Source organism: Neopelma chrysocephalum, unplaced genomic scaffold, assembly GCF_003984885.1.
Source record: "Neopelma chrysocephalum unplaced genomic scaffold, ASM398488v2 Primary Assembly neopelma1_67, whole genome shotgun sequence".
NCBI lineage: Eukaryota > Metazoa > Chordata > Aves > Passeriformes > Pipridae > Neopelma > Neopelma chrysocephalum.
In genome coordinates, this window is record NW_020897726.1 from 7,590,437 (window position 1) to 7,843,594 (window position 253,158).

Sequence of the window (253,158 nt, forward strand, 5' to 3'; positions counted from 1 at the left end):
CCCTTTACCATTTGTATTTAATTTTCCTATCTTAGTACAAACCGTCTTTCCAACAGCTCCTGAAAGACAAGATGTGCATCTCCCCGGACATAACCCAGGCAGGAAATTACCAGAAATTAAGAGCCCAGCCTCACAAATATTTTGTCATGTGAGTAACATTAGTCAATGGGATACCCACATGTAAATTCTGGCTTTATAAGTATCTAAAGTTGGCAACACAGGTGTACTCCATAAATAATTCTCCCTAAACGGCATGTCTGCATTATACAACACATACATCAGCCAATTTTATTTAAGATGTTTCAACTCATACTAGTTCGAGTTATTTTATCATGCTGGTTTTAATCATTTTCTTGCTACGACTACTCATCCTCATGTAGCTGTATGTTATGAACACTGAATTGGGCATGACAGGGAGATTCTGGTGTAATTCAATCATTACAGAAAAACCGACATTCACATATGTTTATGTTTAGCCTCACTAGGAAGACAGTCAGTCACTTTACACCGGGTTACAACAAATATGATTTTAATAATTCCTCTTGTGAAAAATACTTTTCACATATAATTACGAACAAAATTACTGCAAAAATGAAATTAGTTTTACATGGTTTCCAAAAATTTGCAATCCTATGAACGTAAAAAATCCATGTTGTGAATGAACGTTTTATTTAAATTGGGGAGAAATTAAATATTTCTTTAAAAAAATCAAATAAAAATGAATACGCCCTCTAAAGAAGCTTTCAAACATTCTTACCAAATCACAAACCTCTCCTATCATAACTGAACTGATTGCAATTAGGTAAGATTCATGGTTGATTAATTCCAAGGAACTTAGAACATTATTCTAAAGTGCTGTTTCCATAATTAAAGAGATAGATTTGCTCTTTCAGTGACGTTTATCTTTGCACGAAGTGATCCGCTTCATGATTTGGATTCCCCAGAATGCAGCACAGAGGGAAAACAAGACCTACAACACAGAATATAAAATGAGAAATATTATATAAGTTTTTGTGTTTTTTTTTTTAATTCTACTTATCTGTAAATATAATGAATGGGTGAAAACAGAGAACTCCTAAGTAGAAAAATTATACAAGAATTCTAAGCATACTAATAAATGCACTTTAGGAAAGTGAAAAAATTTCACAGAAAAAAATTTCACGGAAAAAAGCTTTCTTTTTTCTCTGACTCTTTCTTGTGTGCATTCCTGTTGAATTTTGACAAATGGTTTGAAGAATGCTGACACTGTAAGTTACATGATAGGGTACAAATAATCAAAGTAGCCTTAAACAGAATCTATGGCAAAAGAAGTGTTCCAGCTGCAGTACAATAGATCAGTGCTTATTTCCCAGCCTGCTATTTATGATGAGATATAAAGTAGATTGGAAACAACTTAAAGGTGCAATCCTTTTTGTCTTGTCCTTGGCTCTGTGCAATTTTATTTTTTCTTAGTCAGTGAACTCAATGAGAGATCTAAGAACTTTTTTTCACTAGTTTATTTGCTGAAAACTGCCTTAGGATGAGTAGGAATAATTCTAGAGTGAAGTCTAACTCAGGTAATAGCTCTGTCCAAAAAACAAGAAGGAGAGCCAGATAAAATGTGTGTGCATATGTAGGTATGTGTCATTTTGTATTTCTGAAAGAAACCTTTGACTTTCACACAGAAAAATTATTCTAACTCAGAAAATTGCAAAATTAAGGCAGTTGTTATTGGTTACTGAAGTAAATGAAATTTTTTACTGTGAGTTCCATTTATACTGAAAGATACTTTGTTCGTGTGATTTTTTGTTTGTTTGAAGGAACAGAAAATTTTGAAAAGAAATTGTGAAGTCAGGTTATAATAATTTCTTTTTCAGGTTAATCTGCAATCAAAGAGTATTGACTAGGAGAGCTCAAATTTTACAAATAACATCATCTAACATTCAACATTTAACAATGCATGCCCAAAGTTCTTTCTGTTTTCATCTACATAGTCACTCACTGAGGTACATGAGATCACAATGTCCAACATAAATAATAAATTACCATAATACCTAAGAGGTACTAATTTTTCACTCAGTGAAGGCAATGTGACAGGATCAGGTCTGATCCCTCTCACAATCTGGGACAGCTATGCATTCTTAGCACAGGATGAAAATAACACACTGTATCAGTAAGTAGAATTCAAATAAAATAAAATAAAATTCAATTCTCATTCAATCAAGACAAATTCCTTTCAACTGCTTTTGTTGAAGGCATTAATTCTACTTGAGCAAGGGTAGGCAGTCTACTGTGTTTAAAAATCTGATGATGCAGTTGGTGCTGTACTTGAGGACCTATTGGTAAGAGACGCATAAAATGCTCACCAGAAGATTTATTTCTAAGAGTTTCAGACCTTAGGTAGAAAAGATTTAACTTCTTTTCTTTTCTTGCATTATCACAAACACCTTGTAAAACTGCACAGCTCTGTTTTTACAGCTACGAATGGAAAGTTTTTTTCTAAGCAGTGCTGCAGGCACACACTATCCATGTTTTGTGAGATGCTTTATTTTTATACTGAGACACTCTGCAAAAAAAATCTAACTACAAATAACTACCTGTATTCCTGATTTGGCTGTTATGCAGTTGGGATGAGTGTGAATCATGACATATGTAAAATGATGACTTACACATAACATGCTCTTACTGTGGAAAAATACTTTGTCATGCTATCTCCAGAAACAGAACTTATCCACTTGTCATAATTAGTACTTCTTTGACACGTTACTAAATTTCTTTCATTCGTCACCTCAGAAAGATCACTCCTATTCCTGGAAGATGCATTAAATATAGAAGTATTTCATTTTCAGAAAAAGCACATTTAAGCACATTTAATGACTGAGGTGCAGGGCACTTGTAGGGGATTAATGACTGTTGGGAGATGATGATGATCACCTGAAGAAGCAAAACCATGGGCCATTAAGCCCCAGGAAATGTCCTCAGCTAAAGACAGTTATTGCTATTATAGCCCAAAACTGGAAAAAAAAAAATCTTGTGCGAATTTTTCCTTTTTAAATGGCATGATGCAGTTTCTTTTTTCCTAATTAAAGTCTCTATTGTGAATTTCCTAAAGCAGGCAATCGATGCTTGTGGGAGAGTATTTCAAATTGCAGTTATTATATCCAAAATGGAAAACCACATACTGCACACTGTGGATCTGCAGAACCATTTTGGCTTCATGATTCCATGAAAGTATTGATTCACTGCCTATCAATGTCAGGACTGCCAGTACTTGTGGAAACAATGTATTCAGGAAACAATAATTCTGCAAGGTTGTGGGGGATGGGGGTTTAAGTAAAACCCAAACATCAGGATAAAAAATTAAGAGGCCACATCTTCCCTTGAATTACAGCAATTCTGGCTGGCTTTACTGCTGTAACACTGGCTACCCTGAGCAGAGCCAGCTGTATGGGGCTACCAAGCAGAAAATTGCTGTGTAGGTTGGAGTTCAGTTTCTTTTGACTGCTGCTACATATTTTGGAGTTACTAGGCTTAACTCACTTGAATGAATCGTGCAATCAGGTGATGTCAGCAATGGAAAGCTGTGATGATATGTGCCAGAACTCTGAGCAGACAATAGTGTGGGCAGCAGGAAGCAGCAAAGAGCATTCTACCAGACAAGTTGAACTATAGTTGACCAGTATTTTTCTAATGCCCTCAGGAAAACATATTTCCTGAATCCTATGTGCAGGTATTTTGTATTTTCTGTCCAACACTCTCACACTCTAACAGTTGTTTTTTTACTTGGTTGTTTGGTTTTGGTTTTTTTTCTCTTTCTAAATTATTGTCACAGAAATTCTCATTCCTTATTATATTCTCCAAACTCATTAATATTTGTCCTTTGATAAAAATATTCACATATCAGCTTCCTAATTCAGCCAGTTTTGAAATAAGAAGAGAGAATGAAATAGTATGCCTTTCTCTTTTTTTATACTGAGAAAAGTTCTCCCACAAACAAGATTACATAAGAACATAATTTCACTTCTGTCTTCAAATTAAAAATTACTGTGGACAGTAGTCATATATGGAACAGGCCTTAATGCAGAATTTCTCTCAACCATACATTCAGTCAAGATAAATACAAACTTTTTGTCTCTTAGTATAAACATTTGTTACATTTACCTGTTGAAGTAACTACAGATTACTTATAGAATGTCCTTTAGACTTCTGGAAGAGTACTGTCCTCTTACAAATATTTACATTACTTCCTTTCATACAGTCTATTTCCATACAGCCATATTCTCTCTCTGAATAAGCCTACAGAAATGCAAATAACATTACTCACAAGAAGAAAGATAGCTTAACTAATGGATTGACTGCAGGACTGAGTCTGCTCTTCACAGGAAATTCCCACTGGAGCAATCTAAGTTTATTAGGCTGTAAAGTAGTTTAAAATCATTAGCTAAATTCAGGCACCCACTTCTGCATGATTAGCTTTGTTGCTGAACACTAATGTTTTCTGCCATTTTCTCTTCTATAATGTCTTTGTATATCTGAGATGCTTAGACATAGTGTCTTTCTTCTTGCAGATTTCATCTGGATGGAATTAGAAGGTTTTAGACACTGGTCTAAAAATGTAGTCAAATGTCCAAAGATATTCCTGCTTTAGGGAGGGGGAAGAGTCTTGAACCACAACACCTCAGATACTTTCCTGACATTTGTCAGACTCTGCCCAGACTTGTTCACTTCAAATTTTACTGCAGAGACAGCCTGCAACTGTTCAACGAATTTGCTCTTTCTGGGGTACAACACCATGCAAATGGGCATGTTTATGACACTGACTTCTCTGAACATCTCAGTGCTGGGGAATGTATTCCCGGCTCTGGAGAGAGCTCAGGAAGATTAGCACATCCACATACTTCATTAAGTTGGCTGTTCACATCATAAAGTGGACCTGGTACTGGTAAATATGATAAACAATTAGTTCTCTCAATGTGTGCTGAGAATTGTCAATGTGATATGAGAAATGTTTAACTGATACTTCAAATCAAACATCATTAAGGCTCTTTTTAAATTCTTTATATAACAATCTGCACATGGCTTCTTCAAAGGCACCAGACATCATTTCATACTATCAATAGTAATGATAGAGTAATTTTTAGACTTTGTCTGAGAAGGCTGTGTCTGGGTAATGTCACTGTCCTTTCCTAGTAAAGATGGATATCATTAACTGATACAACAGTTAAAAACCCCCTAATATTGATAATAAAATGGTCAAAAAAACTATTTCATATTTCATAAGTACCCAAAGATGTATTTTTCACTAATACCACCATTGTTTTCCCATTTCTCTACAGAGGACTGTTACAGGTGCTGAAATACACAGAGGAGATAGAAAATATATTTCTCAGAAGTAGGGAAAGAGGTTGACTATTTCTGGAAGTCAGGATTAGGGTAACAAATGCATGGATCTTCATTCTCAGTGTAATGTTTCAAGATGAGCAGTCTTGTAGAGAAATGTCATGACATTAACAGCAGAGGCAAAAATCACTAATCTTCTACAGTGCACAGATCAAGAAGATTGCACTAGCAAAAAAACTGCAATAATAATAGCTGGAAAGGGAAACCAAGAAACAGTACAGTTTCTTCTCCGTGTGATGACTCCCATATACTTGGAAATATATGTAGAAGAAAGTGGGAAGACAATTTTTCTTTTTTTTGGTGAAGAAAATGTGGATACGAGGGAACAGGGACAGCTACAATAGAAGTGGCTTCACAGCTTTTGTCCAAGATTTCTGTAAGAGTAGCAGGATGTCTGGAAAACCTCCATCAGGGTTCACAACATGCATTCAGATTATTGGTGCAGCATGTCTCACAGATTCAGCATTCCCCTGACCTAGAACAAGGTGTGTATTTGATGTTCCTGCTCATTGCAGGGAAGATGGAACCAGATGATCCAAGGGTTCCTTCCAACCTTAACTATTCTATGATTCTGTGATTAAGACCTTGTTTGCCCATACAGGATTAAGCCAAGTATCTTCAACACCCACAAAGTGGCTTAATCCTGTATGGGCCAATAATTCACTCACAGAATGGCTTCTTGTTTCCATGATACACCTCCCTAGTTATACTTCATTACAAGCAAATAATGAGAAAATAATAGGAAAGAGATATATATATATCTCCCTTTTATTATGTTAAATGTTTTAAACATTCCTTCTTTTATTAAAATATGGTCTGAGACTCTAAAGCTGGATAATGCATGAAAACATAGGCTGCAAAAGCCCCCATACCTTAAAAGGCTTATATTACCTATGCAGGAAAGAGAAAGAAAGATCTGGAGGAAGGATATCTATTTCTCAGTTGCTTTCACAGCTGGACACATCCCCACTATGAAATCAAGTGCACTGCAGAGATGCCTGAGCTAGCAAGCACATAAGCTGCTAAATCTCAGCACAGCACCAGGTTTACTCTGTCTTTCCTGGCATTGCACACAAGCTACTAAGTCACATTCCTCAGTTAAATACATGGGGATTTTTACACAGCAGTGATACCGCAGTTATATTTAGACCTAAAATGCCTTATGTGCATTCACCATGTTATCTGGCATCATGTCCTTAGGAGAAGCCAGCCTCTCAAATCACTTGTGGAGATAAATGTATCCTACTGAACTGTTACCTATGAAATACCTTTTCTCTTGAGTCACAGAATAATCCACAACCTAAGCACTAGGATTAGGAAGGTTTTACCTCATTCCCCAAAAGATAAAAAATCCACTAAAGTGGGAAGCTTTGCTGTCAGTCATATGAATTGGAACTCCGAAACATGCTAATAATTATTAAATCTTCACCTCATGATGGGCTAATGTAAGCTGGAGATGGTATCAACATCATAATAATTAACATATATATAAACTCTCTGCATCTCTTCAGTATGAAATTTGTCTTAAAATATTTTTTTGAAACATCTGATAATACTTTCCAAAGCATTACCTAATTCCATCTATAAATTTCTAGATCATTTTAAAATGTTTATCTATTTCAAGTTGTCCTCAAAGTAAAACCATGCTAAACAGAAAAATTCTTTTTATCTGTTCAGTGCATATTTAAAAATAACTTCTGAACCAAGTCTGTTTCATTCTTTTGCAAATAAATTCTAAAAAAAAATAGTGTTTATGAATTATCATCATTGCTTAAAAATGTCATAAAACCTGCAAACAAAGCTTACACTTTGTTACACATTCTAGAGCACAACAGTATTTTAGAATTTCTTTCATATTGCTTTAGTTTCATTTCTGACAACACAGTTCTGAAAAACAAGTTCAAAGATCAACAGTTTTCAAAGGCCCTAATTTTGAATGTCACCTTTTTTATTTCAAATGTTATGTAATTTTTCAGCCTCCATTTCCCCCCAGATTTGAGAAACAACAGCCATGGAAATTTTCTCAATTATTATATTATCAATCAACAGTTAAAAATAAAGCTTTCGGAAAAGTTAACAAACTGATGACAAAACAAGATGACAAAATTTACTCAATCTGTAAACATACCAGTTTAATCTTTTGCAGACTTAGGCCAAATGAGATTGAAAGAGTTATTAATAGATGTTCATTGCAGAAATGAAATATTTGAGATAGCCCTGTCTCAGTTTGGCTAAAGCTGTTGAGTTTATTTTCTTAAACATTTAAACAGGAAATGTACCCACTGAGATGAAACATCTCATTTACTTTATGCCTGTCAGCAGCTGTAGCATAATTGCATACACTCCACTGCATCACTTCTAGCTCAAACACAAGTTGGAGGGTAAGCCAGTCATCTGCAAAGAAGTATTTCACTTTACAAGATATTATTTAAATTATATGTAAAGAGCAGTTTAATCTCCCTTATTAAAAAAAAAAAGCTCATTTTAACTGAACTGATAGTTTACTGCACAGATCCTACATTTTATCAAATTTATATTGTTATCTTAGGCTTAAAGAATTGAATGCTTTTAAATCCAATATTCTACATGAGTTTGGGCACCAGATGATGCATGCAGGAGAGAGCTCTCCTTTATACCTTCATCTTTGCTTGAAAATACAGAAAAATTAGAGCTACAGAAAAAAAAATTGTAGTTTGAACATAGAAGAAAAATTGCTAAACATTTCACAATTTGGACTGGATAGTATCTGGCTCTGTAACATTCCCCAGATAAGCATCTCCAGAGATAATTCAATCTCTTCAATCCTTTCATTTTTTATGTAAGTTTAATACAATAATATACTGAAATTGCAGGAAAAATTTTAGGTAAGTCAGTGTCCAATTTCTCCATCATTAGCAGACACAAAATAATCTTTGTTTCTATATGGATGCCTTCATTTCAGAGTGTGGCTATAGTGCAGAAGCACCCTGGCAGGGTGATGAACAAAACCAAGAGCAGTCCATCAGCCTGGAGAGTTCTGACAAAGGGGGCTGCAAAGTGATCTTCACTCACTGGTATACTAAATATTCTCTTAAGAAAAAGTTGACTAGCTAGAAGCTCCAAAATGGAAACTTTTCCATTGTGTGTGAGGAAAAAATATTAAAAAAGTAATCCCAGCCTTTAATTATAACCCACAGACATTAGATCACTGACGGGAAAAACTTTGCTGCAGATGTTGAAGAGAAGTGATGGGGAAAAGCTGGCTACTGTGACTAACAGCAAATGTGAAAGAAAGGATTAAGAATGTGCAGAGAGGGATAAAACAATTGAGTGACAAGTGGACAAGATTTCTAGTAGAGTGAACACCAGAACAGCATTCAAGACAAACAGGGGAAGATCAAGGCTAAAAGTCACCCAGGATTAAGACTGCTCTTAGACCTAACATGTTGTAAGGAGAAATTAATCCTTTAATTAAAAATGGAGAACATGGAAGGTTGTTCTCAGCATTAAAGAAATCAAACCAAACCAACCAACCAAAAAAGCAGCCACTTTTGAATGAAGGAAATGGGTTAATGTTCATTTATACCATGAAGGAAAAATCTCGCCATAGAAGATACATGTCCAAGTCAAAGATAGACAGAACACACCCATCCTGTTGGCCAACCCTCTTTTGAGGCCAAAGGCAGTAAACTCTGACTGTTTTTAAGTTCAAGGAGAAGAAAAATGTGCTGAGGTCAATCAAGCCCTCTGTCCATCCCTTCACATGGAAAAGTAGGATCTCCTGGCTGTTGGTGTCTCTCTTCCCTGCTCTCAAGACACTCTTCCTGTGTGCTGGCTTGTTGCTTCTATTCTTGTCTGAGGAAACTCCCATTTGTTCCCAAAACTCATCATCTTTTAATTATATGAAAGAAGTTGTTATTGACATTAAACCACAAATGTATTCAAATGGGGTAAATCATTCATATTCCAACTTATTATGTCAAGCCAATGTAATGGTATTAAAGTAGGTTAGAGAAAAAAAATTAATGGAAGTAATCTATGTGACTTTTTACTAGGAAAACTAGGGGACTATGGTCTAAATGAAACTTCTTTCTGGAGTGTACAGAACCGAGTGCTAGAAGAGACATTCATGAAAGAAGAATAAATTATTATATCACAAAATGAGAGATAATCATAATTTAGATGAAAAATCAGGCATGTATATCATAACATTTCTAAAATACAAAAAAATATGAAACATCTCTCTTTTCCTGAAAAATGGGAGATTTTATAGTAGATTTTAAAAAATCTGGAAATGTTGAAGAAAATGTGTGATTTAATAGAAATGGAAGATACTAAACTTAAGAGAAACCAAGTATGCCATGAGGAATAATCATTAAGGAGGAGTACATAAAAAAAAATTTGAGAGTTAGAGGAGTTTGTAAACACAACATGACTCAACCAAACAGTGGTGATACAAAAAGATGTCAGTATCAATGTGGAAGATATTAACAGAAGCTTTTCATGTAGCCCACAGGTATTGATCCAGCCTACTGGAAGTTGGTGAAGTCTTTAAGGAAACCATAGATAAGCTGGATATAGTCATGAAGTAGACTACAAGAATTATAAAAGGTTTAGAAAAGCTGACCTGTAGGAAAGCTTGAAGCAATTCTGCTGTGCATTCTTGAGAAAACAACAAACAAACAACAAAAAACCACTCAGAAGGGGAAGAAGATCAATCTTCTGCCATGTAAAAGACTAATACAAAAAGAAAAGATGACAATCTAGTGCTCAGGGTAATGGAAACAACAATATCTTTTCTAACTAAAACTTTCATTATATAATGGATGGCTACAGGGATGATATAGAGATGGAATCAGTTATGTAAGGAAGCTGCTGTGTAAATGGTTAGACAGGCATGTGTCTCTGGTGTAGCTGTACTTGATCCTTCTTCAGTGCAGGCTCTCCACCAGCTTGGTATTTTTGTTTATTCAAAGTGAATACAAAAGCACTCTTCACCTCTACCTAACTTTTGCTAAGCTCTAATTTCCAAACAGTGGTTAATAAAGATGTGACTTCTTAGCACGTGGAGCAACCACAACTTAGCAATGTTCTTTTTTGCAATAACCAACCTTGCATAAGACTTTTCTGATTCAGTCTCAGATGTGGTTTTCACCTTAGTAGAAGAATGAAAAGCAGAATATGATGTTATGATGTTTCTGCCAGTGGACAGGGTTGAACCTGCTTCCTGTTAGAGCAGTCATAGGACTATTACATTTGAGATCAGCTTGCATTGGCTCTTCAGTCAATAGCTGCAAAGGCTGCTGGTAGAAGCATGAGCTAGTTCACTCCCATTTTACACTCAGCATGCTCTACACTAAAGCCATGGGACTGCGTAGTCAAAATCATTTGCCTTTAAGACTGAAAGAGTAATTGAGTAGTTATGGTAAAAGCCTGGGATGCTGGGCTATTCAATCTGCATTCTTTGGCATAGATTAGGCAGCATAGAGCAAGACATTTAGCCTTTACAGTTTCTTAGCTGCAAAACAAGCAATTACTCTGTTTCCCCAAAAAAGAGTTACTTTCCAATCCCTGTTTTACTAAAATCCCAGATAGTTTCATTCACTACAGTAATGCTGAGAAGACAAAGACATTTCAAAAAGACTTAGATTTAGCCCTCTGTGTTTTTTTTCTCTGACAAGCCTCATATCCATAAATCTGAATCCATACTTTTTTTTTTAATATCTCAACATTTATGTACTTGGATAAACACAACAGACATCCTTAAAAATCACATCATTGCATGCATTTCTTATTTCACTCCAGCTATTGAGCAATCTTAATTCCATAACTCATGGAACTGACCACATGAAGAGCTAAAAATGGTGTGAGAATTTTTTTCCATCTCATGATTAGATTGGTTTTAAAAAACTCTCACAAATCACTATATTATTAACAATGGCAGAATGATGGAAAAAATACCAATTCAGGTTTCAGTATCATATGAACATATCCTTTTCTTATTCTAAGTTTTTGGGTTGGGTTTTTGGTTTTGGTTTTTTTTTTCCCCTACGTTGAACCCTGTACTAAAAAGCATGTTGTGCCCTAAATATGCTTGTCTTGGAAAGGCTATTTGGTATTGTTGTATTTGTATGTCAAAGGGAGGACTGAAGTTTCAACAATTGTTAACCTCTCCCATGGTGTGCTAATAAAAGGTCAGAGACCCATATGTGGCTTGCAGCCTGGGGAATTTCTCTCAATGTTCTGCCAGGGATGGGATTGCCTGAACGACTTCTCTTGTAAGTTTTAAGCCATAAACTGCATCCTACTTGGCTTGCTGTGCCAAAACCAGACCCAAGGGTATCCAGAGTCTTAGCTGATGGGAAAAAATGAGTGCTTCCTATGGAAGCCACAGATGTTTTCCTGAGAGAGAGAGAGCACAGATGCTCAAATATTTCTCTGCTTTCTGTTTCTGACTACCTGTTCTGGCAGCAGTTCCAAGAAAGGGGGAGGACAGAGGCAGGCATCCAGCTGCTTTCAATAAGCCTTGGCAGCACAGGTAGTGATTGCCTAAACACTAAAAATGTTCAAGAAGGAATTTTTTTCTGGATTTCAAACTATAAAAAAGGTGAAAGCATGCACTAATGCTCCCCATCTTCCCATCTTGAGGAGAAATTTAGTGATCAGTATAAATACCTTAATTATGAAAGCAGAGACTATTTCACTATTGAAAGACATCACTCATAGAAGTGTGCGTTTGTATGTATATAAATATATGTACACAGAAACTCAAGCAGATATAAAAAATATATACATCCAATGCATTTTCTAGAAAGATTTGTTTCTTCCATCAGACAGTAGGCTGATTGTTATAATACGGATTTGATTTTGAATTGTGAGGCCATAGTTATTCCCACTGTAATCCTCTGAAGTCAAAGAGAACACATATGCAAAGTTATATTATACATTGATTTGGCCCAGAATTGTATTTAACATCAGCTGCCTCATAAATATCACTGAAATCACATGACATTAGGATGTGGCTTATGATACTGTTTAGTAACTATTTAGTAGTTATTCATGTCTGCCATTTCTTTCCTATACATATTGATGTCCAATGATCTTTTCATAGATATACTTGGTCAAAAGTCTATGTTTCGGTTCTGCACAGGTTACACAGCTGTTTTGAAGCCCTTATATTGACACTGTTCAAAAATTTTCTCCAGTTCTACCTTTTGAAGTTATGTAAATATTTCTTAAATGGACTTCATTAGTCAAATTACAACACAGTAAATTAATGTAAGCAAAAACTGAATAGCAGATAGTTACAGCTGATAAGTAAACAGCAGAACAACATATACATAAGACTGTAAGCCCCCTGGATTAATGATCATTAATTGTTCAATTAATCAGCAGAAGCACTCTCAGTTAAGCTTACAGTTCACTAGTTTATTTGCTTAAGGACTGCTCTGTCAGTCTCGCTCATGGTTGCACCTGTTTGTTACCTACAGTGCTTATTCAGTGCCTGCCCCTTTTGTTACAGACTCTTTTCCTATGAAATGAAAAAACTCTGTCTATCAAGAAGGGAAGTAAGTAGATGAGCACCGATGTCTGCAAAAACCTTTGGGAAAGAGTAGTTCTAGAAAAGTGGTGATGCTTCCTAATAGACAATCAAAAAGGAATTCTTCCCACAAGACATCTAAATGATGTCCCCTTCAAGACTCCCATCAGGCTGCTTAAACAGCCACTGACCAGTCTTCCTCAGAGCAATCCCTCTCCAACAAATTGTTGATCAAGACCTTTCATTTACATTCAATTCCCCAAATTTTTTGTTGTGCATGACTTGATTGCTGCCTACACACTAGACACCTTTTCTACTTCAACCTGGTGATCAAACTACATTACCAATGCTCTTGCACTAAAAGCCAAGCTGCATTCCTAGCCAGTACTTTCCCCAGACAGAGCAATAGCTTTGGCTTGACAGCTTCCACAAAGGTACTTTGTTATTGAGGGTCTGAGCCCTTCCTCAAACCAGAGCTGATGAAATCAACTCAAGTCCAGTATGGAAGACACAATATTTCTGAAGCATAAAATAAGATCAGCTCTAAGTGGTGATCTCATAGCTCAGCCATGCAGGCTTCTGCTCTTCTCTTAGAAATAGAAACCACCAGCAAGACAGTGAAGGATTCCTATGAATCCTTCTAGGAAAGAAACAAGAGGAAGCAAGTGGTTTTACTTGACCAAACCAGGAGAAATCAGCAAGTCTGGGCTTGTAAAAAAAGTCACAAATTCGGAAAAAGAACTACTGTATTTAAGCCACTAATTTATTGTACTTCCTTGCCAGATCTTTCTGCTTTCTTGTCCTAGTATTTGTAACATAGAATCTGATACTCTAGTAACTAAAAAATGAACAATCCTCCCTTTTTTCTCCAAACTAATTGACAAGTGCTTAAAAATGTCAGGTGGCTGCTCAGGATAAAGTGTCCTTTTCTGACAATAAGAATCAATTCCTCACTACCTGTTTAAATAAGAATGTAACCATTTTCAATTGTTCATTAAGGATCAAAGAGGTTTTTCTGATGACTAATTAACCTAGGATTAATCTAGGTAATGATATATTTATCTCTAGTTTTAGTTTAATTATTCAAAATATTTTGTGTTAGCTCTTTTAATTATTTTTCTACTCTTAAATTAACTCATAAGGAATTTTTCCATTTTTTGTTGAAATTATCTCCTGTTTTTTACATCCTTCAAGCACTCTCAGAATAGAAGCTTTTTGCAGTTATGCATATACATCAGACAAATGATTCTTTCAGCAGTGCTATAAAAACAAATTGCTTTTTTTTTTGTTGAAAGCCTGCATACTTAAATACTGAATCATACAGAAATACGGAAAATAAGTGTGTTATCATAATAATTATTAAAGCCAGAGAGTGAAAGGAAACAGGGTTACAGAAGTGTAGGCACAGTTCTGAAAAAATCATATACGTATATATATACATATGTGTGTGTGATATAAGAACAAATCTCGCAACCCTTACTCACAAAAGTAATCTTACTGAAGTCTATAGGAGGACGGACATAAAAAATGCAGTATTAACGCTGAATGCCTGATAGAAGTCCACTCATTTTTTCAGCTATAAGAACAAGTATTGCATAAAAAAAAAAAAAGATGTCCAGATGAGTAAAAGGGCTCAGCAACAAGATAATCTTATAGAAGACTTATAGACATGTCTGTAGTGATGACAGATGATAGAACCTGAGGAGAGGCTATCACAGAAAATTTGGAGTATGGCATTGAGTCTCATGACTGTTAAAGAAAACACCGTCAGATACTGCAAGAAGATGAGTCTGTACATAACGGAATTTACTACTGTAACCATAATGACACCATCAGAGAGAACAGATTTTTTGAATAAAGAAGCAGCTAACTGGCTAAAAAACCCACGTCTACCTGCCACTAACCAGAGAAAAAGAAATGACTGAGCTACCCACAGACCGAAAAAAGCTTATCAGAGTCTGCAATATCATGTAAATGCATTCAGGATTAGAGAGAAAAAGTGAAGAAGAATCAAACAAGTCTGAACACAGATGTTGTCTTTTTGAATAGACAAATATGAGTTCTTCATTAACTAAACACACACAATAATTTAAATGCATAGGTTTGTTCTAGCTGTAGCTAGCGGTTTTCTGTGGGACTGTCTTACGGGGCTGATTCTAATCCACGAAGGGGAACTGGATCAACATGCTTTACTGTGCTCATCAGGCTACAAGCCATGCCAAAATATTGGGGAACCGTAGCATGCAGGGTGACTCCCAGCAGTTCACTGCACCCACGTGGGGTGAGCTGGACTCTGGGATCTTCCAAAAGGCTAGAACAATGGTAAAGGCGACTTTGCGATGGTATTCCTATGTAGGCTTTCCAAAACAGTCCTTGAATGGGCTCATTGTAAAGCTGTTCTCCCACATACATCCATAACAAGAACACATAATGAGTGTAAAATGAAAAATTTATTTTTTATAGTTTTGTAATTTTGCCCAGTGGTTTGTCAGTCTTATGAATTCCAAGTCTGTTGATTCCTATGTGAATTCATACTCAGTACTGAAATATAATTGTCTGGAAAATGTGAGAGAGAAAGAAGTAACATTTATTTATATATCTTTAACATAGCTCACCAATTTTAGAGTAAAAAAACATATGCAAAATCAATCAGACCTATACAAATGATTTTATCTCCACAAAGCCATGTTTGCTTTATGAAGCATATATATGGGATATAGTAATTTAAAAAACCAAATCAAATAAGAGTTCCATTCTTAGGGTGCAAAACCTTAATCAGGGAGTTGTGCAGAATGTGTGGTTCATTAAAAATGAAATTAGATTTGTAGTATGACATATATATCTGCAGTTAGGAAATAAGAGTAAAGACATATACGTCTAGCATTATTTTGTCAAAATGCACAGAAACTGTGTGGGATTGATATGACTGAAGCCTATTACCGAGATGAGGGGAGGAAGAACTTATCAACCTAAAAGATACAACTCTAGATTTGAGTTCACTTTCATGTTGGGTTTTTTTGCATTAAAAAAATGCAGTTGTAAATGATTTATCTCCATGAAAAGCTTTGCTATGTTTATGTAAAGTATGTTTAGATACACTTTTTTTATACTAATTTTATTCACCAGATTTCAACCTTTCTGTAATACGCAGTTTTTATGCAATAGATTTATTAATCAAAATAATTTAGCTATTTCCATATGGATTCTGCTTTTCCTACAGATCGTATTATTACAAATCCTTGAGGTGCCTGCATCATATTATTATCTCAATTTTCTATTATATTTACGTCAAACACACATTCAACCTTGTATAAAGACATCCTATTGCAATCCAGACATCCACCCTGTACAAACCTGACAAGGTACTTGACAACTTTTGGGAAGGTAGTCCCTGAGCAGCCTACAAGAACTGCCTCTCATCTCTTGAGTCCATGTATGTATGGACATACTCTTTGTTTGGTAAAAACACCTGTCTGAATGGCTGGTCCCTAAAAGAGTGGTGGTGGAGTTACATCCAGCTGGCAGACGGTCACAGGGGGGTTCCCCAGGGCTCAATAGTAGGGAATTGAGTGCACCCTTAGTCAGTCTGCAGATTACACCAAGATAAGTGGGAATGTTTGATCTGTTTGAGGGCAGGTGGGTTCTGCAGAGAGATCTGGACAGGTTGGGTCAATGGGATGAGGCCAATTATATGAAGTTCAACGAGACCAAATGCCAGGTCTTGCACTTCGGTCACAATAACCCCATGAAGCACTACAGTTGGGAAGCTGCCCAGCAGAAAAGGACCTGGGGGGGTTGGTCAACAGCCAGCGATACATGAGCCAATGTTGTGCCCCAGTGGCCAAAAAGGCCAATGGCTAATGGCATCCTGGCTAGTTTCAGATATAGCATGGCCAGCAGGACTAAGGCAGTGATCGTGTCCCCTTACGTGGCACTGGTGAGGCTGCACCCTGACTGCTGTGTTCAGTTTTGGGCCCCTCACTACAAGAAGGGCATTGAGGTGCTGGAGCGAGTCCAGAGAAGGGCAACAGAGCTGGTGAATTATCTAGAGCACAAGTCTTATGAGGAGCAGCTGAGGGAGCTGGGGATGTTTAGACTGAAGAAAAAGGAGGCTGAGGAGAGACTATCACTCTCTACAACTGCCTGAAAGGAAGTTGTAGCCAGGTGGGGGTCAGTCTGTTCTCCCAAGAAACAAGCAACAAGACAAGAAGAAATGGCCTCAAGGTGTGCCACAGGAGGTTTAGTTTGGATATTAAGAAAAATTTCTTCACCAAAAGGGTTATCAAGCACTGCAACAGGCTGCCCAAGAAAGTGGTGGAGTTGCCATCCCTGAAGGTACTTAAAAGATATGTAGATGTGGCACTTAGGGACATGGTTTAAATAGTGGACTTGTCAGTGCTGGGTTAATGGTTGGACTCCATAACCTTAAAAGTCTTTTCCAACTTGAATGGAAGTGAGTGAGACTAAATTCCTATTTCTCAAGCAATAGCAAGCAGGTAAACCACTCTACCAGTTCTATAAGGTTGCCTTATAGAGGAAAGAGAAGAACTACAATCTGCCATCACCAGGTCGAATATATGGTGGAAAAAGTACCATTCAGAATTAACCAAATATTCATAGAGGAAGAGTGGCAAAAGGAAGCCTATTTACTCATATATCAAGTCAGTACTATCTTTTTAATGTTAAAGAGATAACAAAAAGCTAAGAGGCCAGCAGCATTGGCGTGTTGGTGTGTGACCTGTTAAGCTTACAAAAGTTAAAAAGATATAAAAACATGCTCTTGGGACAGATAACAAATAAGCATATAAAGCACAATGAACACTTGCTCTTCCCCAGAACAGCAGCAGAACTCTCATAATTCCATTTTTGCTGCTCTCCTGAGGAAAATGCTCCTCACATACTGATGGTTATAACTTCTTTCCTAGTTCTGTGTATCTTTTCTTCTTTTTTTCTTTTCATTGTTACACTTGATATCCTGCTATTACATCAAGAATTTCATGACCAACAGTCATAAAAATAAACAATAAACCCTTGTTGGTTTTAGTTCTTCCCTTTTCAATCATTTTATTTTGTTACTCTGCCCTTTAACCAGAGCAGCTTGTGGCAATCTCTGATGGTATTCGTGTACTCCTGCCTAGCCTGGCATCCCACCTGCTGTAGGAACTACATGTATATTTACATCCTGTATCAGCTCTGCACTTCTCACATACCCGGTTCCCTTCTTGGACAGCACACATCGGACCAAATCTATGAATATGAGGATAGTGATATCAGAATAAATTATGAGGGGAAAAAAAGTCAGAAAAAATTTAGCAAATGAAAACAGTATTAAGGATTTATATAGTCATATCATTAAACTGCCTTATAACTGATAAGTTCTCTTTGAATAGGGACAAAAATGATGTCATTACTTTGAATTGGTATGTCATTGAAAGCCCACCAGAAAACTGTCACTAAAAACTCAGGTCATTTCAACAAGCTTAGCTCATTGGAGAGTAGCATCTGGGTCAAAAGGAAACACACAAAAGACAAAATAAATAAAATAAAACCCCCCAAGAGACAGAGTAGGAAGTGCAAATGAGAAGCTGACAGGTAGGGTGCAATTTTCTCTAACTATGGCATTAAAGGACAAATATGGGTATTGCAAGTAATTCTATGAGAAGTGGACATGGTGACCCAACTTAGAACTTAGATGGTCATTGCTGCTCAGGTATTGCAGTGATGAGAATATTATATGTATACACACACACACACACACGAAATGCATTACATATATCAATTCCAAAATATGAAACACAAATGTATATGAGTTTCATGGGCTAGGGGTATTAGAAATGTATGACTGGAAGAACTTTCTGAAACAAGTTCAGTTCCCACAGTGATAAGAAACTACACAAACAAATATTTTGTCCAGAAAAACTTACAGAACGTAACAGAAGCTAAAAATATTTCCCCAAATGCATTGCTAAGTTGCATTAGTCTGTAATAAAATCACAAAATCTACAACAGCTCTATACAAAAAAAGAAAATATCAGAGAAGCCATAACGGCACTCAAAGGCACACACATAGAATGGAATTACAGTTCCTCAAATTCATGGCTGTAAGAGTCAGCGTTTCTCATTATGCTCTTGCTAAAATCTAAAAACATACTACAAAATAGAAATATATTTTCCATATCAGAGTTTCTCAACTTAGAGTGTGCTTTGGAATTTTCTAGGAGGAACATTTCTAAATTACACAGTGTTTTAGTAATTCACATAATTAATTTTTGTCTTTATTAAATTCACATAAACATTTGTGTGGTTTCTGTCAATAATTGTGTGGTCTGGTAATTTGTCACAAAAATTTTGTGTACATTTATTTGTGGAATGTTTGGCTGAAGCAGCACTCATATTAACGGATACAGAAAAAAAAGACAGAAAACAAAACATGTATGTCAGGAACATTTCCTTTAAAGGTTTTCTGTACAGATAGAATAGCAGTGTGGCATGGAACTACAAGTAAAAGTGAAATCCATACAAATGAATTGACATAAATAGGTACAACATTTCAGAAAAATAAAATCCATGTAGTAAATTTCAGCTATAAATCCTAAATCTTATATCTTAGAAAAAAACCCCCAAATCTTCAAATCAAAAATGTTGTGTGGGGTTTTATCAATACTAGCCAACTGAGTGGCCAATTTAAAGTGAGATATTTGTTCCTTTCATGCAAGAACCTATTATTGGAGTTCAAACAGATGGTGGATCAGGTTGAAAAAAAAGTTCTTTAAGAAATCAGATATCCGTTCATAAAACTTCGGAAGATGAGATGCCTTTTTTTTTGTTTTTTCTGAAAAAGGTTTACAGGTAGCTTCAAATTGGAGCATTTGGGATATAAGTCTCATTGAGAAGGTTAAACGCCCTTAAAATTCTTTTCCCGACAAAGCAATCTTGCCGAGTTGGTACTCTAAGGAATGGACATAGTGACTGCTGCAAAAGTTAATCACCTCTCCACAAAATCACAAAAAGTAATAGTCACTTAAGTCATCAATTCCTGTAGGTTGGCACTGGGAGCTTGTTTTCATTTTTGTTTGCTGTTGCAACAACGCTATAACAAGTATAGAGAAAAATCTTATTTAAAGCTTTTCTGTAACTTAGGGTTCAGTTTTTGTTTTCTTCCTGCTAAGACTTTGGTTTCGGCTTTCTTGCAAATTAAAGTTTATGAATTAGAACATGAAACATCACCAGTTAGACTTTTTTGATAAATAAATAATCACAATATATAAGCACAATGAAATTAATTGTCTGAAAATCTAGTTTAAACATATTAGTTGTTTTTTTTCTTGAGGGTTAAAATTTTTAAATCAACCAGAAGTTACATCTCCATCTGTTATAACTATATATACTATATATAACTAATATATTTTTAACTTGGTAAAATTGGTACAAATTACATGAAATCATAATAGTAACATTTTGTATTCATTCCTCAAGTAATAAATGGCTACCAATATACATGACTGTGGAGAATGAAGCACCATAAAAAACAAAGTGACTAATTTTAGTGCCTTTAAATGTAACTTGTGTGTTAGTTTGGGGCGCTTTTTTTAACATTAATAATATCTAATCTTCTAATCTTAGTAATTAGCAGTGTTAACGGAATTACATAAACCAAATTTAGCCCCTTCATTTTGTGCCCAATTCTTATTCAAGTGAACTTATCAGTTCTGCCCAAATGATGAACATTTCACAATAAACACAGTTAAAATGACCACTTTGGTAATCTAAACTTTAGATCTTCTCAGTACCATATTTTCAAGCTCTGACCCGTTAGTTTGTCTGCATTGCCACCTGGAGGACCTCCCAGCAAAGTCAGGTAAAATTCTTTGGCTGAGATTCTGTGTTAAGACTCCAGGACTTAAAGCAGCCTCTTGTGCTGCAGGAGACCCCAATCTCTCCCACAAGAGACAGTCCTGAAAAGTGCCAAGGCAGCCTGAAAGACATCTAGCTGCCTAAACAGGTATATGGTAATCCATGTAAACAGGAGACAAACTTCTCTAACTTCCCCTCCCCTCTGCACTGTATCTTACATTAGCATACATACTAATAATTATATTCATTGTCTTAATTGCAAAGGTCTGACACTAGTTCAGTTCGCAAACACATATGAGGAAGCTGAGAAAAAGAGAACACAGCTCCTTGAAAGCCAAAGGCAAAACGAAGAACTTAAGTTCTCCAGTCCAGCTGCACTATCTAAAAATGTGGTAAATAACTAGGAAAAAGTCAGTCAAGAACTTGGATCATTTTTTTAAGAGATTAACCAAAAAAAGCCCTAGTGACTAAATATTGAACAAATAGTGGCTCCTTGAAATTACTGCTTAGTCTGAGGCCTCAGACTTACATAAAAACCAATAAACAAGTGAGAAAGAACATTCTATCAGATAGAGCAACAGAGATTTGAAGAATTTTGCATCCCTAGATAAAAAATGAAACTTCAGGGATATATCAACCTGCAGAAAATACCCATGAGACATCATATTTGGGAAGGAAAATAAGATGATGTTACTTCAAATGCCTATAAAGACAAGTCCTTTATAACAACTAGAGATAGAAAACAGGTTTTAAAATAATGCAAACACAGTAACTCTGTAGCAAGTCAGTAAATAATGTGTGATAGCAAGTAAAAAACAACTGTTTTCACCAAAACTGTCATATTTTCATAAAGCAAAACTTTTCAGAAAAACCTGAAACCTTTTCTGTATGTCCCCTGAAGGAACATAATACCCTAGGCATATTTTGGTTGCAAGTCTAGCTGGTCAACATATGCCATCAGAGCAGATCAGAATCTACCCACAGATGCAAGTCATTCCTGAAAGGAGCAGATGCTACCAGAGACACAGAGATGACACTGCTGCACCAGGAAAGAAAGGCTGCTTCTGCATGAGGGGGATCAGTATGTCATGAATCCCCCAGCAGAAGTGTCCAGGAGACAACTACAGCTAGTGGTTGGATTATTACTTGGAATTCAAGGAAGTTTTAAGGAACAGAGAGATTCAAACCTTATCTTATACACAGTGCATGAGTGTGAACTAGATAAAACAATGAGGAAATCTCAACAGTAGGTTTTAGCAAAAAACAGACCACCTGTTATAGGTATGAAAATAATATCCTAGGTACATCTGTGTGTCTCAGAAGAATAGCCTAAGGAGATAGAAATGGAAGTGGAAACGGGAAAAGAGAGCAAAAAATAATGATGTCATTCGAATAACAATAAAATCGAACCTTCAGGAACTGGAGAAATCACATGGAATTACTGAGAGAGCATTAGTACAGAAGCTACTTCTTCTGCATGAGGACAGTGTCTTGGCTGCCTTTCACAGTATCTGGGTATGAAGAACTTTCCGGTGGCCAGGTGCAACACCTTCTGTTGCTCTTATCCTGACTGGAAGATCTCAGTTCTTGATCCTACCCCTTTTCTAAAGCTAACTAGTTATTAATGCTGTTACAGAGTCACATTTTAGTGCCTGGATTATGGGTTGTGTTTACATCAGGAGCTCTCTGGCAGTAACTGAAGGAAAGCACTATTTGGAAGCAATTGCTGCAAAATTCCTTGTGTTCCCACTGTGTTAAGGAAGAGAGAATTAATCTGGACATAAATATTTGTATCAAATAGAAATGCTAATGTAAGCACACCATTTCATTATGCCAAAGCCTCACACTGATGGATGTGGAAGAAGTCCTTCTAAAATATTCTGCAGAATTAAAGGATATGACTAGAATATAAAACAGGAAGGATGAAAAAATAAGAAAACCTTCACGCTCTGACAGCAAAAACTGAGGATTCTGACATGGAGGTGAGCAGGGCAGACATAGCACACAACAAAGCATATAGCCTCCAAAACAGTAAGAGACAAACTTACTTTAGTATGCGTTAGCATGCCAAAACTACTAATCTGCTTTAGTATTATGCTAGATACTCCTTATATTTCTTCTACAGATTTCTACACAGGAAATTAAAGTCTGTACTTACTGTATGGCTGTTACTTAACTGTAACTGTTAGGCTTCTCCTTTTTTAACAAAAGAGTGCTAAAAAATAACAAATCAATAAGTTACTTCAGACACATGTGGTGAAGGATTGATTTGGAAGCCAAAGATTGCTTCCTATTGATGGGAACAGCCTTTCTTCAAACTAAGCGTTCCTTTTAGATAAACATCAAATCTATGGAAAGATGAAATACGTAGAAAAACCACAGTAAAGAATATGCAGTGTATATAATGGGACAGAGAAGTAGTGAAGGGACAATCCCTCAGAGCATCTTATGTACTAGTGACGGAGAGAAAACAATAGGGGGGGAGACAGAAAAAAGGTTAGAGCCAGGAAAAGGACAAACAGAGAGAAGAGTTAAGAAGAGGGGTTGCAGAAGATGGGTAAATAAACAGAAAAAGAGAGGAGGAAAGAAAATTAAGGAAAGGAAGAATCAATAATAACAGTAAAGAAAAATATAAAAAGGAAGGGCACAAGAATGAAAAAAAAAATTGCAATTAGTCATTCTAAAGGTGTGCAACAAAAGGGAAAAAAAAAAAAATCTACAAATACTCCCTTTACATAGTGCATGTGCCTTTCCTTGCAACCTCTGCGGGTGAAGAGGCTTGATGGTGTTTCATAAAGTCCAGGTGTATAGAGTGACTACACCGTCATCCAGTGGCAGGCTCTGCCATCCTCAGTGGTGTCCTGCTGGGTGGATTAAGGGTTATGGTAGCATCCTGTAGCATGGGTATTTCTGCAAGCGCAACAAACTCTTTGGCTGCCATTTCATAAAGCAAAATTCACTTGACAGAAAAAGGGTTAAATTTAATACAGCTGGACAGCTGAGCAGCTGCTTTCATGATTTAAATAAAAATAAGCTGAAATCCTTGCTGTCAGCTCAGTGATATATGACTTGTAATGGGATGTTTCCAACCTTTTCTTCCATATGGTCGCCTACGTTAGGTAATACACACAGTCTACAGTGCAACCAGCTTCCCAGAAAACATCTGGGTCCCATTCCTGCTCTGTTAGCTTCAGTATTGCCTCCCACAAACACAGATGATTCATAGGACAACATCCCTTTGGTTAAGGATCAAATTAGGACGTTTCATTGATAATTTTATCATGCATCCCAACTGTAGTTATGGGAAAATGGAACTAATTCAAACAAGAATTTTTCCACACATATTTCCACCTTCCTATCTGCAGTTGATAAAGTTAAGATTTCAGAAACAGATTTTAATGACTACTTAGAAAAAAAAAGAAAAGAAGAAAAAAACTAGCCTATCTCCTGTGAGGAATGCATTTCCGCTTGATTTCATCTTCTCTCTCGCCTAGTTTTAGAGTATTTCCCGCTTTAAAAATGTGTTTGCTGACAGGAAAATCATAACATAATACTTATTTCTAGAAGCTGAAATCAAAGCCAATTATTTCTCCTATTGATAAGAGATTAGGATCTGCTTCAAGCAAATTTTTTCATGTTTAAAAAATATAATAGAATAAAGAGGAAATGGACAGTTTGCCCTGGAGCTCATGTGGTGAGTGACATAGGCTGGCTGTTTAGGGTCCTGCTAAGAGAAGATGAAGTTGGCAAATACCGGCTAGTCATTTCTCTAGCATAGGTCTCTCAAATATTAATTCAGTAGGCTTTTTCTGGTATGTATTACTTCAGTTTTTGTGGTCATGCTTTTGAATGAGAATGACTGACAATGCCAAAATTTATGCAGCAATTCTCTGATTTGCACAGTTGGTTGCCCACAGCTATTGGTGGTTTTGTGTGAGTATCTTTAAATCATCGTTTCCAACACACTTCAAATTCAACATGAGTTGCTTTGATATGATACACTACCCTATTAGTATTAAAATAACAACAACTGCAGTATAGCACTTTCTATCTACTCAGTTTTTCAAAATGTTCTCTTTTGCTCCCTCACAATTTTGGTGAGTGGCAGAAAATGGGTTAGGGAGAGAATTTAATCAGTTGTCCATTATTAAATAATAGGATATCAGCTTGCAAATGGGTCTTGAGCATCATTTGATTCAATCTTAGCTCCATTAATTCAGATAAGTCAAAACAATATAAGGATGCCCAACAAAATATTAAGAACCTGTCAGAACGACTCTCTGCTTTTTTCTTTAGCACATGTATATTTTGCTTATGTGCTAACACAAAAATTAAAATGCTAACAAAAGGATCAGATTCTTGTCCACTCTCCATCCCAGGTATAAAATAACATAAAGCATAAACCAGCAATATTCCCCCAGGGACAGATGCATACAAACGCACTCCTAAATTGTTTTTCAAGAATTACACAGCTACCTCAGGATAGTGCCAGGCCACCGACATGTGTACCTAGACAATCTGCTCACACCACAGATACTCTGGGTCATGATCCTGCCCGTAAGGAAACAGAGATAGAGCCTAAGGCAGAGTGGATGTAACTAGAGACAGGATTCCATAACCTCAACCTTTCAAGACTTTCTAAATCACACCAGGGCTGGCAGTGCTGGTCCCAGAGTAGACCAGAGTCAGTGTTAACAAAGACTTACAGCCACCCTACTCTCAGCTGCCAGTTCTGTGATGTGCTCAAAGGATGTGCAGCACACATTGTCACCTGGTGTGCTACCATGATTTATTGAAAAAAAAAAAAATCAAGAGTCACCTTTATTTCAGAAACTCTGTCTGCATTGTTGTGTGAAGATCTGCTGGTGCTTTTGTTTTAAGGACACTTAGAAATTGCTGAACAGCTTAAATTGTGGTCAGCTCTCTGCTACAAAATCTGCCATCTGACACCATAGGATGTTCTAGAATGATTAAAAAAAAAGGTATATAAAAGGACAGACATAAGGTTAGTTAGAATCACGTTGTTTTTACTACATTTTTACTAATTTTTCTCCCATTGAGTCATAATTTTCCTGTCAATTGAAACAATGTTCTGTTGACTTATTGGCAAACAAGCTCAAATTCAACAGCTTATACCAGCAGCTCAATAACCTGATATCAAAAGTTATTGACAAGCTAAGCTGGGGGTTCTCTAGCCTGAAGAAGAGAAGGCTTTGGGAAGACTTCCAGTACCTAAAAGGGGCCTGCAAGAGAGTTGGAGAGGGACTTGTTACAAGGGTATGTAGAGATAGGACAAGGGGTAATGGCTTTAAACTGAAAGAGGGTAGGTTTACATTACATTTACATTTACTGTGAGGGTGGTGAGGCACTAGAACAGGTTGCCCAGAGAAATTATGGATGCCCCATCCCTGGAAGGTTTTCAAGAACAGACTGGATGGGTTTCTGAGTAACCTGGTCTAGTGGAAGGTGTCCCTGCTGATGTCAAGGGGCTTCGAACTGCATGATCTTTAGAGGATCTTTAAAAAGTCCCTTCCAATCTAAACCATTCTATGATTCCATGATATGTATTAGACCATTTTACTCAAAGAGAGATGATAGAAATGTCTTTCAGAATGAAGTTGAAGTGCAATAGAATTTTTCACATTGTACAGACTGTTGTAAGTAGCAGAATTCATGGAAATCCTTTATCTTTCAGTTTTGCAGAAAGGTATTTACTGTTCTCTCTAACAGGTCATTCACTGCTGAAGACAAAATGTAATTTAGATCGCTTTTCCTGTATTTGATGTTAATTTTTACACATTCGGGATGTATTTCTCTCTTTGTAAAATGCAACACAGTAAAAAATGAAAAAATAATACAAAGGTTAATTCGAGTGTTCATTATCAAATTTTAGCACTGGCATAATATCAAAATATGTATTATCTTCCCAGGAAGTGACTTATGTGGAATGTTATAATGTACAGAGGAATTCTCCTCAATGAATGCTTCCTTCTGTGCATTAAATGTGACTAAACTTCTGTACACTTTATCTGGAGAATGAAAGTGCTGGAAGTAGAAAGTAGAGTGATCATGCCATTAGTAGAGGAAGCACCAAAAAGAAACTGATCAGCTGCCAGAGTACATGACAATGCCCTTGGGTAAGGCACACATGCTCATTCCTTTGCTGCTGATGCTTAGAATTGCAAATTCCACAGAAAAAAGGTGGCTGAACTGGGGCAAAGAGGCTTTGGTTGAGAAATGAGATCACAGAAATAGTACCTCTTCCTTTTTTTTTATTTATTTCTTACTCAAAATTAGATTTGAGAAACTTTGAAAATGTGTAGAGGACAAAGACAATGCAAACTACCAGCTAACTGCTGAAAACCAGAGATGCTACACTAAATCACAATATATTTGTTGCGAAAGTCTCAGCTTCCTTAAACCTCTCTCGATGACTTTAAGGTAAGCTTTATGGTGAACCTCTTGCAATTTCATCCCACTTGTGCTTCCAGAATCCGAGTAAAATAATATCAACTAAAGTTTCAATAACGTCTGAATTCAGAGTTAAATATTTGATGCCTAGATATATTGGTATGGCATTTTTGCTCAGAAATCTAGAAGCATAAAAGGATTAGAGAATGCATTCAGTTCTAAATAGGAAAAAATAATGCCATCATCAAATTTCACATAAGTCTCTATAACACGTTAAAATGGGATTAATTCTAAGCAGGTGTTATACTTAGGTTTTAGTTTTCCTTTCTCAGCATTTTTTCATTTGTTCACGTAATTTTGTCCTCACCTCTTTTCATCTTTTTGATGCTGTTATTTTTGAGAATCGGACATGACAGAAGCTCAGAAAAAACCCCTCAGAATGATACAACCATAAGCAACGAAAGCACGATTATGAACTTTCCCAAGAATGCTTTACATTAGAAAGCGAAGCCAATGGAATTGTGTGTAGAGGATAAGAAAATGCATTCAGGTAACTGAATGTATATGAAATGAAAAATATATGAAGATGATCTACACATAGGGGGGCATCCAAGACATCATATACGTAGAACTTTTCTTACAATTTCTAAGACTACTTAACTATTATCAGTGCTACAACCATGACCTAGCTTGAACAAAGAAATACTCTCATGCTGCAGAAAGCTTTTCCATAGAGAGAATTATGTATTTGAAGGATATTTGAAAGACCATTTAACTCAAAGAGGAATGATTGGAATGCCTTTCTCAAAAATACACGTACATCTGCACTTCTTTAAAGTTCATCTAGATTCACATAAGCACTCACAAAACTGTAAGCAGATGACAGATGTAAGAAAGTAACCAGAAGGACCAGCAAACTAGAGAAAATTCCATTTGTTAAAATTAGTATGTTCCACTGGGTGAAATCCTGAACTGACTCGTGTCTGTAGTCCCATCCTCTCCTTAACGAGATAGCTCAAAGAGGTAACAGGGGATCAAGAGCAGCAGCTTCTGAACACTATTCTCAATATCTTGTTATTGTACACTGAGGTAACCAATTAGAGTGAAGAAATGTGAAGACATTCTTCTAGAAAAATGAGTTCCAGTAACTTTTCTTCATCTGCTTAACAGACACTCTGGTGCAAGAGACCTCAGCAGGAAGAGTTACCTAATCTAAAACTTTCAATTCCCGCCTGAACTGATTATCAGGATATTCCAAGGCCACATCCCCTCAGTTCTATTTCTTGAGATAAAAATCAATTTTTGTGAAGAATTTTTTTTGATGGCAAAGAGCTATTTAGGGGGATTTTTCTTGTCCCTAACAAAGTTCTCAGACTGGATAAGAATTAAGAATTTCAGAAATAACCATAATTCACTGTTAACCTCTGGACTTCCCACCCAGCTCTGAGAAGTAATTCCTGAAATGTTCAGGGCCACACTAATATCGTTCTCAAACAAACTGCTCTCAAATTTATACATGCAGCAAGTTGAAAAGCACTACAGCTTAAGACATGCTGGCCATAGTTCCTTTTCTATGTTCATCAAAGCCTCATTAACAGCATGGAGGTTTTGAAGGTGGCCTTGAGTTGAAATCATTAGTCTGTGATGCAAGAAAATGTTCACTTATGTTTTGTATTGGTGAAGAACAGAATTTTGAAGGTCCTCTGAAAAATCAGGCTAAATTTCATTAATCTGTTCTATTAATTCCATCAAGAAAGCGTAATTATAGAATAGGATCTTCGATTTCATCTTCCTTTTCTCTCTCTACATAGATATTTTCTTCCAGGACTCATTCAGCAAGACCCAGAATACAGGAATGATTTTTTTTCCTTATCAGGCTTAACCATAATCATGGTTCTTACTTCAAAGCAAAAACAACAAACAAAAAACATTATCACTGAAAGAATAACATTGATAATACAGCTAAACTATCTACCTAGCATCCAAGTTAATGACACTTGGAAAGAGAATGTGTCCTGAAGCCCAGGAGTTCATAGCACTGCTGGGTGGGGAGACCAGGATGGTTACAGGAGGGAACAAAGCCTGGAGCGTAGGAGATAATGTATGTCCAGGGAAATCTGCAAGATGATCTGCAAGCTTTCTCAAGGGTGGATAAAGGCTTCAACAACAGGAAGGTTAGAAGAAAACAGTTGGCAAATAGATGTGGAATAATATTCTTGAAGAAGAGAAATCCGGGCTTGAACTAAAGCTAGCTTGGGAGTTTTGTTAATCAACTTACAAGTTAGAAGCATAGTCCTGCCAAAAATATGATGCTTCAGTGATAGGAAGTGAACTTTTAGAATACATAAAGCCATGGAACGACAGATTTCCCTGATGTCTGAGAGAACTTAAAAAATTTAAAGGTTTGGACATAAACAAACAAAACAAAAACCCCAGCAAAACCAAACCAAACCAAACCAAAAAAACCCTTGTAATGCTTGTTTTTACTTTTTCCATAGCAGAGGTCTAACCTTTGTAGACAAACACCTGAAGCCAAATACACCTTCAGGTACTCTTCCTGAGATGCGCAGGCTCCATAAAGAACACATCGAGTTTTAAAAGCACCAAAAAACCCCAGCCTGTAAATACAGGCAAATGGAGGAGTTATCCACCTAAACTACTTAATAGGAAGCTTAGACCTGTCTCTCGAAGATGTAGGAGCAAAGGAAATTCTTTCCTACCCTTAAATATTTTCAGTTCTCCCTTGAATCTGAGTGCCCGAAAATGCTATTCATTTTAAAGTAAAAATTGGAGGAGACTTCCTGTACTTCCTATATGTTCAGAATGAACACTGAAATAGAGACGCAAAGAGTACAGCTTTGTGGTTTGATCACTCTGTTTAGTCCTCAGAATTGAGTTCAAGTTCTTCACAGAATTTTGAAAATGTTGACTCAAAAATGAGAGCTTCCCCTAAAAGTGCTAGAGTGCAAACATCCACAGAAGGGACTCTGGCCCTCTCCTTATCACCAGGGGCCCTAGTTTTAAAAGTATGGGGAAAATCAAACAGCAGAAAAGCATGGTGAACTTTAATCTTCCTTTCAAGTCCCAGACAGATTTAAGAAGAGCATTACCCCCACTACCCTTTTGATATGTTTCATGGGTTAAGCCAGTGACCCAGAAGTCAATAAAAAAGTAGCTAAGCTCACTTCTCTGACTCACCTAAGAAATAGGCAGACTTGATGCTGACCAAATTAGGGGACCTGTAAATCAATTCACTTATGATGATCTTTGATGCATTATTTAGGTAACTGTGCTCTGAACCTAGATGAATTAGTGTATTCCAGAAGAGTAAGTGAGAAATAAATAACTTGTTTGAGACTTTGCAGTCTGAGCAGTAGAGCTGTAGCTGAACTTGTCTGGTATATACTTAGAAGCTGAAATGTTAGTGGCTTAGACCACTTCCCCAGCTGGCCACCTCAGAGTCTTAGGAACAGGTGCCCCTGAAGCATTAAGTGTAGTGAATGACAGAGGGACAAGAGGAGAATTTTGATATGATGCAGAAATCGGACATAGTTGCATGAAAGGTAGTCAGATGTGTATCTATGCCTACCCAACTTTGAAAATATTTCTAGTGATAGTCTATGCATGAATGAATTTGAATACCCTTAGACATCTGATAAAAGTATCTTGTTGAAAGACAGTACATTGTTATCTTCTTTTAAGTGAAAAACAGAACCAGTAATTTAGAAAGTAGTGCTGCTAATACAGATTGCTCCAGCATCCAAAACTTAGCATATATGCATGCTCCTCTGGCTGGAAGTTAAATTGATTTATTTCAAACACACTTTGGTGAAAACTGTCCAGGATGCCAACTCACAAAAATCTTCATGCTTTATTAAGCATAAAAACATACTGAAAATAAATTTTAAAAAAATAATGAACAAAGGTATTATGGACAGAAAATATTTCAATCAACTTTGAGTTGGTTGAGTTTTGCAAACAACTCAAAAGTTGCATGGTTTAACAAGTCTAAGACTGGATGAAGAGTGACTATTAAATTTTAAATGCTCTTAATTGCCCTGGAGTAATTATGAGATAGGTTGTGTATGTTATTTTTAAATACAAAACGTATTGTAGAAGGGTATATTTTGCACTAATATTAAAACTAATGTAAACTGTCTGACTGCAACATGGTGGAATTTGGCTCAGAATTTAAAAAAGAAACTCTTTCCATAAGACACAGTAAAGAATATCATATTTAAATAAATTTAAGATGTTTTCAGTCTATTCTATTTTACTCAAGATGACATTTCTCCTCTAAAACAGCATAAAAAGAGTTACATTTAAATAAGTTTAAGATGTTATCCAGTCCATTCTTTTTTTCCTTAAAAAAATATAATTCATATGTCAATGAAGACAATTCAAAGGTTTCTCAAAGTTCCTATCCACAAGAATAATGAAAATACCACTCCTATATAACCTATCAAAAGAGAGGAAAACTACTCACATTCTAACATGACAGATGGATAAAATTTCCTTTAAAAATAAAATTAAAAGGAGGAAGGAATATGATAGCTTCACAGGTTTTGCTGACCACTAATAAATGTCAAATCACATATAATTCGTGCTTTTTTAATCAGCCATTTTCAGACACATAGCAGAATGACTCAGCATAGTGACACCTTTACTATTAAAAAAAAACAAACAAACAAACAAAGAAAACTGTTATTAGCACCCTCCTCCTCACTCTTGCCCACATAATATTTTTCTAAAGCTTCATTCTTAGTAGCTAATCATGGTTTGAGATCACAGTATATTTTGTTCCTCTGCCTAGAGTGAAAATGTAATTATCAATCCCTGTTTCATATCTCCTGGCAAGGGTAAAAAAACCACACACACAAAAAAACCCAAACAACAACAACCACCAAAAAAAACCTCACCAAAGAAATACACCCCAAAATAACACAAAACTGATGAGGCTAAATAAGACCAAGATGAGATTTTCTGAGATAAAGGATGTTCTTCCTATTTTGTCAGTCATCTTAAGTGTGATGTTCCTTAAGGTAATATCACAATACCTTTAGACTACAGCAACAAAGTACAGTTTAGAGCACAGGGGTGCTTTCTGTGGAGAGAGAAAAACATAAATAAAAGGAAAAGATTTCTAAAGTTCCATGGTTAAGTCTGGTTCTACTGAAACCAGATATCTGAACCTGCAGAGAACCCAGTCATCCATCATAGCTGCTAGCCTCAGCCACATGGACTAAACAGGACACCGACACCATCTCCAGTTCATACACCACCATCTCTTTTTTTAAAGACTTTGTATATCCAGAAATCACTCCTAGTCATCTAATGCACACAACGATTTTGTCCTTTATTCTCCATTTGCTTGCGAGGTACACTTGCTATGCAGCACTTTCACCTTCTGATGCACAACACAGCCAGAGATAAAGCAAATCTGTGAAAGTTCCCAAGAGTTTTTTACATTTAGTATAAACAGAATTTGCAATATTTATGTCTTCTTAAACCTCTCAATTAGAAGAAAAGTTGTTCCCATAAAGCAGTAAGAAACTGTAATGGAGCAGTGGACTATGGAACGATGCTTGGCAGTGTCTTGTCTTAAGGTTCAGAAAAAAATATTTTTCAAGCAGAAAAATTAGGAAATCTTTTTAGTCATTTGAGTCTAAAACCTACAGAACTGTTTGAAAATATGCATGTGTACATACCTTCTATTTATTGATTTGGGGGGTGGGAGGGGAACACAAAAAAACCTTGATTATTCCTATTTTTCACCTTGAAAACGGAGTCAAGCTAGAGAGAAATTTTAAGTCTATGATGGTTGCACACTGCTCTAAACAGTGTAGGCAAGGGAGTTCTCCTAATACCATGCTAATAAAGTGATTTAGATGTTCTATCAGTGCTGTTTGACTTGACAGCACTGTAATTCAGTGACTAGGGACAATCCCGGTGATTCTGAATAACTGTTGATGTAGAATGAGCATGTACAGATGTTCTGAGACTTATACAGGAGACTTGGTTTGAATGCATTAAAATGCAGAAATTCTTGCTACAGAAGAAATGAAAGGGGTTTCTGAGGGAAGTTAGAGTGTCTGTAGCTCGTAATTTGAGAAAGAGTTTGCTTGCCCCACTTTCAGATTAAGGGAGGATTTATAGGCATCTTTGTAAACCTGAATGAACAAGGAAATTCAAAGGATTATATTAAAAAAATCACCATCCCAGAAGAGGTATGGAACCTTCTGCTGCACTGCTAGAACTCAAGTCATTTGGAAATAGTTTGATAGACTGAATGATATATTAGAAAGAAACATGGATTTATTTCATGCTCCTGCAGTGCTGAAACAGCGAATGGTTTTGTTAAGTAGGTGATTTTTCTACTTTAAAAGCCCAGTTTCATACCAAAAAAGGACCCATTTATGAACTCTGTTATACAGTCACAGACTCATTTCCTGTCTTTATATTTCCAGTTTGCTTTCAAAGTTATTCCCTTCTGCAATTTGCCTTTTAAAGGAATAAACTGCTATTGAAATTGTGGGGGCAGAAAAAAAAAATCACATTTCCTCCAATGCACTTGTGAATTTCATTATATGTAAAAAGCAGTTTTTAGTTGCAGAAGCCAATATTGCTTAGAGGAAGTTGAGTGGAGGGGCAGCTGGAGGTGAATGGCTGGTCTATACTTTCTGTGACCTGTCAAGCTGAAGCACACGCCTGTATAGGCCCCTGACAACAGAGTGAACCTAAAAAAGGTGGGAAATTCTGCTGGTATCAAGGGAAAAGCCTTGGAGGATTAGCTTGAAAACATTTACAACAAATTGCAAAACTAGCTTGAGTTCAGTTTATTTTTTGTTTTGTTGCAAAGTGTGTCAAGTTCCCTAAACCCCACACCTTTAATTTCCTTTTTCTTTCCCTGAAAATGAGCATCAATAGGGATGTGGGTAAAGAGAAACAAAGTGGGAGGAACTGTGATTTTTTTTAAAGGCTGAAAACTGTATCTAGATACTGAGGAAAAAAAAAAGAGGAAGGAAAAAAAACCTCCTCTCCCACTCCAAAAAAAACCCCACCCTTTTTGCAGAGTGCTAAATCTCAAAAATAGTAATTTTTAAAAGTAGTCCACTGGTAAAAAAACTACTTCGAAAGTATCTGATATTAAATTAACTTAGAAAGTAAAATTATAGCACCTGGCTTTTCCACTAGTTCTGTCATGTTTTTGACTGAATGAACAACATGATACTTTATAATTAGCAACATTGTCTTTTATTCCATTTGAAATAGGAAAATTAAGAGTAGCATACCTTTCTGGTTTTTTAATTCAGTGTGTTTTATAATTAAACTTTTTCTTTTTTTTCTGGATATTTCAATAATACTACCACAAGACCATTTGCCAACTTTTCCATTCTCCTTCTCCATTTTGGTTTTTTTCTCTGTGTGACAAAAGGAAACCCTAAAATACCTCGATAACCTTCAATTTGCAAAGGTTTTGTCCTATCTCATGGATGAAATTTCACCATGGGACAATTTCTGAGGTACTTAATTGTAAGCAAAATCTAAAGCAGACATAGCTGAAAGGGTAAAAATGAACCCATTGTTTCCTCTGTATCATTCTCTATCTGTGGATAGTTCTACCTGTTGTAATAATACAGATTCTTCCGCAGTTAAGCTATCTACACGAACGTACTTCCTTTCTATGGCCTTCAAAGCCATTTTTTAAATGCTTCATAATATATAACATTAAAACGATGTTCTCAAAAATATATCTAAATAGGAACTCATTTCTGCAACTTTTGGATTTGAAATGTGTAACATTTTCATAACTTAAATACTGCTTTCAGAGCAACTATAGAAACAAGGAGAGAAGAGACTTCCCTTAATAATAGATCTGCTTTCACAATTCATTTATATTTACAGTAGAGATAGTTACACTGTGACAAACTTAATCCACAGATACTCATTCAGTAAATAATATTTGTGGAATAATTGGACTGTTCATACTTCGATTGATTATAGCTGGGGTAATGCTCAACTGTACACCTGCATATTATGTGAAAATTTTTTCCACTTGGAATAAATGCTCAGGTGCTGAGAAAACTGATGGAGTGAAACAAAGGCTACTCCTTGTAAGCATCGGCATTTTGAAAAAATTTAGGCTTGTTTTATTAATTAGGACGAAATAGTCATAAGACATGGGAATTTCCATGGGTAAGCCAGCTCAACCACTTGTTTGTTGACATATGCCCAGAGTAGTAGAATTGAGTTCAGGGAATTCTAAATTGCTTCATAATGCCTTTAGCGATGTGCAAAAGATGGTAAGTGAAAATAGGATCTGATTCAGAGAAAAAGAAAATATGAGCCCTCTACACACAAGAAAATAAAAAGAGCGTATAAAAATCGTGACAATAGGGCCAAAAGTGTCAGGTAATAGAGCAGCAACATGCTGTTGCAGATCTCTGACTACCAGAGCCTTGGCTTAGCTCCCAGCTTCAGAAGTTGGATCAAGCTAATCTTCATCTTGCCAAAGCTGATGGAAGCTCTAAAAATGTAAATCTGAGCTACAGCATAAAAAGTGAAAGAATATTTCTTGCCTTATACGGTTTTTCAAAGCACATAAATTTTAAAATTAAATACTGGGACTCTGCAAGATGTGGACTGTGCAACAGCCAAAGTAAGTTACCAAAATTAATGGAAATAAGGCTGTAAGCTTTTTCAGGATTATAATGTGATGCAAGTGTTGGGCAGAGTGATGACAAGTTTGCTGCTCCTCTAGATATATGCATTTCATAATTTTGTGCTCAGAGGTTGCACATAGTTAATCCATTTACAGAAATCAACACATTCTTGCATCTAGATTTTCACCAAACAGAATGATTTGTCAATCTATTCCAGCATTACTTATCAAATCTCCACAACAAATTTTGATTTATATGAAAAAATGTATTGAAAATATTATGAATCATTATCTCTTCAAAACTAGAGACAAATGATATGCATGTGCATCCCGAACCTTGGGATTTAAAAAAAAAAAAAAGGTATTAGAAGGTTTGGAGTAGAAATACACATGGCTTTAAGGTGTAACACCTGGGCTGAAGGGAAATGGCATTGCTGGGCAAGTTTTATTCCATTGTAACTTTCTGGGTCAAGTTAAGGAAATGCTAAGTAAAAAAGGAAGTCATACACAGGTATTTTGTCAAGAAGTGTATATGTGAAGTAAGTGTGGTACAATGTGGTGATGTGAACATCATAGTTAAATCATACAGCATTCATCTACGCTGTTTTATAAAGTGACAGGTTTTATAAGAACAGCTAATACCTAGCTTAAATAATATCCATTAACTATGTCTAAATTGATAATCCCAACTTCAGCAAGACAGCCGTTTTGCTGTGGAATACATCTGAAACACATGAAATCACTTGCACATATTTCCCCACATATAATATACATATGATGCTTTACTGAGTGGTTTTAAGTAAAAAAGCAACTTTAAGAATGTAACCATGCAAATACTGCAAAATAATGTTTGCCTGGTACTATTCACTTCAACTACCCTAATACCAACACCTTGCTAATACATTGTAACATAACTACTGCAGCTTTTGTAAAATGAATGAGGACTGGTTTTTTGGTTGACCTTTTTTCCTTTTCTCTTACATATTCATTAAGTTCTTTCCTGTCTCTGGACTATGGAAAAGACAAACTTTTAGCATGATGGAATGGTGAAACTTAACAAACACCTAGGTATTACCGTAAGTCAAACAATAATAACGTAAGGTGGTGCTGTTAAGTCAGTGAACTGACTTTACCTATTTATGCTTGTTATATGAGTCAGTAATTTTTAGACATGAGCTCAGCTGTACTGGTTGTTTTTTTTTTCCATAAGAAACATCACCTCCCATGATCCTTATCTTTTTCCTTTTCCCTTTGTTTTCTCTATGAATACCCAGTTAAGGAATAAAATCCTAGCTCACTCAAAACGTAAACCAAAACTCCCAACTTGTTTGATACAGCCTTTAAAACAACATAAGAAACTGAGATCCTCGTTGCCTGACTGCAAGAACGGACAAACTAACCTTGAGACAGAACATATAAGAATAAAAGGTGGATGTTGATAAGAGGAAAAAATAATGAACTCTGCTCTTGGAATATATATATACACCGAATTTCTACTGTACTTAGAAGATGCTAAGGTGCAAAGAATGCATTTACCAGAGTGTTTTATTTGAGTTCAGTATACTCCGAAATTATATCTCCGGGTCATCCCCACTTGCTGAGCTTTGGTTCACATTGCAGCTCTGGAGTGCTAGAACTGGATTCCTTTGGGGTGAAACACGACTGGAAGATGCCTTCTGGCAGCACTCCTGATACTCTCCAGCTGCAGCTGGGCATTCAGACCAGGCTAGAGTCAGGCCAGAGTAAAATATGCACAGTGTAGACTAAGATTCTCAGCACCAACCAGTTTGTTCTAGAGATTAGTTTCTGTTGTGCTGTGCAACTTTCTAATGTAGCCAGAGTTGTATCACATATCACACACGCACTCAAGAGAGAACCCAAAAGGCTCAGTAGTTGTCCTGATGCCTCAAAACAAATAAGAAATTCTGCTTTCTGAAGCAAGTGAACACAAGAGCTAGAAACACCTACTGTTTTTGTAATGCAACAAAAACAAACACTTTTTTAAAAGTGGAAGAAAGATCTGAAATGATAAAACTTCTGAATAAAGGTTTGTTGCAAATTTGGTTGGTTGTTTGTTTTTTTTTCATACTGCTAGTTTCTTATTCCAACTTTTTTTTTTAAAAAAAGGGCAAGCTTGGACTAAAAAGAATAGAGAATGACATATGTTCTAGGAAATGCTTATGACATAAAACCACCTAGAAGTGGGATGTTGCTGACACATATTGGCAAGAAATTCAGTCATTAATGGGAAGATTACCAACAGAATTTCTTAGGTGTTACATCATTCATCCATGAAAGACAAATACTCAGTGGTGAAAGTATAATTAATACCCTATTTTCTTTTAGGATCAATAAAACACAAGAATAATAAGAAATACTGGTAACATTGCCTTCCTATGGCTGGAAAAATAGTAAAAGAGCTTCATTTAGCTAGAGAGAAAATCATCACAAAAAGTTGCAAACATTTTTAACCATAATAATTTCATTTAAATTTTATGATGTTGAAAAAGCATTGGGGGAAAAAAAAAAAGAAGGAATACAAATAACATTTATAGTAATAAATCAAGATATATTAAGAAGTGTGAAATTATATGCAATAGAAAAATATATATGTTTCTATGAAAATCCAGAAATGACCACTTCGAGAATTTTATAAATATAGGCAATTAACTTTTACATACATCATGAGTGTACTCAAAAACATTGTGCAGTTACTTTGCTGCTTGAATAATGAACGTAACTAGTAGGATAAGTTATGGGGGATTCATGCCTTGTTGTTTTGTGAGTTTACATGAAAGATGACTGCAAACGATGCAGCAGAAATTCTGAACAAGGAGTGGTGAACATCTGTGGTGTTTCCTCTCTAAGAAAAAGAAAAGGTCATATCCCACCCAGGGAGAAGAAATGACCCTGATAAAGAATGTAAGTGATCTTGTTTGACCTGTGACACAACACTAGTGGTGACCTCTGTGCCTAACCACAATGCATGTTTTTTGTTATAAGAGTGAGCAAGTGTGCGCTGCTAAAAAGGAATGCAAGGAATATGAATTATGTTGAAAGTCAGAATGAATTATTGATTGTGGAAGTGAAAGTGTGTTTGTTCAGGTAGGTATGAAAGGCTAAATGGAGGAGGAAGAGGAAGAAACATACACAAAGAAAATAAATAAACTTACTCATAACCAAGCCATTTCTATTCTAGAAACAAAAAACAAATAAAACAATATGCCATTTCCTTGACTCTCAGACCAAAATTGCTCTTGAAAACATACTAGAACTTCTAATTATAAAATTTAAGGTAATATAATTAAAAAAGTGCCAAAATGTTTATCCAACTCTATTCGTGAATGTTATTCATCAGCATTCTATATTATTTATATAAATTTTCAAATTAGAAATTTATTGCCCCTAACTCATCACATGGAGAGCAAGATTAATTGTTCTCATCCAGAAACCACCCAGCCCACTCATTTTTTTCTTTAAGAAAAGCAAACACTCCTATTTTCCAATAGCTGGATGCATAAATATTTCTAATATCAGTATAAATATAACACATATTGTTCCTGAAAAATGAGCACAAGAGATTTTAACTGTCAGCTTTCCCATGTGGCAACACTAAATAAAATAAAGTAAAATACAATTGGCTGCTTACTGACAATGTCTACTACCTACAATTCAGGAAACAGCTTAACTGGATGCTTAACATCCAGTCCTCATAAACATATTGTCTGTGTAGGTCTTTTGTTAAATATGATCAACGCAACAGATGAAAAGCTGAAGTCAACGTTAATCTATGCAATCTCAAAGCACTAATCAATGCACTTCTTTTCACATTCAAGAAGAAAGATAATTTATTAAGGGAACTCTGTAAGGAAAGAATTCACTCCAGCTGAAAATTTTACTTCCAAATTTAAAAGTGACTAATAGAAAAATTAAAATTGCAACCATAAATCTAATTCTATTGCAGCTATTTCTTCTGGAAAACTTTAACTTAATCCTGAAATATAAGCACAAAAGAATAACACTGCCAGGTCTGATGTACAAATCTTGGTAATATGTGAAGCAAATGGCCAAAAAGAGTCTAACCTGTCAGCAGTCAATATGCAGTACATTTTTTGCAACAGTATTAATATGTTTGACGGAGCTAGATGACTCAAAAGACAGGAAATATAACATGGAATTTTACATCTCTGGGTCACAGGTTCAAATGTAACCCAGGGCAGGATCCACAGTGCAGTGCCTTAACTTTAGGCACCTGCTATGAAATTGTAACCCAGGTGCCACTCACTCTACAGAGATGTTTAGATACCTTATTAATGTACAGGGAAAATAAACGTGTTCAAAATAAGGTCTGAGAGGGCTGTGACACCAAACAGGGAAGCACAACCAACAATCACGGGAAAATACCTTTTCTCCAAAGAGAAAAAGCACTTCAATTTGTAGTTCAACTGAACACTTCTGGACCTAACTGATCATCTATCAGTACAAGTCTATTTCTAGGGTCAGGTTTTAAAGGTTTCCTAAGGTGAGACATCCAAAAACAGGTGCCTGAAAGAGCTGAGCAAGATTCCCTTTTTTAAAAATGTAGGCAGAGAGGCAGGGGGTGATGATTGTAACAAGCTTTTACAAAATTGCACTCCCCCTCAAAAATTAGTCTATTATAAAGTCATAAGTTGGTTAGGATGATTACTTCAATTTTCTCCTTAGTCCAAGGGAGTTCTTTTGCATGCTCCAACTGCCATACTAAAAAAATATACTGAAAAAGGGAAAATACTCTTTCATTCATATTGAAATTACACAGGAATACAATAATACAATGAAAGACTTAAAAAATGAGAGAAAATGTCTACCAAAAAAGGCAAAGATGACTCTACAGACCACCGACTTGAGAAATCTAAATCCAGTCCGTGCTTTTATTGCTTTTTAGGCAACTTCGACATGAATCTTTGCATAAAAAGGAATTCAGCAGATAAAATAACAGAATCATAGAATGGCTTGGGTTGGAAGGGCCCTTAAAGATCATCTAGGTCCAAAGCCTCTGCCAGGGACAGGGACATCTTCCATTAGATTTAGGTTGCTCAAAATGCCATCCAACCTGGCCTTGAACACTTCCTGGGATAGGAAAGTCTGCTGATTTAGGTACTGCTCAGGAAAGTATAAGATGTCATGGCACTGACAGGTTCAAGCTCCCTTCAAGATGCAGCAGCTGTTTTGTTATAGCTGTGACAGTATTCTGTAAAAAGGGATATTGGAATTAGAGTCCCCATGGTAAAGATAGGCATAATTTGTTTTGGTCCCCACCAGACTTAGGTATGTTCAGACTGCAGCACCAATAAGCAAGCAAGGCAATTGAAGTCTGGGTACTTCCAGTACCTAGTAAGGAAGAATTTTTAATGACAATCTTAGATATAACTGCTTCATATAGTCTCTTTTGAGGCTGTAAATCCTTTAGCTACAAGATTAGGTATCTACAAAACAACAGTGTCCAGAGTTGCTGACAGTTGATTAATAATTGAAAAGTCGTGAGATGAACATAATTGTATTTGCAAAGAATCTTCATCAGCTGGCATCTCTTCTTCCAAAACAGGGTCTAAGCAGTGAACAGTGAAATAAAAGAATACTTTCATCTGGCCAGAAATAAGGCACACTGGCCAACTTCACAGTGTTGTTTAAAACACATTTATTTCAGTATGATCATCCAGTAGGTAGTCCAACCACAAATATGCACATGCTAAAAGGAAGGTGTGTAAATACTTCTACTGTATTTGATGAATTTCCTTACAGCTTTGCTGCTTAAATGAATACTTTAACTATTACAGTGTTTATGCTGTATTAAATATGGAATTATAATAATTAGTGCCACCTGTTAGACATCAGAAATTCTAGTCAGTACACTGCTTTCAGAAGAAAATTCTCAATTTAGGGAATACGCTTTTAGTTCTCAGATTTTGTAGGTACCCATAATTGAGGGATTAATATTTCACCAGCAATTATAAACAAGTATTATTAAATTTATATGTATGGCTGATTTGTGAACACATTCTAACTCTCAGATGTCCATGTGACATTAGTTCTTCCTTCACAACACATATCCCAATTTATTTTTCTATATCTGTTTTTCTTTTTCATATTTCTTTTTCTATCCACAAATCACTAAACAAGCACAAGAATACAGAAGTATATTTTCAAAAGTTAGCATCCTGTAAAATTTTCCCCTTTTTCAAGTCACAGACTTAAGACGTAGACTAGAAACTACATTTTGTTGCATATATCCCAGTGTAAAGTTTTTAAACTTTTTCAATTTTTCTAATAAATACTAAAAGAAATGAAAATAAAGTTATGTTATCATTATGTTTCCTACAAATTTTATCTTGTAGGAATCATAGCCTGTAAATACCATCCTTTTCTCTTTCTGAATCTCAGTGAAGTTTGGATACTCATATTAATCCTATCCTGTTACTTTTCCAGCAAAATTCATGCCAGTGGATTTCTTCCTCTAGTGAATCTGGAAATTCTTTTTAGTAATAGTGCTTGATGTCTCTACATATTGTTTCAGTAAGATATCTTCCATAGCCACTATATAAGTTTAATTGAATACAAAATAAATCAAAAGGCTTCATAACACCTTCTTATGCTACCTTTTCCAACAACTATCTATTTCCTATCTTATAGCAGTAGCTGTAGCCCAATTCTTAAAATTTATCACAGTGTTCTTACTCTGCTAAAGAGTGTATTACTAATAGCTGCACAAGGGACTTGACGGATTTCTTCTGATTTTATGAATTTCACCATCATTCAAACTTCAACATAAAGCAACACATCTTTTTACATCATACATTGATTCTTCTGCCCTCGGGACTTGCACAGACACCTCAGCCTGATCTCCAACAATTGGAATCAAAACTCTTGACATGTCCTGGGGTTGAATCCATTAAAGTGTAAAGGCTCTGACATTTTTGAGCATTCTCTTTATGTTACATTGACAAATGGAGGGGTTTTGTGTTTCATTGGTTAAGAGGGAGTCAGGTTTTAGTTATTTGAACCTGGGGTAGCTTCATTCATGGATCAAAAAAGACCTCTTGGGGCTTCCAAAGTCTTAATTATTTTAGAGCTACAAGGCATGATTTGGTAGAGATTTGGGTAATGGGAAACATATTCTTCTGGGATCACTACACTTTGGGGAGCTTTCCAGCTGTGAAACAGGCTCTCAAACTTAAAAGCTCTCCAAAGCTCTACCTGGCCCCAGGCCCAAATTTCCCTGTAACAAAAGTTGACTCGTAGAACTGGTGTAATATATGCAACCAAAAAACTGCAACATTAAAGAATTGGTAAGATTTATGATAACACTAAAACTTGTTAAAGTGTTTTTAAAAGGTCAGCTTTTCACATTTAGAAGCAGAAGAATGTTCATTTTTATATAATCACCACACAATTCCACAAGCAAAAGTGACAACTATTTTATTATACAAGGTATCTAAGGAGGTTTGCATATAACAGTATTAACTTATTAAAATAAAGTGAAGTTTCTATTTGTTATCATTCAGAATGATAAATATCATGGTTCTTTTTACTTCAGAATTGGTTTTCTGGAAAGCTACTTTGATGATGATGTCTTGTTTATTAGTTAAAATAAGCATAAATAAATAATAAATTTAAATCTCTGCGTCTGACATTACCTTATGCAGTTTAAACAAATTAATCAGTTTCAAGGTATGTTTATCAACAAAATATATGAAAGGCAGGCTACTATTAAGCTCATTAATAGTAATTTTACATTGTATATACAAGCAATGGTAGATAAGAGCTATCCCATGAAGTTTGGGATCTGAATAAGGTGTGATTTTCATTCAGAATTATTTACATTGCAAAATTTTCTACCTCCATCAGTATGAAGAACAGTAAGTGGCTTTTAAAAAATCTAAAACCTGTAATTTTATAGGCTCAAATCTGTACAAAAGTGTACAGAAAACCTGAGGTGTCAAAGTTCAGTTTATACTCCAATATACCCGTTTCTTAAACAGGTCAAACTGAAAATGTCTTCTTCACGTGAGGACACTTACTGAAGGAATTATTTATGCCATTAAATAAAGCCATTAAACTTGAGGAAATGATGCATACACAGAAATCACACACAGCAACCACCAAAAGTCCCTACCGTATCAAAACATCAGAAAAGCATGCCTTGAGGAAAACCCTTCCTCTATTGAAGTGCAGCAAAAAATTCTTTCATGTTTATGGGCTCCATTTGAAGTCTGGAGCCCACAAATCTCCTGTATTTGAGAAAAAAGAATTGTAGATCAAGTGTCTTTCAGTGTCTCTATGGCCTCTCCTCTATTCCTTATCCAGAAAATCTTGTGCATCCTGTGTTCTACTCTGCAATGATGATACTTTTTAAAAAAAGGTCCACAGGGCAATTATTATTAAAGCTTCAATTCTATACTATAAGTGTATAGAATAATATGCCCAAGCATGTATTATTGTTTGATTCTGTCCTGATCCCTCTTTTTATGTATTTATGTCTCTTCCTTACATTACAAATTCTTCACATCTCTGAGAAAGCATTTTGATTGTCTAAATGAAGAGTAACAAAAACGCTGTCACCCTCTTGGTATTTACAATAATGTTGGGCATCTGGGATACTATCTGGAGTAGAGAAATGCAGAGGAGCAGAAGACAGAGACAAGCTCACACTGAGTCAGTCAAGGTGAAACCTGGTCTGTCCTTAGCCACAATAAAAAAAAAAAGATTTCTTTTTGTTTGATCAACTTTCTGCAGAGAACATGGTACTTTTAGATTGTAATTCACCAGGAACAACACTTAGGGAGGAGACAGGTTTGTTGGTGTAGGCACAAATTGAGACATGACCTGTGTCTTTGTGAAAGAATAAGGTAACAGTCCAAATTACAAGTGCTCCTGGAATTAGTACCTCTAAGGAATGTTACAGACGGTCATGGAACCGTTGCTCCTCTGTACCTCTAGCTCGCCTGGATTGGGGACATGGCCAGGGAGATCTCAAATGGTCATGTGTGCAATTCACTGTGCAGTCCATGTCTCACCGGGTTTATTACTTTATGCTCCTTTCTGAGCAAGAACTGCTAGCCTGTTCTTGGGCAAAAACTCTGTAGAAAAAGTATAATTATGTTTGTCAAGTGCCAGGACTGAGCTAATAATCCAGGTTGCAGGCATCAAGTTCAGCATCTCTGTATTTATATAGGTTGTACATCTACAACTTAGATAAGTTGCTGTGGATAACTCAAAGCATACTGTATTAATAATTAACTGGCAATAAAACAAAAACCTCAAAACAATAATATGTGACTCCCTAATAAAGTTTTAAGGGGAAGACTCTATTTATTTATTTATTCAAGCATACCTTTAGAGACTAGGAATGACGGAATTTGGAATTTCTTTTCAGAAGGGAGACAAGTTCAGAATAAACTTTTGAGACTTTTTGATAGATATGAGACAGAGCTTGGAAAAAAGAAGAAAATGTAGCACTTCCAATCGATTTTCTTTTGGGAGATATCTTTATGTAGTAGCACTGAATGAAACAGACCACACCGAGCATGCAAGGCATGTAAAATGATACAAAAATGAAAAAACTGCCTGCAAAACCTGCCAGGTTTCTTTTTGTTCTGTGCATTGCTAAAGATTATTATGAACAAAATACTTAGTAGAATCAAAAATGCGAATGCCTAAGGAAGAGTGCTAGTACAGGGCAAGCATGCAGTGATATCTTTCCAGAACACTCTCCCAGCCTCCAGTGATTTCCAATTCACAAATTGAGGGGAAAGATTTATCTGAAAGATGATTATGCACAATGTCTATTGCTAGAGGTGATAGCTCTTAGTACATCAGCTAAATAGTCTAAATTTTAAAAATTATATTTGTTCAGTAAAAATTAATATGTTAATAGAACTGTTATTTCAGTGGCTGCAATACACTGCTTGAAGCATGAAATATCTCTGCTGCATAACCTAGTCCATAGGGTATGTTTTGTATTTTTACTTACAGCCTCCTGAAAGACTCACTGCCTGCAGTGAAGGTAGATCTGACAAGGAGCCTCAGAGCTATACACAGACAGCACAGATGCAGTCCCTAGCAGGGCTTACACTGATAACAAGGATGGACTTGCCTATAACAAGGACAAAGGGCCTGCTAGGATGGACTGAAACCTCAACAGAGCATCCATGCCCAAGTGATAGGGGTGAGACCGTACACACACACAGGTTTCCTGCAGCCCGCCACCAAGCCACCAGCTCTTCACAGCCACAGATACTGCTGAGCTCTAGTCCCACCAATGTGTGAAGTTATCCTAAGCCCTAGGGGTGCTCATGTTCTATATAGGCTTGTTGATGCTTTAAAAAAAACAAAAGGAAAACACAACAAAAAACCCCAAACAAACAAAAAATCAATCTAAACCAAAAAAAAGACAACAATCTCTTTTCAGACATTTCCCAACATCTCACAAAGACGCGTTTTAAGGAATTTTCAAGGAATGGAGCTAGAAATGCAATTCCACAAACTAACAGATTTCAGCATGAATGAGACCTGCCAGGACCACTGGAAAGGCACTGTTCACATTGACCTGTCACAGCTTGTGCAAGGGAAGAGTTTAGTCTGTCCTGCTGCTGGGGAGCACTTCTGACTCTCCAGCAACTGACAGAAGATCACCAAAAAAGATGTCCAGGAAGGAGAAAATGGACAAAGTGCCTTTTTTTGTGTAAATAGTGAAACACACACCTTTTTAGGCAGTGACTGTTTCTACTGACTCAATTACTCCTTTCTACTGAAGAAACATCTGTGACTGAGCACTTAAAATCTTCACAAGTTGAGGAGGGCTAGTAAGTGTGCCTACGAATTTATTCCTTGACAATTTAATACACTAACTATGAGAAGGGGAAAAAAAACCCCAACAAACTAAATAAACCTATTTTGCAATTAAAAAAAAAAAAAAAGGTATGTCAGAGAGAAGAAACTGCTGTCCCATCCATGAATAAGCTGTATTTGCTGAAGCTGCCCTGTCTTGATGTCATGCTTTAAAAATACTTATTTCAAACTGTATAAAAATCATACTGTATAAAAATCATACCAGGCTTAGATCAGTGGCTGCATCTTCATGCAGAAAAACCTGAATCTAACACTCTGAGTTACAACCAGGACTCAGTACTTATCCTCTGGCCATGCACATCAGCATCAAACCAGACCAGGACTACTGGCTTTATGTTTGCAATCTGACAGATGTTATCAGAGAACAGTCCCTCATTTGAAAGATAGTTGCTTTACACTTTCCCCTGAGTTTTGTTTCAGTAGTTATAGGTAGGCAACACAAGAGTCAGGTTCCACCTTCTGAAGGACTTCCTCACATCACAGGCATTCCCAGCAGGAATGTTACAGACCTGCTGCTCCCTGATGCTCTGCCATGTTTTATGACTGCTTTCACTCCCCTACATGAAAGAATAGCAATTAAATAACTTTACCTTACCCACAACACCCATTGAAATGTAGTTCTGGGTAAGAAGTCTCCATAATTTAGGTATTTGAAATCAGTTTCATACCAAGGATATGTAGACAGCAAATTACACCATTCTGACAAAAATATTTTTCTGTGCTCATCATCCAGTACAGTTCTAGCCCTCATAAGCCCACATATACATATACACATACACCCACAAGGGGTCCTATCTGACTCTCACAGTAAGAAAATTTTCATTTCAATCATGTTTCTGGGTGGTTATCTTGGGCATATGAATGCTTCCAGTATACATGGCCAGGTGTATGTACCATTTTTATAGTCAAAACTGCAAATCATCTTCTACATTGAAGTCATCACTCATCAGTTACATGTCATCATAAAATCTATCTCTGTTCTTTCTCAGGGTAATTATTTCCAAAGCACCTGCAACAGAGAGCAGCTATATATCTGAACAATTTGGCTCATGTTTGGTGGATTAGGTTTGGTTTTCATTTAAAAAATTTCTTTTTTTAGTCCATAATTTTATGGAAATAAACATTAAAAGCTTTTAAAAAAATCAGTTGCAGTAAGTGATCAAAGCTGTGGTTATTTAGGTTCCTTTTTTTTTACAGGATGGTTACAGTCACATCAGCAATGGTTTTCATTCTTTTTTTAATCCCCATTACAATTGGATAGCACTGTCCAAGTCATTACCATTTGAATGACCTCTGCCCCAGCAGTTGCAGTAGAACAGGCTAGTCTTTGCCCATTTTCACGTCAGCACATAATTTTAGCCATCATGATCTACTTACTAAGGTGCATATAGACTTTCCTTTTTTCTTTTTTCTCTTATCTGCTCCAGCATGACTTCTCATTTCTCACCTAGATCTAAGAACTATAATCACCTAATTTATTATGAGACAATTTCGGGTCTGCTAACTGAAAGAATGATTACATTTTGGTTTAGGGACTATTTTGGAATTTCAGCATAATGGTTAAAGCATACCAGTGACAACTAAGTCCAAATCATTGACTCAAATGTGTACATGTGCTGAGACGAGACTGTCAAACGAAAGAAACTCTTTTATGGCATTATGAAAACACATGCTTACAAGAACATTATGATAAACAAACAGCAATGTGTTTGTTGTAGATCTCGGAAAGCTATTGCATTTTCATTCCTGCTGATAAGCAAACTGAGACTTGCAGTCATAAACAAGTTCAAATAATAGTGACTTGAATGAGACTTGTAGAATCTAATCCTGCAGGAATTATTCACATACATAATGTTAATAACGTATGTAAACTTTTGCAGCACCAAAACCTCAGGTTTTATACTATGCACATCACATCATAAATTGTGTTATGCAAGCACCGTTTCCAGTATTTTTTTCTGTCAGCCTGTTAACACACATTTTTGTCAGTATCTAATACAGACACTATTAAAAGAGAAAAGACAGACATTCACTCGCAATGAAGTGTATGCAAGGGCTCCTAGGACTCTGCTGGGCTGCAATTTCCTTGATTCAGAATGGAAAATCTGGCTGGGTTAAAAAAAAATTTCATTTGGACTTCAGCCTGAGAAGGTTTGGCAAAATTCCTGGTTTAAAGAATTTCTGCTGCCTGCTGCTTGTCTTCCAGGTAGTGCAATGCTTCAGAATCTTGAAGACTTTTGCTTCAGTAATTATTTTTACAGACTTCTTGATAATGCCAATTAATTGATTCTCATGTGATTTAGTTCTTACTGTTTATAGCACGTCATTCAAGATTAAGTTCAAAATCAGATGTTAATAGAGCTGCTCTGGATAATATTTGATTTAATTTACTTTATATATTTAACTTATAGATAATGTTAAAAAAAATTATCTGCAAATGTTTGGAACATATGAAAATTTACTGCCTCTGCCCAAGGAGACTAGAAAAATAGTCACTGTGATACCAAATCTTCATAAAAGTCTGCATTTCCATTTTGAGTCAATTTTACTTGACAAGACTTGACAAGACCAAACTGATGTTACTGAAGATCATTTCCAACATCTGAGCTGCTTAATAATTTATTTTATTGAATATAAGGTTTTCTGTGAGCAAGTGGCAAAATCCATAATATGAGTCTTGGTAACAATGCAAAAATGTAACTATAATGACATTTTTTGGGAGAAAAAAAAATTAGTTTGTCCTTTAAGCTTTTTTACTACAATATGATTTCTTGAGACAGAGAGTGTAAAACAGTAAGAAGAAATGATCCTCTGTACTTAGTTCCTACTTTCAAAAGTAACATAACAAGAATATCAAAACATAATTTGACAACTGGGGCCACAGTGACCATGAAATATTACCTTGGGATATTGGAAGGATTGGGATAGGAAGAAGGACTAAGAAAGTAATAAAATCAATGAACTTCACTTCAGCAATGAAACTTCAATAAACTCACATAATTGTTTGTAAGTTTTTAAGGAAAACTTACCTAAGGGAAAAGGAGTTAATACCTTAATACCTTAAAACCCCTTAAAGAAGTGAATGTCAAAAAGAACCACATCACACCAACAAAGCAAAACAATAAAACTATCATTATGAAGAAAGAATATTATGATATAAGCTGCCCCAAATCTTGAATATTTCCTGATTCCAAACACAAGATGGAATGCACAGTAAATATTTGAAACATGCTGTAACAAAAGGTCAAATAAACTATTTATAAATAGAGATATAGGTATAAAAATATCCTTACAAATACATGTGTAAACCATAACAACTAACTAAGTTGCATGAAAAACCAACTGAATAAAAATATATCCCCATTAGACAGGACAAGAGACAGTAAGTACAATTCAGACTTAGTAATTCTTTTAATTGCAAGAACAATTAAATACTGAAATGCTTTGCCTGGGAAATGACCACTGCTGAAAGTCTTTGGAATAGGTATAGCAACCGATCTGCCAGGATGGCTAGGAAGTATTATTGACCCTGCCCTGGGCAAGGCAGAAGTATTAGAGGCATTTTCTGTGATTCTTGCAGCCCTACAGTTAAGTGTCCATTTTTATTAATTCTATCAGTTTTGTGTGGTATTCTGTGCCCTTCAGAGACCAATCCATCATCTCACTTATCCTTTTCCTGTGAATCTGTGGCTCTCCATCTCACCCCTTCCAGTATTGCATTAAGGGTGAACCTGGTCCATCTCCTCAGTATCTGATATCCCTGTTGGTACGTTAGGGAAAGAACTGGGCAGAGGACAAGAGAAGGATGGGTTACTACAGTCAGGGGCTGGAGACAATTGCAAGTGGGAGGGACAACAAGGAGGGAGTTGAGTTTCTCTGTTAAGGGTAAAGAAGACACAAATGCTTGTGAAATGTATTCATTGGTGTAGTACCACTGTTCACGAAAGGACTGGGCACAATGTTCACTAAACCTCCTTTTTAAATATCTGATCAAAGGTGTTATTAAAAGTTGGATTTCTGCTAGAATAACTATGTCACACTGCTATGGAGTTTGTGAGTGGTTTTGAAATTATTATTTTCCTGAAGGCAATGCTTCTTGTACTTTGTAAAAAGTTGTCAATAAATAGATAGCTTGTCCAGGAGGGCAAAGGCCATGAGCAGCCTGATGAAATTTCAGTGTATTAGCTTAGGCACCAAAGCAACCTAGCACTGACTTTGCCATGTTATCATGACATTCCACCAAGACAACAAGCCTTGCATTTTGTTGTGCTTCATGTACCTGAGGTTTTGCTTAGTTTTTCATCTTTTTCAGAAAAAAAAAGAAGTGCATCTATTGCCATGAAATGGAATTTTAAACAGCAGCAATATTTAGCAAAGGGTTTTTGGTCTGTGGGGATTATTAAAAGGCAAGTAACAAAGGCCCAAAAATTCCAATTATTTTTATAATGTTTCTTATTTTGCTTACTGTTTGCAGTGAATTTTAGGTGTCCTTGATCCCCAGGAGTGCAGTTGGCTAAAATAACAACCCACTTCTTGATTGATGAAGAAAACAGTGTGAGGCTAGAGGGCAATCACAAAGTTCCTTGTATATCCATGATCTTACCTTTCATCTGCTGTGCACAGTGGTGGCCCTAGTGCATTTTAGCCAAGGAAGACAGCCAAGGCTGCAACTGCCAAGTCTCCCTGTGGTAAAGCTACTAAACAGCCTAAACTGTCTAGCCCTGGAGCAGCAGGGCCCTGGAAACCATCAGAATTTCTTGTCTTGCCTCGCCTTGCCTTACTCTGAGCTCTCTGAGGGATATGGAAAGTGTCTCAAGACAATCAGCCACTTAAAGATTTTGGAAAGCAATCATGGAATCATTACTGTCACTATTTCCTAAACCATTCGCAGCTTGACAACACTCCTACAGTATCTATAACTACACTTAAGTCTGTGGAAACTCATAAAAGTTTCTTTTGCATGGCTGTCATTGTTGACTTTAGGAAAAGACTATCATAAGCTAAGAGGCCCTTCCAATAACAATGTCACAGCTTCTTACTCCATAATGAAAGCTTCTTATAAATAACATAAGTTGAAAAGTTTGAGAATTTGATTTGGGGGGGGGAAATCAATTATTTTTAAAATACTATCAATTACAATGCACCAAATATCACTTCAGGGTTTTTTCTTTTTTAAAAAAAATTAGAATACTATTCACATTTTGCACTTCTGAAATGCACAGACCATTCCCAAGTAGAAAAGTAGGCTGTTAATATGTTACCATCTCTGCCTGAATTATTCTCACTTTTTACTTCCCAAACGCATGGTTCAGTCTGTATGTCTATGCACCTGTCACCAAATTGGTTAAAGACGACTAACGGTGTATTCAAAGGATCTCAGTATTTCAGTACTCTGTTTACTAGGCTGCTTTTAAGAAGTAAACCTAATACATAAAATAAAATTTGAAGTTAATTCCTGTCTAAGTTTTTTAATTATCCTATCTTCATTGAAAATACTGCAGCTGATAGCTGCACCACACAGCAGTGCTGCAGGAATAACAGGTGAATTTAGAATCTAGAAGTGTGAATCAAAAGGCCTAAATCAAGAATTCAATGACATTTTAATATTTAAGAATATTCCATCTTGAACAGCTCAAGACAAGGTCAATATATCCATAATAGTAAAAATAATGCTGTTGGATGGATGAATCAGAACTCAGTGGGTATTCAGTAAAAAGGATGAGACAGGAGCAGTAAGAAGAAAAATCATGACAAAATAACATAAGCAAATTTGTACATCAATTACTCATTATTAGTTTATCAGGAGGAAAAAAATAGCACAGAACAACTGGTGATTTCAGGCTCACTTCGAACAATATATTTTCTTGGCATTTTTTCACAAAAGGCATTAGGATGCTTTTCTTGCAAGACCCTGAAAAATACTTAAAGCCAAGTGACTATTTTTCGAGGCTTTTGCTTTCTCAGTCACAATATTGGTGAAACAAACCTATAGTGCCAAACAATATATCAAAAAACATCAATGCATCTGTGAGAGCTAGCAATTTGTGACCCCATCATTATTATTGTATTTTTGATAGGCAAAACCAAACTCAAAATACTTCAGAAGAAAGTCTATAGGCAAGAAAAAGGATGAGTGATGATCTCACTCATCATTATGAAGATAAATACTAATTCATTTTTAATGAGTTTCCTATGACCTATATTGTATACTATATTATTTAACATACAAAATGTTGGTGCATGTGTATTAAAATACTAATTCATTTTTAATGAGTTTCCTATGACCTATATTGTATACTATATTATTTAATATACAAAATGTTGGTGCATGTGTATTACTTTATGTGTTCCATAAATACATGTGTATTTTATTGTCATTTAGATATATGTGAACATATAGCTATTAATCCCCTTCTAAGTTAATGTCTGTGGGACCCCTGGTGGCCTAGTGGTTAGCATGCAGGACTCTCACTGCTGCGACCCAGGTTCAAATCCCAGTCCCCCAGGCAGATGGAGCCCGTTAGCCCTGTGAGGCCATCCATCTATGAGAAGGTCACTCTAAACAAACCTATGTCCTGAGGACCTCACTGCCATTGTCCAAGCTTGCTTGGCCCTGGTAGATGAACCTTAGGTTCAAAAGGGTGGGCTCAGTTCAGCACAAGCTGTGTCTCACCTAAAAAATCCACTGCGCAGGCCGGAAAGGTAAAAGACCTTTCCCAAAATCTTCGTTTGCGAAGACTGGCCATTATTTATTATTAAGTTAATGTCTGTGTACTCTCACTTTCTCCATTTGTTTCTTTAAAAAGGTGGACAAAAGTGGAATTTCATGACAGATAACATTCTTTGATATTCATTTCAGTGGGGAGTAAATAGCCATGAATAACCTTTTTGTCTTTACCTTTGATTTTTTAAATGTTTCTTGGCACTTTAACAAATGGTTCACCACACTTCAACTGAAGGGGAAGAAGATGTCAGTGACTTGATGGATGCTTTTTACCAGGAGTAGAAAGAATACATTTAGCACCATGTAGTCCATTTTCTTATTAATCCTACTGAATATTGAATTGGTAGAATATATTGCTCAAAATATATATTTCAAACAGAAAGAGTTAACAATAAGATTAAAATGTATGAAAAGACACATGGCATTTTCCCTAAAAAGTTTATAATTAAGCAAATCTGACAAGATTTTGCTCCTAAATCTTAATTGTCATTTGCTCTTAGGCTTGGATATGTCTCAAAGTTCTGTGACAATGTTAGGTTATGCTGCAACATTCAAATAAACTTCATAGTGTCAACAACAGGAAAAGTTATTGACTGAAAGTGTCTATAATGAAGAATCTTTAAACTCGTACGCACTAAATCATATTTTTAAAAAATCAGTTTATAATAATGACATAAGCTAATGGTTAAAAGACACATATTTTGGGAGTGGGAAAGAGGGGTTTTGATTTTCTGTGGAAGGATCCTCTGGTAGTTGGAGGCATTTCCTTTATTTTAGATCCAAACTTCATTTAGTATGTAATCCACTGTTGGTTCCCAAATGCTTTTGCAACTAGCACAGGCTAATGGGACGTGACAGATGGACTTACAGAAGTCAGTTGGAGCCAGCTCCAAAAAAAGATTTTGATGCCTTAAATTAGACACCACTACAACAAACCATACTCAACAATCCCTCACAGAGATGTCTATGCCATTTTTTTTCTTTTATGAGCTGAAACCACATCTGCCATTATGTCTTTAGGCATCAATACATTTGAAATTTCTCATCTTTCTATAAGGAATTTCCACAAAAAAAGAACAAAACAGGAATCCTGTAAAGTGATATTTTACTGGAATAAAAGATTGAGCCTTACAATATTGTCAAACCAGTATTAGCATGGAAAGCACACAAAGAGGCCTGACAGAATGCCTGAATGCACAAGTGAAAATTGACACATATTTCTTTCCTATGTAAGGAGTGTTACGTTCTCTGCTCCGTTCCCTGCCTTTTTTACCAACAAAGTCTTTGCACAGGTTCTTTCTCTCTTTTTGTACCTTGTTATACAGTTCTATCTGTGCAAGTCAAGTGCAAGCAGACATGAGTGCTAGTAAACCACCATGGTGACACAACAGCTCACACAACTGACATAAAGAGATCATCAGGTACCATTATACGTTAAGTAGCACCTATGATGCTCTTTCACACTTGCATTCTGTTCTCAGTTCACAGGACCCAATATAAGGCTGCAACACATCCCAAATGCTTGATTTAAGCTATTTTAATACAGAGTCTGGTATTTTCAAAAAACACACATTTTCTAGATGTAAAAGACCCGAACTTACCCCTTTTTCCTGCTATATTGCCAAAATAAGATGGGCACATAGCTACACACATCATAGTTTAGCTCTTACCCTTTCACATTCAGAAACACTCCTTCTTCACCACCCTTTGCATTCTGCTGCTTTTGGAAAGTGAAAGCATTACCTTAGCTTGCCCTTCAGTGCTGTCTATTTTCTCCTTTCAACTGTACTCACAAACACTGTGACTTTATTGCTAATTTCCTGTTGGACTATAAACAATATATTTTGGAATTTTTTCACACTTTTTTCTTTTCTTGTTTCCTTTGCTGGCCTGTTCCACAGCTCCCCACCCTTTCATATTTGTCTCCTAATTGTGGCTAGACTGAAAATTATTTTTGAAAGTGGTTCCTTTTATCGAAAAGTGTATACACATTCTCCACTGACCTTTCCCTCTTTTCTGTCCTTCCAGCTAGGTTTACAAAAGTTCAGCCAACCCTTCTGTTGCATTCAGTAGGTGAATCCTTTTTAAATAAACACACTGCTGGAGTATTATCATGTCAGTTCTCAGATGAGTGGACTTAGTAGATCCAAATTCTTTAATTTTCCTATTCTACCTTTTTCAGGTAGACAATCTGTTTCAATCTTTCCAGCACAGACATAAACAATGTACTTTCAGATTACAGAAATATTTTGCAAATTCTCCCATATTAACACAGAAATTTGTACTTTCAATATGTAGGATGTCATAACCATAACAGCATCAAAATTTTTATAATTCATTTTTTATTTGACAAATTTTTGTTGCTAACATGAAGTTCTGAATTTCCAATCTATAAAACAAACAGCAGCATAGAGATTGAGAGATAAAATAAGTAGGGAAAAATACCATTTGCTATCCAAAAAATTATATTTTCCACTTTGATCAGGAAAGCAAAAGACACAAGATCTTTGTCTCCATGGCCTCCTTGTAACTTTAGTTCAATGGGATTCCAAGGAATATGGGAAGACTTATTAATCCCCCAAGGCCTGTGAACTGGCTATTTTTCCCTTCTTCAGCCCCTCTTGTAGGCAGAGTTTTTCATTTTCTAAAATTCTCCTAAGAGCTGAGGCAGTGGAAATTTAGGCTTCAGACTTAATAAAGGAATTCTTTTCCCTTGGGTATGCAGCACTGGGAAGAGGTATAAGAAAGTTCAAATCCAAAATGAAAAGAATAATTTCACATCTTTTTTGATTATTATCTAGTTCAGTTGACTGGAGAACACTGACAGTTAATTCAATAACATGGCATCAATACAAAAATAAGTATATTTCTTATATCAAGGTGTATGCTAGCTCACTAATGAGATTCTAATTTAAAATGACAATTTACTTCCATACTGACAAAGTGTATTAAAAAGATTTATTTATACACCTAATGAACCATAACATAGAGAGCTATAAAGTAGTATATTACTCTGTGGAGCTGCTATGAGTTCCACATCCCTATCTAATTTTTACACTACTGAATGGTAATTAATTCTGGTTGTTTACTTTGACAGCTTTCTGTCAGGCTGCCAGGTGTAATTTCCAAAATACACAAAAAAGCTACAACACTGAGATTCACACCACTCTAACTGTAAAACACTAAAGAAGAAAACTAAAAATCTATCTGATTTATGATTGAAAATGCAAAAATACAGTGTTTTCTTCCCATGGACTTATGCCCACATTAAACCGATTTGGACACATAAATGGCAATGGCTTTATTAGGCAGATCCAAGAAAATGCAATGCTTCAAGAGGTTCAAGTTCAGCGGCTATCATTCTGTGCTACAAGTTTGGTGTACATGTAAACTTGCAAGCACAGTTATTTACCAAAAATAGCAAAATTCTTACTTGGCCATCTTTTTAATGCTTAGTCATTGGCTATTAACTACTCAACTTTCAATATACAATTTGCCTTCCTTAGTATGTCTAGTAGCTATAAATCATGCATCCAAGGAACTTACAGAGTGTTTATATACCTCATCGTGACATTTCACTTCAAAAAAACCTCAGTAAGTGTATACGGCTGCATTATTTCCTCTTCAGAAAACCTCATCTCATTTATAGGATCATAGTCCAACTCCCTGCTCAAAACTTCCATCAGATGGCTCCATCAGGGCAGGAATCTTGAATTTGTCTCCGTGGTGATGTAAAAGTTTTCAGTCTGGGAACGCTAATTTAACACCTCTTCTTGAGGCACGGTTCTCAGCATGAAAGGTCTGTGCCCCTGAGCTGCTACCTATGACTCTTTTCTGTCCTCCCAACTTAAACGCAGCCATATACTTCTCTCCTAGCTGCTAGTTTCCCTTTCTAGTCTTGTACAGAGGTTCAAGGGTTTCATTGTAACAATGCTTTCTAGTACTATTTGAAGGATTCCCTGATGTTTTCCAGGACAAAATGTAGTGTGTAACTGCTTTCAGGGTTTCTCCTTCTCAGCCACCACAACACATCTGCTGCATGACCCAGGACAGGGCCCTAACAGAGGTCACAGATACCTTCTTGCAAATTTAAAATGTATCTTTGGCCGAAAATCGCCTACTAAGCCATACATAGCACTAATAGTGCCTATTAAGATGCAATTCAGCAATTCAGTTTGGGTAGCCTTGTCAGTTTACTATTTTACCACAGTCAATTTCTGCAGCAGAAATCAAGATCTGAGTTTCAGTAAGAGAAGAATTACAAACAAACCTTAAAATGCATTTTTTCTCATGAGCTTATAACCCGTAATGACAAACAAGAGCTCACAAATAAGAGAGACAATTGTGAGGGATGCTTGTAGCATGTGCTTTGGGCCAGCAGTCATCAAAAGGTGTTTTTTTTTTTCCAGCTAACACTCTAGCACACTTGGTCCCTGTATTTCAGGAGCCCTGAAAGAAGCAGATCCTGAGAGAGGATTTGAGGGAGACATTAATAAATAATAATTCAAGAAGTCACTTCAACAAATGACAGGAGTAAAAACCATCAGGTACAGGCTCAAGATGGACCTCCCCAATGAAATGGGAGGTGATGAGAGACAACTCCATGCAGTCAGGAGCATAGAGGAGAGTAAGAATTTGCATGGAAGATATGAAGATTAAGACAAGAAGTTTGTACTCACTAGGAATGGAGTTGGTGGAAGTTCCAGAAAAAAGTGGAAAGATCACAAGTTATCTGACAAGTATTATTATGTTGCAGTTCGTTCCCTTTGGGGAAATATTTCAGAATCTCTTTGTGAACTGGATTGGTGACTTGGGTTTGTGGGACCACAAGTATGAAGGGCACAGCAAGCTTATGATAAGAGTTGTTTTTTTTGCTCTCACATTCTCCCTTTCACCTTCTGAAAAATAAGCTTATCAACACATCAGGAAATTAATTTATAAATATTTTCCAGTTGAAATCTTCTGTTGAATATGTGAGATTACAAACACACTTTTCTTAATACATTACTTTTGTAGGGGTAATTTTATTATGGCGCTTCTCAGTCCAGATTCACTAAAGTTGGTTATATGCAGCCTACGTAAACATGGAATAGATAAATATTCTTCACAAGGCAGGGAAGATTCCTTATAGAAAAGAGTAAAGCAGAAATGACCATAAGACCATTATTTAAGAGTAAAAACTAGCACAAAAGTTAGAAACCTGTATCATTATTAATAGTATTTTTAGTATAAATAAGTAGCTATTATAGGGGTTTTATTTGAAAAGTAATTATACAAATACTTGCTCTGGAAAAGTAGCAAGTCCATACAAGTTATTTGAAATTTGTAAAAATGTGCTACTATCCCCCCAAAAAAATAGAAACCACAGACATAGTAAGATTAAAATCCCATGGCAGCTAGGGATGATCTACAAGGGAATTCAGACATATAAAATCTTCTCCATAGACAGAGGGAATTTTCGGCATTTCAGACCAGTAAGGTAACTACCCTGCGTAAAGGCTCAGGTTAGTGGAAAGGAAAATACAGACTACAATCCAGCAAAGATTTAAAACACATGCTTAACTTCATGCACCTAAATAGTCCCATTAACATGAAGTTAAGCATGTGTGCATGTTTTTGTAGGAACGTACTCAAGTGATATCCCTTTGATGAATGTTTCTTCCTGTGTTAGCAGGGAACAGTGTTTGATCAGGCCAGCATGGGGTTAAGCGCCCTTTATCTTTCACCTCTCCACTTAGAGGATCATACTATGTTGGTAGGGGTGAGGATGAGGATGAGAGAAGCAACATCCAGCCCTGAAAGCATACAGTTCAAATTCTGGTAATTTTAAGAAGAGGAACCTCTAACACTGCTAAAACTGAAGGTCTAACTGCAGGATTTGTATCCTGGGGGTTCCTGAGCTGCTTCAGGTTGCAGAAAAATTCCTGAAAAAATGTTTAAATTTTTTTTCATAAATTATATCTAGCGATCAATATGGAAGTAGCTCTGCCAATTTCCAGATAAATCTTACTGTGCTAAGAATATACCAATCATATTAATTTCTGTTCCACTCTGACTAAAAGAGGCCCATTTGTGTATATACCTATACAATTTTTTTCTGCAGTTTGGATCTTAATTTCAACAGCAGTGATTGCAAAACAGCTGCATAACATATCACAGAGCAACTGCGAGCCTAAGCTGAGCTCTTATTATACATACTTGGATTGAAGTTTCTTTAGGCACGTTCACCATAGTAAGACTAGTACAGCCATCTGCGTGACGGGAGTAGTGTGTCACAATAGGCAATGGAGTTTTGCGCAGAAAAAAAAACCTGTGGACACGGGGAACTGGTTTCCTTCGACCGTGTAACATCCCGTTGCTTAAAGCCTTTAATAGGGTAATTCTGGAGGGTCTTTGCTAAAACAGTAATCAAAACTCATTATAATGTGGGCATTCTTGGATGCATTTTCCACTCAGTTAAACCAACATGAAGAAAGATTCTGTCATTTGCCTAAGCAGTCGCTAATTTAGTAATAGGCAGGAATGGATCCTCCAAGTTCCTATTCTCATTTTAGAAGTAGTTAAAGAGGTTGGATTTTTTCCCACCATTTATTGAAAATATATTTTGTTACACTTCTTCCAAACACAAGTTTATAACTGCATATAACTACTGCATTATGGACTGCCCTAGAAAGACGTGTAACTTGACTGTATATGGTGCAAGGACGTAACGACACATGCGTTCTAAAACGAAAAAGAATTTAAAACATATGGAGTATATCAGGAGAGAATATAAAAGAAAATGTAACAAAAGGACAAAATGAATCCACCCTAGATCTTCTGGTGAAGAAAACCAACTGAAGATTATTAATGGCTGCAAATATTCAGTGGCTGTGAAAAATGTTGTCAAAAGCTAAACTGATCCAGAATAGAAAGCTGAGAAGTTGTATGAAAAAAAAATTCTCATTCTTTTTCTTAAATCCTATAGGCTATATATCGTTTCAACAAAAAGTGGATTTGGATATATTTAAATACGGAATTGTATTAAAGCTAACAATTCACTCACTATACATCACTTAAGCCGTAAGTAGCATCCCTGAATTATGGCTCGGGATGGCTTTGCATACTCCTAACTTTACAGCTAACACTCCTTCCAGTTTTTATTATCACCTTGTTATTCCCATTCTTTGTTCATGATGTTATGGTGACTAAAAAATATGTGACTAAAAAATAGTAGACTTTCATACCTCAATCTCCTGACTTCCCTGGGGGAGTGGATTACTGCATCATAACACTGGTATCTGTTTGTTAATGCTGTGGGCTTCACTCAACTTCAAAGAAAAGATATTAAAGGCTCATTTTCCACTACAAGGCAGGTGTATTTTTATTAGCTCTTTTTCAAAATTGCTATGACTTCACTTGTGGATACCCCGCCAACAGCCATTATTGAAAGCTGGACTATAATTGCTAAGGAACATGCAACGTCTGAAGCACTAAACCAGTGTTACTGTGATCCTCCAACAATTGACTGAAACCAAGTGTTACATCATTAAAGCTGAATTACAACACACCCATGGCGTGTTTTCCATGTGTGCTATTTTAAACAATAGTAGAGAAAAACCTGGCTATAAATTCACAGATCCCCAATTTGTTCAAAATCCATGAACAATGAGGGCTGTCTGACAGGCTCTGTTGGCTCTATTTTAGTCAGAAATGTCACGCACCATAATTAAATGTCTGTTTGGCTTTTATTGGAGATGGAAATGCTAACTTCAGTTATAAATTTAAACAACCTGTCACAAGGGGAGACTCCACATTTGTATAGTTTAGGAAAGTTTAGTAATTGTAATTGTTCCAGGAAAGACAAATAAACTAATGGAAACTATTCCATTTCTTAATTGGCTTAGCATCAGAAAAAAATAAGCTAATGTGGTTATGGTATAGCTTTCATCTGGTTTGAACCAGGGTCTTTGCTTTAGTAGATAAAGTTAGTGCATCAGTACTTTCCAGTGCTGTTGCTTAATTTTCATACAGAATTACCTGAAGACTATGGTGATCACACCTTCTAGTTTAAGAGAAGATGCCACTGACAAGTGGCAACAAAATACCATCAGTATTCCAGAAAAACGTTTAGTTCAATTCAGCACAGTTCACCCTGATGTTGTCCAAGTGGAAATATTTTGCTGTCACCTTGGTATGCAGAGACTATTACAGTTTAAGCAAATCCTTCAATTTTTCTACTCCACTTCAGAAATTTTACAGTGCCCAGATTCCAGTGGAAAATATTTGATCACTCATATGCTTGGACAGAAATTTGTCACCTGGAATAGAAATCAGGATAAACCCGCCAGCATCCTTATTCAGACAGGCTCTGCAAATATATACTAGGCAAGGTCTCTGCCAAATAACTTGTGTCTGGCCAATACTGCCTTTCAAATAGTCTGTGAATACCAGTTGCCAATAAAGATTCATTATACCATGTATAGGTAAATATTATTTTAGCTTTTGCATCTACAGTTTTAAGCTTACACAGTAGCAATTCATTTGCTCCCCACATACTACCTGTCTGCAAGTTTCTGTGCGGTAGCCAATCACAACATTCACACTTCTCACTAGCACCTAAATAATCTATGTCTTTTACTTAAAATAGATCAGTCAGATGTAAATATTTCCAAGTTATGTTTTTCACTCACACACAAAGTACATACTATAGCCATTTAAAATAGCAATATCAAATGCAAAACTTCACAGTAGGTGTTATAATCATCTAAGACTTTTCCTGTTGCACTGCTTTTCAAGAAGCTAATAATTTCTTCTGGGTTCTATAATATATAAGAATATAATGTGTAATGTCTTTTACTTTAAAAAATGCATGCATATATTAAATTAATGCAAAAAGAATAGTGTCTCTATAATTCTCATAATGAAACTTTAGAGCCATTCCCTCAGGCATAGTAGATGATCCAGACTAGTCCCAAATCATGCAAAGGGTTACAGTTGTTAAAAAATAAAAACATTTTCAAAGGGAGCGTGTAGTACTTTCGCCAAAAATGTTTGCCTATACATCTTCATTCTCTCCTCTTTAGAAAAAGCCCAATGACTCAGATTATCTCGCTTTGGAATGCTATTTAGTTTTTCAAAATTGCACCAAACTTGTTGTTATGAAACTTCTCAAGTATTTGGGTTGATTTGATTTTCACTTTCATTTTACTGCTATTTTGACAACTTAGAAGGAACTACATGAGAACAGTCCTGTGAACAGATATTAACTTTTGATTCCTAGAAACATGTGACAGCAGTACCATTTAGCAATAATTTTTGTTCCATAACATCTTTGATTTACCTGACAAATCATTTTGCTTTCTCTTCTCCTTCCTTTCATTGTATTACATTCTTTCACACAACTTCATCAGTTTATTTTTCTTCAGCCCTTCCCACCATAAAGTCTTCCAGTGTCCTTATGTCTCACTAGCACTTCAGTTATTTGAAGTTCTCTCCTGAAACCTTTCTTTATTGTTGCTCATATATTACTTCAGGGTTTCTATGGAGTTAGTTTTTTCCTTCTTTCTGAAAATGTTTTTAAATAGGTTTATTTTAGAGAGCCCTTTTTCATATGAAGAGAGATAATAAATAAAGTTTTGCCCAGATTAAAGGGAAGTGTCTATACATTTTTGCATGCTTCAGTCAAGACAGCTAATGGTAAAGATTTAAATCCTACTTAGCACCCTGATCTTTAATTCTTACGGCTATTGATTTGTCACAAATATTTTTAATGAATTCTCAACACTACTTCAATTCATTCCTGCTTTTGCAGAAGACATTGGTGGCTGAAAACTTGCTATCTCACAGATGAATCCTCTCTGACAACAGTAAAGTCTGTTTGTAGTACTAGAGCACTCTACTGCCATATGAGCAGGGATCCCATTTGGTCCCAGTTGCCAGAAAAATTTACTTTCATGTGTTAAAAAAAAAAATCTTACTACCATGAACTCAGCAAGGAGAAATCTATTAATCTGTTGTATATTTGACCAGTTTTCTTTATATGAAATATATTTCTATAGTTTTTGCTTTTATTCAAAAGATCTATATAAATAGAGCTTATATAAATATAGTTATAAATAAATATAGTTTACTTTATGCCACCACGTAGGGCTCAGTAACATTAAGTTTTTAAGCCATCATGTACAGCTCAGATATACCATTTTTGTGCAAGCTTTGTCTTTGTTCTCTTTCTATACTCCTCTAGATATTAATGCCAGCAAAAATCTATCATCTTTGTGCAGATCCCACTCATCTCTTCAAGTCACATTCCCTCTTCCCACCAAATAAATTCCATCGTTCCCAATATTATTGTTTGTTTGAATGTTAGCTTAGGTTAAATATAGTTTAAATTACTTATCTCCTCTATTTTCAGCTAAAGTTTACCTCCTTCTTTCCCTATAATTCTAGATACCATCATCACTGTTTATATATTGTCTTCAATTCCCACCTCTCCTGAGACTCCCCATATCCACATGCACAGATTCTTTTCTAACATACCGGAGATAATCAGTCCTATCTAGAATTCTCATCCAGACCCTTGTCTTCTCATATCTCCAATACAGCAATTCTCTCTGCCAAAACCTTTATAACTTATTGATGTCCACCCAAAATGCTACTGAAATAAGTGGGGTTTAGATTGTGCCTTTGGCTACGTCATTCCTCTCTATGTACATTTCCATTAGTATCCTTTTGAAAAGTAAGCTAGCTTTCAACATTTTAAGGATCTTTTCAGCATACCTCTCCTCTTCCCTAATTCTGTTAGCTCCCATTATGAACATGCTCAATTTTCAGACAAATGCTTTGTGATTTCTCCTCCAATGGTCCTAATACTGGTCCATATTTATCTGTTGTCTTTCATCTCATGTTTACACCGTATATCAATGGAAGCAGGACTATTGCTTTGTTCTGGGACTTGACAGTATCTCATACAACTATTAGAATACCTGGATGCCAACTAGTTTGACTTCAGATTTAACAAAGGAAATATTTATTCTTAAGCAGCACATTGCCAACAGTGAATGCTCTGATGAAGTGTTTTTCTACTTGCAGTCCAACCTATCATTAGTACACTGAAATACTAATCTGCTACTCTAGAGTGAATGGACAGCATAATGCTTCAGAACCTCCTTAATACTGTAAAAGTCAGAACCACCATTCCTAAAGCACTAAATAAACAGTTGAAAAGTGTTTTCCTCTCTAAATATTTTGAATCAGAAATTATATAGATTTTCATATTTGAAAAGCATTTTTTTAAACCACATTAGTCAGAAGAACATCTTAAAGGTCTTTTTCTTAGTGTACACGTGTAAGGGAAATATAATTGTTTTCATTACTGAAGAGATTTATTTACATTGATGACTCCAGTTTTTCTCAATTATCTTATCAGGGACAGTAAAGAAACATGAAAGTAAGTCACTAAACTATTATCATCTATTAACAAGGCAATCTATTCTTCTGGTCAGCAACATACTTCAAAGTGCATATTCAACCAGAATTTTTTAATTTTTTAGTCCTCTCATTAAAATAAAACAACGAGGTGTTTCATGCATTTCATGTAATGCTAAGTGTTCTTTAAGAAGTACAAAAATGCTGGAGCTCCAGAGAGTTGGCATTACTTAAAAATTACTGTACATGAATAGCTGCACATGCATAATTATATAATTGCACTTGATGGCAGCAATAGCACATAGAGAAGACTATTAATAGCATGTGAAATCTGCAGAAATCTCGTGAAGACAAACAGCCTCCAGAAGTATGAAGAGGTGGCACTTGGTACAGAATATATTTTAGTTTTACCTTTCAGTATGACAATTACCATGAAAGAAAGGATCAAAGGCAAATGGCACAGCTGGCAGCTTCAGAATAATTTAAGAGGTGTACTGGCAATAGCTTTTTGGTTTCAGTAAGATGGACTGCATTAACTGTAATAGGGAAACGATGGTGGAGAAAAGTCATACAGCATTCTTGCCTGGCATTAGTACAACATTAGCTGAACCTGCACTTTAGATGACTTCATACAAATTTCAAAGGAGAAAACTTTTGCTAATGAATATTAACAATAGCAATGTCTTCTCTGTAGTTTGGGACAGAACAATCCAGCACCATGTTTAGGCTTAAATCACTGATTCAGGAACTCATGACCACTGGGAAAATAAGATAAGTATGTGCCTATAGCATATTGAACCATGATTCCATGACCTTGTCCCCAAACTGCAAAGAGATAATCTGTCTGCAAGGACATGACAAAATACTTTAGAAATCAGGGCATCTGGGCTGGAAAGATACAATATAAGCTTTGCAGATAATGCTGTATAAACCCAAGGCCTTTCTCTCATTTTCCACTCTCCTTGTAAAGCTTGAATTTTACAATATTTCAGGGCTCACATAAGCAACTTCTTATCATTCAGTTCCTTAACAAAGGAAGTAATAAGAGGAGTTTGGGAGAATACATTCTCCCAAATCCTCCCTACTTTCCATCCTTACCCTAACTCTCTCTCAGATCATTACAGGTACCCTTTGGACCAGCTGTGCCCTACACAGACTGGAGAGGGTCTGTTGTGTCCACCGTCCCCCTCTGCCATTTCTTTCCACTCCACTTTTAACCTGGCTAATATTGGAACATGCATGGTCTGTTCAAAAAAGAATAATGTTGCATTTGATAATATACCTGACAGTCACCAGTTTCCAAGTCCTTCCCCCAAAAGAGACCACATTTTGGACTAAAGGCAAAACTCTTAGCTGAGTTTTCCTTCAAACAGATTGACATTCAGCAGAATTTTGAAGGGCATCAAGCCTGGCTTTTTTCTTAACAATTAAGCTAGCAACACGGTTCCCTTTCAATGACAGTTTTCCAAAGATGATTTACATTCTAAAGACTCTGTCTAAGCCAAAAGGCAAACATTTGTCCACACACGTACAGTTCTGAAAATCAGAACCTCTGCTGCCAAATCTATTATGGGTTCTCTGAATCTATTGGCATATATGCCCAAATATTTTACAGTCGCAATACGCTTTTGTGTAGAGTTTAATAGTATGGACTACTGCAAAAAGCAAAAGAAAAGCATGAAGATCCTGTAATTTGATCTCCCAAAAGATCAGAATAAAAAAGCAGAGCATGTAAAGTAGTTGGTTGTGCAGGTTTTATGTGGACTGTCCAGGAAAAATGGACCAGTTTTGCTTGCATGCTGCTTTCACAGCTATAATTTTTGTTACTTTTGCAATCTGATGCTTTTGATTTTTATTTGATGCTAATAAGTTCTGAAAGCCAGAGAGCTTACAAAGCCAAAAAAATAAACCTGGATCCACTAAAGAACCTGTTTGCCTCCTTAACTCTTCATGAGCCAGGAGTGAAACTGTCAGTTTTACATCACTGGAATGAGCAGATTTGATTCATTTAGGGAATTTAGACTTTTTATAAAAACTTGGTAGAAATTAGCAATTATTTAGAAGGTGATAAATAGTCCAACAAGATACTTGAAAACATCAGGGAATGATGGCACCAAGTTATATACAAATTAAGGCTATGTAACTGTATTGGTTCTATAACTATTCTTAATCAGAGTACTCTAGAATTCTTTTATCTGTTTCCAGTGAGCTACCCTTGGGTAATGTATAATGACAGAAATAAATCAGGGTGTGATACCTAGAACTATGCTAAAACTAGACAGTTTTTGCTTTTTTAAATATCCAGTTTCCCTGTTAATAGAAAGCTTCTTACTGCAACAGCAAGAGCTTCAGGTAGCCACTTGCTTACCTCTCTCTACTCTTAGAAGTATAGATCCCACAATTAAATCAAAGAATTTATTCCTTGAAATGTGTAATTTCAAGATTAATGAACTCAGGGCAAGCTGAAGACTTTTGACTTTATTTCAAATGGAGAAGTTTGAGTCAGATGTTTTTGTTTTGGCCAATAATTTCTTCTAGTATTTGACTGTTCTTATTTTATAATAGTGGGGTGAAAAAAACCCCAAAATTTAAAGTGAAAAAAAAGTGTATCAACCCAGGCAGAATGAAACATTCTAACTCCACCTCCAACCTCCCAATTGTTTTTGTTTGTCTTCCATTTTGTAAAAGAAGTGAAGAAATTTCCAGTTTCCAAGGACGTAAAAATATTTTGTAGGTTTTGTTTTATTTTGATCTGGTTAGTAAACTAGAAAATAAAATTTCCCTTAATCCTCTCCATTTCCTTTAGTATTTTTTCCTTTCTCACACATAAATAAAAAAAAAAAAGAAAAAGTAATGAAAGGGAAGAGAAGGAGAAAGGACTATTGCATCCTTTTATTTAGAAAAGTCTCAAATTTTTTTTCAGTGCTTGTTAAAATATATCAAAGCATATGCCATGTTTTTTCAGCAAACTGCACATTTTAAACTGCTATCCAGAGGGTATGGCAAGTTCTAACAAGTTTTAGCCTAATTCTTAAAATTTATGAAGCTCTTCTCAGATGTTGGCATCTTGGTAACACATTTTTAGGTCCAATTCACAAGTCTGACAGATGAATTTCTACTTTTTACATGTTTTATGGTCAAGGGATGTATTTCAATAAGCCTCAGATAACCCCAGAAGCTAATTACCATCCATACACATAGTATGGAGGATACATTTGGAATGGATTCAGCTTAGGGCAACACTTTCATTAGAAGCAAAGATGGCCCATCAAGTTATTACAATTATGCTCCTGAACACATCTCATCCTGTTCTAGAATGTTCTCAGATGAAGACAACAGAGAACTTAAAAGTATTATGTATACATATAAAAACTCCTGAGTTTTCTAAACAAGGCAACTGTTTAATAGGCTTCACTTGTAAGTGTGGAAAAAAGTGACCAGGAACTTAACTAGGATGATGGCAACTCTATTCACTGCTTACATAGTGCACAAAAGTGGGACAGGCCCTTTTATGCGTGCAGAAAGGCAGGTATGTTCCCCAAAATGTTATAATTTAACTATGTCGGCCTCAGACAAAGGGAAGTGGAAAGAGTTATGGAGACAGGTAGGTATAAAACAATGCAGTTAATGGCCAGATTCTGCTTCTTAGCATCCTGCTTCACTGCCACTTTTAACTGTTTCCTAATATCTGTCCATTCTTTGTAGCCAAACTACATGAAGCAAACAAGAAGAGAAATTAATAGGCCTAAAGATTTATAGTCATATGCAGTGAATTCAGGTAATAGCTAAGGACAAAATATAGCATCCTCTTCTCCAAAAAATCTAAAATATTCAAATTGAAACTAGGCATTTTCAACTGTGTATTAGCTTCCGATCAGCAAAGTTAACAACCTATTCCAGGCATTTCATGGGTTCCACATGAAGACAAACCAAACAAATTCTGTAAGGACAGATGTGATCACTCCCAGACTCTATAGGGGGTTGCTGCATTATTTTGCCTTGGTTTCAAGTGATAACTAGAGCTTTACATTTAGGTTTTTCTCATAACACCTATTTCCAACTTTTAAACATACAAAATGTTTTGTGTGTTCTGCATTTGGTAATCAGCTGTGAAACATAGCATTTGCTAATCTTCTTTTATCAGGCAATTTTTATTTGGCATTGGCAAGAGAAAAAAAAATTTAAAACATTCTTTTTGTGCTCCACAATACCCAAATATAAAACCAAATATAGCATTGTTGCTTTCTCTATAATCCCTTATTTCCTCACTCTAAACATCATAGAAAACAGAATTTGTACAAGGGAATGATACAACAGGGCAGTAATACAGAAAATAAATGACAGCACAGATAATGGCTTGATTTTATCTTACTGATCTCCTGCCCACTTTAGACAAAAGGGACTATCTGGTTAGAATTTAGCATGCAATTACTCAGATGTCATGAACTAGTTTTCAGGCTCTGTGGTTATTTCAGGTACTGGTAGTAGAAAAACAGAGGCTCAATGTTTACTGTGCTTTTCTTTCTTTGTTGCTCATAGGAAGCTTCTGAAAAAAATGGACTGAGCAAAAGATAAAAGATAAAATTTATGATTAAAGAAAAATTACCAAAACATATTATAGAACACTTTGAATGACTTTCTGCTTTCCGACATACAGGTATTGATTTAGATTTCCAATGGCCTATGTTACAGTCTAATTCTGTGCATCCTACACAGACATTCTGTTGCAGAAATGCTAAGTTTTCACAGCTGCTGTGTTCTGCTCGCTGTTACAGAAGTGGGAAGGGACATTTATGGGAAGAAGGGTCTTGTACCTCCATTTCCCTTGCAAGATGTAAACATTGAGTAACCCTGGATTGCATGTGTTTTTTACATTTGGGTTTTCTCTATTTAAATCTTATGAGACAGAAATATCCAGAATGCTTTAAACACTAGTTGGTTCTTTGTGGTCACATTGTACCTGCCAAACCCAGATCTAATTCACATCAGAAACAGCTCGTTTAATTAAAGTTCTTATCTTCTAAAAGTTGATTCAATCCCTCTGCCTGCCATGTTGAAGATAAAATTCAAACTAAGTCATCTGTCTTCATGGTCTTGGGAATGCAGATACAGCTCTCCTCTCTTTAAGATTAGGATAATTCCCACCTGCCTGTTACAACAGCTTTGGTGGCACGCTATTTAATTTTGCATATCAGGTTGTCCTAACAAGCACATACATAGAGGTGAGCTTGATGGGCTAAAGACAGCCTGGTCCCAGAGAACATACACATCCTGGCCTGGCACAGTGATGTGGGAAGGCTCCGCACTCTAGGGTGTTCTATATGGTTGGGGATACCTTCTGCATTCATCAGACTGCATCTTCTGCTTCTCCCCACACAACCTGCGTGGATGGGAAATCTCAGCAGACAAGCCAGTATCTTTCTTTCAGGACACAGGAATTGCCCATCCTTTATTACCCTACCTTTGACTCTTAGAGACTGCAATGTACTTTCCACTATACCTTTAAATCATCTTTGAACGTAAAATGTATGAGAGTGTCAACAGACCAGTAAGCAACGGCTCTGTCAGGAGTAGGAAACACGTCTGCTCCAACTGCCTTTGCACCTTTCCTATAGAACCCAAACAGCTCAAGGTCTGTATGTACGCCTGCCTCTCACTCCAATGTGTGCCAGCACTGCTTGTCTTGTGATGCAGAGGTGCCTCTGTGCTAACACAGATAAGTAACACTGCCAACATGCATTCTCTGAGTGTGTCTTTGCTGGAAATACTTTAAGCTCTAAATTTAAAGGGAAAAAAAAACTAATTAAAAAATACCGTACAGATTAGATTTCCTCTGTGGAAGAAACCAGGTATGAAACAAATTTACACATTTGCGCATTAAAAAAAATAAATCACTCATTAATACTCTAGTACTAGAACTGCAATTGCACAGACAGAAACATCTACCCATGTGGAATATCTCAGTTGTCACCAGGGACTAATGTCGGTGAAGCAATTCACTGCTATGGACATTTCTATCATTATCCATGTGTTATTGCGATGTAGAAAAGAATGTAGTTTGACAGGGTTTGTAGCATTACTGGCTTTTAGAAAAATTGTGCTTTGACTTATGAACCAAACCACTCAGTAACAATGTGTGTGAAATGGTACAGCTTCATTTTTACAAAGACACCCTCAGGTGTATAACTGAACATTAATAATCTCATTGGCATGTCTGTTATCTTTAAAATGCAAATCACTGCATACAGTTTCAAGCCAATCACTAACTCCTTTGGGCTAAGAAGGGTCAGAAAATAAACTTTATAACTATGAGTGTGAGTGTTGACAGAACAAAACACAAAATTTCAGACAGCATACGTGAATATGTATTTTTTATCTTCAGAGTACTACCTTGGCTTTATCTGTGACTGCATGCTTCTGATTTCCATTAAGTATGACTACCTCCTTGTCTTGTCAAGCAATTAAAGTGACAAAAGTAATAGCAGATGCTTCTTTCATACTTAAAACTACAGCAAGCAGACCATAGCTTGCATTTTATTACAACTGCTCTATACAGCCTAGTAATTGCAAGGTAATTGAAAAGATCCTGATAATAAACCACCAGTTTACTTTTTTTTGAGACAAAATAAATAAGTAACCCAATTCAGGCTTCATTTTAACAACATGTTAGATGGTTTCCAACTTGTCTTGATTTTTGTTTTATTTTTATGATTGTAAATAAACCCTGGAAAATTCCTTCCCCAATTTTACCACCTGAAACTGCAGCTGTTGGCTGACACTATCAAAGCCTCGCAATTCCGAACTCACGTGCAAATCTCATCAAGTGCAGACGCTTCTAATTGATTCCAGAAGTTTTTTCTTTTGCTAAGATCAGCAGGCAGAAGAAGAATAATGAGCAGCTTTTAAGCAGAGGGGGGAGGGTGTTGAGCTCAGAGAGTGGAGATTTTAAAAGCTCCAGCTCAACTGCTCTGCCAGAAATGTGGAGCAATTTTACGGTCAATTGGCCGGAGCATCTGGAACTATACATCATAGTCTTTAGTTGATGGTGGTGAAGCCGACTCTCAAACTGGCTAAGTCTAAAATCAGTAATGACTCTGCTGTCACACCTAAGTGGAAACTAACTTAATCCACTGCCAGATTTTACTGTGACTTTTTCTGAGGGACATTATTCCCCTTAGGGTAATTGTCAAGAATATTAAAAGTCCAGTCCCTGGGATACACTGCATGGCATAGCAAACTTTTCTGAATGAAGTTAACATAGAAAAAAATTATTACAACTTGTGTTTATTTAATTCCATGCGTGTTGACAAGGTTTTTTATCATAAGGCAGTAGAGTTTCCTTCCATCCCCAGTTTAATTTCTAAAATACATTTGAAATACACCAGCCAATCTAGTTAGGGCACAGAGGCTGCATAAATGCTGAGGCCATAAATCATAACACAGGGCATGGAGCTTTAACCTTAATGGAAACCAAATATGGGATATGCGGCTCTTTGAAATATGGCACAGATGATCATAATGAGGGACCAAGGAAAAATACTACAGAGTAGAAAACCATCATTGATGTGGAAATAAGTTCTTATGAGTAAATGTTTGTTTTAAGTCAGTACTCATAAGTCAGTATTCCAATGCTGGTAAATTACACTAAGAAACAAGTGAGGTAACAGCAACTCTTTGTACGATGAAAAGAGAAAAAAGTAGTGTGGTAATATATCACATTAAGAGGGACTTCTGTGGAACAGAAGGATACAGTGTAAATCAGTTCTTTAATAAAGAGATATTTTATATTTTATCCAGACCAATTAGTTGCCATGCCATAAGAAACACGTGAATTGCATCAAAGATCAGAGAAGTAGTCCATTTGGTACAGAATACTGTCTCCAGAAGTTTTTGCAACAGCTGAATCTACCAAGTTCAGATACTCTGGAGGCGTAAATAAACAATTCGACCACAACAAAGCTTATTTCTGCCTTCATTAGTTAAGGGCTGAACTATACCCTGCAGCACAACATTCTGTATAACTTCCAAAGCTAGTTATATTTCTAATGTACCACACACTCACATAAAACAAAAAAGAAAACAAGTTATTAATTTAAAACATCACATGTATATACAGTCTCTCTTTTTCTCTCTTTTCCTCCATGACAGTTGCCCTAAATTTTTGTCCTTCCTACCTGTAAATTAATGCATGCCTGCCAGATAAATGCGTGCATGCCTGCCAGATAAATGAGCACATCCTCCTCCAGCTTCCTCACTCCTAGCCCCTTAAAGAGTCTTTCTCAGTACTGAGTTGCAGCCACTATGAGAGTTGTTGAAAATATTTAAGACAAGAGTTCCAACAACATGTCAATGGCTTTCATTTCTACTTGCTCCTCATTAGTACTACTGTCAAATAACAGCCAGTGCTTGACCAAATTCAGCTCATGGAATATGCAGGTTGATGCCAAACCGGAGCAGTTGGATGGAAACACTTTGAAGAGGTGCACCATCATCACAGATTTATTTTTACATATCATGCCTGCTGAACCGTCACATAACTGAACATACAAGCAGTGTTTTCTGCTACCTCCAGGTGGTTAGAAGGCTCCAGGCCCAGTCTGACAGAAAATGATTTGGCTTTAGTAATACACACAATCATCACATTACACAGGCATGAAGTAATCAGCCTAAAGAAAACTAACTAGTATAGGATGTGGCAGCACAGATTCTCAAAAAGAAACATACTGGCTCTTCAAACCAGTCAAATATATCTCTGTCCCTACCATTGAGATTTTCACTGACCTCCACCCAAGAAACAATTTTCTTAGGATCTGAAAATTTCCTCATACATCACCACTTTTTGGTAAACAAACAAACAAAACATAAAACACCAAACAAACAAACCAACCACAATCACCCCTACTTCTTTCATCTAACCATCCATACAAAATACATTCAGGACAAGGTTAACAGAAAATGCATGCTGAGAAACATGCGCTGTTCTACCTCCTGTAGTCACTTTTGTGATTACGATAGCTTCAAATTATTTTCTTGTTTGTAGAAGGAAAGGGCACTGGGAGAGATCCCCATGAGCATATAATCGAAGGATTTCAAATACAATAGCAGAGAGAACAATACATTTAAATGACCAGAAAAATAACATCATTTTCATACAGAACCAAAGCTGGTAACACACAACTTTGAAGTATCAGTAGAGCAAATGCTGTTTTTTTATTAGACTGCAGACACAGTTAACAATCATATTAAGATATAGCTTTAAGTCCTTTCTTACACACCTATAGCTTCATTTTACTTTCACCTTCCCTGAGCCTTAGCATTAAGAATCTCACCTGCTCCACAGGAAGTTTTGTCATTTATCTGAAGAAAAATCTTTGGCTACCTAAGTCAGACCAGCTGACAATCCCTGCTAGCAGGGCAGCGAGGAGGGTAAGAGGCTGGAGCCAGAGGACAGGACTGCTCCTCCCCCTCAGACTGCCATCATTAGCTGCTTTCTTCACGCCCATCTAAGCTAATTTAACAGCAAAGTGGGAAAGGCTTGCTCCTTGTTTCCTCTGTTCTTCTCCCTTCTCTCACTGATCCCCTAGTTTTCTCTAATTTCTTCTTTATTTTTCCATCTAGTTTCCACCCAGAAGGCCTTTCTCCAATGCACTAATTCTGATAATTGTCAGACCTTCTTATGAGCCAAATGCAATCATTTGCAGTTTAAGGCACCTATTTTTGCTAGTTAGAATACCCTGCAAATAGTACTGCAAAGTTATTTATTTCTGCAATCTTATCTACTGTCTCTAAAATAGTCATGAGAAATATGAACATATGAAACATAGTAATAGAAAAAGCCCACATGTATAGACAAGAGTGACATATTTTTTCACTAATAATTGAACATGCCATTGGTAAAATCAGTCCTGCACTTATCTGCTGGAATGTGCACTGTTAGCTTAAGAATTCTGGGACAGAATTATTTGTTAAATTCTAGAAACACTGAGTAGTGTCTCTTGCAATTAATTTCTCTTCAATCCTAAGTAATTATGCCCTTGAAGGCATAAATTATAGTAAAAAAAAAAACTCAATAGAAATTCTTTTACATGATGTTGTGTGTTCATTCTTGAATGCTGGATTACTAAAGCATTGTTTATTTGGTAACATATAAGGACAAAGATGTAAGGAGGACATCCTTTGATATATTTCATATTACAGATTATGAGTACTAGAAATATTACATTAAAAAGATCAAAGTCAGCTAAACCTAAGTACGTGTATGTTAAAGAAGGGATATTTAGATGAGTAAAACAAAAATAATAAATAAATGTTTTAATTTATACCTCTTAAAATTTTTAAGAGGATGTGAAAGTGAAACAGAGCAAAGGAAGTTGAAAAGCAAGCAGATAAATATTACCAGGACATATGTAGCATAAATTAAAAAACCTGCATCTCTAGGTTTATGGGCCACAAAAGATACTCAAGGTTTTCTATACTATCATACTATTAAGGATACATAACTTGTTTGAATGCTGAACAGAAACAATTTTAGGATAAATCCTAAAACTAATTTCTGGGGAAACAATTTGTTTGTTTATTTATTATGCTTTCTGGTACTGCTATTTCAAAATGATCAGGTCAACATTGAGATAAAACATTAATGTTTGAAGACTTTTCAACATGAATTGAAAAATCTTCGTCAGTTTCTCTTTGCTCAGACTTTTTTTTAACACAAACCCCATTAGACATGTAAGAACACAACTAACATGAATCCAGAAACTGTATAATGCATTGGGAGCAAAAGCAGATAATTTATTTTAAAATGGGGAATGCTTTGAAGTTCATCACAAGCATTGAGACTAAAAAAAGAAAAATACTTTTTATGATGAAGATGGTGAAACACTGGAACAAGTTGTCCAGAAAGGTGGTACTTGCCTCATCCCTGGAAACATTCAAGGTCGGGTTGAACGAGGCTCTGAGCAACCTGACATAGTTGAAGATGTGTCTGCTCATTGCAGGGAATTGGACTAGTTGACTTTTACAGGTCACTTCCAACCTGAACTGTTCTATTATTCTATGATTCTATGATCATAATAGCTATTAATATCACCAAATTGTTGATTCATGATAAAATGTAAATCCCAAGTGTGGACATATTGGCATTACTCAGAAACATTATCTATTCTGGTCTCCCCAACAGCAAATTATTTGAAAGACAACTATTCTTTCAGAATTTTCAAAGCAAAATTGTAAGCAAGGTACTCCTCTTTCTTGTGAAAAATGGACTACCAAACAAGGGACTGTGCCAAACAAGGAACTAAAATAAGAGCAACAAAGAACTGTAATATAAAGGATAAAAGGAAAAACATTATACACAAGAAAGGATAGGAGAGTACAGCACAGCAGAACTCAAGATGACACTAAAGTTAAATTTTTTATGACAGAAAAATATAACAAATGGAGTAAGAACCATAATTCCCTACAAACAATAGAAATAATAATCTGATAATTTTACTTCTACTCATTTCTTAGTAAGAAGCACCATTACGTATGAATACACACAACTCAGCAAGAAATGAGAGTGTATACTATGACATATAATTCTCCCAAAATTCAGTTAGAATACCCAAATAATTCAAGTCTGAAAGCTATATCTCAAGGCCTCTAGGATTAGCTGCCAAATTTTAGAATTTGTTGCTACAAGCCTGTCTACTTTATTGGGCTACTCATGAAATAATGAAAACATTTCCCAAATTATATTTAAGCAAGTAAAACCCTTAAAATATCTGCTGAGTTCTGGCAGACTCCTATCAAAGCAATTCAAGAGCTGCTTGATATATACACCAAAGCTTTGACAATGTAACAATATGGGGGAAAAATTTAACAAATTCTCAATTAGTGGCATTTGTCTAGCTTTAAATATTGTCTAATAGTTATTGTTTCCTATTCCAGGCAAAAAGACAAAACAAAAAAACACCCAGACCCACAGCAGCAATAGATATTTTTCATTCTTCCATTGCCTGTTCCCTTAGAAAAGCAAGAGAATCAACACCATGACCAGAAACCTCCAATTAGGAAAATTGCTATAAATTTTGCAGGTGTTTCAAGTCAAATGAACCATTTTGAACTTGGTTGAGTCTCAGTCCCTACTGTTTTATTTGATTTTTTTCTGATTTTAATCCAAAAGTAGTAGATAACCGTTCTATTAGTCCAGCAACCTATTTGTAACCTTACTGAAAACAACCTTTGCTGGTAACCAACAGTAGGGAGCTTGGTAATGTTATTCAGATCAGAATCTCATTAATGATTATTTTAATTCTGATACTATTAAAAGGGTCATTAAATGCTAACTGTACTGAAAAAAAAAAAAGATTAAAAAGCTAAAGACACAAATAGGATAAAAATGAGTCCTAAGAACACAAAAGCAACCATACTTAATCAGACTATAGATGTATTTAGTTCAGTATCCTCTCTTTGTCATGGCTAAAAGTATGTTTCTGAGGTAAAGTATAAGTACAAAACAAAATATTTTATATTTAAGTCTTCCAGACTCCAAGCATTTCAAGATTTCTCCCATAAAAGGAGAATTAAACAATTCAAATTCAGCAATTCATTTACATTATTCTCTTCAAAGCATATGGTCAATAATACATTATTTTCACAAGAAATGGTAAATACACACTTTCAGGATTTTTTCCAATGGAAATTGGCATCTCTGTAGCAAACCCAAATAATTTTCTTACAAAATGATCATAAAAATGAAGAATAAAGAGATAAGACAAAAACAATGCTCAAATAGTGTAACAAAAAATAAGAAAGCAAAATATAAATGTCTAGTGTTTCTGCTTTTTCTAGAAGGATAAAAATCTAGAGTAACCAGCATAGACACTTCAAAGTAAATGTCTTACCTCATATGCATAGCCCAAGAAAGAAAATTGACTCCTAAAGTAGCCAAGTTTGTAAATACCTATGAAGACTAAGCAGCGGATGATTTCCAAAATTTCTGCTTTGGACCTAGAAAAGGGAATCAATTCAGATTAACATCCAATCTTCTCTTTTTTAACTTCAGTGAAAAACAGAAAGTAGAATTAGTCTGTGATGTCCTCCAGCAAGTCATCTTTCGTAACCTTATAGTTAAGTTTTTACAGTATACACCTTTTCATGGGTCTATTTCTGTAAATTTTACTAATTCACATTATTAACTCCCTTAGTTATACACATATATGTCATACTGACAGATTTTTACCTATCCTGAAAGAAACTGTTCAGTCCATAAAAATAAAAGGTATTCCTTTCTGAAAATACAATGAATAGCAGGTGCAAAGCAGTACTGGCACCTTAGTCTCAAAGGAAGCTTCTATTCCACATTTCTGCTCTGGCAGGGCAAATAGTTTCTTTGTAAGAAACTATGGCTGCCACTCACTCTCCTGTAGGGCCACAGTGCCTGTATGCACTACTTCAAAATGTATGTCTCACTGGGCTTGTGTACTCAATGTCCAATTTCATTTGAATCCATAGTGATTAAGTTTAGTCTTAAGTCTACACAGTCTTCCACATGATATTGAGTCTACTCTGAGCTACATTGTGTGCTTTTCATATACCATCACTATATCTGTCACCTCTGGCATGCTACACAGGACTGACACAATATGATTGCAGTCTGTCCTTGAACAGCCTTGGGACAGCTGGCAGGTCCCACTCACCTGCCAGTGTCCCAAATCCAGAGGTGTGGACCCAATAAATGCAAGCACAGTGGGAGATATGACTAACCCATCCCAAAACTTTTCTGCAAGGGACAATATAAATGCAGCCACCAATTGCTATGGGAACACTCTTGTATTTAGGTGCTGGCTAGTCATGTGCTATTTTCTGGTCTACAGAAAACAACATATTTGTCCAAGTATATCTGTATTTCTTTATCGATATAAATTCTGACACACTTGAGATTTCCATATAATTATAATAATACATAATGAAAGAAGAAAAAAATCCTATGTTTTGTATCTTACTTATTCTCCATAAGTAGTCCAAAAGAGGCCAGGGACAGAATGATAAAGCCAATTCTCAGGAGAACAGTTCCCTGTGATAACATCTGTTAAAAAAGTAGGCAAAGAATTCATTTAGAGTAATTCGCTGAAAATAAACTGAGTTTGCATAGAACAGCAGCTTCAAGTTCCTCACTCAGTGGTGTTAGTGTCTGCTTTTAAAGTAATCTATCTGGAGTAACCACCTTAATAGTTGTTTCTTGAATGTTGTATTTCCAAAATAATGTTTCATGTTATCCCCTTCTGCACTTCTTTTTTCCCCAAAGTTACTTGATTCCCTTACGACTTTAGAAAGACGGAACAACTTATTTCTAGATAAAAGTCCCTGTTCTTTTATTTTCATCTTATGCCACCAGGTCTTTACAATAGTCATGTATGAATCCCAATGGACACCAAAACCAATGTATTGGTGAGAATAACAATTCACGTGACATGATCATATTTGAGAAAAAACAAAATGTTTTCCCTTCATTACAATTAAACACTCAATTCCCAGCTAAGCAAAACCCTTCAACTCCTATTATTAACTTCAATCAGACCTAAAACATTTTTTAAAGTTAACATGTGTGTGAGTACTTGGATGAATAGTAGCATGGGGACTTCTGTCCTTAAAATTTACATTAAAATGATACAACTAAAATTCAGGAAAACAGAAATTATTTTGATTGTAAAGTTTTAATTTTTTCATTTACTAATTTTTCTTTTGTATTCTACACAACTGCCTTTGAAAATCAAATATTTAATCAGTTTTCTTATTTCCTCCTTGACTTTGTTTCAAATATTAGTTTTTTCATAAAAAAAAAAAAAAAAAACAAAAGTAATGGATCTGAGTTATAGGAATCTTTTCTTGCTTCAACAGCAATACAGTTTACAAACAGCATCTTGCACTTCCACAATGCAAGCATTGGAAAAATAAAACTCTATGAATGTCTGCCCTGATTTCAATAAATCCCATTCAGTGACATGCCCAGCTTCCTTCAGTGGTGGCCCCAACCCCTTGAAGAGATCTAAGGTGAGGATCTGTGAGCATGGGAGGCCACAGGAGGATATTCTCAAGTTTTACAGCTGTGTGAACCTAAAGTGCCCATGTTTGCAAAACACATCAAACCACACACTCGGGCTGGAAAGCTTTCTGTTGTTTTACTGAAGAATCACAAACACCTACTTAGCTATCTTTAATAAACAGTTACTGAACAAAGAAAACTCAATCCCAGCAATGAGCAAGCTGAACAGCAGCCTCATCAGTTTACAAGCCAGAACACACTTCTCACAAATGACATCCATCAAGCCACTCTGTTTCACAGATTTATACCAGGAGAGAATCAAACTTATTACTGCATTTCTATATTTCCAATCTGTTCCATCCCTCCTGATGATAACTTTTCCACTGTTAACATGAAGCAATTTGTTTTGAAGTGACAAAATGTTTGGACCGAGTTTTTTTTATAAAAATCAGGCCCAGATTCTATTTGAATTTAATAAAATGAGAAGTTCTTTAATGGCTCATCTAGCCACAGTGAGTTCAACTCCCACTGCAGCTTCCTGTAGAAACTGGGTCATACAAAAATTCAAGAAGTGAGCAAAGAAAAACATGATTTGGCAAAGGCATAAGGGAACTCACCCATAAATTTCTGAGAAATGCTTTGATATGTTTTTCAATGATTGTTACTTGTCAAATAAAGGAGTTTTCCAGGGAATGAGGACTGGAATTCCAGACTTTTCTCCTTAGAGACTGTCCTGACTTTAAAGTTGAAGAACTACATCTTTTTTTTTAAACCTAATCATTCTGGCCAGGTGGGTCAGGTTTTGCTTTGTTCCCAGTGTGATGCACCAGGTTCCACAGACTGCCTTAAAAATGTTCCCACAGCGGTAGGGCACTATTCTGAGAAAAAGAGAGTAAGGTTTTGTATCTCTCTTAGGCAGGAAAGAGAACTGAACATCAAAACCAGATTTCAATCAAGTTCTACATTAGAATATATGGCTAAAATCACACTTTATGGAAAATTAATGAAACTGCAATGGTTTTGGTACAAGAGCTAATACTTGCTTTCATGGAGGATCCATGAGTACATGCCATGAATTAATAAGGGTGTCCCCAATTTCCAGTTTCAAAATGCTGCATGATTTCATGCTTTTCTGCCTTCCCAGTGTTTACGAGCTGGCTACCATTAGACAACCAGTCACCAAGTCCTGGGCATCTGGGTTTCCTTGTGGCTCCAGTTTCAGAAAACTGAGGTGCTGATTCATTCTACTTGCCTTTAAGTACCTCCACTGAAGTGCCTGAAAACCTGTTATTAACCTACACTTTTGCTGTAATTGGTGAAGAGAGAGCATTTTGGGAATGATTCAATTTCTTGCTATTAGCTAGACTGCAAGTCTAAAGCCTAAATTTGGTACTGCAGTAAGAGTTGGATTTGAGTGGGTGATGGAAACGCTTCCCCAAAGTAGACATTTTTGGGTCATATTTTAGTGGTGATTTTACCAATAATTTCTATCAAGTACTTTTTTTCTTTGCTTAAAAATACATTTTATTTGACATTTACAGAAGAGTAGGAAAAAGAAATTAAAAATTACCCTTTTAAAGTTAACATATTTTCAGGAACAGTAACAATTTTTATTATCATTTTTCTATTATATTGTTGTTGATGAACATTGAAATAATTATAAGCTTGGTAATAGAGACACAACTTTCTCTCCACAAAGAAAGAAAGGAGCTGCGACCCTGCAAACTTTTCTTACGCATTTTTTCAAAGACTTGCAAAAATGGAGCCCGGAGTTATCATTTGACTCTCTACATTTATCTAACCACAGAAAAATAAAGCATAGGTTAAGAACTTGAAAGGAAATTAATAAATTGCATATCAGTTTGGAACATGCAGTTCCAGAGAAAAAAAAAGGGGGGGAATAGAAATACTTTTTAATGTATGTTAGTCAATCAGAAGAACTGAAGCAATCTTATAATTTAAAAAATCAAACTCAAATATAAACAAGCCTTTATCTTTAAATGGTTAAAATGTTGTGTGGGGTTCTTTGGCATAATAACTACCTGAGACAAGTGTGATCATATTTTATAGATTTGTTTTCTAAAGTCAATTTCCATTTCTCTTCAGACACTCTCCTACATGAACCATAGTATTTTGAACACTAACTGTTTGTAAAACTCCATATGGTCAATACCCCCTGTGGACCAGAACATGAAGGACTGGACAACTCTAAAGCACAACCTGCAGATCACAGTTAATTTCAAGTTGGCACTATCATCAGATTCACACAAAAGCATGGCACTGTAATGCCTGAGCACAGTGTTGCAACTTTCCACTTCCGAAAACTTCAGCTTTCTGGAAGGATGAAGGGTGAGGCATAAAGCCTTACTGGGAACCCTGAAGGTAGAAGGCGTAAGTTACCCTTCACTGTAGGTACACACAACACATTCACATACAACAAAAAAGATGCGTTCCCTCATTTGTGCTCCTAGTCAAGGATTACCAAGAAATTTGCAGTGAAATACACCATGATGCCACTGGGAATAACAGGTTTTAGAAAACCAGCCATGTAGCATAGATTTTACTATTACTATTTTGCTTCCCTAACTTTCTCTTACAGCTTCAGTGGTATAGTTGTATGCTGCCTTGATTCTTTTATTTGCTTTCAAACATGTATCACCCTATGAAGTGGATGCTGGCAGCTGAGGCATCCATTTTCTAGCCACTACTCTACCAAAATCAACAAAATACTCAGCGGGTTATATCACTAAACTAACATCCATATACTAAATCTATGCACTGCAAGCAGCAGTGTGAAAAGAATGTGCCTTTTACACCTTCATTAGAGCTAGCATCCTTGTTCCACTTAAACATAGTATGCATGGATGTATATATAAAATAAATGAGTATTTATATACTGGAGTATTTGTATAAACAGAGAAGCATGTGGGACCACAGCAGGTTCCCCAATTACAAGTCAGCCACAACTTTGCAATGTGGTTATTGGCTGCAATCAAACAGAAAAAAATATTTCTGTTGGACTTTCATTTCATTGAAAGCTTTAAATATATCTTTGAGCCTTAAAAAAGGAGGGGGAGGGGATTATAGAATTTAGTAAGAAGTTTACATGGTTTTGTAATCAACAGAATGCTACAGCATTATTATTTTATTTTTTTTTTGTAATGGAAAAAAAAATAATTCATTTAAACAAAGGAAATGTTATACCAAATGTATATTTAGATGAGCAATCAAATATTCCAAATTGACTTTTAGATTTCAAAGAACTCAGATTGTTTTATTCCTTTTGAAGAATAACATAGATGTATTTTCTCATCCTGATTTGTTTCAAAAAAACTGCTAGGTATGATGTCAGCCTGTTTCATAAGTTAACAGATGCCCTGCTGTCATATATCAGACACTTTCGACACTCAAGTTAGGAATGCTAATACAATGCTATGAAATTTGTATTGTTTGATGTCCTGGGCTGTAGGACCTCATTTTAACTTAGAATTCGTATGAAAAAAAATTGTAAATTCTTAGCAATATTCCATGCACAGTACTTGGTGATGTCCTACTAAATGGACACATTAATTGTGTTCTCAACTTTCAAGAGATCTACCTTACTACTTTTTGTCTAATTGAAACTGCTCACATATTCACCGAATTAAAAGCACAGTAAATGTTACAGTATCTATCAACAATAAAAAAGACACTGCAAAATGTGTTTAAGGTGCACTTCACTTTGATTTATGTGATACATGCAGTTCTGGAGCTATGAGACTTTTGCTTTGAATGTACTGCAGTTTTACACTCTTAGCACTCTCTCTGGGACTGATCCAAATCCCATTTCTTCAATGAGCTTTGGATCAGATCTAGATGTGCAGAGCTCAGAAGTAATTTTTATTCACTGGATATAGTGCAGATCACTATATAGAAAACAAACACTGTATGCTCTCTCCTGTGGAAAATATGTATTTGTTCTTCCTTGTTTTGCTCTTTTCACAAGTTAAATGTAGGTCACTCAGACAGAAGGTATATGGTTGCTCTTTACGGATAGTGAAATTTAACACTTCTGCAGGGCGCGAGACCAAACACTGAGCAACTGTAATCACTTGAGAAATGTAATAGCTGTGTGCTGTGTCTTATGGTTATTATGAAATGGAACTTATACCTAAAGATGAGGAAAACAGTTAGTTTTATCCATTTATGGAGCTATGCCACAGTTATGACATAATTCATAGCCAGACAGAAAGTTCCAGTTGTATCCATAGACATTTCATAACTCAGTGTAGTGGAAAACTGATATTGAAGAAAGATTTTTGCCAAGTAAAGTTATTCATACACAAGCTTCCTTCTCATGACAGATTCCCCACTGTACTGCAGAGCGTTGCTGGAACTCTGCCTTGGGACCAGCACTTTCTACACCCACGCTGAAGGTTTATGTCCTGAGATGAGGTGCTTCTAATCCCCTGTGCTCTCCTTCTTATCCTTACTACCTTATTACACCACAGTTTTGTGCAGAGAATTTTCTAGTTGCTCTTCTGAAATGAGTTCATAAATGGTGTATCTTCAGGATGTTTCTTCCATGACTGAAAGATTTCAATGATCATCTGGGGCTTGAGTGCATTTTTCAACTTCCCTTATTACTTATTCTCAAATGGCTGCAGTTATCAGCAGAGAAAATAACATGGGCCATCCATTTTTCCTTCCAGGATCCAAAAAAGGAAAAAAGAAAAAATAATAGAATAGGAAAAAACCTTAATGATCAGAATCCTTACTTCTTGTTGCTAAAAGCAACAGCAAAAAAGTAAAAAAACAAAAAAAAAATCTGGAAAATCTTGCAAAGACTTTTCTCAATGTAAGAACATTGGCAATCGTGTATACTGTATAATTTGTAAACAGTGGAGCTATTTATTCTTATGTTTGGCTTAATTTCCTGTCCTCTGAAACAACTCAGAATAGACTAAGCCTCAGATGATTCAGTAATCCCCAAATTCCCTGCAGTTGCAGTGTGACTCTTTGCAGAGGTAAATACAATGTGTAGAATAACTTATTAGTAATGAGAAGAGTATGCCTGAGGTAGCTTTTATATTATATCACGAATGCTACATGCTGCAGTGTCTACTGAGGTGGGCAGGGGACAGTAACCACTGCTGGCCAAGGGTTGGAGATTGCCAGGTGAGCATGTCAGGACAAGATAGGAGAGCAGAGGCTGAACCAAAGAGGCCTCTGGAGTGCTCACAGCCTGCCTGTGCCAACAGGGATGACACAAACACAAGACTGCTGTTTAACCAAGGAGGTCTTAGAAAGAGCTTAAGAAGACGGTCAAAGGACAGTCTGTCAAACTGATAGACTTTTGTGGTGTTTGGGTAGGTCTTGGTAGGTCTTTGACTGATTTGTGGGAATATTAAATGCATTAAATTCTGCTTCATAACTAGAAAATTTTAGCTTTAGTACTTTCGAGTCATCCATCATAGAAGGAATGAAAAAAAGGACCTTAGAATGATCTGAAACCTTGGAAGCAGTTAACGTCTCACTTCGTGTAGGTGGAGATGGCCTTGTAGTTCACCTTTGGAGGCTGCCAGGTATCCATAGAGGAACCGGTTACCAGGGAGGTCCAATCAGCCCATAAACAAGGTGATTTATACATGCCTCTCCTTGCTGTATTTCTATCAGTGCTGTTGTATGTTGGAGAATGGAAGAAGAATTTGCCCTGACTGTGTTACTCCAACTCTGAACTCATGCTGAGGTGAACCTTCCCACATGCAAGCACTGCAAGACCTTTGCAATCTTCCTTCTAAAGCCTGGACATTATTGGCATCTATATGATGACCAAACTCGACATCTTAAAACCTACAGAGTTTCAAGCCTCACGAGGTCCTAAAAACTGAAGCAGACGCATACATCTTCTAGGAAAATTATTTTTAAATTTAATTACTTAATTATATTCATCTGTAAATAACCAATATGGTTAGTAGATACTGTTTACTAAACATTATCAAACATTGTATATTTAATATTATAGAATTATACAGAATTATATTTAGCCATTTATGTTGATTCTTTTTACAGAGTCTATTTATTATTTTAAAAGTTCCAATAAGATACGAGTCAGACTGTAGAGCCTCTGCTCAATGCTTTAATATTTAAAAATGTTGTGTGTCATTACTGTTAGCACAAGATGTTATTTCATAAAGGTAGGAATTACTTACAGTCACAGTAGCAAGGAGTTCAGTGTACAAGTCCACTATTACAGCAAAATGTACAACTGCATAGCAATTAAGATAAGCTGGTACAATTGGATTGAAGGGAACTTCTTTTCCAGTGATCTGTATAAAGCAAAACAGGTATTAGTCTTCAACAGTGACCTGCTCCGTAGTATACTTACAAATACAGAAAGGGAGACAGAGAATTGCACAAAGATAATCTATGGTCAGACTCATGTATTACCTAGTGTGAGACAGAGTTTAACTCTGTGTGTGTGTGTGTGTGTCTGCATGTCCACAGCTAAAAAAAAAAACAAACAAACCAAAATTACTGTACTCTATAGAACAGTTTTGAAAATCTCTTCAGGAAATGAATAATGAAAAAATAAATAAAAAATATATTTTTCCTTTCAAATAAAAAGAAATAAAACCACAGCTAAAACACTAATTTCCTTCAGTTTCTGTTCCCATTTCATCTTCCCCTATGCTTTATGACTGCTAATTTGCTAATTTAAAATAGCATGTGTAGAGTTTTTAACATTGATCCAGTAGCATTAAGAGGTCCAAGTAAATTACACACAACTGAAAGCCTGTGCATGTTCTATTTACCACCGGGATTTCCTCAGGAAGGCCAAGTCTAGGTTTGCCTGGTCCCCAGCCTGGCCCTTTGAATATGACAGAAAGCTTATTGCAGAATCCAGGTGTGGCCCAAAATGTGTTCCAAATATGAGCCAAGGGACGTAGCTGGAAAAAAAAATTAAGTAATTTTTCACTGTTAGTAAAATAAAGTTTAATAAAACATCATATTTTATTCATTTTTAGCTTTCAAATAAATGATTTATCAAACTCTGTAAAGAGAATAAATTAGAAATAGATGAAGATAGTGCAGAAAACCTGGCTGAAATTGGCAGAAGCCATAACAAGCCCTTGGTTTACTGTGAGGATTACAATGACTTCTGCCCTGAGAAATATGTGTTTTTCCATCTGTCTCTTCTATAATCAATCTAGAGTATTTAATGGTATATTGTGTAGCTATATTTATGGTAGTTTTAATCTAGAATTTGGTTACTGGGACCTTGACATGACATACTCTCAATAACTAAATTACTTGGTATGTAACTAGAATGGATATATTGCACATCCTTCCAGTTTCCAGCCCAGACACTCATGCAGGTAGAATTTCTCATTCTTTGAGATGCCTCCTTGGGTGAACAGTCACGTAAAGCAAATACAGACTCCACTACTCCTCAGGTTTTTACAGAGAATTTTTATCTAGCTTAAATGAAACCTGGACCAATAAATCTAAGAAGCATCACACCAAGTACTTTTTTTTTTCTTTTTTAATTAAAAAACTATTTTCAGCCTGTTCTGGAGATTTTATTGAGACCATGACAGCTGCTATATAATCCTGTCAACACAAATTATTCTGGAATACACTGAACAGCAAATATGCAAAAGAGATATAAACAGTATCCAAATAATCAGGGAATTTTCTATGAAATAGCAATATCTAGAGAAGAAAAACAACAGAAAAAATATATTTTTGTCCATGCATCACTGCATATTGCAAAACAGACATCATTCAATCCAAAGCCTGTTATAGCACTGTATCAGGGCTTAATTAGATATTGATACTTTGGTCTGTGTTTGGCCCAGTCACTTGTGAAAGTTTGTTCTTTTACTGCCAAGTTATGAGAAAACAAGCACTGATAAATGAGAACTTCATCCTTGAAGGAAGCATCTTGTATAAACTGAAATTAATTGCTGTCTTATGATTGGCTCATCACCTTTCGAGGGCACTTGAAAGAGAAACTGAAGAGGAGAATGATGAAGTTAACCCCCAGACTCAATTAGAAAAGACCCCTGAGGTATAATGCACATGCTCAAGGGGAATTCCAAGGTACCCACGCACGTGCAGAAGAGACACCACTTGCATAACAGAGGGAGAGACTCAAGGCCTCTAGCTGCATTGTGCTGGCCACACCTGCCAAGGTAGATGTCACCAATTAATTGTATAAAAAGTAGATAGCTCATGCTGGGAGGAGGGATGAAAAATGCAAGCTTCACATCAAAGGACAACGTTGCCTTTTGTGGGGACACCTGCTATCTTGGGAGCCTACCAACTCTCCGAGAATGCAGCTTCTGCTATGGGTAATTATAGGCATTCTGGGTCGGTAAGATAACTTCATATAAAACACCCGGGTGACCGGAGGAGTTGTACTGAGGGCTTATTTCTCTCCTCCTTCCTGTCTCCTGGGTTTTTTAGTTTTGTTGGCCACCTCTTAATAATAAATATTGGTCTTTGTTGATCTTTCAGTGGTGTTCCCATTTCAGTTTCAGTATCTTTCCGAACTCTCCCTATTACAATCACCATTGTAATTAGTTGTGGATTTTACTGTTTTGTATTTTCATGATTACTACAAGTTCTGCATATACTCAGTGCAGTGAGTAGAAATTACTGTCTTGCAATGAAATACTGAAAAAATTTAGATAATGTAATTGACTGTGCAGCAATGCAAGGATGGTCTCAACTGTGCCTAGGAGAGGACTTTCTTTCGAACAGGACTGACTGTTGAAGATACCAGCGTCAGTGATTCAAACTGTGGCACCTGGAGCATGATGGGATCAAATGAATTTACTGGATGTGTTAAACCATATACAACTTTTGCATCTTCAGCCTCAAATGTTCCTGATGGAAGAAGAAAACAAAAGAACAACCAACAATCAAATTCAAAGGTATACATATTTTGGCCACACTGACTAAACATGAGAGAGAAAACCTTTTTTTTACTTACCAAATATCCTGTCCCAGATAATAAGTGTGCCGCCATAATTTTTGTCAATGCAGTAAGGATTTCTACCTATAATAAAAATCATTTATGAGACAAGTAATGGCATACAGAAGAATACATGCAACTGAATTATGAAGGAAAATCATCATTAGCATCACTTTATAATCTAAAAATAATTTTAGAAGTTAGCTAACCCACCACTCCTTATAATTCTAAAAAATCTCTTTTTTCTTACTATCCTTACTGCTCTCTTTCTATTCAGATTCAAACATGCAAACCCAATGTGTCATACCCAAAACTTCTGTGAAATAGAAGGATTCATTTGTAGAGTAAAACCAATTCAAAATATGTTTATCAAGACAAATTAAAAAGCAAACAAAAATAATTTCACCGTTTTATACCAAAGAAAATATATGCTAAACACATGTATGTGTAATCATCTCATTAATGGCTGTCAGCTGTCTCTGTCTTCTGTTATATGTCTTAACCTACCTTCATTATTATTAATTTCAGTGTGAGGAAAACTGATCCTTCTATGTTTTTCTAGGGAATGTATTTGTACATAGACTGTCCTCAAAGGTACGAGCAAAGAAACATCAATTACATATCCCAAAGTTCATGGAGATTCTCTGGAGCAACTGTACAACCCTTGATCAGGTCCAGAGTGATTCAGCTTAACTTCGATCAGGATCAGAGGATTAGTTTAGATTTACAGCAGAGCAAATAAGAGCAGAGTGTCTCCCTTCAGGATTACCAGTAGTTGTGCAAATTTTAAGGATTAGACACTTAGAGCATCACAGCTTTTTAAAAAGTCTACACAGTGCCATAAACACTTCACACTGGGAGGATATAATAAATATTAATAACATCCTCTGTACATATAACTACATATAACTACATTTGAGTCTGTTTCAAACTTTTCTTCCATTCCCCCATTTTTTCAAACTTATTATCTCTGCACATTGAATGAGCCAAGGACATCCATGAAATTCACTTCTACTCCTCAGATATGTTCATGACATTTTTCAGTATGCAGTGGAGTTCAGTCTTAATCCAATTTACGTATGCTGTGCAGTCTTGAATGCCTCTGAATATTGATGAAAAGTCAATCATCATGCACTTGTGTGGAGTGAGAATAATTCAGACAGCCAAAACCAAATTCCAAATTCCAGACAAAACTGAAACATTTAACAGTTCTTCCAAAACATAACCATGTCTTTGCACACTTACAGTGCTTGAATTTGAACACAAAAGCATGTGTGTTGATGATATTTCAGTAGTCAGGGAAGGATAAGATATTTTTCTATCACTCTTCTTATTTACAAATATTGAATTGTTTTGCTCAGTCTTCAAATTCTTTCATGTTATCCAGACTTAATTTCTGCTCAATAATTAATCTTAAACATAAAATTTTTAAAATAAAATTAGGTTCTAAAAACATTTTTTAAAATATTGTGAAATTTCTAACTGAACAGGGACTATTTTTAATGTAATGGTCAAAATTGAAATCTTTCTATAAAACTGATTTTACAGTACAATTTTACTACATTATTATTACTATAGAAATAGTGAGCTTGAGGAAAAAAATAAAAAACACACTAAAGAATAAGAGGTTCCATTTTTATCTTACCATGATGAACTCTGTGATGACTGGGAGTATTAAGAATCCACTCCAGTGGCCCAAGTTTGGTGATAACCTTAAAAAACATAATGTTTCAATGAACTTGAAAATACTGTATAAGATCAAGAAGAAGTGAAAAGAGAGGGAGAAAATGCAAAAAGGAGGATGTTTATCTTATGGCGAATTGCATAAAAAGACAAAAATGCAAATTTTTTTTTGCCTAAACCATTTCTCTGTACTACTGTTACAAGAACTTTCATGAAAAAAAAGAACAAAATAGTAAAACACAAGTTAAAAATTAAATTTCTTTTTGATCCAGCAACGAATATTGTTATTATTAGTTTATTATTTTATGAGAATCATGGAGAGAACTGGGAATCAAGAACTGATAATAGCATGGAGCCACAGTGAAGTGATTGTCCAGCCGCACTCAGCACTGGTGAGGCTGCACCTTGAGTACTGATTGTGTTTTGGGCCCCTCGCTTCAAAAAGGACATTGAGGTGCTGGAGCATGCCCAGAGAAGGGCAACAAAGCTGGTGAAAGGTCTAGAAAACATGTCCTATGAGGAGTGGCTGAGGAAACTGGAGTTGTTTAGTCTGGAGAAAATTCTTGGGTAGACCTCACTGCTCTCTACAACTCCTGAAAGGAGGTGGTAGTGAGGTGGGCATTGGTCTCTTCTGCTATGTCTCAAGTGAAAGGACAACACGAAATGCATTAAATTGCACCAGGTGGGGCTCAAATTAGACATCAGAAAAAAAACTTTCACTGAAAGAGTGATTAGGTATTGGAATAAGTTGCCCAGGAAGGTGGTGGCATCACTGTCCCTGAAAATGTTCAAGAGGTGTCTGCATTTGGCACTTGGGGATATGATTTAGGGGTGATTCTAGATGACCTTGAAGGTCTCTTTCAACTTTGATGATTCTGTGATTCCAAACGAGTTGTTTCACTCATGCTTCTTATTCATATCCATGAGCACTTCTTGGGATTCAGTGTAACTCTGTGATTCAAGTTATGTGAACACTTTACGTGAGCAAATGGCATTGACCCAGAAACGAGTACTCCTTCCTCCTTCGGTACCTTTGACTATTTGTTCCTTCTATCAATGCCCTTCTTTTACCCTGGCACAAATGCAGTAACATAACAAACCTGATTAGGGAACTGATGCAAATCAAAAGTAATTTTGTTTTGTTTTTCTCAGTTAGTTTAACTCAATCAGTTCCTGAATCTGATCCAACATATGCTCACAAATACACCAGCATGAGTTGGAGGCATGAAAAGAAAGTAGACCAGCATAAATTCATAGTGGAGCTGCAATTTAAGGCAATGAGTCAACAGTACAGAAAGTCCAGCCTTGATCATTCTAATACCAAATCCAAAGCGATAGAAAGCATAATTGCCATAAACTCAACTCTAATTTTCCAAGTTTTGTCAGAAAACGTGGAGGAATTAATTTTGTATCAGCAGGGTTTATAGTAAATTAGGAACTCTCTGGTATTATGGAGGAAAGCCACCACTGGCTTCAAATTTTGTGTTCTGGTTAGCTTGACAGAACCGTGTGGACACCTGAAAACAGCAACCATTCCTTAATCCCAAACACAAATCCATCAGCCACAAATTGATAAAATCACTGGTTAACCAAAAGGGATTTGTATTCACAATATATTCTAAAATGGTATCTTAGCACCATGTCTTATGACCATAATGTCTTGCAATTAAAAGGGAGGGAGTGGCATAAAAGTGGTTAAATAAAAATGCTTAGACCCTAAGAAACAAAATTAAGAATCTATCACTTTGTCTTTTACACAACTTAATTAGTAAATTTAATACTCATACTGCTGAAAGGGATAATCTGTAATACAATAATAGAGATAAGATAATATTGGCACAAAACACAGTAAGTAGAGAAGCAGTCATTACTCATGAGAGCAGGTCCATCCATCTAAAAGCCAAATATACAAGGAGTTTTATTCATTTAATGTTTACTGAACAAAGTCCCGAAAAATGGCAGTTCCATTTTTCTTCACAGTTGTGCAAGTGCAAGTAGATCTGGACTCATAAAGCAGACTTAGCACATTCATCATATATATTTAAATTGTTATGAATCAGGAAAGTATCACAATAAAAGCGAAAAAATACTTTTTTTTTTCATTTTTCTCTTTAATAACAGCAAAAAGAACATCTACCTAACTGGTTAAGCAGAGTGTTTCTGTAATTAAAGGAGTATAGAAATCAGCAAATTCTTCAGGTAGAGAGAACTGTAACATTTGTAGCACCTTTCTCAAAATCCTGCACACACTTGACTGGAAAAACAGAATACTGAGACAAGTTTGTTTTGTTTCATTTAACTCAGAAGCCAAGGATAACGTAAGTAGGACCATTTGTATTTCTTATTTCTCCCTCAAAATAAGTTCAAGTCTGAAAAGACCACCTAAAGGTAAGAAATAATTCATCATTCGTGCTAGTTCCATTTCCCATCTTTCTCAAGCAGAACATCCCACTGTTTTAAGCTGTATGAGATGTGACCATTAACTTAACTTAATCCGAGCCAAATGTCTTGGATTGAACTGCTACCCAGCACCTGAGAGAGCAGCGATTTCTCTATTACACCACAACTAACTTTGATCCAGTTGGTTTTAATATTTTAAGTATTTTAAAAATTTTTGTGAAAATAAACCAAATCTGCACTAGGAAAGCAGAGAATCAGTACGGAATAGCAGTCTTCACTCTTAGCCTACATGTGAATAAAATATTCTCAGAATTAATACCTTCAGGTCTCAATGCCCAGCTGACTGAATTAATATTTTAAAATTAAAATTCATGATTTTGAAAGTCTACATAATACATCCATATGCTAAAGCAGAACTTTGTGTCTTGGGGCTCCCTGAGGACCTCAGGAACCGAAGTAAAATTTTAAACAAGTATTTTTTACTAATCCTAGAGAAATTACTTTCTTTGGATAATGAAACCTCTCATTCTTTAAAGTAGTCTTTCTTGGAGAGATGACGTTCAAAAATCTACTGAAATATCTTCTCTACAGCATAAATAAGTGATTGATGCCTGAGCCTACTTCGATTCATTATTCAGTCAAGGTTACTTCCATTGTAAAGATATATTAGCCACACACTGATCGAAATATCATCTGAGATAACAATTATAACTGCATGACTTTTAAGATCAGAGGCAGTACATAACTCTGTACCCGATGAAGCAAAAATCCAGTATGATGAAATTAGCAATCCATACAGAAATCCTTTGTCTAAAACACATCCAAAATATTTTTTCAACAGTCAAAATGGTACAGCATGCTATTTCTAGAAATTTCCTTTGCTATCAGTAAGTTTACTTCTGCATGCTTAGCACATTCCTAAAACATAAAAAAATGCTGTCAGTGGAAAACTTGGTTCCAAAAATTTTATAAATATTTTATAAACATATATGCTATAAATATAACCAATTATTCCAACAAACGGAAACAAATTATTACTGGAATGCTGAATTTTGAAGACTTCTGCAGCACCTCATGGCAAAGAAGATAATTATTTTGTTTAAATTTGTTGAATTTTCTTATTTTCTGCCATTTACCTGGGGCAAAACTCAGCAGATTTTTCACCAAAGTAAATTGTAAAGGTTAGGATAGTAGGACAATTTTAGCCAGGCAAGATTCTGACACTGTCCTGTCAGGCTGACAGGAACTTACTGCAATTGCAGTGAAAGGAATGAAGTTTGTAGGAACAAAATCTAATGTGGTGTAACAACAGTACTTGTTCCAAAGAATGCCTAACAGGTAACAGAGAAGAGAAAGGCAGCAGCAGTTACTCAACCTACCCATCTACTTTTCATCTGTCAGTCTATCCTTGCTTCTGTGCCTTCATTTTATCCAGACATTTTCTTTGGAGAATCTCAATTTCAAAGAAGCATTCTTTGTAGCAGTAACCAGACTTATGCTGTAGTTGCAACTAGTCACCAAAGCATATACACTAAGTCTCAGTTATTCAAGACAGAAAAACATTTTCAGCTTAAAATAGCGTTGTATTCAAGTTGACTTTTTAGAGTAAGAGTTTTCACAATGTTCACAATTCAGGAATAAAAAAAAGTTTTAAAAAAGCAAAATAAATGTGATAAGAATAGCAGATCAGCTCAGTTTTTGTTGCCTGTAATCAGGATTTTCATTAAAAAAAAATGGAAATGCTGCTACTGTAATTTTTGTATCAGACCTTTTTACTGGAAAGTAGATTCAAAAGTAAAAAAAATAAATCCATGAAATGTCATTGTTCAATATCCCTACCAACAGTATTTCAAACCTTATTGCATATTTTTCAAGGGAAATACTGTGAATATAAAATATTCTTTGTCTCATCACTTTGCAGTGTTTTTGGGAATACAGAAAAATAGCTACCAATCCCTTAAAAGTTGAAATACCTCAACTGTTGTCCCACAATAACCTTATCTGTATTTTGACCAATATGAGTGGGGATTTACATTTGTGTTTTGTTTCCCTGATATAGACACCTACGGTTCTAAATCAACTTCTGTCTCCAATTTTTCCTTTCTCAATTAACACGTCATGTGCACCAAAACTCCCATGCTAGTGACCCACAGATGAACTTCAGCATTCCAACAAAACTCTTATCCTATTTCCTTCATTGTTTAACATCTCATTGCCACAAAAATAATTTTTCACTTGTCAAAATCCTTACAAATGGACTCAATAAACTACCTGAAAATCAGATATGTAGATGACTTTCACATACTAGATATAAAAGCTTTGTCAGAATTCTCCACAAAAATGTATTCTTTCTTTCTTTACTTTAAAAAACAAATTATTTCCTCTGTTGTATTTGGGTATCACTAAATAATAAAGCAGAATTACTGACAGTAACTGAAGCAACTCCAAGACAAGTGTAAATAAAGAAGGCAGGCTAAAAGCTGCATGTTTAGAAATAGCTTCCATACAGTACTGAATAAAACACACTGGAATTGAAATCTTTGAATATAATGAGAACTAAATGCTTTTTGCTACAATAGTAGTTCTTATATAAAGATGTTTCCCTTATGACAGCAATCCCTAGTCTAAAGGAAAAGAACATTATGCAATATCTCTTGCGGCATGTAAGCACCTCCGTTTGCGGTCTCAGAGTTTGTCAGCACCAAGGGAAATCTTTATTGCCTGGTACCTGCACCACTTCAATGTAGTTCTTGTTTAAGTAATGAGAAAAAATCGTGACATGAAATCCAAGGGAAACTTTACATCTTGTGTAACAACTCCTCCTGTCACCACTGCAACATGAATCTTTACTTAACTCTGTTTCAACAGGAACGCTAGGAAGGAAAGTCGACTGAGTAGGCTTTACCTTACAGTAAAACCATTCGTATATAAAAAGTTCTGGGTTGTTGGGATTTTTTCCTTTGAGTATAAGGAAAGCTGTTTGTAGCACAGCATTACTTTCAACATCACAGTGTTACTGATCTGCAAGACAGAAGAGGGTAAATTCATCCCTGGAGCATCACTAAGCAGCACCCTGAACTTTGGGGTTTCTGTTAGACTAGTTGGTAGTAAAACACATATTACAATTCACTTCCTCATCAAAATCAAGATAAGTTTCTTATTCCTGGTATATAAATCTATATTTCAGGCAGTCTGGTGGGGAAATTTAAAAATAAGACCTTAATTACATTCCCCAGTAGAGCTGTTGTGTTAATTCAGGACAACACACCCATGTATTTATACAGATGGCTCTGGTGATCAGATTTGCCATGTGAAATCTCTACAGGGAAGCTGGGAAAAGGCGGAACTCCTAGGATATGTGCTCGTCTGCCAGTTTCACACTTTGAAATCCTCAGCAAACCCTGATTTATATGCCGCCAACTGTTTTCCTATCTGATTAGGCAGTTTTCTACTCCAGTAAGCATGTAAAATGGATATAGCCAGATTTCCACACTGAGAAGTGAAAAAACAATATTTATAATTTAGAAATAAAACAAGTGAGAGGAATCAGGCCTTTTGGGATCATAAAGAGTTTCATAGGGGGTGAATTTCTGATAAATCTGGATTGTAGGAATGGGAGGTGAAAGCCTAGTTTTAATGGATAGTCCAGTTTAGGGCATATTTATATAATAAACATGCAGCCTTAAGAAATGTGTTTATAATAAATTGTCTTGAAGGCACGCTGTTGTCACTTTTCATTGTTTTACACTTCAGCCAAAAGGCAAGGTTTGAATCAAACTGTCATCTTACACGAATATTTAAGTTAACAGTTGCAATAAGTGGATGCAACTTTTTTTTCTTTAAAGGTCCAATTAAGCCTTGTGGGAAAGGTGAGCACATATAGGAATCTTCAGTCAATTTTTCCACTAAAAATGAGAAAATTTACTCTAACTGGTTGTTTTAATTGCAGCATTACAAATAGCATAGCAAGGAGCAAGTCACACTTTCAGTCATATATCAAGTTAAGCATTTTAAACAAACTCCAGGAGAAAAATTGCTATACAATTTCAGCATTTTTCAGCAGCTTGACAAATACATGCTGGAAATTGCAGGGGAAAAAACCAGAAAGTCATAAATCAGTATGCCAGTCCTGAAATAAACTAAAATACAGCCAAGTGAGGCTCTTCATCTTCCTTTTTAAACAGATCGAAATATAGTAAGCAGTCTACAGTTTGTGTTTTTAACAAATAATAGTCTTTCAAATTTTCTGTTGGCTTTGAATTTAACTAATTTAAATAGCTTCTCAATGAGTACAAGCAATTAGAAAAACTCGAGTATTACATGTAAAATGTTAAGATGAAAAATTAGATTTATTTTTTTTTTACAAAGAACAGTATCTCTAACATCATTAATGTGGCATCCTTTCATTATTATATTAACTTTGTTTGGTAAATTAGTTGTTTAGATTCTCTTCCAGGATGCAGAATGTACTGAAATGTGTTAATAGACAGAAGTACGATTTTTAGTTTTAGGGTTTCTGCAGGCATATTAGCAGTAGTCAGGCCCACTACTGCTTACATAAACATTTCACATCTGTCACTTGCAAGAAGAGTCTTTGGTGCAAGGACCAGAAGCCAACACTCAAACTCAAGGACTTCATTATTGGGATCAAACTTGAAGTCGTTGCTTATGTTTTTGTCCCATAAATGCAGTTTCCATTTCTGGCCTCACTACTGACTCAGCTTCAACAGGGAAAGGGAAGGATTCTTCTGCCTGGATTGTTGCCCATCAAACACAAATCACCAATATAAGCCTATTATCATGGAGCAGTCACTTTTGAATGAAAAAGATCATGTCTCCTGTGCTCCTTGTTGAATTCCGAGCTACCGGGTGCACAGCACTACATAGTTCACTTAAATTACTTAAATATTTTTAAGTCTCTCTCTCTCTATTTGCAGTTAGGTTGAAAGAGAAGATAGATAAGAATAAAATACTGGCTCGTGGTGTAAAGGCACTTCCAGGTAGACTCAGACACTTAAAAATGCCAAGAACTTGGTTTTAAATAGCAGGCACATCCTGAAGCTACTAAGGTGTCACATCGGCACTGTTAATCATTACTGAGGTCCTAGGTGCCAAGGAAGGAACTCCATACCTCATCCCACTATGTTTTTCCTGATTAAACTGTGTTCAAGTGCAGCCTACAATTAGCAGAACAGGAACAGTGTGCTCTCTTCTGAATGTTTTATTTTCTCTCCCTTTTGTTATTCTTTTTATTTGAAACAAAAAGCAGAGTTATGTGCTTTATATATCTAGAAAGATAATACTTTTCTCCCCTCATGGGGGAAGAGAAACATGGAAAAGTAGAACATATTTTGCAGTTATTACTAGTATTTCTGCTTAGTGATAGTGTTGTCAGCTTTGCTCTCCTCCACATTCTGGCAAATGCAATGTTGACAAGACTTTCATCCTGCAGGTTGATCAGAAAATCTAATAAGCCATTTTGGCAGACAGGCTGGATTGAAGCAGTGAGATCTCTTTGTTTCTTGGAATCATGCTTAAGTTTTATTTTCTACATTGTATATATACTCTATCTGGACTTACAAAGTCACTGTCTACACTGAAGAAAGTATTTTTATCTTTCTAGTGGTTATTGAATTATTTGTTCTCTTTCCCTCCAGAGTAAACGTTTGAATTGAGAGTTTGTGGCAGGCAAACAACGAATTTGTGAATGATAAAAGCATCAGCTTCAGGAATGGGATGAGAACTTTCCTTTGTAAACCAAAATTTTTTTCTGTATGCAAATCAGCAAATAGTTCATTCCCCATTGGTTTCAGAATAATTTCTTGGACCTTTGTAACAGTGAAAAAGTATTCAGTAGGCTCTCAGATGATGTGACCTGTTTCTAGGAATTCCACTTAAATCATCTGTATCACTGAGAGTTGACAGACATGATCTTGAACATCAGATTAGGAGAATGGCTGTAATCATCTTTAATTACATTCATCTTTTTGATGCCTTTTGGTAAAAGTCTTCTGAATGGTAAGTTTCTGATCCTTTTTAACCTGACTAGGACAGATGTGTGTGTTTCTAATTTGAAGGGGAACATCAGACAGACCTGTGTCTGGTTTTTGCTACAGCTTTTTGCTCTTTCATTAAATGAACCAATGTACTAGAATAAAGAAAATAAAGGTTTTGTTGGCATATGGTATTTGAATTCAAAGTGACCTTCCAGCATCAAATTCAAGAGATACTACAGCTTCACAATTTTCCTCAATTACATTGGATTATTACTGATTTTACCTTTTACTGGTGATGTTTTTAATTAAAAAAAAAACCAAACCAAAACAAAAGCAAACCTCAAACCAAAACAAAAACCAAAAAACACAAATCCTAACCATATTTCTTATCTTGGCTAGAAAATCAGATCAGTCCATTATACTCTGTTTCCACTATGCATACCATTTGTATATCACCATTTTGCAAAAACTTCCACACATTAAATTTAACTCATATCTTATGACCTTATAGAAACTATTCACAATATTTTAAAATAAGAAGAAATATATGCCTTTGCAAACAAGGCCTAGAGATTTTTAACCTACTAACAAAGTATCTCTGTTTTTATTTGAAAACTATTGAATATTTTAGCTCTGTACTAAAAACCTTACTTCAACTCCACAAATCAACCACAAGAAAAAAACTAACTTGATCCCAGTGCAAACACTCAAAAGTGTAATAGTCAAATAAGTTTTGTTAAAATGCTTTTTAAATTCAAAGTCTCATTTCTTGATCAAATTTACCTTTCAGTTTTATGAAATGGATTACTAACATGCTTCTAAATTACAAAACTAATGCAAGTACTTTATATAGACCCTGTAATATGTTTTTTACTCCAGTATTCCCTTCTTCTTCATTTAAATGAGACTACAGCACACAATATGGAATAAATAGGTCCAAGAAAATGGAGAAATAAAATTTGCCGAGAAATAAAATTTGCCAAGAAATATACCAATCTCAGTTGTTAGGACCTGGAAATTAATAACTGAATATTTTATCTATTGTCTCATGCCGTCACTTATTTTTCACATTGTCCTAAAAATCTTATGATTCTTTTGATCACCATTCAATAGACTTTTCATTCTCTAGAGTTTTAAGAATAGCTTTTGCTATTGATACAGTAATCACAGGTGTACTGCTGCTTAAAAGTAGTATGTACATTTTTATGTATTTTCCTTAGTTTTACTTGGTTCTTAAATCTGTTTGTTTAATTTCCTTATCTGACAGAAAATCAACACAAAACATAGAAGATCTTTCCTGAATCTGATCATTTTCTTAGGAATGAGCTGATTGATATAAGGACTTTAGGACTGGGCCACAACAGCTCACCTGTACTCAGGGAGCCTTGATGGGCTATGTGGGGCATGCAAGTGTGATGACTTCATGACTTCTTTCTGTCAAAGCTTTTTATTAAAGAAAACTGAGCAGAAGTCAAAGATAAAGAAAGACACAGAAAAAAAACCAGTACAGACTGCATATAAGTGCAAAATATTTTTTTTACAAATACAATACATTTCCTCAGCAAGTTTCAGTTTCACTGAATTGGTGTTTTCTGACAAAAACAAATGTACTTTTCCCTATATCTGTAGCAATATCATGTCTCTCTTTTCAGTCTGCACGAGGTGTTGCCAAAATTATTCCCATTCCTCACCTGTTTTCACCCACGTTACTCCTGGTTAATAGTTGTGGCTCACCTTTTTCTGCTCCCAGAGTTTGATGGGGTAGAAAGACTTAAACAAGGCAAAAAGAGATGCCTTAAAAAACCTGACTTCCATGAGTATGTAAAGGGCAGATTACAGTCTTTCCTTAAATTAGAAAATTAAACAGAAAGTAATACATGTCAAAGATCAAACAGGCAAGGAATAATCTGCTGCTGCAATTACTACCATCAGGGATTGGATCAGTTGATACTTTCCAAATACAATTTGACATCTCATAAAAATTACAGCTAAACCAACAGAAACTAATTTCTGTTTTTCACAGGTGTCTATCAGCTTATAAACACACCTAACTTATTGGTTGTAATAAATGCATAATGGAAGGATATAGTTTAATATAAGCCATAGACCTTCCGAATCACCTGTGAAAATAAACTGAAATGCAGTATTTCTGCCTGTCAGTAACAGTCCTTAAACATTTTGTGGCTTTTGAAAAATTAGATTTTTAGTGCTCTTTGACTGAAGTGTTTTTTTTCATTGCCCTTGTGATCTAGATGAGAATGGTCTCTCTGGTCATAGAAATGTTTCTCCTGGACTATTTAGGAGCAGATCTACTGACTTATTCCACTGACCTAAACAGTATTGGATAGAACCAAAAATTGTTTTTTCTTGATTTATTGAGATCACAGAATTATAGAAGCATTTAGGTTGGAAAAGAACTTTAAGATCAAGTGAATCATTAACCTAGAACTGCCAAATGTTTTCCTCAGGTGCTTTTGGGTTGATTTTTTTTTTCATTTTTCATGTAAATAAACTATTAGGAGTTTATTTCAATACCTTGTTGCTACTCAGAGATTTTTAAAAGATCTTTGGAAAAATTCTGATATAATTTCAGATTGCCATGCACATGGTGCAATAACTACAGAATCATAGAATCATTAAGGTTGGAAAAGACCTCCAAATATTGAGAAAAGTCAAAGTTATAACACAGGAAACATCTCTTAACATTACTTGAAACAACATTGGACACATGTAAAATTTAAGTAGGAAAGATAGAAAAATATCAGAGACCGTATTTGGCTTTAAACTTTTGCTCTAGGCTGAAACATGGCATAGAAAATTTCAGCACAGTATGATCATTCTTTTGTACTTACTGAATTCAATGTAAATGACTCCCAAAACAAAACACCTTCCCTTAGAAACTGTCACATACTTTCAATCTTTCCCATTAGTTAAATATCATGTGGGGTTTTTTTCTATAACACACTAGATTGTGAATGTCTTTTCTTAAACTTTTCAGTTCAAAGTAAAAAAAAAAAATCGCCTATTAAAGAAAGAGAAAAGAGATTTTTTTTTCCCTGTATCTTAATAGATTTTTATTTTCCTCAATAAGAAAGATGTACAATCAGAAGTGACACAAAGTGACAATTTCCAAACATATTTGACTAGTTAATGTGGGCCAAATTATATCTACGGAAACACCTATACTGATGAAAAAGCAATAGAAACCTGAGGAAAAACTCAACATTTCTTACCAATTGCTCCTTCATTTTAGAAGCAAACTATTACATCTTGTACGGAGAATGGACATAACAAAGCCTATGTCCCTCAGCCCCTAGTGATATGTACCGTCATGCTGTAACAGCACCCACCATGAGCTCCCAGAGGACACCAGAGGTGCTGGGGGATGATGAATATCTGCTCTCAGAGCAAGAGCTAGTAGAGTTACTGAGACAGGATACTGTTTTCCATAGAACCCCAGGTCTGCAGACCCCAAAAAAACTCATATGTTTGGAAAGAGATGGAAACTGAGACTTGCAGACAGAATTTTCATATTAACAGAATCTGTGTAAAATAATTAGAACCATTAAAATTCACCAAAGGACTGCAAGAAAAAAGATAGAGATGACACAGCTATAAACAGTTAAATTTTAATAGTTTTTGCAAAGAAAATCCAATATAAAGGTGAAGCATCATATTAATTTCACCAAAAATATTGGGTAATATAAACCTGCATGGCTGCTACCATTTCCCTTCTTTTCCTTACTCTTTTCTGTCAATCCCTTGCTCTTGAGAGCAGGAAATCTGCTAATACATGGTGTAACCCTATTTCTATTTTGACATCATATTTGACCTTACAGCATGACTTCAACATATTTCAACTCATTTCAGCTGTGCTAAAAAATCAACAATATCAACATTAGGCAAAGTCCTATGAGTGGATCAACTGGACCAGTACAAAAGATTCATTGTTTTTCTACTGGCACAATAATTTAATAGTAAGGAGTGCTTATCTTTTCATTGAGACTGAAATTCATTCTTGTTTAGACTAGTGTCTAAACTTGGCACATTGCACATATGCTATGGAAATTCCTTTTAAGCCCTATGAAGGATATAGCGCTTTAGAGGGATGTAGGCAATTCATAAGCATCCAAAATTCACTTTAGAAACTTTAGACGTCCACTGTGGCACCAGTGCTGAGAGTCATTGAGTTACTGTTATGCAGCAGAATGTTAGAAACGTCTCAGCCAAGGAAGAGATGGCTTCAAACAGCAAAGACATAGATGAGATATATTACATTTTTTTCAGTGGCAAAACACGCTAGAAGTAGTTTGTGAAACCTAAAGCATGAGCAAAGAAACTTTGCTACCATGCGATTCATACCAGTAGTTTCAAAAAGTGCTTGAATTTGTTGAAAACATTTTAAAAGCTTAATTGTGTATTGCTTGAGTTTATGCCAGTTCTGGTGATTGTGAAATTTTATCATAAGCCTGCCCTATTCAAGTGGTATTGCAGAGCATCAGACGTGATAATGATTTTAGAAATGTGTCCAACAGAAGTGAAATATCAACAACCAAAGTTTGTTATTGGTTCACTAAAACTATCTTTTTTATTTTTTGGTTAATTCTTTTTTTTAAGGAAACAGACAGAAAGTATAAAAGAAAAAACTGTAATTTAAACAACACAATCAGCTAAAATAGCAGATAAAGAAAATAAAATGTCTTTTCCAAAGAACTGTCCTACACATCACATCCTGAAACTAGAGTGAAAAAGGCTCTATATGGGCAGAATAATCAAAGAACTAAGTGTTGTAAAAATAATTAGCCCACAGCCCACTCGGGGCTACTGAGAAATACGCTACTGACCTATAACATGGAATACCTTTAAACACCTCTACTATAATGCAAGGAAGAAGGCAAAGGCTGTTGAACTACCTGAGAAGTCTGGGAACTACCTATTAATTACAGTGGGTTATAAACTGTATATGTGCATAAACTAGATATGGTCTACACACTCACAAAACACAAATAAGGTGGTGGAGTCATAAACAAAGAGCCATCAAATAATCAAAGAGCATTTTTCATCTGAGAATTACTAGTGCTAAGAAAGAAACAATATCTGACTTTAGTTGCAGCTCTAAATGATCTCTAAGAAGTACTGGCATTTGGATATTTTTCCCTAAAATATTTATCTTAGAAATTGAAATCAGTTTCAGTATCTGCCAAAAATATTTAATAAGCTGCAAGATAGGAAAATATACTATTAAAATAGCAAAAAGTTTTGATTCCTCACAGTTACTTTTAAATCTAATTGGGACCAACTGGCCTCATTGTTTCTTATAAACTTAGCAATATATATTCAGAAAAAGAAATAAAAATGAACAGATGTTTCTCCTTAAAGAAATCAGACAAAGATTTTTCTTACACAATAAATCAGCTGCTAGTGGATTTCCAGGACACTGCTCCAGGCTAACTGTTTAGGTATGGCTTAAAAACCTGGTTTACCTCTGTGTGTATCCAAAACTGGTAAAGTAGATTAAACTGTAAATGAACAGCAAACACTGAAGGGGGAATGAAAAGAGCCATGGGCAAGTTGAACATCTGAAAAACGAGAAAAAAATCATATATTAGACATATAATTCTAAACTCATGATAATATAATGAAGTACTACCTCAGGAGCACAAAGCACTGCACAATATACTTGCTTCTTCTAATATATCCTTAATGCAGAAATTACATATCATACATAGATACTAATCACTGTATTAGTACTAGATGTGCTACAGCAAATGAGATATAAATTGATCCAAAAGTGGTTTCCCAAAAGACATACTGAGCAAGTAGAAAAATCAAGACAAGAACTCATAAATACTGATATTAGATGTTTATTCTGTATATTACATGGAGCAGACAGCATCATATCCTTGACATGAAGGGTTCATTTAAAGGGGAGAATTATCATAGAGTAAGTAAGGTGTGAATTTATAATACCATAGTTTTAACATTTAAACGTTAAACACTTGAAGAAAAGTACAAAGATCAGTGTTTACAGAGCCATAGTGCTGTCTACTCTCTTATATGGATCTGAATCATGGGTCATCTACCGCCACCACCTGCGACTTCTAGAACGCTTCCATCAATGCTGCCTTCGTACAATCCTAAACATCCACTGGTCAGATTATGTGATCAATACATCTGTTCTAGAACAAGCAGCAGTCACAAGTATTGAGGCCATGTTGCTGAGAACACAGCTGCGTTGGGCAGGGCACGTCTCAAGGATGAAGGATCACCGCCTCCTTAAGATCTTGCTTTATGGTGAACTTGCCACCGGCCAGGAGAGGAGCCCCAAAGAGAAGATACAAGGACTCTCTGAAACAACATCCCAGCCTTGGCCATATTGATCAACGTAACTGGTCTACTCTGGCCTCCAACCGGGTGGTCTGGAGACACACCATCTATAACGCTGCTGATGCCTTTGAGAACGCACACAGGATCACTCTCGAGGAGAAAATACAATGCAGAAAGAATTGTGCCTTGCAGAATTTACCACCTAAGGAGTCTTTCTGCTGTGCCTTTTGCAACCAGACATGCCTGTCTCGTATTGGCCTTTTTAGCCACCAGCGCACTTGGGACAAACGTGGGTAGAGACCTTTCCCAAATCTTCGTTCGCGAAGCCCAGCCATGAGTTTTAACATCCAAACTCCCTACATGAGCACCACAAGGGTAAGGTCGCTTACTTGGCTTTCCAAGTTAATCATAAATTCTCATCCTAACTTTCCTATGGCATCTCCCTTAAAGTCTGAGTCCTAAAACATGCTAGCATGAAAACAGTATCAGAAAACTTCTTACTTAGGAAACACTCTAGTATCTTGCATACAGAGTAAGTCATAGGAATTCCACGATTAATTGTTTAACTGGCTGAGCAATAGAATAAACTTCCGAGACCTCCATACATTAAAAGTCAATCTGCTTTCTTCAGAAAAAGGCTTATACTTTTCTTTCCCCTTGTACCTGACATTGTGTTGTATCACCTGCAATTAAAATTTAATTCTTCTCTAAAATACAGAGATTTTTCCTAAACCAAACAGTAGCAGAAGTATCTTTAAAACTTTAAATCTCTTCAGCACTCAGGGAAAATCTTTGTAGCAGACAAGAGATCCATGTGAAACATGGCAAAATTAGCAAAATCTCTTTCCAAATTCCTATTGTCCTTTTCACTAAAATCAAAACTTTGAACATCAGCAAAAGCAGTCTGATAGCCATGACAGGCCTCCTGAACCAGGAATTCCTTCAGTGTAGGTCTGGACATAGCATTTAAAGACAATATTCTCTCAGTTTTAGTCGAAAGGTCTACTCAATAGGTAGATGTCCCACTGGGGCTCTGAAACAACTGCGCCCCATCCCTGTGATGTGACTGATGCTCTCAAGGAAGTCACCACAGTCATATCTCACTATGATGAACCAAGAAGGACTAAGGCCCTCAAATCTCAGCTTACTCTGCTGGCTTCAACACCAGACAAGGTCTGAAGCACTAGGACAAAACCCTATAGACTTTGCAGGATCACCTGGTAGGGTTGGGAACAGCTGTGATTTCAAAAACTACACTCAAAGACTTCATGGATCACAGCTGCCCCACAAATGACACATGGGGTGTTTCTGGTTGAACGCCTTGGAAGTTGTTTTCCAAGACTTAAAGGAATTAAAACATAGTAGAAGAATACTGAGCTTCTGGAACTTAGGAGAAATAAAGTAAACAGCTATTTTGTTTTAATCACTCTGATCCTCAAAGGCTGATGTGTTGCATGTCATTTATAAAACAAAAAAGGAAGCAAAATATACTTGGAAGATGAAATTTAGGCATTCAATCCATAAGAATCACTCAGCCTAAGTAAACTCACAAAAAAACCCACAGCAACTCTTATCTAGGGTGGGAGCTGGTAAATGCCATGGGGGGGGAGGCATTTAGGCATGAAATTCTGGAGTAGAGGTCAGCATAAGACGTATATAAGAATTAAAAAACACAGCTCAGACTGGCTTGTGCAGAAGACTACTAAACAGAAGAGTGACTTTAAAATCCACAAATCTCCATGCTCTTAAACAGAAATGCAGTGCAAGCTTCCCAATACTTCAGAAGAAATGCTCTAAACACTGGTATGAAGTCAATCTCTTTTCTGAGTTCCTTCTTCCTCCTTCCTCTAACCTGGACATTAATTGCTAAACGATACCAAAAAAAAAAAACCACTGAGAGTTATTTGTCCCACAACAAGCAGAGGGTTGGCATGTTTTTTCTCAAAGGTTATCTTACATAGAAGACAATACAACAGGACACACAGCCACATTTTAGTACAGCTACTTCAGTTTTCTCCTATTATTGATTGTACCAATGTAATGGCATGATAACAGCAGGAATTTTTTTTTAAGGAATGGAGAGGACATTGATTAAAAAAAGAAAAAAAAAAACACACACACAAAAAAACCCCAGATGGTTTTCAGATAATTCATGGAAGTGGTTGCAGGATTGAAAGCAGGGTTAAAAAACTATGCACTTTTTCCCTAAAAATATCAGAGGTAATTTGGTGGTACTTGCAGATGATTCAGAGGAGAAGGAAGGATCATCTTCATATTTATTTTCTAACCTGCTTTTCACTAGAATTTCCCTGCTAAATCATGAGATGAAGGAAATTTTACGTAAATCTACAGGTAAATTTGAGATTGACAAAGGAGTATGCTTTCCTAACTGCCTCACATTTCCTTGCAATGTAAGCTTTATTTTGCACAGAAAGGATTACAAAGATCATTTACAGAAGTGGAACCCTTAGGGAGGAATGACAACCATACAAAGATTCGTTTCTACTATTTGTGGTTCTACTGAAACGAGATCAATGTCAGAAAAAAACGAAATAATTAAATAGTTTTTCCCTGGAAATGCCAATTCACCAAATCAAAACATTTCATGAGAATATACCAACTTTCACTAATCTGTAGAGGAAAAGTTTTCCTGGCTCCAAGATGGAATTTTGGGTCAAAACTGCAGAAAAACATTTATTACACTCACAGATCTTTTCCAACTTGTGGATTCAGCAGCAGACATTGAGAAAGTGCCACAATAGTTGACGGGAAAGGCACCCAGTGAGGGAGTGGAGAGGAATTTTTCATATGAGGCTGCCGCACTGCAGCTCTGCCTCCACGCCAAAGGCATTGCCCCTTTTGAAGAGTGAATGTCCACTGCACACTCTCCAGTGGGGCATCTCTACCTTTCTCCCTTTCATTTGTAAGTAAAAGCTTATAAACGTTTCCACTACAGAAAGGGAAAGAATTGAAACTCCTGAGGTTTAGCAGGATCACTGAGTTTCCTGCGCCAAGCCCCTCCATTTCCACGCTGGGTTTCTGGGGCCACCTGCCGATGCAGCCGTGGAGGGTCTGCAGGGTGTGGGGGGCTGCAGGACGGCTGCCGAGAACTAGTTTGTGTGGGCATGAACTTGTGTGAGGAAGCTGCAGGAGTTAAAGGCAAGGATAAAAAAACCCCACATCCCTTGCAGTCCTGACAGACTCCTCAGTAGACAAGTGAACTTCTGACTGCTGAAAAGAACTGCGTTCTCTCTTCCCTTTCCAGATTTATATATAGATGTTTCCCCTGCTTTTATACCAAGGCATTATTCAACCCTTTATCTAAATGTATAGTCTAAAGCTATCAAATTATTATGGGTCTAATATTTGCAATTAAATCTTACCCTTGGAGGAAAGTTGAGAACTGGTACTCAAAGCATTAAATTAGAGCTTTTCAAGGTGCATGTGCAAATCTCTCCTTTCACAACTGCACTTTGACTGTTTCATCATTTATATATTCATTTATATAGTATTATCTTGCATTAACTTGCTATTTTCTTCTTAAAAATTAATATATATTTTTTCTATGTCTTTTTCCCACAAAATGGGCTTCAACATAATCTTTTAATCGTCACAGTAGATTTGCTTCTCTATAGCCCCTCCACTGGAGAAACAGAAACACTGTGTATGCAAACGACATGAAGCACTGCACATTTGGTTCCAAATTCAGGAGTACATCTCACACCACTGATTGTCAAGCACATTTTGCAATTCTCTTTCACTTCACATCTTTTCTATCAGTTTGAGCACAATTCACATAGATTAATATGCTGATTTATTTATCTTACAGTGTTTAACTTAAAACACTACAGAGCTGGCAGCAGAACAGTCCTACAATCCCACACCCTCCACCACAACTTTCTCACAGCCTCCACAAAACTGAATGTCAAACGGCATTCAACAACACAGTACAATACATGTTCAACAACTAGATCACTCTCAGAGAGTAACTAAAGGCTTTGCTGAGTTTCAGCTTCAAGGCAGATCCATCCACGGTATTGGACAAGTCTGGCAATCCAAAAATAGCAGTTTGGTAAGAATTAGTAAGAACTGTGATCATGCGCAGTAAGGTTTTGCAGGAAGAAAACTGGCATATGTCTCAAAAGTTCTGGGAGGAGGAAAAACAGTATTTACACTAACCACATGTTTTGGCTAATATCAAATATTTGGTGAAAAAAACATTGCACACAAAAGTACAATGTATTCCTAGGCTTATTTCCGTAGTACAAAGCAAATGAGTTTTCAGTGCACATATACTATTTGCCAAGTGCCACCGGTGTGGTCCTGAGGATGGTCTTTGGAATCTAAGGTGGCCAGACATCTTGGTGTTCCTGAATATTTTATGCTTTCTGAGCTATCATCCTCAAAATCATGCAGGCAGACAAAGTGCTCATGCACCCATCCATATGTACACACAGGCTTTTTGACTCTTTTTGAATTACTGTTTTTGTTAAGTATTTGCACATATGGTCCCAAATGGTAAATGGCCAAAGGTTAAATCTTTAACATAGCAGTATTTAAAGAGGAAGCCGAGTTGTCACAAAGATGCATCCCTTCCACTCTTGTTCATTACAGTAATTTAAATTTTAGGTACTCTTACTAACATCAGATGATTATTTACTAAATAAATAAACAACAAGGATTTATATAGAAGACTTTAAGAAACAAATCTAAAAAATAGTCCTGCTTCATGATTTTCAGAAGAACTAGCCATTTTCTTGTAACCTAGTACTTTTAACTAATTTAATGATATGCACTGAAAACAGTTACCAAAACAGGCTAAGTCCATGTTCAGTTATGTAAGCATAAATCCAGACTAACTTTACTGAAGTTAAAGGAGTTATACTGGATTTACATGTGTGAGCACACATCCTTGACTTTGAGTCATTTGCTCACATGCTGGATGCAGAGATTGCCAGAGGACTGTGGGTTTCCTTCACCACCCATATTATGCCTCATTGGAGAGTATATACATGTAAATATATAATTATAGGTATATATTTATATATGCAAAATACAATATTCCTTTTGAATGCTAATTCTGAAAATTCAAACTTTGAAGTTATTCTTTTAAAATAACAAACAACAACCAGACAAAATACAATCCGATAAAAATACAGTCAAAAGAGAACATGAGAGCGCAATTGAGGAAATCAGCAGTTATCCTGGGCCCAGAACTAAACCCTAAATATTATGTTACATTTATGAATGCATTTGGAAATACACATTTTTAAATCTGTAAATGAATACTCAATTTAAATTGCATGTGTACACAGCTCACCATTTCAAATACGTTATATCTGAAATAACACTAGGTAAAAGTAGTGACGCACTGTCCTTAAATACTAGAGTACTGACACAACATGAATGAGCAGGGACAAATAAATACATTTGCATGTCCAGATCAATTTTTAACAATTATTTCTCTCCCTGATTCTTTCAGTTATACAGACATATTCTCAAGTAGTTACATTATACTCTGTTCTTTTCCTGTACTTATACACGAATAACTGAATGAAAAAAATTCCCCATTCTACTCATAAAGTTATGAAAATATAAATGCAGGTTTATATAATTAGCCTTCTTTAACTTAAGTACTGTAGAAGTTTTCAAGGTTTTTTGTACAAACATTAGTGGATATATTTTAAAGCTTATGATTCTCAGATTCTTCAGTTTCATCTTCTGTGCTTTGATTGTCAAACATCTTTAAATTATATTTTTCTTTGAAGGAAAATAAACACTATGCTTTCACCTTTACTAAATATTGTTGATACTGTTTGACAAATATTCTGCAACTTACCCAGGAGGTGTATTTCTGCAGTACAGATTGTCTCAAGGCTGTGAATAAGTTGTAATCTTCAGAACTATGGTGTACTTGGTGCGCAGCCCATATTATATTAACCTCTGCAAAACAAATAATTTCTAATGAGGTTTGTACTAGAGAAAAAAAGCAACATTTGTTTCCCGAGGCCTGTTTTCTTAAGCTAAAAGCAACTAAGCCCCTAATTTACACTTTGCTATTTTGCCATATTATAGCAGATAATAAAACCTAATGCTCAAAGTTGAGTTTGGGTAGGCTGGGTTACTTGTCTGTCAGTGGACACAAGTCAGTGTGAATTTCATGCTGAGGAAGGCGAGGCTGTGGCAGGAACTAAAATCATTGCAGGCAAGGCAGAAGGATGTGTGAGATGAGAATTAAATAGCAAGAAAGCCTGAGCTGAGTCCTGATAACATGAATCAATAGGAGCTGTGTTATGGGATTCAGAGAGACAAGGACTGAGGATGCTCTCATGACCACATTTGTTATATTTCAAGACTAGAAGGGGACACAAAATGTTCTAAAAATCTTCTGCATCAAATTTAAACAAATTAACTGGTGTCAGCTTTTATGCTGACATTTTTCTGGAATGCATGAATCTTCAACCCACTTGTACCACAGACCACAAAACACTAGTGACAGATGGAAAAACAAGCAGATGGTGCTGGGAACCCTTGACCCAGCCAAAGGAGAGAAGTGGTTCTATTGTTACAGTTAAAAAAAGATTGCTAGAATAAGGGCAAAACCAGTGTTAGCCCTGTCCTCTGAAGGCATGACATCTCTAATGCACTGAAGTGAAGAATACTTCAAAATCCTGATTATATTTCAAGGCATTTTCTCATTTAAGTGCAGATCTGGTTGGCCCCTCTGCACTGTATAGTGTAAGTATAGTGATATCTGGACAGTCTGAACTGGCAAGACAGACAGACGTTAGGACAAAAATATTCATGGCCATCAGATGTGTACCTTAATCATAAGAAAAGAGAAAGAGATGTGTGGTCAATGCAGCCCAAATAGTGTCTATTTAGCATAAACCTACCTTTAAGATCTCATGTATTTCAAGGGATGAAGTATACACAAAGCTTGATTACAGAAATTACAAGTGGACTGGCTGTCTGCCAGCTGGACACTCCCATTGCCACTGACTTGTTTCACCAGAGCCATTAGAGAAGTGCCTTTGGAGGATATTAGAATCACACTCACAGAACGATCTTGTAATGTGTATTTAAAAGTCCTGAAATTGTCTGGTGCCAAGTTTACATCAAATAGTTTAGGTCTGGCGATTAACATGCACTTGCAATGTAAAGTACTGCCAAAAAGTCCACTTGATGAATCTCAAGGTACCTTCACCATTTCAGGGGACTAGATAGTCTTGTCACAGGAGGTAACAGTCTTGTGCACTAGAAACTGAGAATTTTAAATCTAAATAATTTTGACAAAATAGTAATTTACATGAAAACATTTTTGAATGTCCTCTAAGTCCTTGAAAATACTTACAATTGCTGAAATAAACCTGTAATTTCAACTATCACAAAACACTTAACACTGAATCTGAGAATTCTTTCTTCTTTAAATGTATTTGTTCCTGAAGGAAGAAGTGTTCACTACATCAAGAATTAATGATACCTCTCCAAAAAAAACTCCAACATCATCTCACTGCATTTCTGCCTAATAAGTTCATTAGGAAATTAATCATTCAGGTGAGCTTCAGTATTCAATAATAATTTGTATTTGAAATGTTTCCCCAAACTTCAACAGAAGCTAAATGAGTGAACAAAGCATCTGAAAAGGTGGAGGTTAAAGACCTGTCTCCTTAGTTGTTTTAAAAGCATTTACTTCCTATCACAAACTGTGTGTAACACAAGCCTCCACTCAATGAAGTACAGCTGTTCAAACAGGGTACAGTAACTGGATCTTTCTCCTTTCCCTCAGTCATTTTTCAGCATTATGAGAAGTTCAAGGAAGGGAATCTATGATGATTTTTACAGTCTACTTTCATTGTAGTTAAGGTCAAATGGTTTTCAAAATGAATTACTAAAAAGGCATTTTATTAGGATTCATTTTTCAGTTAAACTGCCTCTTACACTAACAAGTATATGGAATAAGGTAACTGAATATTGGTAAAATGTTAGCCTTTCAGATGTGCGAGTCAGCTTAAATGATCTATCATTCAAAAATATACCACAGGAATATTAGGGACATAAACAAACAATTCTTCCACAAGTAATTTAACTGCTAAAGCTATTTCTGACTTCTTCTGTTACATCTAAGTGAATTAAATCTTGCTTCTTAATCCTATTCTTGATGACACCAATGGCACAGACTACATTAAATTCCTTTTCAAAATAGGCAGAATTGATGATTGGAAATAATTTTTGTATTAAAAATTTATCTGAAGAAACTGATCATCAATAACTTTTTATTTGAAGCAAAAGAATAACATCATGAAAAAGTGTGAAACAGATCACCCCAAAACTCAGTCTGTAACCATTAGCACATTAAAAATATAATAATGCCTAGAAGACATCTCTCAAATGTAAGACACAGACCAAGCATTCTTCAAGGAATACAGCTGACTGCTCACCAACTACCCACGACAGAAACAAAATTTTATGTGTCTGTATAAGAGCTGTGGTTTCACTTTTTCATACCTAACGATGATAACTTGAAACAAAATGATAAAAATTATTTGAAGGATGATGAAATCATAAAAGACTCTCTCACATACACTTTCTCATATGTATTATTACATAATGACCAATAAAGAGATCAAGATAGATACAGACAATTCCAACACAGATTTAAAAAAAAAAATCTATGTAGAAAACAGGAAGTATTACTGAATTTTATAGAACTCTCCAGTCAAATTCTACTGTGAGGCCACAGGAAAAAATTAGGTGATGGAATTAGAGAAGCCACCAAGACAATGCTTTAATGGAATTTTTGTTGTTTCATGATTCAAATTTGATTGGTAAATACAATTTAAAAAACAGATAATCACAATACAGTTATGCACAAAACCTTTATTTTTAATTCAGGAGAGTGAACATCACATAATCATAGGATAATTCAGGCTAGAGAGAAACACAGGAGGTCTCTAGTCCAACCTCCTGCTCGCAACAGGATCAGCTTTAAGTTCCTGAATACTACAACCAGACGGTCTCGGAAAACTTCTGCATCTTCTTCTGTTATGAAGAGCTATAATTGAAGACAAAAGTGGCATTTCCTTTTCATGTAGTTGTGAGGAAAGTTATACAAATCATAACCTAGCACAGCAAGGACCTCCTTTCCTTGTGTGGCGTTCCCCAGATTCCTGTTAACAGATGGAGACCTGGAGTAGCATCTTGCTACTGGAGTTAACTGTTGTTTCATCCATTATTATTATTACCATTGTAGTGAATCAAATAATATTTTTTTCCATCACCCAATTAAAACTGTAAAAGAATTAGTATGTAATCACAACAGAATAAATGAGGCCATGTAGGTTGGTGAGGAAGGAAAGAAAATTGGTGCTACACAGAAATTGCTACATGATGGGCGGGCCCTCAGTTTTTACCCTAGCTTTTTCAGTCTCTATGAAGTCGTCTCAGAGTCAGACTGGCAGTTGGTAAAATCAGTGGGCTCCAAGCAGTTGAGAGATTTGTATCTTTAAACTAATTCTAAAAGGAAAAGAAGATTTGTCATTTTAGCATTAGTTCAATATATGAATTCTGTTGTTATAGGAAAGAAAATAAGAAGCTGAGGGAAGTGGTCTGGAGAAGCAGAGGCTTTGAGGGAACTTAACAGTAGCTTTGTAGCACTATCAAGAAGCTTGAGCCAGGCTTTTTGGAGCAGTCCACTTTATCTTCTTTTCTGAGTTTTCCTAAATGAAGGTAGATTATTGATGTTAGCCTCCTTTTTCTTCCTTCCCTTCTCCTCCTAACTAATAAATAAAATGTAATGTTTCACACACTTTCACAATCATAGTGGTAAGGCAACCTATGATTTTACTTAGCCTTTTTTTTTTTATTTCAAGTTACTTTTTCATTACTTCTCAAGTCCCTTTCTATGAGTCTCCAATACAGATCCAATGCCTGGGCCATATTTCACTACTTCCGAAGTATTTCTTTTGTGGCAGTAGAAAATGGTCATCATGTACATAAGATTCCTCTTTAAGAATGCATAGTAGAGAGAGGTCAAAATGAGACTTTTTTTTTTGGGTAATTTCTGTAATTATAAGTAATTTGCACAGCCCAATACATTTTGGTTAGCAAGAGAGAAAATGTATGCCAAAAAACCCCTGTAGTCACTTCAAAGAGTGATGTCAATGAAAACAGCCATTTTACAAAATCCTCAAAATCAGTAAAATGGTAAAGGTTGGATGGATCTTGAGTGAATAAAAAAGATCAGATAAGACCTTTTAATTAAAATATGTGGTTTCTATGCATACAGCCTTATAAGACCTGGCACTAAAGTAATATGGAAAAAAATACAGATGATGAATTATGTAAAGTTTCCATTCTCTTTCAGTCAACACTCATCAACTGTACCTAGGGGAACAGGTGAAAGTTTCCCTTCAGCTCCTACTTAAATTGAAACAGAGCCTTCAGTTTCGCTATGCTTGCTATCTTTTACAAGACTAGATACCTTTAGCATTCAGTGAGGAATGGAACTACACTTTATCTAGTCAGAAACTTAGAAGATAGCAAAATTACACTTACTATGCTATGGATTACCACATTACAATGAAGTCCACAAAGCCAAGCATAAGGCAAAGAACCCCCTTGCCCATGGTGTGGTCCCTACTGACCCCAGTGTGTAATCTGCTGCTTCTTACAGCAGCTGTAACCTGTAGGGTTTCAGAAGCAAATGAAAAGGGATCATCTCATGGGTCTACTTCTCTCCAGTCAGAAACCCCAGGACAACCAAGGAAAGGAAAATGGCGTAGAAGGTAAATTTTTCAGTCATTCTTTTTCTATGCATTTCAATTGTCCCTATAAAGATAAAACAGTGAAAAATACATAGTATTTAAATAATTTATCTGCTAAGCTATTAGCTTTTCTTATCCACAAAAAACTCCATGTGATTACTCACTACCCTCCTGCCTTGTTCTAATTGACTTGTTCATAGAATCATTGAATTCCCTGAGTTGGAAGGGACCCAAAAGGATAATCAAGTCCAACTCCTGGCCCTGCACAGAACAGCCCCCAGAGTCACACCTTGTGCCTGACAGCATCGTCCAAACGCTTCTTGAACTCTGTCAGGCTTGGTGCTGTGACCACTTCCCTGGGGAGCCTGTTCCAATGCCCAATCACACTCTGCGTGAAGCAGCTTTCCTAATAGCCAATCTAAACCTTCCCTGACACAACTTCATACCATTCCCTCAGGTCCTGTCACTGATCTCACCACAGAGAAGAGATCAGTGCCTGCCCTCCTCTTCCCCTCATGAGGAAGTTGTAGACTGTGATGTCTCCCTTAAACCTCCTCTTCTCCATGCTGAACAAACCAAGTGACCTCAGCTCCTCATATGGCTTCCCCTCTAGGCTGTTTACTATCTTTGAAGCCCTCCTTTGGACACTTTCTGATAGCTTAATATCTTTCTTACACTGCAGTGACCAAAACTGCACACAATATTCAAAGTGAGGCTACTCCAGTGCAGAGCAGAGCAGGACAATCACCCCCCTCAACCAGCTGGTGATGCTTTGCCTGATGCACCCCAGGACACAGTTGCCCCTCCTGGTTGCCAGAGCACTTCAGGCTCATGTTCAACCTGCTGTTCACCAGGGCTCCCAGATCCATTTCCAGCTTCTTATTACCCAGTCTGTACATACATCCAAGGTTGTTCAGTTCCAGGTGCAGAATCCGGCACTTGTCTTTGTTTAACTTCATGTGCTTGGTGATTGTCAAGCCCTCTAACTTGTCTAGCTCTCTCTGCAGGGCCTCTCTGCCTTCGAGGGAGTCAACAGCTTCTCCCAATTTAGTGTTCAGTTGATGCTTTTTAAGAATTCAAATAAATCTCTTCTCATGTACAGCTTTTTCACAGAATCTCATTCCCTGATGGATTCTACACTTGCACTGGGTGAACAAACACTGAGATAGAGCACCATCTAAACTTTGTTACTAGAAAGGACAAATACCAGATTTTTTTTTAATAAAAGTTGGCTAAAAACTGTATTTTGGGACCCAGAGTGGATGCCTTTATTAAAATTCCGAAGTAACCCTAGATTCCATTCTACCTCGCACTAAAAAACAGAAATCTAGCTACACAAACTAGTTATAATCTCCACAACAGAAGTAGATATGATCTGTATGCAACCCTCCTGTTCAGTTTGTTGTGTAGCCCCTCTTTTGTGAGTCTTCTGAGGCAATTTTGCTTTACGTTTTTTGTTTTAGTGTTGTTCAGTCAGAGTTGCAGAATAGGTGGTTTGCCAAGAGGCTCTGCTTCCTGCTTATTAGAAATATAATTCTTTAGGAAAAATTCTTTCCTCAATTACGTTAGTAGAGCTGTGCGGGTTTAATGAGAACAGGATTAGATCCAAGGAATTTATCTGGAAGGCTCTGTTATATACCACACACTAAGAAGCACGTATACAGGGAAATGTACATCTTTTTTTTGTTTGGTTTGGTTTTTTGTGTGTTTTTTTTTAATAAGACACATTTTTCTTACATCATGGCCTTGGCTAAAGTGAGTGTTAGCAGTTTGTATTCTCAAGACGATCACATATGTAAATCAAAAGACTGGCTGTAAGGAGATCTGAGTTCAAGTGGTGAATTAGATTTGATTCACTATAGACCTTAACTTTCTTCTTCTTTTTACTGAGAAGCACGTATCAGTGCATGTCCTCGACAGAGATCAGTTCTCAAAATTTCGGAAGTAGGAGTTTCACCACTGTTTGAAATACATTAGCCATTGCTCACAGAGCAATTGGTGTGTCAGGAGAAACAAACAACTCAGAAGCATCTTTTCAGCCTCAGTATTATCTAGCCTTCTTTGGTCATTTTGCAATGAAATATATATTGCACTACCCAGGTAATGCCAAGATAGGCAATCATACAGCATGTCACAAAGCCAGGGTCAAGGAGAAAATAATGCTACCATGAGACACCCGGCATCCTACATAATCATAATCCAGCAGCTTAATTAGGAGATTTCTCTTGGCATTCAGCATGTCATTCATCTGTGCTCCAAGATGTGATTTTCTGAGCTTTGTTCAGGACTATCTCTGTTTTTCAGCCCTCTTCTTACGTTACTGTATGCAGTCAGCAAACTATTTAGTGAGTGGGCTAACTTGTAATCAAGTAATACATGGTATATGCTCCCATGCCTTAAAAGCCAAAAATCAGAGAAACTTTCTACAAAACCTGCCTCCAGAATCTGTGCACAAGCCAAAACCTCCTGCTTGATCTGCTGCCATACCAGTTGAAAACACAAATCTGCTCCCACACAAAAAAATCCACAATAAGATCTGCAAAACTTAAGTTGCAGAATGGTCTAGGGAAACGTGGGAAGAATCAAGATAAGCCAAAGTATTACATATGCTGCCCAGAACAAACAACAGGCCAGATCATATCCCCTCTTAGCAAGAATCTGGGGGGCTGTGAATTATACTTAGATACACTTCTGAATCTGTAAAATATTCAAGATATCATGTGGTTAGGAAAGCAGAGCTTGGCCACGTGAAAAATAACAGTCCTTTAAACCTGTACATGCCCTATGTTATTTCCTGGCATCCTCATAAGCATGGGACATCAATGGAAAGGCTAGAAAAAGCCACAGCATTCCCAAAGACTCTTCTAGTAGAAGCAGTCCTCTTGGAAGCTAAGTTGCACAGATCAAACTTCATGTAGCATAGTTATATCCATGTAAACCAAAGTAAGAATCTCAGTTAATTGCATTAGGGCAGTCCTAACCCATCCATGGCCTGTGAGCTTTTCATACAGTTTCCAGGAACTGAACAGTTTCTCTCAACATACACCAGGTAAAACTAGAAAGGAATAAAGGTTATCAGGTAAAATTCAGAAATTAATTAACAGTGACTCAATCTCTTAATTCACTCATAGTTCTGTCAGAAAATGAATGTGCATTCCTTTATGCAAAAAGATATTGAGAAGAGAAAGAAACCAAAGCAATTTTAGCATGCAAATGTTGAATGTGGACACTTCCACAAATAGGAAAAAAATTCAAAAGAAGAAGAAAAACACAGAAGGAATGAAGTTTTAGTACTGTGTATATCTGTAAACTCTGAAAACAGTGGAATTTAGCAAGTCTTTCAGTCCATGGCAGGTATCTCACACAAATTCAGCTACACCAACTTGCCTGACCAACCTGTTTTTCACATCTTCCAATTTCAAGTGCTCTAGTTGTTTGGAGCAGCTCTGCAGCTAGTTAAAGCTTTTTTTGCTTGAGCTTTGGATGACCTCTGTAGCAAAAATATGAGTCTTTAGATTGCGACAAAACACGATGGCAGCAGCTCTTACACTTTCACTTGTCTCTTTCGTGTGTGTATGACGCTTGATTTGGGTATCCTGTTTTCCAGTTGTTGAGGCTTTCATAGCAGATTCTTTAGGTGTAAGAGTGTTAAAATAGCTCTGATTTGTATAAAAAAAAAATTGGTGCCATGGCAATTTCAAGGATAACTAAACCATAGCATAAAATCCTATTTATGAACCCAGTCCCAAGCCCTGTCAAACATTTCCCACCAATGTACACCTAAAGTTTTTCCCAACCACCCTTTCTTTAGTAAGGGTTCTTACTGGTTTATCCACCCTGTACCCTCACAGCCTCTTGACTGAGTGACACAGTATATGTTAACTTCTGCAACTCATTGATACAGAAACTTTTTGCAGCACTTCTCTCTTTCTGCACCTTTTTTACTACAAAAAGGAGCATATGGCTCATTAATTTCACAACTATAAATCATCCTGTTGGTGAAATTAGGTTTATATATTAAAATAAAACCTGCAACAAATTTCAGTGTAAAGGAGAAGATCCCCAGCAGCTGGGGCAAAGTGATTTCTATAGATCTGTGCCACTTTATACAAGCTGCAGACTTGAGTGAAGCCTCTCTAAATATGGCTGATTACAGCACTGGCAATCTTTAGTTCTGAGCTTTTGCCAACCTGTATAATATAACTTAGTGTAACTGAATACTGATGTCAAACTGTGGTATAAATGTGTGAAATGCATTAACTGTTATAGAATTAGCACCATATTCATTAGCCTCATGATAAAAAGAGAACTGAGATTAAATTAAATAAATTCTTAAAAAAAAAAAAGGTACTTCAGAAAACCTAAAAAATAAATTTTACTTCAATTCTTTCCTTTTATTTTTTTTTCCTTCCCCAAAAGTGTCTCAGCCACTGAAATGTCAGCTTATGCAATTTGAGAACGTATTCATCTTGGAGGATCTTAGAAGGAAATTGCTGCAATGAAATGGAAAAAAAAAAAAGAAAAGATAATTCTCCTCTTGTTTTTTTTTTGTGGGGAGGAGTGGGGGTGAGAGTTCTCATTCTCCTGTATTCTGGGCTGTCTTTACAAAAGATTGATGGCTGGTGTCACCGTTAGGAAGTGCAAACTGTTCAGCTTCATTGCAATCTATGTCCTCATCCTCTTGCTCTGCAGGATACCACATACTTTGGCAGGCAATATTCAGATGGGAAGCACTTTAATGGCAAGAATGGATACCAGTGAAACCTTTTCCCACAATGTTCAAAACTCTGAATGCGCATACGTTAAAGCAACATAAAGCTGCAGGATATTAGGAAGAAAACAATAACTGATACTAACTCATACACACATTTATCTTACTTTTTTGCCCCTCAGAACAATACATTCAAAGAATGCTAGGGAAATAAACATACTCAGGAGAAAAAAAAAAGGAAAAAAAAAAAAAGATGAACTAGAACGAATTGAAGTCTTCCAACCTGAAAGCATAAACATACTTTTTAAAAGAAAATATCCATGGCCCCTTCATGTAACCTTTTTACCTTTAAGGTTGAATTCCTGCATTCATTTATTTGATTCATCTTTCTACCAAACTAGATACAGTAAGAATTAACACTGATAAGTCAACAGAGTTATTCTGGAATAAAAGAGGAATCAGCTCTCCTCTCCTCCAGAGTGTTTTAGATGATTTATTAAGCCAAGTTCCTGAATGATAGATGTGTGGAAATGCAGACTAGATTTGCAAATGAATCTATTGAAATTTACAGAGATATTGGTAAAGCCTGGGGGACATCAAGGCACACCACCTCCCTCAAATAAACTTTAAAAATATTTTAGGGAAAAAAACATTTACATCCAACTTTTGTCCCAATCCTTCATTGATTTGCAAACCACAAAAAAGACAGGCAGACACTTTAGGCAATGCACATGAATTTTGTACTCTCTACGGACCTGATCCAAAACTTAGTGAATTGAGTTGAAAAATATCCATTATACTTTTACAGATTTTTAAACAAGTTCATTACATAGTATTCAACTCAAAACAAAGGACACTTAACCCTTTGAAGTCACATTCAGGTATGTAGTGAGTTTAGCCACACATATTTATTTATACATTTGTTTTACAAGTGTCAAATTATTTCTCACAGAAAGAAAAAGAACCAATATGGTTATGGATACCACGTGTTTAGTAAACAGTGATAATTCGTTCCATTGTATTTGGTAGCCATGCAGTTTATTTATTGCATATGTGATGCATACAAAAAAAAATCTGCACTTCCGCAAACTACCTTGGGACCAGTGTTGTCAATACTTATTCTGCACTCCCATTCCTAAAAGCACATAGTTGACCATAGATCCTCTGTGTCCATCAAGTAATTACCTATTGCTGCATCTGTCATGCAAGAGATTGGCTCTGGACATTATTAAGCATGCTGAAACTTTAACAGCCTTTTCCATTTATCATTCTAACAAGAAGGACATGGAAGCCATTTAGACAGATAGATTAGATAAAGAGAGTAGAACACAGGTAACTGTCAAAGCAGGCAGCCTCAATTTAAATGTGAAGAAGAAAGGGGGCATATTAGCTTGCCTCCACACCCCACCAGGCTGGGACCCATCTGGTAGAGCCCACCCCCAAATGTGTCAGCTAGGATTATCTAGAGGATGCCTCTAGCACGAGGATGCTATCTTCAGTGTTTTCTCTCCTACCACTCCCTACCCTGTCTCTTCAGCAGGGAACAGACATATGCCTCAACTAGGACTACACAAGTAGGTGTTTACATTGGAACCATCCATGGGGATACAGGTACTGGCAGCATGATCACATTTAGCCAAAAGGCGTGAAACAGCCTCTAAGAAAGCCTTTTATTTGAGTGCCCATTGCTGCTAGTGCTAACTCTTGAACTTCAACTATCAGTCAGAGGAGTTACTTTATACTCCATTTCCTCTTTCCACAAAATATTGATAAATGATTACTAGCTGAAGACAGGTGAAGCCACGCACAGTAGAGTTTCAGGTGCAGAGCTCATTTCAATGTGTGCCATAAATTCTGCTAGTGATGTTTGGGGGGCCAAAGGTACTCCAGTACTACCAGCAAACACTGAAACAGATTGCAGGTCTGGAAGTGCAAAACGATGGCTGGCAACACCAGCAGCTAACAGATGAAGCCAGAGGTGCAGGAGAGCAGGAATGCCAACAGGCGCCTGTGATGCTAATTCAGACTGATTTGTCAAAGAGCAGCTATAGCACTTGACCTGTAAAGGCACTCCTCCTACATGCTCACTGGGTTTTGCAGCCACATGTCTCCTGAATGATATTGCATTTTCTGACTTTAAAGGCCAACAGCTAGTGGCTGGATAATTAGTACCAGAGCTAACAGAAAGGAAAGGATTTCAGAGACAGAAAATAACAAGTATGGAAAAGAATGATATTTAACTGATTAATAATGACATTTTAACACATCCCACTGTAAATTAATTATTTTTTATCCTTTGTCTGTTTGCTCTAAGCTATAAAACAAGCTAAAACTGAAAGCTCAATGCTGGATGCATCTGTTGTACTTTGTACTTTCCAAACACACAAAAATCAGCATTAAAACTATGAAGTGAAGGATACTAGACTGCAGACTTACCTCAACCACTAAAATTGTATATAGGAAACAGATCTGCCTAAGAAAAGTAGGCTCCTCTACTTTATAAATTGTCATTATTATCTGGCAAGGATAGGGGATTTTATTTTCAATATAAAAATAGGAGGGTTTTTGCTGCTTTGAGATTTCTGGTTAAAGTCCATTGCTAGACAAAAGAACTGACCCCAAATGAGTGTGCTATTGGCTTCTTTAGGCAGATTGTGCCAAATGTAACTCTAGTCTACAAAAAAAATCCTATTACTCCACAGCCAATCTCCTCCTACTATTAGCAGGGGAGGAGAGGGAAACAGAGAATCTTTCTCTTATCTGAAAAGTGTTGATTTTTTTATGGAAAACATACTTGTAAGCAAAAAGTTTTACAGTGTGTTAAGACACATAGAACAGTAAGCAGCTATGTATAATTTCATATGATATTTTATATTCATGACAGTACCCATTACCTTTATACCCAGCATGGGAGCTTTCAAAACTTGTAAATTAAACAACTATCCCATATTCATCCCAGCACTAACTTACAGTCTTTAGTAGAAGGCCCCAGAAATGGATGAAGGCTTTTTTTTCAGCTTCCCAGCCAAGAGACACTCAGTGGTAGTGAAACAATGGCCAGAGGGAGGCAGAGCACAACTGTGCAAGTCCAGGTAAGAAAATTCTTTAGCCAAAACCTTGGAGGAAATGCTAGGAGCTTATGCTAGGGAATCAGGACCTAGATAATCAAACAAGAATAACTTACAAGTTCCAGTATCACAACATCTAAGACAGTGGCTATAGCACATGAACCTTCTTTATTTCACCTCCAGGCTGAGAGAAGAAGGGGAGAAGAAGAATTAAATAGAAAAAAAAAAAAAAGGAGAGGGGGAGGATTGTAAAAACACAGGCAAACCTTATTTAGATTTAGTTGCTGAAACACAACAGGACAGTAAATTCACATATGTTTATAAAGAACTTGAAGGATATAAAGGTTGACGTGATTTTGCAGAAAGAGATCAAACCATTATTTAAGTGACTGTTAAGGTAATTTTAATCCATTTAAATCACATTCCCAATTATTTAACCACTGCCATAGAGAATCAGCATGTTTGACACAGAGCAAGTGGAAATTGAAAGACATAGGTAGAATAGTAAATTTCTTTGTTCTTTAGTTTATAGAACAAAACTTTTACTTCACAGGACGGTTGTTTATTTCCCTCTGCTTCTAGAAGAAAGAACTGTAGTTTACGAGTAATAAATTCTCTTCTTATTCCCTCCTCCCCCATATTACAAGAAAGACAGTAGTGCCTTAACAAAACTTGGATGAAATAATAAGAACAGTTTTAGCAGGATGTCAGTACAGATCATAAATATTAAAGGTGTCTGTTTTCAACTCTAAAAGCAAGAGAAACATTTGCATTTTGTAACTGGCTGAGGCAATCATATCACTATATAGATGTTCATCTAATTCTATCACAACACTCTTCCAATTATCCACATCTTTTTGCTGAAACCAGATTACAAACTGTTAGATCGGGAGCTCTTCTTTCTGTGCATCTGTTGAGCTTACAGAACCTACCAGATCTGAACTCTTCTGAGAGTTTGCAGATCTCCTGTGCCATAAGACCACATAAGGTCTAAATATTCAAAGTTATGAGGAAAGATTTATAAAGGTGTACAAGAGACAGATACATTTGTTACCGGAATAGGATAGGGCTGGTGAAGTAGAGCTCAGTGGAAAAGCAGGTGGTTGAGATTATGATCAACCAGTCAAACAAACTCAGGCAAGCTGGACCAGATGGCCTTTTTTCTGTTAGTAATATTACTTATGTTCCTATTCAGCTGTAAGAAGTTACAAATAGTTTACCTGTTCAGATTTTTCTGACTCAAATTACATAAGATCAATGCTCTCACTTCACTGTCACATTAAAACTTATCATGACACTGTCTGTGGTTCTATTTAATAATTTACAATGCTGCCTACCCAGAGAAGAAACTGGTAGGTGTAACAGAAGAAGTTTTGCCTTTTACAACACCAATCAAACCATATAAAAAGGGAAAGAAAAAAATCAAGCAAAGCCTCGAAAACTTAATCTAGAGGATTAAGTGCTACTAGATACAAACAAAATCTAAAGTCAAACCATATTTCCTGCACTAAAAGATGAAATTTTGAAGGAAAACTAATGGGCATGACTAACACATAGTCACACAGATTGCATGACACATTAATCTACAATTGCACCAAACACATCTAAATCTCTCCTTCGTCTAACATGGGTCACAGTTCAGAGTCTATAAATATAAATTCAGAAAGGTATTTCACAGGTGTAAGAAAAAATTAACATCTCTAAGCTCCCAATTTGCATTAATTTATTTCAAAACTAATAAGCATTAATGCAAGAAATTGAGCTGAAAGAGCTTACGGTGCAGCAAAATATATTGAGAGGTAGTTTAGGGGAGTTTCTCCTGAAGGCCACAGCCATAATCCATGTGTGATCATCTCACTGAATATTATGTTAGCGCACTGTATTTACAGACGTTCAGCTATGCAGATGTTATTCTGCCTTTGCATAATTTAATGAAGATATTTGTTGCAGACTACTTACTCCCCCCCAGTTTTAATGCAGCAAAGAGCAGCATGGTCATACATCATCAGTCTGAATATCGGAAGGACACTTAAAAATGGAATCACAGAATCAAAGAGAAAACCATTATACTCTGTGGCAGCCACCACAGTCTTTTCTTTCACTCTTCTAGCATATTTTCATACTTTCATATTCTACTTGATTCACAGATTAACAGATGAACATGCTCAAAATTGGAAGCATAGCAAGCACATTTCTTAGAGAATTCTCAAAAACACTAAATAGAGAGCATGGTTACAACTTTCTATTCACATTTCATTCAACTCTCTTATCTCACAGTAGAGAAATCAAGTAAAAAGATGAAGTCAGACCCCACAGTTTCATGAGCCTAACCAGGGACAAAGATCTGTTTAAAGAAAATCTGTGAGTGGTTTTGATGTGAGAACTGGTAATTTTTTATATGTTCAAAGATTTCTGGACAGTATCTTTTTATTAAAATTACTTAGAAGCTTTCATTTTAATCCACTTTAATGATAAAAAGAAATTATTCTTTCTATAATTATGATTTTTAATAAAAATTACAAAAACTCAGAAAGTGATCTGATTTGCTATTATACTATGTATTTCTGTATTTTGCCTTATATTACTTCAGTAGTTTGGAGATAGTTTAAGTATTCTTACCATAATCTGTTCTATCAAACTAGATCAGAAAAGCAGCTTTTTCAGACAGGGCTTAATCCTGCAAGGTGCAGAGGCTTCAGCACTGCGTACATACTGTATGTATGCTGTGACAATCCTCTCTTGAGCTGCAGTCCTAGACTTGAGCAACAAGAGATAATAAAGCCTGTGGAACAATGAGACTCTCTAGAGACCATAAGTAAACTTTCTCAGACTAAAACTCCAGAAAAATTTCACATCTTTGGCGTCCTATGGATATTAGGAGCTTACACATAAATTGCCAACCTCATGACCCAAGGAGTACACAGTTTATGATCTCCTGCACCATGAAATCTACAGTTGGAGTGGTTTTCTTGCATCTTGAAGAGTGAACCACAAATGACAAACATCTACATTACATTCTCAAATAAATCAAGATTATCACCAACCATAAAGATCCAGAAGATTGTTCCTAGTCACTTTCAGAAACATTCTACATGAATTCTGTATTTCTGGATAGAAAAAAAATTGCTGATGGCAGAGTACTAAAAAAAATTGGTTTTCCTCATAACTTTTTGTTATATGTCAAAATATTGGAGGAAGTCTTGACAAGAAAAATTAACCTACTAACTAATCTCCATTTGTACTAGAAAAGATGAATGAGATTATTATTGAGAAATATATCCACTCTGCCCTGAAATTTCTGGCTTTTGTTTCCCCCCAAACATTTATCCCGAATCTATACAGTGTGAGGCCTAATGTTTTGATCTGCAGCTGTCAACCAGGTCTTTTGACTGGTCAAACTACAGATCCAGGGCCTATTAGAGCAACTCACCAGCTTCAGTTCATACATTGCTGTTGATTTCCCATAGAATCATAGAATCAACCAGGTTGCAAAACACCTCTGAGATCATCAAGTCCAACCCTTGATTCAACACTGCCTTGGTTACTAGATCATGGCACTAAATGCCACATCCAGTCTCATCTTAAAAACCTCCAGGGATGGTGAATCCACCACTTCCCTGGGCAGCCCATTCCAACACCTAATTACTCTCTCTGTAAAAAAATTCTGCCTAATATCCAACCTAAACCTCCCCTGGCACAGCTTAAGACCATGCCCTCTTGTCCTACTGCTGGTTGCCTGGAAGAAGAGACTGACCTCCACCTGGCTACAACCTCCTTTCAGGTAGTTGTAGAGAGTAATGAGGTCTCCCCTGAGCCTCCTCTGGGGCTGAACAGCCCCAGCTCCCTCAGCCTCTCCTCACAGGTCTTGTGCTCTAGTCCCTTCACCAGCCTAGTTGCTCTTCTCTGGACTGCTCCAGCACATCAATATCCTTCCTGAACTGGACACAGTCCTTGAGGTGTGGCCTCACCAGCGCTGAGTACAGGGAAAGAATCACTTCCCTGGTCCTGCTGGCCACACTGATATGGCTTTGCCCCACCTCAACAACATCCTTATGGAAAACTCTAGTTTAGATTTAGGCCAGTTGCTATGACCCAAAGCGATGCTTATGGCAGTCACAGCATAGTCAAAAAGCACCACCTTGTATTCATGGCCATCTTTTACTGACTAGTAAAGCTCTTGACAAAGAACAAGAATGGTCCTCTGCCCGTCAGTTATTCACTGTATCACTTTGCATGTCAAGATGGATTTGATGCTTCTTCAGCAAAATCACTTAAAACACAGAAGAAATAGAAGGCTACATACAACTCACAATAAGGTTGTAAGTTTGAGCTCTTAACAAGATGTCTTATTTGAAGGTAAAATTATATAAATGTAAAATAAAGAAATTTCAGCATTCATAAACATGCCATACTCCATGTACTTCCACATAAGTATGTTGCTATGTATTACCTAATAACTTCCAGTCTTCTTTAAGCTGACTTCCAGCCCAAAGAGCTCAGCAGCATCTGCAAAGCAGGATGTTAAATGCTGCAGGGCTGCTTCTGTGTGGGCGACAAGGGCAGCGTCATCAGCATAAAGTAGCTCCCGGACAAGATGGTTCAGGGTCTTAGTGTGGGCCTTCAGTCGCCTTAGGTTGAATAGGCTTCCATCAGTACGATATCGAATGTAGATACCGTCCTGATCGTCGAGGTCTGCCGTGGCCCTTTGGAGCATCATACTGAAAAAGACTGTGAATAAGGTAGGAGCGAGTACACAGCCTTGTTTCACACCATTCTTTATTAGAAAGGGCTCAGAAAGTGTGTTGCCATATCTGACTTGGCCGTGCTGATCCTCATGAAGTGAGATGATCATTTTAAGGAACTTGGGGGGACAACCTAAACGTTCCAAAATCTGCCAGAGACCTTTTCTGCTCACAGTATCGAAAGCCTTGGTGAGGTCGACAAAGGTTACAAAGAGACCTTTGTTCTGTTCCCTACACTTCTCTTGCAGTTGTCTGAGAACAAATATCATGTCTGTGGTGCTCCTGTTGGCTCTGAAGCCACACTGAGATTCAGGTAGAATTTCTTCTGCTATAGCGGGTATTAGTCTGTTCAGGAGTATTCTTGCCAAGATTAATTACTTAGGCAGCCTCATCTCCTCAGATGGTAAGATTGACGGGGAGATGGACAATAGGTTAGCGAAGGCATATAGTGCTTTTGGAAAACTCCATAAAAGAGTATGGCGTAATAAACACTTGAAGAAAAGTACCAAGATCAGTGTCTACAGAGCCATTGTGCTGTCTACTCTTTTATATGGTTCCGAAACATGGGTCATCTACCGCCACCACCTGCGTCTCCTAGAACGCTTCCATCAACGCTGCCTCCGTACAATCCTGAACATCCACTGGTCAGATTATGTGACCAATACATCTGTTCTTGAACAGGCAGCAATCACAAGTATTGAAGCCATGCTACTGAGAACGCAACTGCGCTGGGCAGGGCACGTCTCCAGGATGAAGGACCACCGCCTCCCTAAGATCCTGCTTTATGGTGAACTTGCCTCCGGCTGCCGCAAGAGAGGAGCTCCGAAGAAAAGATACAAGGACTCCCTGAAGCAACAACTCAGCCTCGGGCATACTGATCAACATAACTGGTCTACTCTGGCCTCTAACCGGGAGGCCTGGAGACAGTCCATTTATAATGCTGCTGATGCTTTTGAGAAAGCACGCAGGATCACTCTTGAGGAGAAAAGACAACGCAGAAAGAATCGAGCCTTGCAGAATATACCATCTAAGGAGTCTTTCTGCTGTGTCTTTTGCAACCGGACTTGCCTTTCTTGTATTGGACTTTTTAGCCACCAACGCGCTTGCAAGAATCGTGGGTAGAGCCCTTCCCAAATCTTCATTCGCGAAGCTTAGCCATGAGAATAACATCCCCTCTGCAGTAGTCACCCACTGGTATACAGACAGAGGTGACTGACTGTGAACATGGATCCTACTCATAGCCTATTTTACTAGACCAGTTTCCACCACAATTGAACTTTAAATTTGGAAGCGTTCATGTAGGGATTTGCTTGTGGCCACTATTTTGGATTAATGAATGAGCCCCAGAACACACTGCATATCTGATGAGATCTCCAGCTGCAACCCAGAATTACAATTTATCATAGATAAGATCTGCTGGGTTCTATTAGGAAATGGATTTCGAAGTAAAGGAGGGAAGATGTCATAGGTCACAGCCAAGGGACAGCTGAGGAAGCCAGTTGTGATTAAGGCAGTCTTACATAACTGCCATGAAAAATTCTCAGCTCAAAATACAACATCTGTGCAACCAAATCTACCATAGCAATTGTGAAGGCAATGACCAAAAAACAAGGAAAATGATACTACATTCCCTCATAAAAAGTTCTTCCCACAAACAGAATTTTATAGGACTTGACTGAGTGAAATGTTGAGGTCATAAGAGAGAAGTTTCAAGGGGCAAGCAGAAGGGATAGGTCAAATTCTTTATAAATAAGCATCAGCTATGTACTTGCTATGTCTGGCCTCAGTACTGCAGAGGGAGCCATGAAGGAAAGAGGCTAGGGGATGTAACTTAAGAACAAAGAAATCATTAAAAGTAAAAAGCACTTATAAGCTGATTAACCACATATATATTAACAAGCTATTCTGGTAACCAGTTGATCAACCATGTTTGCCCATGGGCAGCAGGATTAAGTAAAGAGTGTAAATTATCTTCCTAGCATGAATCACTCCAGTGAATGGCATTCTGCAGGATTGTGCAAATTTACAATAACTACTAAAGCATACATAAGGGCCTCAAATTTTTAACATTATATGTATACAGATTAAATGGTTGTTTATCACTTTAAAAAAGTATTAATCCTTCTTCTGTAAAAATGAAATTTATAATAGACATGTTTTGACTTTGTTCTAGTTAGTAATCTTTAATTGAAATCTTGTTCTCTGTTCATTTGATAAAAAAGGATAATAAAATGCAATGGATATCAAAATTAAAGTAAAAAATCTTTCATTTATTTCCTACAAGTGTGTTGAAGGTTATTACATGTACAGTTTTAGCTAGATGAGATGATCCAGAGATGTTAATAAAGGTAACTATAATATTACCTGTAGTTCAAGATTTCCCATATCTCTGGATATTAGCCCTATGAAAAATTAAAAATATCCCTTTCCCTGGCAGTATAGTGGATTAGTATATTGGATCAGCTCAAGGATGATGCACACCTAGGCAACAAAACAGTCAGGGTGAGATGGCAGCTGGACTTGGAAGAAAACACCAGGGGAGGTTGTGAATGGATGAGAATGGTGGTATGGCAGAGGACTGTGCTTCTGAATTTCTGTCACTGAGACAGTTCTCAGTGGGTCTTGAAGTGATTAGACAAGTGAAGCAAGAACAAAGAGACAGGGCCTCTCTTCTAGAAAATGAATTACTCACCTGACTTCACACCACATCAGTATTGATGGCACAGAATCATTTAGGTTGGAAAGGATCTTAAAGACTGAAAGGCAAAAGTGTACCTAAGCCATGGCAGCACCAAAGTTCGCACAGGCAAGAAAACTAACTTTCTGGTCTGTTCTTCAATCAGCCTTAATATGTTTTATTACACTTATGCTGGAGATTCAACAGCTGCTTTTATTGCTGCTTTGAAAGTCTCACTTCACTGTACTCTACTGAATCCAATTTCGATTTTAGAGATCAAACTGATGTCCAGATTCTACTGATGTATTTAAAGATGCACGGAAAAGAAATGGGACTTATTTTCTACCTTCCACTTGGATTTCTTTCCCAGCAACCATGACAACAACAAATTAATCCTTACACAGGTGCAGTCTTTCTCCTAGTGACTGACAGACATCTTTTACATTTTTCAAGAAAGTAGCTGATTGCATCAGTTTCATTTTCACAGCTAATTTTGATATTTAAATTTGAAAAAAAATCTCTACTTAAAACACCATTATTTTGTAAAAAATCTTTAGATTGGAATGCATATGTGGAAAAACTCTAAGGTTTAAAGGTCTTTAGCATTAAGCTTCTGTTGTTGCTAGGACTAGAAATTAAAATTTTTTTTTAAGGATAAGAAAAAATGGAAGGACACATATTCTTCTAAAACCAATATAAAAATATTTTTATTGCCTAATTAATGGCTTTCAACCTCTTTGTCAGCACAAACTAGTTTCAGATTTCTAAAAGACAACCAACCTGACTGAAAGTCGTGAAAAGGAAAGCTGGTGAAAAGGGAAATGCCTTCATTTCACCATCTTGCTTATAGTTACTATAGATATATTTAGATACCAAGTGTCAGACTCAGTACATGGAAATCAAATGACTTGAAATTTGTATCATTCACAGATGCCTGCTTTGCAGCCAATCATTTTAGGCATCTATAGGTGCAATGACATTCATTTTGGTCAAGTCTATTGCACAGCCAATATTGTGTTTGTTAAATTATTTAGCTGCCTCTGTGTAGTTAAACTAGGGGGAAAAAACCACCATCAGACAGGCATCAAATACAAAAAATCAATGAATTTGCATGAAATAAAAAAAAATCTGGAAACTGAGCTATTGAAGTGACAGACAGGTTAATATAATATATTGCATATCTTTAGGAGGCTGCTAGTGAGCTCAACTTATCTTGAAAAAGATACTGTGTTTCTCACCAAAGGCAGTCGTTTGCTGCAAACACCTTTATCCTGAACACCTGATGTTTTGAACTTCAGATGATGAGAAAATTCCAGTGTGCATTTGATATGCTAATCATGTGTCCACCAATATTTTACAGCGCTCTTTTATAGACTGGCAATGGGACCACAGAGGGAGAATGGTTCAATCATTCTTCATACTTATCTGATCACTTTGGGAGTGGGAGGATTTAAGCTTTCAGGATAGTATACTCTTTTTTGGGAGTTATTCCATGAATAATGCTTTCATTGCGCACATCTGAAAGACTGGTGCTTAACACATGTTATACATCTAGCTGTAGTAGTCAGGGACCTTTCCGTTTTTTAACAAAATAACTCATTCAAATTCATCAGCAGTTAATAGAAAGACTATTCTGTAGCTGTGGACATCTTCTCTGTAATAATTTACTTATTGGTAATAATTTATTCAACTTCAGCATTAGTGAGGTCATAAGCGCTGCCTCTGTAGCCCTCAGTGTTCAATGTGCCTTGATAATGATCCATGTCTTCTTCTTTTTCTTGATTCTACTTCTTGCTTGTAATCACCATTGTTATATTTATGTAATCAAACCTTTCAGTTAATGCCTCCCCAGTTTCTATTATTTAGAAATGCAGTAGATCTTTGTGGGTTTATTGACTCTTGCTGAGAAACTTTCCTTTTTTGTCAGCCTGTTGATCTTCCATTTCTTTACTCATGCAGGATGGAGTTTACCTTTGGCAAGACTCAAATCTCTGCTTGGCAGTATCAGCCTTGAAAACATATAACTTGGTGGTTATGATCTCATGGAATTTTTGTGTAATTTTTCCATCTATAACTTTGACCATGGAAAATGGAAATTGGATCAATTTAATCTTTTTTTTACAAAGACTGTAAGACTGTTGGATCAGGCTCAGGTCATCCTGTAATGGATGCTCTATTAGACAGTTTAGTTATTAAAGTAAGTTAAAGAATATAAAAAAATTACTGTTCAACTGCAAATTCACACTTTTTATACATTCTTGCATAGCTCATGGACACATGAACTCACATTGAGACACCTGTAATGAACCACATTTTGTCATTTTGCACAAAAATCTATAAACAGAATTTCAGACATATCAGGTTTGCAAAGGTTTCCACAAGTATAATAACTCTTAATTGTCCAACTAGAAATTATGAAAGGAGAATCACAAAATATGCCAAGTTGGAAGGGACCCACAAGGATCATCGACTCTAGCTCCTGGCCCTGCACAGGACCAGAAAATCATCTAAGCACTACATTTACTGAATTCAGCTGAGTTATGCCAGGGACAGATTAAACTTGTTATTTTTTATGCTGCTGATTTTAGCATACTTTGAAATATATAACCATTTTAGGTGAGTTATTTTTATTTTGATCTTATTTTACTCCATCCAAATATTAGTACAGAAATTCTGAATTATGTCTAATGGAAGATAAAAGTCAAAATCTCCAATCCAAAACCCACTTTTTCAACTTACCCTTCTCTATGGTATTCACTACATATGAGCTATGAACTGGAAAAATCACCATGTTCCAGCTGCAATGTACAGATTGTTTAAAAGAAGAAGAAAAAAACTGGATATATGTGCAAGACAATGTGGAGTACAGTCGGTCCTGATTACAAGCCAGCTGTGTGAGCTTGAGCTCTCATTAGCAGGGTTTAACTTCCTGAGTTAGGCTAAAACTTAGCACATCTTTTTCTTTTCCTTTAAGAAAAAAGATGTGGCTTCATGTAAAGGGAAAAAAAGTCATTATCAGGGTAAACTTCTTTCTTCTATCAAATGCAAAATTTTTACTTGCTCAACTTGCTCAATAATTCTTGTTATGGTCGAGATTGCAAGTTAAACATTCCAGATGTGAGGCAATAGGAAAATTTCAATGTGGGGGTTGGCTTTGGGATCTGTGTGTGTGTGCAGCATTCTTTTCCCACTAGGAACTTTTCCCACATTTATAACAATGAAATTGTGAATAATGAAAATAAAATAATAATAAAAGAAGATCCTAAACACAAGTGCCAACATTTTCAAATTATAAACAAGAATGAAGTATGCCTTCTTATGATTCATCCATTAATTCTGGAAACTGGTAACTAAAGGTCACACCATTTATTTCAGAATTCAGAGGGAAAAGCTGGCTGATGACTTCATTTATTAGAAATAATTTGAATCTTTGGAAATGCAGCCAGCAGGAATTTAGGATGCAATGGAGTTCAAAGTTGTGTGGGTGTATGTTGTAGTGAAGTAAAGAATAGCAACCCAGGCTGCTTTATTTGCCAGATACAATTTCCTTTCTCAACATTGTTTCTGTGGGCTTGCCTAAAAAACTGGAAAAATTTACTTTTTATTTGCAAAATTGGCTATAGTTGGATTCAATGAAGCAGAACTATTAAAATTTTAAGTCTTGTGTACGAGAAAAATACTGACATTGGCTTGGTGTTGTCTTTCTTATCCTGAATTAGGTACATGCAACTCACAGGAACTGTACATGTTATATGTACACAGGTAACATGAATGTGGAGAGAGGGAGAGAGAGAGAGAGAGAGAGAGAGTGGATACATACAGAAATTGTATCTATGTAACCCAAGGTCAAGACCAAGATTTTCCAATGTGATCAGTCTCTAAATCCACACATTGGCAAATAAATTCATCCTGTTCCTGCACAATACTGTGCTCCTGGGGCTTCTCTAGAAAGTATGTGGTGTGGCTGGAAACACCCTGGAAACAGGGCTGGGCAAGCACTGTCCTCCCCAAAGTCACAGATAATCTGCTGCATATGGAATGAAGCCTGAATTTCTTTTTTAATCTCCTGCTGTTTCCCTAATCAGGCATTAGATGAACAGTTTATACCCCAGTTCAAGTGGGAACACACTTTGGAAGATGGGCTTTTCCCAATGGGTACCCTGGGCAATGGGAAAAGCCCTCTGAGCTCAGAGGGGCCAATGTTGCCATCCCCAGGAGACCCTTCTTGTCTTCAGAGCCTGTTCCTCCAGAATCTTTCCACAGTGGTGGGATTTCTCGCCAAGTCCTCCAGCCCTTCTGTGAGGACCCGTGCAAACCCAGAGACTCCCAGGAAAATGAAAGGAGCTGGACCTTTTTAGCTTTCTGTCTTGACAGATTGTGCAGTACAGACTTCCTCTGCCAAAACACAACAGGTGTTTCACAGGCTGGCAAAAATAGCCAGGATATCTGCTGTGGAAGAGTAAAACCAGTCTTGATTAGTAATTAAAGACTTGGTTGTTTTGCTAGTGTGATGGACTAAAATGTCGGTAATGTCTTAAACATTGTCAATATCATAGAAAGACTTTTTGTCAAACTGCAAGGATGCAACAGTCTGTTTGTGGCCACCGAAGCACCCCTCTCCTCCCAGTGCCTCCAGACTGGAGTTGGGACTATGGCTGGGGACTTGAGATAAGACCATTGTCTAATCATCCTAAGTTGAGGAGAAGTAAACAAGGCTCAGGAAAGAATAAAGTATCTGTGTTAAGAATCAGCCCTAGCTGGACTCAGAGAGTGGTGGGGGAGAAGGGTTTCGGGTGTGTGATGGTGAAATCTCTCCACACCAAACCAAAGGAGTAACCCCCTCCCCTCCGCCCTAAAAAGACCACATACACATGGGACATTCACATGAGAGGCAGCTGAGAAGGGGTCATAAGCCACCAAAGATCCCCAAAGCGACCCCCTAATTGATTCCTGAGGCCTTCCACCACCAGAAGACTGCACATAATCCAAGTGAGGCAACTAATCTGTTACAAGAGGCTGCAAAGTTTCTCCCCCCGGCCCCAAGGGGAGGTGCCAAGCGTCTCCTGAATGTATATTAATCCATTGGACTCTATGTTTTCTGGGAAACCCTCACCACCAAGAAGACCAGAAGAACTGGACCAACGCGACGCCTCTGGGTTACTCAGAGTGGTGATACTTCTTCTATTTTAATCTCTCTCCATCACGCTCTTTCTTCTCCCCCACCCCCTCCTTTTCCCTATTTCTTTCTATCTTTCTCTGTCTCACATTTACCATTAAATAAAACCCATACTATTGCCTTTGGCATTTGGTCTCTTTTGTACCTTAATTCAGGCAGCGGCATTTCTAATAATTTTAAAAACTGGATCATAACAGCTGGGAGTACAAACGTGACAAATTGGAATTTCATGCAGCTTTGAAGAGAAGACACTTTGTGTATCATCTGAATGGCCACAGTTCTGGAGATGGCACAGGCCAGCTCTGTTGTCTGATGTAAGAAAACCCCGTGTCAACTTCCTTCTCAAATCTGAACCACTCAAAACAGCTTTTTGCAAGATTTTCTCTAGTCTGATGGCTCATTATGTCCTCTAAGGATCACAGCATTCTGTCTGTCTCCAAAACCCACCAGTCAGCACTAAATAAAGTTCATTATTTTGTGACTTTAGCAGAGGAGACTGGAGTGATATAAAAGCAAGCAGAGGCTTGAAACAGAAAACCTTTCCATTCTTACAAATGGCTATATCAGAGATCCTATCTTCCTAGGAAGGATATTCCTCACGTCTCTGCTTTTGGACTACTCAGAAATAACAAATATCTGATTCTAAAGGAAAGGTTTTTATAATGTTCTGTATAAATAATATTTTATGATGTATTGTGTTTTGAAAGAGTTATTGAATACAAAATTGAAAGATAAGTGCAAAGAAATCTGTGTGTCTTTCTAGGAAATCTGAATTTATTATGTGCAGAAGAAGATGTACTTTCCTTTTCAACTTTAAATTAGAAAAAAAGAGATAAAATAAAATATTTATTTCCCTTCTGAGTGTCTTTACGTTATGAATTTTTTCAAACAGCTAGTAGATACATTGCTAACAAAAAACAGATCTAGTTATTCTATCCTGCTGGGCGACTAGAAGTACACATTATAAGTTTATGAGGAGGCTTTTCTCGTATGTTGTGGGAATGAACATAATAACAGCACATACTAGAAATCTAAAGTTAAATACTTATTGTGCTTGAATGATTGGGGTTCTTTTTAACCCAAATCTGCTGGAAAAAAGGGTTATTTCACAACTCTCTAATTCTTCAGTGATATATTTTAAATGTGAAATAATTGTGGCTACTTACACATCTCCTGAGCCCTGTTTGAGGTTACTTTCTGCATTCTGCTAAGCCTAATTTTACATCAAGCATTTTAAATACAAATATTCAGCAAACAAACTAAGTGCTTCTGTTCCACTGAGAGGTAAAGCAGAAAATAATTTTAGAAAACAAAATGGTAAGAATGTGTAAGGGTAACATCTGCTGATGTTTCCTGGACCTGGCCAGAAGCTATTCCTTATACTCTTAAAACTTTAGATTGACAAGTCAACATTCTGCCCCCTGCAGAATTAAAATTATTTGTTTGTGGGTTGTGCTGACACCAGCTGGATGGCAGGTGCCCACCAAAGCTACTCTGTCACTCCCCTCTTCAGCTGGACAGGGAAGAGAAAATATAACAAACGGCTCATGGGTCAAGACATGGACAGGGAGAGATCACTCATCAATCACTGTCATGGGCAAACCGGACTCAGCTCAGGCAACTTAGTTTAATTTTATTAAAAATCAAAATAAGAGTAGGATAATGACAAATAAAAACTAAATCCCAGAGCAATTTCCTTCACACCTATTTTTCCCCCTTCTTAAATCTGCTATCCCAGAGGCGCTACTGCTGTAGCTGACTGGCTCGTCCTTGGATAGCAGTGGGTTCATCTTGGAGCCGGCTGGCATTGGCCCTGTCAGACATGGGGGAAACTTCCAGCATCTTCTCACAGAAGACAACCTTGTAGCCACACCCCACATCCCCCTCTTGTTATCTAGGACAAGCTGTCATCCCAGGGTGTCATGCTCTGTAATTTTATTTCAGATTCACATACACTCCTAAAAAAGTACTGGATCAGACTAGCATAGAGTGTTTTTAAACTAAAAGTGATTTTAAGTCAGCACAGAAAAACAACTTTAACACATTTTATGTAGCTGATGTATTAGAAATCATCTTGTCCAAAAGTTTTACATGAATGCAACAAAGTCAAACATCATTAAAACCCCTGATTCTGCAGCAGCATACTAAGAAAAAATGGCAACACACTATCAGAGTTGCCACATATCAACGGAGCTTTTATTCTGAATTCATCTCTCTTCCCCTCTGGTAGGATGCCAGGGAATTAAAGCTTCAGTGCACATTTTTGATGGAGTAACAGGACAATCACTGAATCTTTTTTATGACAGAACACAAACAGAACCCTTCCCCCCCAAAAAACAAAACAAAACAAAAAAACCCTGCAAAACAAACAAACAAACAAAAAACTAAATCCACCCCTTTCTTCCTCACAAAAAAACAAAATAATATAAAAAAAACAATGAAATCCTGTGGCAATCAGTGAAATTGTATCTTGGAAGAAATGGGAAATAGGGGAAAAACAGAAAGACACTCGTGTGTCTGGAACTCTCCTACAGCTTCTTCCAGCCCCTACTTTTATCCCCTCTTTCTACCAGCCCTGTGAATTGGCAGCTGTTTCTCTTCAATCAGCAGCTTTGGTTCAGCTACAGACTTGCACCTCACAAAACTCTGAGATAGATTTTCTTCTGACCTTGCCTCCTCCAAAGCCCCAAAAGGAGGTGGAGATGCTTCATCTCTGCCAGTAGTACCTGGGGATACCACTTCCCTGTTGCAGCAATGGAAAGACAAGAGCTCTCTCTGCAGACCTGGTGTTTTTCCTGGCAGTGTTGATGTGTGTCCACCAAAAATAATGGATATGTGAGTATTTACAGAGGGACATGCAAGTCTGCCAATTCCAGCCCCATAGGGATTCCCCTTGTGCCACCCTGGCTGCGCTGGATTCACCCGAAGCGGAAAGTCCTGCTTCAGCTTGCATCTGGAGGCATGGAAAGGAAATGTTTTCCGTGGGAAGGGGAGTGGAGCTCCAGGGAGAAGTCAGACCACACGGCAAAGCCCATCTGGTTGTTTGCTCTAACCAAAGCAATGATCACTAGTCCCTCTTCGGCTGCTCTTCCCCTCTGTCCTCCTGTACACCCACACACGCAAGTCTTTCACTCTGGCACTCACAACAACACTCAGCAGGGTAATTCAGCTCCATGGGTTAGTTTTTGGATGGGATTGTAAAACAAGAGAAGTGGACTGTCATCCTTGGCTCTGTCATCTGTTTAGTTTTCCTTTTAACCCCTGCTTTTCCCAGCATGGATAGCATTTAGACCCAGTTATAAAAATACAGTCCTAACAATAATCAGCACAGCCTAAAAGTCAGGCATGAAGTTCAGAGAGTGCTTTTATCCCTCAGCACATTCATAGGGAAAGGTGTGGATGCCCACAAGGGCAGATAGTGTTCTGAACTTAAGACAACTAAAGTATACCTCAAACAAGCAGTTTTCAAATTCTATTTTACGCTATATTCTTTCCCTATAGTCTCAAGATCTGCACCTTAGATGAGAAAGGAGGATGTCTCACCTGAAAGCCACTGCCTAAAGTACTTAAGTCATTCTGTTGGATACAGACAACTGACCTGCTCTTTCTTCTGTGGTGTGATGGCAAGAGGTGTTGGTTACAGTACAAACAGTAAAACAGTAACAGTCTTGGATTGGACTGTGAATCCAGACTTCCTCCAAAATGCAGTTCAAGATTTTAATTGCTTGTCATTGTAGAAGAACTAATAATTTTACCATTTTGCACACTTAAAGACCAACCAAAAAATAATAGAACCATCTCTTGAAACTCATTACAGAAGTGCAGCTAAGGATCTTGTAGAAAGGAGACAGAAAGATAGGCTGTTTTACTGAAAATCACAAAAAAAAATTGAGATATGTGTATACATATGCACAGTAAAGGTACCCTGCTCCTAGGCATGCTTTTAGTTTTTTTTCAATTCCTTGAACACATATTTGTTTATGCACATATCTGTCCTTTAGTGACCACTCTCAGCTCATTTATCATCTGTACAAAGTTTCAGACTGTTAAAAATCAAGCTAGACACCAAAAAAAATCTGCATGTAGATATACACTTCTTCCTTTAAATATTACTATGGGCTTACTCGTAGACAAGTGCTCTTTATAAAAAAATCAACTATGAGTAATAGCAATATAAGTGTTCCTACAAAATATTCTTATGTTGAGTCAGTGGAAGAGCGGATGAAAGAAATCATATAATCATAGAATGGTTTTTGAGTTGGAAAGGACCTTAAAGATCATCTAACTTCCAACACCCCTGTCACAGGCAGGGACACCTACTAGATGAGGTTATTCACAGCCCCATCCAACCTGGCTTTAAACATTTCCAGGGATGAGGCATCCACAGCTTCTCTAGACAATCTGTTCCAGTGCCTCACCACAGCTTCACAGTAAAGAATGTCTTCTTAATATCTAATCTAAACTCTATTTCATTTTGAAACCATTCCCCTTTGTCCTCTTACTACATGCCCTTGGACACAGACCCTCTCCATCTTTCTTGTAGGCTCCCTTCAGGTACTGAAAGGCTGCAATAGGTCACCTTGGAACCTTCTCTTCTCTAGGCTGAAAACTGCCAATTCCCTCAGCCTTTCCTTGTAGGCTTCCTTTAATCAACCTAGTGTCCCTCTTCTGGACTCAATCCAACAGGTTCATGTCTTTCTTGTGCTGAGGGCCCCTGAACTGGATGCAGCACTCCAGGTGGGGTCTCACCAGAGCAGAGTAGAGGGAGAGAATCTCCTCCTTTGACCTGCTGGCAATGGATAGGCTTACATCCACGTGGATTTTTTTGTGGCTGTTGGAGAAGAGATGAGTGGGAGGAGTACATTAACTCCCAGCACTTGTTTGCTGCTTCCTACCATGGACAGTAAAGATGTTATGAGAAAAGGCATCTTCCTTTCACTACTGATACAAATATAGCACCAAAACATGCAGCACAAAAACAATGCCTGGACTTTTCACGGGAAGAAAACTCTTGACATTCTTTGTCATTGCAAAGTTAAGCTGCTCATTTTAACTGGCATTCCTGAATTATTGCTTACTAAAAACCCCCCATCTTTGACCTATCTGGTATATACATGCCCTCTCTTGAGAGTAGCTTTTTACATATAAATTAAAATAAGGATCAGTACAGTAGAGACAAAGTCACCCGTGAAATGGTACTTTAAAATGCTTCTCAGTTTCCTAGGAGCAGACCATTTGTTAATGAAGACAGGATATATAATGAAATTCGTTTTGTCTGTTAAAATTCTTTCAACAAACACTGAAATGAAAGATGTATTTAAATATATATAATTTTCTTTTTACACTGATATTTGCAAAAGGTACTGTGAAAAGAAAATGGGGGGAAATATTTAATATCATTTGTGAGGTAATGAGATATTCTAGTTGTAAGGGCCATACAAAAACATTACATATGAATCACTGTACAGTTCAAAATGGAATTTCGTTCACTAATGGGTGAGAATTCAACTCCAGTTCTCTGTCTCTTTTTCACAGGTGCAGACACCGAAAATCCAGGACACACAACTGGAACTTATTTCAAACCAACATGGGTATTTGAGCAATTTTTTCAAATACTGAGAAACAAACAGTAGGCGAACTTTTGCCAGTAAAGAAGAAAAAGGAAATCTCTTATTTTACAGTGTAATCTGACCAATTCACTGAGATGGTTTAGGGAGGAAATTTCACTCTGGAATTGCAACCTTTTTTAAACCTTTTTAAAAAAAATACCCAAGATGAGCTGTTGAAAACTCATTAAAATCAATGCAACTCAATAAACAGTCATGTGCTTCTACTTTTAAACACAGTTAAAACCATACAAAGCAGCACAAAATCTCTTTTTATTGCTGTCTAAACTTGTTCTGGATCAGAAAGAGCAATGCTTACTACAAAAAAATAATGAAAGCAGCTAATAAACCTTACAGAAAACAGTAGAGTCAAGCACATGCAAGCAATATGCTGAATAGCTGTTGATTTTCTGTCTGCTGAGTGACTTCAGATCTTGTCACCAGCACAGTTAATGGGGTACAAAATCCCATGGAATTTGCTGTGTGACACTGGCCAAGCAAAACAAGCACTGGATCCTAAGACACTGGACATGTCACGTGCTATCATCATAGATCACACTGCTGTTCTCACTTCCATGCCAGCAGAAAAGCCTGCTTTTTATATTAAATGCAGACTCTCTCAAATCAGTTTTAATAAAAAATTACTTGTGTGCAACAGTATTTAAATGCCTAGCAATTACTTTGATTTACTCAAGATGATCTCTTTCTTCATTCAACTCTTAAGCCTGACTACCTAAAGGTTGGATAGAAAGCATATCAAAAGCCATTTCATTCTGCGTTTTGTTATGGTTCTTCCTTCTAACTTCATGATTTTAGTCATAAACAATGTATAGAGCAACTCCAAGAAACTTGTTACCAAAGTAGGACTTAACACACCTGGTATTTTCTGAACACTTACTAAATATATATATACTTGAAACCTGGTGATGGGCCATGCCCATTTTTCACAGGATTTAAAGAGTTAATGTATTTTGCAGAATCACATGCACAGTATATGCATTCATACATGGTATCTACAGCCTACAATATAAACCAGGGGCAACTGCATATAAAAATGGTTTCCTGGTAAATCAGTCTACATATTTGATGTCAAAGCATCTAAACTGTTATTGTCAAAAGCACCTTTGACTTTTTTAAGGGACTATGACTATCATCTGAGTAGTTTACTCATGAAGATTTCTTAAAAGGAATGTAGTTTATTTTGCACAATTTGCAATTCCATAGTAGGGCCACAGACACTGAGGAAATGACAACATTGGGTAAATGGATTTTTCTATTCAATGCTTTGCTTTGTTCAAAAGGAAGCTGATGGGGTTTTTTTGTCGTTGCAATTACTATGAACTGGAACACAACTCCTCCTAACCTGGCTTTGAGAACTGAACAGGTACAGTTCAGTATAATAAAACATGGGGACCTTCTACCCTTGTTGGGAACTGAAATACTGAAATATGATGTGATACATGGAACAGTTGTTACTAGCACACAATTTATTGATTACACTCCCCATAATATAAGAGGTTTGTAGCTGGATAAAATAAAGATCTCCCAGTATGGCAGCAACACATACTAATGTGGAGGACCTTGATTTTCTCGTAATTGCTATAAGCTATTGTCTGCACAGAGTCCATTAGGATCATACTTTTGGCATATTTCAAATTTAATTACAATTGTGAAATACCCTCCAAAAATATAAAACAGATTCAAACATATTAAAGGCTGACACCCTTACAAGTTAAAAGATTAGCTCTCCCAGTAATAACATCCTCCTAGAGAAATTATTGGGGTTTTTTTTCCATTTAAATATTCCATAATTAAATTCAAACATTGGAAACTAGATTTTTTAAATTTGATACAGACTTAAAAGCATGGGAGCGTCAGGGAATCTATAGTGAGACTTATTGGGCTAAGTTATTTTCAGATCTACATATCTGTGAACTTTGCTATAAAATGGGTGGCTCAGGCTACAAAAATAAAATACCAGCAATGACTAACATAAATAATTCCATCTTCCCTTACGAAATAATGAAGTTCTTCTCCTGAAATGCTATCTTTAAAAATCTCTTTTTAAATATTTCTCTTGTGCGCTAACATTGTGTAAAAGAGTGTGACTGGCTAAATTTTTAATGCAGAGAATATTTTAATGCAGAGTCAAATTTTTCCTATTTTTCCCATTTTTTTCTTCCAATTGGCACTTGTTAGACTACTTTTCCATTTGTTGTCTGGTATGTAATTGAAGTGCACTGCAATGTAGAACTTCCATTCTTGATAATGACAAGTGAAAGTCAGTCATAAGGAGAACAATATAGTCTGATTTTGGTTAGGTTTAATGTGTTGCCTTAAAATTCCAACACGTACAGTAAGAATGTTCCGAACTACTCAACAAAAGAGCATAGGTTGTAACATAAACAAATAAAGTCCTACTATGCAGGAACATTAAGTACCCTGTTATCAGTTGCTAGGGTTGTCCTCATTAATTCCCAGCTTATGTCATGAGGCTACACCCACAAGGGTGATAATTGTCAATGAGATCAGACTGAATCTTACATTGGTCAGTACTGCTCCAAGCTCACAGATCTTGTGAGATCTTGTAGCATTTTTCCTATTTAGCATTTTTCCTATTTTTTGTGAGTGCACTGACGGACATGTATTAATTACACTTCAACTGTCCATTATGCTCTATTTTCCCTTCCTTTCTCCTGTTCTTGATATAAACACGCAAAATTAGCTCTTGATGACAATTCTGGTTTCTGTAAGAGAATGCTGAGCAGCCTTTTTACAGGATTTTAATTTCTTTTTGATTAAGCCTGTGTGAATTTAAACTCTTAATCAAAGCTCTTGCCAACATTTTAAGTAAATTGCAAAGCCAATCAAGACTTGCTGATTTGTTTTCATAATGTTTCACCGCATGTAAATTTTCCACTTGGGGGAATGATGGTATGCTGAAATATTAAAATAGCAAATAAAGAAAGGAGAATTTGCCCTAAAAATACCACAGCACATAAACTCTACCAACATACGTTCTGCTCCTGTCCCAGCTCCAAGTAGAAAAATGTAAAAGTCTCCCTATTAAATCTGAGTGGCTTTCAAACTGGCCCTGCATACTCGTCCAAATATTACACTTTCACTTCTCCATGCTCCCTTTCTTCTTGCACAAGAAGTATGGATTCCAGGGTAACACATGTAATTTCTGTTTATGCACAACTGCACAGAGGGATAAACGAAAAGCTTCAGGCACAGCCCAGACTTAGGGATTATGTCATCTCTAATACCTGCTGCAATGCAAACCACCTAAATGCTACTGTAAGCCCCGTTAGCTCAAATAGCTGAAGTCTTGTGATTTTTGGACCTGAAAAGTATTTATTCCATTTGCAGGGTCACCAGTACACAGCTGGCAAATACTAAGATCTATGGCTTCAGTATTGATAGAGTAAGAGAGGCTATGTATATTCCATAGACATATATCATGTTTGAACAGGTGCAAGTATTAACCACAAAAAAAGTTTCTCAGTTTCATTCTGGACTGTGAGATTGGCATGTCATCAGTATGCTCCAAGGAGGCTTCTTCAGTCAGCTTTGAGAAGGTCCTGTACTGCAAACTAGCTAACTCAAATGATTAATAGATGACAACAAGACTAAAAAGGTCTCCTGTAGGTTGACAGGTAATACATTATATAAAGATCTTTTCACCACAGCACAGCAAATATGTGGAAAGTCAAAGTGAATCAAACATATTCATATTGTAGCCATTCTATTTTTTTGTATTTTCTGTGCTAATCACCATCTTTAATTGTTACTATATTTGCTACAACATAAATGAGAGAATTTTCTAAGCTGAGATCTCAATGGTATTTCATTCTTTCTTTTTTTGTAAAGAATAATTACAGTTTTAAGATTTTATGCAGAACGCCATGAGGAATCTAAAATTAAAACTGTTATTAGAAGCAGTTGAAAGCAGGCAGTGAACTGAAGCTGTGCCTTGCAATCTTGGCTATTGTTGTATTATTGCAGAGTCCCATAGGCAGCCCTCACATGTACAGTACAGAGACTTCACATCCTGGCTCTTTTGATTCTTTTGTCTGCCCTCCAACCTGCACAGCCAGGAACTTTCACTTGAGAAAGATTTATGAAGCCTCCGCTAACAGGGTCAGTCCTGTTATATCACCAGAGAGCTTCTTCTTAAATAACATCTATCCACAGCTAGGCAGGGCGGTCTCTCTTGGCACTTGCTTTCCCTGTTTGTCTTAAAAACACGCACACACAAAGCCCTCGGCTCTAATGAGGGCGGCCAGCAATTCCCATAGGCACAGTAGCCCCATCTCCTGCTACCTGCCAGGCCTGTGTCAGCCGAGATAACCCACACCTCCAAGAACCACTTCATATTTGTAAAGTCTCAACTCTTGAAGCCAGTGGGGTTATATCTTTGCATATTCGGAAAAGTTTGCAAATCTACAAAATCTGTAAAAGTTTGCAATGCGGACTAATAAAAGCACTACAGAGGCTCTGATTATACTGAATTACAGTGCAAGACCCTTTATTCTTATGTGCCAGTCACTAATATTATTTCATTATGTAGAGTGGTCACCCTGACTGAAAAACTCCCGTCATTTCTAGTAATTAAGAGATTCTTTGCTAACATGTTAAAAGCTACTTCCAAGGATATTATGATTTTTACAGTGCAAGTGGTTTCACTATTCATTGCGTATACCATTTGGAAGAGAGAGAAAACTGACTTTTTTTTTTCCACTGCAGTTATCAAATATTAAAAGTATTTGAAAATATTAATAATAGGTAGGGAAAATTATTTTTACAGTCATTTTTCCCAAAGTAGTTCATGCTTAGAAGCTTGGACAAATCCTCAGATAATCTGTCCTCCTCTGTATATTTCTTAATAAAATAAAAAGTTGAATTGGCTCCCAATCCTCCCCTCCTGCTTAAGAAAATGCTCTTCAATTTATTTATTAAGATTACATAAAGTGTTTCTTTAACAGTAAGCATTCCTAACAAGTTTAGTCCCCTGTGCTGGGAGGAGGAAGACTCTTTTCATGGATATTCAGCCAAGGGTTCCTGAGAGTTAATACTCCCACTCTTCTTCTTTGAGTGTCAAGGGATTTTTAACATCCGCAAAACAGACAGGAACTTGGGTTTCTGCCTTAGGAAAAGAATGGATTTTTTTCACCACAAAATAATATGCTGTGCAATTACCAATAAAAAAAGGCATATTCTTTACTCTAAAGTGCACAAAGTGCAAGAAGCATTTGTTGGTCATTTACTGCAAAAGGCATAAGGAATTTAAATTAAGTTTCAAAGTGAATATAGAAATCAACAACATAAAGAAACCTCAAGCACTATACAGTACAAATTATTTAAATGATAAATAGAAGTCTGTAATATGACAGGTATTGAGACATCACAGATTATACTGTTCACTTTTATAAAATACTGATGACTAGTAGACTGTATTCACTGTAACAAGTGCCATAAGATCTAGATAGGTATAACATGTTCACATAAAAGAATCATTAGTTTCAATCAGCCCTGTGTGGGAGCATTTCCTTTCACAAATCCAGCTGGAGGATAGAGCCTTTATTAAACTAAAGACTACTGCTTCTGAAGTTTAATAAGACAGAAGGAATGAAGATTTTGTCCCTGCCGCATCCATTTACTATGTACAGAAGTGGGGGATAACCTGTCTTAAATTAGAATTTGCTGGTTGGGTTTTTTTGGTTCGGTTTTGTTGGTTTTTTTTTTTGGCCAGTGCAAGAGTAGATCAATGAAACAAATCCTTCACATGATGGACAATTTTAATAGTGAGGAAACAAGCTGAATTAACACTGACCCCCACAAAAGCTGTTCTTTTGCTCAGAGGACATTAATGGTACTTTAATATTTCATAATAAACTCATCCAGATCACTGAACAATTGGAAAAGTCTTTAATTCAGAAATACATGCATGTGTTGCCATCAAGGAAGAACCTGGCAGTCATAATAAAACATTTATGCTCTAAAAAAACAATTTTTTTTCTCCTTTGACCCATGTCACACATAAAAAATGGTTTTATAAAACCATAAATTTTTGAATCAGCTTACCTTTACAAAAAGAATATTACCAATTATGTACCGACTTTTATTAATTAAAACCATTCTCAAAAACTTAATCGTAGTTCTCTGCAACACAACTTCTGAAGTTTGCTTTAAGGTACATTCTCCTAATCCAGTCAAACTCTTCCAGAAGCAGTGAAACAGCAGCCAGCACAGGATGCTTTCAGGGTGATATACATTCTATGCTTCCTTGGAGAATAGACTAATTCTTGATTAAAGCAATGTAACAGTCGCCAAGTGTGAAGACTTTCCTAGGTGACCACAGGTTGTGTAGAATTACCCAAGCTAATTTGCAACTAGTTCTTTTGCATACTGCAAACCAGGGCAAGAAAATTTAACACAAGCTATCCTGCCTGTTCAGAGTCTTAGAGCTTGTAATAAGCTGTTTTTCAATGGCTATCAGAAACAAACCAGCTAGATAAAGGATGTCTCCATAAGCAGCAGTTAATTCCACAAGAGCAATTAGTACAGAACACAGTTATTCTGTAAGAGATAAGGTTCTTCAGTCTCTCAGGGAAAAAAAGTATTCTTTAAGTTGCTCCCTTCAAACATGAGAAAGTAGTACTGTTCTCCCTTAAACGCAAGCTTTTTAAAAAATAGAAATTGTTGCTCAGATCAAACGTATCACAGGGATGCTCTCACTTTTTCAGGACATTGACTATCAGAAGTTGTTTTTCATTCAACAGTTGTATGACTCAACTTTAAAGATGTGTTTTCAAGAAGCAATTTTGTTACCCTGCTGGCCTCACCTCTCATAGTGTCTAAAGGTTTTCATTTGTCTCAAGCAAACATTTTATAATAGAAAATATTCCATATATTTATAATGTAACAAACATATAAAAATAACTATCTATTAAATATGCACAGGTTCAAAAACATTTCTTCCTGCAAAGATGACTTTTCCATACTTCCTCCACTACAGTCGGATGTAAAGTACATTACAAGTCACAGGGCAATGAGGGAAAGGCCCTCCTAAGCCAGCCTCAGCACATCCCCAGTAATATTTCCGTTGACCTTTTCCACATGTAAAGGAGGCTCCAACTCAAATGACCCTCTAATTCCTCATGCAACAGCAGCAACACTCCTCAGTCCTTACCTTGTAACAGTTCACAGTCTCTTGTCCAACGAACTTAGGCAAACCAGAAACATCATCTTTCTTTGCCATGCCTGTTTCTTTATCCACCACGGGGTCAGCTATGTTTGTACTTTTTCTCAGGTCACCTAATTTTCAAATGTCTAAAGCAATTGGAACTCTAAACAATGGAAGGGTTTTTCACTTGATCCATAGAACTAGTGGAGAGTTATTCCCCTATAGTCCTAATGTACCCAGCTCTCAAATAGACATGAATTGCAATCCTTGCGAACACACTCAGACACATACGCAGCGAAAACAGAAATGGTTAAATATCAGCTTTGTGCAGTCTCCTCTCAAAATGATGTTATTTCCATAGACTTCTATGCCTTGATAATTAATTTTTATACCTAGAATTTTAAAATCTAGCATTTGGTATTTGTTATAGAGTGAATACTTACTATTTTAAAATTAATATATTATTGAACATTAACTACATTCTGTTAACACAAATTTGAATTCTATACATGTTCTTTTAAAATGTCAGTGCCATCACCATATCCAAGACACTGATAAATAACCACTTGCTGCAGTAATTACTCCCTGTGCTGTGCTATGGAATTACTTCCAGCAACCAAATGATGAGTTACTTCTGAGATACTATTTTTATTTATGCTTCTTTTATCACCTATATTCAGTAAAGAAGTGTGAAGTGATTTACCCAGTCTTTCACTTCTTCAGCTTCTTAAAGATGAAAAATAATCTTATTTTATGCATCCTGTATGGAATTTATGCCATTGCAAATCATGCTCCTACAAAACCTGACATTGCTTCAGTCAACAAGAAAATTAAAATTTCTGATTCACTTATTAAATGAAAGGAATGAAAAACCTCTCATCTAAAACCCTTATACTCCTAAAAGCAATTAATCTTATTTCACTAAAAAATATGTCTTCTATTGCCAGGACTGTCTCCTTTAATCGGAAATCTGAAATTTTAAGAAAACTTGGGTTCTTTAATCCATTGTATTTCCATAATGGAAATGAGGAATGGACTTCCTTTAGAAGTCAGCTGTGCATTTTTACCAGATCATCTGGGAGGGGGAAATCACAACAAAAAAAGAGGTATGGAATACTTTTTCTCAAAACTTAAAAGCAAATATGTAATAAAATAAGAGCATCAAACTTTGTTGCAGATTTTTATTCAGAACTTTCAGAAAAAGAAATTATTTTTAAATTATCTACAAGAATAAAATGGTACTTTGTTCTATTTAATGGTATAGTAAAAATATAAGTACATAGACACCTTATCTGAAAACAATACCATCCACTTTTTAAGATTTAAAAATCTTCAGGGTAAAAAACAGTAAGATAAAAGGACAGGAATTTTGAATCTAAAAAGCAAGCAGTATTGCAACTTTCAGTAGCAGTGGAGTTGCAATTCTTCTCCTATAAGGAGAATTCCTGTGGCAATTCAATTTTTAAACTAATTCCATATGATACTATTCCTATTTCGAAAAGGTTTCTCCTCATTGGTCTCTCACCTTCAGTTTTTAAATATTTTTTCTTCTTATACAGCATTACAAAAGTGTTTTGCTTTATTTTGGTAGTCATGCATTTGGGTTACAACACTGCAGTGCGGGGTACCAATCTGAGGTACCATCATATAGCCATGATACTATTTTTTCTTTTAAGTACTTAATCCAAACATAACTTCATGAGTCTTCACCTCATATACAGTGAGTCATCCTGTTCAATCCTCAATAGTTTAGCAACATTATAACTCACATACACACCAAACCAAACATGGCGAGCTCAGCTGTAGTACTATCAACACAATCTGCTTTGAAAACATAGCCTTCAGATTACTATTGTTATGAAATTTTACTATCCATGTCACACCACTAGATTTATTTGGCACTTGCAGTCATGACTTGTTCTTCCGGAGGAATTCCTTTATAATTGAGCATTAGTTATTGTACCATTAAAACACAGCGTTTCCGTAAATTTTAAACAGATAACAGCACTTTCTAGCAAGTGGTTTTTTAGATACAAGTTTATTACCTAGTTACAGGGAAAAAGAAAAAAAAAAAAGAAAAATTGGCTAAAAAAGTTTTTCCTTTTCTAGTTAAAATAAAATAGATGAGATTAACAGAAAACTTCCTGCCATTGCTCCCAAAGGAATATTCCCCAACTACGAAATTAGTAGGGAGCCATTTCTAAGTGTAAATGTTTTAAAACCTAATGCAATAACCAACAGTTACATGACAGATATTTTCTAACATGATCTTTGATACATTTATACCATAAACATTGATCTTTTATAAGTATTTTTATCTATTTCTTTCATTTGTGGATGCTGGGTTTAGGTTCAACCTTATTAACAATGGCAATGGTCCAGCATCCTGGTAGAAATATGCAGTGGGCACAGATTGCTTCAGCTCCAGGGCTTACTCATATTTCAGATGAGGAGTGGGCCTGTGAAGTTGAACTATTATTTTTCCACAAAAATGCCAAGAGACCAGGATGAATAGGCTCCTTTCATTATCCTCTGAAGGAAAAGGAAGATTAAAAGGTTCATGGCAAATTGTGTCCTTGCATAGATGTCAGGACAAAGTAAGGTTCCCTTTAAAAACATTTTCTTTACAGTTTTGGCAAGTACTTCCCCAAGAAATACCACTCGTGATGTCAGATACACTTTAGTATGAAGGATTAACATTTTGTATCTCTTTGCTGATTTGCAGAGAATCCAAAAAGGCTGAAATAACCTTTCAGCTAGATTTTTCTTAAAGCAAGGTACAGAATTGTCACACCTCCCCGACCTTTAGTTCAGGATGCTAACTAATTAGAAAGACTGGCCCTTAGGCATCTAATGCAAGCAATACTGTTTACTCAAATAGGTTCCATAAAAATATACATGCCAAAAGCAGAACAAATCCCTCAAGATCATTAAGAGGGCAGAGGATTTTTGGGGATTTTACCTTGTAGACTAACTCAATCAATGTGGTAAAATTAGGTGTAGAAGTAACAATTTTTATTTGCAATGCAAATATTATTCTTGAAGTGTCAAATTACAGTATAAGTATTTCATACTAAACTGTAATCAGTATAACATCATGCCCTCTTTCGCAAACTAACATATTTAATGGCCATCATATTGTAAATGTAGTATATCAACATAATGGATTATAGAGAATTCATGGAGTTACTCTCCATTATAGATAGTAGAGAAATTCAGAAGAAAAAAATTAATTTTTACTACGTACCAGCCTCAAAATAGCTCACAACTGTAACCTGTGTCAAATTTTAACATAGTAGTCAGCGATTTAATTTTTGAATCCTTAAAAGTATTGCAAACACAATTTTATAAATAATAGGAAAATAAATAAAACAATTGAAGGTGAAATTCATGACTTGAGAATAACATCAGACTTACAATTAAAGTTGTGGTGGTTTGTGTATAGGAATCAATAGCATGCACTAGGACTACACTCTGGCTCATTTGACCATGTTAATATTTAGCATTCAAAGCGGCTGCCAATACAGCATTCACCTGAGTCAGACTTAGGGGCTGCAATGCTTCGGTTTCAATTAGCATTCCAAAGTTCTCTTTGGAACAAATCACACATACAGTGAATTTCTTCCTGAACTAGGTATCATTCCCTGCATTTGGATTTTAATTGACAATACTTACTTAGCTACTCCTGTTTTCTATTTCTTCTGGCACAGTTTATTTCTGATTTTACCTCTATTATGCTACTTGTGAATCACATGGCAAATGCTTTCAGCAATGATACAGGTTATATAAACTATTTCTATTAAAGTAAGCAGAAGTCTAGCAATCCTTTGAAAGTTAGAGATAACTGTGCATTTCACTATTGATCCAGTTTCTGCCATACTTAACTTTCCTATGTCAGTGTCTGACATAACATAGACATAACATATGCACTTCTGGTTTTTTTTTCTAAAATAAAACAGTTTTACTCAGTCATTTTCAATTTGACTTTACTTTGGCTATACTGCAATCAAAACAGTCCTGACAAACTAGTATAGATTGGGCTGATCTTAGGATGTGACACCATTAAGGAAATCTGTCTTGCAAGAAGGAAATTCAACAGCTGCTTCTGGAGGAAGCATCTTTATCACTGAGTCAGAGAGGAACCAACTGCTTAGCATAATTTTAAAGGCAGCTCCTCTGTCACAGGCATCATCACTCAGCTGATGTGTAAAAACCATTTATAAATATTAGCAATCATCTAGCATTTTTCAAAAGAACAGGAAAGTTAATCCTGTTTCCTGACTGAATTCTGCCTTGCATAATTACATTCTGACTACCTAAGTTCTCCTGCAATTTCTGTTAATTACAGTATTATTCTTACTTCCTGTCCCAAAGTTATTTGTGTAGTAACCATATCCTACTAAAGTGGAAGATGAAGTAAGCTCTGTAAGTTATTTTGATTAATATGTAAAATGTTGTGCTATCACCTCACAGAAAAACCCACTACATATTGGATATTATTCCCAACTAAAAAATGTGTGAAACTTTTCAGCAATTACATTAACACTCAGTAGCCCACCTCTCAAGGGATGCTTGTGTTACTTGACTGATAGATATAAATCTGTACGTACCTAAAAAATATTAAATCAGCCTTTTATTGAACATAAGCAAATGAAAAATCTTAACTCTCTCCTAAGATGTAAAAAGTATACAAGAATAATATACAAAGTATACATAAAAGTATAGCTTTTTAAAAAGGAAAAGGCAATGGCAAGTGCTAACAGTGTAGAGGACAATTTCACCCAACTCATCTAGTAAAAGTTACTATTGCCAGTTCTGCACATTGGAAAATCATTATATTTTCTTGACAATCATAAACTTTGAGGCATATCTAATTAGGGAGGGACTAGAGTATTTTCAGAAGACCAAACAGGGCTACCTAACTTTACGGGAAAATTGCATCTCAGCTATATAAAAAAAAAATACAGGATTTCTTAGTGCCTAATATAAAAAGGGGACTTTCCTTCATTTTTGGTGCAAACTCTCATTTTGTAATTAACAGCAAGCCTTCTAACAGTTTCTATAGGACAGGGCTTTATCCCTCAATTTTGACATGCAGTAGCCATAAATCTATCCATCATCACTCCTCCTAAACTCGTCCTGACTCTGAGTATATTCCTCCACAGCATCCCAGTGCCTACTGCTTTCTGTCACATTCCCCTGCTCCATCCAACCCTCCCCATGCTCTCCCCCACATCCAGTGATGCTTCTATATCCCACTTAGACAGACAGACATAGCATTTTCCTATGTGAATGTACTCCACTTTGCCTGCCCCAGCTTTCTCCTTCTATAGTCATTTTTGTGATACCTAAAATTTCTCCTAGTGCTTCAACTGCTGTAGTTTAGACCCTTTCCAATACCATAAAAATTATTTTTCTCCTCCAAGAAGCAGGAAAAAAAAAACAGAAAAATGTGTCCTATAGGCACAAAAATCAAAACCAAGGAGAAATAATCTCAGAATTATTCTATTTTAAAACCAACACCACAAAAAATTCTTGAGACAGGCTAATATTGCAAGACCTGGCAACACATGCAGATAAGCCATCATGACAGCTTGAGAAACAGCTAGTTTGACTAGCAAATCTGAACTATCATTTTGTCAGCCCATTCTCCTATCCCCCCATAAGGAAACCACAGCCACAAGTGGGTGGTGGAGTCCAGAACCAGTACCTTCCCTGGGAGTTGTGTTGCCACTGTAACTGATGAGCTGGGGCAGCTTCCGATGGCCACCTGGTTACTCAGCCTTTAGCTGAAGGGTTTTTTCCCAGAGACTAACAATTTGTTCTCTCTTGACTTAGTCCCTTTTTCTTCATGGTCACTCTCCATTCCTCCTGTTCTCTCTTCTAAATGGCTCCCCCTCCCTCTCTGTATGCAAAGACTCATGACAGCAAGTATTGCAACTGGTGATACTTTCACACTTTTTTTGCACCTTTTAATGTCTTTCCTTGTTCTGAGCACATGACACTTTCAAGCAATGTTTTGGGTATTACATGATAATTGAGACAAGCACCTTCTGCATCCTTGCAATGGCCATCTTCAGGTCATGCTCCAGAGCCTATTTTTTCTCATACATGACTGAGAAGAAATAAGTAGAATCATTGAAGAAATTTGGTGTTGACAGACGGTGTCTTTGAGACAAGGATTTCTGAAAACTCTTTATTTTTTCTAAGGAGAAAAAGAATGGACTTCTGTAATTATATGGCTATATATTTTCTAATGTTTACACACTAGCAGAACGGGAACACATAAAACAAGTCTACAGAAGCACAAAAAAACTGTTCAAGGCATTTTGCATTTAAAATTACAGGCAATGCCATTGAAAGGAGCTTGCAGGGCTAGAACATGCTGCAACATGTTGCAACGCTGCCTGCCCAGGAGAAGGATAATCCTGTTTAGAAGCTGAGTTTGGTTTTTGTGGTGGGTTTTGGTTTTTTCCTTTTCTTTTTTTACTTGTTTTTTTTTAAAAAAGTTTCATTCTTGGCATGCTTGTTTTGAAGCTCCTAAAGGAGTGGGGAGTTCACATAAATCAGTTCATCACCTTCCATGCACTGGAGCAAGCTCCAGCCCTTGTCTGCCTCTCCAGGGCCCTGCAGGCCATGGGAGATCTTTAGCCCAAGTAAGGAGAGAAAGATCTGGCCAGCAACATCTATGCTGGAAGGGGCCTCCTCTGCCCCACTGCTAGTATGGTGGCAAGACCCTCTTATCCCTCATCAGCAGAGGAAAATCCCTTCCACATTAAGTACAATTAGAGGTGAAAATTGGTTGCCAATTTTTGAAAACCTGTCACTTTAAGTTTTAAGGGAGCTGGCTTCCTTTTCAATTTTAAATATATCTCACCCATATGGGAATAATACACAATCAAATCCAATATTTTTCCTACTGCCTAGCAGCTAGGTTATTTACTTGACTTTAACAAGACTTTTCTTTCCTCTTTCCGAGTTTGAGAGCAAGCCACAAGCTGAGATGAGCTGTGCTGCTGTATGAGCAGGCAGCCGCTTCCAACTATTTATTTGAAAAGAAGCAGATATGTATGTTAGGTGGGAAGGGAAAGACTCAGCGTAGGCGGGGAGAAGAGGGGAAAAAGTCAAGGTTTAAATTTTCTGTTGTCATAAATAAGCAGTTTGAAACATGGGAACAAAAAATAGGAAACTTTCAACGACTTGACACACCTATTTCCTACTGCTGGAAAATTAAGATAGTTCCATAAGCTGCATCTCCCCTGAACTAAAAACAATGCACAAAGGGTGCTAAGTTAGCCATGCAGACATAATGGCCATTAAAAAAATCCCAGTTGCATGCTGTGCAAATCTGCATGTTCAACCTGCATCTGTTCTTAAGACACTAGACTGAAGGCGAAACAAAGTTTTACTTTGAACCCCTTTTCCCCCCCAAACTGTAGAAATAAAAATCTAGCATGTTTACTATTTACAACTTCCTTTTCAGAAGAAACAGGTAGAACTTTCATGCTTTCCAAAATGTAACCTTACACATCTGGCCAGCAAACATCTGGATATTTATCTTCACTCATCATTTCCTTCAGTAAGTCCAAAAACTGTCCGTTATTTCAGCTGAGATTCAGCCCAAGGGAGTACAAAAAAAAGTTACATCCTTCTTTTGTCCAGGTTTTATAAACTGCTTTTTACCTTTTTCCCTGGGATATCAGTAAGTATAAAAATAAGCAGTCTGGATTCCTTTGACTGTAGTTTTTATTCTGTGAATATGTACCACTGTAGTCACAGAGAGCATACATATGCAATTGAATTAATTACACAGTCATATCTACAATGCCTGCAAAATATCCTACGTCTTTAAACAGGCTATACATGCATATATATATATATATATATTTATTACATACTTTCAGAAGAAACTACTCAAATCACAAGTAAGAATACGGACTGATTTGTGAACCAACTATATAGCAAAATTTATGCCAATTAAACTTCAGACAGTCACAGAACAGGAAATGAATCATTCATTCACTTAAAAAAATTCACTTGCAGAACTCATCCCTGAGTTTGTCCCTTGCTCTGTCACTGTACTAGGAAAGTCTTATCATCTGTCTGTGCTGTCCTTCCCCTGTTTTACAGAGGAGAATAATGAAACTCATCCCCATTGCAATGCACTTTGCAGTTTAATTATGAAAAAAGTATTCTAAGAGACTCAATTGTTATTATAAAAGATACATACTGAGCAAAAGAAAACGTGAATAATTTCTTAATCTATCTAATTATGAGTTTAAATTTTCTTATTGGTCAGTAATTTTAAGATATTGCTAACTTGAAATTTTCCACATCTCTATCCTGATATCTAATCTGAAATTGCTTAGCAACATTTTTTAGACAAGAAATAAAAAACTTCAAACAAAGGTTGCATGCACTTCTCCTTAGTAATTTTTTTGAACCAGCGTCATGCTTTCCAACTTAACTCTGCTTGGTGAAGTTGAAGTGCTTTTATAAGAGATGTTAATTTAAAAATCATACCAGTATTTAAAAACAAAAGATCAAAAATTAAAATTATGGCTTCTTAATATTCTATCATTTAGTATTATCATTTTTTCTATGTGCACTGCGGGCACTTTGCACTTTGTCCTTTGTCCCATAGGAATGCTGCAAAGTGTTCATGTCTCAGATTTATTTTAATAATATGGTCCAAGGGAAGCTGCTAACAATATAATAAGCTTACATACTTAACTGCATTTCTCCATATTTTTATTTTTCAACGTTACATCAACAAAAAATATATATGTTTTAGTACCAAAACAACATTTATAATAAAAAAAAAAAAATCACATTTCGATGAGTAGATAAGAGACATGAGGAGATGAGCAAAGCTGCAAATGGGGGAAGGACTTGAGCATTGGCTTTGACAGGTTTGCTTGTTCCTGTCTCACTTCAATTCTAGCCACCAAACAACTCGGAAAAGTTCCCTTAATCTGCAGTCAGAAGTACATTAAAGTCAAAGATACTTTTTGGTGAAGAACTCCTTTTATTTTTATTTCTGTAACAAAGTATAGGCTACCTTGTCTTAAAAAATATAACATTTTATTTTTATAACTACAAACATTTTAGGATCTCAGCATCCATATGTGTTAATAGTGATGAAAATTTATAAGAAATTAAAAGAAAGCATAGAAGGATGTAAAATATATGATGCACATATAAAGCATACACGTTCCTTACACCACTGTGCTATACAATCGATAAAAATCCTACCTTCTTGTCTCAATTTAATAGGTCAGTTTCCAGGTGACGGAAGCCATGAACATAATGTCATTGATTTCTGAAATGATTTCTTGTGAAAACATGTTACATGCCACAGTGTTATTACAGGCTGAGAATCTGCACTTCCCTTTTTATACTTAGCAAGAGCTTTGCCACTCCCGAACTTACAGAAATAAAATGGTGAGGTATACATAGAACGACAGCGATATTTATGATATATGTTCCTTGAATGGAAAGGAATTAATCTAATTTTAAAGTTAAAAGTAGCAAGGGAGAATCTCGCCCATGTTTTAAAAGGTCACATGTCCAGGTTGCACTGCACTGACTGAAGCAATGCCCACACCATTTTACTGACAGTCTGTATACTAACAGGACTGAGCATGGTCACAGTTTTTTCAGAAGAACATTTGTAAACATTTCTGGAAAATTAATAGCTAGATAGAATCAAGAATCCTCCTCCTGGACCCTACAAAACCTTGTACTTCCTCATGCATACATAGCAATATGAATCAATTAGTCACAAATTTTTTTTCCCAGCAACAAACAGAAATTTTCTGTTCCCATACAGCCCTCAAAATAAGCAGCCAAGAGGCCAACATCGAGTGCTCAAATCCAAGTACATAATCCAACATAATCCTTTACATAATCCAACTATGAAGACTGTAAAATAGCTGAGTGACTGCTATTTAGGATATCTGCCTTTCATACAGCTTCATACATAAGAAGATTGTAGGTATCTTCTTGCAACAGTATGTTTACATTCTATTTAGAGCATGTCTTCATCTAAATTTAAAAGTAATTTTGTTTTCAAAACAATTACTGTTGATGAATTTTTTCAGATTTTATATTCACCGATTATTGAGAAATGCTGTAGGTTACTTAAATATCTTTTATGGGAAAAAAAGTTATACCAAAAAGGGATTTACTGATAATTTTAGCCATTAAAAAAAAAACAAAAAAGAAAAAAAATCTGATTAGTAATTTTTATTAATTTACATCTTCCACCAGCATGCTATCAATTTAGATAGAATATAATGTGGAAAAGATTGCCCTTCCTACACTAAAAAAATCAATTTTGGCAGTTTAAATACTTTAATTAGGGCAATAAAGATGCACTGAAGGAAACTTACGTACAAAGAACATTGTCCAGATAGAATAATGTTTTGTCTGCTCAAAACACACTTTAAATGTTAATTGTCCATCTTGAAATGTAAAATGAAGTATTTTAAATGGTGATGGCCTAGCTAAATTTTAGCAAGCAAAGAAAACTATTACAGACATCCAGCTTCTAAAAATCTGAGTAATATCCTGAAAGGAACAGCTTGCTATTTGGGGGTTGGAGTGGAATAAACTTTTATTCTCCATTAAAGTTGTTCTAAATTTCTCATTCTTAGCAAAAAAAAAATATCCTTTTCAAATTTCAAATAAAACTGAGGGTGCAATTAGAAATGGAGAAGCTTTTTTCTTTCCTTTTTTTGATTTTAGCTAGTTCTGAATATTTCAGTCAGTCACATAACCGCATAAAAAATATAATTAAAAACTAACTTATATGCATGCATGCATAAAATACACATATTCATGGATACGCACTGAAAAACTGTATTTAAATTACAGAAAAAATTGCATAAAGAGCATGGAAGAAATGAAAATAGCAATAGTAGGGTCTGTAGTGATAGGACAAGAAGGAATGATTTTAAACTGAAGTAGGGTCAATTTAAATATAAGAAAGAGGTGTTTTTCAGTAAGGTTGATAAAACAATGGTTGCCCAGAGAGGTGGTGGATGCCCCATCCCTGAAAACATTCAAGGTTGGATGAGGCTCTAAGCAACCTGATCTAGGTTGAAGATGTCCCTGCTCACTGCAGAGGGGTTGAACTAGATGACCTTTAAAAGTCCCTTCCAACCCAAATTGTTCTATGATATTTCTGGTATGTCCTTAGTCCTAATACTGCAGAAATGGGATATTTTAGCAATGTCCTGCTGAGGAAGAGAAGTGTGAGTCCGAGCCTTTCAGAGTAGCTTATCTCCCCAGGAGAAGAGCTGGGTCCATGTCCCCACTCCGCATCCCCCAGCCACACAATCACATACGTGCCACAGCAACACCCCTACCTTTCCCTGCAGGTAGACTGTCAAGGGGCTCCAAAGCTAAATTCTGCACAGAAAGAAATTTCAAAAGAGCTATTTGAAATGGCAAATACCATAGGTCTTCAAAGTGTGTGTTAGCTAAAGAGCTGCTTTCGAGTAGGGGTGCAGAGCAATAGCATTCTGTTAATTTTTTTCTCCATGCAAAAACTATACAGACTGACAAACGGAGCAATAATGACCAGGAACTTTTTACTAGCACAAGAGGAGAAAAACAACTTCTTTTTGTAACAGAGAAAGCATAAGCATCGCAATGGGTCATCTATTTCAACAATGCTTTTTATTTCTCTAGGCCTCTGCTTCTACTTTAAAACTTAGTGACAAAAAATAGTTACCACTGCTGCTGTTTGATGAATTATATGGTGTGTGCTTTTACTCTAAATCTAATTCCTTACAATCATAGTTTCATATCGCAGATTAAAACCAGTTGTTGCATTTGGTACCTTTTATTGCTGATCTGCTGATTTCAACAGATTGGTAGAAGATGCAAGTGACATAAAAATGAACCTTGCCCCTCTTCAAACATCCCACCAGTCCAGACAAAGCCCTCCAGCAAGAGAGTGTGCACAGTTGCTGTATCACAAACTGAGGTAGCATCTCCAAAGTCACCACAATTGGTTTTGGAAAAAGATGGGTTAAAAACGAGCCTAGATGAAGTGATTTTTGTGCAACTTCTACAGGAAACAGATATCAGTGAGCATTTTTACATTTCTCTCTAATTAAGCAAGAAGCCTTTAGCTGAAGTCATGGCTTAAGATTAAGTCAAGGGAAACAGGAATATATATTCTCAGGTGGGTTTTTCACTTACTCAAAATACAAGTTTCTAGCATGATACATATTCAAAAGACAAAAAAAAGAAAAAGAAGGATAAGGCAGACATAGCTGGACTGCTTTCCTTGAGTAGTCGAACTTGCAAACATACAGTCCCTTCTCTTTTACTTACGAAGTCACCTGATTGAAGGTGGTTCTATAACATTAGGAGGCCAAATATTGTAAACCAGAAATATTTCAAAGAATTTGTTTCAGGTAAAACTCCATAAAAAGAAAATCTTCAAACTATTGCAAAAGAACTAGTTTCTCCTCTTCCACACTCACTAACTTTGATAATTCACGTTTTACTTTATGTTCTATAACACCTTAAAAAATACAAGTGTTATGAACCATTTCAATGGTTTTCAGCAGCACACTTGAAAAAGTATGTCAAATGAACTGTTTCTCTGCACAGTGAGTTGGATGCTTTCATACTCATGTCTCCAGTCAGACTAAAAAGGGATTATTTTTTTCCCTGTTTAAAAGGCAGGTGCAGACTAGAGGGCAGCACTAGCCAAGGATATGGATGTGTGAAGACAGCTGACTGTTTGAACGGTCAAACCATGCCAATTTATAACAAACTTTCTTCTTCCACTTCATCATATTTTCTAATGTTTTACTAAATAAGCAGGTTGTAAACTTGTTTTTGCGCAAGCAGATCCAGAGCTTTTTCCCTAATCTGTGTACTCAGGAAAAACCCAGGCACTGCAGGTAGGAAAAAGATGAAATACCACCCTTCAGACACCCATATGCATGTCTAACTAATGCATGTCTATATATAGAGGCTCAAGAATGGAAATGGACTACGTAAATCCTTAAAGAAGGGTAATAAGTGACACTTAACGGAGTATTAACCTTGTGCTGCCACTTTTCCAACCATAAAATGACAAACAAAGAAAATGGAGGAATACTTTCTTTTTCATTTTGTACTGGGAAGTTTGCCATAGTGTTCATGGTCAGAGCTTGAGAAAAGGCAAACAGTGCTGAAAAGAGATGGAATTACCACCTGAATTTTAGCATAAAAGTTGTGTCTCAATAGTGTCAGTTCACGCTTTCATTAATACTTATTTCATTATATTCAAAAAATACATTGTCTCTGGCATAAAAATAAAAAAATATTGTTTTTATGCTTGTATCAAGGCCTAATTCATAACAGTCAGAGATCTCTCTCTCCCAGACTCCTGGGGAAAGAAAAGCAATTACCCCAGATATTTACAGAAAACCTACAAGAGTCACGCAAGCATATAGTGTTGAACTCGGACCATGGAGTTTAATTCCTCACCTATAGCAATGAGCCATGTCCTACCCTCCACTGTATTGTATTCCCACTCAGGAGCACATCCTACAGCACATCTAAAGAGCCAAAAATTCACGGCCAATCATTGTCTGACCTCCAACCTGTTGGCGGATTTGTTATTGCCATCATTCTTAATTACCTCTGACATTTCACATATTTAGAAAATCCATTCACCCGGAAACATCTTTTGGATAGTCAGAAATTAAGTAAAAACTCTCTAGGGGATTCCCTCTTATTTCCATCTTCTGAGTTCTTCAGGCTATGAATATTTTTCAGAAAGTCAATTATCATCTCACCCCATCTAAAGTAAAACAGGAAGGGGCTTGTGCTATCTGCATGTGCCACAACAAAATTAACAGACTAAATGAGTCAACCTCACCTCATATCAGGACATTATTCTTGCCAGTATACAAGAAATCAGTCTTTCAAACAACAGGAACTTATTATGAACAATAACAAACTCAAAACAATACAAGTAGGCTCCTATAATTTTATGGGACCCTAGACATTCCATATCAGGAAGCCTCGTTACAGCCGAGGTGTTTTCAGGTGAACTTTTTCAACAAAATATACATTTAAATACAAGAAGGAATAGCAACATCTTGGTTTGCTAAGATTGACTTTGGTCTTCTACAAATTCAGTGTCCACCCAGGAAATTAAAAGACACATAGTACAGGAGCACTTCTTACTGCTAAAAAGTAAGAGAAGGGTAAAAGACACAGTTATAAAACAAGCATATAGAAATAACAAATCATCTAGTTTATTTACAGTCAACTTGGAAGGCAAGGAATGAGTCATAATCACATGAACTATCTATTTATTTTCAATTCATGTTATGTTGTCTGCAGGTTTTAGAGTAGAATCAATCAGAAGATGGAACAGAAAATATGACAACCAGCTATTGCTTTTGCTATTTTTGTAAGGCAAATAAAGGCAGCATTTTAATATCCTGCTCTCCCAACTCTGTTTAAAAAATAAGAAAAACAACTGACAGATTACTAAAAAATGTTTTCTGTAAATTTCACAAGAAGAGAATATTTTTCTCTTAATCATTGGGTATCAATTCCCTTTGCAATCAACACAAGCTGTGACAAGAAAAAGAGCAGAGCCTCATCTAGTCACTTGACAGTTCCCAATATTTTCTATCTTTCACTAGGGTGAAATTAAATTTATTTCATGCTGGATAGCCAATATGGTACTGAATTTCTAGTCAGGTAAACAATGACATTTTCCCACAAGCAAGAACAAGCCTAAAAAAACCTATCACCATCCACATCTCTCCCCCTGACCCCTTTGGCACGTAAAAGAACATTGCAATTTACTATATTTGTAGGGGAATACAGATTTTCCTGAAAAAAAAAAAAAGGTGTGTCTCTGACCATGTTTCCAATAAAAAAAGTCAGACATCATCTTATTATAATGAATTTCCCCTAAATCTGAAACACTTTAAACCCAAAATTATTTCCATATACCATCAATCGTTAATATAAAATCTACTTAACAAGTCCATTCTAATATACTGAGTTCAGACAAGTACATTATAAAATGCAGATTAAAAGAGCACTTCAAAGGTAGGAATGGGTCAGATAAATAAAGATAGCACAATCATATGATTTCAATACACCCTCCAAAAATGATCAGCAAATGTAGATCGTGAAGAGACTCTGAGCCCTGCTGTCTTTTCCTCTAACAAGTTTAAAATCATGTCCTCGTGCAACAGTAAACACAGTATTGCACTGCTGTCAAAAGTGATAACACATTAGGATTATTATTACACAATACATATATCATTATCAGAAAGAATAGGACTGGGTTTTACTGTTGCACATTCCAATCATTTTAATGGCACGAATCTTGAGACACCCATCCCAATTTATGCACTCTGGTTCCTCATAAAGTAATGAGTTACCTGTCTGTGTACTCCTGACTAAGAAAATTCTGTCTGCTCTCTCGCAAGTCTCCACTTATCCCATAGATTCTCTGGTAGTAAGTCTGGCTTATGTCCTGCTCCATGGTTAAGTTGACCCCTATGACTACTGGACTAGTTGAATTGTTAGGAAAGAAATGCAACGCAACCTTGTTTTTTTAACATGGACTATTTCAGTGATCTTATGCACAGTCTCCATGCACGATATTTTTTTCAGGACTGAGTGGGCTGCGAAGTGCAGAATGGTGTAGGAAAGAACAGCCAGAAACTTGTGAAGTCAGCTCTGCTGCTGAAGAAACTGTAACAAAAGCTGCTCACTGGGAGAAGAGGCAGAAGCAATGTAAGCCATAGCTAAGAGAAATATCCTTTTTTAAAAAAAAAAATCTATAAAAAAGGACATGAAAAGTTCATAAAATTTCCAATTATTGGAAATCTTAGAAAGAAAAATCCTCAACATTCTCAGTTGAGACACTTTGCCACAGTCTGAGGCACGGTCTTTTCAAGGACAATGCTGAAGTGAGTTTTCAGGATTTCTTTGTTTGTCTCTGCCCCTTCAGAAGCTGGCCTTGGCCAAAAGGTCACTCCTGTGGGATGGGGGAATCTGAGAAGCTTGGACTTTATTGCTCTAGAATACACCTGGTGCAGAAGGCTCATTTCTCATCCACCATAAATAAACTCAGAATTACTAAGAGACACACCATTAACTCAAAATTTTATGTAGCAGCTGGGGAATCTGCTGAGAATATACTCATCAGTTGAGGTCTATTTTATGACCTCTGATGTAACTCAAACCATCAGTTCATATTGGCTCGGCCTTTCGCTGACAGGGACCATGTCACGTATCCCACAGGGCGGCTGGAAGCCACCAGCGGACAATGGGGCGAGCGGCTGACACCGGCCACCGGGGCCCAGGCAGAACAATGCAGCTGCTGCGGAGGTTGGCCCTGCTGAAGGAAACTCGCTTCTCCCAGGTTGTCTAAGGGGAGGGACACTGAAGCAATGGAAATTCCCCAGCAGCAAAGGAGAACAAAAGAAGAGGTGTTGGAAGCTGCTGTAAAAAGAGACAGGCTCTCTCTCCAAACCCGCTGGCTGCCAGACTTGGACAGCTTCTTCCAGGGCCTGAAAGAGGAGAGGAGGGTCCCCTGGCTGATACAAACCCACTCTGTTCTTCAGGACACAATCCCTTATGAAGCGTAGATTAAAAACTACTCCCTTTAAGAGGACCAGAGCTTTACAGCTCCCCACTATTCCCCACAGGAGCATAGGGTTGAGTGCACAGCCCTTGTCAAGGGACCTGCTCTGGCCAGGGGTGCCCCAGGACCCAGCAGAGCCCCCCACACTAGAATCCACCACCAGATACCCCACTACCCTGCAGCTGGGACCTGGGCTCCACCCCACTCCCTTGTTTTTGCATGGATCTGGAATTCTCTAGATTTCCTCCCCTGATTAAAAGGTGTGGCTGCTGAAGAAATTAGTTTACAGAGCCTCCAAATTCCTTACTGCCGTTGTCATTTGTCTGCAACAGGAGTATCTGTGAGGCCAGGGCGCGGGAAGAGTGTGCTGGGCCACGGCTGGGGCTCGGCACTGCTCTGGGACCACCGAACCCCCCTTACTAGCAGGAATAACTCCGCAAGGACTCCGCACCTGGAGAGGAAACTTGAGGAGTAATCCATATATGCTAGATTAAAATATCTGGTAAAAAATCCTTCAAACCCACACATATCCTTCCCTAGGAAAAAAAAAATGTTTAAAATAAAACCTGTGATTTTACAGCTTACTTTTTTTAGTAGTACAGCCTAAAAATGGGTGTTTTTACTGAAACAAAGGGAAAAGTTACATTGATTTAGAAATTTATTTAAATGCCACAAAAAAAAGAGCAGTGGCTAAATAGTCCGTTGACTGCCATGGCTTTTGGATCAGACCCAGAAGAACGCTGGAATAAGTGTTGAAACATTTTATTTTCTAACCTTTTAGGGGCTACTGCAAACAATGGAAAATACAAGCACATACTTAGAATAACTCTATCCTTCGCAAAATGAGATCACACCTAAAAATACTTCCTTTTGTTGCTGTAGAACTTCAGTTTATGATAATAGCTATTACATGCATATAGTGAAGAGGAAAAAATATTTCCCCAAATCCTGGGTAAAAATTTGATATTGCATAGTAGAGTTTCTTCTACAGAAGAAACTTTAAAATCCATAATGATTCAGACTATTTGTGAAATAGTAGAATGCAAAATCCAATGCATTGCATGGGCAACATGAAATAAGGTAGTAAAAAGGTCAGGGGGTTGAGTTACTAAATTATTGCTTGTACCTAGGAAAAACTACATGATGATGATAATTCTTTGTATAAAACTTATATCAAGTATTAAGAAACAACAGAAAACTGTATCTGAATTTTAGGTTTTCAGTTTGAAACAATTAGCGCTATTATTTATATCCCCACACATAAACTCACATAGCTTGAATTTCCTGGGATATACATGTGCTATTAATTTTTAACTTTGCTCTAGGATCCAAGCCTGAATTACCAAGCCCTATCACACTTTCTAGTGCAAGGGTGTGTTTTGTCTGCTTGTACCAGAGGCTTTTCCAGTGTCCTTCTCAACATGCCAAGGTATTTTTCAGGACTTTTAAGACCATCTCCTACACTTAAATTTCCTCAGCAACTTCCAATGCAGCTGACTTTCACAGCTGTGCTGCTGTGCTACAGATTCCATCATTGTTTGACCAGAGAAAAGAGTGCTGGTTAAACTAAAATCTCCATTTAGAGTGATTTTCTACAATGTTGTATCAGTTCCCTGCTGAGTAGCAGAGATCTAACAGTGAACAATATTTCTGTAATCCGAAAAAGAGTAAATTTTTATAGAATAGATCAGCACTGACCTTCTTAAGAGAAGAGCATTTTCTTACAGTTTCCTCAACTCCATTATATATAGAATTGGTTTGTATTTTAATTCTAAAACCCATTAAGATTAATTTCAAAGTGTGCAATCCCCTCAAAACATAGAAAAACGGAGAAGAGCAGTGTAAAGTTGCTGCAGGAGCAGAAATACATCCAATTGCTTTAGGGAGCCCAGAGACGACCCTGTTCCCTTCTCTGCCAGTGGGAATTTTACCATTGACTCCAGTGAATGCACAGCCAAGCTAGCAATTTTCTAACACTTGAAGACAATTATTTTTATTTTAAAGTGCAGGAATAGCCTCTTGCTCTGGTCCAGTTCTCAGCCTGAGGCTGTAGCTCTGCCAGCACTGTTAATGTCATTGTTTGTCAAGCATATTTCCAGTCTTGCGTACACCCACGCGGAGCTCCCAGCTTCCAGCCGTGATGTCCCCCCCAATGCATTGTTCCAGCTCCCCCTGCTTCCTCGCCTCCCTCCCTGTCCCCCCACCATTGTTATCCCCCTACACCCACCCTGCATTGTTCTCACGCTCGCCTGCCATCTCCACCTGGGAGGGACCCTTCCTCCCTCCCACTCCTTGCAGCAGCAGCTCAGGCTCCTTTCTTACCTACTTCCATATATTCCGCTGACCTATTGGCATCAAAGCATTCTCCCTTTCTGAAAGCACATTACATAAAGTACCATTACCAGATCTCACAGCTTCTGTGAGCAGTGGGTGCTCTGCTTTGAGAAGTCCAGTCCAAAGTCTTTTAAAGAACAAGAAGATTCTTATTTCATTGCTACAGACTTTCAATCAGGCCCACAATTAGTGTTACTGCATTTTCAGATAGCGTATAAAAGGCTAGAGTAAAAATATGTTGTCACTACAAAACAGAAATATGTAACAAGACAGACACACAGGGATCAATACTATTACATTTTCACCATATATATGTACAGAAACAACTGGCATGATTTACACAAGCTCCATTATTTTGGCTACTTTGCTTTTTACTGCTCTCTATTTTAATTTTTATGTACTTACTATTTTTTCTTTACTATTTTTTTACGATATTTCACTTTCTGAAGTACTGTGGTACTTTCAAAATGATACTCCTTCCTTTCACAAAATCATGTTTACTATACTGAGTATGATGTGTAAACTGTTCTCTATGCTCAAAGCGTGTCATTGCTAACCTTTGAGAAGAAGAGCAGCTATATGTGCTTAGAGTAGAATACATATAGAAACAAAAACAAATACCTCATTTTATTAATAGACAATTCATATATTTTGTATTTAAAAACATGAAAAACGTGTGAAATCTTACCATGGCTTATGCGATGAAAGCAGTAGTATGCAAAGTCCACTCCCAAAAGTGTCAAATACCACGTCCATGGAGAGTCCCAGGGCAGTTCAAAGAGTCTGTAGTTATTCCATACATAGATGTAACTAATTAAGTCAACACTTCTGAATAAAACACTGAAATAGAGATTCAAAATGTTTTATCAATAATTTTGTCAATATTAATTTCAGAACCTTTTTACTATATATTGACTATTTTTCAGCTGGTAGTCTTTTTGTAACACACAAAATCAATGTCCCCATTCTGCAAACTTGTCAAGTAATACTACTATTTACTTCAGTGGAACCTTTGCTTAACGTCTACAAGGTTTCTAAATCAAACTTTCACCCACTCACCACCCACTAGGCATGCTCAAGGGCTGAAGCACTCCTGTGCTCTGCAGGTGCTATGGTGTTCCTATTTTCCCAAATCTGAAAGAAACTCATCCTTGCTAACTAACAAGTCAGAAGTGACTGAAGTGGAGCAGCAATTACGCTCAAACAGCAATGTAAGACATTAAAATACTTTGACTACTTCCATTATGAGGAAGGACAGGGAAGACAGGACTTTTGGGAGCAATAAAATATTCAATCTGATCAGCATATCACTTCACTTTAAAAGAGGATAAACGCAGCAGGAGGAGCTAAAGCCCAGTGCCTTTGAAAAGAAGAGAGAAATGGCAGGGTTGCCAGAAAAAGACAGAAGAAATTATGAATTTGCAAAGACAGGAAAGCCCACAGACAGCAGCTTTTGTTCCTTCTGAGGTCCTGGACTACAAGGACTGAGTAGCTATCCCTGACCTAACATAGACCAGAGCTAAGACCAGAAGGAGAAAGAAAGTAGCTTTGGGATGGGCAGGCCAAACCCAGTGGCAACTCTCCACAGCTGCTCAGGATAATGCAAATTTGAGTTGCCAGAGTCACACCCTTTCCTCAGTACCCCACCACCTCATTTCACTAATTGGGAGCCTGAGCCATGTCCAACAAATTGCTTTGGTTTTGCTGGGTGAGTTTTTGGATGGATCAGGAAGCTTTAAACACAGCAAATGAGAGCTCAGAAGCTGTAGGCACTGGGGTAGCCCAGGTGACAATTGGCTTAGGTAGCTGTGAAATGGTGCCTCAACTGCAGATTGATATATATTTAAACTGGCATTTTCCTAGAAGCAAATAGTCCGCAGCAGGATTTGCAGCAGCTTTTATACTTCCGGCATTAGCACCTCTTCCCATAAGTGTTTTGAATAAGGCTAGAAGAAAACACCTTGAGCTTCCGTGGTGCTACTTTCTCTATTAAAGAGGAACAAAGTCATCTGAAAATCCCAAATTCCCAATATTAGCCTGCAAGCATTATAGCATCACATCCACCACTTTATACTGAGAGCTGAAGCATTACAAGTTGTTGTTGCTCAGGAAGAAGAGAGCTAATACCTTTTCCACAGCCAGGCGCATCTCTTATCTGCAACTCATTCCTACCTTTCCTATAATCATATCCGTTTTTCTCTTGGATAAATACAACAAAAAATGGTGGAATTTCACTTCAGCAGCTCACACCCATGAAGAACGTCTCTTGACTAGCAAGGACAGGTGTGTCTGCAACTTCAAAAACAAATTGGCTATGCCCAGAAAGTGGACCATACGCACCTGGAACATGTTTAATTTTCATAAGAGCTGTGTTCTATAAATATTTTTAAAGAAGATTATATGTGTCCAACCAGATTTTTGCAATTCACCTCATGAGGAATCTGTAAAGTTCAGTATAAATTTTCAATTCCTTTCACAACAGGTCAGAAGGGAGCTGATATTATTCAAACACAAAGAAACGGGCATTTCCTAACATATTTTCAATGACCAGGAAATTTAAAACACCTCTTGCAACATAGAGTATCAGTTATTATTAGGTACTGTTTTCTTACTTTATTCTTTTGCTTTTATTAACACATAATGCCTTTGCAGTACATCCAAAGATATGTGACCTGGAAGGTTTCCTCCATTTTTGATCAGCTTTCAGTATTTCACCCTTGAGTCCTTTTTTTTTTTCCACAGGCTGAGGCCAAGGTGTAACACTTGAGCTAACCCTGCAACACATTTTTATATATATATAATTTGCTACACATTCTTTCCTTCATGCTTGAATAACAACTCTACAGCACATAACATTAGCTGATTACCATAATTAATTTAGAGTAGTTTATCATATTACTATGCAATTCTGGAGAAAGAAGAGTTGCTTAGCTAAGTATTTTTTAAAAATTTACAGTGTCACAGATAAGAAAGGCCAGAGCTTGCATTCAATTACAATTCTGGAAGTTCACTTGGAGTTTTAAAGGTTTATATTCCCCCTTTTTTCTCCCTCAAGTTCCTTTTTCACTTCTTGAAAATACTGAAGAGAACTTAAAGAATTTTTTCTTCATTTACATATTATAACCATAAATGTGACAGAAGTGGATAGGCAAGACTTTTTTCATCTAGTCCAATCCTCTGCATAAGGAGTAATAAATCCTAAAACAGACTGTATATAAAACCTTATTATATACATTCAATAGATTTATTTTCTTGGATTTTGAACATTGTTGCTGAAAATTTTCTTATTACACGCAAAGTGCACTTAGGCAACTGTTTTGACTTTGAGAGACAGTTCTCATCTCCTTGTTTCCAAAGTTCATACGTACTTTACTCAGTGTCGGTAATATTTGTTTTTAATAAATCATTTCCCCCTTCACCTTCCACTGGGTCAGATTATCACTTCCTCTAATTAAAAAAGTCCAAGAAGGAAATTCTGGGAGATGAACTCTCCATGTGGAAATAAAGATCTACTTATGGTAGACCCCTATGGGATAATGAAGGAGGGAAAAGGTGGAGGAAATTAATTGGAAAAAAAGAAAGCTGCCCATTTCAAAGAATATAAGGTCCTCTTTTGCTTCCTCCAACTCACAGATCAGCCATAGAGCCTGAAACCACACCTTTAGAAAACTTCTTCCGTGGTGCCCAGGATAGTTACCAAAAAGGAAAAGGGGCAGAGACAGGAGCTGTTGTCTCTCTTCCAAGAATGGAGGAAGATCTGTGGACCGAAAGTGAATACCCCAAGGAAACTGCCTCAGCTCTTACCACTTTTGCAGTCACCACCTCACGTCACACTGGGAACTGACCTGGTGCCCCTGAGCTAAAAACACAACCCTACAGCTGGACCTACAAAGGCTCTGCTCTCAAGGGCTGTAACAGACTTGCATCCTTGGAGGTCAGACACAGAGGGAAACATGTTAAGACACCCTGGTCATAAGGTTATATTATTATGAAAAATAGTGAGAGATTACTAATACAGTTTCCTTGGGTTAAATAAATTCTGTTTTCCTAGCCTGATTTGAACTATATGAATGTAAAGTTTCAAAATGTTGAACAAAGGCAGTTTCTCAATAATTTGAAATTATTCAGACCATTTATGTAACAGCAGGATACACGAATAATTAAATGCTCTGTAAGTCTTTGTTTCAGAGTGGAAAGCATAAGGATTTCCATTTCCAAGGATACTAATAGAGCTTTCTTTTCCAGATGAAAAACTGACTCCAGTCAAAATTGAAATAACCATTTTGATAACATGATTTCAGTAAAGAGGAGAAGGGGGGAAGGAGGTAGAGAAGCCTCGAGAAAAGGACCATTTGCAAAACAAAGCAAACCTGCAACTGAAATCCCCTTTTATTTCCTGTACAGGTGCCAGGTCTTGAACAGACACCCAATTTATTACTTTGTCAGTTGACTTATTAGGGTTGACACAAATCGAGCTGAAATATGCCTGACACACTGCAGTCAAGGCTTTTTTCACGCTTTAGCACAAAGCCAAACTTTCCACAAGGTGGAGGGAAAGGGAGAGGGAGCTGTGGGAGTTCTATTCCCTGTTTTCTATCATCAGGATGAATACGATCTCTTCTCCCATTCTGAATATGCAAAACCAGTCATGAAATAACCCAAGGCTAAAAAATAATTCACCAAAATGATACAGCTGGGAAATTATTATCAGGCTCTGGAAAGCCCTTGATTACAGGAAATAGCACCTACATTTTGAGAAAATGTTCCCACCAGACACAAGAGCTGAATCAAAGCCTCTCGTCTTCCTTAGTATGGCTTTCTTTTCCAGTATTTTAGCCTAAACAATACAAACCTCCAGTCTTCCTCAAGTAGAAAAGAAAATATCAAATGCAAAATGAAGTCAAATGCAGGTGATTCAGGTATCCCTACTAGTTTTATTTTGCCTGACCAAGCTGACCTTTCATTCACCAAAATTATTCCTGTTGCACTTGATTTTATATCCTTTAATTTATGATATTAATATTCATTTATAGTAGTAGGTGGAATAAAACATGAAATTACAGGTTTTGGAAGAAAAATAACAGAAGTCAGTGGTACATTTTTTTATTCCTAAGTCCAAGTCTTGCTACATAATTCAAGTCACTTGTTTATCTTTGTTAATTCATACATAAATAAGCAATCAATTAAAAATGCAGTACAACTTAAGTATTTTCATGAGAAGTTCCACTGCCTTTAGTGACACAATCCACAGTAACACATTATGCCCTAAGTTTATGCAATCTCTTTAGGTACTTCTAATGTCATTTTATCTTTACAAGATTAAAAATCCTAGTTTAAAACCTTCAGTACATCTGAGCTTCTGCCATTGCAGCTTACTCCTCCTCTTCTATGAGAATGGAAGTTATACCAGCACACTGGGCAGTCAATTCTGTTCCAGTAACTTCAGGATACACAATACTGGAAGATCCTACAATGTCATCTCCTGAAAGGCAATGGACCTGATTTGTACAAATATCACCATATGAGTGTCATACAACCACCTGGTTAGAACTTCTTTTCATTTGAGGTTTGATTTTGATCTGAAGTGAGAAAATTTGCATTAAAGTTTAATTGGGAACAAGCCTATAATATTCTCAAAGGTCACATATAAACAAGTAATGAGAAAAGAGAAAAGGGTATTCTATTGAACTCAGATTATCCTAGATAGATTCAGAAGAACTAAAGGAACCCGTAACAGTTCCTATGGTTTGTAAATGTACAATGAAATAGCTTCTGTGAGACATCATAGCATCTCAGATGGTGAAAGGAGGAAAAACATTTACATGAGAATTTATATTGAACTCCCTTGGTCATACTTCTGAACATTTAAAAAGACAGTTTGCTTTTGTCCATGATACACAGTGGTGAAGAAAGTCTGTTCTTTTCAGATTTGTAACACAGATTTACAGAATCATTGAGACATTTTTCCCCCATTTCCATAACTTCTAAGTGTTGACCCAAGAAACTACGTTGGCCAGCTCTAAAAATGCTACTCCTGTGCTCCATCTAGTGGAATCCTGATTTAAGCTTAATTCATCTTTTAGCAGAGATGTGCTTCAGTCAGAAAGCTACTCTATACAGAAGTAGTTTCTTTGAGTTTTTTTCAAAATGTGTGAAAACACAATTTATCTTCAATCAAAACACAGAAACATGGAATGAAAAATCTTTATGGGATTTGAGAAATTGGTATATTTTGTGAGCTACAGAGACTACTGAACTTAATCAAGAACATATTTTCAATAAGGGTAAATTCAGTTCACAGTATATACTTTCACAGAAGAGCACAAGTATATTTGAAAATTAACTCTGACAGCTTCTCTTTGTTCTAAAGATATTGCAGGTGCAAAGCTGGGCTCTGACATTAAGAATGGGCGATCACCAACCCATTTACTCACCCCGCTGTACAGAAAAAAGGCAATGATGCAATACTAAGGATGCAGACAAACATGCATTGTGTATAAGAGGTTACAACTTAAAAGAGTAATTGGATCCCTGACAGGTTTGTGTGAAATACAGCAATCTCTAGCACATTATGGTAGGTACAGACTATCAGTTCTTTCAGTAAATTAGTTTGAGAACATCCCAACCCTATCCTTACTTTTAATGTAAGGTAGTTTATATGCCATTTTATTAGAAAGTCCAGAGTTTTAAATTCTGGCTCAGAGCTTTCCTTAGTCATCACCACAAAGTAGCACTGTTTAGAGCTGCTCACTGGTACTTCTGTGCCCTGACAGCAGCCATGTCCACACCTGTGCTCTCCAGCCTGCTTCAAACAAATGGAACCAGAGTACCAAAATTCTATAGGTTAAATCTCTGAAGAGATTTAAACTAGTGTGTCTGGGAAGGATTCACCACTGAAATGCAGATGGTGAAAGGGGATTAGGGAGGTGGTGATGTGCACCAGATAGCAGATAGGACGCACTTGCATCTTTACTGGGCACAGCTGGATTTGGACTTGCTGGAGGACACAGCATGATTTACACCAAATTTATAAAACTGTATTAAACTGATGCAATAAGAAGATAGGATATTTAATCCACACAGGAGTTACTAACTTGCTGATTCAGTCCTACTCAATTCACCAATGCAAACCAGATTAAAAAAACCCAAACAACTAATTAGAACAAACAATAATTGTTCAGGTAAGACAGTTACTGCCATGAGCTTAACTGAACAATTTTTGAAAGTCTCCTTCCAGGGTCAGGTTCGCCTGCTGAAAATCCTGCCAGATTCTGCTGCACAGCGCTACCCTCTTACTCAATTTGTTTGTCCTACTCTGACTGCTTTACCTACAGAAGATTACTGAGTTATTTCAAAACCTGTTCCTCTGACAAAGCTGTGAGGGCTGTGACCTTTGGCAAAATGTGGGAACAATTAACAGTGTATATGGGATAGTGAAGCCAGGAGGGTGCTCTCATGAAATATATAACTACCTAGTGCTACTTGTAGAGTGGGTGGTGTGGGAAGGTGAGTAGATTCTGCCTCTCCAGGCTTGTTACCTATTAAAAATTCTATTTTTTGGAAACATCTATTGACAGATAGTGTATTAAATTGCCATAGCTAGCTGCCACAGGCATGATCATGACTGCAGGCTCCATAGAGACTGAACCTACAGTCTAGCAGCTCTTGGCTGCCCCATTCCCACCCCCAGACAGTTTGCTTGTCTCTCTGCCTTAAGCAAATACCTTTTTCTCACACAGTGAACCAAAATAATTCCACTTGGGATCAGATGAGCAGCTGAACCAACACAAGAGAAAGGGAGGACTACGTAAGTGAGTACAGGAAAGACAGAACTGCCAGAAGTTTGGTTGGTTTAAGGGCACGGTGCAGCAGCTTTACTTCCCATTTAACCAGGTTAAGTGATTACCTTTCCAGTTTGGCCCCATCTGCTCATCACTGCCCTAAGTACGGTGGTTACCAGCCTTCAGACCTGCCAGCATAATTGCATGCATAGCTGCTCCCTGACCTGGCTCTGTCAAAATGAATGCAGCTGAGCTTAAACACCTCTTTTATAGTTCTTGGGGGGCTTTTGTTTCTGCTTTTAGCGTGTCAGGACTGGGTTAGGGAGCAATTAAATGTGCAGCTATGTTGGCAGATCTGAGGGGGCAGCTGGATCAGAAGCAACACATCTGACCATGCTCTAAACAAACATCTGTCCAAAGCCTTAGTCAAACAGATGTGGAGAAAAAAAATGAACCTAATAAGTCTGGAAGTGAAAATATAATTTATGGGAAACTGCATGTATCAAATTTTCTTCTACGAAATGCAATCACTAATTTATGAGATTATAATTTTCCATAGTCACACATGAAGTATCTAGTAGATACTTCAGGAAACCAGCACATACTTTAAATGGATAAATCCATGCAAGCAATTATTTTTTGTTCTGTCAGGACACTGCTGGCTCCACAGGGTTGTGAACAGCTTGCACCAACTTGAACTGAGGGTATGCTAATCAGCTCTGCATGTTGTTACTAATAAAAATTGAAAACCTTTGGTTTCAGATTACAATTTTACATATGCTATAAAGCAGATAACTCAGTAATGCTACAAACGCATTGAGAATTTCTTGTCTTGTGACCCTGTCTGCATTTTTCCAAGCCCATTTCTTGTGCTAGCACAAGATTTTGCAAAGACACAGTAAGAATTGATGCAGCCTCCCCCACTCTGATGGGGAGGTTCTGGACCTGCTTCCTAGGCCACTTCACCACAGGGCAACACAAATGCTGATGCTGGCAAAAGGAGAGCAAAGGTACAAAGGGAGGAAAGAGCAACCAGAAGTATCAGCCAGTCAAAGGTGCTTCATTTAGACCAACATTGCTGGTCTAAAATCTACATGAAACTGCCTCTTCAAACCAGCTTCTGAAAAAAAGATTATTTAAAATCCAAATGATGTAAAAAAACTGAATACATTGGTCTACAGCAGAAAGAGGATTTATACTCCTTTGATTCAGTTATTGCTGATGTGTAGATATCTTAAGATACACAATAGTAATAACCAATCAAAAAGCATTTCCTCATTCCATTCTCATGTTCAACACTTCAGAGAAATCTAACTTCCTCTGATTCAAAAATCAAAGTAAATAATGTATACAGATTGTAATGTTCTCTTTAGAAATTAAGAAGTTCATTGCAGACTGGATTGACCAAACTGTGTTAGACATTATATATATGAACACTCATACCCTGTTGAATTGTATTGCAGAGCTGAACACTAAAAATAGGCAACTGAGCATGAACATAAAGAATGGAGACTTTCCCAACTAGTTTGAAAATGTACCTACCTCAGTTATCCCCCCAACACTTTTTTTGATTTGATTTATGTTCTGCTGCTTTAAAAGAAGAATTGGGTCAATATGAAATAATGCACATACTTGTATAGTAGATATTTATACCCAAAATAAACTTTCTCTTGGGAGAATATTTTTACAGCAGCATTTAAAGTCTCCTGGCAATGGTTAGCTAGAAAAGTTATTTATTTATTTAGAATAAAAGTTCTCAGAAATTTTTTAACCACCAACATTTAGGATGCTGGGAATAAGCTTACTAATTCAAGTTTCTCCCTTTCCCCCAAATTACTTTTCATTGCATTTAACATTTAGTATTCATACATGCAGAGGAATGCATAGAATGCATTAAGGCAGAGAAAATTATATTCAAGAAATGTATGAGCTATTTTATAAGAGATGATGTGTACATACAAAGCAATTCAACTTACTACATGCTGTTGAGTCTAATAAGCCTGAAAACAAAACACATTGCCTTGGATGATTAGACTTTTCCTCTTGTACCTACATTTTTAATATTTGGCATACAAATATCAACAATTTATGATTTGCACTTTCTCAACAACTAGGTATGAAACACTAAATAAATACTGTTTTCCCTCAAGATACACAATACTTCTGTTATACAGACTGTGAAATGGAAAAAAATACTTAGAGGCTGAATCTGGTTTGTGACTCCTAATTTTTTCATTAAATGTAAAGACCTCTTTGCAATGACACATTTGAAGCTTCATTTTAACTAATAGACTGAAGCCCACCATTTTAGACTCAACCACAGATTTTTTTAAGGAAGTGGCAAACCATTGCTGCTAGTTGAGAAAATGAAAATTAGTCCCTGGGAGAGGATACAATCAATGGTGTGTTAATCTAACCTTCAGCTGTTAATGATTTGCACTACTATTTCCCCTGATGCTGTGGGTTCTACTGAAATATTGTTTTAGCAGTTACTGTCAGCTTTCCCTACCTTTTTTCTGCCTGAAAGGGAAAGACTGAAGTGAAAGTCTTAGCAACAGATTTTGCCTGTGCTATTTTTTGTCCTTTTTTTTCTGACCCAGTTCTTTCACACCATGGAAGCAGAAGACAGAATGGTAAACTGTTCTGTTTTTTTCAGTTCAAGCCTTTTTAGCCAGTCAGTTATTCACAACTCCTCTTACTTACAAAAGAGGTGTTACACTAAGCAGTCATCATTAGAATTGTGATATTAACATGAGATTAAATAATTTAGGAAGCCTATATTTTGCCAGCTTCTTTAACATTCAGCCAAAAAGCTAAAAGTTTTAAAGGTCTCTTTTTTGGAATGAACTGAGGAGGGTCTTGTATTTCCAGACATGACAACTGCACAAGCGACCTGGAAGAGACTTCTGCTGGTGTGGCAATAAATAAGTGTACTGATCTTGCAGATTTGCCTGATCCTGCAAACTTTGAGTCCTTAAAGATCATTCTGTTCACTCAGTTGAAACAACCTTGCAAAAGAAAACTGCACAGCCTGCAAGCCAAATTCTGCAAAGCACTGAGTGCCAAAATAATAAAAGTACTCAGCACCTTGCAAAGCTGCGTTCCACACACACAGTGCTAGTTTTCTTAGCAAGCATTTCTTCTAGGAAAGAGTGTATCTGAAGTGTTTTAGTATTCTTCAAGCCGAAAGGCCTTGCAAAACCATTCAAACTTACTTTACGGGTATCTCAGTCCCTTTATTTAATTTAGTTATGAATATTTCAGAAAAAAAAAGGTAAATGTTTAGAATGGTAAACCCATCAAGTGTAGAAAATTTGGGTTAAGTTGAAGAAGCAACATTTGAACTATTTCAATATCAGCTTCTTGCACACTAGAAGAAGCTGTATCAGAGTTGTGTTGGTCCACACAAATCTAATGTATTGATAAATACTTATCACAGCTTAAAACATAATGAAAAGTTTAATGTTGCTCCTTTCAGATCATGCTCACAAGTGATTAAGAGCAACAAAATGGTTTGAATACAGGTTGAACACTAGCTGCAAAAATAGCTTCACAAAATTCTCAAATAACTTAGATATTACTTTATGTTTGAATATTTTTCATGTTGAAAGCTCATGCCTCTTATTTTCCAATATTTGATGAGTTTCAGAGTGTCCTTAAAAGGTTTCATCCATGATATTTATTACTGATAACTAACATAACCATCAGGAATTGTCTTTGTACCAAATGGACCTTGTCAAAATTTTTATTGATTAGAAAGCTTAAAAAAATTAACTAAATATCTAACATTCAATAGATTACAATGTGGGTGTTTACACATTTCAGACAATGAGTGCTACTAGCCAGAAGGGCTAATTTTATTTTTTTTTATTGTTGCTGCGCTCTTTTAATGTATTTTTATCAAGAATCTGGATTGAAGGTGGGACCCCTGGTGGCCTAGTGGTTAAGATGTGGCACTCTCACCGCTGCGACCCAGGTTCAATTCCTGGTCCCCCGGGCAGATGGAGCCCGTTAGCCCTGTGAGGCCATCCATCTATGAGAAGGTCACTCTAAACAAACCTACGTCCTGAGGACCTCACTGCCATTGTCCAAGCTCGCTTGGCCCCGGCAGATGAACTTTAGGATTAAAGGGTGGGCTCAGTTCAGCGCATGCTGTGTCTCACCTAAAAAATCCATTGCGCAGGCTGGAAAGGTAAAAGACCTTTCCCAAAATCTTCGTTCGCGAAGACTGGCCATACTATGTACTGGATTGAAGGAAAAGATTTCTAATAAAATTTGCAATGACAAAAACCAGGGATCTCTAAGTAACAAAGACAACATTTCATGGATTCAGGCTATTTCAGGAGGACCAAATGTATAATCCATGTATTTCTATATGGCCAAATATAAGAACATAGTGCCTATGAATGAGGAATGTAAGCCTCAGAATCAAAAAAAGTATTCAGGGATGAAGAATGGCTCAAAGGATCTGGGATGTATAAAGGGAAGAACAACAAGTAGAAATAGAGAACAAATGACTTCATTATTTGGCACTGATGTAGTATTTCTGAAATATGGAGTGCACTTGAGACATCAACACTAAGAAGGCTGAAAAACTGCAGAGAATTCAGAAAAAGAACTGCGGGAATAATTAAAAGACTTGCAAATATACCATATAGTAAAGCTCAAATAATAAAAACTTTTCTTCATATAATGAAGAGATTGTATACAATTTGATGGTCATCTGCGAATTCATACATGGGGAATAGAAATGTAATCTCATCCAAAAAGATGTAATAAAATCTATCATCTGGAAGCTCATATCATGCAAAGGCAGATCTCAAACATGATATTCCTTACAAGTAATTAGAGCTTCTGAAAAACACTTGGAGATATTTATATAAAGAATTTGCTATATTCCCTCTTACTGGAATCCACAGTTAACCCACAGTGGCTGTTTGTTTAAAATACAAATCTGTTCACTGTGAACTAATTCAGGTAAATCTTACGGCATTTACATCAGAGAGTAGATTGGATGGTCATGTTTCCAAAAATTCTTCAATTCCATTGAAGTCAAACACAAGATTATGACTGCATTCAAAGAACTTTGGATCACATGCATATTCGCAATTCTATCAATCTGGTTATATGCACAGAATTTTGTTTTTAAAGGCTAATGAAAATAATAGACCTGGATTGTCGGTTTTGTTTTATTATCTTCTTTCTGTATTTTAACGAAAGAAAACTCAGATTTTAACATATAGTCTAACATAAGATATGGTCAAGTCAGCTGAAATCCCAAAACTGGCAAAAGGTGACAGCCAGATGAACAGAATCGGAGCTGAACAATATTCTCCAAGTATCATATTTAGCCTTAGAGATTAGAAAGGCTTTACACACTTAGCTAAAATTAAGTTGCATAAAGAAAGATCCAGATGCCTTGTTTAATCATTTTGGGTTATCAATAACAACTTCAATATATATTTCTCTTTTCTTCCTTCTAAGTGATTAAAAAGCAATCTTAATATTGTATACATATACTTACTCTGGCAGTCGAGACAGGATACCTAAGGAAAGAGAACTTATGCCATCATTAATACGACCCGATAGTTTACGCTTCTGAATCCAGCTGACAGCAAATTCCAGCCCAATGAAAGTAATGAAGAATGGAATACTCTGAAAAAAAAGATGGAAACAAAAGAAGTCACAACACAAATAAAATTAGTTATACCTTTCCAGCAGCAGTTTATGCAGCCAGATGCTTCTCAGATTGGCTGGCACCTTACTAGCTACTACTGTGATAAAGCTCTTACAAATCAGAACAACCAAAGCTACCATTTAATCCATAACACCAGCATAAATTCATTGCAGTAACCTCCAACCACATAGTTTTCTTTTGTATATTCTGCACATGAACTGTTAAAAGGTATCATAACAAAACACAAAAGTCTTTCCAAACTCATATGTCTCATATTCAAGTGAATCAGCAAGGACAGCAACGTTTGTGGATTTCTCTAACCACAAGGTAGAACAGAATCTGTTTTTTATTTGATATGTACAAAGTTTTCTGAATGTGTCCAGCCTCTGAAGTTGGCATCCAACATTATTATCTGAAAGGAATAGTAAAGTGAATTTATTTCTACTCAGCATTTCTGTTGCCATGCTTTTTGCTTCAGACAGCAGCAGCTCTTCCATATGCATTTTCATCTGAGAACCCAGTAACTATACAGCCCATTCCAATCTGTGCAATACAACATGCCTTCTTTCCAGACCAAGTAGCAATAATACAATGTTCCCCTTTATTTTTTGGATTGTACTAACTATAAAATAATTTTCTGCCTTTCTGAACAAAGTATAATGATGAGCAAGACTTAAACGTTTCTCATTCAAAACTCCTTTAGTCAAGGATTCAATTCTCACTGTCCACCTTGCATCCCCAACCAACTGGCAAGTTGAAAATGCACAACAGCAGCACCCGTTAGTGAAAAGTGTGGCTATGACTAGTAGTAGCACTGGTAACATTTTAGTGACATCGTTTTTTACCAGCAGAGAAAGACTCTTAGACCTGTTCTCAAATTTTCATCATCACAGGCAACAAAAACAAAAAAGCCTTGAGTAACAGTAATTGGTAGAACATATACTTTTTTTACTAACAATGGAGTCCTAACACTCCTTGTACTTCATGTGTGGAAGGAATGACAAGGCAGTGGCAGCATATTAGCCACTGCCACCAAAATCTAGAAGGCCTGTGGCAAAGAAAATGGAAAGGAGTTATCAGATCTCTGTGTCTGCGAATGTTCCTTCAACTGCATCCCTCGCTCTGTAGGAAGTTCTTAGGTGACCTTTGAAATGTTCAGACAATTGCTTTTTCACTATATTAAGGCAAAAAATTCCCACCATGTTTTGCAGGGCAAGACCAGTGAGACATTCTGCACCTCTGTGGGAGGCACCACACTGCCAAACTTGAGCTGTTACTCTTCTGCTGCTTTTGCCCTCTTCGAATGACCTGCAAACACATACAGCTTCACTGACTGAAACCCTCCAAACTGCACTGCTGTAGGAGAGAGGCTGCTACTGCCTATACAACATTTTAATGGAAGAAGCATGTTGCCTGTGCAAATGCCATTGCATTTTGGAGGGTGCTCATTTTTTGTTGCCAAGTGAGATATGATCTGGGAATTCCTACCAGGCTGGGACACTAAAGAGACTAAGATGGATATAGACCAGATTGCTCAGTCGAAGAAGAATTGGATGATTCAAACCATGCAAGCAGCAAGAGATTTATAGCGTCTAGGAAATGTGAAAGTTCATAAACTTCAGCAGCACAGGGTTAGGTTACAATAACAGATGAACAGAGATTAATATCAACATGACACTTTTTAATTTAGGTGCCTAGCTTGCTCTGTAACAGCATTTTAGGCATATAAAAGCCTGTTTGTGGTATGTACTAACTGATGACATAAAAAACTCAGAAACTAAAGGAAGACCTATGCATAAAGCCTGAACAACACCCAAGAAAACCAGTGTGGTAAATCTTTCAATATTTGAAATCAGTAATAAGGAAAGAAATAAAAAGAAACTCCATTACCTTCCATTTGAAATCAATTAAGCATTCTAGGAAAATATAAATACTTCTTTGTTTTGCTCTATATAGCTACTTCATTTCTGAGTAGAAAAAACTTTTAATGTACTTTTCTTAATTGATATCATCAAAGAACAGACTCCTAATTTATCAAAAAAGACTGATCACCACAGCTGTACATTCCATCAGAGAAAAAAAAATATTTAATAAGAAAAACTAAGAAACACTTGACCACAGTATTAGGAGCCAGGTCTAACACAGACTACAAACAGCTTGAAGTATGAAACAGCAGAAGCTGCACAGCAAATGGAGTGGGCTCAGGACAGAAAAAGTAAGATGCTTTTTTCATGAAATGAAAACAGTTAATGGGAAATGTACAATGTCTGTATTCTATGTGATGATTCACTTTACCCAGCAATCTCTGAAACAGTTAAAACACTTGACTTTATACTAATACACACTATTATAACTGCTTTCTCATCGACTTCATTAAATATTTTCTTCCCACTGTGAAGCTGTGAAACAGCCAAGCATTTGACAGCACTTTTTGACTCACAAATATGTAGTGTCATAGCAAGGAGGATAAAGAAACATTCAGACAGTCTTAACCTCCTGCCCATCAAGGAGCTTGCAAAAGGAAAAACTTATGGTATACCCCTTACCATCTAAGAAATGACTACCTGTCTACCATACACTGCATTAAGCTTTGCCCAAAGCAGATCAAAGGGATGAACTATGTCAAGGCTAGTATGTATTATTTATGTGACCATAACATCTACTGTCATGGAGCAGGATCATACTGTGTTAGATGCCGCACAAACAGAATGAAAAGGCATTCCCTGTCCCAAAGAGCCTACTGTGTAAGAATGAGATGTAATACAACAGGATACTGCAAGTAATTCAGGAAAAAAGGATACAGTAAGAGAGAAAATACTCTCACCAGCCTAATCACTACTTTTTTTTTTGCTTCATATTTAAGTGGCAGTGAAGACATTTAAGAACCTGTTGAGATGGGTAGCTTTGCAACAGTTTTCAACGGTTGTCGCTACAAACAAAATGGCACAAAGTTAAGAAATAGCCACTGTTGGCATCACAGGTCAGATACTTTTGGCATCTTCTGGTCTATGTTTTACTCTCTCTCTGTTTCCAGTTGTTGGGGGTTTTTTTCTTCTCCCATCACCAGAAACACTCAACGGAGATTTACATTAGCTTGTGGCTTACTTGAATGACTGATCCATAACTTGAAAGCCTTACTCTGAGCACTTAGTAAGAGGGCTTCAGAATGCAAAGGACCATTTTAAATCAGTTTCTGCTTTATACTGTTGCAAAAAAATAATACTCTAAGTTGAAACTCAGCATACATTCATAGTTTTATTGCTTTTCTTGAAACAGTTTCTATTTTCTTAAAGTCCCAGATTCTTATAACATAAGATTCTCAGCTTTCAAGTAAAACTAAATATGAAGGTTCTGTGCCTCATTATTTAGAAGCAAACACTAAAATGTGAATTGAGTTTAAATGTGAACTTAGTCTTTAGGCTCTCAAGAGAGTAAACAGAAAAGAAAAAAATTTTATTAAATTGAAAGCTTTCATTTTGGGGTTGAAATTATGAAAATTATGAATTTATGGTTCAGGAAAACTATATTTGGCAAACAAAAAGCAGCATTCCTTATGCCTATCTGTAGATTATGAGAAAATTAAAAAAAAATAAAATAAAAAGCAACCAAAAACAATCAACAGAGCATGCAGAGTCTAATCTTATACCCATACCAAAAAGGGTGCTCTTAAAAGGAAAGGGCAAGCATCAGTATAGATATGTAAGTCAGAATGTTCTGCCCTGCAGAAGGAAAATCAATATACTCTCTCTTCTCAGAAATAAGGGAAAATCAAGGGGTTTGAATTCTACATTCACATTTTGTCACATTTATGTGACAAAAACTCACATAAAAATACATTCTATTATGATAATCCAAGATTCAGACCCCTTTTCCAAGAATTTTGAAGATTAGTTGAAAGGGTGACTTTTCCCTGGGCGCTGCTGCAGAGCTTTTCTACTTGTCGCTGGTAGCAGCTGATCCGCTCAAGTTTTAAACAGGACTTGGGGCCTTCACATACGACTCTACCAACATACGAGCACAATGCAGGGACCAGGAGCTGTCTTGTCTCTGAAAATGGAAGTAATATAACCACAGACAGAAAGTACGCTGCATAAGTTAAGCTAACCAAACCATTGGGTTCTCAAAGTCAGATCTGCTTCACCCACTGCTGTAATTTCCTGCCTAGTTATAACAGCACAGACAAAACTCTAGCTCTAAGTAGCCACTCTGAAAAAGTGCATATACTTCCTAAACCTCCCAAGCGCTCAGTTTTGCAGATCACTAAACGCATGAATATTTGAGTGAACTAGGAGGTTCTGCCACCTGTCTAATTTTGGAAGGTGCAAACCCCCACAGCTGTAGCCATGTGACCTACTGTACTAGAAATACTCTCATCTGTCTAATATATGACAGATCACAGATCCAAGATGCAAATCCATCTTCTATACAGTGTCTCAGGAAAAAAAAGAAAAGAAAAACCCACACACTATTTAGGAGACGCAAATGTAATCAGTAGTTTGTTTCACACATGCATCATCATGATTGTTATTTTTAAAAAGTGTGAATTATTGGAGCTGAAGCCTTCATTTAATATCAGGTCTACACTAGAATTGGTTTTTTTTCTTTTGTGTAGGGTTGATCTCAAACATCCGCTTGTACTAATCTCCATCTTTACCAACTCAAGGAGTTACCACTCCAAGCCCTCCTTGAAAGGCTCATCAGTTCACTATTAAATCTATTCCTGATTATTCCAATGGATATGCCGCTCTTTCAATTGTTCCCTAAACAGTCCAAGAAAAGCAGCTGGAGAGGGACTGTAGATAGTTATCTTCTGCCCACAAATGTGGCCAGAAGAGGAAGGATGAACGCTGTCTAAGCTCAAACCAAAGCCATAGAGTTAAAACAGTTATACCCCTAAAATACTTTCATACACCCACATGACCAAGCTTCAAAACATCTGTTCTAGCAACAAATGCACTGGCCAGGAGGGAAATCTAGTACAGCTAACTCAAGATAGGAATTATACGAAAGTATAACTGTAACGGGAAACTCATTTTTAGTGCAGTTTTTTTGTGAGATACTCCTTTAAAAATTTTTCATAACAGTGCTCTACAACAGCATAAGTCTGCAGGCACTTTTATAATTCAAAGAAATATTAAGAATCCTTACATGAACTTACAGCTATGTGCCCAGTATAAGAAATTACATGTTTGGCCAAGATCTGAGCTTAATATTTCACACAGGAGAGGAAAGCCCAGGGATGTTAAGGAATGCTGCTGACAAGAAAGTGAATGATAGTCTTTTGGAAATGTGGGAGCAGTAAAAGGGACTGAGATAGTAGATAGAGCTGGAGGGAGATATCAGCTGACAAGGCAAAACCATCAAGCTCTAGAGTCTTCCTTGACCGTGACGCTATAGATTAGTTGCAAAACACCTCTGAGAACAGCAGTCCATCGACCAGACCTGCACGCACATACTGTGCTTGCAGCAGCTGTCTGCTTACCCTATCCAAAAGGGCAACCTTTGCTGATAACTTCCATCAGTGAGGGGCTGCTGCATACTACAATTCCGAGAAAGCTGTTGACGGTGTTATACTGCCCAACACTGCAAAACTCATGACACCCCATTGCAGCCTGATAGCAGCTGTTGCACAGCAGTCCAAGGTACACCTGGCAGAGAAGCTAGTCAGAACTATGAAGACCCATGTAAAAAGTTCAGATCTTCAGTGAAGCTGGGCTAAATTTTCTTTGTCAAGTGCAAAATAGCATTTATCTGCAGTTTCTGTGAACAGCTGACATCAATCTGGGTTCAGCAGGAGCTGAGTGTCAAGATACGTACAATAGACACGACAGAACAGAGCAAAGGTACCTTCTTGGAAGTGGATAAACTGGCAGGGCAGGAGCGGAGGGAGAGATATGCTGCTGGCTGCTGACAAGGGAGTTCTCACCCCTGACCTCTGTACTCTTGCATTGGAGCTTTAGGACACAGCACTGTTCCAGCACAAATATTTGTTCTAAATTCTCTTAAACAATCTTTATTTTTTATTTTAAATAGAAACTTTTTATTTTTCTTTCTTTGACTGAGCTTGCGCCTTAAGCGCTCAAAGAGACCTGACTTTTTTGCTTGCTTTAAGAATGGTAACAGCCAAACATGTTTTCCGGTTTACTCAGTTCAGTTTGCTGTCACTGTTCAGCTTGTCAGTGCTGATGGATATAACATTAGCATCAACCCTCAGATATTTGGGGTGCTTCTCTGAAAACTTTAGCTCCTGGTATCAGGAGAAAGCATCTGAGCCTTCATTTAAAATACATTAAGATAAGGGGCACGGTTACTCTGGCAGCCTATAGGCAGAAAGCCGTCAGAGAAACACGAGGTCCTTAATTTTCATCGGACATCGTTTCCCTGGCCGGCTGTGGTTTTTTACAGAGGCGGAGGTGGGCGGAGGGGAGGAGAGCGAGGAGCGCTGCCGGGGGTGGGAGAGGAGGGGACTCTTACCTTCTCCACGTAGTCGGGCACCTCCTCCACCGAGCGGAAGGAGCTCTCGCCGGGCGGCAGGGCGTAGAAGAGGGCGCGGAGCTGCTGGCCCGGCTCGGGGTCCCGCGGGCCGCCCGCATCGCTGTCCGCGGCCATGGCCCGGACGCGCTACCCTCGCTCCGCTCCGCGGGTGCGCACAGCGCGGACCGACCGACGGACCGACCGACCGACTGACCGCCCACCCACAGCACCGCAGCGATCGGCCCCGCGGCCTCGCCTCCTCACCCCCTGGAGCTGCGGGCTTAAGGGCTTCTATGGGGAAAGCCTCCCGTTTCTTATTTCTCTGCATCGTGCTGTTTTGGACGTTTGCTTGGCATTGGCGGTTCTTTTTTGTATGTGTCATCACTGCCTGGCCCACTTCTGGAAGCTGAGAAAGCCCCGCACACACCTTCCCTGCCCACTGCACACCCCAGCTGCCTTTTTACCCTCAAAAATGTCAGAAGCTCAAAAACCAGCAGAGTTTCTCCCTTTTACACAGATTTCCACACAAGAATAAAATATACTGCTCGGGTTTTGACTTCTGCATAAAAATAAAATGTTAAGTGTTTTGAGAAACAGGCCAAGGTGTCCTTTGTTGGCTCCTTTGTTCAGCTGTGTGGGCCAGTCCAGCATTCTTCACGTTAAAACATTCTATTTTGTATAATAGGGCTTATCACAGCTCAATTTTATACAGTTCAATTAATATGACTACACTGAAAGTAACCTCTAGAAGCTGTCAATTCTGCTCTCATTTACAAAGGAATGAAAACTAAAGAAACAGTGAAAACAAATGCATGCTAGATCCGTATAGAAAATTACTTTTAGAACTGGGAATAAGGACAGGGGTTTACATTCAACGCTTTCAATCTGAAGCTAAGGAGCATGTCAAATGTTTGTCAGTCACACTTGATGTTTAGTGTTAGTACAAATAATAAGCTTTGCGATAGATTAGTCAGAAATGAAAATGAAATGTCCCAACAATTCCTTCATCTCAGATGTTCAGTTCTGCTTGCAGTCAGCCAAAGAAATGGACTGTAGATCCTGCTGTTAAGGATTTTACCACAATTTAAATTCTGACGTAATTAAATTAAGAAAAACATTTTACTTTGAATCAACCCTTAATTTTGGAGCTATGCCAGATAATTTCAGCTGAAGTAGAGCAGGGATGTCAGAAAGTCACTGGACATACCAATAAAATATTTTACTTTAAACTGAGTAAGGCACAAGTATTGTAAAGTGGCATTGATGATGAAATAAAGTTGGGCAGTCTCTTAATATATATAGTTTATACTTGTATTATGATATAAGGGAAAAAATAATAAAATTTAAATGCTTTAAAATTGCATGCTAATATTCTCAACTTCACTGATTTATGATAATCTCAGGTTCTTCCAGAACTCTAGTTATTAACTTCTAAAATATCAATCTAAATGAAAATTCAAAATTTACTCAAAATCACACAAATCAACAGCATTCTGACTAGATCTTGATTGCAAGCAATGGTAGAAAACATTTTCTTGTTCATTTAGATTAGCTTTAGTATTTCTATGACATTACTCTCCCATTCAAGCTCCTTTAACTCACCATAACCTCAGTCACACCTTCTCAGCAGACTCTCCTGAGCCCTTCATTGTTCTGGTGCTGGTGTTCATCTTGCTCCACCATCAGCTCACAGAGTTAAAAATGGCCTAAACTTAATCCCATAAAAATTGTTATCAGTGAACTGTATTTGGGGACCACTCTGGGGTAAGGACAATTAGCAGGGAAAGGGAGCCCCTGGTCGCACAAGCTGAGATGCATTTCAGGTACCATGGAACCAGTACATCGCATCACACCATTCTGGGAAATAAGATAATCCATCAAGTTTTTAGGATTTTCTACTTTCTTAAAAAGTATTATTTTGGACCCTCATTTCACTGTAAGTTGTCACCCCAATATCACTGCACTGAAGCTCTTGCTTTCAAAACCCAAGGGAGGAATTTGGACTTGATCACGTTTCACAGGGGGAAAAGATGGGTTGTGTTTTCTAGCTTGTATCCAGGGAAAAATAGCTGATAGCACTACAATAGCTACACCTCTGGTGAGGAGAAGAACAATTTTAAAGCTTATCTGGAGCATCTATGAGTGTTTGACAGGCTCCAGTAGTCTGGCTCGACAAATGTAGCTGCTGTTGTCTACTTATGCCTTGAAACTTAGCATGCAGTTTTCAGTGCTCATTTTTTTTGCTGCTAAGGAAGAAAAAGAAAATAAAGCACCCAGGAATGTTCCTTTGTTAGAGGCACTAATCCTTTCCCAGCCAATGCTGCCTCCATTCAGTGACCTTGCAGAATTTTTTTGCGAGAGTTATTTTTTTTAATTGTTTTATTTTCTACAAAGAGTTAATCTACTTTTTTTCCTCTTCACCACAACAAAAAAATAGAAAAGCTGATATTTCCCATCCTATACTGCCATCAAAAATGCAGAAGGATGTTCTGTCTGGAGACTGGGATTCTGCTGTTGACTAGTAGATCATTCCAGTAACTAAGGCAACAAAGGCCTCTGTTCTACTTAGAGGAAATTGGGAAGCTGGCCTAACATGATCTGTAGGTGGATCATATTTTGTTTTCTCTAAAGAGCTCCATCCCACCCACTCCGTGAACAGAGAATGCCCAGAGTCTTCCTGTTTGGGTCTCTCTAAGCACTAAAGCAGCACTAAATAATAAAGTCATAAAGGGAATTAGGGCAGGTTGAAATTGGGATGGGCCATATAGTCTGCCTTGGCAGTCATTCACAGCAAACTGAATCATATCCAGAATGGAGCTGGGCTTAGTATGCTCTGTTTATATGGTAGTATCTTTGAATATAGAAATACTTTACATGATGAGTACACTGTGACAAGCACTTGTCAGAATAATTTTGTATCACCATTCGGAGTATACAGCACCTATGCTTGGCACTGGATGACATTAGGGAAGCACTAAATGTATCAGCATTATTATAAAACTGGTATTACAAAATATGTGCAATGCTGTCTTTGTCAGTGATAAACCCTACATCATACAGTACCATTTAAGACAAAAACAGTCGTGTTTAATTTGTTGATATTATAAGCAATATGTATTAATGCACAGTTCTTAATAATAGCATACTACTGACTCCAGAGACCTGAAGACAAGGATGTTTTGAGTATTAATCAATATCATGCTATGCACTTGGCCACTTACTGCTAACTTTCCATTTCTTCTGCACAGAACTGGTAATGACAGAAGAGTGTTCCTATATGATCATTCTAAATTATTTAATTCAGTTCAACTTGTTAGCAAAATCAATTTATTCAAGGGTTGCCAAGACGTCCAGCGAAAATAATACATCCTTTAGTAAGTCTGTTGGTGATAAATGTACATACTAGTCTCAGAATTTTATCCTCTTATGTTTGTTTGTCATAGCATCTATTTCTGATCCTATAGAAGGTTATTGTTCATTACTTTGTTTTTCTTGGGTTTTTTGTTTAGGGTTTTTTTGGTTGGGTTTTTTTTGCTTGGTTTTTTGTTGTTGGTTTGTTGGGTTTTTTTCAACACAGTGGTAGATCTGCTATCTTCTTTCTCTTATGAAGAAAATATTTTTAATTTTTTTTTATTTTTAAAATTCCTTATCTTCCTTCTTTTGTCACCTAGTGTATTGACCTTGGGAATCATTTGCACCTTAGACTCCAGTCCCCTCCTTAGCTGAGCTGGATGCTGATTTTCTCCTAGAACATGTGTGGGTAGCACTGTTTTCTACTTCTTCTTTATTTTTAATTCCTCCGTCATTTACTTCGCCCTGGCACTGAGACTGACAGGATTGCTCCATGAGTTTATTTCACAAACTCACATAGCAAGAAATGAAGCCAGAAAATAAACAGTTTTATATTTCTCTACTGCTCTAGTGAGCTAAGTGGCTAAAGAGAGTGTCCACCGAGTGCAGGAGTTGGCATGAAACCACATGAGAAAGTGCAAGGCCACACAGCTACAAACCAGAGATGGGAGAATGAAGTGGAAACAGGACTTCTTCATTTCAGCAGCAGCAAGTTATTAGAGCAACTGAACAGTTCATGGAGTCACTGCCTCCTGTGCATTTGTCAAAAATACGGCTTTGGCAGGCTATCATATGTCAGCGGGGAACTACATCCAAACAGTTGATGCTTCCTTCACATCAGCACTTCAGTACCTTTGTTTCAAAGTTTTCCTTTTTTTTTTTCCTCTAGAAGGTCAGTCTCTACCAGGATGGAATCTTTTTCTTTTATTTGCCTGTGCTGTATATGCTGCATATTATGGATTGGTTTTGGTTGGACAGGAAAGTTCCCGGTACTTCATCTTCTAGCTGCCACACATGGATGGGGTCATGTGACATCTTCTGGAAGGACAGGAGAATGGTGCTCTCCATGGGATCCACAAGGGACCATTGGTCTGCAAGGAAGCCAGGAGGGGATAGTTCATGGGGTGTAGGAGATGAAAGATGAGGAGGCAGAGACCTGATTGGGAAGAGGACAAGAGTGGCCCAGAGCCACAGGAGGGAGGTTATCCTGGAGACAGAGGAGCTTTACAGAGGTTGCTGCAGAAAAGCAGCTGAGACATATACTGAAAGTAATGGCTCACCCTATTAGGATACAGTGGGCAGCAGGAATTGGTATTCATGCTCTGTATTTTTATTAGTGCTCAGCAAAAAGCTCAGTGTTTTCTATTTTAGAAGCTACTTCAGTTTAAGTTTTTCTATTCTAGTAAAACAGTGTTAGGGGGAAAATCCTTTCAGTGTGATTGCTCTGCTGTCTGGGAAGACAGACAAGGAGATACATCCTGAAGCTCTGACTGATTTTGAAAACTAAATCACAAGCAGAAAGTCCTGTAACATGTTTACTTATTAGCCTTCTTGAACAGTGCTGTAACGGCAAGAAGTTCCAAAGAGAGACTAAGGAGTGGTTTCAGCCCACCCCCCCTTCTAGCTGCATGTTGTGCACTCTTGGTGCTTCCCCTGTGCAAACCCTAGTGGTCATTAGACACTGTGCTGAGCCATTTTAACATCAACAGAAAAAATGGCCCAACAAAGCACTAAAACTGGCTTGAGTTGTTCTGGTCTGAAGACAAGACAGAGATTCACAACAGAAAGGATGATCAGGACAACATGGTAGTCTAGATTCTACCCTGCTGAGGAAAGCTTGGGAACTTCAGAACTTCAGTCTTATCCATCTCATGTCTGAGCTCTGTAGAAAGATTTGTCAATAAACCAGCATGCAGTCTAACTAAATTATTGTTAATCCTTTGTCTGCATGACCTGGGCTGTCAGCTGCCCTTGGCTGGGCTCCTCATATGCCCCATCTATTGGGTGTTCAGCTACCAATCTGCTAAAGAGGTGAATCCTTAATTAGGGAGGTTATTGGCACTCCCTGAAGTTCTCTTATCTTTGCACAACCTGAATCAGCTCAAAGAAACTGCTTTTAAGCCATGAGCAGCCCTACACCAGCTGACTTGCTTGTGCATAGCTCTGATGCAGACAACCCAGTTGTCTAATGAGTCAGGGAGCAGTCATCAGGGTACTCAGGCAAGCTGAAGAATAAGACAGACACATTTTGGGGTATTTTTGTAACATTTTCCATCATTTTATGCATTTGAAATACTTAAACCTTTTCTTCTTACTGAGGAAAAAATGTGGTTGTTTTTTTTTTTGGTGGGAGAGGGGATGGGATGGGAGTTACTGGAAAAATAAATTCCATCTTCAAGGCAGACCTACCAAGTAACTTTAGAAGAACAGCCTGCCCACCTGTTGCAAGTATTTTTCCAAATTTTATTTGGCATGCTCTGCTGTGCAATTTCTTGCACTTTTATTTCTGAAAATCTTAGTTTAATTTATTAGGAACACTAGGATTCAGGTTGCTTTGTGCTGTAGCCTACATGATAGGTCAGCATTATATAGCTTAGAACCTCAGATTCAGTATAGATTGCTTTATACATCAAGATCATTTGATCAGACATGCTATAACCTATTTATAAGGTCTTTGTGCTGTCTGACCCATGATTATAACTATTTGTTATTGCCAGAACAGTCTCTGATGTTTTTGAATTAGGAGCAGATGAATATCAACAAATATCCAAATGGATGAATATCCAGAATTCTGAAACATGTCATGATATGAGATGCACACATAAGATAATAGCACATGCTACCACTTTACTCCATGTGCACAAGCAGACATTGTTTGAGTCATTTCTGAGTGGAAGAATGTGAAGTACAACGTTTCAAGCAAGACTAATCAAAACACTGATTTTTTTTTTTATCATAAAGAACAGTCAGAGAATTTTAAAGATTATTCCCATATATGTGAAATTCAACAAAAAGACAGTTGTCATAAGTTAACACTGAACAGATTTTTAAAGATGTATTCTAGTACCAGCAGCAGATGTACTTGATAAAAATCACTGTAATATTTTAAAACTTAAGATTTTGAAGAATCATTTGGCCTTAAATCAACTATTTTTCTTTATCATGAGAAACAGGGAATAATTTCTCTTTCCTGGGAAAACCACATAGTTTCTACTTCTATCTAGCATGCAAATCCCTAGTCCTTGAGGGAGAGATTATTTTCTGTATATTACTCCCTTGAATAAACTACAGTGACTTATAACTGCTGAGTGCAATTAACGTGTTTGAATAAAATAAAAAGAGTAAAAAGCTTAGGTACCAAAAGGGATGAAACACTTTTGGAAAGGTGGAAATCCCCTTTTTCTTTTCTTCCAATGAATAAGTTACCTGGGCCTCTGGCAGGCAACAAGCCTCCTATGCTAGTAAGCATGTTAGGAGATGAACACTGTCAGCTCTCCACCACCCAAAGGGACTCTACAACTACTGTCCCCTACCACTTCAGAGTGAGTGCTCACTTCTGGTCCAGCTGCCTCTGTGCTCACCCTTTGCAGAGTTTGTTTCCCTTCCTTGCCTTTAAGCCAGTGCGTCAATACTGCAAATTCATGTGTGAGGGCAAAGGAACAGCCTTTCTTCTGCTGCCCAGAATCACAAGCTGGCAGCCTCCTCCACCCAGGGAGTCTCCATCCACCACTCATCCGCAAATAGCCTCTCACTTTGCTTGTTGTATGTTGCATCTGATGATTATACTCCTCCAGGAGCTCTGTGAAGACACTGCCCATCACCTGCCTGTTATCCCTGAAATTAGACACTTCCTCTTACAGTCACACAAATCCTCTCACTACTCCCTTAACCCAGTGTCTAAGTACCTCTGCCAAAGCACGCCTCCCACCTTGAAACCACCCCAGAGAGAAGTACCAAGTGCTCCCTGCAGCCCAAACCTGCATAAGGACATCCTTCATTGTTCCAATTCTTTTGATACACTCCAAGTAATTTATCTGTAACATGTTCAGAACCAAACCTTACAATATTGTGCAATCCCATCCTACCTGGAGACATTCCAGCATGCTCTTCACATCTCAGCTGGCTCTTTAGTTGCCAAAATACCTACTAGCTGAAGTCCTACTGACCTAAATACATTCTTTTCTAATCAGCAATTAGATAAAAACAGAAGTTGCAGGCCTTTTTTAAAATCAACAGCATTCCTTTCAGAAGGTAACTGGATGAAGCTGTAGCTCCAGAAGGCCCTGGAATATAACAGAAACAACTAAATGCTGACATTTGAACTGAAGAAAAATTAAAACCAGAATAAAAATTAATTAATAAATACAACAAAATATGCAAATAACTGTTAGGGGGAAAAAAAGATAAGACAAAAAAAACTTACAGGAAAGCAAGCAAGTGAAAATTCATAGAAACCCCAAAGTTTCTGGACTATATAAAAATCTAGAGCAGTAATCTAGTTAGAGGTCCCAGCACCGGGTAGCATATGATGAGGTAACTAAAAACTACTGTAATCCATAAGCGCTGGACATGTCTGTTAAACTTGAAGATAAATGTTTTCAATGTTTGAGTGCATTTCATTTTGCAAGCCTGAAGTTCATTTCATGCTGCACACTTTTTAATACAGTATGAAAAGCAAGAATAACTCTAAAAGTTATTTGATAAAACAAATGATTGAAATTAGTATGATCAATCAAATTACAAGGTATATATGTATATATATAATATTTTACCAAATAAAAGCTTTTTTTTTTTCTTTTTCTGTCCTCTTTTTTATATGATGAGTGTAAGTGACAAACAATATGAAATTTCATTTATGCATGCACATTACTTTGAGGGAAAAAAAAGACTATCCACTACAAAAGTCACTTAGGAAGTGCCTACTTTTTCCTCCTTCTTTCTAGTTCCCCACATATTCATGAATGTTTCTAATCTCTTTTTATGTTCGGGGAATGAAATAGGCTTCAAATTTGTATGTCATAAGTATGGAATGTATTCCCTGATATTAAGTTGTGGGGAATCCTTCCAGTGTTACAGAGTAACTTATACAGCAGCTGTGATCAAGATGTCTGTAAGGTTTTCTTTGCTGTGCTGTTTACCTGTTCTGAAACACTTACTGTTTTAATGTCTGAGCCAAAGCCCAGAATAGTAAGATTTGTGTGTGTAGTGTTTTAGGGAACGCTTAAGGGTTTGTGGTTCTTTTGTGGCAATTTTTCAAGATACTGGAAGACAAAATAGTGGAAAATTAGAAAAAGATTTGCAAGAGTCCAGATGCAACTCTCAAGGTCAGTTCTGTCTACTTAGAGTAGGTTTGCAATGAATCAACTCCATAATTTTGACATGAACCATCTCTCCAGCTTTTAAGAGACTGATGAGCTACCTAGGGAATGTATGTTCATTGTTAAAAGACTATGAAATCTTTCACAACCTAAATATTCAAACTGAATCAATCAATTTTTAAAATACAGTCTTGCATTTTTCAATTAAAAGAAATGTACATTGATCTCATACTTCTCTATAGTTACTTGTAAATTGGTGAAGATTTTAGACCATGACTCTCAGTCAGTAAAATTACTGTTGACATATTTAAGCCATTTTTGTAACATTGTTAGTCCTTTCCTTTGGGCCACGGACAGGTATATATTTGAATTTGGAATGCAGCGAGCAGAAGCAATAGGATGGGAAGTGGGGAAACCAAGAATTAACACAGGCTTACCTGTATCAACTCTTCAGAATTCAGAGAAGAAAGTTAATATTCACATCAGACTAATTTTGAAAGTTCCATTGAATATGGGTGTATGTTTGGAGTCCAGGTGTTGTCACAAAGCTAAAGGAATTTGAAACATGTAGATCTATATCTCTGATTTAGTCCCCAATACTTTTTCGCTTTTATAATTTTTCAGCTTTTTTAACTCTAATGTAGTGAGCAAAGAAAACTGTCTATATAAACACTTCATAAAGAAATAAATCCCTTTTTTTCTGTGTTTTTTTTTCTCTGCTAGACCCTAGATGCAATGGTTACATACAGATCTGAATTTGCTCTAACATTATAATACTGTAGCTGACATTGGGATTTGCAGTGAGACATTTAGTGTGTAATTGCAAACTACCAGGTATATAGTGTGTAAACTACCAGGCAAATAGCATGTAAAATGTTGATATCCATCACATCCAGTCACGCTGCTTCCAGTGAGGCACATTCAACTTCCTCCACAGGCATCTTGTTGTACTGATGCTATCATATTAATAATGTCTTTGACCTTATGCCAACTGGCATTTCAGAAGCTGAGAGTTTTCATTTTATTTTTTCAAATGAGAAGGGCAATGATCTCAACAATATTTTTCTTGGCTATTTTGGGCAACTGAAATTCTCTCCATTGGTCACATAAGTACTTAATCTAATTTTGTTTTTCTGAATCACACCTATGCAGGATGCCTTAGCCTCTGCTATAGTGTGGAGACAGACCAAAATTTTACCAACTTCCTATTTGAAACCAAATTAAATGTGCAAATAGCATTTTAACATTTTATATATATGTATGTTCTCTACAAGTTTCAGTTTTGCCTTGTAACTGTCTTATTTGTTGATGATCAGGTTCACTTTGTAACTTGATTTGGGTTTGAAAATTAATTTCAAATAAAAGTTTCCCAGAGAACAAGAATTACATTTTCAAAAAGGTTCCCAGATTGAGTTCTCTGTGAACATAGATATATTGTAGATATCATAGATAGAATCTCTAAAGAGTTCAAATCAATTAAATTAAATTCAGAGGACTGGTTTGACTTCATCTCAGATTCATCAGTAAGTCTTCCCTGGATTTTGTATCTCACAAACACACACAAGAAAAATATTTAATGTCCTTAAAAATAAGATCTCTTTATTGCCTTGAGCATCACAGCATCACTTGTAGAATGTAGTTTCATGTCAGACCAATTTCAGACACACTTGTACTTGAATTGGAGAAGATCAGTGTGGGAACTGAGCTGACAATTTTTTTTCTATAAATTGTCATCCTTTCTTTGCATTTTAGAGATACCATGCCCAGGCATGATTTTATTGATGCTAGTCTGTGGAATTTGCCATTATTCACCTGATATGTGAGACATATCTGCCAATTCATAGTTACTAAAAATCACAAATTGTATTTTATATAAAAATTTGCTGTAATCATATTTGGCTTCCTCAATTCAAGTGTTAAAAAAATGAAAGTAAAAAAGATTCACACATTGTTTTCTTTCCAGATAGGAGAAATTAAAAAAAAAGAGGAGTGAAAGCAAGTGTCCCAGACAAAATCTAGTTTGTGTAATTGCAGTAAGCAAAGCAGTGCTACTTAAGTAAACTGCAGTTGTGGTTAGATGTATCGTTATTCACATTCACTTCTTCTGTTGCCATTTTCTGAATTGTACAGCTGTGAAATTTTGTCTCAGAAAGACAGCTGCACAGCAGTGATAGGCAAAAATAGGGATAGTAGGTGCTTATGGTTTGCTTAAAGCTGCATATAACTTTCAGCATGAATCTTTAGATGCCAATTTAAATATCAGGATAATTTTTGCTGACAAAATTTCTAAGAAACTCCTGTCTTCCTTGGTCATCAGACTCGTCTAAGTTGACACCATAAGGAGTGTTCAGTGAAGAAGCCTTTTTTTAAACCATTGTGATTTTATGCTATTCTGAGGCAGTGAAAGGTGTTTGCACATAGTTCCAAATGTGTTAGGAGATTATAGTCTCCTGATAGAATGAAAATAAGTTTCTGTACTGAACTGTCAAATGCTCTATTCAAAATGCCATTGTAGGATGGACTTGGTCACAAATTTATAGGTTTCATCCTCATTTAATCTGTAATGTGAGCAGGCATGGGAGAGGTTTTAGCCATTGAAGCAATACAGCACAAAAACAATTATGGTGCAAATTTCAGTTTTGTTTTCATTTCTTTCTAATCACAATGTGTTTATCTAAGCCTCTATTCTGCAAATTAATGAAGAACCCACTCTACAAAGTAAATACTGGGATTTTGATAGGTATTTAACCTGAGCCAAAAAGGGGTTTAGGGTTTTGTGGTTTTGTTGAGTAATGAAATTGCAATGGTATATTTCATAAATGTATTTATACAAGATCAACTTTTAGTTTCACGAGAGCCTAACTCCAGCTTCATCAGGCTTATCTTCGTGCCATTGCTGGATCTTTAATTCTTCTTTTGTTAGTCTCTAAAGAGTCCGTATAACTCTTAACAGGAATCTGGCTGAGCCAAAAAGGAAATCATCTCAATAATGCTACATGCCAGTGCTTTGTGTACATCTCATTATCACAATATGCTAAGGCCGTTAGAGGCTACGCATGATATTGAAAACACAAGAGGAAGTCCTTATGAAAATAAAACTGTTCTTAGTAGAAGACTGGTAGTTCAAAATCATCCAGATGTCTCAGGGTTGATCAAAAATTTAACAGCACTAAATATTCACTTACTTACAGGACTGCTCTTTATCTCAACATCATATCAATCTATTGTAAATATTTTGTCAAGGGTCTGCTTAAGGCTGGAGAGAAAGTTGGATTACTTTCACCACTGATAAAGCAAACAATGCCAAGTCTTACTCTTAAAAGAAGTAAATGTGCCTGTGCTTTCCTCATCCTCATTTTTTTGAACCGCTAACAATGTCAGTCATTCTCAACACCAAGATTACAAAGAGTAAAAGATTGTTTATGCAAAAAAACTCCTGGAAACGGCATAGGAAATAGGAAGCCTTGCATTTATACTGGTAATCCCTTACCTCCTAACAACACTCATCTGTTAGGGAGAGAGAAGTGTTGTAACATCTGGCTCAGTGTGGTGAGTTTTCATCTTCTGTTGGGAGGGCTGATGTCATGTAAGGAACAGAGCAGCACACTAACTGCTGTAAATGAGAGGCAGCAGCAGTGCTTGTCCTGGGAGCTGGGGCTCATGGATCAGCTGAATGGCTGCCTGCAGCCCTCATGTGTTGATTCTGGCCCATTAAACATCCTATTAATCTTCAAAAAGCTTTAAGGCATGAGTGGTTTGGAGAGTGAATATAGGTGAGAATTTGCAGGTGTCATTCACACAAAACAGCCATCTTCCACATTCTTTTCAACAAATAGCTTTCCCGGTCTTTCAGAGCACAGAAGGAAATTCTTTCCAGTACCTTTTACCCTGCCTGAAATTTCTGAGAGCACCAGGACCCTTAACATTTTGCAAGATGGCAGTGCAAACGTAAAGCAATGGAAGGTCAGTTTGTAAGAATCAGAAGGATATTTGTTTGGGAAAATTTGTACACTTTATTCAACCCACATCCTTTAACTTTCAGGTTTTGAGTGTCACCACAATATATACTGCTGCACGAGTCATCTCAATCCTGTATCAACCAACATTTCAGTTCTCTCTAATATTCTGTTCTATTCTTTTGGGAAAGAACAGCATAGAAGAATAGCACAATTTTAGTCAATTTGACATTTATGCCATGCTTGACACCTGACTTCACTTTAGTAACACCTGCCTGAAGAATAATTAGCAGGCCACTTTTAAAGAAAAAACTTCCATACACCACAGATGGCATTTTTCATACCAGACAGGCAACGATGTATGTTGGAAGTGAGCCAAACTGTCTGCAAAAACTGTGAGAAATTCAAGACAGACATCTGAGTGGAAGGAAAGTTTTACCTTCCTTGACACCCCTACCCCCCTGCACCATTCAGGAACATCTGTTCAGACCTACCTCCACATAATGCACTTTATTTTTCTTATCTACTAATACCACAAATTGCAGAAAGAAAGCAGCATAGCAAGTTTCTTTTGTATTGGTTACAAAACCTATTATTTAATAACATAATGTGATGATTTGCCAGCTATACAGATCCTGTATTACAAGACTCCTGTTAGAACCAAGAACAAAACTTTCATAACCCCATAATATGGGGTTCTCAACTCACATTTCCATAAAGTGGTCCTAATTTTCACTGCGTACTCAAAACTTCGTTGAAATCAGCATACCATGTGTCATAACAGAGGCACAAAGGCAACAGTCACTTTGGAAATTATTGGCTAATGTCTTAATCTTGGACTGTTCACTGATTTGTATGAACTTTTGTGTATACTTTGGGCTAAATCCAAATCCTAGTGGAATCAATTGTAATCTTTCCATTGCCATCTATAGGCTTCAGATGAGCTCTTTTGTTGCCTTAGAAGAATCTTTACTTCCTCCTTGCAAAAATCCTGAGATCTCTTCATAACGTCACCACAATCAAATGTTTTACACAAATATGCTAAAATTAGAGAAGTGACAGCTCTATATTGTACTTAGTATTGCGTACGACAGAAAAAGTTGTGTATTTTATTTCCACAGTTCCAATGAATAGGTATATACATGAGAATTATAGAAATATGTGTGCAAAATTATTTACAATGTGTTGTAATCCCAAATTTTGGGGCTTTTTTTCTCCTCTGGTAGTTTTTACTCTTCAAAAATGCATTTCTGTGGTAATTTCATACAATTTTTCTAAGCACACTTTTCAAGGTACATTTTTAATTTGGGCAAATGTCCATTTCAATATTTTCTCAGCTGTGCATGTGACTTTCATAGCAAATAATGTGGTAAGCATTCAGAATAGGCATATTTCTAAAAACCCTGAAGTCCATAAGCAAACATAAGTTACATATACAGTGTCTATGTGTTCATGGGGACACTAAGGATGAGAATCTGTCCCTAAATACTAAACCACTTATATAGATATTTGCCACATTCATTGCTTCGTATGGTTTTGGAGCATGCTTTTGTAATACAAATCTCATATTACTGTGTGGTTATAAGACAAGAAAGTTCCTGCAGAAATCAATTATTATGATGTTTACTTAAAAGATTAGTGAATCTCAAACTTGTTTGTCACAAATGAAAAATAACATTTTAGAAGTTTTCTTGTAATGGATGCTAAATTTTCAAAATTAGCTGAAAAGTACTTAGTCCCAATTTTGTGTCTCTCTGGAGAGAGAGAAGTCATTCTGTGAACTAGTAACACTATTTTGTTTGACATCAGAATTGAATATTTAAGTTCAAGTATATAACTTTAATAGATAAAAACGTAATACGTAAAAATTTCTAAACTTTTTGGTTCACAAATTACAAACAAAAATACAAAATCATTTATGGAAAGAACAGGAATGTGCCAATACACTTTGTTCCAGTCAAGTAGTCCTCTGAACAGAACTAGGGGCATTTTAATTATTATTTAATGTCCTAGATCACATTCTTAAAACTTATTTAGGAAAAATTCTAAAAATTATATTTTTCAAGTCTTCTTTGAAGAATCACATATTTGTTCTTTTTTGTGAATCCTATTAGGGGAAGGAGTCAGGGTCATGAGGGTTGGAAGAAGTTGTCATATAAGACATTCAAGGGATGACTGATATAAAAAAAAGAGCAGAACCAGCTAGTCTCAGCACATTTAGTGGTGAACCTGAACCTAATACCAAAAGGCTTACTGGGCCTATGATACAAGGTGGCAAGTACAAATTTATTTAGTGCCCTGTTTCAAAACTTTCCTTTCTTTTAAAATCTTTGGAGTTTGTCTACAGAAAAGCACTGGCAAGAAAAGGGAACTCTGATTATTTCCTACTACAGCTACTATTTAACAAACTCTTCATCTACAACACTTTTGGGGTCTTCTCTGTTTGGGGAACCTAACCAAGTCTACTGTCCAGGTGATAGTCTTCAACTGAATAAAAGTAAACTTTCACCAAACTCTGCAGATAGGAGTCATTACAGTTCAGGTGCCAGAAAAGGGACAGTGGCTAGCACATCTTCATGCATGACTTGGACAGAAGTAATAAAGGCCTGAGAAACTGCTAATATACTTTCAGTTTGTACAAATGACTGTGATAACCTCTTATTATGCCATATGGAGGCCCTGACTAACAGCCAGGGGCCTTAAATTACATTGAAATTGATTCCTACACTGCAGCTTTCAGCTGTAAATGATGCCAGAAGACTATGGGCTTAAAATTAAAGTGGAAAGAAATATATAAAAGCAAATGAGCTCCATGGAGTCGTTATGAATCTGAGGTAACTGTGTCCATCACCACTGAAGCCCTGTGCCAGTTACTGGCAGTTATCTGCTATATTGCCTTTTTTAAATGAATATAGACATCAGGTTGTGGACAGAATTTTCCCTTTCAATCCACACACGTTACATAATGGTATTGAATTACGGTACATAATTGGTTAAACATTACTCTCTAAAATTTCTTGAATCTTGTAGCTGATCTTCAATACTGCATGTACTCTATTAAATACAAGCTCACCCAAGAGACATCAACTGACTGAAGCCAGGAAATTCTAAACGAAGGCTCAAGCTGACATTTTGTCCCTTACTTATGTAACTATGTTTCCTCATGGCTACTAAGAGTGCATGTCCTAATAGTGCTTTTTTCTTTATTTGTACAAATAATATTATTGCAGCAGTCAGAGCCTTCACTTAAGAAAGTGAGATACATAAACTACCTTGAAATTTGGCCTGTGGTGGAAAGATATAGGTATAGAGTCTCTTCTTGTGCTCCTTTTTTATGACTACTTTTGGATCCAATGAAAAGTCAAGAAAAGATAAGCACTTAATTAAATTCCCAAACTACTTCCAGTGTGTGGTTTAATAAATTCAGTCAGCTTGCAATGGTATTATTTTAACCGTACCTCTTGAACTGCAATTGTCAAAATAAATCTGAAAACAATATCTGAAGCCATAGTAAACAAAAACATAAAAACCCAACAGTCATAAAGAAAGAGAAAGAAACCCTGAAATAATCTATGACCTTGTACCCAAAACAGCAGAAAAAAGAATTCTTATTATCCATCATGCTGAAAATTAAACTCTTAAACATCACTCTTTTTACAATCAATTATATTTTCTGTGAGATTTCCTGAGTACATTTATGTGTCTGTCTCAGCGATGCACCAACAACAGAACATCAAAGAGTGGTTGACTCTGGACAGATACAATATCAAAATTATGGTGGCTCAAAAGATACGTTATTACCCATCAGAAGCAGGATTCATTGACAAGCCATGAAATGTGATTAGCCACTATTTCATAACAGGAATTAATAAAGAGAAATAAACTTGACTAGGTTTCATCACATTTCACTCTAACCAGCAAGTGCCTGCACAAGTTTGGGCAAATCACAATTTTAGGACTTGATTTTGTCCATCTGTTAAATGATATAGTCTTAGCTATACCATATGTTTTGACTGGTAGGAGACTTAGTCTGCAGATAGATATAAACCAAAGAAGATAAAACAAAACCCCAAGTTGTAGTTCAAAAGCCTTTATCCATACCTGTTTTCAGCAACAGAACTGTGCTAAAACTTTCATACAAAGCCATAATATCTTACCGCATGTGATTGATCCCAGGAGCTTCCATAAGACAGTTTTTGGGTAATTGCGGTATAAAGAACAAGATGAGACATCATCTGCATTTATGAGTCCTGAGCAGACCTGCTAACCCACAAAGTGGTGTTAAAGTGTGGGGCATTCGTTGCTGCTGTATGTGGCTTGAATAGAAGCTAACTGAAATCTGGAAGAAGCATGTCTTTATTTCTGTGGGGCTGTGCTTGCAAGGACGTTCCTTCAAGGCCACGGTAGGAAGTTCACTGTGCCTAGACTTCATAGCTTCAACTGCTGCCACTTTGAGTTCTCTGCACTATCTTGCACACACCAATGGTGTACCCACAGTTTAAGTCCACCAAAGGTCTTTAAGTAATCTGAAAAGTTATTATAGAGTTAGCAACTTACATCCAATTTCAAAGTCTGAGCTGCTTTTAAAACATGGGGGATGTTCAGTTTTGTTAGCCATCTTTTTTTTTTCTGTAATATAAAGTTGCATCATTTGGTTCTTTGAAGGTTCATTCAATTATCTAAACAAAAAATCTAGCACTGTAAATCCATTTGCACGTTTCTCTCTCTTCAACCTGGTGCTTGAAGTCTCAGCAGATTTAGTTAAAACTAGGAAAATGGAAAATACTATCTTTCACAATAGAAAAAAGATCTTTCTGGTAATTAGATTATTATGGCTCACAAATTGCCATCATCACATATACTGGCTGCTTCTCCACTGCAAGTATCCCAGTCCAATTCCACTTCTGCTAACAGAATAATACACCTCCCAGTATGTCTTGGGCTAGAAACACATTGCTGGTGCATTTCAGGTAATGTAAATAAAGCACTTCCATTTGTTTTGTAAAATGTCAGCTCAAACTTGGTTGATTTTCAGATTCAGTCCTAAATTTTTTATAGAATGATAGCAATAAACAATTCTGTAAACCTGAAAAGGGATTTTTGGCAGAGTACTTGAAAGACAATAATCTTCTCTTTCCTCATTACTAGAAAAACAAGTCACATCATATTTGACTAAATCTCTGTGGTTAAAAAGATAATTATTTTCAAATTTCCATTCTAATTGTTCATTTTGAAATGTAGTTATATTTCATTTAAGAGGGAGGAAAAACAGCCAAGAATAAGCTTTAGTCTGAACGACTGTATTTTTTATTGTTTTGATAATCCCTAATAACACCCAAAAAACCTTTCGTAGCCAGACATGAAATCAAAAATATCAAGTATTCACAAGTGTTTGGCTTACTTCTCTATTCTATTCCCATTCTCAGCACTTTTATATGACAAAGGCATTTGAAAAAGAACTGAGAAAAAGATGCAAAGCCCTTTAACTGCTGGAATCAGTTAATCAGACAATGCTCTGAAGTCTTTTAAGAAATTAAGTACCCATTGCTTGGATATGTTAAACTAAAATGGTCATGAAAACAGTTAATGTGCAAGAAAGATCAAACTTACGTTGGAAAGGATTTGGAAAATAGACACAGAGTTCTTGATTACATTTAACTTTTATGATGTCTTACTGCTCCACATAGCAGAGCTTCAGTGAATGCTTACAAGTATTTACTAGGATATGCACATTTTTTCTCCTTCTTTCTTTCACTCGTCTCCTTCTATCGCACTACCCAGTTCAATTAACCTGACTTATTTTTTCTCCTGAACAGCTTTACTGAACAAAGGCATGATAATATAAGCATGCATCCCTTCCTGATATTTATTCCCTTTCATCCATTTCAACAAGCTTCAACAAAATAGCCCTTCACATTTGCTCTAAATCTGGAAAAAGGGTTGAACAGATTCTTGTTGGTTTTGGCTGAAGACATCATTAGCTGCCAGTTAAATTCTTCTTGCTAAAGGAAAAAGTTTCACAAGTGGATCAAGGTAAAAGGTTTACCCAAGATTAAAAGTCTAAATTTGAAAACAGCTTTCTGTCACCCCAAGACAGACAAAGTTCTGAAAAACCCAAAAAAGACAGAGCTGCTTAAGCAAAAATCACTTTTAGAATCCTATGAAATCACTGTAGAAAGACAAGAATTATTTAAAAATGATTATTTATTAAACATATTTCTTTACAAAGTACAATCAATGTTTTGCATTAAATTTTGGGGTTTGGTATTTGCCTGTATGTACACAAAAGCTTTTAACAGAAAATATGTCTTGATTTTACACATGGGACACAATATAGTTACCTTCATATTTTGATTTCTACCAACATAAGCAGTTGATAATAACTTTCAGTTTATCTGCTGTTTTTTAAACTGAATATGAAGTAACAAAATTTCTACAAAATGTCAGTATTTATCAACGTACTCAATCATGAAAAAGTAGAAATTAATAATCCTTTGGAAAGTTTCCACTGAGCATGAGTGGAACATGACATTTTTGGCAGGTTACTGGACTATCCTTATGATCCTAAAAATCACTTTTTGCAGTTATAAGATAGGAAGAATTGAAGAGCTAGGTAAGTTTAATAATACCCTATTAGCAGCAGTTGATAGTAAATGCAACATAAGGTTTGTTTTGTCTGTCATACAAGGATGTGTCCTAGCAGACACTATTGGATTGTTCTTTACTTGAACAAAAGTATCTGCATGTATTGTATGTCTTTGGAAAAACAAAACAAAGATAAAGAGACAAAAAGCCATTTATTGTCATGAGTGACTATTGCCATCAGCTAATATGAATGCATTGCTAAAAATTAGTGAAGACAGGAAAATGCTGTAAGGTAAATATATACAGAGTTAAAATACATTTCTTATCCACTAGATAGTGATTTTGTGGCACTGTGGTTTTCAGAATATAACATCTGTCGAGAGCAATGTAATTTTCAGTGCAAGCTAAAGCAAAAATACCTGCCCGCTGTCATAAACACGACAAACAAATCTGGAATGTTCAAAGTAAGTTTGTCTTCCACTTCTCCACTCTTGAGGCACCTTTAAGACATGGCACTTACTGTAAACCATCTAAAAATCGAGAAAAGCAGACACAATAAGCCTGAATTTTCCATAACAACTTTAAAAATCATTGCCAGAGTCACTTGCATAAGTAAACGATGCCTGTGTAAGGCTTGCCAGCAAAGCATCTTTCCTGAGAACGGAGCTGGGGCACTCTCTGTGTATCATAAGTGTGCGTGCTCAGAGCTGTGGTCGCTGTCGTGGCTGTCGTCGTTCGCTAGTGAGTCCCCTGTGTGCTGGAGACCAGCTGCGCCGATGCCAGAGAGCTCGGAGGGGAGCAGTGTGCCCTTTTTCACATTCACCAGTTCCTTCTCCCGGGCCGCTGCCCCTTGCTGGCCCCCTTTTACCCGCTTCCACTTCATCCGTCTGTTCTGGAACCAAACTTTTACCTTCACAGAAAAAGGACACAACAAGAAAAAAGAAAGATGGGGTCATTGAAGGTAATAATGAACTTTCTACCTGTAGCGCAGCACTTGGGGATTTTTTCTTATTTTTTTAATGTGCCTTTCTGGCTGTATGGTAAAAAACTTAGCAAGCCTTCCTTGAAGATCAGGCAGTCCAGTGTTGGATAGGACATGAACACTGCGGATGTGACTATAATGATGGCAAAGAAGGAAAAGGGGTTACTGTAGGAAGATAGCTAGGCTATCTGCTGCAGACAGCTCCATAGGAAGATCTCAGAGCCCTTTAGAAAACATTAAAAAGTTCACGTAACTCTTGAAAAACATATTAATGCCATTTCTCAGGGAGAGAAAGAAAGGCAAAATGTTTCCTATCAAGGGACTGTGCAAAAGAATGTGCATTTCAAGTAACAGAGTACCCTTCATAGGAGGGTAGTTACTTTGGAAAGGAACTTGCACTGAAAAGCTGGCGTTGCTTTCTGTTTTGTTTCTGTAAATTGGTGGTGAGTTTCAGGTGCAGCAGTTTAAAAGCACTTTTTTTTTTTTAAACTTGTTGAAGTATCTGAAAGAATATTCTTAGCATTCAAACTTAACACTTCCCTGTCTATTTCACAGATGTGTTTAAATCATTCTAGTCAACTCATCCTTGATTCTGAGACATATAGCCGTAGACCCTGGTCAAATTTTTCAGAAAACAAAAATCTTCAGAGTCAGAGGGCACGACATTTATAAATTTGAATCAAAATTAGCTAATAATTTCAGATAAGAATGGAAAAGAAATTCATAGCATGGAAGATTAAAAATGTATCTGTGTTTAAGTCACATTAAACCCCAAGATTTTACTCCAGCTGAAACTCATTTCCCCTCCTCCCCTTCTCTGTATGGAAATATATGAGGGAGAAGTAAACCTAAATTATTTGCACTGCAAACCACAAGGGTTTTTTTTTCAATAGCCAAAAGAAAAGTAAAGAAACAAAAGATGTGCATAGCATCTGTTAAGTATATTAGACTGGATTAAAGACTGATTTCAGATCAACTTAAAGTATTGTCACCAAAAACAGTATGAATAGAATATTATTCGGTTTGATTCATTTAGAGTTAATGTTGCTGAAAAATCTTGTGCGTGTGTCCGTGCAGCTCTTCAGATGAAGGTTCCACAGAAAAATAAACAATGTCTGCAACATTTCACTTGGAAAGAAAGCAAGAAAGCTTGCAATGTTGGTATATCCTCTGCTGCGTTAAGCAAAATGTGTTTCAGAGTTCTAAAAGAAACAGCAAGGAACAGGCACAGCAGGACATATTGTACAACATGAGTAATAGAGCCACAAAAATGCTGTTTTGCTGAATCTGTCTTACACATCCAGGAAACATCACAGTGTTTAACCTTTACTATCACTTTGAATTTTCCATTAAAATTTTACTACAACTGAACTGATAGATTATGTCACTATCTTTGTGTACTTACGTGGGAAGGAAGAAAGGTATATTTATTTTTTTAATACTCTATATTCCTGCTAAAATCAAAGTGAGCTGTTAAAGCAAATCACTTGGGAACAGAGCGAAATGATTCCAGGTTAGTTAAGAGCCTTAAAACACAGCACATCTTTTCCCCTAGTCAACTCATCAGAGCCAAAGAATCTGCCTTGTAAAATAAAATGAGTGTAAATATTACTGGCTGCTGTGATGTTGGAAATTATCACACTCAGGATTGCTGTCAGAAGTGTCCATGAAAACAGTGTCTTCAAAAGGGCAGCCTTCTGGGAGAAGTTATGATTTTATTTTCTTTAGTTTTTTGGTTGCGTTTTGTTTTTTTTTAACAGTGAAGTTTCCCTTGCAAAGGTACTACTCTACTGGTGCAAGATAGTGCAGTAGATGCAACTTCAGGCATAACCTAAACATCAAAAAAAACCCAGACATTTTGGATTCAACCCAGTACCATGGGATATTATCACATTTCTTCTGAAATAAGGGCCAAAAGAATTTTATTTTGTAAGAAACTACAGGCTTGGAGAAATTGTTAAAAGATGTGAGAAATTCTCTGGATATTTTTATGTCCTTGAACATTCACAGAATAATTGACAGCCCTGAAATCCTAAAACAAAATAATAACGTATAGATTACGATACATTTGAAGCTAAAATTTCAGTTCACAGCCTGGATGCAACCTACTTTAACTTACTGGATCAGGAGACATCCAAGCAAACAGCCTTCCAGATGCAACCAGTTTATTTTTGGATACTTGAGAAATTGAAATTAGTACTCCTATAACCATTGTCAGAAACTATCCTGGACGGAATAGGGGTGAGCAGGATAATTACTGCCTGGTTTCTGATGCAGGTGCTCATTATTTTTCTCTCATAGACAAAGCTAAACTCTCACATCTGCTGAGCTGACATTTTTTGACAGTTTTCTACTCCAGTTTAATAAATAAGTTTTGTTGTTGTTTTCCATTTTTTATTACAATATATTTTGCTTCTTTTTATAATTCTAGTTACTTCACAATAGCAGAGTTGAGAGGAGTCTGTCTCCTTGAGCCTTAAACCAAAGAGAACTGCTTGACACCAGCTTCCATGTAATAAGTAGCCAAGGCCAGGCTGGGGAGTACTTCTTCACTCAGATCACCTGCCCTCAGATTAGTTCATAGGATTGTGCCTCGAAGTGCCTCCACCAGGGATGAGTTGAGGTCAGTGTCTGCATATTAGTTGATATAAATGAATTAAAGGATGATGACTTCCCTTTTCAAGCATAAGTGCAAGATCCATTTATATATTCCTCAGAGTATCCAGAATGGAATGCTATGTTTGCACACGACTCACGGTCTGGGAAACATGGCATTTGAGAAGAATCAGGCTAAAAGGACTCCAGGTACCTTTGCATGCATTCTCTTGAGTGTAGAAGAAAGGCAGGAACACTGACAATCCCACTGAATAAAATGTACTACTGACTGGTATATAGCCTTCCCATAAAGAGAAAATGGTAACAGTGTTAAAAAGAAAAAAATAGTTTAAAAAGGCTTTTTTTGTTAATGACTGTAAATAAACTGCATTATGTTTACTTAGAGGATATAAAAAAAGAAATGTCTTTATTTGATACATCAAAGATTATTTTCAAAAGCTAGAGATATAGTGACGTTTATTATTGAAAATATTTTGAGTTTATTTTGATATAATTTGCTGCATTAATGTACAGCAGGACTCTTCTATGAGGGAATACATTAGATATTTTTCATATATATTTCTTTATGTCCTCCATTATAAAGTACTAAAGTCCAGTTTGACCTGATCCAAAGTGCACAAATGTCAATTTGAGTTTTTCCATACAGCTCAATAGACTCTAGATGAAGACTTTAATGCTTATGTGCTAATAATATGAGATAGGTACTTAACTTGTTATTTCCTCTAGAGATCAAATTTAGATATTGGAATTATGAACTTCCTTTGGAGCTGAAGAGTCACTTATGGAGGGTATAGTTGTTACTGATATGTGATCCGTCTATATTTTAGTAATAGGAAGTGAATCAAACTTTGTGTTAAATACTTCAGAGCACCGATTTATCTGGATTCATGGAAAACCATGCTTTTTAAACACAGAACTCATTTAAAATTTACAGGTGTTGCACAAAACATGAATCAGAACAAAACACCCTGAGAAACAAAAAGGAAAGAGGACAAAGAAAGAGGAGAGAGAATAGAATAGAATAGAATAGAATAGAATAGAACAGAACAGAACAGAACAGAATAGAATAGAATAGATAGAATAGAACAGAATAGAATAGAATAGAATAGGAAGATCAAGATACACAGAAAGGAGAGCAACTGAGTAAAAGAAAAACAAAGAAATATTAAAATAAAAGTAGAGAGTGAAGAGAAACCCTTACTGAAGTGAACTTGAAAAACTCTTGAACTTTTTTCCAGTAAAATAACTAGCTGGTGCCATTTACAACTTTTGCAAAAAATTATATCCTTTTAAAGTAGTTTAAAGATCTACTGTGGCAAAATTAACACTATAGGATTTATGAACCTTTATATGCTATTTTTCAAGTCTGTTAGCTCCAACAGGATCTGAGAGTGCTCATCACCTGCCGGAATCAGGTCCTGACTGCTTACTATTTATTAAAATAACCCTCTTCTCCACCCTCTGACTAGCACAACTTGACTGTATAGAGCAAGCATATGTATGTACAGAAAACAAAGGAAGTGGAGGGAAATGAACTATATTAAAGATGATGGTAGCATTAACAGCTGTTTCTAAATCAGCACTTATGATCCAGTCTATTGAGCACATCTGCTTATGGCACGAAAGCCCTGTTTCTTTTCCCTTAGTCAACAAGTTGTTCAGCATCTGCATCTCCACATCTGATGATTAGACTGTTACTTAAGATACGAGTAAATTATTTATTAGATTTTTCCTGATGTACAAGATAAATGTTTTTGCTGTGTCCAATTTATTTTAGGACCTACTCTGTAGTAATCACAGGAGGAGAATCAAAACAAGGAGGTTGATGTTGTTAGTGTCTACATTGCCAAAGTAATTGTTATATACTTATGATAAAAGGTCCTTGGTAGTCTTTAGAGCCACATGATGTACTGTCTTTCATGTGTATCTTTAATACAACTTCCTGATGTGGACATCAACACATCATTTCGGTTCAAAATGAGCATGTTTCCTAAACTTCTGATTTAATGCTCCTTCTTCAGCAGAACTCTTCAGTCACATTAACTTAAAGAAAAACTGACTTAAAAATTCAAACTACCTTAGTTCCATTGCCTGCTGTCTTTCATCTTTTAAGAAAAAAGACTTTCTCTTTAAAAAAGCTCTTCTCTGAAATGAAAGAGGCTTTCCTAAAATTAGGTTTCTAATCCAGGTTTTAGTGGCAGGAGTTCCAAAATAGATTAAAATTTGAGGCCTGATATCTGAAAAACCTTAAAAATTAGAAAGCAGAGTGACTGCCAGTTGAAACTTATTTTGCTTTAAGAGATGCATATTTCTAAGAGTCTTTGAAGTCAGTATCCTAAATTCCATGTTTTATTATAACAAAATAATATGTCATGAAAACCAAGCCATCAAGTCTTTTAAGCATTCTGCCCTGGTCATCCATTGTCCATTTTCTTTTTTTTAATTATTTTTAAATCTGTCAATTTGCTTTCCTCTAATACAGACAAACATATGAATAGCAAAAAGTAACCCAAGTTCTCCAAATTTAAAAAAATGAGGTTTTTTTCTAACCTGCTTTGGCTTTGAAAACATCCCTGTTATTTTTAGATAGTACACTTATGCTGCCAAGTTTTAAGGAAAGTCAAACTCCTGAACTTTACAGAAATCACTGGTGTTTACAGCTGAAGCTTACCTTTTTTTGCATATATAGAGATAGTATTTTCATGGTAGTTTATTCAGCAAACTTATAAAAGCAAATAAATGTACAATTTATTCTTATGAATAAATATAAGTATTGGAGTGTTTACAGAAATGGTAGTCATAATTATCAGTTCACTTCAATAAATAAAGATAACATGAAATTTTAAATAGTTCCTGTATTTCAGTCATGCTGGATGTATGGGAGAGTAAGTTAAGGTAGTTTTATTAAATTACACTAAATTTCCTTACCTATATAATTTCTATTCAAAAAAAAAACTCTCTTAAATATCTTAAATATATTTTAAATATTCAAACCAGTTTAAATAAATCTGAGTATTAAATGTCTTCTTAGTTGTTATAAAATATTAACAAAATCCATAACTTCTCTTTGGAAATTAATGAGTGGTACCAGAATCTTCTGATTAAAATTGCTTAAGTCACCTGCTCAATGATTTAAAGAGATCTGCTCCATGTTAAATTACAGGACTTTGCACTGAGTGTGTACAAGTACTTTGCAGCAGCTGTTGAGAAAAAGGGGAGGTTTTGGCAGGTGCACAAAGGACAGCTGGAGCTTTTGGCACCCAGGAAGGTGTAGGAGTGAGTTCTGGTTTATCATTACATAGAAGTCAGTTGAGGTTTGGGTACTGCTTAGGTGACACATTCTCCTTTCTACCTCCCACGTTTAGACAGGGATAGAATAGACATTATATTTCAGAGGACAGCAGTGATGGGAGTACTTCATTCCAGTTTCAGAAGTCTTTGGGAGCACTCAGTTTACCTCCCTCTACTCCATCCAAATAACTGCCACCTTCTCCACTAATGATCTTCAAAACTGATTTCATGATCAAAGTCAACCCTTCCTATTCAAAATCTCTCCAAAGTAGGTTTCACAGTTAACATACCTTTAGCAGAAAGGGGCATATTATTTCACATTCCTTCCTCCTACTGACTTGTTTTACATAGGAAATATTTTTTATAATAATTAGTCTTTCTCGCCCCCCATCGGGCCCGTGCGGGGCCGCCCGCGGGGCCGCCACCCCCCCCCCCAGCGGGGGAAGGAGGGGGAGAGCTTTGCCAGCGTGGCTTTGTGCCCTTGTGAGAAAGGAGAGTGGAAGCCTCAGAGCACACAGAGGTTCGTGTCATTGTGGGAGATGTGAGGGGGAGCCCCGGAACACACAGAAGAGAAGGCCAACTCTCAACCCGGGCAGATGGAGCTCGTTCAGCCCTGTAAGGCCATCCATCTAAGAGAAGGTCACTCTAAACAAACCTACGTCCTGAGGACCTCACTGCCATTGTCCAAGCTCACTCGGCCCCGGCAGATGAACTGTAGGATTAAAGGGCGGGCTCAGTTCAGCACATACTGTGTCTCACCTAAAAAATCACTTGTGCAGGCTCGAAGGCCTTACCCGCATTTGCAAAGCCCTGTATCACCAGCGCGCTTGTAGCAAACGTGGGTAGTGACCTTTCCCAAATCTTCGTTCGCGAAGACCGGCCATGATGAGTCTTTCTCTTTTTGGTCAAAGGCAAAGAAAGGTAATCTGTGGGGCTGCTGCTAAAACTCCCTCTGTAATATATGCCTGTAATATATCTTTTTAGAGTCTGCTTTCATCCAATTTTTTTACATGTGTGTAGTTCCTAAAGGGGGCTTACAAGAGGGATGGCGAGGGACTTTTGATAAGGGCATATAGTGATAGGACAAGGGAGAATGGTCTTAAGCTGAAGGAGAGTAGGTTTAGATTAGCTATTAGGAAGAAATTCTTTACTGTGAGAGTGCTGAGACACTGGAACAGGTTGCCCAGAGAGGTTGTGAACTCCCTGTCCCTGGAGGTGTTCAAGGCCAGAATGGATGGAGATCTGAGCAACCTGGTCTAGTGAAAGGTTCCCTGCCCATGTCAGGGGGGTTAGAACTAGATGATCTTTAAGGTCCTTTCCAACCCAAACAATTCCGTGATTCTATGATTCTGTGATTCTAAATCTACAAAAGAAACAAATGGTGGAAAACTAATTCTTGGGGAAGATCATCTTTAGCTAAACTTTCCTCTTCTTTGTGTAGGCATTTACCTTCATGAATTGCTTGCAGGTGGAGTATTTTATTTCATGATAAAAAAAATTCTAATGTGCATCACTGTGCACCCATTTTGCACAGGTCAGCTGAATGTGAAAGTCAAAAAATTGCGCGTAATCAAGACTGGCTTTTGGATGAGTATGCTGGTGCTTCTTTCTGTTAGTGCTTTAGTACAAAGAAAGGCAAATGACTTGAAGAGTAGAAACCAGCAAAACTAGAAAGAGATTTTACATTTTTCAGTGGCCTGCATAAAAAATATGTTCTTTATTCTACATGTTCATTTTTAACCTCTAATATCATTTGTTCCCAACATATTTCTTCTATTTCTTAAAGTGACCACAAATGACAAACCTTAAAAGCTCCTCTCTCCTTAAACAGGTGACAGAAGAAGGTGCATCTTTCTCAACTTGAGTCTAAGAAAGGGCAGGGACAGGTAATGTCAGAGCCTCACACACTTTGTAAAAGCAGCCATATGAGCTGCTAATATTTCATATTACGTGGGTTGCTTGGCACATATAGAGGTTTCTCCCCACTCAGAACCTCATATGGTTTCTCTGCAGGTGTAGGGTACATTCATGACTAACAGCTTGATGCACTTGGATCCTTGCATATGGAAATGCTTGTTTGAATTTAATCAATACTGCAAAAGTAAATATGCTGATTGAAGTTTTGCCATATACTTTTTAAAAAAGAATTATTGTACAAATCAAAATTATGCACAAGTTATTATTAAGTTTTCTAGGTGCATTCTTTTCTAAGAAAGAACAGAGCACAGTAACTCTTACTGCTGGTATTTATATTGCTCAAAACAAATACCAAAGTTTTATTTTAAGAGTGTCACAGTAAATAAACAAAAAATCCAAAGGATTTCAAACCACATAGGTTCATTATTATAGTGTATGTATAGAGAATGCTTAACACACAGAAGCATGGAATGAGCAGCTGCCTTTCAGAGAAGATGTGACAGTGTGACAAATCAGACAGATATGGTCAAACCTGTCCTGTCAATTCAGTCATATTTTGTTTTAAAGTACACAGGGGAATAATTTCACCACCTAACCTCAGAAAACTAGCTTCCTAAAGTAGGAAACTAGTCATGCTGTGTGATGCATGGAGAGACATTTACACTTTCAGAGGCTGTGCAGAACAAACACATGATTGCAGAATGTTGAATCCCTGGTTTCTCACCTGGGTGACTAAGGGACACTACTCTTACCTTAACAGTCAAGTCTAAAAAAAAGTGATTAGCTTCTCTGAAGCTCTGCAATGCTGAGAAGGATTTTAATGAAGTCATTTGTGATGAAACATTCAGATAACCAGGTCTGAAGGAAACTTTTCTAATGGTAAACTTCATTTAGTATTTGTATGGTCATAAAAATGCAATGCTACAATGGGGGTTATGGTACTATACCAAAGTACAGTTTAAATAGTAGCACTGCTTGCTTCCATTTCTCGTAGAAAAAGGCATCACAAAGCTTCTTCCTTTCTCACTCATCCCAGGTTGGTACCACATGCATGGAAGCCAAACACAAATACAAAAGCACTCTTCATTTTGACAAAATTTTGTCCTTTGTCTTTGTAAAATCAGTGGCTTTAGGCCTTTTATAAATGATTGGTGGCTTCTGGGCAGATATTGGAAATTAAAGTTGAGAAGAAATAAACCTTCTCATTACCATCAGCAGAATTTAATCTGACTAGGTGGGATTTTCCATTTATGTTGGCAAACAGAAGCATATTTGGATTATTTATTCCGGTAACCTTAGCTAGCCTGCAGAACTGCAACATTACTCTTTTGATTAGCTCCATGCAAAAAGATCTTGCGAGGTGGAAAGATCTCCTACTCTTTCTATATTTGGCAGGACCAACTCTATAAAAATGTCCATTTTGCCACGCCTCTGATACCCCACTGCAGCTGCTTCCTCTCCTCATCCCACAGTGAGATATTAAAAAGTCTGCATGGAACTTTCTCCAAGTTTATCTGGATGTACAAAAAAGCCAAGAATGCGCTTGTCAAGGTTACAAATATCTAGGGAGCTAAGACAGTTTTTAGTCTAACTAGCTCTTCAAAATATAGTAAAGGCCTGCCAGCTGAAAATTATTAACTGCTGGCTGAGCTGGGATTGTGAGTGCACTCTATAGGAGATGGAGCAGGAATTATATGTACCTATATTTATGGAATGCTTACAGTAACATAATAGAGCCATCCTACCACCAGATGTGCTTATAATGCTCTCAAAGTGCACTCTTAATATCTAGGCAATTGAGGCACTTATTTCATTTCATCCTCCTGTCTTGTAACTCGGGTTTCCTTTCAAGGGAGTGATAGGATTACTTCCTTCTCCTGATCCATATGTTGTGAGGGGTTTTTTTTCATTATTATTTTGTGAAATGGCCTTCCATGAGCCATTTATGTTTGAACTGATCTTGTAAGTTATTTCAAAAGTCAAATGGAGCCTTACTTTGATGACTGTAGAAAACTTTAATACCCTTATACAGCTTTTTAAATATGGTCAGACATGTTTTTTTCTACAGCTTGTTCAAATGACAGAAAGGTAATTATGAAGTGCTAGTTGGTCAGTGGCTCTTTTAAGCTGTGATGTATGGTTGAAATTATCACTATAGTCGAGAGGAAGATAGAGCTTTCTTAAGATAATAGGCACTGTGATTTATCTCACATCTTGGGAAATAACTGAAAGTTATAACTTTAGGATGACCCAACAATACTTTTCCCAGATTATTTTTTAGTTTGCTGTCTCTGAATAATATGCTTGTAGTTTTCTAAAATCCTAGTGAAAACAATAATGCTAAACAAATAGCACCCCCATCAGGGGTTAGGTCTGCTCTAAAACCTATTTTCTGAGCAGATATGTTAGATCATCCAATACCCACTTCTAGTTTTTTGTCACTGTATTATCTGAAGCAAGTTTCAATTCTCTGTGTGCAAATTCAGTGTTTCATGAGATATCAAGAAAGCTTTCAACACAAGGAGGTCTATAGCCTGTGATGAGATCAAGGCTATCACTTGTGCATTCATTTATTTCAAAGAAAGGAACTACTACTGCTTTCAAACAAAGGACTATAAAGTACCATTTTCTGCAGTGCAACTTCGGGTGGAAAATAGTAAAGGAAAACCATTCCACAAATAGCAATTTTCTAAACATGCTACCTCACTGGAAAGGCCAGGAGGGTAGGGAAAGGGAGTGTGCAAGGCTTTAATTCTATCAATATATTTTAGTTCATATTGTTGCACTTGTTTAAGGTTGGTATCAAATATGATCTATTGGGACAGCTAGTTAAAAAAAGGTAGTAACAGTAGTAAGTATGCAAATAAGTGTTGTTATCTGAATAATAATAATTCATTCTGGTAATGATGGAAAGATAGGTCCTGAATCCAAGTTCACTCTCTTAACTGGAGAGAAAAGAAATATTAGTGTCACACCACACTCACCCTGAAGTACTTTGTAAGTCACTGAAGGAATACTGATGTAAAACAAGCATGCAAGAAGAGTCAATTCTTTTGATTTACAGCATTCAGCTTCTGAAGTCTGCCATATACCATGGAAACCCACACCCAGATCCCTGCCTATTTACACCATTTTTCCATCAAAGCAATATAGTTGATTTAAAAGAGACATTCCTAGTTTACAACATTACTTGGCTTAGTATAATTCAGAAACTGAAAAATATGTCCAGAATATCCTTTCCATTTTCTTTTTGCTTTTTTTCTTGTCTTCTTCTTCTCTCAGTCCATTTTACTGTGGCAAGATACAGAACTGGATTCTATCAAACTAAAAATCTTAATGCTTTCCTTTTCCTAAGCAAGGGTGGTGTTAAGCAGGAAGGCAGGAAGGAAGGCAGGAAAACAGGAAGGAAGGGAGTTATCTCTAGCAGCTCAGTTGTCACTCTGTGATAATCTGGGGAAGCAGAGAAGAATTACATTATGTACTTAGATAGACTAATGACAATTCTATAGAAATTATCACAATTATCAGCAGAATGCTCAAAACTGATATTTTGTGACAGCTAGAAAATAGCGAGTACTCTCATGACTTAAATGAATTCTCTGCACTCACGTAACCAGGCTGCCTTTTCTCTTCCAGAGACAATATTCAATATTTAATTGTCACTTTTCAGTATGTCAAATGTTTTTAGAGTAAATATTCCTTTAGGATAGTGAAATGTCTCTTCATTTAGTTGTACTACTCAACGTGATCTTTGAAGAAAAGACTGTAGAATTTATTAGGGAGAACAGTTAAATTTGAGGCCAAATTCATCATTATAAAATATGGGGATATATAGTCTGAATTCAGCTCACTGGTTCCCATTAAAGTGCCCAGCAAATTTTTTTTAAGTTTATTTCTTATGTTTCAGTTTCACACTGACTCTACCTTTGTCACTGAGAGAGAATTCACTCCTCGTCCCCTCAGCTGTCAAAATCAGGTGTGAAAATTAATTTATTTTTCTAAGATTACCTTAGCCAGTGAAATAAAAAAGGCAAAATTTTATCCATTATTTGATACAAAATGGTGTGCTTCACAAATATAACAACCATATTTAAGTAACTGAAAATTACCCCAGTGGAACCTGGGAAATGTGGTCAAGTCAAACAAGAAATTGCTGTATTCTTCTTGACAAGACTGAAGGGACAGCCACTCTCTACAAGCTTTCAAAGAAAAAAACTGTGGCATTTGCTTATATGAGTAAATGTGTCTTCATGGCTGGATTTTTGCTGATATATCTACTTATAGCAGGTGTTAGTGAAACTCAAGAAAAGGGCAAACCTTCTTACATGTAGAGTTCACAAATCATCATGCTATTTTGATATACCTTCAAGTATCTTACTGATTGCGTCTAAAGCAATCCCTCAATCTAATATTGATTTCTGAAGAAAGAATGACTGTCCATCAGTGGGCAAAAAGCTTTCTATTTTAATAATAAAACTGTAGGTAGTATTTAATCAGATTTGGTGTACTTGAAGCCAGTATTCTAAACTTCTTTACTAAAACATATTTTTTAAATATGTATGCTGATGTAATTATTATTTGAAATGTGACTTCACTACCTATAGTGTCTAGAGATGAGATCCTGAAACACTTCAGTACATGCGTAATGTGGATATTTCCATTAGAAATCAATGTGACAACATGCATGATGAAATGTAAGCACATGCAGAAGTGTTTCCCGGACCAGGGTTTGGTGAGCAGGAAACCAACAACAGTGATAAGAAATTCCATCATCTCCTTTGCTTTCACAGAGCAGGGTAAGATAAAGTGATTTAAAATGCCTTTATTCCAGTTTTGCTGGTGTTCCCATTCTTGCTGCCATCTGGAAACAGGATGTTCTGAAACTCTGGGTAAATGGCAACTGCATATATTTAATAGACTGAACAAAGATGCTCGTATTTGTTGCATGCAGACAAATCAACTGTTTCTGTATATAGTATGTTGGACTTACCACCTCCTCAGAGACACCAGTGTGGACAGAGTAGAAAGATGTGCCCCGGTCTAACAGATATATTACTCGTGCTTTTACCTTCTATCTCTGCCTAATAGATGAAACTAATCTTGTCAGTGGTGCATATAAAAATATAAATTACTTGCATAGCAGAGAGATAATAAATGTATATAATTTTCTGAAAACATTGATATATCAACATAACTGTTAGTACTACAAACAAGAGCTCTACTGTGAGGAACTACTAACCACTGGTACATATTGAGCGAGAATTTACAGTCCATTATTTTGCATCAATACCTGTCTTTCAGTGAGGTCAAGGTTTACTGCTATCTCATATCGTCTCAGCCTGGTCAAATAGTTATGATGAGCAAATTCTGCTTCTAGCTCTCTGATTTGCTCCTTGGTGAAAGCTGTCCTTTCCTTCCTGGGTTTACTGTTGACCTCTGTCTTGTAGTTTCCTTCTTGGGAATCTGAAAAAAAAAGTGCAAAAATGGTTGTAACAACAAGTGTACCGCTAAATAGGAAACAAGACTGAAGATAACAACAAGCTAAAGTTAAATTCTTCAAACTTTCTTCTCTCAGAAACACACCCTTGCTTTCATTCATATGGATTCTTCTCTGTAAATCAGGAAAGCAGCAGTAATCTGGCAGACATGAGCTGCTGCTTCCATTCACACACGTCAAACTTTAGCTTAAAATCTTGCAGTGTTTAATTTTCTAACAATTCTCTGTAGAATTCGTGCAAAGCTGCAATTGCTTCCCACTTCTGGCAACTCTCAGTGCATCCAACCAGTACAGGATGTGTATCATTTGATTAGTGTTTTAATGAGTAATACTTCAAGAATCTCTCTCCTATCACTTTGCTAATACCTTAAGCCAAAGCTCTGTTTTAAAGCATACACTTTACGGTTTAGTCCAATAAAACTTTCAGGGAAAGCTAACAGACAAAGCATAGGAAATTGAACACACGTCAAAAAGAAACTGGTGAGCATGTCCATGGGATCTTCTCCTGCTTCTGCTATGGTACAGGCTAAGAACTTTTTGCCACTGCTAGTATCAGTATAGGAAATTTACTACCACTTAAGCTACCTAATCTGAGGAGCTCTGCTGAAAGTTTCATTATCACCCTCACGATTCCTTTTACTCTCAGAAACAGGTACATTTGGTCCTAGCCCAAGCTACTGAACTCACTAACTCAGTGACAGCCATTCTGTTGCTGTCAGTGAAACCTGTTTAAATAAATGAAAAGAGTTCAAACTGGAAAAAAAAAAGGAGAGAGTGGAAGTAAAAAAAAAAAAGGGGGGGAAGCAAAAAAAAAAAAAAAGGACCAGACATTTGTAAGTCTGGGTATGATACAATACCTATAAATCCAAAATTAGCAGGAGAGCAGTAGGAGTATCATTAGTCAAATTCTGGCCTCACAAACCATCTTAAAAATGTCACAGATTAATTCACACTTCGGCTGCTGATTTAAATAGAAACGTGCATCAACATCCAAATGACCTGGCCCGCAAGAAATCCCTCCCTGGGACTCTGTGTCAGATGAATCATCGGCATGCCTGAGACTGTCCAACTGGCTAGTGAGTCTGGTTTCAAATCTCCATTTTATAAAGGTGTAAAAATGTTTTCACTTTTTGTCAGTCACTCTGTTGCTTGGAAGGAAACTTTGGTGTTGATTTTTTTTTTAATGAGAACTGTTGATGCTTGACTCAATGCTACAGTCATTAATTTAAAATGTTTTAAAGCTAATGGCTTCAGGTTACCAAACCTCTTTACTTTTGCTGACATGGAACACAAAACTTTTCTTCAAATGTGAAGTCTACTGCTGGCTGTATGACTGAAGGTATCCACTGAATTGCTGAGTGGATCTGGGAGCTGTTTGGCCAGAACTGGAGTAGGGATTTCCTAGGATGGGACCCCATTAGATGGCAGACCCATTGACTACAGTGGAAGCCAAGGTTTATTATCCAAACTCTACACAGAAAAGTTGACAGATCAAACCCATCTGAAACCTAGAAATTCACATTTCTTCCTTTATACTAGCTGGCAGACTAGAGTCACTGTAATTTCTCTCCACATTTTCCTCTTGCAGGAACATGCACATTGCTTTTATTCCTTCAAATTTTCTTATCTTACCACCTCATTATAAGACCCAAATACTATGTAGATCACTTGTATATCAACATTCCAATGAATCAATGAAGAGAGATACCTATATCATTACTCTTAGTATCTGGGGTTACCATTCTTATACCACGAAATGTGTTTTCTATATGTTTGAAAGCAGGCGGTGTCCGTAGTCCTTATCTGCAGCATGACACAGAAATGTATTTTATGCAAGTCATTGTTAAAGTCCTCTTGTAACTGTCTTGGTCACCCTATGCCTGTGTGAGGCCATGAGCCAAGAAGCCTTCCCATGTCAGTACTTGCTGTAAGTAAGACCCATGGCTCACTGGTTTCCAAACTATAGGTAGTGATCTTAAATAAAAGTAATGTACCTATAGATGACCCTGATACCGTGTTAAAAATTACATACTAGAAATGAAGACATAAGACTGGATACGATACAGGAAGAGGAGTCATGAGTGTAAAACCGTAGTTTTACACTAAGCTACAATAGCTTGTGCATATTCAAAGGAAAAAACTTCAGGAGTATCTATCCAAACATCTCCCAGGAGGTTATTGACCTCTGTAAATGACTGAGACTTGTAACATGAGCAATTTTTCTGCAGGATGGTTCCATGAGGAAAACAGATTTTCTGTACAGTCAGTAAAACATTATATTTTTTCATAACAGTCAGAGCAAATGATTCCCAATTTACAAGTGTGATTAGCATCTAAATTACAGGTTCTTGAGATACTAGAAAGGGAAGGAATACTAGGATAAGGAAAGGGAAATATAACAGCATGAGTAGCATATGTCCTTCATCTTTGCCAACACAGAGGATTCAGAACTGCTATCAATTAGCCCACACAGATCCTGTGCAAATATAAGCATTCTTGGACAATTGGTCATTTAGACATTTCTGCCATTGTTCAAAACTACCTTCAAGTCAATGCTGGATTCTAAGTGCCTGACAGCCACAGTTTTGTTAGTAGTAAGATTCCAGACTGATGCAGTGGCAAAGTTGCAGGTTTTTATTTATTTTTTGAGAATATCATTAAATGAATTTGTAATAGTTGAGATATTCTGAAAAAAGAAAAAAAACACAAACACTGCTAAAAGCAGCAGTTAGAGAAATAGGCAGAAACCTGGGACAGGTCCACAGAAAGCTCACTCCCTCTCAATACTGAAGGTAATGCAATAGAGCAACTGGAATCCTAGGAAATCTGTTTCAAAGATATAGCCAGCAAGACAATGGTTTTTTGTTCAATGCATTTGAGATATTGAAAATATATCTAAAAGGAGATTTAGATGGATACCAGTTGGGTGAACACGAGTTATGAACTCTTGTTGTCATCTGACTTTCTCTCTACAGTATTGCTGTGGTTCACATACAGGTTGCCTTTTAATGTCCTATTCATGTCGTACTGCTTGGAAGAGTAGTTTTAGAATTTTTGGTTGTTTTAATTTCCAAAGCGATAAATTCAGGTTTACTGATTGTTTCTTTTTAACAGTCTCCACAGAGCCAAGATTGGGAACTCCCATCTCTTTCTGACCTTCAGGACTCTGTTCATATCACTGGACTGGCTTCTCTTTGGTGGAAAATGGGTGGGAGACTTGGAAGAGATCCTTGGCAGAACTCATGTCAGCTTACATCTGTTTTGCAGCTGTTGCAACTAAGACAAGAAAAAGGTCCCAAGAACCTTAGTTTTCTTCTACTGGCTACATCTTATGCCAAGTAGTAGGTGTAGAGGCAGAGAACAAAGCGTGGGGGGATCTAAGTTAGACTACTTTCCTCTCAAAAGGCACACGTAAAATATATACAGATGGTACAAACCACTTGATGAAAAATACAGTAATCTATATTGTCTGTCTTCCGCCTTCCCCCAGACAAATTCTGGCACACTTTCAGAACATGTAGCCTACATGCAGGTATTTGTATCTTATCAGTCTCTCCTTTGGAAACCTTTGTTCTTTGGATGTCAAGTAATGTAGGCAGTTAAACACTGATTTGAGGGATGTGGATCATACCTCTTTCTTAGAACTGTTTTTATCACTTTTCAAAAACTTGAGGCAGCATCTTTAATATCCCTTACTAAATGCTTGTTGGTAACTGATGTAGAGGGTACCATTTGGAAAAACATTCAAAGTTATAAATGGCTGTTCTACAAGTCTTTGAAAGACTCAGAGTTTTCTTGAGTTTAATAACAGCTCAAAATTTATTACAAAAAAAAATACTAATCACACTATTCTGCAATCTCAAAAGTTACTGCTACTTTACTCTAAGGAAAGGATTGTTCTAAATCCCAACATTTGTATTGTCCCACCAGAGTTCCTATTCCTTCTCTCTACATCAATAGATGAAGCATGCCAAGCAAACACAGGATCTAACTCCTATGTGCAGAATATGAAAAGTGATCATTGTGGTATTTTTCCTTGTCACGTATGCCTAGGAAAAAAAAGACAGGTCACTGAACATGGAAAAGAGACTGGTTGGGATATCCATGGTATAAATATCTGCTACTAACCAGGTAGGTCATAATCAAAGGCAAAATGCGCAAGAAGCACTTGCTACTTTTGTTGGATTAGTTCAATAGCTGACATACCTTTATTTCTCAGACAGAAATGAACATTCAGTTAATACCTGCAATGTAAAATCCCAGAAAAAAATTTTCAAAAATAAGTCAGATTGCTAGTGTTCTACTGGCAGTTACAGATGGTTTTCAGAGCCTGACATCCATATTGGGAGTGAGTAGTGACAGTAACCACTAATAATTTGTGACAAAAAGGCCATCATAATTTCACCCCTAGAATTGTTGTTCAATATTCAGGTTTTACACTTTCACTAACAGCATGCAATTCTTATTCTCAAAAACCCCTACATGAGCAAACTATTGCCCTGTAAATTTATAGTGAAGTTGGATAAATTAAATGTTCTTAATTGCATACCTTCCTATAAATGATGTTGGAGTGTTTGCAGAGAACTACAACACAGATATTATTATATATACTTCAAAATGAAGCAATCTGTACAAAGTAATCAATGCAAAAATCTTGTTACTTCTGAGTAGTTTGTGTGAAAGAATATTTCTTTCAAACTTAAACCCTCTATGTTTGTTTGAATCACTAAAATGTACACAAAAGTTTCTAAATACTGATAGGACACAAGGATGATACAGGATTCAATGCAAATGCTTGCTTGTTGGTTGTTTTTTTCTTTGCAGATATTAGCAATATGAACTTAGGGAGAAGTATGTTAGTATCAGGACAATAATCTAGCAAAATATCACTAACCTGAAATACACATATGAAGAAAATATGCAACTCCTTGTTATTACAGTTGGAAAGGAATATTATAGAGAGGACTACTATATTTTTAATAGTCAGAAGTACATACTAGTATACTGCTAAATTGCCTAATCTCATTGTTTCTGATGCTTTATAGTTAATTATATTTTCTGACACAATGAAATCCTTCACTGAGAGACAAGCAAGGAGCTGGCGTAAAGGCCCCCATATGGTTCCTATTTTTTTGCCAGAAACTACACGTGAGAGCAAGATTTACCCAGAAATAGTCACTTTCGGACATTTTTGACATTTAACACAGAATACAATGAAGTTTTTCTATTACTTTTTTTTTCTAAATTTTCAGTTTGAAGTTGCTCAGCATTAGTATGTAAACTTACCCTGTGTCCAAAACCCTTTACTTTGCAGGATCCTAATTTGAATCCTTACTCCCTACTGTTGAGTATAATCTTTGTTAAAAAAAAAAGTTAAGTCTACATAGCTATGTTTACTTTGATAGACCTACTCTTATTTGCACCGGTTGTGACTATGCAGCCAAATGCTGCATACTTAATTAATCTATTTTTGTTTCATAATTTTCCTTCTCTTTACAGTCATTTAAATAATGTTCTTACAAAATTTTGCCTAGTTAAAAAGTATACTTTCAAATTACTGAACACATTCAGTCTGAGTGCCTCTTTTGACGATGTCATTAAAAGTATTTCTGGAGCTGGAGCTGTAATTCACTAAATGTATTTAGAGCATCCCTTCTGAAAATTGGAACCAATAGCATCATCACTTCCATAATTCACAACTCTGCATGTGCAGATGAGCAAAGCTGCACAGTAGCACAAGTACGATGTCAAAATTACACAAATCCTTCTTTTCAGTCTAATGAAAGCGAACTTTTGTTTGCTTATTGAGTTAATGCTTTCTAACAGTCTGTGACAATTAACAATTTAAAACAGCCTCATATCTACACCCAATAAAAACACTGAACTGGCACAGCAAAACCTGTGGGTATTCTGAAACACACTATATACCGTTCTAAACCATTACCTACTAGTTCTTGCTGCCAACATTTTGTTATTATTGCCTCCTGAAAGTACAAGTCTAGGAATTATACTGCAGTATCGGAAACACTGATTCATAACACTGTAATAGCTAATGCTTCAGGTTCTTGAAGATACCTCTGCTTAAAAAGATGTCTTTCTACCATCTCATCTAATCGACCCAACTATATAGCATGTACATGTCATTTCTTCATCAAATCATGCAAATATGGAAGACAACACATGTATTCTCCTGTATGAGTAATTATCATAGCAAGTAGATCTTCCTGTGGCAGACACTACTCTTTGTCCCAAATGTGTGTATAATTACAGCTTATGATAGGAAAGGAGACACGGGATTTCCCTGAAAGAAACTTTATAGGCTGCATTTTAATATGACTTTATCTACTGGGATTGCCAATTCCCATTTGTACTTCGGTAGATACATCTCTTACATGCAGCATCAAATAACACGTACTGATCTTTTTCCTATTTACCAAATTATTTTTATAATTTGCTTTCATGTAGAAGAGCTTCATTTGATGAAGTTTAGACCTGTCAGACCATCTCTCCACAGATTAGAGGTGATTAGAGTTAGCCTATAAAATTAAACCAAAAGATTTTCCATGCAGAAGTCTCTTAGAAAAAAGACCTCCAAGTGAAGAAAAAAATAGTTGAGATAGAAGTTTATATAATTTCTCTTTTTTGAGTCTCATCTCCTAGACATCTCCCACAGAGGCTCTTTCTAACTCGAAGCCGAGTGTAAATGAAGAGTGACCAAACCTACCCCAAACACTGTGCATGCCTCAGTCATCATCATCCATCTCATAAAAACTCTTCTCTGGAAAGCAGCTATATCAGAACTCCAAGGAGGCATTAAATACTCCTTTTGACCCTACTTTATTGTATAAAAATTCTTGGGAAAATAGATCTTTTCTGCAAAGATGATGTTTGAAAGATCTAAAGCACTGAAACTGTAGGGAAGTGGTTGCTTGAAAAAAAGAAAAGAGTGTAAGACACAGAACTTAGTTAATCATCTCTGCACAAGTCTTATCTCCCTAAAATGATGGGTTGTAGTTTTTCATTTTAGCTTTACAAATCAGGGAGACCCTTGTCCTGCTGAAAATACTAGGTAGTTTTCTGAAACTTAGGTTTAACAAAAGGCCATATTTAATTCATACCAAAAAAAGATACCTAAAATACTAAGTGATAAAGAATGCACTCTGGACTATTTAATCCTTTGGCAAGTAAGCTTTTTGAGGACATACTTTCTCACAAGTCTATGTAGATCTGCCTCTTTGTCACAGTTAAAATGTAGTTGTGGTTGCCCCACTTTAAATGACATAAAATGCTATATATTTAGCTTAAGAGAAATGGAGATTTAGCCAGTAAAAATGGAGATGTGGCTAAGGAATGGAAAAAATATGTTGCAATGGCTTGCTACTAAGAAAAGTCATCAGTAATATACCAAAATATAACAGTATGTTTCCTGCATGTGCTACCTAGAATTTAAATACCATGAAAATAGTTGAGGATTTTTTCTGTAAAGATAGGATGCCATTGTTAATGTATTAGAATCCAAATTACAGTGGGGATGGGAAGGTATGTCAAGCAATACATTTTACAAACCATTTTTATATATTCAATTCTTTATAGAAATGGCCATTAGTTTTATGTGCTTTTACAGTTACATTCAAAGTCTCTTGTACTTAAGCAGCATTAAATTCCAATGCAAGACTACCCATGTTTGCTTCCCAAATGGCAGTCAGCTCTTGCTAATAATTCTGTTGCTTAGAAAGTGCAGACTTTGTGGATATTATTCTTTGAATCAGTGAGTAAAACACTTTTAATGTAGTTACTTGGTTATTCCACGTAAAAATGTCAGTTATTTAATTTTCAGATATCAGTACATCAAATCTTCATTGTGAATTTCCAAATATCCTTCTAATAAACAATTGCTGTGTTTTATCCATAGGCTAATAGACTTCAATTTTTTTATAGTCACATTATCCATAGTTTGCAGAAATCAAGATGTAATTTGATTACAGACTTCACCAAGTGTACAGCCTAAAGCTCTTTCTTCCATAGTTGATATGCTACATATAGATAGTGCCATTGCCTCCACTCCTCAGACACAAGGTGTTACATTAGAAAAAAGTAAAAGCCAGAATCTATAGTTATTCTTGTAGATCTCGTAACAGACCACATCACTGTGCTACAATAGGTACCTTCACAGTAGGTACTAGAGCAAATGACCCAGAAAAGAGTGTGCCATCTGAGCCAGTTTCTTAGCATAGGCCAAGTTCTTCCCCAAATTACAGTGAAAAAGCTGGATGAGCTCAAGAATTTCAGTGGAATCTTTTCTCAATCACAAGGGTGTTAGAGCTAATTTTTATCCCGTTATAAGTACTGGCTTACTTTCTCTATGATTATGAGAAGTCTTGAGTTGAAAAAAGAAAAGTATTTGCTTAGGCTCCCACATATATGTTTTCTCAAAATGTACAGGAGAAACTTACAGTCAAAATCTTGCTGACTTTTAAGTTTGCTTTTTAAAAGAAATTTATTGCAATTGCATAAGCTCCTGTCTGAACAAAAAAAAGAAATAGTTTGCACATAAGCCAAAGAATCAAGGATTTTAGTTTTCCATACTAAGCAATAAAAGTTGAAACACTTTACAGAAGTTTAATACAGTTGGAGATTCTTTAGGGTTCCATATTGCCTAACTCACCCAAGCTTCAGGATAAAGTTACACAAAGGAAAATATAAATGGGTACCAAGAATTCAACTTTTAACTCTTTCTAAGAATTATTTTGCTGCTACAGGAAGCCATTTCACAGTGGTATTTTTCAATGTAATTCTTCCACGTGTGTTACACCAGCTAATTTTTTTTCCCATTCATCATGGAACAGATTTCTTTGGAACCTCTTAATGATGTAGTGAAAATTTTATATATGTTGAACATATGACAGAAAAAAACAGTGTCTGGAGGAAACCTAACATCCAATATTACTGTTTAATCCTATGTTAGTGTGCCTTTCTCCCCTTTTTTTTGTTAATTCAGTCTGCCTCAAATGTTTTTACTCTTTCTAAAACCTGTCCTCTTTAAACACCCATAACTGGCCTCTAAAGTGTATGTAGCACCTTGCAGAACTGCAAAATCACAAATCACCTTCCATTTCACAGTTGAGATGAATGTCACAGTCCCCACAAGCAATTCCATGTGGTCATTCACTACCTTAGTGGCTGCCCCTGTTGGACACGGCTCAGCTAGTGTGGCATTACAGCTTTCAGTGTGAGGCACAAACGTAATCCCTGTCTGGGTCTTTAAGAAATACAGATTTCTGTGCAAATGTATTGGTCTGCATACGTTTTAGTGACATATTTTGTAAATCTTATTATCCCTCAGAAAGCATTAAAATGAGCCCAGCTGTGCTCATAACATACCTTAGTAGATATCCAGACCTTTTCTGAAGAACAGAAAAACACACACACGCGCACACTCTCATACCCAACAGGGTTGCTGTTCTTAGTGTATTCTACTATTTCATTCACAGTTTACTTTACAACATTGTGCTGAAGTATAACATTAACTATAAAATGGAAAAACAGTGAAAAGTACTTTCCCACATACAATTAAATGGAAATACCTGTCTTTCAAGGGAAACCAAAATAAAAAGGTTGTAAAACAAAATTTTTCAGATGTTTAAACTATTTATGCCATTGGGTTTCAGACTGACCCTGAAAGTTTCATTTTTCACTTAAAACGATTACTATCTGTTAATACTAGATAGAAAACCTCCTAATGACTGCTTTAGAAATTCTGACTATCAGCTGGTTTTGACTTACATTTCCCCTACTTAGCAGCATGCCACATTTTCCTTTCTTTGTGTTTTCTCAAATAATTACTGTAAATGGCAGAATCAACTAAAAACACCCAAAGGATTTGTCATGTTTGAAGCTAACACAATTTCCTTTTTGAACTATAGTACAATTGTTAAAGGATGGAAAAATGCTCACATAATTAAACAGAAAATCCAAGATAGTTCTCTAAATAGTATAATTGGTAAAGGAAATAAATCTCTAAAAGAAATAAAATCTAGCTAATAAAGCATGTTTAATTTTCTGCTACACCTATTTTACTATTACTATTACAGTCTAGTGTTTTGATGACTAATTTTTCTTGATTGCTAACAATCAAAGTTATACAGTTAAAGATTGTGACTCATAATGGAATGCTTTGGCAGGGTGCAATAAAAAAAACCCTTTCAACTTTGATGTGAGCAAAAAGTTGTAACAATTGTTTGGAGTACTTCCTATTATTTTAAGATTAGAGTGCAAGAAAATACTATGTATTTAAGAGAGGAGGTTACTTAAAGTATGGGTTCAAGTACAGCTTTTGAGATGGCAAACTTTCATGCCATACTTGTGCTGTGCCCTTTTATATGTATGATATAGAGAGACTATAGTTAAAGTAACCCAAGTCTACAGTATGTTAGTCAAATCAAAAAGACGTTTTGTCCCCAGCTTCATTTCCAACTCCTTTTCAGTAATGGAAAGTCTTTCTGTAATCACTAAACTCATTCAGAAGCAAAAACTTTTATTTTCCCCAATCAGAGAGCCCATTTGGCACACAAATATTAAATAATATGGCCTGACTCTTCCATCATTCATCTCACATACAAGCTGGAGAAGAAAGGCCTTCCTGGTAAAGTAATGTGCTAGTGAAATAGTCTGACAGTGCATGTCAAAGCATAGTAAATCCTATATATGTTTTACAATCCCAGACAGTATTTATTTTACTCTCTTAAACAAAGCTCAATTAAAATACCTACCTCTACTGGGATAAGAAAATTAGAAAACATCCATTACAATTCAAGACACAAGTTGGGTAGGTATACCTTTCTTCTCCATCCTAAAAGTTGTAACACTAAAAACATATGAAGAGTTTATTTAATTGTACTGTTAAAACAACTCAAATCAGTGCCCACATTCTCCAATGGTTGTCACCTCCAGTAATGGTTGGCAGGCTGGAGGTAAAACATAAACCCCCTGAACTCTGAAAAGTGTTGAATTCCACCTTTCTAGGAAATTAAAATTGGTGTTTTTATTTCTTTGCTCTTCTTCCCATCCATATAATCTAGGATTGGATCTCAGTAAGAGTAGACACAATACTTGAGATCATCAGACCCCATAAATGGGAGACAAAGATCAATAAATTATTAGCACACCTACTGGATGTAGAGTGCACTCTGAAAAGCAGAGGCTCAAAGCAACAATGAAATCCCAGCATGTATACTGGTAACCAGCAATGCCAGGGCTGAACTTCATACAACAGCAGTGAAAGCTGCATTAGGAAGGCAGGTAGATAAATCCCCCTCTAAACCTCAAAAAATACCTCCTGAACTCTGCTCTGTCAGCTCTGAAAAAGAGTATGTAGCACCTTTCAAATTCAAGAGGTATATAAAGAAGTGGAATAAAGTTCTGCAACTTTCCCAAAAAAATGAGATATAGCAGTTAGGCACAAGCTCTGGGGCATTACTCTTTTCAATATAAAACTTTATTCCATCTACTTTTAAACTACTCAGTCACTGAGTTTCCACCCAATTAAGTAAGATGATTGTACAGTATACTATTTTTATCAAGGGTATCTTATTTTAAAATTGTACAGCTTTGAAAAACCTTTGCCAATTCTTTTTACCCGTTGACAGCCACCCTTAATATGGGCCTCTCGCTTTGCTGCTCAGGATCTGGATGCAAAGGGGATGCCTACAAACAAGGGACTGTTTGCTTAGCGTAACTATCCCTGCAATACACTGGCTGATAGTCTCTTGATGCAAAACAAAACCAGAGCTGTCCAATCTCAATTGGCTATTGCATGACAAAGTGTCAATAGGCAGATGTAAAGTGTTGAACAACTTCATTCTCTGTCTTACCTACTGTTCTGCTGAGAGCTCCTTAGCAGTGCAGCACTTCTAGGATTCATCTGCTTGCTGTCCAGCTACTTAAAGTGTCCAACTAGCATGACTTGTATCTCCCTTCCTTTCTGCAGTCCCTAGTGACTCCGGTCAGTAGAACAACGGTCACTAAGGCTTGGATTTATTGTAGAGGCTGGACTGAGCATGCTCTGGTACTGCACAGCCCTATAAAAATGGCTCTTGTTGGATAACTGCACTGTGTTGTTTTACATTGTTGTGATGTTTTCCAGGGTATTTATAGGCCTCCAGGGCACTGAAAACATGGAACAATATCTTCTTTCACAGATATAAATGTGGATTTGAGTAAATAGTTAATTTATGCTGGTGTTAGAGCATTTGGCAGATCTTCCCAGTCCTAAACAAGCTTTCTCCATCTTTCAAAACAAAAACAAAAACTGGATATTGACTTTCTCTATTATCCAAAAACCTGGCTTGCTTCTTAAGCAAAACTGGACGCAGTTCATTTTACAAATCTGAAATAAAAATCAAAAGGAAAGGAGGGTAAAATGTTGGTCTGTTATGGTTGTAACTATGCTAAACTCATATGAAAAATCAAAGGCCATAACATGCTGATACATCTGATGTTTTTATGCAAGACTGCCTTGTTTCCATTAAACAGCAAAAAGACAGCTACTGTTTAACTGAAGAAACTGATGGAAAATCCTCATTACTGTATAAACACTGGTTTATGCATAAAAGTGTTTAGTTTATGCATCTGTGCATTTAGCTGAATATTAAGCTTTTTCTAAACATAATTTGGTGCTTTCCTACTCCCATATATTTTCACTTTCTTTTTGAAAGCAGGAAATCTGTGTCTTCTCATGCCTTGAAATGTAAACCAAAAAAAATTAATGATTTTTGTACTATGCATCATTTTGTATCAGCTAACCCATCAGGAAAACCCAGTACTTTGCTTCTAGAATTGTAGTTTTACTTTAAAACCTGTCTTTTCTTTTGTTGTTTTTTTTTCCTTTATTTCCAAGGGAGATTTTGGTCTACTGTCACTGTAAAAGACCTCATTGGTTACATCACTTACTTACTCTATTTTCAGGTTTAGACTGCTTGCTTATTTGGTGTTCTGTCATTCAAAAATGTATAAATAAACCTGTTTTTCAGTGATGGCTTCCATTCCTGGTTCCACAAATTTCACCTCTTTTAAGCTGACCTAGTCCCTATTAAAAATCTCCATATCAACTCCTTTCTTTCTTCACTCATTTTCATGTCAGCCCAACAAGCCCTTGATGTAATAAAAGTTCTCTTGAGTAACTGCCATTCAAGTTCATCTTCAGTTTTATGGACAAAATGGGAAGACATTTATAAGACAAGACCATAAAAAAATTACCAGGCATTCCAACTCAGATTGCGTCAATAATGACCAGATAAGAATGCCACGGTCCGAGGGGGGATGGGGCCGTGACACAGCACAGATGGGTTCAGAGACAAGGTAGGGGTGCAGAGGGAATACTTTATTGAGGCATGCATGGGGTTTTTTATCAGTTCAGGTGGGGAAAGGGCCAGAACGTGGGGTGGAACATGAGACAGACAAACGGGGGGACAAATCAGGATAGGGACACAGGCAAAAGGGGGAGGAACGTGGGGGGAGCCGGGGAAGGGAAGGGCAAATGGTGGCTGTCTCCTCTCTGCAGCTTCTTCAGCCTATCGGAGGGGAGCGGGGAAGCAGGCATGCCTGGGCACGCCCGGGAAATATAAATATAGGGGCAACATACAATGTGTATATTTATAAGCACATACAAACTGTAAAGTCCATATAATAAAGTCCTGTCAATTGCTGTGTATCTTCCTCCATGCCTGGAACTATTCCCATCCTGAATCTTGCTCCTTCACATCAGAAGTTCAAGTTAAACATCTTTCAGTGTGTTAATGAGCAATAATTCACCCATATATTAACATACGAGTCAAACACAATTATTTGTGTGAATGGTGTCCTGTTTGTAAATAGGACATGCCCCTCTAAAGCTACTGAATAGATCCACACTTTCTTTTGTGTATCTTAATATGTCAGAAGTGCCCTTTAATCATTTAAGCACCAGTTAGCTGCTGGTCACTAGTAGTGTCCCCCAGGGATCAGTGTTGGGGATAGTTCTGTTTGATATCTTTACTGATGATTTAGATGAGGGGATTGAGTCTATCATCAGCAAATTTGAAGATGACACTAAGCTGGGGGGGAATGTCGATCAGCTGGAAGGCAGGGGGGCTCTGCAGAGGGACCTGGACAGGCTGGAGAGTTGGGCTGATTCCAACGGGATGAAGTTCAACAAGGCCAAGTGCCGGATCCTGCACTTTGGCCACAAGAACCCCATGCAGTGCTACAGGCTGGGCACAAAGTGGCTGGAGAGCAGCCAGGCAGAAAGAGATCTGGAAATTTGGATTGACAGGAAGCTGAACATGAGCCAACAGTGTGCCCAGGTGGCCAAGAAGGCCAATGACATCCTGGCCTGGCTCAGGAATAGTGTGGCCAGCAGGACCAGGGAAGTGATTCTTCCCCTGTACTCAGTGCTGGTGAGGCCACACCTGGAGTACTGTGTCCAGTTCTGGGCCCCTCAGTTCAGGAGGGATATTGAGGTCCTGGAGCAGGTCCAGAGGAGGGCAACTAGGCTGGTGAAGGGACTAGAGCACAAGTCCTATGAGGAGAGGCTGAGGGAGTTGGGGTTGTTAAGCCTGGAGAAGAGGAGGTTCAGGGGAGATCTCATCACTCTCTACAACTCCCTGAAAGGAGGTTGTAGCCAGGTGGAGGTTGGTCTCTTCTCCCAGGCAACTATCAGTAAGACAAGAGGGCATGGTCTTAAGCTCTGCCAGGGGAGGTTTAGTTTAGATATTAGGAAGAAATTCTTTACAGAGAGGGTAATCAGGCACTGGAATGGGCTGCCCAGGAAAGTGGTGGATTCTCTGTCCCTGAAGGTTTTTAAGATGAGACTGGGGGTGGCCCTTAATGCCATGGTCTAGTAACCACGGCAGTAGTGGATCAAGGGTTGGACTTGATGATCTCAGAGGTCCCTTCCAGCTGGCTGATTCTATGATTCTATGAATTCCAATTTGGTTTTATTGGATTTGCTTTAATTTGTACTGACAGGTAATAGGAGCTCATTTCAGTTTATTACTACTTGAAAATATTCATCATTAATTCTCAGAGAAGGGACACTATTAGGACACTCATGCATGAACCTACCAAGACTTAAGGGGAAGTAAATACATAAATACATTTTTATAATACTACTTGGAAAAGACTACAATTCAAAGACTAAAGAATACCTGCTGCAGCTAGAAAAGCTAGTTCCCTATCTAGGAGGACATTTGTTTCATTCAAAAACTGTAGAAAGAGCCCAGAAGTTCTTTCTTTGAATGACGACATTTACACACAAATAGAATGAGACAAAGAAAGTTCCAAATATGTTATTCTTTCATATTAGTGTAGCAGTGTTGCTTAAATGGCCTCCTCATTATACTGGACACTGCATACTATCAAATGAAAGTCCATGCTCCCAAGAGCTGACAATGCATTTGTTGTATGCTGCACCTCACTTCTTCATGGTGGTAACAAACAAGTGCAAATGTTGGTCACTGCATCTCAGCTATCATCCTCCTGGACATTATACCAGAGCAGGTTTTAAGGAAAGACAGGAAAAACATCACAGTTGTGACCTAGCTTTGACAAGACCTTGATCCTTGTTCAAGTAAGGTGTGGCAAGAACTGGCCAAATTTGTGTAATTACAGATTGTTTTGCATATAAACAGTATCAGACAAAAGTCACATTTTAAATAACAGGGGATAAGAAGGGCACAGGGAATTCAGATTGTGTATGATCTAGTCAAATGTATACAGACAGGGGATGATGTTCCTGAACAACTGCAGAAGCAATGGCAACACAGTCTGTTTCTCCAAGTCTAAATGGTCCTCTTAAGTGACCCAATTCTGAAACTTCTTACAGTTCCTTATGACCAAAAGAAAGTATATTTTTTCTCAGAGGTTGTGGGAAATTAAAGAATCATAGGAAAGAGGTCAGACTTAGGTTCAGCAAAAGGGTAAGGAAAAGAAACATGCTGGAGTCTAAACCAAGAATGAAAGGATGAAAGCAACATGAAAATGATACATAGTTCTTAGCAGACCTTTGTAGACATCTCTGAGATGGTGACCAACCTTTTGTGAGAGCTGTGTCAATGGAATAGTAATTCAGATGCTTTTTTAACATCTGAAAGCACCAGTTTTTGTGGATATAAATCAGAGTATCTTCTACATGACAAATTGGTAATATGGAATATGGGTCTGATGTATTTCTGTTATAAATTAAGAATTCGAACAGATTAAGAAACCCTAATAGATCAAAATCTGACTTAAAATTTTAGAAATATATTTAGGAAGCAGAAGTACAAGCCATAATTACCCAAAAATGGTTCCAAAGTGGAAGCAATTTCTGAAATTATATAGGTGTCATTGCAAATGCAAGATAACCATTTGTCAATAGACAACTATGAAATTCAGTCATTTATTTTTAGGCAACTCATATGACACGTTGTCCAGGAGTAAAATCACTTATCAGTTTTTAGACTTTCATTTTCCTAAGCATATTTAGAAGACACATATTTTGGAACACCCTTTGCACACAGCAGATGTTTAGGGGAATCAAAATAATTTTTAAAACTTGGTAAAAGAATGCACATAGTGTATGCAAGTCATTGCTCAAATCCAGTTCTGAAAACCTGTTTACAAATCATATTCCCACGGAGCACTCATACAGGATATGAACAATAAGCTGTTTCACAACTCCCAGAAATGAGTGTGAGAAAAGAAAGAAGTGGTAGAAATGCTCAGAAAAATACATTGCCTTTTGTACCCATTTTTCTAAGGAAAATGACTTTCAATGACCCATAATGTTGTTCCATTTTAGTAATTTCTCTACATCTGCTGCTGCTATTGATCATCAGATATACCTATCCCATTTTTAACTGGTTATTACACACAGACTTCTCTCAAATCCAGAACCTTGTGAATCATTATAAGTACAATGTCCTGGACTATCTGTACCATTCCTTTCTCAAGCCATTCAATATTCCTAAAAAAGTAGTAAAGAACCAGTAAGGGCAATAATGTTGAAATGCCAAAAAATATGTTCAGCTCCTCGTTTACTCTAAATCAATACTAAGAAAAATGTAGGAAATGGCAACGTTATATCCGGTACAAATCATCACTTGGACAAAGCATAGCTGACTCTAGACAGGACCAAAGTACTTGTCTGAAATGCATCCTTCTCTCCAAATGCCTTCCGCCTCACTTCCCCTCCTCCTGATGTTAAGACGTGCAGGCAGATGCCCTTGTCACTGCCTAGCCCCTGTGTATTTGCTGGGATTGATGCTCACTGTGCTTAACTCTCACTCCAGATGATGAAGATTATGCCCTGTCCTACCCGAAACAAAGCAGGCACCAATGAGCAGAATTTGCTAACTGATGTAATGCATATGCGGGTATTAAGTCACGCGTCCTCAAAAAAAAGTTTGAGTTGCTACATAAACACTCAAGTAGTCTGCTTAGCGTGAAGATTCACATGACCACTTTCCTTTCCTGCTCTGTGCACTGGCTCCCCTTTGAAGTAAGGAGTCTGCTTCAAGGTCTCTCTCCAGCTGTTTAAAGCCTCCACAGAAATATCTTGAGCAACCTGCCAACTTTTCCTCCCAAGACAAGACTTTTCCAAGACAATTGAGCTCTACTGAAGCAATTCTTAAACTTAAGAGTGGGAGAGGCTCATAAACACAGACCCAGGTCGGTTTTCCCGACAAGACTGAATCTCCATTCCTGTAAAAGTGTGGCTTCAAAATTCATGGTTTACAGGAACAGATAAAATGCTCTCAACTCTGATTTAATAAGTTATGCACATATACACTATGAAAAGCTATGTAGTACATACAGGAAGAAGTTAATTATTTACTGTCATATTAATATAAATAATTCATGAACATGACACCTTTGAGTTCTCATAAAGTATCTTAAAAACTGTTTATTATTTTGGTTCATCTCATATTAAAAGCACCTGACCAGCATAAATAAAAACAGTGAACCAGCCTGGAAAACGTCATTGTAGTTTTTGCTCCGTACACCTGAAATTTTTGATGTTTACATGGAGCTTGCCCAATCATTCAAAACTTAGGCTTATGTGACTGAAGTAATTCATAGAAAAGAATCATGGAATCACAGAATAGTCTGATTTGGAAGGCACCCACAGGGATCATCGAGTCCAACTCACTGGATTTTTGCTGTCTGCGTGATACATTTTTTTGGGTCAATTTTTTTTGGAAGACAAAGTAAACAGGAAATTCACAAGCATTTAACTGTTACAAAACTAGCTATCAGATTAAGGACAGAAGTTTCAGAGTTCAGTATTATTTAAAATAGCTTGAAGATTCCATTTTAGCACTACCTCATCCAACTATTTTTAATCTGGAAAAATCTGCTTCTTCACTGCATTGTTTACAACTTCAGAGATATTAAATGAACCAAGAGGGAAAGTAATACTTTATTTGCTCAGTAAAATATAAAAACATTCTTTACAGTTGTTATGTAACTTGTAAGTGCATGTATTGCAGAGCTAGCTGTTTAGTGGCCCTAAAATTTTCTTTCTTCCAGCAACAAGGTACTTTAGCAGTTACACAAATAAATCATCTAAGGACATAATAACCCAATAACCCTTACAGAATATTTATCCACACATGCTTTAGGTATACTTGTGTTTATTTAATAGGGTTTATTTTATTTATTTTATTTTTTACCCTTTTTTATAGATCAGCTTGAAAGTGACAGTACCAGGATTCCCATTCATGCAGAAGGCTGCATGCTACCTGATTGATATAAAGATACAGGTATGCAGATGTTTCTTCATGTGAACAATCTTTTTTGTTAATGATGGGCCATAAACCTCTAGGAAACAAAAAAAAAAAGCTAGATTTGAAATATAATATTTTCATCTAATTCAACTTCTATAATCTGTCCTGTTCTCTTTGATTATTCCCACCATTTCATTATTTGCTCCTATTAATCACACATTTTTTCTGTGATACAATCAAGACCTAGACAGTTGTGTAGCTTCAACAAATGTGCCTTTTCAGGACTTGAAGCTATCAAAAATACTTTTGAAAAATCATCTCTAAGCACATTTTCCTTTTGCACATGGATTCATTTCAGAATATTTTGGCAAATGTAAAGTGGAAACTAATCCCATTTTTTTGAACAAGTAGTGTGTTTTGTAGGAAGTGAACTTCCATACGTATGGCAGACAGATACACGCCTTTCTTTTCCTTGCTTTTGTTCTGTTATTGACAAAACCCCCACTTATATGGGATTACACATTTGCCAGGAAATATATATTGTCAACTGGAGCCCCAAATTTGTTCCAGGAGTTTCCAAAATCAGGTCTAGCATCTTGCACCACAGCAAGTGCCATACTCCTTTTGGTTTAGTTTCACACCACTTTACTATGGGTCTGTTTTTCATTTCCACATCCCTAGTGCAAACCATTATAAATATAGAGAAAGGAAGGAGGAAGGGAAGCCCCATACCACCTTCACATGAGGTCTTGGGGTGAGGTCTTCTCCTGGGTCAGGAGCCACATCTCACTGGCTCCACACAGCACTTTCTCTCCAGTTCCTTTCAATCCTCCAGTGTCTTCCCACCAAGGAAGATACGAGACACTTCAGCACTGTGCTGGAAACATGCAAACTCTCAGTTCTTGGCAGGAAAGAGGCAGATACAGAAATGTCCCTTTAAGTGACTACTACTAAAAAAATGTAAATTTTTTTAGAAGTCCGTATTAACTTACAAAAATCACTATATACTCAAAGCATCAGAAAGCAGTCTGAATACAGGGGTTAGAATACATGTTTGGAGAGGATAGCACTGAAGCCTGTGGTTATGCTTGCAGTAATTACAAGAATAGTTTCTACCATATTGTGAGCTCAAAATGTGAAATATTAAATTTACTAGCAATAAAAAAGAAAGTGGAATGTCGTCACAAGTCTGAAAATAAGTCAATTAAAAGGATCTGGATAAAAACAAATTAAATATTTTATTTATGGGATTAAAGAAAAAAAAAAATATTAGTGGATGTGAATACAAATCCAAGATAGAACTTTTACTGAGCATATAATAACACTGTTTTCCAACAAAGAAAAAAGAAACATTGGAAATACTGATGTTAAAACTCTTAACAAGCACCAATTATTTAGAAACAAGCATAAAAATGGAATGGATAAAAAAAAATGAGAGGTTTTTCAACACTATTTATAAACTATGTTGTAAAGCTGTCGCACTAAAAAAATTCTCATTAGCTTCTGCTGGCCATGGGGTCCACCCGAAACAAAAATTCATTAGATTTTCCTAAAAGTGCTGTATTTCTTCTGTTATTGATGTTCCTGTTGTGAGTTCACCTTCCATTAGCAGTTTCTTGTAGTTTTGATATTCACAGACATTTGTACAGGTCGAAGTCAGCTTTTTATTGGGAAGAAAGCTTAAAGCTCTTTGCTGAAATTGACTGCAAATTCTTAACAGGAACATTTTCCTTCGATTTTATAAAGAAGTAAACTGTGCTCATTAACTTAACCTAAAAATGAGTTACAGAAGCTAAAACCAATACTTTTTTTTCTCACACAACCACTATGCTTGCTTGTCAGAAGCTTAACTTCCACCAGCAGCAGATCAGCAGCAGAAGTAGATCAGCAGAGAACAACCAGAATGAATTAAGGACTTTACTAGCTTTCCCAAACTAGTTTTTCACATTGAAAAGAGGTAAAAGATAACACTTAAGCCATAGATTGTTTGTAGACAGAGACTGCAATGACATAAATCCCAAGATTAAGGGATTTCTTTACTCAAGAGTAAAAAAATAGCAGATGCAAACTAACACAAGAACACTTGGTGCTAAAAGCAATCGAGGCCCAGAGAAGTGACCTGTGGAATGAAACACAAAGTGTAGGAAGCAGAGGACCATCTAGTTAAAAAATGGAGTCTGAGAAGTGTGGAGATCAGAAATATGGCACCAGGCAAACCACAGCTGATGCAATGGATGTCACAGAGCTAGAAGAGTTTCCTGGATTTTTTCAAATTTCTTTAGTCCCTGTAAAACTGGCTTGCTTTAAGTAGTTTCCAAGGGCCTGCCATTCATTTCTTGGCTAGGCAAGCTCACTTTCACTGAACACAGTGCTCTGAGGTTTGTTTAAATTCCTGCTCTGAGGAAATCTACTGTACTTTCTAGCAGGTGTGAGAACACTGAGGCTCCTTCAGTTGCAGCTCATTTCCACTTACTAACTACTTTATCTCTGTGGATGAAGCAAAAGTGACTTTTGTGTTTCCTGGCAGTCTGCTGCTTCAAAGAACCTAATAGTGATTTGTTTATTTCAGAGGAAATGGAGACCAGTCAGTGATGACAGATTTATTGCTTAAATGGACATCACAAAAAAAAATTTCATGAAGTACAGGCTGGCTCTAACCACACTATGAGAACTCATGATAAGGGGTGATGTGCATTCCAGAAGTCCAGTCCTATTTAATCCACTCCACTCTACTCTGTACATTTATATAGCACCTTTCACACAATTTCCAAGAGCTCTGTACAGAAATGCAATAATCACGGTACTGAAAATATCCAGGTATATTAATGGCCTACATTTAGACTTGAAAATACAGAAAAAGGAACCAGACTCTTGAATATCTCCTGGCAATGAGTCAGTCAGTGACAGGCAAGAAAAAAACGGGTGTCCAATGTCTTCCAATTAAAGCTCAGGATAGACAAGAATTTCTTAGTTCTGGAGAGACAATTCACAATATGGCAATTCACAATAGCTCCTAGTGGATGAGAAATTTGGATTGTTGGAGCAATAAAACGTGAAAATTGATATGAAACTTAGTGAGACCCAATATAAATTGTACAATATGGTTGATCAAACTCAGTCCAACAAGAGGAAAAAGGTTTTCAGCAGTTGGTAGGTTTGCAATGCATGGAGATTTATTCTGAGAATTGCGTAGTTCCAATGTCAAAAATAAACAAATTAAAACATAGTAGAGAAAGATACTACCAGATTTATGTTGCTATAGTCTTCCAGTGCTAACTGGATGTGATAATTGCATCTATCAAAGATGGTAAAATACATTTAGAATAACATACAGGAACCTGTTTTGAAAATTCCAGACAACCAGACAACTGCTCTTTCTCTGTAAGGGTGAAGAACATTGATCAAGGCAAGCCCTGAGACACAACCAGCAGGGCATTCCATTTGATCTGGATTCAATTTCAGAAAAATAACTGGCTAACGTTGTGCATCAACCAAGCGAACACACCATTCGGAAAGAAGTTGGAATATTTGTTGAGGCAGAGGAATATATTTGTAAATCACCTCTATACATATGTTTGGCCAAAGCACATCTGCCAATAATTGGCTCAAAAAATCATCAAAATAGTAAAAATTCCTCTATTTAAGATGATAAAATAAGAGAGTACTATTTATTCTTTGGAGCCACATACCTGCACAAAAATACCTCGATCCACCCAGCATTTAGAACTGGAATTATCATTGCATTTTGAGTCCTCCTACTCCCCAGTCTTGCTGAACATCCTGAACAGTTTCTCTCTGTTTATACATAAGGAACTGTAAGCTAGTTTTGATCTTTAAAAACTGAAGATCTGAAATATGGAATAACTGCAGCCCTGTGTAAAGATTATAGAAGGAAATTAAACTAGCAGATGTACATGGGGATTGCTGTGGGGAGCATAGTCATGGTGACTTGCCCGAAGTAATGTACCTGCTTCTCAGCAGGGCCAGTTTGCCTGGCAAAATCATAATGCTGACCCGTTGGAAACTCAACTTTTTCTCCTTGATTTCTTTACAGTTTCTTATTTCAAAGCCACCCATCTCCTCTAATTTTTTGGGGTGAAGGGTATCATGGGGGCTTGCTTATTAAAATTTAGTCCTAATCTTTTAAACCTACTAATAGCCTTACCCTTTTAGTAATTAAATCTAAATTTTAAGAACTCGTAACCAAAGAATGAAGTCCAAAGGTTCTTTTGAAGCATATGCAACATCCTAAACACCTCACAGCACAAAAACTTTTAACTGGTATTTTTATTGTGTTTGTATTTGTGTGTGTGTATGTGCATACAGAACTTAGGTGAAAACAACAGCTAATTTTTACTATTTTTTTTTTTACTGTGAGAAGGCACACTAGATGCTCTGTTTGGTCTTGATTTAACCCAATTCTGAAACTATGCATAGTATGATCATCTGTATATTATCAAGCTTAAAATATAAGCACACTGATATGCAATCATCCTATACACTAGGCTCACTTGAGAAATTTTCTAGGACTGCAAGCTTACTTTACAGAAGAAAGTGCACAACCCTTGTTTCTCTAAAATATTTTATATTTTATAGGTTTGCCAGCCTAAAGCAAACAAAAGCATATGAATGTACTGCATTTTAAGAGTCCACACTCTGGAGCTGGTTGAACTCCTTACAAATATGTTACCAATGTATAAGATGCAGAAAAGTATGTCCCCAATATGAAAGCAACGTGAAGACACATATTTTTAAAACTCAGGACATGCTGAAAGGGTTGCAGCCTTGCAGTATTAACAATAGTTCTCCTAACTATAAGCAAATGCTTGAAGGATATAGATGAGGGACAATTCTGGAATAAAATGTTTACAGTTAAGTTCTGTAGCCAGGAAGAGATAGGCTAAAACCTAAAAGCTGCCTCAACACAAAAGGATCAGCTTTCAAGAAAACTGCACACCCGACTGTTACCATTTAGGCACCTAAATGAAGAACAATGGGGGCTGCTGGGTTCTGAGCTCTTTCAGGCATCTGGTCCAAATTCTTTCCTTCCATATGAATCAAAACAAATGTTTAGGCTACCAACTTTCCATTGCCCTTTAAGTTTAATGCCAGCTTTTCTAGCTTTTAAATTCCTTAGTATAACAAGATGAATAAAACACTAACTTTCCAGAATGCCCAGTTATTAGCAGCAGACATAATTTTTGTATGAAATAATTGTAAAAATGTATCTTCCAAAACAATATCTTTGGGAACAAGATTTTTTGGTTTAATACATTTAAAAAAATATGAGTCCATCTTACTTCACTATCCAAAAGTCACAGATAAACTCACAGATTTGAAGACAGAACAGACTGAAAAACAGCATAAACAGTAGCAGAAACAGTGAGAAAATTACCACGTAAATTATACAAGAAAAAAATGGAGATCATATCATTATGTGGAAGTAGAACATAGATCGATGTATACTTTGCTACACCCTGCAAAGGGAAGATTTAAGCCTACAAAATTGCTGCTGCTCAAGACAATTACGTCCATCCTACAGTGACATGGATCCTGATACAGGAGCTGCAATGCTCTCTCTGCAAAAGTCCAGAATATATCATTGTACCTGGACACTCATACGTCCTAGGACAGTTGAAATCTGTACTGAGTAGTCATAAAACCATGTATTCAAATGTTAGAGGGCATCTATTGAGAGAAACAGGAATTATGGTAGTGCCATACCTTTACAACTAAAACAGATGACATGGGAAACACATCTGATACTAAACCTGGCAGAGTAATGGTCTATTCTCAGTCCCCTTCCCACTGTGGGAAACCTGTTCTGCAGAAATGTTTGAATTCAAACATTTTTTAAAAATCTCTGATTAAGAATGCAGAAATTTTGCTGGCTTATTACAGAGCATACTGAAATGTTCAACACTTTCAATCAAGTTCATGAGCAAGTAGAACCACTGGACAAAAGCAAAGAATACCTGGATATTTTGTTTTATTTTTACAGCACACACAGCAGCAAAGGGCAGAGCAACTGGTGAAGACACAAAACCATGGGTGGAAATCTGGGGTTTTTCTGACTTGAATGAAAGAAAGCTGTTTCAAGAAGCACGTAAGCAGAATTGGCAGGAAACATCTTTACTAATTTACATGAGCTAATGTAGTAAAATATGAGCAACAGAAAAAAACATACAGTCCATTTTCAGCTTTTCTTATACTGAATGAGAATCCTTCTCCTCAGTTTTTCTTTTCCAAACTATATTCAGGTTTAAAGTTTCTATTGCTTTATGATTCTTAAAAAAATTATTTTCTGTAAGTGATACTATGCTAAACAGCCATTACACCAAAGTTAGCTTTGATCTTCAGTTGTAGAAAGAGTTTTCATTAAGAAAATTAAACAAAAAAAATAAAATTAATTACTTGAAGATGAGAACAAAGACTCCTCCCCAAATTAGCTACTCCTGTCTATAAGGATGTATGAGAATTGCCTTCTGAAGCTGCATAACAAAGAGAAGGGATAGTACTGTAGTAGAGCCTGAGACAAGGCTCAGAAAAAGAAAGTTCAGAGTATTTTAAGATGAGTATCAGGCCAAAATTCCTGCAAGTGAGATTTATTACACCATGGAGTCTGTTTCCCGAGACTGCTAATGAAAGCAAGCTATTTTTTAAAATCCAAATGAGCATTTAATAAATGAGTACCACACTCAAAACCCATATATATAACCCATTTTGTCATACTGAATTGAAAGGAATCAACCCACACTCAAGCTTTTTAGTCATCACTACTTCACTCAATCTGTCACTTGTCTAATAAAAGAATATTAATATGCATAGCTGTTTGACAGGGGGTACCTTTTCCCCTGTAAATAGGATTCTTCTAGATAAATTATCTGTACAACAATGTAATTAATTGTCTTTAAATTAATTCTCTCAGGGCAGTTGTTCAGCCACTGCCCACTGTACCATCTGACTATCATCCACGTTCATTACACTGGAAGTTATGGTATCCCTATTGGACACTGCAGAGTCAGTAATTCCTCTTTTGAGCCAAAGAAAGCTTAGCCTGGCATAGATCATTATAGACGAGAGAGGAGAAGAGACAGAGATGGGTCTTTTTCTCCTCTTTGTGAAGACTGGAAGTGAGGTGAGAGGCTAGTGATGGAAGTCAGTATGATTATGACCAAAAATCTTTTGGCTATGACAGTTTTGCAGCATTTCCTGAAGAGGGGCAGCCTCTTGATCCTTTTTAATATCCTTATTAGCCTCCAGTTCAAGAAGCGTGTGTGAGGACATATTTAGCTCCCATTGAAGTCAATGGTTCTTAAGCATATGCTCAAATTTTTTCGCAAATCAGGACTTTAATCTGTTCCTTATGTACATTTAGGATTACAGAGAAGTCTTCTGGTTTTGAAGTTGCTGGAAACATCAGCTTGCTGATGGGAGGTGGGGGAAGGGACCAGGACTCCATCACTTGCAGAAGTCTACAACTTTCTTATTTCTTTCTAAATTTTCATCAGAAAAGTATTGTTTACCATTTTTTTAAACCTTCTCAAATAGTGTCTATTAGAGTCTAATAGATTCTAATGTGTGCTGCAGAAATGTGAGTTACTGACACAACACACTTCTAGGTTTTCCTTAGTTAGCGTCTCCTCCCTTTCTCCTCCATAAAGTTCATAGAACTCTTACCAAAACCCAAAGAGATTTATTCCTAGCTAGGAGAAAGAAGAGTTGCAACAAAAGCTGTAAAACTGTCTCTGTCCTACTCTGCAAATGCACCTCAATTCTATCATGTACTGCTTTTGGCTATTTCAGTCCTGGAATAAACCCCTCTTTACTGAGCCTGAAGTTTGTGCCAAACTGTATGATGACTTTTGTGATATGGAACAAAGCCCACTGGAGACTACCTGTAAAGCAGCCAGTCTTGTCATCTGATCCTCATGTTAATTTATGTCTTCAAAGTTCAGATTTTATATATTCTGTAATTTTATCATGCACTCTCTTTGCTGATATTACACTGAAAAACCCTAGATATTGAAAATAACTGCAAAATTGCCAAGCCCAAGCATTCAAAAGGTATCAGCAAGATTCCTGTATCTTTGCTTTTCTTTCTCTGCCTGAAGCTCCCTCATCTTTCCCAAACTGTTTTTAAAACACATTTAGGAATAAAATAGCCCAGTATAAACAAGTGCTGGTCCAGTCAAATCGTGTGAACTATCCAGATCCCTATTTGCTTTTATTTTAGATTTGATACACACATGCACACACCCCCATACCCAAATGCATGTTCATGTCTATTATATAAATGAAATGGAATCACATAAAAATATTTTACAGTTTTCAAAATTCCTCTTACAGAAAACTAGAGTGAAAGAACAAATTGCCCATGCTATTTAAAGAGTTTACAGGCCCCTTCAAAATGAGACTTTACTTGCTTTGAAGCACATTCCTCCTGGCATAAATAATTATTACCTATTCCCCCCCCACACATTTGGCTTAGTTTCAAATACTTTATTTTTACACACAACTCATCTCAACACTGGGTACATCACTGTTATTAGATATTAAACATCAGCATTGTCATGTCTGGGTCATGCTTGATTTCTCTATAGATGTTTACAGAATCTGCTCTGTGGTGCACACCTTTATGGAGTTGAAACCTCAAGAGAGACCACATTAAACACATCTCTTCCCCCCCATCCCCCAGTTCGTTCACAGTCTTGCACACTTTTCTTACACACCGCAAGTGCATAGAAGAGCCATGACGGACCTATGGTTGCCAAAAATAAACTCACAGCAAAGGAGATGAGGGGTTTATGACCATGGGTAGTGACAGAATATTGCTTTTAGATGTTTCTTGCATGTACATGAGACATACCAAAGACAAAGAGTGGGAATGGAAAAAGGAAGAACACAATTAAGACAACATAGAGAAAACATTGAAGTAGATAAGAAACAGAATCCAAAACACTGGCTGAGGAGTTGGGCAACGCCTTGCAGGGAAGTAAACTTAATTCTAAGAGGATAAGCTGGAACCAGAAGAAGGATTCTAGGAAGGGAATTTCTAAAGGATATGACTGAAAGGTAGGACTATTTCATCAGCTTTGGTTTTGGCAGGATTAAAATACGAGCCAAGAGAAGGCCAGAGCAGGAAAACAGGATTCAAGTTCTGCTAAGTGGTGTAAAAGTCATTTGCAAAACAGACTGAAAACATGTTGTTGAGAGAGAAAACAAAAAAAGAAGCTTGCGAAGTATCATGGCAAAATAAGATCTTCTAAACCATAGCTCTCACCCTGTTCAGTGGAGGCAGCAGCCCAAAGGCTTATACTGGGGAAACCAAGGACAAAGTTGTTTTGTGCCTGTAAAAGATGCTTTGTGCCCACCCCAGGCCTCTTTTGTGAGCATTTTTTTCCTACATCTGTGCATTCTTGACCTAGAAGGAAAGGAAATGTTGTCTGATTTTACAAAAAACCGACCTTAACTGCATAAAGTTACGCTTTAGGGAGGGCAGAGATACATGAGCCATCAAATGACATGGTGCAAAGGCTGATTAGTGAGACTTTCTTTTTGTGCTTGTTGTGCAACAGGATAAATTCCCTGGACTTTTTTCAGTTCCAAAACTTTCAGAAATACTCTTCCAGAGGTATATATAGGGAACATGTACTCCCCTCCAAATAACTTCTGAACTATTAAGGCTCAATGTAGGTTCATATGAACACCTCAGATAAGAACAGTACTTCTTGAATTTCCAGCTCACTGTAGATTTCACCTCTGCCTTTTGTAATAAGACACCACTGATATGTTAACAAAGTCCTTTTAAGTAATGGACCAGCAATAACATGTAGCCAGTCTCCACTATATGGAGACATCAAGCTTTCCACTTATCTACATAAACAAGCCAACCACATGTTTTCAGGTAAACATGGATGCAGTTTTTAGTTTGTGTGTGCGTGAATTAAAACTGTCAATTAGTTGTGGAAACATGTTTGTAAAACACAAAAGCAAACCAGAGCCTCCATAAATAATATTTTCATGGTATCGACCCGTACGTTGTGGAACTACCAACATTTGTTAGCCACACATCATCAAACTGAAGGAATCAATGACAAAGTAGTAACTGACATGCTTCTACTTAACTTTTTCAACATTATACTGTTAATTCCAAAAGAATTATACACAGTAACCTGAGCTTTGACAGAATTAGAGGATCAGTACACAGACTGGCAAAGCACTGAGTAACTTTTGCAGAAGGGAAGGAAATGGCTTCCCCAAGAACTTTGAAGGACTGGGTCATTCTGTAAATTTTATTTCACCAAATATACTTAAAAATGGCTGGACACATTTAGCCACTGTACTGGGAACACACAATCTCTCTCCAAAAATACTGTTTGCTTGGGTGTCATGTCTGGCAAAGTTCTTCTGATATGTTTGCAAATACAATAATATTAAATCTCTGATACTTCTTGTGCCAGCAGACTGCAAATTCAATTGGCGCCTTCTCTGCATGTCTACATTTCAGTTTGGAACCAGTGAAATAAAGATAGCTTTATAGGGTTTGAAAACTGTTAGATTTCTGTACATACCCTCATATTAAAGTAATAAAAATGTTTGGCTTATAAAGTTGTAGCATCGAAGTGTAAAAAGCAAAGGGGTCAGAATGAGTGGAGTAAACAAATTAAAATGCAAAGCTAAGCCAAACTACAGGAAAGTTTGGCAGAATATTTCTTCATAATGTAAACCAATCAAAATTATTTGCACTCGTCTCCAGGTTTTTCTCCTGTGTGTGTTCGCATTTTTTTTTTTAATTTATAATTTAAGTTGTTGCATTTACTACTTCTAGTAACCATATATTGTTTCACAAAAAACAAATAATACAGACAGAATTGTCACTCTTTTTATTGACCCAATAATTATGAACAAATCGTGTAAATTAAAATGGTAATACAAGAAAAGATAAAGCTGCAGATTAAAGATGCCTCATGAACAACTGCTAATGAAGCCTTCTATTTTTATCTGACCCATAACTGTTTCATCTTGCATTGCCTAACAGATTAACATTACCTTACACTACTGTTGTATTTAGCAGATCCCTGCAGTTCTCAAGTTGTTGTAGGTTACATTTAGTGGAACTCTGACTAGGGTAGAGGGTAGTATTTTTGTTTTGAAATTAAGAAAGTACTTATTTTTCAAGGATAAATGGAAATCGAAAGGATATACAGGCATGGACTCCTTCAGAAATGGACTTGTGTAAAAAAAGAAAGAGGCAGGGAGGGAGAGAGAGGGAGCCACGAGTGAGACCATTAGTGTATATTGTTCTAATGTCCTCAGGATCACAAAGACTCAACACAGAGCTGTAGCTTGAGGTCATTGTGGTTCTCCCAAAACAAGCATATAAGAAAAAAAAAAAAGCTTAATATTACTATGTCAATTCTGAGTCAATCAAACCAGTAATTCTAAACTGCAAGGGAATTGCAATGTTCATAGTTCTTCCTAAGCCCTATGTAAAGCAAGTATTACTTGAAGACTTTTACTAGGTTTTAATGTCTAGTTCAGTAAATATCGACTTGAAAGAGGTCAACACGTCTTAGCCCCCATTTCTTCTGACAGAAAATAGTATTTGGCATTCTAAGCACAGTTTTACAAGACATCTTCAAGTGGTCAACATTGCTGTAGCTGCCCAGGCTTCCATTCACACTGTTTTTAGCATCTCAGTGTACCAAAGCCTCACAAAATATGTCATCCTATAGTTTATTAACTCATCTGACCTAAATTTTTTTTTCTTCACTAAACCAACTGATATTTCATGAACTTTTTAGACATCTAGTTATTGTTCCTACTGTTCTTTTTACAGTAAAAAGCACATTTTAATAGGTAGTTATTGCTTGTCCATATATTCTATGAAGTCTACAGCATTTTGGTATTCTCCATCAGATGAAAAAAAGAGGCTTGAAAAGATACCAAGACCCATGTGCCTGAGGAGCCTCACTCCCCATGTCAAAACACCCCCTTCCAAAGAAGCCCCTCTACACAGCCAGGATACATTGAGTGCTTCTAGAATATGCCATTTTTTGCTTGGCAGGTAGAAAACCTCACAGTTCATTCAACTCTCTTCAGGGCTACATTGTAAGACCACATATGTCCAACAGATTTTTTAGGATCTATTTTTAGAAAGACCAAAGTGGGAAACAGTTTTTTCTGCTTGGTAAATTTAAGTGACTAATGCCCTCAACTCACCAAAATGTGTAAACATACACCTAACTTCAGGGGTGTTCGTATCAAACTACTATGACTACTTCAGCTATGAAGTCCTGGCTCCACTCAATAGTTAGTTTTCACTTCAGCTTCCCAAGATTTCATTCATGTCCCAACATACAAAATTAAAAGCATACTACAGTCATCATAGGACCACAGTCTAAGAATTAAAACTCAAAATAGTGACAGAGGATACTTAAGTGCATCTAACGTAGTTTATGTAAGGCAGCATTTGTTCAGACTTGCTAAAAATAATAGCTATTAGAAATCTGAGAGAATGCAGAAGGAAGAAGGACTTTTAAAAGCTTGAAGTAATCTGTTTCAGTTTTAGTTTTTCATATCCTATTTGCTATAAAATAATGTTCAATCAACCAATTTTTCTTTAGTCCAAGAAGCAGCAATAGAAAGGAATGGAGGAAGAAAGGAAGAGAGGAAGAGACAGAGAGAGAAAGAGAGAGAACAAGAGGTAGAGAAAGAGAGAAAGAAAAGAAACAAAAGAAAGAGAGAGAGAGAAAGAAAGGAAGAAAGAAAGGAAGAAAGAAAGAAAGAAGGAAAGAAAGAAAAGAAAGGAAGAAAGAAAGAAAGAA

General features: G+C 36.7%; 2 protein-coding genes across 4 annotated transcripts in view; both read right to left on the minus strand.

Moving 5' to 3' along the window:
* Positions 1 to 258: 258 nt before the first annotated feature.
* Positions 259 to 188,207, minus strand: AGMO (alkylglycerol monooxygenase). Its single transcript, XM_027684772.1, has 13 exons — positions 188,073 to 188,207; positions 181,446 to 181,576; positions 168,829 to 168,980; positions 111,078 to 111,181; positions 104,395 to 104,490; positions 90,478 to 90,544; positions 88,851 to 88,916; positions 88,665 to 88,744; positions 86,665 to 86,799; positions 86,062 to 86,178; positions 78,831 to 78,913; positions 77,730 to 77,835; positions 259 to 970 (listed from the first exon to the last, which is right to left on the minus strand). Exons 1-13 carry the CDS (start codon positions 188,205 to 188,207, stop codon positions 890 to 892), a joined length of 1,353 nt encoding a protein of 450 aa, XP_027540573.1. The 3' UTR covers positions 259 to 889.
* Positions 188,208 to 206,890: 18,683 nt separating this feature from the next.
* MEOX2 (mesenchyme homeobox 2) overlaps positions 206,891 to 253,158 on the minus strand; it is a 186,830-nt gene continuing 140,562 nt past the window's right edge. For all 3 annotated transcript variants that reach the window (XM_027684775.1, XM_027684774.1, XM_027684773.1), the window contains 2 exons: positions 221,379 to 221,551; positions 206,891 to 208,192 (listed from right to left, as the gene is read on the minus strand). In XM_027684775.1, coding sequence (XP_027540576.1) covers positions 207,968 to 208,192; positions 221,379 to 221,551 — 398 coding nt within the window. In that variant the 3' untranslated portion in view covers positions 206,891 to 207,967. The remainder of the gene's footprint in view (positions 208,193 to 221,378; positions 221,552 to 253,158) is intronic.

Excerpts from the sequence above, each read along its gene's own strand:
- AGMO (XM_027684772.1), bottom strand. The coding sequence starts at position 188,207 with ATGGCCGCGGACAGCGATGCGGGCGGCCCGCGGGACCCCGAGCCGGGC. Across the intron at positions 104,491-111,077 it reads TGCAGAAATACACCTCCTGG|ATGTTCAACTTGCCCATGGC; the intron begins GTAAGTTGCAGA and ends CTCGTTTTTCAG. Across the intron at positions 90,545-104,394 it reads AGTTTTGGATACACACAGAG|GTTATCACCAAACTTGGGCC; the intron begins GTAAACCAGGTT and ends ATGTTTTTTAAG.